At 43.0% G+C, this 288,358-nt stretch overlaps 1 protein-coding gene, 1 long non-coding RNA gene and 1 pseudogene across 2 annotated transcripts; 2 read left to right on the top strand and 1 right to left on the bottom strand.

Moving 5' to 3' along the window:
- Window positions 1–113,497: 113,497 nt before the first annotated feature.
- LOC133380023 (heparan sulfate glucosamine 3-O-sulfotransferase 3A1-like) lies at window positions 113,498–233,629 on the top strand. The gene is made up of 2 exons (XM_061616471.1): window positions 113,498–114,902; window positions 232,519–233,629. Exons 1-2 carry the CDS (start codon window positions 114,505–114,507, stop codon window positions 233,135–233,137), a joined length of 1,017 nt encoding a protein of 338 aa, XP_061472455.1. The 5' UTR covers window positions 113,498–114,504; the 3' UTR covers window positions 233,138–233,629.
- On the top strand, window positions 153,922–154,040 carry LOC133382568 (5S ribosomal RNA; annotated as a pseudogene).
- Window positions 166,360–210,665, bottom strand: LOC133380024 (uncharacterized). The gene is made up of 4 exons (XR_009761335.1): window positions 210,489–210,665; window positions 199,672–199,769; window positions 173,866–174,100; window positions 166,360–166,553 (listed from the first exon to the last, which is right to left on the bottom strand). It is a non-coding gene; the product is annotated as an uncharacterized LOC133380024 (long non-coding RNA).
- Window positions 233,630–288,358: the final 54,729 nt, after the last annotated feature.

The following is a 288,358-nucleotide window of genomic DNA, read 5'->3' as shown; positions in this document are numbered from 1 at the left end:
GTTCTAGTCACCTCACCTCAAAAAGGATATTGCAGAGTTGGAAAAGGTTCAGAAAAGGGCAACCAAAATTACCAAGGGGATGGAGTGAATCCACCATGAGGAAAAGTTGCAGCATTTATGGCTTTTTAATTTAAATAAAAGGCAAGTAAGTGACATGATAGAAGTGTATAAAATTATGCATGGCATGGAGAAAGTGGACTGAGAAAAGCTTTTCTCTTTCAGAACACTAGAATACCTGGACATCAAATGAAGCTGAATGTTGGAAGATTCAGGACAGACAAAGGAAAAGATTTCTTCATGCAGCGTATAGTTAAGCTCTGGAACTCATTCCCACGGAAGGCAGTGGTAGCTGCCGACCTGGATGGATTTAAAAGAGGTTTTAAACAAATTCATGGAGGATAAGGCTATCAGTGGCTACTAGCCATAATGGCTATGCTCTGCCTCCATGGTCAGAAACAGCATGCTTCCAAATATCTGTTTCTGGAAACTACAGGAGTGGGGAGTGCTCTTATGCTCAGGTCCTTCCATGTGGGTTTCTCACAGGCATCTGGTTGGCCACTGTGAGATGCTGGATTAGATGGGCCATGGGCCTGATCCAGCAGGTTCTTCTTATGTTCTTATCCAACTATTTCTTTCTTCCTAGCTATTTCTTTCCAGCGTCCAAAATAGGCACCACCATCTTAATTTCAACTAAATGACATGGCCCTGAGCACTCCAAATGAGCACCATTCCAAATGCGCATTGGCTCACTTGTGTTTTTAGAAAAAATACTGATGAACAGTTTGTTCCAATGGTTTAAGGATAAACTGCAGTTTGATAACTCAAGTTCGATGAACCTCTGACGGGCAGGCTTTCTTGAAAACCCATGCTATAAGTAACAACACTGTCATGACTTCAGTGAGCAAATCTTTTTGGGAAGGTGGCGTATCAGGCTATAATCTTACTCTTAGACATCTTTTACTGAAAGCTAAATTGAGGTGGCATGAGCTAGTGATGTTGGGATTTCTTTGCATCTGGAGATTATATTCTTTGGAATGAGGACAAGCCAATGTGAGGCACAAGCTGTAATGGAACAGCCTCCTCCAATGCCCATCTTGGATTTGATTCAACCTTTTATATGAAGGGAAAGGCAAAAGAAGCCATGGCTCAGCGAGCCATCCTGTCCCCTCTGCAAATATTTATGCTCTAAGCTTTCCCACTTAAAAGCCTAATTGGAGTGTAGTGGAGCTCAGTACACTTGAAGGTAGCCTAATGGAGACATTGCAGCGCTATTAGCACAGATGGTTGTCATATGTATGCAAATTAGGAGCAAATTGAATTTGGTCTCCCTTCTCACCAGCTGTCCTATCAGCTCCAGCTTCTGCAACAGTGGAAAGGCACAGCCTCCATGCCGCTAATCCTTCAGTGCACATTCATTACCACTGGCGCATTAATCATTGCTGCTTTGCCTGGTACAAAGGCAGGGGCTCTTTCTCTCATCATGTGCATTCAAGTTGGCTGAGGTGTCCCACTTCTGGAAGGGAAGGGTGTGTGGCTTCATTAGCAAAAGCGAGCTGGGGGGGAATGGACAGCACGGTTCTTCTTATGTGGCCATGCCTAGTGTGCCAGTTCAAAAGGGAGGAAAGAGGAAGCCAGCCCTACCCACCCAATACTTGCAGATTTTCCATAGGCAAATGGTTGGCCACTGTGAGAACAGGATGCTGGGCCAGATGGACCTTTGGCCTGATCCAGCAGGGCTATTCTTATGTTCTTATTAGGCCAAGTGAGATGGCTGCTTCAGGTGCCAGATGCTAAGTGGTGGGAAGTGATGGCAAGATGTTGGAGAACAGAGCTGTCCATGCCATGTAGCCTCTCCTGCCCTAAGCTAGCCTGCTGCCCCCAGGTGTGGTGGAGGTCACTTGAAATAAGATTCAACAGCTGGCCTGGTTGGCTTCTGTACAAGGAATGGGGGAGTGCACCATCTTCTCCTTCACCTCAAGCAGCAACATGTTTTGGACCAGCCTAGTCGACCTTTAATTATCACAAAGAAAGCTTGACATTTGTTTGATTTGATCACTAGTTTGACCTCAAGTAGATTTTTGTTGTTGTTCTGTTTTGATCACTACATCTTAACCAACAAAATGGGAGTGTGATAAATGTCCAAGGTCCTAAAGCATTGGAGATGAAAGTACTTGGTGCATTATCACAAGATAAAAAGGACTTATATGGCTGCAGTTGTCAGTGCATGAAAGAATGCTATAAGGTAATGGGAGAATATTAATGGATTGACAGGGATTTTTGAAAGAAGGATAAAAAACTGTGGTTTCACATTGCAGCAGCAGTCATGGGCAAAGGAACAAGTTGTCCAGGAAAGATTACTCCCCTTCTGCAGTATTTTTTAAAAAAGAGGAGACTGGATGGATATCTGCTGAGGATGGATTAAGTTAAAGAAATTTTGTGACTGCAGACGGTTGCAGTAGATAAGTAAGTAGATGCCAAACAGTAGGAGGAAAATGATGCAGGCCAGACTGTGTTTATCATCCCTGTAGCATTGTGATATGACAATGTGGCCCTGCTGAAATTCCATCTCCTGCACTGTGATGAAAACTACGGGAGCCCATAATGCATTTTGTCACCCAACCCCAAGGAGATCTGACTACTGCAATGTGCAAACTGAGTCATGTTTCTGAGATTGTTCAGACGGCTGCAACTATGATCAAAAACATCTATTTGCCATGGCATCAACATCCATAATAGCTTATTGAGACTGATCCAGATTTGTTTTGTGGGAGATGTGGGGGAATACTCTACTAGATCTCTTTTGGGCTAGACCATTACCAACAGGAAGGATTCCTCATTGCTGTTTACAGTTCTGATTTTTAACACTTGCTGTGAATCGTCAAGATTAGATTTCTCTGCCACTATACTGGGATTTTGACTAGTAGTTCTAAAACTTTATTGTATTAAAAAGGTAAAGGTGTCCCCACACTTGTAGTGCGAGTCGTTTCCTACTCTTAGGGTGACATCTTGCAACGTTTACTAGGCAGACCGTATATATGGGGTGGGATTGCCAGTTCCTTCCCCAGCCTTTCTTTACCCCCCACTCATTTTAACCAACCACAGATGGATGGAAGGCTGAGTGGACCTCGACCCCTTTTACCAGAGATTCGACTTCCTCCTTTTGTTGGAATCGAACTCCGTCTGTTAGCAGAGCTTCGGCTGCGTTACCGCCGCTTATCACTCTGTGCCACGGAGGATCTTATTTATTGTATTAGACTACCACTTTACTCTCCTTGTTTTTCATTCACCATTACATCTTCTTTAGAATTACAAAAAAATAATAATGAGAAATTCATGAGGCTAACCACTGGGGATGGGTGAGTGTCCATTTTGGTTTCTCTCAGTTTCTCATTTTCTAATCTTAAGATCAGTTTGCCACAGTTTGTGATTTTTTTTAAAAAAAGTCAGCATTAAAATTTATCAACATTTTAATACGAATTTCTCCAAATTTGTATGCAAATTTGCCTAATATACACATTTATGCAAAGCAATGTCCCTAGTATGATGCATTTGTTATTTTCACTAATATATACATTTTAAAACACACTTTACCCTAGTGCATGGATGATTATTATTATTTTGAAACATTACTAGCCTGGAGAACTGCATTGGAAAATTTGGAAAGTGTGGATTTTGCATATTGTTCGCATATTGTTTCAGAAAGTGTGAATTCAGTAGGTTCACCTTTAAATGTGACCAGAATCAGATTTCTCCCCATCCCTACTAACCACACCACAGTGCTAATTAATCTAAATCTGCCATCAGAGATACAGTCTTCTGCAACTATGTCTTAATATATTACCTGCTTACAACAACTAACCTAACTAACTTTAAGGCCTTAGGTTTGTATCCAACAAAGTCATTGCATGAGTGGAACCACTTCTCCCTCTCCTCCCTCCAACACCCCCCAAAAACTGTTCTGAGGGATCTTCCAATCCTCCAAAGCCATTTGGGCAGGTGTGGTGTGTGTGGGTGGAGAAGAGGGAGGGGGAGTTCCATTGCTAGGAGGAAGTCATTCTCCCTGGGCAATTATTTCATTGAATTCAGCCCTGTGTATATCCTGAACTGAACTAACCAAAGATTGTAAACCCATATTCTGCATTTGGTGGTATCTAATATTTCTTGCAATATTCAATAAGATTAATCCAATTAGCCATGAAAATATTCTGCCTTTGTCTTTGCTCTTTTTATCTGATGTAATATGCTAGTTTAGCCATTATAGCAAACTCCCACACTTTCTCAATCCGCTCTCTAATAGATGGTACAGTTGTTCATTGGTTTCTGTGCATCAAGGATTCTGGCTGCTGTTAGCATATAGAAAGCCAGTTCCATATGTTCTTGCTTCACTAACCCTTCTATATAATTTGATAATAACAACACTGGGTCTAGGGATATTTTATATCCTAAAATCCATCTTAACTATTTATTTTTCTCAAAAAAATGTTTTTGCTTCTTTACATTCTTATTGCGTGGGGGAAATCTCTTTTTCTGACATTTCCAACATGTGTGAAGATAATTCTTATTGATCTTATGCTTCATTGCTGTAGTGATGATGAGTAGATACCATCTACTCATTAACTGGTCCGTTACACCCTCTTACCTTGCAGTTAACATTGACCCAGACAACTTTTTACCTTCTAACCAAGGGAGACACCCCAAAGCTTCCACATTAAAACTCAGCTGCTGCACTTGCCCTCTGCAGTCATGATCCAATGATATTATGTGCATATACAGGCGAAAACCGAACTCTATGTATGCTTTTTGAGACAATGAACCCAGTGTAATGTAATGGTACAGCTGCAATTCTATACCTAGAACACCACTGTACTCAGGCATTCCCTGCCAAATGCATGAGGGGAAGAATAGGCCTACACTTGCTGGTCTGTCTCCTCCATTATGTCACAGTCTTCTGGCCCCATAGTTCTAAATGTGAGGAGGCATGCAATAGGGAGTCTGCTCTGGGTGTGCAGTCTCCCCAAATAATATAGAACCCTGATTGTGCAGGCTTCTCAGTCTCAAAGCGAGTCCACATCAGTAGACAGGCTATCCGCCACAGAAGTTCAGCCCCAATATCTAGAGTCTGGGCCATCAGAAACATGATAGAAGGAGTGGGGCCAGCAAGCACAATCCTACTCTATGCCCTCATAACATGGGGAACATGAGAGGGAAAAGGCCCAAGCAGGACTAGACTTATTTGTGAATGGGTAAGTATCTGGTTCAAATCCAGGGGTGTAGTCATCTGTGGTCTCAAGGAGTCTCAGACCCCTTACTTTTTGGGAGCAGGGTACCAATAAGGTCTCTGTGTCTCCAGCATCCTACAAGCCAATCAGCATGAAAGGGGACAGCCACTGAGAAGAGTCTTCTAACATGCTTCTCTGTCCTTTCCTGCTGATTAAAGCCAATCATCGTGTAAGGAGGTGAGTCAGCCACTAAGAAGACTGTTCTCAGTAGCTAACACTCTCCCCTTTCATGCTTATTGGCTCCTAGGGACATCTGTAGTTGTGAGAGAAGGCATTAACAAGGATCTCATTCACAACCCAGCAGCAAAAGAAAGAAGGGGAAGTGTGGCTGTGCCTGTCATGAAGGGGATCCTGCACTTCTGAATTTGCCAGTACACTGCTGTTCAGATCTCATCGCAGCCTCTCTCTCTCTCTCTCTCAGATCCTTCCAGCAGCTATATAAAGGTAATAATACTGACATACTTTAGAGAGTTCTTGTGAGGATTGCTGAGAAAATGGCCTCATTTGCATGTAATGCTAAGACAGCCATAGTTTAGCACAAAAAATCAGATGTGTGGGTTTCTGGAAAGATGGAAACAGCAACTTTGCCCCTCTTCCAGTCCTGCTGTTGCCATGCTACCTCGAGCTAAGCCATGGCTTGACTCCCCCGCAAAAAAACACAGAAGTGGCAAAACAAGAACACACCTTGGTTATAGCTTATGGTTTTGCTTGGAGTGAGACAAACTGCAAACCTGAGTTCAGATGTAATGCTAAGACAAACCATGGCTTAGCTCCAGGTAGCATGGCAGCAGCAGGAACAGGAGAGGAGCAATACGGCTGTAATTTTTTTCTCTCCAGGCATAAGCATACCCAATGGAGACGGTACATTACAGCAAATGGGGCACAGCCCAACCAACCTCAGTCTGTCCTCAGCCAGCCCCCACCTGCCTGCCTCCGTACTTACAACCAATCCAGGGGATGGCACTAGCAGTCAACTTCCTCATAGTTGACTCTGCCTATCATTGGCTCTGGCTCCATCTACTGTTAGCCTCCTTGCCTTCTGCCCTATCAGGCCCAATGGGCATCAACCACACTGAGCATACCTGCCCACACAGCAAGCCATAGTTCGGCTTAGTGTTTTGGGCGAACCAGGCCAATATACAAAAAGCCAGTGAACATTCTGAAGCATTGTATTATCCAGGATACATTTAAAATCACAGATTGAAAAATGGGTAGATTTCACCATGTTGTGGTAACTTTCTCTGAATTGCCAGCATTTATCTGTATTTTAATTGTGGTCTCTGTGACCTCCTGAAAGTGCACTAAAGACCGTGGTTTGAGAATTACTGGACTAGATGACCTCCTAAGTCATTCTAGACCCTTACATTGTATAGATGAACAAAAACAAACTTCTTTCTTTCTTTCTTTCTTTCTTTCTTTCTTTCTTTCTTTCTTTCTTTCTTTCTTTCTTTCTTTCTTTCTTTCTTGTGACATCCCGAGTCTCTCTCTTTCAGTCCTTTTCCCAGGACAGCTCATTATAAATAAGCAAATGTGTCCCCTTGTTAAAAGCATGCATTTGGAAGGCACAGAGAGCATCCTTCAGTTCTGAGGCCTGTCTGTCTGCATGCTGTCATGTGGTGCTGATTAACACGCCCCTGTGTTGTGCTTGGAGTTCCAGGGATGCAGCCCTTGTGATTGTTCCCTGCTGTAAAAACCAGCAAACTGAGTCCATAAAGGAATTTCTCAGTTTGTTTTCCGGACAGCACAGCCAGCTTTGTGAATGTGGCTGCAAAATCTTAGCAGCTTCACGCCTTCTCCTGACATGTTGCTCTTCTCTTTATACGGCTGAAATAATTTGTATTTAGGGTCACATTGTAGACAGGAGAGAGAGAGAGAGATTTTGTAGCTAAAGCTCTTTGTTAGGTAAATAAACTCCAACACAAGGCAAATGGAAAGTCGCAAACTGGGTCAGCATGTGGCTGAGGCTCAAAACAGCACAGTGTGATTTGAAGGAATAATAGACAATGAATCCCGGAAAGCTGTATTTACCAAAAGTGCAGAGGAGTTAGGAAATAATGATTAATTTCAGACTGTAAAAATCCAAACATAATAGAGATTTTTTAAAAATCTGGAAATACAGCCCAGACACGTTTACTTATATTTATAAAAATATCTGTAGATTGCTATTTTGTTAAAAACATCAAAGCGGTTTACAACACGTTAAAAAAACCAACCACCATAGAATAAAAACATTAAAAATGCAATACCCTGGTGAAATGCTGTTGAGCAGACTCCAGCTAATGTCAAATATCACAAGACGGACTTTTCAAACATAAAAACCTTAGGCATTTAATTTATTTGTGTATGGCTAGATCTATGTTCTGCCTTCTTGATAAGTTCAAAGTAGCTCTAACAAATGAAATCACCACCAAAGAACAAGAAAACCATATTAAAAAATAACAGCTGAAATCCAGCCATAGCCATGAATAATCACTGGTGACCCACAGCCAGTTCACCAGGGTTCAGATGAACATCACAGTGTGGATGGGGAAGTATGTCTAAGTATGCCTAAATGAGCATCCACATTGCTAATACATACAGAAGGCTGCCTACACTCACAGGAAGTGTCTTAAGTATATAAAAACAGCCTTGCTGGATCAGACAAAAAACCTGCTCTCTGGGCCAGAGTCCTGTTTCCCGTGGTGGCCAACCAGATGCTTCTGGGAACCTGACAAGCAGGGCAAGAGGGCAATGTCCCTCTCTCTTGCGCAATCAGGGAGAGAATCTTTAAGGGAGTTGTTTTTAATTAGTTTTAATTCTCCTTTGTATATTGCTGGTGCTTCAAACATTAAGTATGACAACAATGATCCTTTCCATTTCCCCCATTTAATTACTGAAAGGGACACAAGTTCTACTGGATCATGCCCAGAAGAGAGCAGGGTATATATGTGTATGGGAAGGATGAACTGAAAAGAAGTCAAAATACACCTTACATTACAGTCGGGATGTATTTATCAGTCAATTCTGTGAGGAAAGGTTATAGCATTTGGGTCTTTTTAGTTTAAAGAAAAGGTGAGTAAGATGTGATTTGATAGAAATGTATAAAGTTATGCATATCAAGGAGAAAATGGATAGAGAGTTTTCTTCCTCTCTCATAACACTAGAACTCAGGGACATCCAATGAAGCTGAATGTTGGAAGATTCATTCCAGCCTGAAAGACCGTCTTACCCCTTATATACCCAGTCGATCACTGCACTCTGCAGGTAAGGGCCTCCTGCAGATACCGTCTTATCAGGAGGTCTGTTCTGCACAACATAGGAAACGGACCTTTAGTGTGGCAGCACCTACCCTGTGGAATTCCTTCCCTTTGAATATTAGGCAGGCGCCATCTCTGTTATCTTTTTGGCGCCTTTTGAAGACTTTCCTCTTTCATCAAGCCTTTTAGGTTGAGACCTATCCCAGTCTGTGTCTGTGTTAGAATTGCTTAATATGTTTTTTAATAATGTTTTAACCCTTTTTAAAGTTGATTTTTAAATGTTTTTAACGCTGTTTTGTTTTAATGTATTTTAAGATCTGTTTTTATGATGTTTTAAAGTGTTTTTAGTGCTTTGTTTGCTGCCCTGGGATCCTGCTGGTAGGAAGGGCGGGATACAAATTTAATAATAATAATAATAATAATAATAATAAGAAGAAGAAGAAGAAGAAGAAGAAGAAGAAGAAGAAGGTGATGATTCAGGACAGACAAAAGACAGTACTTCTTTACACAACATATAGTTAAAACTATGGAATTCACTCCCACAAGAGGCAGTGATGGCCACCAATATGATAGCTTTAAAAGTGGATTAGACAAATTAATGGCGGTTAAGGCTGTCAATGGCTACTAGCAATGATGGCTGTGCTCCACCTCCAAGGTCAGAGGCAGGATGCTTCTGAATATTGGTTGCAGGGAATCACAGGTGTGGCGAGTGCTCTTGCACTCAGGTCCTGCTTACAGGCTTTCCATAGGCACCTGGTTGGCCACTATGAGAACAGGATGCTGGACTAGATGGGTCACTGGCCTGAACCAGCAGGCTCTTATTATGTTCTAAATCCATGCCAATTGCATATGTGTTTATGTGTGCCCATTTCAGCCATTTCTGCATTGATCTGCAGGTTTATTTTTAAAATATATATACATCTGTACAAAAATTCATATTTAAATACAATATAAACAACAGTTTATCAGAAAATGCATATTTAAACATGTATCTCAATGTACACATTTTAAAGGTATTTTAACCTTTAGAAATGTGTACATTAAATATTATATACTGGAGAAGTGTGAAATCCAAAGGATCATTACGTTCTGTGTATTAGTTCAGGAAATGTGTATTAGGTCAGCTAACTTAAAAATGCATACCGAGTTAAATTCTCCATATCTATGTTATAGTAATACAAAGAATATGGAAATGTACCAACATGTTATGTTATTTGGCCTAAAATCTCCTGAAGTGATGTATAAACCACACAGGAAGACTTTTAAAAAACCACCGATAATTTTGATGTGTCTTTTGGCCCAGCTGCAAAAGGATGCTGTCCTCCAGACACATATATTTCTTGGTAGGTTTTTAATGACTTTGCTGCTCTTTCTGTGTAGTCTGAGAAATTTGTCTGCTGTGTTTGATCAATATCCAATGTATGCTGCGAAGATAATTGAGATCTGCAAAAATTTAACAGGATGGCTTTAATTGTTTTAATACTTTGCCAGTCAGGTGTGAGAATTCATTTATAAATACAAGCATCAAGGTCCTCTGTACAAGGAACAGAACCTTTTATATTCTCATATACAAATATATGAGAGTTTGGGATGGCTCAGTACAGCAGTAACTCGGTGCACGTTGTTTTGAGGAGTGTGACAGGAACTCTGGGATGAGGATTCAAAATCAATAATCTGGCATCTCATCCCCTCCCCGACAAACACACATGCACCCACTCCTGTTACATATGCGGCTGCCTTTGAAAACACTCTGTACGGGTTCAAAATATGGCAGCAAGGCTAATGACTGGGATTGGCTGATTTGGTCACATTATGGCAGCACATTTCTATCTATGTTGGCTTCCATTATGTTTCTGAGCCTGATTCAAAGTGCTGATATTAACTTTAAAACTCAACTGGCTTGGGAACAGGTTTTGTGAAGGAAAACCTCCTCCCATATATACCTACCATAAACTTAAGGTCATCTGCAGAGGCCATTCTCATTAAGCTCCTACCTTTTAGCAGCTTCATCTGGTATGCCAGCTTTGGTTGATCTGGACTGGGATAATTTGGCCACTGTAGTCCATGCACTGGTAATGTCAAGACTGGATTACTGTAGTGCACTCTATGTGTGGCAGCCCTTGGACCTGGTCCAGAAGCTCCAGTTGGTGTAGAACGTAACAGCTAGACTGCTGATGGGGGCAGATAGCCAACAGTGTGCAACAGCATTAGTAAAACATCTGCACTGGCTGACCATATCTTATTGGCCAGATTCAAGGCTCTTGTGATGATATACAAAGCTCTGAACAACTTGGGTCCAGGATACCTTAAGGACTACCTGAGCCCTTATATCCCTGAGGTCACTGATTGCTGAGATCATCTGGAAGAGTGTTGTTAGTTGTCCCATCTGTCACAGAGGCCCAACTGGCCTTAACTAGAAGTTGGGCATTTAGCATTTTTGGTCCCATACTGTGGAACACTCTTTCAGCAGAGATTTAGCAAGCATCCTTGCTTTTGACTTTCAGCTATCTCTTAAAGACTTTTTAATGCCAACAGATTAGGGTTGCTAGGTCAGAAGCATCCCAAACCCTGAGATTTCAGGGGCGGCCCCTAGTGATGTCATTAAGCATGATACATTAAGCATCAACCACAGTTGCTTGGAGCAAACCATTCAAACAAACAAACAAAATCTCAGATTGGAAATTAAGACAGAAATCTTATCTAAATGAGGGTATTCCCAGGTCCAGTTGAAGTGTTGGAATCATTCCTTCTCATATGCTTAGAGAGCCTGGATAGGGAGCATTTGTAGCCTACTTGCTTCTGCCAAGAAGGGTTTAAGTGCCCTCAGGCCAGTTCAATCACCAGAAGGCCATTGTTGGAAGAAGGGAGCCTAATGTTGTGGTGATATTAGATGGGAGCACTCAGGAGTAAAGATGGATGCCCCTGAATGCTGCAATTCTAAATACACTAAGGAACTAAGCCCCATAAAACTCAATAGGACTTACTTATGAATAGATATGGTTAGAATTGTGTTGTTGGTAAGGCTTGACTAGGGATCCTCTGCAAAGATATCCATATCAAAGCAGAGTTGGCAACTCCTGACTGGAATGCCCTGCCTGCCTTTCCAAACGCTTTGTAGACTTGACCCTTCCCTGCAGAGAGAGGTTCGAGAAATGAGTAAGAGTAAGAAGATTCTCTACCCTTTCTTGCGTACCCTGTGAGCTGCTGTAAACTCACTTTGACAGCCAACACAATTCCAGTGAATAATAATTGACAGAAGACATGCATGGTTTGGTCTACCTTCACAGGCAGTAGATTGGGAACAACAATAATTGCAGCCACACTTCCTAGTATGTGAATTCTTTTTTACCACTGTTGGGCAAGAAACAAGTCATCATGCAACCAACAAGGTGCATCATTAGTGGTTTTAAGAGGGTTGAACTGAGCACATGGAACCACTATTGTTGCTTTTGTGGATGTAAGGGAGTGAGGTCAGAGGCAAATGAAATGAAAATAGATGAAGAAAAGACTGATGATTTCCTAGATTTCCTAAAATAATTTAATTTTAATTCCTTCTGTAAACCTCTTTGAGGTTTTTTTACAATAAAATGGTATATAAATGTTGTAAATAAAATACATAAATAAATTTCAGAGTCACTGTGGCCTTGGTTTTTTCCCCACTTTTAGAAACAAAAGGATCTGCCTTATACCGAGTCAGGCCATTTTGTACCATCTGACTCAGTACTGATGACATGGACTTTCATTGGCTCTCCAGGATTCCAGACAACAGTCTGAAGAGAGACTTTCTTGTCTTGACCCAGTATACAGTGTTTGTTGATGCTATGACCAAAATGTTTCATGATCCTCAACGGAAAGAGATGGTGTTCCGCCAGTCGGGAACCCTGAAGCAGAGGGAAAGCTCTGTGGGAATGTACACCAACACTTTTTGTGTCTTAGCTCAAGATGTGGATTACAGTGACTCTGCCTTGATGTATTTCTACCAGAATAGATTTAGCACAGAAGTCCTGGATGAACTGACATGCGGCTCCCCGCCTGGCAGCCTCGCCAAGTTGATCTACTTATGTCTGCAGATAGACAGGCCACTTGAAGTTCATCAGTTGGAGCACAAGGCAGAAGTCCTGTATTCTCAGGCTCCCATACCACTCCCTCATGCCCGTTTCACCCCTGACATGGGTACTTCGACTTCGTCAGGGGTGGAGCCCATGCAAATTGGAGGGACGAGGCCATGCCTGTCAGAAGACTAGAAGGAGAAGCACAGGAGGGAGGGGCTACGTTTGTACTGTGGGATGGCGGGGCATCTAGCTCGGGGGTGCCCCCCCAAAGGAGAAAGGGCTCCGGTGCAGGAAAACTCCAAATCCCAGCTTTCATAGAGGCCAAAGAGTTGGGAACAGAGCAAGAACCATGACCTTATCACCAGCCCCTTCCATCAAAGCCTGCTCTTCACCTGCCAATCCAGTTGGTCCTGCCTTGAGGTCAAGTCCTTCAGGTCCAGGCCATGATCGATTCTGGGGCTTCCTCCAGTTTTATGGACTGGAGTTTTGCTAAGGAGCATGGAGTGCCAACCCAGACCCTAGAGAAGCCTTTGTCCATTGAGACCATTGATGGGTGGTCCTTAAAGTTGGGAACTGTTACTAAGGCTACGGAAGATGGAAACCGGCCAATTATCCCCCCTACTGCCTCATGACTGTGCCATCGATCTACTGCTGGAGGCATGCATCTCTTCGGGATGAATGTATTCCTTGTTTGAACCGGAGTTGGCAGCGCTAAGGGAATTTCTGGAGACCAACATAAAAGGGGGCTTCATTCAACGGTCTCAGTCACCTATTTGTTAAGAAGAGTGGGGATTTACGTCTGTGTAATGATTACTGAGAGTTGAACAAGGTCACTATCCCCAACAGCCACCCCTTGCTGCTCATCACTGAGATGCTGCAGCGACTGCAGTCGGCCAAGATCTATACCAAATTGGATTTACGGGGACCTTACAATCTTGTGCAAATCAAGAAGAGGAACGAGTGGAATGCATTCAAGACTCGATATGGACAGTTCGAGTACTTGGTCATGCTGTTTGGGCTTTTGGATATTCCTGGGGTCTTCCAGAGCTTTATGAATTACATCTTTAGAGACTATCTAGACTGCTTCATGATAGTGTATTTGGATGATATCCTCATTTATTCAGACTCCCCAGCTCACCACGAGGAGCACGTGCAGGTGGTGTTGCAACATCTCAGGGAACATTGCCTATATGCCAAGCTGGAAAAGTACGGTTTTGATCTAACCATGCTAGACTTTTTGGAGTACCACATTTCTCCCACAGGAGTCGAGGTGGACCCGGGCAAGGTCCACAATGTTCTCACATGGCAACCACCCAAAACTAAGAAGGATCTCCAATGGTTCCTGGGGTTTGCTAACTACTACCATCGGTTCATCACAGCTTACTCCAACAAAACCAAATAAATAAATAAAAATAATAAATAATAATTCAAGAAGTATAACACATTGTAATAGCACCATAAGATGTGTGTACACTTTTTTAATTTGTTCAAAAATTATTTGAAAGATTAAAATGTATAATATGCTGGTTTTGAAGTAATTAAAAAAACTGCATGCACACTTTTATTATAATCGTATCTGAAATTGCTTGCTGTGCATGCCTACCAGGATCCTGCTGTGATCTCCAGTTCCAGGTCTCCTGCTTGATTATTGTGCAGTATATGCACACAGAGAAAAAGCTAGGTACTCTTGCTGCTGCTGAAAGCTATAAACTTATTCATCTGGTGATGTGCAGATAAGCAGGAAAAGGAAGCTATTTTCAGGACTTGCAATGGGTTCTAACTATTGCCTGGTGGTCAACAAATCCCTTATCAATCATGAGGGGATTTGAGCAGCCAGCTATTATCTCATTTAACAGACATTGTGTGGGCGGGGGCACAGCTGACATTTATTTATTTATTTAAAATATTTCTATCCTGCCCTTCTACCCTACAATAGGGCGCTCAGGGCGGCTTACAAAAATAAAATCAGACATGTATATAATAAAATTGTAAGCAGTAAAATCACAAAAACATTAAAATAAATTAAAATATATAAAATACAATTAAAATACATGAAATACAAGATAGATAGACAGACAGACAGACAGATATAGGGATTGGTACTAAAGGGACTACAAAGGTAAAATTTAACATAAAATTTTGGTGTGTATCTTTTGAACCAGACCACCTAGGAACTTAATATTTTAAAAAAATGAAACTTAAGAGTCTGGAGATTGGGGTGACTCACCAGGAGAGTACCCAAAAAAACTGGAATCTCCAGGTGAAAACCAGAGAACTGGCAACCCTACAACAGACCTAGGCAGCTGTTTAAAACATTTTTGATTAGCCAGTCACTTTAGTGATTTTTTTGTACTGTTTTTAAATGGTGTTTTATATTTTATCATTGTACATCACCATGATGTTTTATGATATGGTGGTTTTATATAAATACTTTTATAAATAAGCAAGTGAAACAGATGGGGTGTGGGTTTACTGGAGAGAAGATCTTTTTGGTGGTGATGCCCTGATTGTGGAGTGCCTTCCCCAGAGAGGCTCACTTCTGCCTACAGTATATTCTTTTCAGCTCCAGGTAAAGATTTTTTTATTATTATTTTTGGTATTTGGGCACATAATTAGGTTTTGGTGTGTGTGTATGTGAAGCCACGGATAGCCCACTGCGTTAAAGCCCAGCCAGCTCTCTCTGTGTATTTTTTTAAATCTGTTTTAGCCACATCAGCTCCAGTCTGCTCTAGCTGAGTGGCTCAGGATCCAAAGCCACCAGTGCCTCACCCCCATCCCCAAATGCCCTATTTCAGGGCCTTTGCACTAGCTACTGCCATCTGCTGGTGGTAGCTTGCCAGTGAAGTTGGCTCTTCCCTACAATGGAACCACCCCCACCAGCAGCCAACAGAGGCGGATGGAGAGGCGTTGTATGCCATCCTAACACACACTCCTCCGGGCCTCCCACAACACATTTTTTGGGTGAGGAAGTAGGATTGTTTCTGCCAGGCTCTTATTCTGCTGTTGTAATGTTTTGCTGCTGCTAGCTTTATTTATATTAGTTTTGTACTGTGGTTGGTTTAATTTTATTTAATTTCATATGCTTGTTTGACTGTTATAGGTTTTTTTTTTTACTATTATTAACTGCCCTGAGAAAATTGTTGGCAATACAATAGTGTAATTCAATAAATACAGCATACTTACAGGAAGCCCCTTGGCTTTTTTTTACTTGGCATGGCAAGCATGTGGCTTCTGCAAAGCAGCTTCTTCAAAACAGTTTGACTGGTGGAGGAGCTGCCCAGTATTTCCATGACTCTTTCAAATTTCTCATTATCAGGAGTCACAAGCAAGATCCATAGCAAGATTTAGAGGCCTGCATTTGGATGCATGAAAGGAAATACAAACGTAAAAAAAACCCCTGCCTTCCTTAAAACTCATTGATAGTTATACAATACAGGTCAAATATTCCCTCCCTTTTAAAGCAAAAGGACAATTGCTCCTGAAAAAAAGCACATTTAACATCACAATCCTTACCATGTCACCTAAGAAGTAAGTCTTATTGAAATCAGTGGGTCTTACTCTCAGGTAAGTAGGGATAGGACTGCAGCCTGAGTCTGAAACAGAGGCAGGAGGTGATAACTATCTCCCTACCTTCCATAAATTTCACCCCTCCCCACTGAGCACCAATCTTGGAGACTTCTTCATAGAATCATAGAGTTGGAAGGGGCCTATAAGGCCATCAAGTCCAACCCCCTGCTCAATGCAGGAATCCAAATCAAAGCATTCCCGACAAATGGCTGTCCAGCTGCCTCTTGAATGCCTCCAGTGTCAGAGAGCCCACTACCTCTCTAGGTAATTGGTTCCATTGTCATATGGCTCTAACAGTTAGGAAGTTTTTCCTGATGTTCAGTTGAAATCTGGCTTCCTGCAACTTGAGCCCATTATTCGGTGTCCTGCACTCTGGGACGATCGAGAAGAGATCCTGGCCCTCCTCTATGTGACAACCTTTCATGTACTTGAAGAGTGCTATCATATCTCCCCTCAGTCTTCTCTTCTCCAGGCTAAACATGCCCAGTTCTTTCAGTTTCTCCTCCTAGGGCTTTGTTTCCAGTCCCCTGATCATCCTTGTTGCCCTCCTCTGAACCTGTTCCAGTTGGTCTGCATCCTTCTTGAAGTGTGGAGACCAGAACTGGACGCAGTACTCAAGATGAGGCCTAACCAGTGCTGAATAGTGGGGAACTAATACTTCACATGATTTGGAAACTATACTTCTGTTAATGCAGCCTAATATAGCATTTGCCATTTTTGCAGCCACATCGCACTGTTGGCTCATATTCAGCTTGTGATCAATGACAATTCCAAGATCCTTCTCACATGTCATATTGCTGAGCCAAGTATCCCCCATCTTATAACTGTGCATTTGGTTTCTTTCTCCTAAGTGTAGAATTTTGCATTTATCCCTGTTGAACTTCATTCAGTTGTTTTCAGCCCAATGCTCCAGCCTATCAAGGTCCCATTGAATTTTGTTTCTGTGTTCCAAGGTATTAGCTATGCCCCCCAATTTTGTATAATCTGCAAATATGATAAGCATGCTCTGTACCTCCTCATCCAAGTTGTTAAAAAAAATGTTGAAGAGCACTGGGCCCAGGACTAAGTCCTATGGTACCCCACTCGTTAGTTCCACCCAGTTTGAGAAGGAACCATTGATAAGCACTCTTTGAGTACGATTCTGGAGCCAACTGTGGATCCACCTGATAGTTGTTCCATCCAGCCCACATTTAGCTAGCTTGCTAATCAGAATATCCTGGGGCACTTTGTCAAAAGCTTTGCTGAAGTCGAGATATATTATGTCCACAGCATTCCCACAGTCTACAAGGAAGGTTACACAATCAAAAAATGAGAAAAGATTAGTTTGGCAGGATTTGTTCTTCATAAATCCTGTTCTAGATGGGGTTACACTCCCCCTGAAAGATCAGGTTCGTAGTCTGGGAATACTTCTAGATCCTTTTCTGTCACTTGAGGCTCAAGTAGCCTTGGTGGCACGAAATGCGTTCTACCAACTTTGGTTGGTAGCCCAGCTACGTCCCTATTTGGACAGAGAGGATCTCACCTCAGTTGTTCACGCTCTGGTAACTTCCCGATTGGACTACTGCAATGCGCTCTACGTGGGGCTGCCTTTGAAGATGGTCCAGAAGCTACAGGTGGTGCAAAATGCAGCAGCCAGACTAATAACGAGGACCAGGCGGTCCGAACACATAACACCTGTTTTGGCCCGCTTTCAATGGCTACCTATATGCTTCTGGGCCACATTCAAAGTGCTGGTTTTAACTTATAAAGCGTTATACGGCGCGGGACCACAATACCTATTGGAACGCCTCTCCCGATATGAACCTGCTCGTACACTGCGCTCAACATCAAAGGCCCTCCTCCGGGCTCTGACCCATAGGGAAGCTTGGAGGATGGTAACAAGAACTAGGGCCTTCTCAGTGGTGGCCCCCAAACTGTGGAACAGTCTTCCCGAAGAGATACGAATGGCGCCGACGCTGCTATCTTTCCGGCGCCAAGTTAAAACCTTCCTATTTTATCAGGCATTTTAATTTTTTCTATATATGTTTTGTATTGTTTATGTGATTTTATTGTATTCATTCATGTTTGTTGTACACCGCCCAGAGAGCTATGCTAGTGGGGCGGTATAAAAATTCAATAAATAAAATAAATAAATCATAAATAAGCTTCCATATGCTCCAGTTCTCCCATTTACCAAGAATACTCCCTACTGTGGGGATGTGCTCTCTGTTGCTGTTGGATTACAACTCTCATCAGCCCCAGCCAGCATGGCCAATGGTCATGGGTGATGGAAGTTGTAGTCCAGCTACATCTGGAGGGCACCACAATAGTTACCTCTGCCCTATTGTATGCTCTTTCTCCTTGGGTTTTAGATTTTGTTAGGGTGAGTTATTAGTGTCATGTTTCCACATTCAGGTCTGCGCACAGGGGACACTATCTAGAAATGACATTTCTGAGTGAGTGTATGCATGCACATTGTCCCCAGTGGATATGTAAGCTCATGCATGTGCATGAACAGGATCCATGAGGTACACTACCTACATACTGCTGCTGCTGAGATATATTTTGAGTTGTTAACATACTGTAGGACAATTACTGCTATTATTACTAGTAGTAACAGTATGCCTCTAGCTAAAAGACAACCACCCATTTTATTTATTTAAGTCATTTTATTTCATTTAAGTCATTTATAGACTGCTTACTATCAAATAGATCTCAAAGCAGTTTACATGAGAAAATCCTGGTGTTTAAGTATACAATTTCAACAATTTAAGAAATAAGAAATGCCAAGTACATACAGTACATATACAATACAACATTACATCCATATATGTAACAATGATCATATCAATATAAAATTCTAACAACAAAATATACATATAGGTGTGTAAATCACATTTTAAACATAAATCAAGCTTCCAAAACCATTCTGTCACAATCTCTCATCTTCATCTTCATCAATGACTCACACCCAGTATACACCATCATTACACCTTTACCCAGGTTTTCCTTTTTTCTTTTTTGACAGTTTGGCTTTTAAATTAGTGGAGGAAAGACTATTATGGATTAAATGAATACAGCAGGCAGCGAAGAACCTTCAGCCATGTGTAATAGTGGTGGAGTTATTTGCAAAGTGAACATTAGGACAAGAACAGGGGTGCAACAAACATGTTCCCATTGTCATTTGTGAAATGTTGGAGGGTACTCATTTCATGGGGAAAGCACCCAGAAGGAGATGCATAAATTGAATCAGGCTCCTGGTGCTAAGTGGGAGGGGGAGTTAACCCTTTCCCAACTGCACCATTCCTCCAATTTAAATCATTGCCAGAAGTGACAATGAGCATTATAAGGGGGAACAAATAAGACAGGTGACCATACTGTTGTACATATTGTCCGTACATACTGCAAATATCTACAGTTTGTTGTACAGTACATATTGCTGTAATGTCTTCACTGCTCATAATAACTTTGGTTGCATCAGTGTGATTTACATCAAGGAAAAGGCATGAGGGAGAAGTGGTTGAACTCTTCTCCCTGAGAGCCACTGCCACAACTAATTCATGCTCTCCCTCAGCTGCCTTTAAGTCTAACAAGTTGACATGATGAGATCAGATTGAGGGCTAGTGACTATCTCTAAGCCTAACCTACCTTGCAGGGTTATTGTGAGTACACCCAATACGTTCTTATTCCAGCTGTCATATAGAGCAGGGAATGGGATTCTATGGCCCTACAGATGTTGCTAGTCTGCAGCTCCCATCATCAGATAAGGCTGATGAGAGTCAAACACCCCTATTATGCAGTGACGCAAGAGCAGACTTTCTCTGCAGTGGTGTCCCAGTTGTGGTAGGTTTGTTCCCCTTGTTGATAACTTTTCAGCATCAACTGAAGAAGGCAAATCTGTTCACTCAGGTGCTTGGTGGACGAAGGGAATCTTGAGCCCCACAGTTAGTTTCCTGTTTGCTGTGCTATAGAATTCATTTGATTAAGACTTTTTACTATAATGTATTGTTATTTTTCTTTTACTGGATTGTAAACCACCCTGGGCTCCTATAGGAGGCCGCAGTCTAGAAATAAGGAAAAAAACAAAAACAAATGGCAGCTACCCTTTTTTTCAGTCCCATTCACTGTCTCCTCATTTCTCTGCAACTCACATCCTTACCTATGCAGCCTGCTATCCAGTAGTTTTAATGATGCTTCACAGAGCCATCTTAATACCTACACTGATCTGCTGGTTTCTCCCATCTAGGTGATAATGGGATTACTAGCGTCTACCCCCCAAACTGAACAATTGGGACCACATCCATCACTTTCATCCTTAATGAAAGAAATAATTGTCATGGGCTGACGTGTGTTTACCTCTCGGAGGCTGAGCCATTTATCTACACAAGTTCCCAGAGCTGATAAAATAGTGTCATGTCATGTGAAATCCAGACAGCTGTAAATCAAAAGGATAATAACGTGTGTGGCGCTGGAGATGAGTTGGAATGGTTTCAGCACAGAGAATATTTACACCAGGTTCCTGCATAATATGTCTATTAAAACCCTATCAAAGGGGTATTCTGAGCCTCCTATCCATCCCTCCTCCAAGCATGTTTGCATCAGCCTTTGCTTAGATTCCCCCTGGAAAGCACAACTGCTTATGTCTGTCTATTTGTTTTCCTTCCTGATTGATTGCCAAGGCTAGAAATTTGCATGGTTCCAAACATATGCGCTGAATGCATGCATTTCCCCAAAGGCTCCAGTGTTGTAATTTTCTCCTTGCACCCTGAAAGCACACGTAGGTAAGAAGGTAGATAATGACAGCAGGCGCATGAATGAAGAGTTCAGGAGCATTGCTTTGCTGTGCATGCTCTTCTTATGTCTCAGACAGGTATGGCCTGTCCCCCATTATATGCATGCAGGTCAATTTTTAATTTTGGGGGTGCTTCCCTACAGGTGTTTTTGAAGTGTAAGTGGAGAAAACTCATGCATGTCTGAAGGCGACCTCAGAGGATTAGGGTGGAATATCCACTCAAACCGCCCACAATATTTTGCTATGCTGGGAAATAGAGGACAAGGAATAATATGATAGGTTGGAGTCTGAAGTCAGATCTCCCAAATCCCACACTGTTTGATTACAGGCACAGGTAGTGTGCTTCTTGCTCCCAGGATCTGTCTACCTGAATGCTCCCCCTGATCCTGTGCAAGCAGATTCTGTCATGGTTACAAGGGTAATTTTCTGCTCCTGAGATCAGTGTTGCTGCAACTAGTGATGTCTTCACCTGCACTTTAAAAGTTCAAAAGAATATAATGAAATATTAAAGGCTATATCAAACAGATAAAGCAGTCACACATATTAAATAGAGTTTATCCTTAAAATGAACTCTGTGGGGAGTGATTGGTAAAGTCCAGGATGAGTTAAGAAAGATTGTAGTAGATCTGTGTACTGGTTCTGCTCTGGAAATTCCAAATTCATCTCATCTTCCATCAGCAGTATGGTTGATTTGCTCCACCTCACCAGCTCAGAGCCAATGAGAAGCTGCAGTGTTCCCTTTCCTGGGCCAGCTATCGTCACTAACAGCACTCTCCTAGACACATCTAGCCAGAAATAAGCCTCATTGAATTCAATGGGAATTATTCCCTGCTGATTGCAGGCTATGAGTCGAAATAGATAATACATTACATTGGTGATCACATTTTCAAGAAAAGCAGCCCCCTGATCTGGACTGCAACCATGGTGTGGGGAAGGGGATTTAACTCTTTCTCCATCATTGTTTTCTCAGGATCCCCCCCTCCCACTGCCCATGCAAGCTGCTGGAAGGGAAGATGCCCTTTGCCCCCATAACAGCTTCTCTTCCTGGGCAAATAGTAGCTCTGTGTGTGTGTGTAATCTGAACTGGAGAATGGCCATAGGGGAGGGTTAATTCCTCTCCCTGGTGCTGTGGTCCCAATCTGATCTGGAGGCCCTGCAGCTGTAATCTCATATTTAAAGTACCATCTGGTTTGGCCCTAAACCTCTGAATGCATTACCTGCTTTTTCTTCACTGAAAACAAGCCTAATGATTAAATACTGAAACAAATACATATTTTAGTATTCTTGTAATTAATGTCAATATATTACATGACCTCTGATTTCCATTGCACCACTGCTCAGGTTGTACCTAGGGCTCCTTTTGGCCCACCTAGACACACTGCTATATGAGATGCTGAAAGTTGCTTATAGTTACAGTTAAAAAAAAAGGTGCTTGTTTGATTCACACATTATGCACCGGATGATGGCCAAAATTACTTGCATGCCTGAGTGAAAAACACAACGTCTCATAGCATTATTTCACACAGTCCTTTCTTGAGGAAATAGCTCTCCTAAAAAAATAATAAAAAAAGAAGGCAAGGCTTCAAATAGACCAAAACATTCAAGGGAGCCTTGGACAGGTCCCCCAAGTGCAGTTTTTACTCATCACTTGCCATTTGATTGGCGTTCAGCTTTCAAAATTGGAGCAGCCGATGTGTATATATTGCTTCGTTAGAATGTCCCAGTCTCCAAGCGACCCCATCAACGATTCCAAACATCAGCATTAGTAACATGCTGTAATCATAATTCCAGAGAGAAGATTGGTTGACTTTTGTCCCTAGTTAATGATTTCCCTCTGCCAAAAAAAGAAAAAAAATAGCAAGACATGGGGGAAAGTATCCCAAGGAGCTGGCATCATGACAGCTGAATGTGCTCTCTGCATTTTGCAGGTGAGAATATTATTTCAGCTGCCAGAAGCAGTGGCCTATCTTTGTCCTTTGGAGGTGGCTCCTTGTACTGAGTTTGCATTCCAACTAAGAGAAGAAGCTTTTTCCTCCCTTGCTCCAAGTTTATTTGGATGCAAAGACACAGGCACACAAATCTCCTGCTCCATCGGTGCCCAAACCCCGCGGCCTGGATAAACAACAACCAACCTCGTTTTGGTCCAAGTCCTCCTGCATCTAGTTTACACACCTATTTGTAAGCAAACAGCACACAAAGGAAACTATGCCAGAAATGAAAACCAATGCCTTTACAGAGCTTGCAAAAGTTACTTTTTTGAACTACAACTCCCATCAGCCCCAGCCAGCATGGCCACTGGATTGGGCTGATGGGAGTTGTAGTCCAAAAAAATAACTTTTCCAAGCTCTGCTTTTTTAGGAGTGCCTGGATCCTGTCCAAGTCTTAGCTAATTAGCCCTGGGGGACCCTGCTGTGTGCCACACCCTGATTAGCTTTTGTTTTAAATCCAGATGGGAGAAATGGATAGAGATACAGATTATACAATGTATGATTAGTAACTGCAGAGGTGGTTGGTGTTTTATGAATCCCTGATATTTATCTCCAGTTTAAAGGATTGCATTGTCTCTTCAGTTCACTAGGAAGAAGGAAAGCCCTGGCCAAATAGAGTATGCTTGGAAGCAAATCAAATTGAAATCAATGGGCTTTCAGAAAACACATGGTCAGCACCGTGGTTGAATTTTGGTAGGTAGGTAGGTAGGTGAAGGAGCCCTTAATGAAATCCACAATCTCCACTCCCTCAGACCCCTCTCCAAAAGCAAGCAAATTATATTCCCTATAGTATTCTAAAAACTGTACTAAGTGGACTGTCACAAAAGATTTGTGGCTGGGCCCGGTAGCAGATGGAGTGGTGGAGCGCCACCACTCACCTGACCTCTAGTTGGTTACATTGCTGCTTACTAGAAGGTAGAGAGGAGCTGGCAGGTGGCAGTGAGGTCAGCACAGTGCAAACGTACCAGCAGAGCCAATATGGCACTCTTGCTGGTGAGTTTGTACTGTGCCAACCTCCCCGCCACCTCACCCCTCCAACTCTACCACCCAGTAAGCAGTAGCGATGCAAGCAACTGGAGGTTAGGTGATCAGTGGCACCCTATAATGCCATCCGCTACTGGTTGGACCCCCTCTCACAACTCCCTACGTCACTGAATTAGCATGGGCCAATTAGGGCTGATTGCATGGGGCTTTAATCACACACAGCTATGCATTACCAAGCAAGTATGGGGAAAGTGTTGAATTAATACTGATTATTTTGCTATTTACCCAGTGGTCATTGATTGTTTTGCCATGCACCTGGATTACCTAAAAATTGTTTCCTTTGGGAAGATATGTGGTAGCATTTTGGCATATAAGCTGTATATAAATTAATAATGACTGCTATGTTGGAGTAATCTAGACATAAAGTGAATGAGTCAGGTGATCACTTCACCATATGTTGCTTTCAAGACAGAAACATAAGGCAACTACGCTTGACATGGAAGATCCATGATTCAATCTCACAACCTAGTTTTCTTCTTCTAAAAGCTGCCATGGGGTCCCCTGATTTAGATCAGGGTCACAGCATGACAAGGAGGGAAGTCTAACACTTTCACCTGTGCCACAGTCCCCCAAAGGTGCTATTAGCTCTGGATTGGAAGACACACATTGCTTGACGTGCATTAGGCCCCCTTGCTGAGGCCTTGCTGCTTTTAGAGGAAGACAGTAAGAGTGGTAGATCCAATCACACATAACATGTAATTAAGTTCTGGTTTGTCTTTATCTCATCCCTTATCCCAGTTCCCCAACCTGGTACCCTACACATGTTGGACTACAATTCCCATCAGCCCCAGTCAGCATGGCCAATGGTCAGGCATGATGGGATTTGTAATCCAACCAATATCTGGAGAACATCAAGCTGAGGAAAGCCGCCTTATTTTCTCCTAGGGTAAGGGTTAGAGTTTTGTGATCTGCAGGGTTCTTCATGGCACATGAGGCCAGCTCCCTGCTGAAGCTAAGCAGGGTCAGGTCTGGTCAGTGCCTGGATGGGAGACCGCCTGGGAACCATATGTAAGCCACCTTGGGTTTCTAGCATGAAAAGAAAGGCGGGGCATAAATGTAATAAATAAATAATGGGTTCCAGAAGCTCAATAGCAGGGCCTGTGCAAAAAGGCAGCAATGTATCTAGGGTCTGGGAGAGGAAAAGACAGGGTTGAGAGAAACAGCTGTAATGCTAAGAGGGTAAAGGGAAACATCAGCCTAACACGGTTATGGTGAATAGCTCTTAAACATTAAGTTTCCCATAACAGCCATTGTGAGCCTCTGAGACTGTTGTGGAAAGGACAAAATGACAGCAATAGCATGGGTTGAGTGTACATAGGATGACTGAGGGATTTGGGAGTTTATGCATGGTGGTTGCTAGGGGGGAAGTATTTGTGGCTGTCATCCATATGCAGTGGCTCAGATGATGCTTTACACAGGGGGTTACAAGTTCCTTCCCTTCACTGAAGAGACAAAACGAATACAATAACTGGGACTACAACCCAGGGCAGATATCGTTAAGTGGCTTTGCAGCCACTAGCAAATCATTAAGAGCAACTGCACCCAGGAGCTCTCAACCCTGTTTTTGAGCTCATAATCTCTCATACTCACCCCCCACCCCACTGCTTCGTATCTTGGTATGATATGGTGGCACATCAGCCGAAGAGTAAGGGGTTTGCATCTCTTGTGAACTGAATACTGAAAGCCATTTCATACATTACACCAAGGCAAACCCAGGCCCGCCTCTGGATGTACACTCAACAGAGTCGCAGCCAGTAATGGCTCTCTGACCAGTGCACCTGGGCTTCCCTCATTCACATTTAAATGTACACGTACATTTTAAGTGCATGCTTAAAACAATCTTCTATGTGTAACGCATGCATTTCTATATTATTTGCAAAGAACACTATCCTGACCGGCAACAGGAACAAACTCAGACTGGTCTCTTTGCTGTGAGATATACCTAGGGGTGTGTGTGTGCGCATGTGTGTGCCAGAGAGAGACTTTTCACACTGCAGAAAAAGAAGGCAGCATCAGACAAATGAAGGCATTTGACTCCCATTCTTTGGGTTTTATAGAGGCGTTTTCTTTTAATTGAGTAGACCATTGTTTACGGAGTGTAACCTCTTCCTTCTCCTTGTAAGTGTTCTACCCACTTTAATTAAGAGGGATGAAAACAGGATATTTCATCTTGCAGAGGAGGCAGGAGAGGACGCAGCTGGGGTCTCTTTCCCTAATACTGCACCACACAGCTTGTGATAATCAATTGCCATCATTCATCCTCACTTTACAGCATAATATCCAATAGGCGGCTGGTGTGCAGGCTAAAAATAGCTCAAAGATGACAATTATTATGAGGCAGGGTTCCTCTGTGCTGCACACAAGTGGATCATCAAGCCAGGGCTAGGCTTCTGGATTTGGGATGACAGACCATCCATTCTGGCAAGCCCTCCCCGGATCGCAAATCCATTCCAAAAGCCTGAGCACAGGCAGGCCAAATGAAATCAGGGACTTCGGGAGACAGCAGTGGGCCTCTGCTAAAAAGTCTAAATGGAGCTGTCTGAATTATGATGGCTGAGCAAATGGCATTGACTGAAATTCAGCTACAGGAGTAACAAGCACAGGGGAGCGTGTGCGTTTGTTTCAATTTATAACCCCTCATATCCTGAGGGCTCATGGTGAATAGTAACAGCAGTTTTACAAGGTTGTTTTTGAAGGTGACACACTTTTGAACAATACATACAAAGGAAGCTATATAAATCATCCAAAAGCCATGGGCAGCACTCTTCCCCCCCCCATTCAACCATGCAATCATCCCCACCCATCTGAGCTATGAAAACTACATACATATTTGTAATGACATGTGGTAGCCATTGTGGTGTGAGGTAATGATTAGAGGAGAGATGGAGAAACTGTAGGCTGCCAGATGTTGTTTGGCTCCAACTCCCATCAGCTCCAGCCAACAGGGATGTTAGAAGTTGTACTCAAACCTTAACTTCCCCATCCCTTGGCTAGACATGGTTCAAATCCCTCTGAGCCACAAAGTTGACTGAGTGACCTTCGGCCAGTTGTTATCTGTCAGCCTAACCTATCTCAGAGGGTAATTGTGTGAAGAAGATGGGAGTACCACGTATGCCACCTTCAGCTGCATGAAGGATGATGAGATATAAGTATAAAAATGAATGAATAAATAAAATTAGCTTAATTAGAGGCTGACACATCCTAACATGGTGAGCAATTGGTGGTCAAGGCTGTAACACCCAGAGCAGCTCATCACACAGGTAAGGCGCCGATGTCTCAAGAAGGGTAGAGGCCGGCAAGGCAATGGGAAAGTCGGTGTGGTATAAACACACCGACAGGAGCACCAGATAGGCTCTGCTAGTGCATTTGCACCATGCCCATCTCCCGGCCATCTCACCCCTCTGGGTCAGGATTGCTTACTGGGAGGGAGAGGGGTGAAGGGGCAGGGAGACGGGCATGGTGAGCAATCCTAACCCACCTGCTGGGAAGCCAGCCTGGCAGCCCCCCTCCATCTGGTGAGACACTTCTGAGAGATAACCCATCCTGTCTGCCAATCCCTTCCCTCCTTCAGGAGACAGTCTCTGCCATCTTCAGGCTTCTCCTTTACATTTTCCACCCTCTTTCTAGCCCTCTGAGGCTTATATAAGCCATTAGGGACAGCCTGGAAACTTACCCATTCTCATCAGTCCCAAACTTACCCACCTACTACAGCCCATTCAGGCCGATTATTGGTTGGGCTAGTCATGAGCAAGCAGCCACTTTACCAGATTCTTCCCCACAGCAGGCATAGCAGATAGGATTGCCAATTCTGAAATAAAAAAATTCTGCTACATGGGTAGGACCTCACCGGGCAACCATCCCAGAGGACTCCATCATCCCTGCACACCCAGGCGGACGTATGATGCATGAGACTGCATTTCATTGCATAAGTAATATTTCACTAGAATAACAAAGCCCTGCTATGTTCTATGTTGACCTGTGCTGATGGGAAGAGGGAGTGACAGTGTGCAAGCACAGAACAAAGTGGCAAATGTGACATAAGCAGCAATTGAGAAGTACTCCAAATGTATCAATGACACTAATGTAGTGGGGATTTTCTCCAACTTTCTATACGTTTTGTCTTTTACAGCTAATTACTGGGGATGGGTGTGATGTTCCTGCTTATATTGTAAATATGGTAAGTGCTGGTTATATAGAAGATATATGGTAAGTGGAGTGAAAGAGGAGGGGGAGTACATGAGCAGTAGAATGCTGAATGATTGGCTGAGCGTTTGAATGGCTGGGAGTATGAATGGAAGAATGACAGTTGAATTGGTGTGGAGGTTTGGTGGTGAATTGAGGTGGTGACTGTGAGGTGGTGTTTGGAGGTTGTTGTTGTTGTTGAGAGTGAGTCGGAGTTCTGAGGCAATTAGTAAGAAGTCAAGTACATTTTATTATTTTATTTATTATTATAACAGAATATAGATGAAACCATACGCTTGTGAAACATTCCTTAAGTAATCTTGTTATTTCTAATTCTTAATAAATATTTCTTGGTTAAATAAAAGCCTGATTCCTTCAGCTGGGATACACATACCAGGGGGAATAGCAAAGTAACCAAGGCTGAACAGTTTGTATCGAATGGTGGCAGTGGCGGATCGGGGTTTACAAATTACCTATACCCATTGACACAAGGTATTGGAATAGCCAGGCAGAGACTAGGCATAGTCTATTGGCTAAAAGGGTTACAGAGTGTCGGGTGGTGCCGCCTAGCAGTGGGATCTTTTGAGATCGGTGCTAGTGCTGTAAAGGGTAAGAATAAACCTGACATTCCTGTCTGCTGGTAGCCACAAAGTGAGAGCTTCACAAGTGGTGCCAGGGAAGGACGTCACAGCAGGCTTTTGCTCCCAACTGTTATTGAATTTTTAATTTTATTGTTATTATTAATGGGGGGACGGAGGGAGAGAATTTGATGTTGCAATCCTAAACTCACTTACCTGGGAGGCATAAGCCCCATTGAATCAAGACTTGCTGTTGAGTAGACTTATATAGTATTGCACTGTAAATGCCTTTGACATGCTTATTTTAAAGCTTGGAAATGAAAGTGTTTGTATTTCTGGGTCTGATTTAGGAGTGAAGAAAGCAAAGGGCATCCCAAACCTCAAAGCTGGTGCCTAAAGGGGAAATTTACATTAGACTTATAAAGCACAACCAGATGATAAAAGGCCCATCTTACCTGTTATGGTGCCAAAAAGGTTGGATAGATATTGTGAAGATCACATTGGATTAATATTTGTTGTTCAGCTTGCTCAGCAAGGAATGGACTGAGTCTGAATGCATGTAGGAAAGAGAGGGCTCCCATAAAGGGAAGGACATGACTGCCTTGCAGAAGTTAGTCCTACTGATCTGGAGGGAAATTCCTCCCAAAAGCATACGCCTAGGACTACAGCTAGAGTTCCCAGTTCTGAAATAAAAAAAATTCTGGTACATGGGTGGGATCTGGGTGTGCAGAGATGATGGAGTCCTCTGGGTGAGGTCAAGCAGTAGGGCAGTGGCAAATTCAGAAGTGCAGGATCCCTTCATGATAGTCATACCACGCCCCCTCACAGCCACACCCCTTCTAAGATTATACAACCTTCTCAGATTATACAGCAAAAATACTGTTTTCTGCTTCTCTGTCACTGTCACTATTTAACTGTCCTTTCACACTGTCAGACATACTGCTTGAATTACTGAATTCAGTGACTGTCTATACATTTATCTCCTGCTGCTACCAAAATGCTTGATGATGTAAATGGAATGTTAACATCAGGATTCACTCCTTCCTTTTACACTTTTCCTTGACTCTCATTGTCCTGGACATGTCTCCAAGTCCATGCCCCTCCTCAGTCCTTCCCATGGACGCTTTCTCCCACAGCAACAGACATCCCTACAAGCCAATCTGCATGAAAGGGTAGTGTGTTAGCTACTGAGAAGAGTCTTCTTAATGGCTGACTCACCTTCTTTCAGTATGATTTGCTCCAATCAGCACAAAAGGAAGCATGTTAGAGATAGAGAGAGATAGACTGCCTTCAAGAATTCCGACTTATGGTGACCCTATGAATAGGGTTTCCATGGTAAGCTGTATTCAGAGGGGGTTTACCATTGCCATCCTCTAAGGCTGACAGGCAGTGACTGGCCCAAGATCACTCAGTGAGCTTTATGGCTGTGTGGGGATTTGAATCCTGGTCTCCCAGGTCATAGGCCAACACCTTAACCACTACACCACACTGGCTCTCCTGCTCTGCAACCATCACTTGATCTCAGTGGTATAGTCATCCAGGGTGGCGGGGGTCATAGACTCCTTACTTTTTTGGGATCCAGGACCCAATAGGGCCCTGTGTCTCCAGCGCCCTACAAACAAATCAGCATGAAAGGGGACTGTGTTAGCCAATTAGAACAGTCTGTTGAGTCCTGGATCCCAAAAAAGTAAGGGGTCTATGACCCCCGCCACCCTGGATGACTATGCCCATGAGATCAAGTGATGGTTGCAGAGCAGGTCTGGATCAGAGAAGGGCGGTGGAGCCTATAGCTGGAGCTGTTTGGGCTCACACTTAAGCCCTCTGAGCAAAGTCCATGGGCTGCATGTGAAACTCATACTCCCCTCCTGTTTGAGGATGACTTCATTTCAAGAAAGCCTTATACATTTTTATTCTGATTTTATCTATGTAAGCCAGATCTGATTTTTCTTCCTGGTGAGGTTTCTTCAAAGAGTGCAATCCAGTCAAATATTAAATGCTTTTAAGTCCCATTGTTTTCAGCAGCGATGAGTTAGAGCACATACTTAATTTTCCTATTGAAATGAAATGGGCTCAGCCACAATAGGATTATGGCCTAAATCAAAATCAAAATTTGAATCCTTTAAGTTAGGAAGAAAGGTGTGACAACAGTGCGTGTCTGTGTGTGTAAAAATGATGTATTTTAAATCAGTTGCACTGGTGGGAGGGCAGAGCCTCTGCTGCATCCAAAGCCCTGCTGGCCCCTGCCAGTCAGGGAGAAGGGGTGGGTGGGTCTTTCTTTCTTTCCTGCAACAAACTAGCACCCATCAATGGGCTGGCTTAGGATGTCACCCCAAAATGCCTCATTTTTTGACTTCCACCCAATTCTACTGCACACCAAGGAACATGGATCTCTGACCATTGGCCATGCTGGCTGGACTAATGGGAGTTGTAGTCCAAGGGCACTAGGTTGGGGAAGACCACTAAAAGGCAAAATGCACTTTGAGCCTGTAAATGATGGCTTTGAAGTGGTTGGCAGACTTTGATAATGATGCAATGGCTCACCAGGATGGAAAATAAGACTAATATGCACACTCCTGGACAACTGGAAGGTTTTTTTATGATAGTTTGAAATCAAACTGAAACTTACAAAGGAATATATTAGGAAATATTGAATATTGTGTCATTTTATTTATTTATTGGGGGAAAGGGGAGGGGAAAATAATTGAGGCTTGAAATTAATTAGTAGCCAATGAAGATAATGTAATAATGAAGTGATGTGATCTGATCTATTGACTCCAGTTTAAACTTGGTGGCTGCATTTTGCATCAAATTGGAATGCCCAGACTCTCTTTAAAGGCAAACCCACGTAGAGCCCATTACAGTAGTGTAGTCTTGATGTAACATGATGACCATAACCACATTTGGTTCCTCTAAGAAAGATGGAAAATGGCACATGCCAGCCAAAAGCTTTCTGCACCTGAGAAAAGTTACACATGAAGTATTTTGAACATTTGATGGTCTAATAAAAGGTTACACCACACCACAGTACATGATTTAAATTATTATCACAAGAATGAAGCAAGTGAGATTTGCCCACTGAAGCGGGCTTCACTGGTTATATGCATTAGAATGCTCATCTGGATACACTGAAGCAGCTGGATGCATCTTTTGATGTGGACAGGAATCTGCACTCCCATTCAGGGTTAGCAGAGCTGGATCAAGGCCAGTGTTTCTTAAGCCACCCATGAGTTCTGAATACTTGGAGGAAGAGGTCTAGCCTTTAATTAGTGTATGTGGTGGGGTCAGTATTTGGACTGCTTAACACAGATTCTAATCAACTTGCAAGTAAAGTCAGTAGAAGTTTTACCATTGACTTGAGGTGGAGCTGAGTAAATGTCATTGGGAAATTCTGCTCTCTGTGCCTCCAACACAGACAGACACACAGACACACACATTCAAAAGAAAGTTGGGCAAAATCTTATAAATTATCTTGTATTTAGTTGTTAATAACACATTACATAATTGAAAAAACAGAGTCAGCCAAAATCTACAGATGTAGAGAGCTTTTTAAAACATCACATCAGTCCAATAAATTCATGTTAAAAGCATTTGTGTTTGATCAGTTCCATGGCATCATCTATTTATTTATTTTGTCCAAACTGGGGGTGGGGGGGAGCAGCCATTCCATCTTGTAAAACCTATTTATCCCCATTTCGCATGTTTTCCATTGCAGTGATTTCCCAAACTCTTTTTTTTCCAGACTGCTGATGTAAAAGAGAATCAGTTCTTTTTGAAAGAAGTAAAATAAATAAAAATAAAAATGTGGAAAACACAGTATAAGCCAAAGGGGACACTCCTGAATTCAGCATCACACTGACCACCATGTGAGACAAAATCTCCCAGGTCACTGAGGTCTATGGATGCCCCCCCCTTGACTATACCATGTCCTCCAGAGGTCCATCTGGTGGGGATGTGGAGGAGGCCCTTCTTCATCATCGTGGAGTCTACCATGTGGAAAACTCTCCTCAGTGAGGTCAGGCAACTAATGGGTGTTTTCACCACCTATTGAAAGTATACCTGTTCAGTTCATCCAGATCTTTGGTCATTTTGGTGATTTTAAATAATAAATTATGCATACTGTTCTCTTTTATTATTGTGTGAACCAAGGCAGTCAACATCTTTTGATAAATAAAAAAAATACAAATTACTGATGGGTTTATTGGGAAGGGTTGAATTGCAGGGCATATGGGTCCTCTGCTAAACTATAGACTTGTATTTTATCACTCCCTCTAATAGCAAACACGAGTGGTGACTGCTGTGAGGCGTCCTTCTCTGGCTCTCCCTGTCAGGTTCCTACCTGCTCGTGGTTACTGCCTGTCTCTAGGCACCACCAGGGACTCCACCAGTCCGGACCGCTCTCTCTTATGATTTCTCTCCCCGCTTTAGCACAGATCTCAACAGATCCCCCTGCTAGGCAACCACCAGTCACGTCCCAATACTAGTATTCCCAGAGACTCTGAATACTGGTATTGTTATTCTCTTCACCGCTGCCACCATTTGTTACAGTTCCCCTTCAGCCTTGGTCATTACCTTACCCTCCCTTCTGGTCTGTGAAACCCCAGCCAAGGATCAGGCCTTTGGTAAACCAAATTAAGTATTTATTAAAGATAACAAAGCTAACAAGATTAACAAGATTAACAAGATTTCTTCTTAAGGCACATAAGCATATGGTTTTACTCAATACTAATCTGAACTCCACCTCCCTCCTTCTTCATGCTCTCCTGGCAAACAACTCTCTCAAACCCCACCAAGCAATCCACTCTTTCTCTTCTTCCCCCAGATTCCACAATTCACCACCTCACATTTCCCCAGATTTACCTGTCATCCTTTCATTTATACTGTCAGCCATTTTAAACATTCAGCCAATCATCAAGCATTCTATTGCCCATTCACTCCCCCTCCTCTTTCACTACTTACCATGTATACTCTAAACAACCAGCACTTACCATATATACACTAATATATAGGAACATCACATTTCCCCCCCCTTAAACAACGGCAGAGTATTATTCCTGTTCCAGGATTTATACGTCGCGTTAACAAATAAAAGTCTCTATGGGGAAAATGTCTTTCTTTGTTCCTCTGTCTGGTCACGTCACTGCAGTCCCAGCCACTTGCCTGGAAAGTCCATCGGCCAGTACATTGTCCTTGCCTTTGATGAACTGGAAGTCCACTTGATAGTCCTGTAGGGCCCAGGACCACCTCTGCAGCATAGTGTTATGGTTTTTCATAGTCTGCAACCATAACAAGGCCCGATGATCCGTAGTCACTGTGAATCTTCGTCCCCACACGTATGGGTGCAACTTGTTCAGTCCCCACACGACCGCTAGGCACTCCTTCTGGACCAACGAATAGTTTTTCTCCCTCGGCGTCAGCTTGCGACTCAGATACGCCACTGGATGTCTGGTGCCTTCTCTCTCCTGCAGCAAGACGGTTGCTATTTCCCCAAAATTTCTCACAAACTTCCTATAAAATCCAGCCACACCCAGAAATGCCCTTACTTGTTTTTTGGTTAAGGGGATCGGCCACGCTTGTATTGCTTCCACCTTGCTCCATAAGGGGGTGATTTTCCCACTCCCCACCTTATGTCCTAAATAGATTACTTCCTTTAGTCCAAACTGGCATTTCTTAGCTTTTATTGTGAGGCCTGCTTTTCTTAAGGCCTCCAATACTGTTGTCAGGTGTTGGACATGCTCAGACACCGACTTGCTAAAAATGGCCACATCATCGATATAGCCCACTGCAAAATCTGATATGCCTCGCAACACAGTATTGATTAGCCTCTGAAATGAACTTGGTGAGTTCCTTAGTCCCATGGGTAAGGTCACAAACTCATATAACCCATCTGGTGTACTGAAGGCAGTTTTGGCTCTGGATTGCTCGTCTAGTTCCATTTGCCAAAATCCTTTACAGAGATCTAGTGTAGAGATAATGGTTGCTGCCCCCAATAACTCTAACATAGCGTCTACCCTAGGCATAAGATACGCATCTGGGACAGTAATTTTATTGATTAGCCGATAATCAATGCAAAACCTTGTTGTTCCATCTTTTTTCGGAACCAGGACAATACTTGAGGCCCAGGGACTGATGGATTCCCTGATCACTCCTAATTCCAGCATCTCTTCCACCTCCTTTTTGATCTCATTCAAAACTTTCCCATTCACACGGTACGGAACAGATCTGATTGGGGCATGATCTCCAGTATCAATGGAATGTATAACTATACTGGTTCGGCCAGGTTTGTTGCTAAAGAGATTCCTATAGGTTTTCAAAACTCTCAGAATCTCCTCTTTTACTTCCTCCTTCACCTCCTCTGACCATTCCACTTGATCTACCCCTCTTTTGTCTTTGCTTTCCTGTACCAAATCTGGAAGTTCAGGCCCACTTCCCTCAGGGAATAAGGTAACTTGCAACACCTGTACAGCCCTGGTATGGTAAGGCTTCAACATATTTACATGAACCACTTTGCTTTTGTTTAATTGGTCTGTGGTGATTACATACGTCACTGTGTCAAGCCTTTCTCTGATGGTATATGGTCCTTCCCAGTTAGCCTGTAATTTGTCATGTTTCCTGGGTATGAACGCCATAACCATATCTCCCACATCATACACACGTTCCCTGGCTGTTCTGTCATACCAGTAACTTTGCTTCTGCTGAGCTTGACTGAGATTCTCTTTCACCACTTCCATCATTTGTTTCACTGGTTCACATTCATCCTTTCTCTCAGCAGGCATCCACAGTCTATATAAAATCCCATTCTCACACACAACTTGATTCCTCAGTTTGTCAGTGAAAGGAATCTGTTGGGTCAGCGCTTGTTCCTTTATCTGCTTCAGACTTATATCTTTATGCAGCTCTTCCCTGAATTGATCTGCTTCTTCCCCAGAGACCACTTGATACAGTTTGTCTTCTTCAGCAGGCCTGCTAGTGGTTGCTATGGTGACCTGAGGCTGGTTAACAGATTCCACCCTGTTTGTTTCAGCCCCCCTTAATATGGCTTCTTTTTCTCTGCCAATTTGCTGTCTGGTCACTACATAGATCTTTCCTTGGGAGCCCATTACATCCCTTCCCAGTATTACTGGTTCTTGTTGTTGGGCATTAATGCCTAGTTTATATCGGCCCTCTCGGCCTCTTCAAGTCATTTCCACCAGGGCCACAGGCAAACTTTCTGGTTGACCCCTCACTCCTTGGATAGTCACAGTTTCCTGAGGTAATATTACCTCAGATTTTATTAAATCTGGCCTCAGTAATGTCTGAGCGGCACCAGTATCAAGCAATGCCCAATAATTTGCCCCTTGTACTCTCACTTCCTCTCTCAGACTTGAATCGAGGTCTGTTACTTCTGTCCAGTTTATCTGGCAAAACTGAACCTTTTTCGCTGTTTCTAAAGCCTTGGGCTCTGTTTTCACTGCCCTTGTCTGAGCAGGATTACTAATGGGGTTGGCAACCTCACATTGAAAACGTAGGTGCCCCGGTCTACCACATTTGTAGCATAATTTCTCCTCACTTTTAGGGTACACAGATCCACTCTGGGGTGTCCTGTGCCCTTCAGATTTTACTGGAGGACTCACTCGCTGTGGTACCACATCCCTTCTGCCAGCACTATATGGTCTGGGTTTAAACTCTCTTGATGTTTTCCCCACCCAGCCAGTTCTATTGGAGGCGAAGTGATCCGCCATCTCTGCGGCCTCCTGCACAGATGTAGGGGAACGGTCTTTGACCAGGAGCCTTATTTCTGGTGGTAACTGATGGTATAATTGATCCAGTATCATGAGGCTTTTCACCTCTTCCACTGACTGAGCTTTGGCACTACTCATCCACTTTCCAAATACATCCATCAACTTTGCTCCCAGTTCCACAAAAGACCTCCCTGTCTGGCAATTTCTGAAAAGCTTTCTAAAATAATCAGGCCCCAGTCTGAATCTTTTAAACACTGCTTCTTTGAATTCAGCATAGGTGACGGGCTTGTCTGAGGGGAAATATTGGTATACCTCAGCCAATTCCCCTTTAATCAGGTTTGATAAATACTGCATGTATTTATCTTCAGGTAGCCCCCACAACTGAGCTGCTTTTTCAAAGGTGCTGAGGTAAATTTGAGGATCTTGACCAGGCTCATAGACAGCAAAGTCCTTTGGAGTAATTTTTATTTTTGCTCCATCTCTCTCTTTCCTTGCCTCCTCAGAGTGAAATTTCTCTCTATCAAATTTTAACTTTTCTACTTGTAATTCAGCATCCAATGCTCGTTGCTTCTCCCTCTCCTCAAACCCCAATCTCATTCTCTCAATTTCCAACTCCCTCTGTTTTTCCTTCTCTGCACCTTCCATCCTCAATCTCTCAGCTTCCAACTCCCGCTGTTTATCTTTTTCCTCAGCCTCCATCCTCAATCTCTCAGCTTCCAACTCTCTCTGTTTTTCCTTCTCTGCACCTTCCATCCTCAACTTCTCTCTCAAGTACTCTATATAAGCGGGATTGCTTAAATATCCTTCTGGGGTCTCTTCTCTGACAGGTTGTTTTTGCTGGGCAGTTGCAAATCCTATAAGTGCTACCCTCAATTCATCTACCCCTTTACCCTCATGAGGTAAATTAAATGTTATGCACTTCTCCACCAGCTCCTCTCTTTTCATTTTTATGTATTCAGCCATGGTGTTTGAGTTCACTCACTCTTTGCCACACACTCTTTGCCAGTCACTCTCACAAGTAATCTTGTTTTGTTATTTCTGTTTGCCACACCACTGTATCTGGATTCTCTGTTGTTCGTATCCCACCGCTACTGACACCACATGTGACAGCCTTCCCTGGCTCTCCCTGTCAGGTTCCTACCTGCTCGTGGTTACTGCCTGTCTCTAGGCACCACCAGGGACTCCACCAGTCTGGACCGCTCTCTCTTATGATTTCTCTCCCCGCTCTAGCACAGATCTCAACAGATCCCCCTGCTAGGCAACCACCAGTCACGTCCTAATACTAGTATTCCCAGAGACTCCGAATACTGGTATTGTTATTCTCTTCACCGCTGCCACAATTTGTTACAGTTCCCCTTCAGCCTTGGTCATTACCTTATCCTCCCTTCTGGTCTGTGAAACCCCAGCCAAGGATCAGGCCTTTGGTAAACCAAATTAAGTATTTATTAAAGATAACAAAGCTAACAAGATTAACAAGATTTCTTCTTAAGGCACATAAGCATATGGTTTTACTCAATACTAATCCGAACTCCACCTCCCTTCTGGTAAACAACTCTCTAAACCCCACCAAGCAATCCACTCTTTCTCTTCTTCCCCCAGATTCCACAATTCACCACCTCACATTTCCCCAGATTTACCTGGCATCCTTTCATTTATACTGTCAGCCATTTTAAACATTCAGCCAATCATCAAGCATTCTATTGCCCATTCACTCCCCCTCCTCTTTCACTACTTACCATGTATACTCTAAACAACCAGCACTTACCATATATACACTAATATATAGGAACATCACAACTGCCAACATAAATAAAGCCAAAATGGGGGCAATGAGAAACAACAAGTGGGTGTCAGCATGCTCAGGGGAAATGCCAAAGTTTGCAGAAATACAAAATAAAACAAACAGCCAAAAATCCACCACCAGCAACTTATTGAGTTCTGAGTATACTTACCAGCCACAGAATATCATCTGAGAAAGAAAAAAAATAAAAAAACTGGGAGGGGGGATTGAAATGGCCTGCTAGAGGATGGAAAACCTGGAACCCCGAACAGGAACACTCCTATTAGGAGGCAAGAATACACTGCAATATATTATTGCAGATCCCACTTACACATACCTTATGAATAAATCACATTTATGTCTCTGTTCATTTTGAAATGCAATGTTCTATGTCTATCCTGCCCTGCTTCTGAAACTTTCTTCAGAATCAAGAGCACAATGGAGTTGAAATAAATTGTTGCAGTTTTGGCACACTTCGAGCATTCAGCTTTGATTTTGGAACTTTTGAAAGGTGATTTAGATGGGTGCTTTGAAAAACAGCAACAACCTCACATCTTAAATCCTGTTGATGTATATAAGACAAAAATCTTATGCATGAATTTTCCAAATTTGGTACATGATTATCTTGATATTTCTTCCTGTCTTAATTTTTTCTTTCTTTCTAAAAACATAAACCCCAAAATATCCATATTTGGAGATGCTGAAATTTTCATATCATGGAAAAATAAATTCAAATTGTTGCAAGTGGTAGAATCTTCTTAAGAGTTTCCCAGCATGCTAAGGTTTTTCCCTACCTGTGATCATGTCCACAATTGCTCCCTGTGTTAATAAATAAACAACCACAATAATCTAAGCTAGTGGAGATGTTCAAGAAATGCCATAAAGTGTGACAGATTATCTTTATGTTGGAGCACTCATCATAGGATTCCAATTTGTCTGGAATCCTATTCTGAAGCATATGCATCATATTATTTAATCCAGCCCTAATTAGGGTCTTCTTCTTTTTCTCCTCCTTCTTCTTCTGGCATGGTTCACTTGGCTAGGTCATTAGGTTAATAATACCATCAGCCTTGGCATTAGATCCTCAGATTAAACTCATTACAAATCCAGGGGCCTCTGGCTTTGATGAACTTTGCTCCCTCTAAAATGCTGTACCTAAGCAATGGATTGCCTTTGCCTAGATTAAATTTTGGTATTTATTATGGGGAACAGTAGGTCAACTCTGGCTCCTAGATATAAGCAGAAGGAAAGGCAAGTGGATTCACTAAAGCATACATTATGCTTTAAACAGCCTCTCTTTGGCATGGAAAAGCGAAGGTGAGCTATCCTACAGCAAGGAAAGGCAGCAGGTACAAGGACAGGTCCAAATTGTTTCTCCAGAATTATAGGACTGTTTACAAAGTGTTATTTTTAACACTTAAAGGACTGGCACAATCATATTGTGCAGTGTTTCCCTTCAACTGCAAAAGGATTTTATTTTTACAAAGAAGACAAGGGAAACACCAAAATAATATCAGAATACAGTAGTGTTAAAGAAAGTAAGCTAAACATCTGAGCTCAGTAAAAGAATTTTTTTATTACTATTATACATTTATATACCACTGAATGCCAAGATAGGCTGCAATGAGCAGAATGCTACAACTCATATTAAAGTAATATTTCAAGTGAACTAGCCCATTTGTGCTCTCCATTGTGTAGTCTATCTGAATTGTACTGAAGAAATCTGAAATTAAGTATCATGCTGTATTATTGCTGGCTTTGGTTCTTGGATTGATCAGGGTCAAAAGGCCAGAGTATCAGGCACACCTTTTAGGGTCTTGATTCTGCTTACCATGATCCACTGAATGGAAGTGGACTGCAAAAAAAAAATGGCAGAAAATGTAATAGACCTGCCACCATTGGCAAAATTCTTGCAGGGGATTCTTCCTCTCAGGCTGTTTTCTATAACTTCTTGAACTCCTTCTGTGCTGGAACTGCTGCACACACAAGCTCAACATTTCTTACTGCTACACCTGTGTAAACCTTTTTATAGAAAGTCTCCTGAAAATCTTTCCTGATTTAAGAGTTTTCTTTAATTAGTGGTTTTATCAATTCCGTTTTGAACAGCGTTCTGTCTACACCTCTTGCATGGCTTGAGGAAGTGCATCAGTTCACAAAGAATTCCATTTTTTTTTTAAAAAATCCCTTAACGTGTGTGAGCCAGATTTTGTTCTGTTTCCATTATGACACCATTTCCCCCACACATTCAAAGATGCTAGTAAGGTTGGGTCTTCCTAAGATCTAGCAGATTCCTTAGAATTAACCTGGTAAATGTCTTCAGTACCTGGATTAATTTCCAGAACGGAATATTTGAATATTCAAAAAAGCCCCTGCCACAATGTCTTTGGCTGTTTATAAATGTATCTACTAGTGATGGGTGAACTCACCGCATTGTGATTTGGAACTGATCATGACTGAAATGATCATCCAGCTGAATGAAAACCTGGGACACACGTGGGGCTCTCCTGTATTCTGAGCTGTCGATTCATGCATATTTTATTTTTATTTTTTAGCACATGTGCTTTAGAGGACTACACTATAGGCATGTGGTGTGTCTAGTGGGACTTTTCTTTTCAACTGTTTGCATTGCGATGTTGTGCATCATGTGGGACATCATTCTCTGCTTAGCTTCCTTTATCAGTGTTTTGTTTCTATGCAGAAGACAAGAAGCCAGAAGTAGAAACAATGGATGTGAGGGGAACAGGTGGCAGAAGCAAAAGGAACAATGTTAGTGTCTGTTTGGAGGAGGATTCAGCATGTTGCAGCTGTCATGGGGGAGGTGCCTCCTGCCATTCGTCATAACCAATTCCTGCAGGAAGAGCTAAAAAAGAAGAGAAATTAACTTGTAATAAATCTTCCTTTTAATTACAAACATATTGCAATTTCAGCAAATCAGAGTCAGAACTCATTAAACATGTCAGAATTATCAGCAGACTACACTGTAGTAGGGTCTGGCTAATTGCGAGTTTGGGAGGCATCCCGAGTACTTGCTGCTACCACCAGAGACAACTGAGTTTGCCACAGGCCATTGGATAGCTGGTAAGCAGGTCCCCAGATCATCAAAGTATAAGCACATACTACAGCTACAGCTAACCCATATACCAAACTAATCCTTTTTATGATGTTTCCATCCTGTCTTACTTTCCTACAAGGAGGCACAGGGCAACATAACTGGTGACCCTATTTTATCCTCAGAAAAACCCTGTCAAGTAGATTAGGCTGGATCACTCAGTAGGCTGTGTGGCTGAACAGGTATGTGAATCCACATCTTAAGTCCAACACATGACGCTTTGCACCACACTGGATTTATCTTTAAAGCAGGGAAGGAGAGCACAGGATTTTACTTTTACTTGAGATTGAAAAAGGCTTTTAAAGTAATTCACAGTAAATATGACACAACAATATCACATATTGAAGCATCAATACAAAAATAATATAAGATCCTAATTTATTAGTAAAAATCTGAATTGCTCTGTTAAGAAAAAAAAAGTTAGTTGCTGCCTGCCTGGGCATTATATATCTGGGTAAGTCTAGTTGGATATGCTTTTACTCACCTACAAAATGCCTGCAGATTGCCAGTATACCAGTGTTACACTGCAAACCTCTAGGATCAAGTGTAAGGGTACATCTATACCGAAAGATTCAACCAATCAAAACTAGGGTAGACAATATGGAGGAAATTATTTTCCCTTAGCTGGTGCAAAATATAGCAGCTAGGTTATTGATTGGGACATCCCACTGACACCATATATGACACCATATAACACCTCTCCTGTAGGAGCTGCACTGACTGTCATTGTGCTACCGGACACAGTTCAAGGCTTTGCTTTTAGCATTTAATGCTCTAAATGATTTGGGACCAGGTTACCTAAGGAGCCACTTTGCCCCATATATTCCTTTTTGGCAACTGGACTCCTCGTATGGGGCATTGCTAAGGGTACTGCATACCCCAAAGGTGCACTTCATCACACTAGAAGCCACCCTTTTCTTAATGTGGCTCCAGCCCTGGAATCAGTTACCTACTGAAATTAGAAAAGCACTTAGCGTTTTGATATTTAGATGGCTATTGAAGCCATTTTTGTTTAAGAAGGCTTTTCCTGAAGTCATTTTATGGAATACTAATTGTACAAATTTAGAAATGGGTTTATTGCCTTTAGTTTACTGAGTTTACAATGTTTTGTATTTTATTTTATATTTTTATTGTATACAACTTTGGTAACTTTGGGTTGTGAAGTGGTTTATCAATCTGGAAATTAATAAAATAAAATAAATGTTCTTCCTTTGTTTACCAATTCCCTTGTGCTTTTAAGACAACAAGAATTCTGCTGAACGTGTGGGGCCACCCTGCTGGATGTGCAGCTGAGTTAGTTGTTGCTAATTCATTCTACTGAGTAGTCTGCAGAACTTGGCAAATGGGGAGGGGGAACTAGAAACCATAAAGTAGTTAAGTAATTTGGATCAAGAACTAGGTCAATGGGAAGTTACCTTTGACTTTTTTACTGGTCAAAATCAGTTCTGTGTAGTACTACTCTGCTTGGCATGGGACCATCCAGATGAATGTTAACTTCCCAAACAATTAAAAACGTACTTTGGCTCCATTTGCTGGCATTCTGAAGAGGCATCATTTAGAACTGAAGTGACTGATGAAAAAGTCTGTCTTCTGGATCAAAAATTTCAAAGATGCTGTGGTTAATGTACTGCAGAATATGTGGATTTAATGCAAACTGTAAAGGTCAAGAGGGGTCACAGCTACCTGGGGAGTCACCTGGACATCTGTCAGCTTCCTCCAGGTTGGAACTGCACTCCTGGTGACTTCAAGTAATATGAAAGCATTTAGAAGCAGTCTGTTGAGCTCCATCTCATTCCAAAGGAAATGTCTACTTGTGTTCAGCTTGCAGATGGACTGGAGGTAAGTAGAGATGTATCTTCTTTGTTCTCCTGACAAGCAAAGGTATTTCTCCATCTAAATGAGAATGTTGGGACATTGCCCTAAAATATATCAACAGTTTCTTGGTTTCTCTTCTCTTGGTTATTCAGTAGCTATAGCTATGAATTGACTCCACCCCTGGGGGGACAGTTTTGGTGCAGCTTTGACCCCCTCACTGCACCCAAATTCCAAGCCAAAAGGTCTCCCAATAAAAGCTTTCAGCTCAGTCTTTTCAGACTTCTTTTTTGTTCCTTTCACCAGTGCCGTTACCATGAGAAACGGTAATAGAGCCAGTGTGGCAAGCATGGTGAGCTTGGGAATCTGAAACTCAAGTTCAATGCTCAATTTAGATATGAAACTCTGTAGGCAACCTTTTATTGCTGGACTACAACTCCCATCATGGCTATGTTGCCTAAGGCTGATGGGAGTTGGAATCCAACAATATCTGGAAAGCTGCAGGTTCCCATTGCCTGGAGAGTGTCATTCATCTTACTCTTCCTATAACATTTCTAACAAGGAATTGTTCTTTCTTTGGAGACCAGAACCCAGGTTAGATCACATATTGGGCAACTCACCATCTTTCAGCCTTACTAATCATACTGGGTTGCTATGGTGATAGAATGAAATACCTGCTTCCACATACATTGGCCAGAATGTATTAAAGGAAGAGCATGATACAAATATGTTCCATAAATTAGTTCTCTTCATTAAAAGTCAGAGGACTAGTCAAGCAAAACAAGAAAGGAGTCAAGACCTGAAGTCCATTTGCTCATAGGTGTTGTATAGGAGCTGTTTCATTATTAACAGAATCTTTGGCCATGCTCATTTGTGAGTTGAGCAACAGATGAGCCCCAACACCACCTCCACACGCTCACGTTTGCATTTCAATAGCTGCTTTATCCATAGCCTCATACACCAAGGATCCAGTCATCAAACACAATGTCAAAGAAAGTGAGTGCAAATCGGCCCACTGACTGGACATTAAAGCAAGCGGTGATATCACTCTTAAAATATAAGAAATCTAACGTAATATACTTTAATAGCTGGGTAATTGCAGCAAGCAAAGAAGGGGCTCCTTTGTGAAGGAGCCTCGCTGAAAGCTGTAAGTGAGTGCTCATGACATCACACCACTGTACAAGGGGTACGTTATTCTCCAAGCTCTGCCAAAAATGGACCAGCCAATCTCCAGATAACTTAGTGGGAGACCATGACAGAAGAGTTAATGGGATGATTGATTTACAGCTGGAAAGAATTAGAAAGTCTGTGAGAAGTGACAAGCTGACATTGTTTGAAAGCTTTAAAAGAGCTCTCCCTGCCCCCCTAATATATGTCAAATGGTTCCATCAGTGTTTTCTTCCTATGCCTGGAGCTGACAGGTGTTCTGAGAGGCTCTTTATTTTCACAGGCTTGAAAAACAGTTGCAAAAGAAGAAAAGCATGAAAACATAATGCCATTTGAAAGCACTATGCATAATACTGGGGACAGTTACAGTCTACAACCTGTATGGGGGTTTTCTTAAAGGAATCCCAGGATCCAGGACTCCCTGCTTCAAAGCCTTCAAACATGCAGTGCTTTGACATTGTACGCCAACTGTGGGATCTACATGCTGGCAACAGAGAGCCACCAGGAGGGATGGGGCAGAAATCCCATTCGGTTCGCATTTTAAGCTGAATCCATCAAATTTGCACTTTCCAAAGCAGTATGAGAACCGTAACACAGCCCATCCTTTGAAATTTGCACACATCTGCATTTTGCGATGCAGCTCTCCAAGCAAAGAATTAGCATTATATTAGGAGAAGTTGCCTGCAAAAATGTGTACATGAGTCAAAACTGCATTTAAAAAGTGCTTATTAGGAGAATTTATCACTAAAATGCTGGAGAATTGTGATGGGGACTTTTTAAAAAAGAAACCACAAATTGCTGCAGAAATGTGGAGAACTGAATTTAAGACTGGGAAAATGAGAAATTGAGGGAACAGAAATGGACAGTCCCTTCCATCCTTAGCCACCAGGCTTATCAACATCTTGAGGGCAAATGTGGCAATAAGCGAACTCAAAATACCGTGTCTAAAGGGTTACCAAAACTGGATATGCAGACACCAGGGAGCCGCAAAGCCTAAATATTTTGACTTAGAGCTGCAAGGGAACACATTTCAACTGACCTAAGCAATGTCTGTTGGCAGCACCAAGAGGAACAACTGAATCAGTTCTGTCACTGAGTACAAGTTGAGTGGTAGCTGTCCAATCTAGGAAAACAGAAACTGTTTGAGATTTTGGCTATCAGGGACCAAGTCACAATAAAGTCTATATCATCAAGACACAAAAGCAGTTCCTTCATCCCACAGGCACATTTGCATTAACTTTGCACTTATACTAGTGTAACATTCATAGGACTCATATGGTAGCCTAAGGTTGCAATGCAATACATACATACTTGGGAGTAAATTCTACTGAACTCAGAAGGCTTACTTCCAAATATAGATGTATAGGATTGCACTGTAAGTGATTAGTCACACAGGGATTGCTTGGAAGCAAGGTGGTATGTCATTGCTGGGTCATCCAGGTCACACCTTATAAACATTCCTGGAAATATATTCAAATGTGTGCATGATTCTCTGTTGACAGCAGTTTAATTGCATGTGTCTTCTATTGTTCCAACAAAGAAGGCACACTTTTTATTATTATTTTTAGCTTGGAATTTCTGACAGTGTTTAAAGTGAACATATAGATCTCTTACAAAAGATACTGTCCCCTGGGTTCTTGACCAAATGAAAATATATATTCAGAAGTGTTATCAAGATGGAACATACTACTGATTTGGAATTTCATTGAACCACAAAATGTTCATTAACAAGTTACAATTGAAACAGAGCAGCCTTCCAAAGCCTGGTGCTTTCCAGATGTTCTTGGACTCCAGCTCCCATCGTCCCTGACAGTTGTCCATGCTGACTGGGACTGATGGGAGCTGGAGTCAAAAACTGTTTCAAATTCCCTCAGTCAGTACTGGGACCAGAAGGGAGGAGGGAAACATACTGGGGGTGGCTCAGAAGGGGGAAGTTTGTTCCTTTTCTTCTATTTCTGAAAGAGAAATAAAATGGCATATTTTGCATTAACTGTCCCATCTTAAACATACTTTCTCTGCTGTAAATCCCATTGATTTCTGACTGTTATCTTTTGATTGCACCCTTAGTTTCATATCTAGTGTTGAGTTTGAATGTGAAAAGTATCTTCCCTTGAAGCAACTTCAGGAGTGCAAAATTGAGGCAAGCAGTGGAAGAGAATTACTTGTCTGGGGGAGCTCAAGCCCCTTTCACCTCCCCTGGTCTACCTATGCCCTCTGGTTTTTGTTTTTTAAAGTTTACTATGATGTGTTGTGATGGAGAAGTGTTCTGCCTAAGAAAAAGTCATTCCATATCCTGCTGGGGTAAATAGAACAAACTATGCAATTATTTGGACCCAGGCCTGCTATTAATAAAAATTTTCAACATTATCTGGATTTCAACTTTTTACCTTCCTGCTATTTCAAACAAAGCATTAGATTTTCATGGACAAGAATGAAACAAACAACAAACAGATAGGTAAGCACGTTTTAAACAGGGATTCATGAAAGATGTCTCAATATTTCATACGGGGCTTCCAGTGAAAGCAGCCTGCAGGCAAGACAATAGAAAAAAAAACAATATACATGATTATACAGCTGACTGAAAGTGATACCAGAAACAACAGAGACATTAGGTTTCAGGCACAGACGAGAGAAAGAGTAATGACCAAGGTGAAGTAGCTGCAATATACAGTGGGATACAGCTAATTTTTCATTGTGGGAATCTAGAAAGCATGTTATCATGTTCTAATTGCACTGACAAAAGTGTCATACCACACAATACCCATATAAAATAAGTGTGTTTGTGTAGATAGACATATGAATACATTCCCTTTTATACTGTCCTTCAATAGCAGAAAGGGGATGCAAAAATGACATTTACGTTAGCACAGCTAATGATCAAGCCCCCAAACTGGAGTCTGACATTACCCTTATTTCTCAGGTTTGTCTACAATGGGAGAATGAAATGACTTCCAGTTCCATCTGCTATAAAGAAACCTGAAGCTGTTCAATGAACTAGAATATCATCTCCATTTTGGGGGTTCCTTGTTTTTACCCAAATCACTCACTTCCATAATTAAAGAATAATGAGCCAAACCGTTGCCATCATCTGAGCCAAACCACTTCGGCAGGAAGATTTCAGCTAATAATTAGAAAAAAATCCCATCTACAGAACATGTCCAAGAATAATAGGAATATTATTCATTGTCTCTCATGGCTGCTGTATTGCCATACATCAGCCAGGCATTACACTAGAGACAAGAGAGGATGTTAAGGGCCAGTGGAGAGGCCAGCTGGTAATGAGGTCCTCTGGATGATCAAAACAGGAGCCCATGGCACAATTACAATCCTCCAGTATACAGAATTAATTCAACCAACATGGCTTCAGTGTCATGTATGGCTGATTTTATCCATTTACACTGTATGGCATTTAGCATCTATGACATTTTCTACTCTGCCTCAAGAACTCTGAGCCAGCCGAAAATTTTCCACAGTAGCCCTATGAAGTAGGTTGGACTGGGAAGGGGTCACCCACATCCAGACCAACATCCTTGCAGCTGCTCCACATCAGTCTCTTAAATGAAAAATACTACCATCTCCACTGTAGCCAACTGCAGAAAGAGTAGCTCAAAACCAAGATATTATATTTTTGTTATGGTAAAAAGACCAAGCCCTGCTCAGAGGAGCTGAAATATGAGTGGGGGAGAGATATAAGAGAAGCAAAAGTACACAAGGGATGAGTATAAGGAAGTACTGTTCCAATGCATGCACTTTAATTTCAGGTGTAGGGAGGAGCTTTATTTTCAGTGGTGGCTGGTAGCTTCATGTCAGTTGGGCGGTGGAATCCACTTGGCTTTTAGTCCAAACTTTCAAAGAGCTGTCCAAGGTGCTGACACCTATGCCCCAAATAGGTTCAGAACCTTGGATAGCTCACTGAAACTTCAGACTAAAGCCCCAAGCGGATTCCACTGCCCTGCTGACATGGAGCCACCAGTGTCCTGTCCAGAGCGTGAATCACGGGATGGAGGCGAGGCTGGAATTAATTTTTGTTTCATTAGAGTAACGGTTACATCAAAACCAGTGCGCTTCATAGACCTGTCTATGCTAACTCACTCATGTCTCTACCAGAGCTTCCTAGGCATGCTCTGCAGCATGTGGAATAAGTTGACTCAGCACCCCAATCAGGGAGGCACCGCTTTAAATAGGAAAGGTCTTTGCTCATAATCTCTGACTCCTCTGAAGTATCACCTTTTGACTGTCTCGCTTCTTGCGTCGTCTTGTGCAGGGTGAGGGGGGACGTTCCTCCAGCTGTACATCTGACAGTACAGGCTCTCTAGGTGCCAACTAGACCTCAGGGGGCGTGGAGCAGGTTGGCGGGGAAGCTTTTGAAGTACCAGGCAGGGAATCCCAGGGGGGTAGAGTTGGCACACGCTCGAGGTTGCTTCCCAATGGCTCTGTTGGAGCGCTTGTAGACCGAGTGGGATCCACGTCGATGGGAGGGCTGTTCGTGGGAACTTGCAAGCTGTCGCCATCTCCCCCTCCCTCAAAGCCCTCAAAAGCCTCCTCCTCCTCCAACACCTCTCCCTGGTCTATCTGAGCCTCCTCCTCCGACTCCTCTCCCTGGTCTACCTGAGGGAGCTGGGGTTCAACAACCAGCCACCACTTCTTGTTCTGGTTTGTATGATAGTAAGGCAGCCAGATGGGTGTTGAATGCATTCTGGTAACCTCTGGGTTCAGATGGTTCAGAAACTGAACCTTGCACAAAATTTGGTGGCCAGATGATTGATTGGGACCAGGAAGTCTGAGGATATAGCGCTGATTATGGACCGACTGCATAGGCTGCCATTTGGTTTCCAGGCCCAATCAAAGTGATGGCTTTGACCTTTCAAGTCTTTTATATGACTCAGAACCCCAGACCACCTCTCCCCATATGTAACACAGCCCCTATGATCATCATCAGAGTCCGTTTTTGCATCCTCTGAGGGAACTTAGGGGGTAGTAATGAGAGAATGGGCCTTTTCAGTTGTGGCCCCTCAGCTGTGTGACACTCTCCAATGTTGTCAGCTTCAAGGCACCAGGCAAAGACATTCTTATTCTCTCAGATATTTAAACATTGATATGGTTTGAAAGGTATTTTCCTGCTTGTTGTGGATGGACACTTAGTATTAATTTTGGTATTATTCTTCTGGTTATTTATTGTATATCTGTATTTTTAATATTTGCAAGTTGCAAATAAAGAACTAATAATAATAATAATAATAAGAAGAAGAAGAAGTCTTGAAGCAATAGATTAATACATTTTTAGGAAAGGTATCTTCTCCAAGATAAAATAAATGGGGCTTTTATTGCACCCACTTAATGACAGGCTTAAAAGCATCCTAGTCTCTCCTTCACTTATGCAGAACCTTATAGAAAGGCATGCTTTGTGTGTGTTTGAAGGCTGAAGGAAAATGCCAAGGTGTTTCATTTGATTTTTTCCCCCTTCCACATATACACATTCACCTGCCTTTGTCCCTACAGCGAAATTCCACCACCGACAAGACCTGGCTTGACTAAAACAAACAAACAAACAAGTGTAGCGTGACCTCTCCTGAAAGAATCTTATATTATTTCAGTCATCTGGTCAAAAACCATCCATTTTTGGGGGCTTTTAGAGGCTGATGGCTTAAGTCATTTTTATGATGTTGTTAATTATGCAACTTTTGAGAATTGTTTTAATGTTTCCATTTATTATGTTTCTCTATTGCCTCATTTTTGTACATTGCCCCGTGATCATTTTGGGTGAAGTGCAGTGTAGAAATCTCTTAATAAATAAAACAAATAAATAATAAAAATGGAAACTCCTGAGGGCAGACTAATCCAATCCCCTCCCCCCAATTGGTCATGTGGTAGGGCGGCTTGAATGAGATGGAGGTGTCCTTCCACTCAGACCTGTCTGGGTCCACTGGCCTTCACCATCAGGGGAGCTCAGCCATTGGTGAGAAAGCCCAACCCAGCCCAAATGGTGGGTGGGAAGAAGCTACCACCACCAGCATCACTGCAAACACTAACCAGCAGAACCCCCTGAAATGGAGTATTTTATGCAAGGCGATAGGTTGAGCCAGTGTATGTTCTACTTGATTCTGAGCTGACCTTACTGCCATCAGCTAATGGTGATGGGCCCCACTGGCCTGGTGCCTGGTACAGTGAATGTGTATTCTTCCCTGGTCCCCAGCTTCCATCCTGGCTGGCACATGTGTCTGGGCTGTAGTAGTGGTGGTGGCTACACTGCTCCATCATACCCCACCCCTGCCAGCCAGGGACTGGGAGCAACCCCGAAATGAAGTCATGAAAATCATAAGATGCGAATGGTGAATACATACTTCTGCTTATGAGAAAGACAAGAGCATGTCAAGCTGCTCTATGAATCTTAGCATACCTGGTTCTTTTTCATGAGCAGACACACATATAGGAACACTTCCATTTGAGTAAGAAACGGACATAGTGAAAGAATGGCATTTCAAAAGAATGCCTCTATCTAGTCAAACAGAGACACAACAGAGGATTTACACATTACATTATTTCTTCCAGTGGAAGTGGTAGGGAGACAGAATATGGGGAATGACATTAATAAAGCCAAGCTGGTTTATACCATTTGATGATTTAAGGTCATTTTAATCAAATCAAATCATTAGTGGGAGGGATGCATGTAATGGTAAAAGGAAGACCACACTGATGTTTCTAAAACAGAGTTGATTGTGCGCACAGCATGGTAGGAAATTCTTGTCGTTGCAATCTTGTGACATGTCTGCAGGCCTTATCATCTGCCTCACTGACACATTGAGGGCAGGATATTTCTACCCAATGTCACCTAATTGTTCCCAAATGAAACATCTTTTGCCGTCCTTCCACCCTCCACTCTGGAAACGCACTCCTGGACAAGGGGCTCTTCACAAAGCAACTATGAGTCCATTTGGTTAATGACTGATGAATACAGCAGTAATGTGACTTAAAGGAGCTAGGATTTGCCATAACCCTCACTCATTAATGTAGCAGAGTTAAAAGGTTATTAATTCTCAGTCAGAGCTTGCCTGTCATCGCAGTTAAAGAGCTTTATGGTCCATGCAGCAAATAACAGCTAGTCAGGAAGCTCGAGGCCTATCTCCCCCTGCTCTCCCCCTTGCTCGGAATGCTTACCGTGCCCTACTGTCCTGCATTTCTTTGTCCCCCTTTCTCGCCCTCCTCCAATCTCAGTTAGGAAAACAATTTGCATTCTTCACTAATTGAGAAGAGAACCATCAGAGTCCCAGGAAATTTGAACAGACTTCATTACCGACTTGGTTTCGCTATAAATGACAGCCCCCAACAGGAGGCATCATCTACAGGCAACATCTCAAAATTACATTGAGAAGGAAAAGTCAAATGAGATGAAGATTTTGCTGTACTGGACAACAGGGTGAAATGGGCCATTCATATTGCAACCTGGGGATCTCTCTCTCTCTCTCTCCCCCTCTCTTCTTTAATGATATATCAAAGCAACAGAAGTAGGCTGTAAACCTGTTTGTAGGTGCCCAACCCTCCAGCCAACCCAGCTGCCATGCTGTTAGGTCACAAACAATGCTAACCAAAGAACCACCCACAGCATCAAGTTGATGGATGCCAATGGCAATTAAAAACTTTTCATTTCTCAATTGACTTGATTTATCCCGAGCCAGGAGTGCAAGTCTCATGATAAATTCATAGGGCTCTAGTGGTTCTTTCTCTGGTAGCCTTCTCTGGGTGACCTTTCGGGGGCCACATGCCAGTGGTGGGTGGGGCCAGAAGCAAAAGTGGGTGGAGCAATGAGTGTAAATGTTACCTTTGTACAATAGGCTAGTTTCTACACACACTCACACACCCCTCTCTGTCTCTACGCAGGCAAGCAAGAGGCATTATCACAATTCAATGACACATTCCAGCCTGGCAAAAGTATTTAAGGAGGGCAGTGAGGGGTGAGGCCTGGGGAGAGGGAAGTGGCTGGGGAGAGTCCTGAGGGCCAGAGACAGAGAAGGCTGGAGAGCTGCATTTGTCCCCAGGCCAGAGGTTCCCTGCACCTAAACTCATCTGGGGGCCACACACAAAACTGGCAACATTCCTTTTCTCTCAGTGAAGCATCCAGATGATACAAAGCGGATCTTGGAAGAGAACATTGCAAATGTTTCTCTCTAAACGTTTACAAGCAAGGACATTTTGTGTGTGTATATTCCATGCTTGGAGATTGGAGGCACAGCAGCTGGTCTCTCCATTTTACAGATGGAGATTGCACACACTCCAGATATTTTTAAACCTCAATTTACATTTGGTCTTTTTTCCCTCCCAGATTTCTTTCTCATTTCCCTGAGGAAACTTCACTACTGCCAGCTCTGAGTCGCAAGCCTGACTTCATTTGATGCGAGCACATGCTTTCAAATGGAGTCTTGGTACCCACAGTTCTATCGTGTTTGAGCTATCCCTGCCAGTCCTGACTCAAAACTCTGCTCCTTATTAAGGAGTCCTGCCTTTCTCTACCATGGTACAAGCTACTACCCATGGTAGTAGGTAGGCCCATCTTCTGCTCTTGGATGTCCTGTGAGATTGATTCCCTCAGGGCTTTGCCCAGCAATAACCCCCCACCCCTGGGCCTCTGCCCTGCTGGCCAACAGAAGGCTTGCTTTGAGCTGAGGAACATATCAAGAGATGTGTACCAAGCCAAAGTAAACCAATCTATTGAGTAAATCCATTTGATTGTATATTCCAAGACTGCTCATGAACGGCAAATGTCAGTGGCTGAACATCCCATCTTCCACGTTTGGAGCCTAATCTTTGGCCGTTCATGCTCAGCTTGTGCTTAAATTAGGGACACAATCCATGTGTAGGGCTAGAGTGAAACTCCTGGGGGAAATGGGAAAGGATAGATGACTATGGCAATTGGAGTGCCTCATTCCTCAGCTGTCAGATGCATTGCTTAGTTCTCATTTGTATAACAAGCCATTAGGATATATTGCTCATATGCCATTAATTATGTCTCCACCATGAAGGCTAGAAGCATGCCTCACCTTTTTATTTTTAATGAACACAGAAAAACACATTGTTTTACAGGTAGTGTCTGATTTTACTTTTACTTGATACATTGCTTCCTGTTCAAATCCCCACAATAAACTCATTCTCCTAAAGCAAAATAGAATTTTTTAAAAATTAAAATGGAAAATCAAAAATAGAAAACTCTCCCCACTATCTTCTTTCATACTAGGCAGAAATGTTGAAGAATGATTTAGTCATTTTCTACCCAAAGATTATTCTCAGCTCTTGTGTTTGTGCATGAGGGGGATATATTTCCATCCCCACCTCCCTCCAATGGGAAAGTGCTGTCACCTGGATGCAATCATAGTCTCCATAAAAGTCCCCTTGTTTGGATTGCAGACACCAATGTGTACATGAAGCTGAAATGCCTTGATGACTATCACTCTCTTAAAAGACTAAAAAAAGAAAAGAAAAAAGGAAATTCCATTGCCTCATAACCTGCAATTCCAATCTATTTATTGTGGTACAGATGGAATACTTTTTGATGTAAAAATTAAACCTGACTGTGGTGATTTATGAAGAGTCAAAACTGAGGCCTGGAAGATTGGTACCTTCAAGCTGGCACAAAATTAAGACCTGCCTGTTGCTTAACTGTTATGTATTTCGGTGTCTTGTCCTCCCCTCCATCTCTCCATCCACGTAATATCCCTCAGAAAATCACAGGATAGTTTATAGTCACCATGACACCCAACACAAGCAGATCAACATCTGACAGCATCTGCCGTTCTTGGTACTCCTTTCCTTCTGCTTGAATGATTTTCTATGCAGTTTATCATCGCTCACGACTACTTGATTTTTTTACTGCTGGAAAATAAAAAACAAAATCCCAACAGAAAGTTTCAGGCTTCCCCTCCTTGCTCCTCCCCCCCCTCACAGTTTTAGTCACAGCACATGGATTTATACTTATTTTGTTCCACTGACTTCTCTAGGACTAAATGAGCATTAAGCTATGTGTTGCAGGATGACCATATGCACCATGAGAGGAATTCAAAAATGGAGCTGGCAAGACAGAAGAAGGATGCATCCCTCTGTGTTTTGGGCTGTAAGTCAACCTCAAGTTGTTTGTCAAAACATAGGGGCAAAGGAAAAAATGTGATATAAGGGAGGATTTTGATGCATTTCTGCAGATGTCCCCCACATGCATTAATCTAGCATTGTACAGCTCTTTTGGAGATAGAAATTGTGAGGAGAAAAGGAAATAAATAGAAAAAAGATGAAAAAATCAACTGGTTGCCAGCTATCCTGAATAAGATCATGTCTTCATGAAGGTATTTCATGTGTCTCAGATGAATAGCTATTTTACAGCCTTCTGAACTACAGCAAGCCAGGTTTAGCTGCAGGTGTTGGCATTGCAGGAGAAGCCAGGATTGAATGTCCAGGACTAAGCAGAACATTCTACTGTTGCTCATCACCAGAGAGTCAACAGTGGGCATGACCTCAGGGTACATAAAGCACTGGCTTCTGAAGCTCTTATCTTGACAGTGTAGTGTACACTTGTAAAGAAAACCACAGACTGCATAGCCCAAAGTTATTGTATAATATTCCTGGACAACTATACGGATTGGATAGGATCCACTTTGGTAATATACCCTGTTTTATGGGGATGAGATGCATTGAATATTGGCTTCAAACCCCTACATTAGACCTCTGTGGAATGCCCAAAGTTAGCACATTAAAGACCTATTGAGCCGAAGCTGTTTAGACTGAGAAGAACATTACAATATAGCACAACTGTCCTTATAGATGCCTTTGCTATGATCTAAGGCTCTTCTATTATTTGTATATTCCAGATTTCACAGATGCCTTCTTTTGGCAGAAGATAGGAGAAAACATAAAAGAGAACTGGCATTATATATCTATGCAGCTGATTTAGTGCCCAAACACATTAGACAGCAGAGACATCACAAGTGATGCTTAAACTGGTCATTGTATTATCCTTGTCCATAGATCAACTTAAATTAGCTACAATGTAAATTCCATTTTAAAAAATGGTTCTGCTGCAGATTTCTACCTTGCACTAGCATTTGTAAGTGACACATTCCAGACTAAACACATCCTTGGCAGCACCTGTGAAAACACCCTTGGTTTATTTTCAACTTTATCTTGAACAGTTATGCACATTGGTTAGAACTTGCCCTGTTAATGTGGCTTTCTCTTCCAGCTTGCTAAGGTTTCCCTGGAAGGCAGAATTTTTCCACCAGTGCTGCAGGCCAAAGTTCTCCGACTAAAACAGGACCTCCGGTGACCTGCAAGGTGGAGCTGTGCTGTGGATCAACCCTCCTGATGCCAGCGTTGCGGTCAGGGGCAAGGTCAGAGCTGGGTGGGTGGGTGCAAAGGGGGAAGCTCCAGACTGACCCTGCCAGCACACCACCACATTCCCTACCTCAGTGACACCCAGCCCAGTCCTTGCACCATCCTTGCACGCTGCTGGTAAGCACCATATTGGGTGCTTGGTGGTAAGACTGGTGGTAAGCAGCAGTGTCAAGAGCATGGCTCCACAGTACTAACCCCCCATGCCAGCCTCTCCTGGACAGCTTGGTATAGGTGGCTGAGATTGTAGACTCATGACTGATCTGCCACAACTAGAGAGCAAGTGCTACCACCACTAATCTCTTACTCTCTTGGCGGGAGGTGGGAGGTGGGTATGTGACAGAGCTGTACCAGCAGCATTTCTTGTAGGCAGTTTTGACTAATGTGCACATTCTTGCAAGCAATTTATCCTAACATAATGCATTTTTGTATGTTATTTTCACCAATACATTTATTTTGTACACACTTTCCCCTAATTTGTAAACATTGTTTGGTTGGAGAACTGCATTGCAAAATTTGTATAAGTGTGAATTTTGAAGGATGGCTGTGTTTAGGTTCTTACATTGTTTTGGAAATGGATGTAGTCGTACAGGGCCTCAGAGGGTCTTAGACCCCTTACTTTTTTGGGAGCAGGGTCCCTTTGTCTCCAGAATCCTATGAGACAATCATCATGAAAGGGGAGTGTGTGCTTCCTTGTCCTTTCCTGCTGATTGGAGCCAATCAGAGTGAAAGGAGGTGAGTGAGCTACTGAGAAGGCTCTTCTCAGCAGCTAACAATCTTCTCTTTCATACTTATTGGCTCCTAGGCAAATATGTGTTGTTTTGGAAGAAATTAACAAGGATCTCATTCTCAATCCAGTAGCAAAAAAGAGGGGGCATGGCTGTGACTAACATGAAGGGACCCTGCACTTCTGAATTTGCCACTGTACTACTGTTTGGAAAGTGTGAATTTGATAAACTGGGCTTTAAATGTGGACTGAATTGAATTTCTCCCCCATCCCTAGTCGGAACCGAAAGCAAGTTTGCACCAGAAAGGGGGGGGGGCAGAGGAATGAAGAATTCCTGAAATTCAAATTCCTGAAATCCTAATACTACCAAATAATTTCTTTGTCTCGCAATCTCATAACCTAACTGTCCAGCCCATGGACAGTTTGGGAGGATCTAGATATAGCAAGTGGTGCGGAGCAGAGGGAGGAGAGGACAAGACAGAAACCAAGAAAGAAAAGAATTCAGTCTTGGACCAGGACTCCAGCAAACAAAGGCAATTGGAGGTAGGTGTTTCAGGACTCCAGACAGAATTTAGGGAACAAAGGAAGAGAGCCCAGTCTTAATTGGGCCTTATGTATTTCTCAGGCCTGACTACGTTTTCTAGGCTTTACCCCGTTTGCAAGAGGGTGCAGAACTTTAAAGAGGCAGCCCTCTGCCCTGGAACCTGCAGCTCTCTCGTCTCTCTATGATTTCTTGCTGAGTGCTTGGCTGCATTGGGAAGTGAGCTCAGTAGATGCCATGCCCTTTGGGGCAAGGATGCTGGCAACTTTACTTGGCATCAACTAAGTGGCCGCAGACTTGGGTTTAGTGTTGGGCTTGGGGACCAGAGCCTCCTCATCCTTGTGTCTGATTGTTGCTGGAAGTCAAGGTCTTGGCATGACCCCCCCCCCAAATATTATAAGTAGCTCTTTAGCCCAGTTGTATCTAAAAGCCATGGCTGACAGCTGGTGACCCATCCATAAAACAGAATATATGAACTGCTTCCCTATGAACTTTAACGGGAATGCTCCAAAGCACGGATGGAGAACCTGTGGCCCTCTGAATGTTGTTGTACTCCAACTCCTGCCATCCCTGATCATTGACCATCCTGGTTGGGCCTGGTGGGAGTTGAAGTCCAGCAACACGTGGAGGGTCACAAGTTCCCTGTCTTTTTTCTAAAATAAATGATTTGTGATCTGCAGGCCCTGCCCCAATGGTGGTGTTCTAAGATATGTCAGTTTCAGCAAGAGAGGAGTCAAATTCCCTTCTGGTCCCACCTCACCTCCCTCCACTCCACCTCACCCACCCCTTGCTCTTTAATTATCCAGTGCAACAAACCAGGGACCTTTCATGCTTCATCACCTTTTATGGAGCTTTGATGGTGGCGATTTAATTAAATTAGCAGATTTTAGGAATAACAAAGTTAGGAATAAAAAAGGCATATTTCTGGGGTGCTAAGCATAAGAAAATTCATCACTTAACAGTGACATTAACAAATGATGTTCATTACTTATTTTCCAAATGGCCAGGCCTGATCTCTGATGGAGATGCAGGGTATTCCAATCATTTTCTTTTAATCATTTCACTTTGCCTGATAAGAGAAGGAAACTACTCACCAGGAAAGATGTATCAAGCTGAAGAATGGGCCCCATTTGTTATGCATCAGGCTATTATAATTCTTGTCCCTCTGTGTTTCATTCTGCAGTGGATATTGGCAGGGACAAAGAAGCATATGATATGCAGTATATTTACATTTTGCCAGATTAATTATTTGAGTTCAAGTATTTTGTGGGGGGTTTTTTGGGTGTGTGTGTTACCTATGATATACATTCCAGCAAATGTAGTATTTATTTATTTATTAAATTTATATCCCTCCCTTCCTCCTAGAAAGAGCCCAGGGCAGCACGTGTAGATCATTAGACTATGCCATTTTCAACATTTGCTTTGCTCAAAATGAAAGTTACAGTTTAAAATAAAAGTTAGGCATGGAGGTGACCAATGGAAAGTTTCAGTTGGTGATAAACACTGAGTCACTGGAGCTCAGTGGTTGCTCTTTCCACACTTATAAAGATCCTGGATAATATCTGTTAGGTTTGGATATCACATTGCCTTAGATCTCCACAGTGGTGGTTGGCCAGTTTTCATTGTCCTTCCCCCCAGGACCTATGGATCTAGATGGTTTCCTGACATTTTCTTGCAGACATGGTCAGTGGCCCTGCTGAAGTCCTGTTCTGTACTTGGAATGTGTGTGTGTGGGGGGATGACAGCCACTACAAAAAATGAAATAAGGAGGCAGAGACTTGTATTCTTTCCAGAACATGGGAGGCTCAAGAGGGAGGCCTTACTCTGGTATCTGTTAGGTTTGGATATCACATTGCCTTAGATCTCCACAGTGGTGGTTGGCCAGTTTTCATTGTCCTTCCCCCCAGGACCTATGGATCTAGATGGTTTCCTGACATTTTCTTGCAGACATGGTCAGTGGCCCTGCTGAAGTCCTGTTCTGTACTTGGAATGTGTGTGTGTGGGGGGATGACAGCCACTACAAAAAATGAAATAAGGAGGCAGAGACTTGTATTCTTTCCAGAACATGGGAGGCTCAAGAGGGAGGCCTTACTCTGGTATCCTAAAGCACACCCTAACCACATATGCTGGCAGCGAAGAAGTATCAGGGACTGCATACCCACAAGTATATCCCTTACTCACAAGTGGTCCAGTGACTCTGGATCTGTAGACACATGCTGTGTCATCACTCTTTGGCCTCAACCCAAAGCTTTTAGCATCAGCATTCTTGAAGTCTGGGGGACGGACAGCTCCACCTCCTCCTTTGACATGTCCAGGGGTTCTTCATCAGGTATCATGGAGGACCCTTCAAGGAGATTCTCAACATCGGAATCAGAGGGCTCTGCCAGCCCCTCAAAGTCCTCAAGCTATGGGGTGCAGATCTATCCTCTGAAGACTCCATGCCTAAGTCTTCTGGATGTAGCACTATCTTTTAGAGGTGTGCATCAGATTTGAATGAATCCTGAATCCCGAGGTGAGGCAGAAGTAGTTTGGGCTTGCCAGAGGCAAAAAGAATCTCTACTAGGTGGCACAGCTTGAAGGAGGGGCGCCTAAAATCCTTTGTGGCACCTCAGTGGCCCAGGCATTAAAAAAAAGTCTGCAGAAAAGCATCTGCTGAAAGTAAAAGTAATATCTCTAAGCTTGCCATAAAAAAGTAACCTGAACGTTACTTTAAACAGCAGATACGGCCCTAGCTCTAGGCCTAAAACATAAACCCGCCATTTCAGCATTACAAAAGGCAACTTTAGGCATTCATCATAGGATGTCGGAATGGGAGGATCGCAGCCACAGAAGATTCCTGAATCAGCAGGGAGCCAAAACTTCCTTTCTTTCTTTATCACTTGGGCTAATGATACCTTCACTGATATACATTTGGAAGAGAAAGACATTGAACGCATTCACACGGCCTTGGCTCCAAAGCCGCCTCAGGGACAGCATCCTAGAGACATTATAATTAGATTCCACCATAACCAAGTCAAAGACAAGATAATGCGTGAAGCTTGAGCAAACCCTGATCTCATATGCACTGGAGAAAAAAATTACCTTTTTCAAGATCTGTAGTCTATGCAGTCCCACCCAGGAAAGGTGCATTTCATCTTGCCTCATTTGCCCTTGTAATGTGTATACGTTTTAAATTGCTTTAAATTGTGTTTTAAATTCTTTTTAAAAGATGTGTTTTTAAATTTGTATATTTGTTTTTAATGTTTTAAATAATTGTAAACCGCCCAGAGAGCTTCGGCTATGGGGCAGTATATAAATACAATAAATAAATAATATAAATAAATAAATAATAAATAACGTGAGATGCCAAGAGAAGGTAGAACAAACCCCAGAATGGGGAGAGGGCACAGAGGAAAAGCTTCTTTTGACTGGCAAGCCTAGCTTTAACTGGTGAAAAAGCTGCCAGAATGCCTGCGGGAGCCAGGCATTTGGATCATGTTATCCTAATTCTCTACCAATTGCCCTGGCTGTCTATTTGTTTCTGGGCCTAATTTAAAGTACTATTTTTGTCAGTGAACCCCCTGAATAGTTTGGCTCCAGGTTACTTGAAGGACCACTTGCATCCATATGAATCTTGGGGGCTCTGTTTGCTCTCTGGCCCACTACCTAGAACCACCAGATTGGTGGCACCAGGGGCAGAACATTTTCAGTGGCCCCACATCTTTGGCATTCACTCTTCCAGGAGATACATATGGCCCCCCACTTTGGTAACTTTCAAGTGGCTTTTGAAAATTGTTTTGATCCACCCAGTTTTTCAAATTTATATTTTTTTAACATTGAGTTAGTTGCTGTTGCTTTAATTGTTAATATACTGCTTTTTTGTCTATGTTGTCTTTATGTTTTATATAGTGCCTTAGTTAACTGTGGTAAACCACTTTGGGAAGGTTTTAATTTAAATGGTGGGCATTAAATTCATTCAATAAAAAAATAAAAATTTCTAGTTGACCTTTACACTGAGTGAATCTTTCTCTGAACAAATAATAGAACCAAACCTCCCAAAATACAGCTGCCTGCTTTTTCTCTCTTTCTTTACAGCCAGCGATAGGCCGAATGGGCTGCTGGCAACAACCAAGGCCCACATCTGCAAAAAGAGAAGTCTCTGTTGGCCTCTAGAATGCCTAACAACTTTCCAATCGTAGTGGAAAAAAACCTCCCAAGCTTGCTGCAGCATTTATAGAGGAAAGAGGAGGCCAGTAAGATTGCCAGAGCCTCACCCTATCTGAAAATGTTTCACTGCTTCCTCATATCGAAAGTGATCTAATCACTGGAACTTACATAGCTCAAAATTTACAAGAGGAATAAATAAAACTTCAGTTTGATTATCTTATATTTATATATAAGTATCATTATTTTGATCTATTGAGATTATACTCTTTGGCTTATAATTCTAGAACGTTGTCAGGCTCATTGTTCCTTTCTTCCCATCATGGTTTCCCAATACAAACGTTTTGAATCTAGGTCCTGTACAGGAGATGGGTCTTATGGATTTCAGCCAGGAAAGCAGCATTATGTGAAAAAAAGCTGAATGGCCTCCATAGGATCTTGAACCAGATAATGCCATCCTTTGCCTTGCCGAGTCTGATTGGCTGCCAGTGGCCTATGCTGCAATTGGACTAGGAATTCTGAATTACCTCTTTTGCCTCCCCCCCCCCAAGAGCTTGAGCAAATGTTGGAAAGCATCCCGTATCACTCATTTTCTCTTGTGGCTGCTTAAACTAGAGCTGTGCACAGATAGCCTCTCAAAATTCTCCACCCTCTTTATGGGAAGAGAAATTGTGGGGGACTATTTCAATGAATATCTCTAGGGGAAAGAGAGATTCTCCAACAGTTTCTCCAGGGTGGGACCCGCCATTAGTGGTGGCAGTAGCAAAGTTATTCTTTTTGTTTGTTTTGAATGCTGCTGCTACGGCAAGTGGCAATAGCGGCAACTGTATTGACAATATTGCAGTGGAGGCTCATGATAGGGGTGGTGGTGGAGGCAGCAGCATTCTTCTGGCGGCAGTGTGCTTTTCAGGATGGGGTGAGGTGAGGGGGCACTGGCAGGATCAGGGGAGCTCTGGGTTGGCAGTGGCCCCTCAGGTGCACACACCTGACCTCACCACCACCTCCACACAGCCCCAGCCCATCTGCACTAGTGCAGCACTACCACTAGGATGCCACCGTCTCCACTACCCCTATCATGAGCTACTCACCACTGCAACATGGCCACCATTTTGCATCCTCCACAATGCCCAGAACCAGGTGTCATTCCATGGTATTAGGAGAGGGGAGTAATGGAGCTGTCCCCTCCACCTGGAGAATATTTGAAGAAAATTCTGCAAAGTGGCCTTTTTGGGGGGGAGGGATGAGAAAAAATAAAGTCTCCGAAATTTTTCTTCTAGGAAATTCACTCAGCTTTAGCCTAAACATTCCTGGCTTACTTTCTCTCCATTGTTGTGGTGCATAGGTGCTAGTCCACTGAATTGACATCTTCTATTGTTTTCTCCTCTGTTATCCTTTTTGCCCTTCACGTCTAATATTAAGTCTTAGTCAAGCTACAGGCTGGCTCCTGTATTGACTTCTTACTCTGTACTGGTTTTAGTCCCTATGCCTCCTCTGCATCCTATATAAGCTCCTCATTCCTGACTTTGCATAGAACAATTTTTCTCAGGTGCGTGTGTAGTGGGGGGGCATATATGGAAGCTGGGTTGTGGGTCAAATGGTCAGAAAGCTATGTCTGACCTTGAGATCAGGTTTTAGAAAGGGATTTTTAGCAGTTATGGATTTAGAATGGAATCATCTAAGAGAGCAGCAAAACGAGATTGAGTTCAGTGTCAACACAAGGCAAAAGGACTAGGCACTCAAGCAAGACTGGGAAGAAACTGAAGGTGCAGAGAACCAACCCTTCCCCCAAAGGCTATAATCAAGCAACCAAGACAGATTCAAAGAGACAGAAGCTGTAGTGGGATAAAGCACTGTTGTCCAACCTTTCAACAGTCTCTTCCTGCTTCTTTTTTCTAACGGTCCTAGGACTCTATAAAGCAGGGGTGGGGAACCTGTGGACTTCCAGATGTTATTGGACTTCAACTCCCTTCATCCCTGACCAGTGGCCGTGCTAGCTGGGGCTCATAGAACTTGGAGTCCAACAGCATCTGGAGGGCTGCTGCCTCCTCATTCCTGCTATAACCAGCTAAATCAGTCCCCCCCCCGCTTCAATTCAGATTAGCAGGACAGCACTGAATATTCCTCACAGTAACTGGGTGGGCCGCTGTTTCTCATCCTTGCCTTCGACTTACTCCTGCTCCCACCTCAGGCACCCAGTTCAATCTTGAGCCCTATCTATGAGCTCAGGTGCAGAGCTGAGATCCAGACCTACAGTATATTTTGACTAGTACCCCTTTGAGCAATCAGGTAACTCAGGAGTTAAGCCCTCTTGGCGGAGACCCATGTGAAAGGCCATAAAATGTTTTAAAAGCATGCTTTTTACAGTATCGTACAATGGGCTATGGGATCTAAATGTGTGTGTGGGGTGGAGTGAGAATAATCAGGCTATAAACATAGCCACAGCTGAGATGGGGTTAGTGTGGCATGTAGCAGTCGCCTCCCCGGGTGCTCAAAATGCTGCAAAAGAACCCTTGTTCTGCTTCCTTTCAGCCCAACAAGCGTCCCTCTTTTTCTTTTTCCAGCACATCTGTGACTTTTATGTGAGAGCTGCATACTTGGGGGATGAGTGCATGTTGCATGTTGCTACAAACAGCCCCCATAAAGGTCAGAGCCAAGTGTGTCTAAATATTACAGCATATTAAACACCTTTTAGCCTGATCCATGCATAACCTTGGCGGCTGGGACCAAAATAACAAGCCTCTGCTTTGAATGTGACTTTGTGTTTCTGGCTTTAGGATCTCAGAATTGTAGAGCATGAAGGGATATGAAAGGTTATCTAAGGCATCTACCGCGCTGCAAGCATGGTGTACGTACCATGATCTTTGAGCAGAATACTGCAAAGACACCGTGGGGCTTTCGTAGTTTTAGTCCCATAGTTTATGGCCTGAAGAGATCTCTCTTTTTGTCTTCTTGTGGGTGCATCACCTTATACCAGCCTTATATCATAATGGATGGAACTGGCATACTGCGGTTGTATAAGGCGGAGCCCGAATCAACACCATGCATATGCTTTAATGCCAACCACTGTGCTTGTTTGGCTGCTAGAGTTGCAGTCTTTCTGCTTTGATACTGGATATAAGAATTTCACTAGTTCATAATGACTTTTAGGATACTTAAAGCTATAGTATTCATTTCATTTGTGCATGCTCTCTAACATTAATGATGCACATAACACTAAAATGGGCAAAACAGGACAAATAAGGGTGGAATTTTCTGAAAATCTCAATATTTTTTCTAATCCCCATTTAATTCCTTGATACTGATGAGAAGGAAGATTTTTTTTTATCAGCTCCACTAAAATATGCATACATTCACTTATTCTCTGTGTTATTCTGTGCATAATATGATATAAATATTGTATGTACCCCAGATTTCCGAAAGTAACCAGCCCATAAATAGCTATATGCAACAGTGCATATAACTGTATAAAAATACTTATATATTAATATTGATAAAATTATGCTGCAGACATTATGAGCAGTATTCAACTAAATAGTTGTAAGTGTGCAATGGGACTGCCCCTTCCCTGGTGCACACCCCAATGCCATCCACATATCTGCTCCAGAGGGTTGGTGAAAACTCCAGAACAGAGTTAGGGGGCACACGGAAGAAGGAGAGGGGGAGAATATTCTGTTGGGGAAGGAAAAATCATTCTGTTGGGCAAGAAATCCTTGCCCTGACATAATGTTTGCCTTACCGCTACGTTGAACACAACCCAAAATACTGGATGAGGTTTGATACTTTTATGCAAATTTTAATACAAAATTATACATATTTTCATATATAATTTTGCATATAGTTCATCTGGCTTTTTTAAAAAGAACCAACAACGCACAAGCAGCTTGGACACAAGTGGGCAGTTGATGTAAGACACAGTCCAACGTGCAATCAGATCGGAATCACGAAGTTCCGGTTTGAAATCCATTTCAGCTGGATTCCTCCTTCATTCCTAACTGCAAGTTCTGGATCACTATTTACTAGTGGGGTATTTCCAGAGGTAGAGCTTTCACATGGACCAGAAAGAGAACCTCTCCCTTCTGTTCTTCTAAGCTACCAATTGGAAGGTCCAACTGGACCCCAGCCAGTCTTTCTTCAAGCAAGCTGCATAATTGGTTTGACAGCAGTGAGGCTGTTAGAAAGCTGGATCCTTGCCCTATTTATTTAACAAATTTATATACTTCTTAGTCATTAAACAAACCTAAGAGGTATACATAAAACACTCATACAGACGACACAAACTTAATAGACAAAAACAAAATGGTTCACAATATACACATTACATATGCTTGAAATACGTGAGTGAATAAATAAGTCTGAGTGAATAAATAAGTTGACCTCTGCCATTCCACACTCTGTGTCAGCTACAGCCAATAAAGTTGCAGCCAAAATCAATGTATCTACTGTCTCCATGTTGTTTGTGCTCTCTCATGCTGTCCTGCTCTGTGCTGTGGGTTCAAATAACCAATCTTGATGTGCATCAATATTCTTTTGCTCGGTATTTTACTGCTGCACACATGGAAGTGTGCATTTTGATAAAACACAGCCAAAAAGGAAAGGCATCCTATCTGATTGAACAATTGGATGCATCAAGATGCTTTGTGTTTGGTTTACCAATGTGCATGTGTGCATCGGTAAAGCGCCACAGAAATAATCTTTATGCAGTCAGACTACAATCACAGATTTTTTTTCTGTGTTTTGTGAATGAGTGCCTGCAGATCAGGAACATAAATTGGAGGAAAATACACAAATGAAGGAACTGAGAGCTGTAGCAAACTCACAAGCTCTTATTTCAGGATTAATTTTACAAATTTTCATTAAACTGAGAGGAACTCACACAGAGTGAACCCAAGAATGGAAAAGCAAAGGAATGGAACAGGGAAATCCTCTTCATCTTAACTCTCCCACTGGAATCAATAGGTTGTATCCAATGCTGGCTTTGTGCTAGCAGAAGCACTTCCACTCGTGTGAAGTTGGGCACCTGATTTATGCCAATCCCTCCCACCCAGTGTACCCTCCTGTGCCCCCAGAACGATTCTCCTTACGGTTGAAGAACCCTTTGGAACAGCATGGGACATGGCCCAGAGCAGGTATGGGGAGCCTTTGGTTCTCCAAATGGGGCTGAACTACAGCTTCCATTGTCCCTGGCCATTGACTATGCTTACTGGGGAGCTGTAGTTCAACCACATCTGGAGGGCTAAAAGTTCCCCACATCTGGCACAGAGGGCTGCAAATGGTAGAGGGGATTGTTGAAAATGGATTGCCTTGCCTTATGCTAGCAGAAGCACCATTGGATGCAAGCCAATGTCATTTATAAGTCTTAACTTTGGCTGAATTGTGACCTGAATTTAATAGAATGAGAACGATATATTAGTAATTTCAATTTGTTGATGAGCTTTTAAATGTCCCTGTATATAAGAAATTGAAAATTGAAAACTGGAACCTCTGGCCCTCCAGATGTTACTGGACTCCAACACCCATCAGCCCCAGTTAACATAGCCATGGTCAGGGACGATGGGAGTTGATGAGCCTGAAGCATATTCAGTGGCCTTTCTGTTCATCTCAGTCAAAAGACCAGTGCAAACTGGTAAGAATGTATCCATTTACACTTGTTGAAGAGCTAGGAAAGGGACATATTCATGACACTAACAATATTTTGGGAAGTCCATACCTACTGCTACCTGGTTTATGGTGGGTTAAGAAGCACACTGGCAAGCTTTGGACAGAGCTGAGCCAAAATTTCTCAGAAGACATTTCTTTTCCCCGCGCTCCTAGAAAAAAAAGCTACTTTGCAGAATTTTCTCCAAATATTGTCCACCATTTATTTATTTATTTTGGTGCAATTGCCATTCCCCATCTCCACTCCAATGCCCAGGAACAATGCTAGTTCCAGGTCATTGTGGAGGGGGCAAAGTGGTGGCCAAGCTACCAGCACAGTAGTTGTAGCTGCCAAATGCAGCGGAGGGGGGGGGGAACTGTTGGAGAATTTCTCCTTCCCCTGGAGAAAGGCAGTGAAATGGTACCCCAATTTCTCTGCCTATAAATAAGTTAAGAGAATTTCGAGGGACCATTTGCACAGAGCTCTAGTGTTAGGCGACTAGATTTCAATGACAGAGTCTCTCCCATGGTTGCCGAAACCTCTCTTGTTCATTTTCTGCCTGCAGTTCAGGACAATAGATTTTACTGTTGTACAAGGCTAGGAACTCCACTGTACATTCTGGAGCACCATCTACTGGTGTGTGGGTTTACTTGCTTCTTATAGGTTGGGCTAGAGAGCATCCCTGTGACAGGTGGTGATGCACACACCGCATGTTTATTATCTCTCCAGGGATGAATTCCAGCCAGATGTATCTAGTGAGGTCTGCCCAATATTGGAGTTCCATATTCCTGAAGAACATGATAGTCTGAAGACAGGTCAAGGGAACCGTATGCTTTTCTTTTCTATGGCTCTTCAAAGTTTTTTTTCTTTTTTCAGTAACAGCTTTTATTTATTTTAACATTCAAGTATGGCTGCACCTTACATTATTCTTCATCAACATGCAGAGCAATCCCATGCTTCTTTACTCAGAAGTAAGTCCCACTGTAAGCTTACACAGGATCACAGCCTTATTCAGGTTGTCATAATATCCAAAAAACCTGCGGAACTCTAAACAGATACAAATGAGAATAATGTTGATCAACAGATACAAGCAGGACTGCACCAAAAGTTTTTCAATATCAAATCTGGGAAAGTGAAACTAGTGGTTTCACTGGGTAAAATGAGCAACAGTTACATTATGTGAATATTCACCTTCTCACAGACCTCCCCTCTGGTCTGGTGCTGTTATTTCCCATCTAGATGGTGCTTCCTTCTCCTTCTCAAATTGGGCACTTGGGTGGTTTCATTATTAAGGCTCATGTAGTGAATGGGATGATGTCATGTTGCAACATCTGGCATGATGATGCCACCATACCCCAAGTAGATAAAATCATGTGGATTGACATATCCATCAAATTTGGTGACATGCTGATATCACTTCAGGCAAATGAGGGCAACTGAGAGTGAGGACAATTTTAACAAGCAGAAAAGAGGGGCATTTTTGAAATTACTGAGGGCAAATTAGGGCAACTGGGAACAAGGACAGTTTAAAGAAGCAGAATAGGAAAATATATATCACTGAGGGCAAATGAGAAAAATGGAGCATGAGGACAACTTAAACAAGGTGAGAGAGGTAAGCATTTTTTTACTTTTCAAAACAAATTGTCATAGTTTTGGCTCAGCCTTGGATGTCATTGCCAAACCACTGAATTGTGAAAATCTGCCCTAAGGGACTTTTAAAATCAATACATTTGTTCTTTATTGAGAAAAGGCATTATTCTGTATATAACCATATTGTTCACTTTCAACAACTATGTTGGTGTCATCACTCTGCGGCTGAGCTATTCAAGCTCCTCTCTGTGAGGCAATCGGTGGGGCAGGGAGGCTGCCTTTATTCCTGCCTACTGCTTAGTTCAATGAAGCACAAAGGTGGCTTTTCTGCACTCTCTCCTGCAATCTGTTTCTTGAGGTCTCCTAGGCACAACGGCGATGGCAAAGGCAAGGGGCAGCTCTGTTGAAGCAGGCATCCATTTCATCCACAGCAGCTTCACTTTGTGGCCCTCTGTGACTCCTCCTTCCAGTCTCTGCAGAGCAGTCTCATGCTGGCTTTAGGCAGACCAACCTCACCCAATCCTCCTTTCACCAGAAAAATCACATCAGGGGAAATGGGAGATGCCTCTGGATCTATCGTCTCTCCTAAGGTTCCCATGGACTGAGGGTCTGAAAGAGTTCTGCTATCACACTAGAATAGCAAGATTTTCATTTGGATGACATGATACTTCCTGCAGCCCCTCCCCCTCCCCACGTATTTATCCCCATTTATCACCCAGATTCTCTTAATGGCAGCTGCAGTTGCTTGTAATCCCTTTCCCTATACAACAGCTCTGCAGTGTAATCCCTTACAGCAATGCTTCCAATCTGAGGCCCCTGCCCCTTATCCTTTTCTCTGCCCTAGGCTGCTACCTTCTTCTCATCCAGGTTCTTTTTTCAAGCAGAAGAAAACCACTGTTAGCATTCCCCAACGCAGACATGTACAAAATCTTCAGTATATATTCAACACCTTTGAACCAACTTTTAAAAAAATGTCTATATGATCTCACAATCTCATTTTAGGAAAGATGGAATAATTCAGTTTAGCCTAGTTCACACTTCCCAAAACAAAATGCAAAGCAAAACGCAAGTATCCTCTGACAGTTGCTCTTCTCTGAATTTTGCAGCTCAGTTCTCCAGTTGAAAAGTGTATTCAAAAAGGTGTATATTAGGGGAAAGCAGGCATAAAAATACATATATTAGTGACAGCATATAAAATACATTATACTAGGGGAAATCACATACAAAAATAGGTGAATTAGGAGAAATGTACACTAAAACACTGGCCAATTTTCATGGGAGCCCTAGCTGACGAAGCGTCAAGGCGAGTTAAGCAGCAGAGCGAGTTCGGCAGCAGGGCGAGGAGGCCAGGGCCCCCCACTCTGCCCGTCTGTTCCCTGACCTCAACTAAACCGCAGTCTCCAACCCATCGACGTAATAAACCTTAAACAAAACTATGCAGGTAAGAAGCCAGCAGGGGTGTGGGGGCTTTCCAGTGTTTTGCACTGCCTGCAGCATGTACGACTATCTGCCTGTTGGACAGAAGTCGTGGGTGTGCTCTCAGTGCAATGAGCTCCTGGCTCTCCGGGAACGACTTCATTTCCTTGAGGCCAAGGTGGCGGACCTGGAAAAGCTGAGAGAGGCAGAGAGGTGTGTGGAGGAGGCCTTCAGGGACGTTATAGCTGTGTCCCACTCCAACGATGATAGCTCTCCTGCTATCATGGAGAATGATGGTCTCGGGGAAGGAGAGCATCCAGCTGAGGAAGAGGGAAACGATCCCTTAGAAGGGACCCATTCCTTGGGGGATGAGCAGCTATCCTCTCGTGCCGAGGATATATCTCCAGGGGGTGGAGGGATCCTTGTAGTGGGTGATTCGATCATTAGGAACATAGACAGTGGGGTGTGTGATGGGCGTGTAGACCACAAGGTGTTTTGCCTGCCTGGTGCCAAGGTTGCGGATATCGCCCATCGTTTAGATAGTTTGGTAGACAGTGCTGGGAAGGAGTCAGTGGTCGTGGTGCACGTTGGCACCAACGACATGGGGAAATGCAGCCGTGAGGTCCTGGAAGCAAAATTTAGGTTGCTAGGTAGGATGCTGAAAGCCAGGACCTCCAAGGTGGCTTTCTCTGAAATGCTACCAGTTCCACACGCAGGACCAGCCAGACAGGCCCAGCTTCGCAGTCCCAATGCGTGGATGAGACGATGGTGTCGGGTGGAAGGGTTCGGATTTGTTAGGCACTGGGGAACATTTTGGGACAAGCCGGGCCTATACAAAAGGGACGGGCTCCACTTGAACCAGAATGGAACCAGACTGCTGGCACTTAAAATTAAAAAGGTAGCAGAGCAGCTTTTAAACTGACTGAGGGGGGAAACCCGACAGGAGCTGAGAAAGGTCCGGTTCGGAATAAACCTCCCCCCTGGGATAAAGACCAAAGAAATGATGAAATTTTAAAAGGGGTAGGCCTAGAAGTAGGCATTGTGAGAGCAGGAGCACAGGATATAAATTCAGAAGAGCAAAATTACCACAGGCCTAACCACAAGTGCCAAAGACACTTGAAGAGAGACACTGCTTACAAGTGCCTGTACGCTAATGCTAGGAGCCTGCGAACCAAGATGGGAGAACTGGAGTGCTTGGTCTTAGAGGAGAGCATTGATATAGTGAGCATAACGGAGACCTGGTGGAATGGAGAAAACCAGTGGGATACGGTTATCCCTGGATATAAACTATATCGGAAGGACAGGGAAGGACGTATTGGTGGCGGAGTCGCTCTATACGTGAAAGAAGGCATTGAATCCAGCAAGCTCGAAACCCCAAAAGAGGCAGACTCCTCCACAGAATCGTTGTGGGTGGTGATACCATGCCCCAGGAGGGACTTAATACTGGGAACGATCTATCGTCCCCCTGATCAGAATGCTCAGGGAGACCTTGAGATGAGATATGAAATTGAGGAAGCATCCAAACTAGGAAATGTGGTAGTAATGGGTGACTTCAACTACCCGGACATAGACTGGCTGCATATGTGTTCCAGTCATGACAAAGAAGCAAAGTTTCTAGATATTCTAAACGACTATTCCCTAGACCAGTTGGTCATGGAACCGACCAGAGGGACGGCAACCCTGGACTTAATCCTCAGTGGGGACCGGGACCTGGTGCGAGATGTAAGTGTTGTTGAATCAGTTGGGAGCAGTGACCACAGTGCTATTAAATTAAACATACATGTAACTGGCCAATTGCCAAGAAAATCCAACACAGTCACATTTGACTTCAAGAGAGGAAACTTCACAAAAATGAGGGGATTGGTAAAAAGAAAGCTGAAAAACAAAGTCCAGAGGGTCACATCACTCGAAAATGCTTGGAAGTTGTTTAAAAACACTATATTAGAAGCTCAACTGGAGTGCATACCGCAGATCAGAAAAGGTACCGCCAGGGCCAAGAAGATGCCAGCATGGTTAACGAGCAAAGTCAAGGAAGCTCTTAGAGGCAAAAAGTCTTCCTTCAGAAAATGGAAGTCTTGTCCGAATGAAGAAAATAAAAAAGAACACAAACTCTGGCAAAAGAAATGCAAGAAGACAATAAGGGATGCTAAAAAAGATTTTGAGGAGCACATTGCTAAGAACATAAAAACCAACAACAAAAAATTCTATAAATACATTCAAAGCAGGAGACCATCTAGGGAGACAATTGGACCCTTGGATGATAAGGGAGTCAAAGGTGTACTAAAGAATGATAAGGAGATTGCAGAGAAGCTAAATGAATTCTTTGCATCTGTCTTCACAGTGGAAGATATAGGGCAGATCTCTGAACCTGAACTAACATTTGCAGGAAGGGATTCTGAGGAACTGAGACAAATAGTGGTAACAAGAGAGGAAGTTCTAAGCTTAATGGACAATATAAAAACTGACAAATCACCGGGCCCGGATGGCATCCACCCGAGAGTTCTCAAAGAACTCAAAGGTGAAATTGCTGATCTGCTAACTACAATATGTAACTTGTCCCTCGGGTCCTCTTTCGTGCCTGAGGACTGGAAAGTGGCAAATGTAACGCCAATCTTCAAAAAGGGATCCAGAGGGGATCCCGGAAATTACAGGCCAGTTAGCTTAACTTCTGTCCCTGGAAAACTGGTAGAAAGTATTATTAAAGCTAGATTAACTAAGCACATAGAAGAACAAGCCTTGCTGAAGCAGAGCCAGCATGGCTTCTGCAAGGGAAAGTCCTGTCTCAGTAACCTATTAGAATTCTTTGAGAGTGTCAACAAGCATATAGATAGAGGTGATCCAGTGGACATAGTGTACTTAGACTTTCAAAAAGCGTTTGACAAGGTACCTCACCAAAGGCTTCTGAGGAAGCTTAGCAGTCATGGAATAAGAGGAGAGGTCCTCTTGTGGATAAGGAATTGGTTAAGAAGCAGAAAGCAGAGAGTAGGAATAAACGGACAGTTCTCCCAATGGAGGGCTGTAGAAAGTGGAGTCCCTCAAGGATCGGTATTGGGACCTGTACTTTTCAACTTGTTCATTAATGACCTAGAATTAGGAGTGAGCAGTGAAGTGGCCAAGTTTGCTGACGACACTAAATTGTTCAGGGTTGTTAAAACAAAAAGGGATTGCGAAGAGCTCCAAAAAGACCTCTCCAAACTGAGTGAATGGGTGGAAAAATGGCAAATGCAATTCAATATAAACAAGTGTAAAATTATGCATATTGGAGCACAAAATCTTCATTTCACATATACGCTCATGGGGTCTGAACTGGCGGTGACCGACCAGGAGAGAGACCTCGGGGTTGTAGTGGACAGCATGATGAAAATGTCGACCCAGTGTGCGGCAGCTGTGAAAAAGGCAAATTCCATGCTAGCAATAATTAGGAAAGGTATTGAAAATAAAACAGCCGATATCATAATGCCGTTGTATAAATCTATGGTGCGGCCGCATTTGGAATACTGTGTACAGTTCTGGTCGCCTCATCTCAGAAAGGATATTATAGAGTTGGAAAAGGTTCAGAAGAGGGCAACCAGAATGATCAAGGGGATGGAGCGACTCCCTTACGAGGAAAGGTTGCAGCATTTGGGGCTTTTTAGTTTAGAGAAAAGGCGGGTCAGAGGAGACATGATAGAAGTGTATAAAATTATGCATGGCATTGAGAAAGTGGATAGAGAAAAGTTCTTCTCCCTCTCTCATAATACTAGAACTCGTGGACATTCAAAGAAGCTGAATGTTGGAAGATTCAGGACAGACAAAAGGAAGTACTTCTTTACTCAGCGCATAGTTAAACTATGGAATTTGCTCCCACAAGATGCAGTAATGGCCACCAGCTTGGATGGCTTTAAAAGAAGATTAGACCAATTCATGGAGGACAGGGCTATCAATGGCTACTAGCCATGATGGCTGTGCTCTGCCACCCTTGTCAGAGGCAGCATGCTTCTGAAAACCAGTTGCCGGAAGCCTCAGGAGGGGAGAGTGTTCTTGCACTCGGGTCCTGCTTGCGGGCTTCCCCCAGGCACCTGGTTGGCCACTGTGAGAACAGGATGCTGGACTAGATGGGCCACTGGCCTGATCCAGCAGGCTCTTCTTATGTTCTTATGGGAACTTTTTTTTTTTAATTCACAAACTGCTGCAGAAATGTGGCAAACTGAACTTAAATCTAGCAAATGTGAAACTGAGAGCAACCAAAATTGTGTTTCATCCATCCCTTGTAGGGTTGCCAGGTTCCGGGCCTGAGACTGATCCTGTATCCTTAGGAGAAAAGAAAGTCAGCCAAGTGCAGGTGTTCTTACAACACGGTAATGGGAAAAACCACAAGGTGGAAATCTCCCTTCCCCCTGCACAACTTTGAAAGATACAGAAGTCCTCTTGGAGGCTGGGCCTGGCAACTAAGACATCTTCTGTATCTTTAAAAGGTGTGCAGGGGGAAGGGAGAATTCCACCTTGTGGTTTTTCCCATTACAGTGTTGTAAGAACACCTGCACTTGGCTGACTTTCTCTTCTCCTAAAGATACAGGATCAGTCTCAGGCCCGGAACCTGGCAACCCTAATCCCTATGCAATCCTAAACAAGTTTTACTCAGAAGTAAACCCCTCTAGATTCAATAGGATTTACTGTCCAGTAAGCATGTACTGGAATGCAGCTGAGCAATAAAAGCTTGTGCATGTATAATTGAAAGTAAGTCCCACTGCTTTCAATGGTGCTTTCTCCCTAGTAACTATGTCCAGGACTATAGCCTTACAAACACAATCCTCTGCATGCCAACTCAGAAGTAAGCCCTATTGCATTAAATAGGGCTTACTCCCAGGTAAATGAGCATAGGATTACAGCCTCAGTTGGTTTCATTGCACTGCAGCATTTGTTTTGACTGCTTCATTCTGATGCAAAACAGCTTGCAAAATTCCTTTTCGTATGTTATACTGATTTGCAGAAAGAAGTGCAACTTGCTTGTACTTCCTCTGGTCCACTGTGTGTGGCAACATGCAAAGTCTACAGAATAAGGCCCTTAACTCTATGCTCCTCAAGGGACTTATATATGTGTTTCATTCTATAAGTGGAAAACAACATAAATCCCATCCTGAATATACTGCCATAGACAAGAAGTAAGGTGGATTGTAAAGATTTATGCTTTATTGCACAGATGTTGAGAGTGAGAAACTTAATGGCCAGGCAAAACGGAGCTGCTTTGCTGTATATATACACGCAACCCCACCTGCGAAAGAACAGCCTTTCAAGAAAAGTGAGAGGAGTGCTCTGAAAACCTCCCATAGGATTTGGAAGAAGAGAAGATGGCTTGTATAATCTTTCTGCATGTTTTACATGGCTACGGTATCTGACATATTAAAGTGCATTTGTTAATTCTGAAAGGAATAGTAGAGGAAATATGTCTTGTGAAGCGTGATGGGGCCTGACAGTTAGAAAGCTGAAGCACTGCTCCCATCCTCAAAGCAGAGAGATCAGCATGGGAAAGAAACCACGGAGCCTGTCTTAGGAAGAGACAAAAGGGACAGGGAAGGGATGAGCTGAAACACACCATGCGTTCACAGCCCATATCTTATTTATCAACAGAAAATATATTCAGCATTTCTTTCTCTGATGCTTTATAAAGTGGCGTTTCATTCTGCAATGCGGTCAATCATCCTGCTTTGTTTTCACAACATATGTGTGGGCATTATACAGTATTGTCATCAAGTGGCTGTTATCCTGAACTTTCCACTGTTGTTTCCATCACCTTTTTTACTGCAAAAAGTTTGCTTTGGGGATGGGAAGAAGCAGATTTGTTGCACAAGAGCACTGTATTTGGCCACTGCTATTTAATGCAATGTACCTGTTTTCTTTGTGGTGGGTTATAGAAGTGCACTGTTATTGCACAAAGGGCACCTACTGGCATCTACCTGGATGTGTTAAGAGATCCATCCAAAAGTGCAACAGTCTAGAAGCATCCCATAACACTACCGTTATGCCAGTATTAACTATCAGTCATCACAACAGATAAAATAGAAACAACATTTCTTTAAAAACAAACAAACCAAGCATATACTACAATTACAGCTACTCCTAAAAAATAGACATGCCAAAAAATAATATTTCTGTTACTACAACTATTTTAATATATTTTCTAAGCACTGTATGAAGAGTGCAGTGCAGTGCTACTACTATACAGAAAACGGACATGCTAATACTATTTTTACTACCACTACCAACAATAATAATAGCAGCACTTTAAATTCTTCAAAGGAAAGAATAAACAGGTATATCTCTGCCAGAATGGCATACAATCTAACAGAAGACCCAAAAGGAAAAAGGGATGGGAACAGAAGTAGAAAAACAAGCAAGTTCAAAATTCATATATATTACATACTGGTGGAAATGTCCCAGACAGACGGATAAGTAAATGAACCATTATTAAATGTTATTTCAGGTCTAGAGTTGCATTGACCAAATCCATGATATTCCTGTTTTCATTTTTGTTTGCACTGAGTTCTAATGTCATCCTGATTTAGCAGAGTTCTCCATGAGTACCTCCTTTCTATCTTCCCTGCACATCATTTCTAATCTTCCCAAAGTGCAGATGCTCCCCAACCTTCACCTCCAAAAAACCCAACATACACACAACAGCACAAGAAATTATTCTCAATGATGTGGTTTTAATAGGGCCAAGGCTGTAGGTGATGGAAACGCATAGGACATGCTGTTGAGCTCAGGGACAGCTGGATAAACATGCAGCCCTCTTGGGAAACAGAGTGGGTGGTAAGGGAAGAGGAGCCAAGAGGGGAAGAATTCACTGGGGAACAAGAAGAGAGCTTTTTTTCCTGAATGATTCTTCAGCTTTCCCAACCCTGTTGGTGTTTTATAGGCTTGTGAACACTGGGCCCCCCAAAGCCTTGGGTGTTTGAGAAAAGCAGGATTTGCAAATCAGAAAGGATGGAAAATATAAAGTGACTGTGTCCACCAGTCCCTGCTCATTAGAATAAAGGGACCCCTCAGCGGGTTGCTCTTTAATCTCATTTATCCTCATATTGTGAGCAAACCCGTCTGCTAATCCATCTGTCTGCCTCCCCATTTATCCCCATCGATGGCTGTCTCATGGAGATATTTGTTAGGGGTGTGCACAGCCCCCAAGATTTGTCTTGTATCTGTGCATTTAAAACAAATGATCTGTTTCTCAGTCATTTCGTGTTCTTTCCATATCAATCTGTGTTTCAGGTTTTGATCTTCTGTGTATAAAATAAAGGTCTGTGTTCCCTATTCACTATAATGAAGAAACTAAAAACAGCTATAACTTTTCCCTTTTGACCAAAGTGGATGAAATTTACAGGCACAGGACCCCTTCCAGAGGAGATTAATCCAACTAAATTGCAGACACATTGGTCCAGAAGCATTTTGCAGAAGTAAATGGGATTCACTTTCTTCCACAATTGCTTATGAGGGGAGAAATGAAGGTTATTTTTGCTCATTCTTACCTTAAAATAATTAAGTGGTTGCTGAGTGGTATGCATTCTTGCTCTTTTTTTTTTTAAATCAGGGTCACACCAGCCTTTCCTGTCCCGTACTTGCTTGTGTCCTCCAATAGACCATATGTGAGGCTATCTAGAATGCTACCAGCAGAGTCCTAAAAGAGCTCTATGGGTTTTGTTTGTTTGTTCAATCAGAGCCAAGTAGGATTTTAAAAAAAACTTAAATGAAACTTTGAACTTCTTTAAAAAACATTCTCCACAGCTGTGCCTTAACAAAAAGCAATCTAGAACCCCTCAGTGCTCTGCAGGCAACATTTTACACAGCCTCACTTCTTACAAAGCCCAAGGACCAAGAGAAACATAGAAATATATTGGAAAACAAAGAGTTATAAAGAACAGAAATTATAGCAATGTGCATGTTTGTGAGGGTCCTGGTCAAATTCAGGAGTGGGAAAGACCTCTGCCTTCAAATCACCCCCTTTTTCTTGTTGCACCACACAGAGCTGTTGCCTAGCAGGCTGGAGAAAAACAGGGTTGGTGTTATAAGCATGTCATAAGCCACACCTCTGAACTGGGTGAGATAGTACCAAGTCAGTTCACATCTGAAAGGAGTGTTCTACAATTACAAAACCCTCTACAAAATCCAGCATTTAAAACAACCAGGATACTGCCAAGGATAAAATGGGCATGGAATTGTTCTGAAGAAATGTTGCCTGGATTCTCAAGAATGAATGAATGAGTGAGTGAGTGAGTGACATCACAATCCTGTGTGTGTTTACTTGGAAGTAAATCTCACTGTGTTCAAAGGCACTTATTCCCAGGTACACGCGCAGAGGTTTGCAGCCTAAATGGCATCAATGCTGGAGAAAAAGGCATCCTTAAACATGTGTCAGCTGAAGGTGTGCTTGTGTGTTTAACTGTTGGCACTATCTCTCAGGCTAGAGCTCCACTGAAAGAGCTCCCTAATCCTTACCTCTCAAACCTTCTTCAGAAATAATTTAACCCTCACAGATACCATAAGAAAAGTTTTTTTTATGTGCAAACAGCATTTAACACACAAACACACACCCATCATTCAAGCCAGCATCTGTCAGTAGCAACAGGATGTGGATAACATCAATTCTATTGACATTGCCCAGTTGAAACTCTGCTTCCCAAGGGATGCCCAGTTTAATTGAGTGTGGTTATTAATATTGTATCATCAGCATCCAGATGGTCCAGAGAGAGAGAGAGAAAGAGAGAGAGGCTGTTTTTCTGTACTTTATTGAAGTCCTTCAGAGGAAAATTGCTTCAATTTACCTCACTTCCCTCTGTTTTGCTATGGGTGAAACAATGTATTAACTGCAGTACTTTTCTTTAGTAGGAGACATATGTGTTCATTCTTTGTAGCAGAATTTGTGGGTTGAGAGCGGTACAGTGATGAGTGCATCTGCAATGCTCAAAACATGTTTAAGAATAACCTGCCCAGAAAGGAACAATTCCTTTTCTTGTAATATACCATAAACAATTTTCCTCATATCTTACACACAGATGCAAATTCACTCTGTGATAGAAGATGAACAATACAAGCAGTAGGTTTTGATACTTGGGGCTGTATGTATGGGCATACCAACCCATACATACAGCCCCAAGGCAACTGATTATTAAGAATATAAGTCAAGCCCTGCTGGATCAGGAAGGAACCATCCTAGTTGAGCAGCCTTCCCCAACCTAGCGTCCTTCACATTATTTTGGACTGCAACTTCCATCAGTCCCAGCTAGTATGGCCAACCATCAAGGATGATGGTGTTGCGCTGTGTCTAATTTGTGTGCTTAATTTCATTTAAAGCAACACAACAGCAGCAGAGTAACAGCAGATGTTGAAATGCGAGTGTGCCAGCGTGTGTGTGCGTTTGCCTAAGAAAGCAGGCTTTTACCCTGCATCAGCATCACTGAGACTGGAGACTTAGTAAAATAAGAAAAGCTACTTTATTTATAGAAATACATAGTAGATAGAAAAGGCATACCTAGTTCTAACTAACAAGCTAAGTTGGAGGCGTAACGCCCAGGTGCGGGAGTTAGCTTCATGCTTGGAGAGAGCAGAGACAAAGGGATGTCTCCTCTCTCCCGGACAGTCACAGGACAAAGGAGAAGGAAAGGGCAGAAGGAGCAGGAGCAGGTAAGCTTTCCTAAAGAAAACGTCACAGTCTTGCAACAGAAGGAAGTCAGTCAGAGCATCACAGGTAAAGGTAAACAAGCCTATCCATCTGCAGGACCCTAGCTCTATCTCCATTCTGGAGCATAAACAAAAGAACAAAACAGGAGTTGCTCTTGCCCCACTTCCAACAGATGTAGGCTGAAGTGGGGCTTGTTAAAGCCAATGGTTCGTCACATATTTTCTTGCAAAATATTTTTCTTGTTTTCCTCATATGGGCCAGATTTCTACTTGTTTATCACTTCCTTGACACTGGTGTTTAACTGTGCTGGTGTTTAACTATGCTGGCATCTCCTTGGGCTTGTCATACCATTTGTAAACTGTAGCATACATTTGATCCGAGCTTCTATTACAAGTGATGTGCAATTTCTCCCTTTTCAAGTCCTCAGGATGCAACCACAGGTTCTCTTACTTCAGAAAGAAGTGGAGGTCAGGGGGTCCCCTAACCTATATACATCTTTCCTGCTCCTTCTACTGTAATGGAACAGCCTCTTTCACCAGGAAAAGGCTGCTGGCTCAACATTAAACATGTTTTGCTTGGGCAAATGATACTTGTTTCCTCTGCTGTTGTCTCCCTTGCATTTGTGGCTTAAATGATGGCTTGGGGAGTGTGGAAATGGCAGGCAGCCAGGCAGGCCCAACCCAACCTGCTTAACATCTGGCAAGGCTGGCCAAGACATAGAGAGGATGCAGGCCACAGGTGTGCCCAACACACATCAATTGTGTGATAACAACCACCACCATTTTTTTATGCACTCTCCTAACTGGTGTGTGTCACCTAACCCTGTGCATGTTTATTCAGAAGGAAATCCCATTCAGTTCAACCATGCTTAGTTTGAGGTAATGTATGGACAGTTGCTGCCTAAGAGAATTGGGCCAGTCCTGTGTAATCAACCCCTTGTCGTATCACAAACTGCTTTTGGAAACCATCTGAGTTTGAAAAGCAATTTTCTATGCAGAAGAAGGGGTGGGGGATCTAAGAACCAGGACCAGCACCAGATTGCAGTGGGCCTTAAGCAGCAGTGGCACAGCACACTGATATGCTAATGCAGCAACATGGGAAGTGGCACAGCTGGGCCTATTGAAGCCCATGCCGGCAGGGGGAGGGGATGCTTGGGAGGGTAGCTCCCGCTCTATGAGCCATGCCAGCATTGTGTTGTGGGATACATGGTCCATGACCTGATGCTAGCATGGATCACAGAACAGGAGCTACAACTACTCATCCCCAGCAGCAGGGACCCCTCTCAGCCACAGGTGCCCTTGGCCAGTGCCCAACCTGGCCACCCTCTGGTGCCAGGCCTGCTACCATTGAGGCTCATCAGCAATCCTCAGCACCTTTCTCTTGTTGTCAAACAGCCTCAGTTTATGGACCTTCACCCAGCCCATTACCTCCTCCAGACACTGGTTCAGCACCTGCAGAACCTCACCTGATTCTGCATTTGCCCAGTCACTACTTGCAGCTTCAGCAGATCCATTGATTGATTGAGTTTATTTATATGCCACCTTTCCACAGCAAGCTGTGCCCAAAGTGGCTTACATCAAAGAGAAGTCAGTTTACAAAACATAATAAATTCAAGCAGGACAAAAACCAACAATGTAAAAACATAAAATAAATTCAATATTACAAAAGAAATAATCTAGATTGAAATACATTAAGTACAAAGTGAATAAATATATTTTAGCTCAATTGAGATAAAATAAAGCTAAATAAATCAAACTTACTATATTTACATACCTAAAATACAAATTTGGTCACACTTATACATTTGCAAAGTGAGTGAAGACACACAGATCAAAGTAAAAGCAAATGGATTACAGAACATTTTTTCCTAAAACATTATTCAGACTTCAGTGTGGTGTGTTTCCTGAAGTTGGTTTTCTCACTTGAGAACCATGGGCCATGTGGTAGAACCAATTGATCAGGTGCCAGTTGTCCTACCATTGTCATATGACACATTAAGACTGCAATCCTGTGCACACTTAGCTGGGGGAGAGCCCCCATTGAACACAGTGGGGCATTACTTCCAAATATATATGCATAGGATTTGCTGTAAGAGGACATCAAGGACAATGCCCTCAGCTAAATGCACAGATCACATGGGGCACTGTGAAGAAGGTCTCTTAAGAAGCCATGTCAACAACAGTGCACAATAAGCATCTGCAATGAAAGAGAGCTATGCTGTAAGTGATTATGAAGAGGGAACCTCCCCTCCCAATTACAAATTGTGAATTGTATTCTAAGTGAATTAATCAAATGGCTTGTTCACACATTACGGCAAGAAATACAGCACACCACGGTAAGAAAATCATTGTACTGCACCCTGTGGTATCCATAAATTTGCCAAGAGTGTGTGATTAGCTTTCACACACAATGGTGTGTGTGTATTCCCTTCGAGAGATCAGTAAGCAAAGAGTAATGTTTCCATGAGTGGTTGTTGCTTCCACCTGGGAGCCTTCAATTACTCTGCAGACTCCAAAGACAGCATCAGTGCAACTGTGATAACACTTTGCAGACAGGCAAGCTGAGGCCCCAAACAGGACAAGTGGATGTCTGGATCATGGGATGAGCCAGGAGAAGACCAGGGTAAAAGAATTAAGATTGAGACGGGAAGTTTTTCTCAAATAAAATTGGTGAATATTTTTAAACATTTGAGCTCTTTTGCAGAATATTCAGATATTCAGAATTGCATGCCAGTGATTAAATACTGCCAAACATGAATTTTTGGTGTGTGTTTTCAAACTGACTCCCAGGAAACTCTGTGCCCTTGGGAAACTTAATAGAGATTCTTCACTGAGAAGATCAGTAATGCTGGACAAGCTTTCCTAAAAGAAATTTGACCCAACTTTTCTAAGTTTGCTCTACAATGAGAATGTTGGGCACCCAGTCACAGCTCATCATTGGCAATGGTGAAATACAACACTGACCTCGAGGTGGCCTGATGGAAAAGAGAGCAGAGGTCTTGCACCTTTAATACTTGTGCCTAAGAGGGGATTTCAGCACAGGCACCCTAATTGCCCTGCATGAACATAAGAGTGTATGAAGAGACCTGTTAGGTCAGATCAAAGGCCTATATTAGGGGTGGGGAACCTTTCTCCTCCGCAGGCAGGATCTAACCTCACTGACTAAATTTGACAAGTATGTGTGTGGAGTGATTGGGCACTTTGAAGTCCCAAATTCAAAAGTTCAAAGCACCACGTGCAGCTGATTGAGGAGGCTTTGGCTCTACTGTCTGTCAGCTGATGGGTGGTAAAGCCTAACCCTACTTTCCCTTGCCAATGTATAACAGGGAGTGCACATTAAGGCTCCTAATTGTGCATTAGCAGCCACATCGCTACCTGCTCCTCACCAGACATCAAATCCTGTTCTGGAGAGTGTTTGGGAGGGGATGAAGGCTGAGCCTGAAACTGATTTATCCCCCCCCTTTTTTTTTTTACCTCTTTGGTCCCTTTCATATCACTCTGCTAGGTTTCTTAATTGTATTTCATCTATTTTAATGTTTTTATTGTGTATGATTTTATCGTGAGCCACTCTGGTTGCCCTATTTTAGAGTGGAAGGGGGGTGGACGGAAATATTTTAAATAATAAATAAATAATACATGAATATCAGCAACATCAATAATTAGTTTGCCAATTTAACCACCCTCGCTCCGCAGGAGTACTATCGCATGAAAGAGGTGAAAAAGGTGCTCCTGGCTGCTAATGGGCAAGAATTTCTATTCAGTTTGCGTTTTAAGCCAAATCTTTCCAAAACAATATGAGAACGGAAACAGAGTCATCCTTCGAAAATTTGCACTTATTCAAATATTGTGATGCAGTTCTCCAACCACCCAATGCTTACAAAAATGCATGTATTAGGGGGAAATGTGCATAAAAATGAATATACAAGAGAAAATAACATGCAAAAATGCATTCTGTGATGAGAAATGGCTTGCAAAAATGCATGCATTAGTCAAAACTGCCTACAAAAATGTGTTTATTAGGATAAATTCACACTAAAATGCTGGCGAATTTTCATGAGGATTTCTTATTTTTTTAAAAAACTGCAAATTGCTGCAGAAAAGTGAACTGAATTTAAGATTGGAAAAAATGAGAAACTGAGCGTACTGAAATTGACAGATCTTCCCATCCCTACTGTTAATTATGGGATGAACCTCAAAACTTCCTACATATCCCCAAACTGTCAACTGTGTGGTTGCATATGAATGGTTGCACAGTAAGTTCAACTCTCACTCTATTTTGCCTGAAACCTGATTGTACGTTGCAGGGACCCTTTGCAACCCAAATGTGCCAGAGTGGCAGCTGCTTCCTCCAGGTACACTTCAGCTGTGGGGGTTTGTTTGCTTTCTGTCTTCGCCATACGCCTCTTGGTCTGAGCTGATGATGGCATTGAAAGGGACAGTGTGTGCTCCGCAGAGCATGTAGCTATTGCAAATATCACAAGCAAAACAGCAAACAGATGTCATCCAAGGGAGTTCATAAATTTTTGATGGTGAGCCATGAGCCATGCAGTGAAAGGAAGGCCCCACAGTTGCCCACCAGAGCTACTCACTGTAGCTAATTGACTTGCTAGAAAATGTAATAGCATTACTGACAGTGGGACCGAGCGTAGTTCCTAATGCTATAGTTCGTTTGCTTTGCTGAAGTCTAATCTGAGGTTTAAACAAAATTAAGATGGGCAGAGGAAACGGATGGGTAATTTTCCTGCCTTCCCTTATTTGTTGAAGGTGTTTATCTTGAAAGACGGATACTTCAGCTTAACACATAGGCACTGAGGGATGTGCTCTTTGGCAAGATGTCTTTGCCAACGCATAAAACATTCAAAAACAAGCCAGAATCTGTGATGGGGGTACCTTATGCAAATTTGAATTAGATTGCCACAATGCAACAGCGCTATCTGCCTCAGAATATAGCTACATAGTAGTATAATATGATCCTATGATATAACACACACACATGCGCCCAGATGAATCCTTTCATAGATGTGATTCTTATTGTAAGAAATTGCTCTCTTCTGGTCAGAAATTGGGGTCTTTTTGATCAAACCATTGCTCAGCTCGCATTGGAACCTGCAGACCAATGGTATGTGACCCACAGAAGATTGCCTATGAGGAAATGTGGCCCTCCGACTGAAAAAGCTTCCTCACCCCTGCTATAAGCTGCCCTGAGCTGAAGGACAGGATATCAATTTAAAAAGCAAAGACACACATACATATGTTGTTGATTAGGTTCTTTGTCTCATTCCAGAAAAGGCAGGCACAGATGTAAGGTGTAAACTGGAGCTTTACTTAACAACATCAGCCCTTACTGGTTACAGCAGAAGCGAGCAGGAAAGGGGGGAGGGAAGAGAAACTTAACTCACAGTTCAGGAAAGCCACTTAACTTCCAGGGCCTAGATACATTAACATTATATGTGACTTTTCCCTCTCAGTACAGTGGGTATTAATTAAAGACGGTTGCTTATTCCAGCTGAATAAACTATATTTTAAAAGACCTCAGTAGTCCAGGAAGGGGCAAAGAACATTTTGTTATGCCACCACAGTCTGGGTGCTTTTCTTCTGTGCCTCACTGGAGTACTTTATAATCTATATCGAAATCATCTTGAACTTGGTATCCTCCAGATGTTTTGGACTCCAGCTTCCATCAGCTTCAGCCAGCACAGCCAATGATCAGGGAGGCTGGGAATTGCTGTCGAAAATATTTGGGGGGCACCAGGTTGAGGAAAGCTGATCTATATCAGTCTTTTGGTAACCACTCAGCCCATCATAGTGGAAAGGGGATGCTCATACATTACGGAGATATTAAGAGTCTGTCACGGCTCCAGAGAATAATACTTTGCATTATGAAGTGATGTAGGTGACAGAAACACCTTGGAACATGCATGAATTTTGCTGTTATTATTTCCCAAAGAGCTAGCAAAGGCTCCACCATTAATTCTATTTCTGATCTGCCCTAGATGTTCTGCAACGTGAACATGCCCATCATACAAAAAGCTACAGCACCCTTTGGTAGAATCATAGGATGAAGTGGATGTGAGGTTTAATTCATCAGCGTTTGCTCAGCGTTTGGCTTAAAGGAGCTTTCATACATGAGCATATATACCCTCTAAGAATGGTGCAACTAATAATCCAACTCTGTTAGCAGTGCATCATGTAGCATACGATGGGCTGTTTGCAGAGATCCTATGAAGCACGTTCTGTTAAAGGATGGAGGGCACTCTGCTCTCCCATCCATTTAGCAACTGGGCATTGCTGTATTTAAATATTTGTGGGGTTTTTTTATTAAAAACCCCACTTTATTTATTTCCAGTTTAATAAGCTACATTTCTCTCCACAACTCTCCAACCACTTTCTGCAATTTGAGGTGTTTTTTTTTTGTCAGACATCATTATCCTTCTGGTGGAGCCGATTAGCAGATTGCTATTGGGCTGCAATTTGAGTGTAATTAATTCTGCTTTAGGTCCCAGTTCAATCATGAGAAATAGCTATCAGGTTCTTGTTTCCGGTTTCCACAAAGCCTGTTGGAAGTGCAGCCTGTAGCAAAATTTTGTATGCAGCAGATGCCCTAACAGGCCCTGCTCCTGTCCTTCTCAGTCCTTTGTTCAGTGTCAAATTCTTTGCCTATATATATTCAGTAGAAGAAAGGACCGCATTTTGCAAGGAATACTTTAGATTTCTGTTCTGCTTCTTTGAAGAAGTGCTGCGCTGAGTTTTTGTGAGGTTTGATACTTTCTGTGAAAATGCATTTGTTTACACATTCCTCCCTCTAATAGCTAACTTGGGTGCTGAGTGCCACTGGTTATGTAGCCCAAAAGGAACCACTGTGAAATAAGAGGGAGGTGTCAGTTTGCTCTGGGGAATGCCAAGGCCAAGTACAAAAAAAAAAAACTTGAGAAAAAACTTGAGCGGACAGCCCTCTCAACACACACACACCCTGCCCAATGAAAACTGAGCATACTCAGTGGCCATGGAATGGTGAGAGTCTGGTGCAGGAGATGGGGAAACAGGGTGATGGGAACTGAATGAAGCAGCCTGGGAGAGGGCATGTCAGTCTGGCTGGAACAGAAGCACTTCACACTGCAACATTTTGTTGCAGGTCCTACATGTTTCATTGATATATTTCCTTTCTTTCATGGAATTCTAGGTACTTCTACTGAAACACTGACCAGACCCACACATACTTAGTTTCAGCAAGGTCTTGACATCTTGTGTGATTCAGATCATGCCCTAGATATTAAAACTGCTGTTTCAGGAGGCACAAAAATGCATCCAAACAGGTGGATCTTAGTGAAAGTAATTTATTTATTATTAATTTATTTATTTATTAAATTTATATACCGCCCGACTAGCAATAGCTCTCTGGGCGGTAATGAAGTGTAGATGGATGGTACCTGCATTAAAATGCACATTCAAACCCAGGTATCATATATTCATACTGCACACCTTTCAATTCATTGCCCATTCAGATTCACAACTAAATGCACATCCTCAACCACATTCTGCCCCATCTGCACTATACATTTAAAACAGTGTCATATACCATGACAACAGTCATGGTTTTCCCCAGAGAATCCATGTTTTTTGAGGGTGCTGACACCTGTAAGGAAACCCCTATTCCCCTCCCAGAGCTACAATTCCAGAGTGCTTTAATAATCAGTCCCTCTTTCCAGGAAACTCTGGGAACTCCTAACAGTTCTCAGCACCCTTAACAAACTACTGTTCCCAGGATTCCTTGGGGGAAGCCATAACTGTTTACAATGATATGATACTGCTTTACATGTAAAGTGCAGATAAGGCCGTAGGCTGCAATCCGATACATGCCTACTCAGAAGTAAGCTCCACTGGGTTCAGTAGGACTTACTCCCAGGTAAGTGTGCATTGGATTGCAGCCTTAGTCATGTTTTTAGAAATGCATGCAGCAGTCTGCTGCTCCATCCCTGTCCCCATCACTTTCAGTGAGTGCAAAGGTGACTCCTGTACTGCCCTGTGTGATACAGAACCCTGGAAAATCAGGGTTCCACATGTCAACAAAAGCCTAGCTCAGGAGAATCAGGTGTCCCATTTCCTTATTGGTTTAGATCAGGCTTTCCCAACCTGGTGTCCACCAAACGTTTTGGACTCCAGCTCCCATAGCCCCAGCCAGCTTGGCCAACAGTTATGGATGGCTGGAGTTGTGGTCCAGAACATCTTGAAGGTACCAGACTGCTGAAGGCTGCTTTAGGTTTATAAGCAACTATACAATCAAACAAGCAACAACTTTGCGTCTCACTTATTCAGCCTTACAACAACTCTTAAGTGGCACACGTGAGAGACTTCCTGCATTGAAGCCACGCTGCCTTTCTTTTCTCTACGCGGTATCTCACCACACAGGGGCACTTTGGAATGCCTGGGGGAAGAGGCAGGATTTCTAGGTCACAACCAGGCAATCGTAGGTATGTCTGAAGTATATCATAAGAAGATGCCAGTGTTTCAATGGTTAAGAAAAGTTCAGACATGATAGGGAGTGAAACATGGCTCTGTAAACAGAAGATTAGAACCTCAAATTAATTTCTACGCCTTCCAGCCAAAAGACTGGAAGGGAGTTTACCAGCTCTTGCCAAAACCAACTCTTTGATCAACCGCTGTGCCAGTCAAATAACACTCATAAGGACCAGACATAGGGAGGGAGGGGCAAGATGGTGTAGGAGGAGAGAGGAGAAGGGAGCAAAACATCTTGCAAAAAAATTAGAAGAAAGCCCTCTTGTGATACCTTTTCACTCTTAAAAAGTCTGGAATCACTGGCAGCTATTTCAAGGGGAAGAAGTGTTTTCAGGGTTTAAAGAACGATTGCCCTTTTTAAATGTGCATAGAGCCGATGCAAGGAGAAAAAGCTCCATGACTGGAGGAAGGAGCAGAGCTGGTGCACTCACTACCACTTTTCCTCATCTGAATCGGACTTTCTTTTGGAGTAAATCTGTTCAGAACTGGGCTGCTGCATCTTTGACTGGAGGGTAGGGGAAGGGCTGCAGCTCAGTGGAAGGGCATCTGCTTTGCATGGAGAAGGTCCCAGGTTTAGTCCCGACATCTTGAGGTAGGGCTGGGAAAGGCACTCTGGAGAGCCGCTGCCAGTCAGTATAGACAATAGTGAGCTGGATGGATCAATGGTCTGACTCAGTATAAAGCAGCTTCCGATGTTCCTATGGTGCACGCAGTGGTGTATGTGCAGCTTTGCACTGTGGGGAAACGCCAATGGAGGCATCAGGGAGCCCAGCTGCATGGATCCAGTACTGACAGCATTGGCAAAAAAAAAAAAGTATGCATGGGAGTGTAGACCAAGGCTCACGTCAGTAGTGGTGGGCCCCGGTAAGGCCCCCAGCATTTGCCCAAGGGTGCCATGTGCTGACATTGGACATATAGAAAGTCCCTTGATTGGATTGTGCAAAGTGACCTTGGGCATGCCACTTTTTTTCTGCCTCCCTTCTGCCATATGGGGATAATAATTCTGACCAAAAGATTGCAGCAAGCCAATGTACAGTAGGGCCCCACTCATTAGGCGGGTTACATTCTGGACCCCCACTGAAAAGCAAAAACCGCTGAAAAGCGGAACTCATTGAATAGAATGGTACGTGATGCCCGAAAACCGCCTTAAAAGCAGGACAAGCGCCGTATGAGAGGGGCTTTAGTCTAATTGTGTCTGAGACTGCCGCATTAGCGAACCGCCGTAAAGCGGGGCCCTACTATATGTGCTTTGAACAGTCCAAAGTTCTCTGTAAATGCTATTATCATTTTTTAATTACTAAAATCAGATATGCTTTTAAGGCTTTGGGAGGTTAACATCTGAGTCTCACAAGCATCCTTTACAGTCTTACATCATTTGCTGATTCTATGCTATTGTGTGTGCTTTTTTATTTCATTTTTAAAGAACTCTATAGGTAAATTCACCCATGTTATAATCTAAACTCAAAGCCATGAACTACTGAAATGAACTTTGATGATCCATCAGACAGGAGCTATCCTGTTAGCTTTCAAATGCGTCATTGGGTTGGATCCTAAACATAAGAACATTTGGAGGCCACTATTAAAGGAAAGGGTTGACTTAGGAATTAGCGGACAGTTCCAAGTGCTCACCCAGCATCTTAAGAAAAAGTTAGTTTTGGTTACTCAAGAAGAAAGTGGTTGCTTAAAGATATGGCCGCTGGTTTACATGTGTCGGTGTGCCTGTGTGTTTTACAAGTGGCACATCTGGCAAAGCATGAGAGGTCCCTCTGAACTGGCTCCGACCCCCCCCCCCCGCATTCTCAACCAGTGAGCTGTGGCTCATTGAAACACTGCCCATTGATTCTCATGCAAATGGCTTGACGAAGTGAGCAGATGTGAAACATTTGGTTCTGTTCTTGTTGGCTTGTAAAGAAGTAATACAACTGGGGGGAAAGGTGGTATGCGGGGGGGCAAGTATTGGAGAGTTCTAACAATTACTTTCTCCCTTGGTGGCCCTCAGCAATGAAGTCTATGTCAGCCTACACCAAATTCTTAGTAGTAAGCAAGCAGGATCGGTAGCTGCAGGACCTAGGTACAGCACGCGCACAAATATTATAAATACAGGGAAGTGTGGGAGCCCTGTCGTGTCCAGAGGGGGATCATCAATCATTCCCTTCCTGTCCTGAGTTTATAAAGCAGTTCCTAACAGCACTTAAATGGTTTACTCAAGCAGCAGAGAAAAAGCTTACAGCATGCTTCAAGTATGTTGCCTTTGCTATGGTAGAGATGTGGTGGTACTCATATGGAGATTACGACCTCCCACCCTCCACCACCCCCAGCTGCTTTTGCTCAGAAGAAGCACTGAGGGTTTCTGCCCAGACTGAAATCATGCTTTGCTCTTGTGATCCTGTTCTAAAACCTGTATTTCTCTGTAGTAACTTCTCGTCTCTGGGTCAAGAGGGGCTAGAGGGGATTTGCCAGAGTTAGGCAGCAAATTGGGCAGGGGGGAGTGGTAGGAGAGACAACTCAATGGCACCCATGTCAAGCATAATGTGATGACAGCTGATGGAGACCCCAGAATAAAATTAATCTACTGCATGTATGAATGTATAATGTATGTATTATGTAATAAAGCAACAATAAGTGCCATAAATAAAATTAATGCCACTGACATAATGTGTGCTAATGACCTTCAAGCTCAGTTCCAAATACTTATATTTAGCTTTGTATTTCAGAACCCCTGCAGGGTCTGCTGTGGACTGTGGTTCGTTTCTCTTGCAGTAGGGATCCAAGTGAACCACCATGAAATCCAGCGTAAATGGCATACCGAAGCTGATCTTCATAAATGGTATATTGCCACACTTTTTCTTCATTGGGCAGCTCAGATTGAGTGTGAACACAGATCAAAAAGTATTGAAACAAAATTCTGAGCCTGGAGGAATTCTTTGCCTAGTTGGCCAATTATTTATCCTTCCTACATAGATGCCAAGAATCAGGGATGATAGAGCACTTCTTTTCTTTTTTCCTTCTGGCATAACATTTCTTCACCAGCATCATCTCCAGTTAAAAAGGTAAGGCAAGAAGTATGCTGGCTTGCATCCAGACTTGCAGAGTCTCACTCATGAGATCCCTGGATCCAAGCTAAGTAGCAGGACTTGGAAAGAGCTATGCAAGAGGCTTTAGATCAGGGGTGGGAAACCTGTGGCCCTCCATATCTTATGGGACTCCAACTCCCATCATCCCCATCCCAGCCAGCATGGCCAATTGTCAGGGATTTGTAATTCGCAATGGGAGCTGTAATATATAACCATACTGGAGGGACACAGTTTCCCCATCCCTGCTTTAGAGAAGGGATGGGCAGAAGATAGATTGGGATCTACTGGAAGATCTCTGGATGATTTGCAGTAGATCAAGAATTGTTTAACAATAGTGACAACAAAATGACTCCCTGGCCCCAAATTAGATAACCAGGAATGAATTTTTGTGTAGAAGAATTGTTAGCTCAGCTCAGTTCAGTTCTGGCATTCAAACAAATCTCTTTACTCAGCAGCTGTTCAGAGGCACCCTTTACTTTAATTCTATGTCTTTTGTACCTGGCTCCTATTATTATTATTATTATTATTATTATTATTATTATTATTATTATTATTTCCTGCCCCTCCCCTCAGAAGGAGCCAGGACAGCAAACAAAAACACTAAAATAGTTTTAAAACATCTTTAAAAATAAATCTTTAAAACATCTTTTTTTAAAAAAAAAAAAAGTTAGTGGATGTTAGGGCTCCAGCAAAACACAAAATAGATTGCAAGCTGAAATCTGCTTTCCTCAGCTTTAGACAGCTGCTGCCAGTCTGACTAGGCAGGTTTTGTAGCTGCAGTACATGCATACATTATTTAACTCCATTCTTCTAGAAGACCTTTCCTACACACACACGCAGCACACATGACACATGGCATACATGACACATGTGCACACACACACGGCTTAAATTTAAAGCACTTCTTGCAGTATCTTGTTTCATGATGTTAATGTAAAGACTGTATCAACCAGAATGCTCATTTGCATTAGAAATCTTTTCTCAAAAGAATAAGACATCCTGAATGACAATTTACGTGTCATTGTACGAAAACACAAATAGATGCTTTGGTGAACTGAAATACTTTCTCTAACTGTGCCACCTTACTCCATGTAAGTCCTTTGGTTTTAAAATCCAGGATCCCAATAAAAATACGCATTTATCATATGAACATTTGAAGTCAGAACCACCTAAAGAATACTAAAAGAGAGAGAGAGAGAGAGTGAGAGAGAGAAAAGGAAACAGAAAGTGGAAAGATTTAGGGAATATATTTTACAGGTGCACCAAATTCAACCAAGGCCCAAGTCAAATCAGGTTTATTCAAAGGGCTTAGGGCATTGGTCGAGTTGTGTTGAGACAGCCGGAACATGCTACAGATTGGGTTGGATGGCCCAGAGCAATCTGGGGCTGTCAGGGGAGAGACATCAGGCAGGAAGGAGAGGCAAGCATCAGCAGGAAACCTGCAAAAAGGCCGAGAGCTACCTGACTGCTGGCTGCATCTTCCTGGGAGAAGGTAGGAGTCTGACACTGCCTGACTCTCCTTCTTGCCTGATGCAATGTCCCTGAAACAGTGCTCCTGCAGGAAAGCCACTTGCAAAGGCATACCCTGCAGAATTGACCCACTCTCACTCACTCACTCACTCACTCTCTCTCTCTCTCTCTCTCTGTTAGGGGGGAGGCCAAGCAATGTCTGCTTCCACCACCTCCCTCCCAGCTGTCTATTTGATTAGTTTAAAAAAACAACAACAACCTAATTAAACATTAGCCCCGCCCCCAAACTAATTTGAGAGTGGATCCAGGATGGGATAGCCAATCCATGGGTTGGCACGGGAAGGGTCAGTGTGATTGAGTGGTTCTGTATAGGAGCCACAGGGCAGATCGGGGGGAGGGGGCTTTGCAGCCCTAATGTTTTAGCATGATGAAGATGAGCCACAGCTCAGTGCAAATCCCATGATATTCTGCATAATACTAGATCTTGGCAAGTAAATGCTTAGAGTGCACTCCTGGTCATTACTCAGAAGTAAGCCCCACAGAGTTCATTAGAACTTACTCTGAGATAAGTATGTGCACAGGGCCGGCACCAGAGGGCGGCCAGACTGGGCCCTGCCTGAAGTCCCCTGCAACGTAGAGGGGCCCCTGAAGGGCCTCTTGTTAGGGTGGGAGGGTGGTGCTCCCATTCTGTGATCCACAGCAGCAACAGGTCCTGCAACTCAACCTTGTGGAGAGGGAGCTCCCAGGCACCCTCTCCAATACAGACAGCACAGACTTTAATAAGCCTGCTCATATGCCCCATCTACCTCTCCCATCACCCAAGATGCCTGCCATCACCCAAGATTGCTGTGGGGACTTCCCTAAGGGGATGATGCCTTCACTGCCATCTTGGTTGCTGGCAGGCATGCACACTACATGCACATGAGAGGTAGGTGGGGCATGCATGTGGGCTGTTTAGCCCTGCACCATCAGTATTGGGGGGTGTTGGGCTATGGTGCTGTAGGCCCAGGGAAGGCTAGTGTCCAAGTGTGCAGTCATGCCTGGTGCTGGCCCTGTATGTGCAGGATTGCAACTGTAATCATCTTCAATCTCATATATATAGCTGGGAAAATATAAATTATGAATTTCTTAATCTGAGATGATAGATTATGAGAATAAATCTTCAGGAAGTAAAAAAAAAGGAAAGGGAAGGGAAGAAGAAAGATAGAAAAACAAATCTTGTGAAACAGAGGATTGGGAACAGCTGGGGAAATCATTTGCCACCCAGGCATTCAGATAAGTGCTTGCCCATGCATTGAAACACATTACGATTATTGTGACTTTATTTCGAAAAGCATTAAAGGCCAGATTTTCAAAACATTCCAGTGTGTATTTGCCTGCACAAACCGACCAATTGAACACAATGTCATGGATGCTGCATATGCAAATCAGGCATGAAATTGCATCAATATTTTGTTGCCCTAAACTGTTGAACCACTGGCCCTAGGCATTTCTCCAGCCCCTGGAGAAGACCATTTAATCGTGTGGTTGGTTTTAGTTTTTAGTTTTTTTAAGTTGGTTTTCTTCATTTGCAATGACAGGAAAATTTCATTGGACTAGGAAAAAAGATTTGCAGATTTACAGCAGAGGAGAAGTATCACAGGCATTGCTTTTATGCTATTGATTTGGTACTGCTTGTGACATATGATGTCTGCCAGTAGAAAATTCATAAGTATAAAGAGCGGACCCAAATGATCACTACTGTTTCAAAATGTACAGAACAGGTAAAAAAATGTAATAGCATTTTTAAAAAAGAAATCCTCCCTGCAGACGCCTTCCTGAACCCACATTAATTGTAAGTGGAGTGTACTAACAGCCTTGTAAACAGGGCCACAAAATTTACTAGCCTGTAAAAATATTTACCAGTCTGTTGGGGGTTGACAGAGAGATGGAAGAGACCCATGCCTCTTGCAGCAGCCTATTGCATTTCTATGCTCCTCTGGCAGCCCATTTGGTTTCTATGTTCGATGCTGAGGAGGGACGGATCACACTGTTCTTTCTCCACATTCACTTTCATGGGAATCCATGCACTGTGGGTACCAGGCTAGTGCTTAAAATACAAGGCTTGCCTAGCTCCACATAGAGGCTCTTGCCTGCCATGGACTGGCGAATGACGAAATAAAAGTAGAAAAATGTTTGTGTAGCATAATGTACTCACAGCCATTAGCCAACAGGTTTCATGAATAAAGGGCATAGGAAATTACCTTATACCAAGTCAGACCAACTTAGTATTGTTCACACTGACTGGCAGTCGCTCTCCATGGCTTCAATCAGGAGTCTTTCCCAACCCTTTCTGAGGTGCCAGGGCTGAACCTGGGACTTTCTGCAAGACAGGACAAGCAAATAGGCTGCTGATCAGCCCAGCACTAGCTAGTATCAATGTCAAAGTCATAGACAAAGAGACAGAAGTCAGTTGAGGGAGCAGATGATGAGAATGTGGAATATGATGAATTTTAGCTTGGAATTGTTAAGTATCAGGAGTACCTCTACTTCTGTGCACAAAACAGTTTAAGCTAGGGAATGCCCTGAAGCATGTAAAATGGCCTTTGAGCACATACAGAGTGCATTTCCTTCGCTATTGAGTAACCATAGCTAGTCTCCATATCCCCCCAAAAAACTTTAGATACCTGCGATTTATGGAGCAAAGACAGGGCTTCTAGGCAGGTATAGCTTCCAGGGGGCCTCTTCTTGTGAGGAGGAAGGCCCTTAGCTCAGTAGTAGAGCATCTGTGTTGCATGCAGAGGATCTGAGGTTCAATCCCTGGCATTTCCAGGTAGGGCTGGGAGAGACTCCCTGCCTGAAAGAATCAATGGTCTGACTAGGTATCAGGCAGCTTCCTCAGTTCCTATTTAACGATTATTATTAAGTGTAATCATTTTCAGTGAAATAATAACAGGTTTGTTTCTGCATGAAGAAGCGGACTAAGTGTCAAAGTCTGAAGGATCCATTTCATAGCAAGGAACAGTTTTGCTCAAATTGCACCGTGTGTCATCCATGCCTGACAGATGCCCACTCCCTGCATTTGTGAAGCACTTTTCTCACTGAATATTTGATGATGGTGGGGGATCTTTTGTCCCTCTCAGTACTTTCAAGAAAAGCACAAACACCCTTGGGCCTGCTTATGGTAACTTTCTGTCTCTGGCTGCTTAAATGAAAGGTCATCGAATTGAGTAACATAAACTTAACTCCCAACAGTTCAAAACTGGAATCATGTTATAAAAGGAGCATGTAAGGCCCTTCCCAAGGCAATCACCTCTTAGGGCAATTAGAGTGTGCACAGTTACAGATGTACTGAGCACAGTTAACACATCTTCTCTTAAGGTCGCGCACCTGCTGTGAGAAAGGATGGGGAAGAAATTCAACTCTGTTGCATTTTAATGAGAAACGGCCTAATTCACACTTCTTGGACAAATGCGCAAACCAAAGCACAATCATCCTTCAAAAGTCACACTTTCTATGAATTTTGTGATGCAGTTCTGCAACCAAATAATGTGTACAGAAATGTGTATATTAGACAAAAGTGTGCATGCAGTGCATAGATATTTGGTTGTCAAAAGTGCATGCAAAAATTCTTATATTAAGAGACATTCATATTAAAATGCTGAGAAATTTTTGTGAAGATTTTTTTTTAAAAAATTGCAAACTGATGTGGAAACGTGGAGACCTGAATTTATGATTTTAAAAAATGAGAAACTGAGAGAAACTGAAATGGATAGATTTGTCCATCTGTGGTTGTGAAGAGACTGTATTTTCCTAACCTTGGATGTGATATCTTTCATACTCAGGGAAATGCTTCAGAAGCTGAGCATTGTCCAGCTGTACCATTCAAATGCTCACTGGGTGTTATTGTTTAAGATCAGGAAGGCTTGCCCTTCCCCAGACAGCAATGCCCTTTCTCATTTTGTGAGAAATTAGATGCATGCTTCCCTTCTCCTGCACCACTTTCATCATGTGTGGATTATATGTAGATGATCGTGTTGGTCTTTGAATTAGTCTTGGAGTGAGAATTTGAAGGTATGTGATAACACCCCTACTTGGATTTTTGAAAGAAGAATCAATGTGCACATATCAGTGGGCTGCAGGCAGGACTTCTGTATCAGTTCTGCTTGCGCTTCTGGACCAGTGGAAACTGGTGGCTCCGATGTTGGTGGTGCAGTAAATCTGCTCCAGGCTTTAGCCTGAACTTTCAAGGAACAGTCCAAGGCGCTGAAACCTATTCCCACCATAGGCTCAGCACCTTGGAGAGCTCCTTGAAAGTTTGGACTACATCCAGAGTGGATTCCCTGCCCCACTGACATTGAAACCACCAGTCTCCACTGTCCTGGACTATCCGCTAAGTAGCGGATAGTGGGGTTGGGATGGCAGCACTTACCAGACCTAACAGGTAGGTCACTGTTGCGTACCAGGTAGCAGGGGGGGCAGGGCAACAGGGAGGTCAGTGCTGTGCAAACACACCAGCAAAGCCAATATGGTGCCGCTGACAGTGACAGTTCATTTGAACTGTGCTGGCCACCCTGCTGCCTTTTCCCTCCCATTCTCCCTCCTGGTAAGCAGCAACAACTCCTCCACTGGGAGGTCAGGTAAGCCTTGCTGATACACCCCACTGGCCACTACTGTGCCCACCTCTACTTCATTTCCCAAGGCAAAAAAAAAAAAAACTTACCTTAGGGCATCAGTTCCCATCTGGGGACCTGGGACATTTAGTCAAATCCCAGATCTCTGGTACAAAAAGACAGCAATCGTATGTTGATGGGAGTGCCAGCTGCCACCAAATATAGCTTCCTATGTCCCTATGCCTTTGGGACTCTCCCCAAACCAGAACCCCTCCTTGAGTGTTTCAGCCCTACTGAAATAGGTCCTTGAATAATGCTTCTTGCTTCCCTGGACAGGATGGAAGATACAAAGGGATGTCTGAGTGCATGTAGAAGCTAGCCAACCTCCTGTATCAAGGTGAACTTTGCATTCTTCGCTCTCCCTAATTATGCCTCTAGCCCCACACTAGCATGTGGCCCCAGAAGCATTGCCCAGAAGGAAATGCAGCTGTTGGACTGAAAAAGGTTTTCTATCCCAGCCCTGAGACTTGAGGTATAAAGGTTCACAGGATTCTGGGTCACGTTCGCTGATTGCCTTTGGGCTTTAGGTGGGCTCTTCTCCAGTCTTTTTGCTGTCTATAACTATAGTTTAAAGCTTGCCACAGCCTTTTCCCAGTAACTGCTAGAAGACATTGCAACTGCTCAAAGGAACACCCATGGTGGGCTTCAAGCATCACTGTAAGATTTTCCAGTCGATCCCCAGTGAAGGAAATCAAGATTCTACAAGAGTGCAGAAGATCTGCTCAGTTTAATGAGGAATGCATAGCAGATAGTTTTTTCTGGCAGATTGTGTTGGATGAGTTTTCATTCACATGTCTGATAAAAATGTGCTACATCCCTCTTCCTTTTTCCTTTTTATGACTGATGCTCAATTACTTGGAATTACAACGTCCTCGTAATTATCATTAGGGGTGGTCAGTCTTTTACTGATTGGTTGTTGGTCTGAGAGAGAAGCAACTTACTATGTCAAGGTTTTCAGACATGGTGTTTGGATGACATTTGAAACATATAGGATATTGGCCTATAAATCTCCCTAGTTTATGTGTCAGAGGGAGTGATTTTCTTGTTGGGTGCATTAATTTATGAGACCCATAAATACTTGGTGCTGACTCATTATGAGAAATTGTGCAAGGAAATAGAAAAGTAATTGGCCTAAGTTTCCCAACAGAGGTGCTTAACGCTGGATGAAATGTGAGTGAAACAAATGCCAAGAGGTAGCCCAATCAGCAAAATCCCACCACTGCCACAGCAGTTATCACAGCAACAGTAGATAACACTATGTGCATGTGTGGGTTTAGATGGAGGGGTCCTTTTTTGGCTCAGGAGGCCAAAATGCTCTCCTTGCATTGTGTGTAAGCATTACTTGTTTTTTCCTGAGACTGACCACTAGGGATGGAAAGATCTGTCAGTTTTGGCTCTCTGTTTCTCATTTTTCCAATCTTAAATTCACTTCTCCATATTTTTGCAGCAATTTGCAAAAAAAATTAAATATAAAATCCTCATGAAAATTCTACAGCATTTTAGTGTGAATTTCTCCTAATAAACACATTTTTGTATGCATTTTTGACTAATGTCCACATTTTCACAAGCAATTGTGAAAAGAGTCATATAACATTTCTGCATGTTATTTTCACTCATATATTCATTTTTATTCACACTTTCCCCTAAGATATGCATTTTTGTAATTTTTGTTTCTTTGGCAAACTGCATCACAAAATTAAATAAGTGCATGTTTTGAAGGATGGCTGTGTTTCACTTCTCATATTGTTTCAGAAAGTGTGAAACACACACACACACACATACCAAGCAGGAAGCCCCTAAGAAACTCCTTTTTGGCCTATTCAGAACTTCCCAGTCTTGTAGCTCATTTCACCCAAGAGGTCAATGAACCCACCAGAAACCACCAACGAGATGCCAAGTGAGGGTAGTGCCCTTTTAAGTTTCCAATTTGTCAGAGGGAATATGGATCCTGGGACAGCAGTATCTATTCATCTACTTGCTTTTTAAAAAATCAGGGAACTCAAAACTGTTAACAGCATCAGCATCATCATTGCCGTCATCACAACATAGTACAATCATTCCCTCTGATAGTGAACTCGGGTGAAGTGCTGGCAAGACTGGAGGTAAAACTGGACCACTGAAAAACAGTACAGGGCACACAACATATGGAAAAGATCCAAAGGGCACATCCACTCACCCACAGCACAGCAGATCAGTGAGGACTGAGCATGCACGGTGTCCTCCAAGAGCCACAGAATCTTGAGCGGGCTAAAATGGGAAACCAGGAGGCAATGAATTAGCCCATGTCAGCCCCCTACAGAAGAGGTGGAGAACCTCTGGCCCTCCAGTTGTTGCTGAACTATATCTCCCATCAGTCCCAACACCATGGCCAATAGTCAAGGTTGATGGGAGTTGTTGTAGTCCAGCTACATCTGGAGGGCCACAGTTTCCCTACTCTTGCCATAGAGCGTATTGTGTTCCCGAGAAGAGTGTGGCTCACTGATTGGCTAAGACCCTGAAAAAGATCATTCCTGTTAGGGGCTGAGGATGTACTGCAATATGTTTTTGCAGATCCTGCTTGTACTATTCTAACATTAAAACTAACAATCTAAATAGACGAGCATTCAAGAAAATCCATCTCATCTCATGAGATATGGAGATATAAGGTTTCAATCAGACCCTGAAATGATGGAGCAAGTTTTCTGTTACCAGGAGCTGTCCTCGGTTCTGTAGATTCTGTCCTTAGTTTAATGTCTGGGTTTCGCAGAATTTTCCACTCTGTGGACTGTGCTTATAAGCTGCAATTGCCCTCTGTGAAGCTCTGCTGCATATTCATGTGGACATTCACATGGGCTGCATTGGACACAGGGTCGTACAATAGTTTTACTCAAAATAAACCCATTGAAATTAATGGACATAACTAACTTAGGTCTATTATTTCAGTGGGTATATTCTGAGTAGAATTTAGTTGGATACAACCCACAGTATCTACAGCAATGCCAAATGAGTCACTAGAACACTCTTGCAAAACATTCATGAGCTAATCACATTGGGAGTTCCAAAAAAGAACAATGAACTTTCATTCATTCATATAATCTTCCAACTGTTTTCTACCATGGCAATTGCCTCATTTTCTGCCAGGTCTAATCAGCAGTGCCTGGCTTCAGATGAGAACCCTTTAGGCTGTGTGGTTGGAGCATTCCTCATCTGGCCATGAAGACAGTGAGGCTTCTGGACTAAACAAGTTGTATTCACTAATAAGCAAAGAAAACCCTTGCAGTTTAGGAACATATCTATAGCCCACAGATATTTCTATCAAACTTTAAAAAGCAGGGAGATTGGGCAGCTATAGTGAATGTGCCAGGGAAGTAGGAGACCTGACCTCCTCTCTGAGATATTTTACTGCCCTACAAATTTGTTAAAATGCAAACACAATTTGGGTTGGTCTTTCATAGTCCAATCCACTTGCTGTGTAGCTTGGAAGAATTTGGTAACATGTGCGTCTGAGTGTATGTTTTGCTTCATTCATCAAGGATACTTTTTAGCAGGTCAAAAATACCAGTTTTGATGGATTAATCTACCCGGTTAACTGACTAAAAATGGCAGCTTTTATTACATTGTCACACTGCCCTTACCTACATGTGCTCAGTTGACCAACCCATAACTCTGCCTCGAAACATTATGTGAGTCCCTTCCACATCTTGTCAGTGAAACAAGCATTTCTGTGTGTAGTTCTCAGGACAGCAGATACTCTGGATACCTTGATGATACTCTCCCTCCCTCCTGAGCCCTCCCTCTGTCTTGGTTCTTAAGAGATAGAGAGGTGGGGAGGGGAGGAGAGATGGCAGAGATTCTACCCTCCCCATGTCTTCAAGGGGAGGGGAGGCATCGCCATAAGAGAAGGGGGATGAGGAAGGATATATCCTTCCCTTTTTCTTTTTTTTCTTCCTGCCTGATCTTCTCACTGCAATCTTTCCCAGGCCTTTGCTCATTTAAGCACCAGTTGGCAATAGAAATGCCAGCTCTGTAAGGTGTTATTTGTGAAGCCACTGGGTGGCTTTTTGCAAGGGCCAAGTAGCCTAGCTTGTCTATGATTGGTAAGGAAATTATAGGCAACCAAAAATACTGTGGGGGTGACCAACTCCCCACCCCTGCTCTGAAAAAGGGCCTCCATTTCTATTGCATGTGAAGTCACCTCAGTCAAAAACCAAATGGCCTCTGATGAAAAATGATAAATTGCTTAGGAAAGATGGCTAATGCATATGATTTGTTGTGGCCAGGGTCACATCCACACCATACATTTGAAGCAAAGAATCCTGAGAGGTGTGGTTTGTTAAGCGTGCTGGGAACGGTAGCTCTGTAGGGGTAAACTACAGTCCCCAGGATTCTTAGAGAGGAAGCCATGTGCTTTAAATGTGCTTTAAATGTATGGAAGCCACTGTTTTCTGAGCCCAGAGTTCTGTACCGTGAAGAGATATAGCTGGCCTTGTCTTGGCTACAGTGGATGACACGCCTCCTAACAGTTGTCATATATCTGGCAAGCAATAACATTTTGCATCTGATAGTCTCCTTGGGAAGAAAGCAGGGAGAGCAGCGCATCCCAACTGACTGGCTGGCACCAGTCAAGGAGCCATCTGGGAGACATCCACCACCTGAACATGAATTAATAAAAGATAGTAAGAAAAGAAGACTGAATGGGACACAAAGCCTTTTGTGAGCTTCGATGTAGCTTCGATGTAGCTCTTCCCTCATAGCAAATCTTCACATTATACATAAGTTTTGTCCTGACATGCTGAGCAGGGGCGATGGCTTGGAACCAAGAAGAAGAGGGGGACGTGTGCCTGGACTCTGGACCCTAAGAATGCCTTAATTTGTCAGGCCCACATGAGAGGAAGGGGGGAGGACCTGTGGCCCACATTGCCGTATTACATGATGAACCACCAAATGAAATGGCAGAAAGTGCAATGAACCACTGAATAAAGGAGCAAAAAAGTGGTTCAGAATGTTTATCTCTTGGGAAAAAAGTGTTATCAGTGGTTTGTTTGCTTTACACACAAGGGATAAAGTGCAGAGGAGAGAATAGAGAGGAGAGGGAGGAGCAGGGGTTGTAATATAGGAGGAATCATAGGGGGTAGGCCCCTGATCTTTTGTAGAGGCCCTCTCAGCTATTGCTTTTAGAAGCCTCTCAGGAGGCCTGATTTGGCTAAACTTGGAGAGAGAGGGGGGTGGCAGTTGTGTAAGCACCCCTTTCTCATAAGTTAAGCTCTAGGGAGAAGGAATCTAGCAGGATTGGGGAATCTTTTCAGCCCAGTGGATCACATTGTCACCTCCCCCACCTCTTGTGGGCCAAGCTCTTCGCACTGGTCAATCACCTGACATCACAATGGCACCAGGTGACCTTTTTTGTACACAAGGGTCTTCAGAAGCCTCTCGCCAACTGATATTTTGCACAGCACTTTGAAATGGTCTCCGAGGACCTGGCAGTCAGCTGATTGCTGGACTTCAGAAGACCCTCCCAAAGCATTCTCCTGCATAGCACTTTGAAAGGGGCTTCTGCAGTTCCAGTGGTCAGTCGGAGTCTAGGCTTTTTGTTAAAGCAAAGCAATGTAGGATTTTAAAAAAACTTAGATGAAACTTTTATTTTTTTTAAAACAAATCCTCCACTGCTGTACTTTAACAACAGAAAATAATCCAGAGCTCTTCAGTGCTCTGCAGCAAACATTCTGGACAGCCTCATTTCTTGCACAGCCAATAGACTAAGAGAGACAGAAATATAGGAAAACATAGGGCTACAAGGTACAGAAAAGTACAGAAAAAACAGAGTGACACAAGGCATTGTAGGGGCTCCGATCTGACTTGGGAGAGTATTGACATCATGCTTCAACTCCAGATGGTGGGAAAGACCCAATTGCCTCATTATTTGGCACACACACAAGAGCTGAAGTATGCCCCTAGTGTCTAGCACAAACGCTGGGATGACCTCAGTGCACAGCAGCAATCAAGGCCCAGTCGGAGGCTGCAGAGTCTCCAGCAAGGAGTCAGATAATGTTGAAGACTCTGAATCTGCTGCTGGAGTTCAGGACCCCACTGAGCCCGAGGCTGATAGGCATAAACCCCGGAACCCCCTCAAGGTCACCTTCCCTTCAGGAGCCAAATGCCTCCCACAGGACCTCACCAGTCCAGCTGCGCAGGGAGGCTATGGAATGGAGGAGCACCCGTCTTCAGGCCAGAGGGTTGGTCCTTTAAGACTCTGAAGTTAGCCCCAGAGAGGTAGGCTGGGGGGCCAAAGTTTAAAAAGGTTAAGTCCGCAGAATGGTGCGCCATTCCGAGGCTCCTGCTGGTGCCCCTATACAGCCTCAATCACACCCACACCTCCACCTTGTAAACAGAGGCGATGTCACTGTCAGGAAGACATGGTGTAGTACCACTCCATTGTGCCCGTTGTTCCTGCCTAGTTTACAGAGTTTAGCAAAGACAACTGGGAAAAGTCATGGAGGAGAAGTGTCTAACTGGTTACCTCTATATCAGAGACAATATGCCCCTGAATACCAGTCTCTGGGAAACAGCAGCAAAGGACGAGTGAACACAATGTCTTGCTTGCAGGCTTCCCTTGGTCATCTGGTTGGCCCCTGTGGGAAAAAAAGATGTTGGACTAGATCAGCCTTTCCCAACTAGTGGGCCACCAGATGTTGCTGGACCACAACTCCCATCAGCCTCAGCCAGCATTACCAATGGTCAGGAAAGATGGGAATTGCGGTCCAACAACATCTGGTGGCCCACTAGTTGGGAAAGGCTGGACTAGATGGACCAAGGGAATGTGGCCCTTGGCAGGGACTGAAGGTAGAGCCTGACACTGATTTTATGGTTTTCTGCCTTCAACATTAAATTTTACCCTTGTATTTTACCCTTTAGTACTACTCCCTATATACATATATATATATAAATGTAATTGTGATTAACCAAACAGAGGTTTTTATTATATTAACAAAACGTTTCAGCTTCCGCCTTCATCAGCTGCCAACATACAAATGCTGTTACCAAGGTGGCAGTTATAGAGCTTTGAGGATGGAATGCTCAGAGGGGCTTCATTTGCAGAAGCTAAGTAGTGGTGGTACTGTCCTCCAGGTTCAGGCCATGTGGTGCCAATATGTCCAGAGAGTAAATCCAAAAGTTCTCCCTTTTGGTCAATGCTGCTGGATCTGCTGGCATCTCTATCGCTGTAATGGAAAAGTCCAACAGGCTGTGACCCTCGATGTTAAAATGCTTTGCAACTGGTTGCTCCACTTTTTTGGTCAAAATTGCCAACTTGTGGTTCCTGAAGCATGTGCGTAGGTCAGTTGTGGTCTTTCCTACGTATTGGATATGACATCCTGGTCTTTTGCACTCGATGATGTAAACTATATTGCAGGACCTGAAGGTGATGTTCTGTCTGATGTAATATGTCCTGCCCTAGTGCTTGTAAAAGTGGCTGTCTCCCTGAGGTACACACAGGTGATACAGCGTTTGGAGTGACAAGGATGAGACCCTGGATTGGTGATAGGTGGCTTAAGCACAGCGCTCACCAACAGTCTGCACAAATTAGGAGGTTGGTGAAATGCTATAACAGGAGGCCTGCTGATGGCTCTAGTCAGAGTTTGCCAGCAATGGGTAGCTCTCCCTGATTGCTTGGTGATAGTTAGGAGATGCTGGATGGAAATCTACAACAAATGGAATCCATTGCTCTCTGCTCTTTGACACCTCAGTATGATGGAGGAGGTTTTCTCTGGACAGAATGGAGGCTTGGTGGATGCTGCAATTGATAATATGTGGAGAATATCCTCTTAGAAGAAGGTGTTCTTTAAGTTCACTGATCCTTCTCTGGTATTTATCTTCAGTGTTGCAAATAAGTTTGATTCTCAGAGCTAAGCTATACACAATGTTCTTCTTTATATGCCTAGGATGGCAGGAGCCTTATAGGGATCCAGAGCAAGCTTGAGTGAAGTTCTGTTTGTTGCTTTCTAAACTGTCTTACACACACACACACACACACACACACACACACACACACACACACACACACACAGTATTTTATGTATTTTAATTTATTTTAATGTTTTTGTGATTTTATTGTTTACAATTTTATTATGTATGTGTTTGATTTTATTTTTGTAAGCCACCCTGAGTGCTCTATTATAGGGTAGAAGGGCGAGATAGAAATATTTTAAATAAATAAATAAACACAATAAAAGTTTCCCAAGCCCTGGCTTAGAATGTAGCCAGTTTAAAAGCATCTCTTCCCCTTTGTGTTTCACCTTAATGACCTTCTCATCTATACTCAAAAGAGTGCATAAGAGACTCAGGTATATGCTTTTGCTGAGTAAATGAATCTGAGTGTGGCATCTTCTGGGCAAGGGGACCCTTTTGGCCAGCTGGGGTGGTGGGTGGGTGAAGCCGTAAGAGCTGAAGCAATCTCTCTCCTAAAAGAGGGAGAGTTAAGTAGCTGAATCCTGATTTACACAGCTTTCTACTCCGGAGGCCTACATTTCTTGAATCTGCTCCAGCTGGATCACCCATGGCACAAGTTAGAGACCATCTCAGCACAATTCCCATCCGAGCCAACAACATTTGTCCACATACAATGGAAAGACCCAAAAGAGAAAGAAAAATCCTTGAACTTTCTGGTTGATTTCAAGGAGAGAATGCCCAGGAGATTACCCAGTTCAATAATGGATTTCGCTACAACAGGAGCCTCCATTGACTCCTTTCCTCTGGGCTCTCAGATACTCACACTGCCTCTGGCTCCTCCCCATTTGCTGCTATTGTTCCTATTCATTCTAAATGATGAAGGGGCTTTTGTTGCTGAAACCCATATGGGGTCAGATCACCCCTTGCTTATCAATCTGCCTCTCTCTTCTCTCTATAACCTCAGCTTACCCCTCTCCCTGGATGCAAACAATGCAGTGTTTTCTTCTGGTGCAGTTTTCACAGGGGGAGTGGTTGCCTTTGGCTTTTGACCTTGTAATCAGTTGTAAGGATGTGTTAGCCTCAATGCCCTCTCTCCCAAACTCCCCATTTAACCTCTAGACCTATCTAAGTGATGGGAGACTCTGAACGCAAAGCTAAAAGCGCCTTCCAGTTTCCAAAGGAATGTGTAAGTTACTGGTCCATTTGCAACCTCTTTCGTGCCTAAGGCAACAGCTCACTAGCCTAAATAGCATGGGAACACCTTCCCTCTCACCCCCCAAGAAGATCATGGTGGAGAAATAAATAAGCACTGTAATGATTTTTGAATGTGTGCAGTATTCCTCAGTCCGGAACCAAATAATGATTTGGATGCCTCAATTTTGTTTCCACTTAAATCCCTGTTTTCATGAAAACAGGGGACTTGGTCTTTTCTAAATATCATTGCCCATGTCAGGTGCCTAACACTAATTTCCTCCATTTGAAAAAAACCTAGAAAGTCATTAACTAATTAATTTAAGTTGATTTGGCACATTGGTTTTAACAAATTGGCCTAAATATAAATATTTCAGTTACACTGGGTTGTATAGAAAACTGATTATCATTTGGGAGACGTGCATTTTTTAACCCTGTTGATAGTAGATTAGGCAGTGAAGGGTTCACAAACAGGGCATGTGAAATCCTGCATGGGAAAATCCCAAATTTTCCATGTACTCCTCTCACGTTTGATAATTGGAACACGTGACATACACTTGGTTGGAAAGATGCTTTTCATCCATATGCTTTCTTTTAGATGCAACATTTGCTTTGTTAGCCTGCTTTTGTCTTCCAATCAGAATTTGTCGTTGCACTGAGAGAGTCTTGAAGGGATGAGGCCAACCCACCGTGTTTGAGTCTTGCCGTTCCTGGCTGAAGAAAGCTTCCAGAGATGGACTGACAGAGTAGTTAAGTGGGATATGGTAAATAAATTCCTCCTTGAAGGAGAACATTGTTCCAGCAAATTTAAAGGAGATCATGGTAAGCCCTGTGTGTATAAAAAGACCTCTGTGAACCCTGATGTGTTGAGTAATTTCCAGCCTCTAATATTTCAGGCCAGATTACTTTGACCCATTCCAGTCTGAGTTCAGGCCTGGTTATGGGACTGAATCAGTCTTGGTCTCCCTGATGGATGACCTCTATTGGGAAAAGGACAGGGAGAGTATGACCCTGTTATTCTTGCTTGATCTCTTGATGGCTTTTGATACTATTGACCATGGTATCCTTCTGGGCTGACTTGGTGAGATGGTATTGGGGGCACTGTTTTACAGTGGTTCCGATCCTATTTCCAGGGTCATTTTATTATTTATTTATCATTTATTTGATTTATATGCCGCCCTTTCTCCCAGTAGGAGCCCAGGGTGGCAAACAAAAGCACTAAAAGCACTTTAAAACATAATAAAAGCAGACTTTAAAATATATTTAAAAATAACAACCATTAAAACTTTAAAACAAAACACCTTTAAAAACATTTTTAAAGCGTTAAAAACATTTTAAAAGGTTTAAAAATATATTGAAAAGCTATTCCAACACAGATGCAGACTGGGATAAGGTTTCTACTTAAAAGGAAAGAGGAAGGTCTTCAGTAGGCGCCAAAAAGATAACAGAGATGGTGCCTGTTTAATATTTAAGGGGAGGGAATTCCAAAGGTTTGGTGCCACTACACTAAAGGTCCGTTTCCTATGTTGTGTGGAACGGACCTCCTGATAAGATGGTACAGTGATCGACTGGTTTTCAGAGTTTTCAGATAATAGCATTGGGTGATTGCCTTTTGGCCCCCTGGCAGTTGTGCTGTGGGGTGCCACAGGGTACCATCTTGTCCCCCATGCTGTTTAACATCTATATGATGCCCTTGGGAGCAGTCATCAGGAGATCTGGGATGAGGTGTCAGCAGTATGCTGATGATACCCAGCTCTATTTCTCTGTAACCTCTGAACTGAGAGAGGCAGTGCAAGTCTTGGACCCAGGGCCGGCGTTAGGCATGACTGGGCCCTTGGGCACCAGCCTGCCCCAGGCAAGTGGCTACTGTGTGTTCCATCCACCTCACTCCTGTCTTGTGCTGCTGCGCAGGGCTGCCATCAAGCAACATGGTGGCAGAGGCTTCTCTAAGGGGCTGCTGCCCCCACCACCATCTTGCTTTATGGCACGCATGTGCAGTATGCCTGCTATATGGCAGGAGGGGCATCAGCCCCTTAAAGAAGCCTCCACCACCATCTTGCTTGATGGCAGCCCAGTGCGTGCAGCTGCACAAAACAGGAGAGAGGCAGGTGGAGCGAGCGAATGGGCTGGCAGTCCTCCCAGAAACTCCTTCTCATGTCAGGGACCCTGACGCAGATCATGGAAGGGGAGCACTCTCTCCCACCCTAATGAGGGGCCCTTTGGGGCCCTTGGCCAGGGCCTGACTTGGCTGTCCTTTGGCGCCGGCCCTGCCTGGACTGCTGCCTGGACTCGGTGGTGGACTGGATGAGGGCCAATAAACTGACTGAATCCTAGCAAGACGGAGGCGCTGTGGTTTGGTGGTTCCTGAGTTCGGATAATAGGTCAATTCCCTGCTTTGGATGGGATTGTACTCCCTCTGAAAGAGCAAGTTGGTACTCTGCGGGTGCTCCTGGATCCATCTTTGTCACTAGAGGTCCAGGTGACCTCAGTGGCTAGGAGTGCCTTTTACCATCTTCAGCTGGTAAGACAGCTGCGGCCGTTTCTGAACCAGTGTGGCCTGACCACTGTTGTCCATGCACCGCTAACCTCCAGACTGGATTACTGTAATGTGCTTTATGGGGCTGTCCTTGAGGTTGGTTCAGAAGCTGCAGCCCATGCAAACTGCAGCGGCGAGACTGTTGACTGGGGCAGGGTATCACCAACATGTCATTCTGCTGCTGAGAGAATTGCAAGGCTATCTATTAGCTACTGGGCAAAGTTCAAGGTGCTGGTTTTGGTGTACAAAGGCCTATATAGCTTGGGACCAGGATACCTGAAAGATTGTCTTATCCCTTATATGTCCAGTCGATCACTGTGCTCTGCAGGTGAGGGCCTCCTGCAGATACCACCTTATGAGGAGGTCTGTTCCACACAACATAGGAAGCAGACCTTTAGTGTAGGGACACCTACGCTTTGGAATTCCCTCCCTTTGAATATTAGACAGGTGCCATCTCTGTTATCTTTTTGGTGCTAACGAAGGCCTTCCTCTTTCAATGAGCATTTTAAGTAGAGACCTTATCCCAGTCTGCTTCTGTGTTGGAATTGCTTTTTAATGTGTTTTTAAAGCTTTTTTAAAAAATATGTTTTTAAAGCTTTTTTTAAAGCTGTTTTTAAAGCTGTTTTGTTTTAATATGTTTTTAAGGATGTTTTGTTTTAATATATTTTAAAGTCTGTTTTTATGATGTTTTAGAATGTTTTTGGTGCTTTTGTTTGCTGCCCTGGGCTCCTGTTCGGAGGAAGGGCGGGATATAAATCTAATAAATTAATAAATTCCATTCTTCAGAAATGTGCTAGAGCTTGTGGTGGCACCTCAACTCCAATTTCCCCCTGCATATTATAAAGCATCTAGTGCCATTTGTGTGGCTTCAGATCCAGTTATGGGACAGGAAACCCCAGTTGATCCTCTAAGCCAGTTACTGGATATGGGGATTGCATTCCTGTTGGTTTTGTTGGGCCTTTTGATACAACCAATCAAGGTATCCTTGTGGGCTGCCTGGCTGGGATGGGACTTGGGGGCAGAAGGTGGTGCTGGGATATTCCTGTTTGACCTCTTGGACATACGTTATCTTCCATCCTTTACTGTTTAATATCTACATGAAGCTGCTGGGCAGAGCAGGCCCAATCGTTAGGCAGAGTGAGGCAGCAGCATCAGTAGCATACTGGCCGGTTGTATATGCCACGTAATGTGCCCTCAAAGCTATGCTGCTACTTTCAGGTGTGGTAGACGATGTTATCCCAGTGATTCCAGTGCCAGGCCAGTCAGCTTCTGTACATGGAACTGAGAGAACAGCAAAATATATTGGGCCGGCCCTGCCATTGGAAAAGACTAATGGGATTTGGAGTGCAGTGTCATCAATACACGGATGACACCCAACTCTGTCTTCTCTTTTCACTACATTTTAAGGAGGATATTTACATGCTAAATAGGTGCTTGAGATTGGTAATGGACTGGATAGGGGTGAACAAACTGAAGCTTAAGGCATACAAAACAGATGTTGTCCTGCTCAGTAGAACTGCCAGAGCTCTCTCCCCTTGAAAATACAGGCTCATAGTCTGGGGGTGCTTCTGGATCCAGCTTTGAATCGAGAACTGACTTTAATGAAGCTTACACCCAAGTAAGGTCCCCTGTGTTGCAGCCCTACTGCCTAGTAGGTATGGATGAAATTGTTGCTATATGCATGTTCAACTCTCCCAATGAAATCGGCTGGATTTTGGCAGGAATATGTCCTCTTTTTTACTTGCTTGACAATGAGGATATTTCATTGTTGATACATCTTTCTAAGCCATTGAAGTTCAGCTTCACAGCTAAATTTAAATAGCAAATAAACACAAGAAGATCTGAGTCAAATGTTTCACGAGTACCATTTGTCTTCAGTTCTAAAATCTATGGAAACCATTTCCAGTGAAAAGAACTTCCCCACAGGCTATGAAATAATGATGCCCTTGCTATCAGGCATTTGAGGCTGAAATGCAGAGAAACTACGATTATTCACTCCCTAAGCAGAATAGTTTAAGCGATGAGAGTATTTAAATATATAATCAGTCTAGGCATGGTGATGTGTGTGTGGAAATAGGTGCCCTCAGATGTAATTCTTCTGGATTGTCAATTCATGCAAAAAAGTTGCTGGGTAACAAATTAATAAGTTCTCCACTCTGATAGGTATTGCTCAACAGCTGCAAAGGCTAGGAGGAAGATCCTTGTGTTCACAGTGACTGAGCAACACAATGCTGTGTTAGAATATCTGGGGAATGTGGGAATTGTGCTGGAACTGGAAGCAAAAGTGAAATCTATGAGTAAGTGCAAATTCATCTTAGGGTTTTTATCACTACAAGGTGACTTTGTGTAGTCATTTTACTTTTTCACATTCCTTTTTTTCAGCACAGAGATTATTAACATGCTGCTGGGGAAAATGTGTAAGATAATTTGTGTCACTGGCTAAGTGAACATCTGATTCTACCTCAGTACAAGTACCCACTTTGGGTTGCCACCTTTTCTTCTGGCATGGCTCCTATGCCTTTAACAGCTGTGCAACAGACTTTTGCCAAGATGGAAAAACTTCACCAATTGATTTTCATCTTTCCTGCCAGGAGGCAAGATCAAAGAATCATCAAATGCCCATCTCAGAATCTTGTAGGCCATCTAGTCTAACTCCCTGCTTGAGGCAGTAAATCCAAGGCTATCCAGCCTCTGCATGAAGATCTTTTTGATTCCATTGTCAAACTGCTCTTACCATCAATTCATTTCTCAGAATGTTTCAACCCAGTGGAGGCTGGTCTATTAGAGCTAAAGGGGCACTGCCGTACCAACCTCAGCCATCTAAAAAAGTAATTCCAATACAGATGCAGACTGGGATAAGGTCTCTAATTAAAAGGCTTATTGAAAGAGGAAGGTCTTCAGTAGGAGCCAAAAAGATAACAGAGATGGCACCTGTCTAATATTCAAAGGGAGGGAATTCCAAAGGTACATGCCACTACACTAAAGGTCCACTTCCTGTGTTGTGCAGAATGCTGCATCAGGGTGACCAAGGCCAATTCAGACCCATAACCAGGCCTGAACCCAGTTTGGAATGGGTCAAGGTAATCTGTTTCATCCAAGAGTGCTTGCAACTACTGCACCACAACCCTCTTGATCACCTTGCCTAAAAAAGGGGGATATTTGCAACTGGGCAGTAATTGTCACAAACCAATGCGTCTACAGAGAGCTTTTTCAGGGGTGGTTGGATCACCACTTCTTTTAGGGTGACGAACCACTCCATCCTGCAAAGATGCATTGACCACACCCTGGATCCACTCAGTCATACCCTCTCAGCAAACTTTAATAAGCCAAGAAGAGTAAGGGTCAAGAGGACACTTTGCTGGCTGCATTCTCACAAGCACCTTGTCCATGTCATCTGGCCACATCAGTTGAAACTGTTCCCAAGAAGTTGCAGCAGCCATTGCACTGGACACCTCACTGGGGAGTAGACATGGATGGGGCATCCAGATTGCTACAGAGGCCAGCAACTTTACCCTTACAGTGCCTTGCAAACAATTCACAGTGAGAAGGGTCTAAAACTCAATTTCCTGGAGTGATGTGAACAGACTCCTGACAATACAAAAAAGCTCCACTGGATGGCTACTTGAGGATGCAATGGAAGCAGAGAAGTGGGCCTTCTTTGCTGCCCTCACTGCCACACAATAGACACAGTTATGACGTTTACTCATGCCCAATCACTCTCATAGCACATCTCTCACCACTTGCGTTTTAGTCATTGTCCAGCCTGTTTCATTGCCCTTAGTTTCCTGGTGTTCCAAGGTGCAAACTGGGCTCCACAATGCCAGAGAGGGTGCCGAGGGGCAACCATATTAAGAGCCCGACATGTCTCATTGTTCCACAACATGACAAGGGCTTCAACAGGGTTGGGTCCTACTGGGAACTCCCCCGGGGCATTCAAGAATCCAGTGAATTCCATTAGTTTCTGGGGGTGAAACATCTTAATCTGTCTACCACCCCTGCAGATGTGAGTAAGCAATACGAAGTGTTGCATCAGTGGTATAGTGGGGCATGAATGAAACACCACCAATTATTTCACAGCAGGGCTGATAATGTCATCTCCTGGTGAGCTATTTGCAAGTCCTCTGCACGCCAGCAACATTTCTCAGAGACAATCCCACCAATTTAGCTAAGGCTACCCTAGCATGCATGGTGAAGGGTTAAACTGACACTTTCATTCTGAAAAATCCCTAAGTCTCATTATTATGGCTAACCAAAATGTGTCAAAACAGTGAGTAAGCTTTTGCGTCCACCAGAACTCTTCATCAGGCTGGATGTTAAGCAGGGCAAGGAAGTAGGTTGGTATTGAAGCCATAAGGTCTGCATTGATCAAAAAATGTTTTTTGTTGTATCATCTTGGAAGAGGTGTGGTTATGTAGATTGCCTGCACTTCAGAATTTACCACTACCCCTCTGGGTTGCATAAATCCAGAGGAATGAGTACAATTTACATCTGAGTAAATAACATTCACAGGAACATACTTTCAAAGAGCTTCTGAAATGAACAATAACTATACATTTTCCGGTGCGAATTTGGGCTGGGGGGAGGTGTCTCTAACAAAAACAACTGAGGCTGGACTAATTGGGGTGTGTCCCAATTAGTTCTTTCCCCGCCTCCATTCAGATTCCCCTTCGAGAGACAGCTCCGCCCTCTCTCCTTTTGCCAACATCTCGTTGGCTCCTGGGCACGTCACTCATACTTGGAGGCGCCTTTCGGATAAGTTTTTGCTACAATCAAGAGCTCCACGTGTGGTAGCCGCTGGAGCAGCCGGGAAAAGAGAATCCCAACGGAAAGAAAGGTGACAGGCGCTTGGAAAGCTTTTCGCCCATCTTCCTTCCCAGCTCTCCGTCCGTGCAAGGTGGGTGCTTCTGCACTGCGAGTTGCTAATGAGCCGAACGGGCAAAATCCGAGCAAGACCCGGAGGAGAAGCGACAGAAGCAGCAGCAGCAGTAGCCTCTCTGCGACCCGAGGTAGCTTTCGAAGAGTTGCCAGCTCAGAGGGGTTCCTTTTGCTTTCGCCTCCCACAAACCAGCGGCAGAGTCAGCCCTGGTGTGTCGACAAATCGAGGGGACCCCGGGTTAGACGGCCTGGCTTTCCGATTTCATCTAGCGGCAGATCCCTCAGGCAAGGCTCCGGATCTCCGCCTCGCCGATCGAGAGAAGGGGTGGCAGAGGGGAGAAACCTCTCAGCGGAAAGGCTCCGGCAGAGCCTGGTCTAGATGAACTAGTGCAGCAGCAGCAGCATCCAACTCCCGCCTGGATCTTGTTGCTCTCCCCTTTGGCGCCCCTAACTTCCCCAGCCGCCTGGATGCTCGCTCCGTCTCGTCCTAGGAGCGTGACGCAGGGCTCATTTGGAGAGGAGGCTGCAAACATTTCCCTCCCGCTTGGGCGCGTTGTTCCTGGACTCGGCTTAGATGAGATGCGCCAAACTGTCGCCCCTGCCTAGATGCTCCCAGCTGGAGTTGGGGCTACACCCACTCGTGGCAGGGCTGCGATGCTCCCGTCGCTTTTAGGGCCTTGCTTAAGCCGAGGAGCCCATATTTCAATCCCCGCCCAAGTTCCGCGTAGTTAGACCGCTCCGTCTCGCTTGGGCACTGGGAGGATGCGCCCGTGAAACCCCGCGCGCACACCGGGGAAAGGAACAGCTCCCCCATCCTGTCCAAACCCAGCAGCGGGCCCCGATCTGTCCATGGGACAGCCAATGCTAAGCGGCTGAGCATAGGGGGCGATGGCCCCGGCGCGGGGGGCCGCCTAGCATGGCCCGGGGAGGGGCGCCCCCCGCCTCAGCGTCTGGCCCGGAGCCCCTGCCCCGCCGCGCTTTGCGGAAACTACTGCTGGTTCTCGGCTCCCTTCTCATGTCTCTCTACGCCAGTTATTGCCTAGCCGGGGCGGCGCGCGTCCTCACCAGGGAGTCGGTCCCGATCCCGGTCGCTCAAGGCGAAGAGACGGCTGGCACGCTCCGGGGTCCCTCGCTGCAACCCCAGCCGGCGGGAGAAGGCAACAAGCGGCTGCCCCAGGCGGTAATCATCGGCGTGAAGAAGGGCGGCACCCGGGCGCTGCTCGAGTTCCTGCGGGTCCACCCGGATGTGAGGGCGGCGGGCGCCGAGCCCCACTTCTTCGATCGGAACTATGGCCGGGGACTTGCCTGGTACAGGTAGGTCGTTGGATGCCCTGCTGCTACATTAAACATTGACCGGGCTGAGGCGCGGTTACGGGAGGGCAACTGGTGGGCGCCCCTTCTCCTTCCTTTGCTTACTCTGATGTTAATCCGGATTCAGTCTTGGCGGATTAAGAGCCCATAGTCTGAGGAAATATCGTGTTGGCAAATAAAGGGAAACCGATGTGCAGTTATAGAGATAACTTGGGGTTCATGCCACTCACCCACACAAGCTTATACATACCTGGAGATAGGCACCAATGAACACTGAGACTTTCTCCTGAGTAAACGGGTATAAGCTTTCACTATTAATGTCTTTTTTCTTTCTTAAAATGCTGCGGGCCTCAAGATTGTGAATTTTGCCTTGGAAGCTCTTCTCTTTAATCTTAAGTGTTTGGGGGCATTCTGTGGTTATTAAACAGTTATGGAAATATCTTCTGCACATGCTCTGAAACACCTATTTCTTTATTCATATATTCCAAGACTGAGCATGGTAATGGGGGGGGGAGGTTGTGTCTGGGCCTTTGAACAATGTATAGTCTGAGTTGTCGTATTTGGAAATTTGGGGTCAGTGGGGCATACTTTCAAGGAAATGTGTATGCTCTGTCCATACCAGTCCTGAATCCTGAGCATACTATGCAAACCGACCCTGTTACCTTGCTACTTTTCTAGGGCTATAAAACCTTTTAGAGAGCCAGTGTGGTGTAGTGGTTAAGGTGTTGGACTACGACCTGAGAGACCAGGGTTCGAATTCCCACATAACCATGAAGCTCACTGGGTGACCTTGGGCCAGTCACTGCCTCTCAGCCTCATGAAAACCCTATTCATAGGGTCCCCATAAGTCGAAATCGACTTGAAGGCAGTACATTTACAAAACCTTGTACTTTCCTTCCCACAACCTCTTCTGTCACCCGCAGTTCCCCATTAGCTTTTGCCCTGAACTTCTCCTACTGAAATTAGAGCCTGATATTTAAAACACACCCAGGAGCCCCAACTTCTCCTTCATACAGACCAAATCTCCCTAGAGCCACCCATTTTTTCTTAAGCTTGAAGTCCTTGGCATAATTAACCAGCCAGGAGTCCCTAACTTCTGTCCCCAATCTCTCCATTGACTTCTGTGCATCATCTTGGGTACCAAGGCTATGGTCATATCTCAGCCCTGCATCTTTAATTCTCTGACTTGAGTTGTTCTATCCAGGTTTGTAGCCAGCCTAAAAGTTTGGGGGGCACAAAAAGTAGGGAGGATTTTAGGGGGTGGTCCCTCTAGCCCCCTCAGCTATGGGTCTTGTTCTATCTCAATTGTCAAAGTTACTTACAGCCTCTATTTTTCACAAGGAAGCTTTCACTCCATCTTTCTGTCAAGCTCGCACCCTTCTAAGAAGATGTGTGTTTGTGGGGGGCGATCCTTCCAAATTTCCCCCCACAAATAGACTTCCACCACTCACACCCCACGCAACTGCAGGTAACAATGTTACATAACAAGGGAAGGGGAAAGAAGCTATGACTAGTTTTTGTCTTCTTCAGTGAATTTAGGTGTATACATACTTAAAGTTTACTCTCTGGCCTTAAACCCTTTCTTCACACTTGTCCCAGGAGCTCACCCCTCAACTTCATCCTTTAACCACCACTCTGATCACAACCAATTGTATGCAGTATGACTCCTCCTTCTGGTGCAAGATGTTTTGCATAAACCAGCTTGGAACCTCAGACAACTCACCAATGCTCATCCCTAAGAGTGAAACCCATTCGCTCTCCCTATACCTGGTCCCAACTCTTCCTTTATAAACTATCTTTACAACTTGATCTGCAGTGCATGGACCCAGAAGTGAAGGAAACTCCAATACAATTTTACCAAGATTGCAGTTTTAAAGAGCTCTAAATGTTGCTTCAGAATGCTGTCCTAGCCAGGCTTTTTCCTAGGCTCAGATCCTTCCTTATATATATCACAAATGAATCAAACTGTCCTCTCTCTGTAAATAAATCCTTAATTGAACCTCATACCTTCCATGGACCCACCCCACCCCCTCGAACAATCACCCCATTCTTGTATCTGACCTTTCCAGCCTCAGCCTTGAAAATGACCTCACTCAGTATCTGTCTTGAACCCCCTCCACTCTTATCTACAGGCTTAAAGAAGAGGTGTGCAAGCCTGATTGGCAAAACTCAGTTAATCAAGAACTCATTTGGGATGGGGGGGTATAACAAGGGAAAGCCGGCCCTTGACAAACTTCTGATTAGCACGAGTAATACCATGAGTGCCTTTAAATTTGGAATGTACTACTTGTAATGTAGAATAGAAAGTGGAACAGACTATTTTAAATTAAATGTGTGTTCTAGCTGATGGAGGTCTTTAGATTTGCGTTTCAAATGCGGGGAATGTAAAAGTCCAAATTTGCTACTTGTTCAAACAGCCTACAAGATTATTTCCTCTGCAAAAGGGCAGGCAATTCAACCCAGTCAGTGCTACTACAGAATACAAAGAGAAAAACAAAATAAAACAAACAACCCCCCTCCATACAAAGGATATCCTTGAAACAAATACTGTAAATCCAAAGAGCAGAAGGCATGCATATGAAGAAGTTGGTAAGTATGACAGAGCTGCAATATTAGATGATATACTATCATAGTATTGACTTATTTCTGGCAAGTGTGACTGCAAAAATGTTTCTATGAACACAAGAAATCACAACCATCTGGTACGTAGGTGAGTGAACGCTGAGGGCAGTGAAAGGCCACGATCCATGTTTTGAAATAAATCAGACAGACTCAAAAGTATCACATTTCTTTTGTCCTTGGGTTATTCTAATTTTTTGGGTTAGCTTTTCTGAAAAAAACTATTTACCACACTTTATGATACCATAGATCTAAATCTACCCCTGTAAAAACAACCCCAGTTATGGGCAATAATGACTCTGGCTGCTCATAACAAGCAGCAAATCAGTTCCTTCCAGTTCAGATCAAGATCAAGGCCGGTAAATAAGTTTAATAAGGCCAGCTGTGTAGAAGGGTGTACCCATTGCCCCATAACAGAGCTGATTTCCAGAGGGCCTGCACCCCTCCCACAGGTCCACCACATGTGGAGGTATGTGCCAACTGAATGGCATCCCCTCCAACACATGCAGGGAAACCTGGTGCATATATATGATATTCCTATTTTGTTTTTTCTCTGTAGTTTCTGTCTTGTATTTTGTTCTTTATACTAGTTTATTTCGTATATTTAAAATGCTTAATAAAAAGGTAATTTTTTAAAAAATGTTTGTATCTTGTTTCTTCCTTCCTTGGGATGTTTCCTAGTACAAGCTATTAAATTAAAACAAACTGTAAGAATAGCCCACCTACCTTTGTTAAAAGTGGCATGCATAGCAAATGTGTAGGCTGTAATTTTTACAAACATGTATTCTAAAAAGCTAAAAAAATGTTTTTTTGAGGAAGCAGAGTAAAGAAATCAGTCAGTTGATCTTTTGTGTATGTGCACGTACTTGTGTGTGCATTTTGATCTTCTTTTTTAAGCTCTTAGCAACATCCTTGCCAGTTGATTGTGGGACATTAGTACAATTAATTAGTTCTCTGTTCCTATTGATCCTTTTTTCCTTATGTCTTCTGTTATGGCCACATCTATGCAGTCATAGAATATTTGTGCAACTTGAACCTTTGACACTCTCACATGCACATGCACATGCACTCTCACATGCACACGCACACAGGCCCACACAGAGGGGGGCAATTTGCATCCCTGTTGGGCCCCCAGTGCTGTGTCTGCTTTCTTAATTTTTCTTTTAGCTGTTGCCAAAATTGCTGGGATATAGAGGGCCAGAAAAATGTGATTGGAAGGGCCAGATCAGGCACCGAAACGGGGGCTTAGCCACCCCTGGGGTAAAGAATTGCATCCTGTCTTGCTGAGATGAGTAGGGTTTTATCCTTTTTTGGTGTGGGAGAACCAGATGTCATAGGAGCAAAGGAGGCTGCCTGTTCAAATGGTGAGGCTTTATTCCAAGTCAGGCCATTGTTCTATTAAGCTCAGCATTGTCTACACTGACTGGCAGAAGCTCTCCTAAGTTTTAGACAGTTTTTCCTAGCCTTACCTGGAAATGCCAGGGATCAAACCTGAGACTTTCCTCTACCACTGAGCTGCAGCCATTTCCATATCTTTTCTCAGTGCAGGGTATCTGTTGCATGGATATTTGATTTTCTTATCCTAGAACTGAAATATTGGTCTTTGAGAAAAAAGTGATTTATTCCCCGTAACCCCCGCCCCATTAAAAAGCCTGTGTGTGTCGACTGTGAATACTGCAGTGTAGAATTGCACAAGTGTCACAGCTCCCTATTGGAAAATGCTGTGACATCACTAGCGATGAGAAACACCATTCCCCAACCCTCTCTCTAGTGCCATGTCACGATCGGTGGAAACAGTTCTTAAAGTCCTAAGTGTCCATCCATTCAGTTCTTCCTGCAAAATGCTTGGCTGTCTTTATTTTATTTTTAAAGGAGAAGCCTTGGGGATTGTTCATCCACTTACCTGTATACAGTGTGGGATAGTTGGTATGCGACAATATGGTATACGGGATAGACTGCGGGACTTTTGCTGGGAAGTGGTACACATCTACCACCCTCCCTTTTTTTTTTAAAGAGGAACAGTTGTGTGAATTGGGCACATCATGTACATAGAGCTGAACTGGGCACATCATGTACACACATTTTTGCTAGTGGCAAAAGGGCCCTCACCCTTTCAGCTTTTGGGTGTGTGTGATTACTTTGAATGGACTGATACCTTGACCTCTTTCAGAGTGAAAGTAATGTTTTCTGAATTTGCTTTGTTTTCCCTCAATAACATCACCATGTAGCCAAATCTGGTTGCTAAGATATCATCATGGGCTTGTCCACACGGGAGTTTCTTGTGGATCTGAAGCTACTTGGGCCTCAATTTTTTTGCAGACATCCAAACAATAATTTTCTCATCCAAGTGGCAGCCCGCACTTTCCCCCAAATTAATCCCAATTTTCCCTATCCACAGACAATCTGATAAGGGAAGAAAATCCAATATAAAATGACATGTTACCTGACTATGGGTGCATTGAAGCTCATTGTGAAATCACATTGTGGGAGGGTTTTAACATATGTGGACATTTCATTGGGTGCTGCCTGTTGCCACACCCTCTACTTCCATTTGCTCCTCGCCCGAGCACCACCTGGTCATTTTGTTTCCATCAGCCCAAAGGAAAGGATGCAGAATGTACATTTCCACCAGTTGTTGCTAAAGGCACGTTTGTGGCACATTAATATATTTATTTTTTAAATGGCTATATTGCATAAAATTGTTCTGGTGCAAACCAGCTATATTCAAAATAAAAAATATAACTGGCCCTTCAGAATATAAGTAGGAATTGGCGGGTACAGGAGGTGAAAAGAAAAAGAAAAGCACTCTCTAAATCTGTCCCCCCTCCCAACAGGGCTCTCTTTCCTTCTTGCCTTGTGTGAAATGTGTGGTTTGTTTTATTTGTCACACATATGTTTTGAGCAAATCTGAACTTATTTACAACAGCTGCTGAACACAACTCCTGTGAGCAGCATTCTGACTTTCTGTGTTGTTGTTGTGTATGTAAGAAAGGTATTGGAGATTGCACATGCCAGAATCCCACCTGGGCATTCTTTGCCCTGGCAAGGCATTTCTTGGCAGGTTGTTCTCTCCCTGGGGGGATGCTCTACTGCTAGTTAGGGGGGGGAGATCCGGAGGCACTTCCTGGGAACTATAGTTTCTTAGGGGTGCTTGGGAACTGTAGGTTTGTGAGGGGTAAACTACAGTTCCCAGGATTCTTGGAGGGAATGAAGGAATGTGCTTTAAATGTATGCAGGGCTGGTCACTGCTGCTGGCACTGGAGAGGGCATCCCTCCTGGTCTTCATGGAATGGAGTGTGAGATGAATCCTGTACCTGTGGAGAGAGCAAGGGGAATATTCCCCAAGCCTCAAGCTGCAGCTGGAGAACATAGTCCCTGAACTTGGTGGGTACACAGGAAGTGTTTGTGAGGAGTGAGAGAGATGCGGGCGTGATTGCCACCTGAGTGCTCGCCAGTGCTCATGTCTCAGCTACCCCCACTGTGAGGAGGACATCAGTGATTGTGGTTATACATGCTCCTTCCCTTTGTTTTCCGTTGGTGTGCTGATCTGCCTCTGGGCTGTGTGATCCTCTATGGAAAACGTGCTCATGAGTATTTGGCCAGCAGTGGCAGCAGTTGGAATGGAGTGACTGGCTTTTGTCAACAGAGCACTTACCTGCACGTGGGGAGGAGTGCTTTCTCTGTGTGCGTGGGGAACTCCTTGCTAGGAGTGTTGCAGCAGAACCCTTCAAACCAGACATACATATGGGAGTGGATGGGTGGGAGATATTAGAGATGTTCACAGCAATCCTGCTTTGCAGCCATTGTTTTCCTCTTCCCTTCTTACCTTTGTTGGGTGCTCTATCTTTGCACTGCTAATTGCTGAAATGGAATATTCCAACCATATGTAATATGATTGTTTGCATTTGGAGTTACAAGGGAAGGTACCTGTTTACTTACACACACAGACACACACACACACACACAGAGAGAGGGAGAGAGGGAGGGAGGGAGGGAGGGGGAGGGGGGGGAGGGAGGGGGAGAGGGGGGGGAGGGAGGGGTCAAATTTACATACTGGTGGATGGTATGTTGTGATTGGGTGTTGAGTTGCATCATATTGTGGTTGTGTGGACAGGACATTTGTGGATGTGGGGCAGCTACTTTTGAATTTTCTCCTACCCACTGAAGATCATGGGAAGATTTTTTTTGACCTGGGTTTGGGGATACAGTTAAAATTGTGCCACAGATAAAAGGGAAGATAGTGGATTGTGGGGACCTAGGATGCAACATGAGTGTTCACTGACCTACCCATGACTGGGTGTGCCCCCATTTCAGCCTTTCCTCTGGCATTTATGGTGTTCCACTGGTGGTATGGGGCTTGCACCAAACCTATAGCCCCTCAGCTGGTGGATTTTTAGTATATGATTGTGACCTAAGTTTCCTGCAGCATCTAGCTGGCAGCTGACAGGAATGCCCTGCAGGAATATTTGTAGGCCTGGCCTGACCACCCCCCTTCATTCAGTTAAATAAACCACTTTCCTATTGGTAGAATTCTAAGAAATCTAATAAACTCTGGTTATAGGAGGTGCCTGTAAAGACAGCTTTAATCAAATCCAATCAAATTTTTTTTAATAGAATGCATTCATCATTCATTGAGAAAAGGACAAAAGAAGAAAATGAAAAAGACCACAACAATGTAAAAATAAACATGAAAGCCATAGGGCAATTGTCTAATTTGCAATTTGCATTGTTTAGATGGCTCTTGCACGTGCTTCTGTCATTTAAAGTTAATAAAGTTGTGTCCTCTGGCAAGTTAATATGAAAATAGCTTGTTGGCTCAGCAAGCAATTTGTCTTTGTTGCACAGCAGAAATGCTTTGTTTCCCATCAACTACAGGGGAGTAAAACAAAGGGTGCTAAGTCTGGGATTGACACACTTAGCAATGAAACACACTTCCATGTTGTCATCAGTAGATTGTCCATGTAAAGTAGGATCAAGATCAGAGTGTAAGAGTTCAATCCTAGGCTCACTTGCTAGGGAACTGAATGCAATGGAACTTACTCTGAGTAAACATGATAATGATAGTTCTGTATATCTTGTTCTGATCTGATCTCAGCTCTGTAACTTCTTTAGTTGAACTTGTTACCTGGTTGAAAACGAAATGGTAAAGGCAACAGCAGAATAAGTTACATGCAATGCAATCCTATGTCTGCTCAGAAGTACGTCCTATTGCATTCAGTAGGACTTGGAGTAGGTTTTGAGCTGCAGTCAGAATGTCTAAGCCTGTAATCCTGTAGACCAGGTATGAGAAGCCTTTGACCCTCCAGATGTTGCTGAACTACAGCTCTCATAATCCTTAGCCTTGACCATCCTTGACCATGCTTGCTAGGGCTGATGGGAACTGTAGTTCAGCAACATATGGTTCCTGACTCCTGCTATAGACACTTGCCTGACTGTAGCTCAGGGATGGGAACCTGTTCAACTCTACCACCATCATCTCTGAATGCTGACCATGCTAGTTGGGGCTGATGGAAGGTGGAGTCCAGCAACCTCTAGAGGGCCACAGGTTCCCAGCCCTGCTGCAACTGAAATATTGTTCTTGAAAGGGGAAATGGAGAGCGTTGCATATTTAGATGCCAGTTTATGCACCTTTAATTCCACAGATTCTATGGTATACGGAACAGATGCATTTTTCTGATAATAAATACTTTCTATTCCTGAAATCCTGAAATGTCGTTGGAACGGTATTTTCTGAACTGTGCAGTTATCTAATTTTGCATTCCTTGAAAGAGGATCAGAGAGGAAACGTTAAAACTTGTGAGGTTTCTCACATTTATTTTTCAGCATATTTTTCTTGACTTTGAAAATAGACACCTGACTGTGGGGACAGTGTATGGTCATAAAGTCTGGCTGATATTTAGGGAAACTTATATTTGGTTGTGATCCTAAATTAACTTATAAAGAATATAAATTCCAGTGCAATCAAGGAAGTATCTTGAGGAGGAAATACTGTGCATATAGTTCCAGAAACTTTGCTAGCGTGAAAAAAACAGAATTGATTCTGGAGCAGCCACATACATTACAGCACAATGGATATATTTTTTTAAGTGGCCGTGGTAATTTTCAGATATTGATCTTGGAGACATTTTGATTTCTGCATGGTTTCTTTTTATCTATCATATAATTCGTCACCACAACCACCTTTTACTATATTGTATGTAAACTCCTCAGGACCACAGTTGCAGGTTTTAGGAGGAGAAGAGTCAGTGCCTGCTTTTGGATATATTTGGGATTAAGTTGAAAAAGTTGTATCTTTCAAGAGCATTTGTTACGGATTAAATATTCATTTCTCTTTCGCCTCTCCCTCATTTTAAGCAATGGGCCATTTTACGTATGTATTTATAGGATTTTATTCTGTCATATGATATCAGCTTTGAGATGGCCTGTAATAAATGAACTTGAAAATCCAAAAATAAGACTACAGTAATAAAACTATTAAAGCAGTACTAAAAACAAACAATAAAGCTAGCTGAAAAAACTAATACATCAAAGCAGCAAAAGTGATGGAAAGGAGTGCATGACATATTTCACCTGGTATTGAAAAGACAGGAAAGAATGTGCCCTGTGCACAAGTCTAAAGAGAGGTTCCACTGTGTGGGGTACCATCACTGAGAAGGCCCCGTTGATAGTGGCCAACAGTCTAGCCCCTGCAGGGGTATCTGAAGAGGCCTCTGAGGCAGATCTTAATTGGCTGATAGGTTCATGTGGGAAAAGGTGTGCCTTTGTCATGCATATATCTAGTACATGCCCATTTTTAATAGTTACTTGGTGTTTAACCAGTGAGTTAGCCAGCCAGAGATGCTGCTATGGAATAGTCACATATGCTCTGAAATGTGAGCTGAGGCATACTTCCATAATTTTTGCAAATGTTCCCTCAAAATCTGATGTTTGGATCTCTGGGGATTAGAAATACAGTGATTTTTTAATAGGTTTGATTGTCTAGTATCTCAGTGAAACTCTGAATAGTATTTGCCAGGGGTGTTCAGCAACTGCCAGTTTTGCCTTATATCTGGAGCATTTGGGAACAGCTTGCCCTATTTCATATCTGCTCTGTGTCATTGCAGATTTATTTTCTATTCAAGTCTGAATCTGATCTGTTTAATCCAAAGCTGTTTCACCACCATCCTTTTGACTATAATGGGGAATCTAAAAATGGCTATAACTTCTTTCCTATTCACATAAGTGGATAAAATACACAAGCAAAGAGGTGTCTCCATAGTGGATCAAGTGTGCCAAATTTCAGGTATATCCATCCAGGGGTTGCATGTAGGGAACCTTCTAAAGTTCTTTCAAAGGAAGGAAAGGAAAGAAAGAAATCTATACCTTCTTTATTTTCTCCCATAACTGGATGCAAATTGCAGACATGTTTGCCTCTTCTGAGGAGATGAAGCCTTGCAGTTCTTCTGCAAGGGAAGATGGTTTTGGAGGAGGAGGGGATAGGAATCCCCTTCCCTCCCCTAGGATTTTTCAGTGGGGAGGCAATCACTTTAAAAAGTGGGAACCTGAAGGAGGTACTCCTGGGCAAGAAATCTGTCCAAGTTCAAACAACCGGTCCAGGGGCTATTTGCTAGATGCTTTTACCTTTGTTATAAAACACTGGGGAAAGTCGCATTATTTTTCTCACTACTCCCACTCACCCACCCACACTTCCTGGAAATACCCCTTGTGAAGCAGAGAGAGACAGAGATATGATTTATAAGTATTTGTTAGGAAAAATAACAATTAGGAAAGAAGCAGGGCACTTCCGCTGCTTACACTCTGCTCTCTCACAGCCAAAACCCAGAGAATGACAACCTATGTGGAGAACAACTCTGTTGATTTCAACTTCCCTCCCCTAAATCACTGTGATTGGAGAGGCTTTGGAACATAATTCACTGTGATTAAAAGCTGGACCTGTTCATCAGAATGAAAGATTCCCCACCACCACCTTTCCATCCCTCCCCTCTTATGCTCTTGAGTTTCCTCAGTCAGCTTGCTTTATTTTCTCAGAAGAAGAAAAGGAAAAACACAAACGTTTTTTGTTTAACTTCTTGAAGCCACAGAGCTACTTGGAACCTAAAGCAGCCTTTCCCAACCTCTGGTCGCGGGCCCCTAGACATTGCTGGACTACAGTTCCCATAATTCCTGACCATTGGCCATGCTGTCTGGGGCCAATGAGAATGGTAGTCCAGCAAGATCTGGGGACCCAAAGGTTGGAAAGGCTGCCTTAGAGGATTTCTGATCCACCTCAAGATAGCTTTTTAACAGCACAATCCAAATCAGAAACATGAGAGTCTGCCCTGAATCGCCTTTGTTGTCTCACGTATGCACAGAGGTGATGCACACCAATAGTATTTACACACATCAGGATCTAATGAATTCCAGAATAAGATGCTGGAGTGAATGAAGGATCCCATACCTATCTTTGGGATTTGGTAGGTAAGTTGAGAGACCATAATGCCATTATTTTTAGAGTATCTTGCTTTTTGGGATTTTTCTCTTTTCTATCTCACTCTTTACAATATCTTGAAAATAACATTAGATTAGCCTTTCATGGTAACATATGGAGGCTGACTGTTCATGGGTAAGTTCAGTAACTGCTCAACAAAATTTACAAAATTAAGAAGTACACGGTTGGTCATGAATGTTTTACAAAAATTTCAAAGCTAACAAAGCACTTACACATCTGTTCGATACGAGTTCATATTCCTATAGAAAAAAACAACCTTCAACCAATTTTATCTGAAGTAGAGCCATCAGAACTACTTGGGAGTAAAATTTGAGGATTGTTATTAGAGCATCTATTCCATGCTTCTAACAGTGCAATCCTATGCATGTTTACTCAGAAGTAAGTTCCACTGTTTTTCATGGTGTAGTGCAGCCTTTCCCATCCAGTGTGCCTCCAGATGTTGTTGGACCACAGCTCCCATCAGCCTCAGCCAGCATTGCCAATGGTCAGGAAGATGGGAGTTGTGGTCCAACAACATCTGGAGGCACACTGGTTGGGAAAGGCTGGCATAGTGGTTAAGGTGTTGGACTACCAGGGTTCGAATCCCCACATAGCCATGAAGCTCACTGGGTGACCTTGTGCCAGTCACTGCCTCTCAGCCTCATGAAAATCCTATTCATAGGGTCGTCATAAATCGGAATTGACTTGAAGGCAGTACATTTACATTTTTACTTTCTAGTAACAGTGTTTAGGATTGCAGCCTACATAAAGCTTTTTGTGGGGAGGGAGGGAAGCATTTGCCAATTTGCCAAATGCCATCCATAATAAAGCTCCATGCAATTAAACTAAACAAATAACTATATATTGCATTCATGTTATAATATAGCAGAGGAATACGTTGTTCGGAATATGCAATTGTTAAAGCCACTGTGCTTTTCTATCAGTCTCTCAAGTTCTCGTGGGTTATTTTCCATTTCACTAACACAAGAGGACAACAGTGACCTCTACAGTTGGGAAAAAACACGAATGGACCTACAAGAAAAGAAATATTTTAGTAATGAACACTTTTTAAGAGGTCTAGAAACTTTCATGTTGCTTTTCTAATGGGAAATTAAAAGTTTAGTAACATTGTGATCAGAAGCTAAGTAAATCTGATTAAGCTCTTTTCTTTTCTAAAAAATATCAACACACAATTTTGATGACTATATGAAAGCTCTGTGTGTTCTTCTAGCTAATCTCTCTGCTAGCCAGTTAGTTTCTCTGCTTGCTTATGGATCAGAATCGGAAATGAAACTTGTCTAAAGTGCTATACTGTATGTTGACTCAAGGGGAACAAAGTCTCTTCCCTTCCCCTCCCCACCCCTCCCCTCCCCTTCCCTTAAGAGTACATCTCTTCTATTGCAAAGGCAGATCACCTACACTTATTCACACACAATCTCCAGTTTTTAACTTGGAGGCTATGACATCGCAGTGGATGGATCCATGTGGGCTGAATATAGAGGGGAATTTGAGTGCCTACGGCAGCTTTCTCTCTGTTTCACGTCTGTAAGTTACTAGGTTCACAAGGGAGGAGTAGGGACTGGGGGGTGGGTGGGAGAGAAGCAAGCCACAATGCTCTCATTGATTTAAAAATTGAGGAATCGCTGAACAAGTCTATTGAGCAGGCAGAGTTCAATAGCAGGTGAAGCTTCCCATATCCACCCCTTTCCTTCTGTGTAATGTGACTTTCTAAAGCCCGAGGGGGAAGAAAACCTTGTGTAGGATGTGTTAAAAGTGTAGGGGAGTAATCCAGTCCAGTTACGAAGGAGGAAAAAAAGAAACCATTATTAAGGACATTAGGGTGAAGGGTTGTTTTTCAGAGGAGCTGTTTTCTGCTCTCTGATCCTTTGTTTAGCCAGCCACAGATTTAGTTGCCCACTGGAATGCCATTATCCCGTCAGTCACTCCAAAGAGCTTCCATTTAGTATGTTTTAATCTTGCCTGCCTTTGTAAAGCTGCCACTGGATTTGTGAGAGGAGAAGAATGCCACTGTCTTAGGCAGCAGACTGCAAGGAGATGAACGATTATTCAGTGTACTGTTTTTTTAAGGACCTGTGTGTGTATGTATGTGTGTGGGGTTAAGTATTGGCACTCCTTGACGCTTCAGATCTGGGAAGTTCTGTGTCCTCTAATTAATACTGTATCTTTTTCTTCCACCACACATACATCAACCCTCCCCCTCAAAGGCAAATACGGATGGTGGGAATCAAAGCACAAGGAGAAGTGTTTAGTTCCTTGAAAGGGTTTGGAGAGGAGCCTGTTCCAGCAGCTGGAGGCAGCTGTGGAGCCCCTGCTTCCTGTACAGCTAGCTTCCCATCCGCAATGCCTCAAGCTCTTCCCTGTATGAAAAAGTTGAGATGGAATCTGAGCCATGGGGACTCCACATTTGGCTGCTATTGTGGCCTGGATGCATGTGAGATGGCTTGGCAAACTGCAGGGTCCAGAGGGCCAGAATGATGTCCATCACTGTCCTGGAAGAAATCATAGATATCTGAGGTAGTGCTTGGCAAGCTATCTATCATTTGGACCAGGATGGGTGGATTCATATGCATCCAGGTTGCATTCAAGGTGGCACACTTAAGCCTCAGAGGATTCATTTGGATGTTACAACTCTGTACTCCTCCACCACAGAGAGGCCCCCTTAGTAAAAATCAGTAGCAGGAATTAGGCTTATTTTACCAATGGACAACAGGGTCTAATTTCCCGATGTCAGATGAAATTCAGCATTCAGACACGTGCAGAATCTTACAATTGGGCTGAAATCTTTGGAATGTGAGAATCTGCCTTATACTGAGGGTAGGAACTAGGGTTGCCAGGTCCATGGCCTGAGACTGATCCTGTATCTTTAGGAGAAGAGAAGGTCAGCCAAGTGCAGGTGTTCTTGCAACTCAGTAATAGGAAAAACCACAAGGTGGAATTCTCCCTCCCCCCCCCTCCACAACTTTTAAAGATACAGAAGACCCCTTGGAGGCCAGCAACCAAGAGGTCTTCTGTATCTTTAAAAGTTGTGGAGGGGGGGGAGGGAGAATTCCCCCTTGTGGTTTTTCCTATTACTGAGTTGCAAGAACACCTGCACTTGGCTGACCTTCTCTTCTCCTAAAGATACAGGATCAGTCTCAGGCCAAGAACCTGTCAACCCTAGTAGGACACATTACTGTCGGCTTAGGTAAAGGAGCTTGTCTGGATGCTCCTGCTGACCATCTATTTTAACATCTATTTTAACATCTATTTTAACATCTATTTTAACATCTATTTTAACATCTATTTTAACATCTTTAAACCTGCCAAACCTTGCCATTTTGCGGGCTTTAGTGAGTATGTGGACAAGCGCTTGAGTGACTGTTTTTGGTGCTTTTGGTGCCCGGTTTGACGGTGAATTGGGAGCTGCGGACTATGGAAACGGCTGGAACTAGGAGACTGGGAGACGGAGAAATTGACGCTGGGGACGAGGCCTTACCTTCTGCTGGGGGCTCTGCTGCGCAGTATTGCGTTTCTGCTCTGGCCTGCGTCTTGCTGCTTGTTGTTGTGGCGGCTGTGTTTTCTGCTGCGGCGTGTGTGGGTCCTGCCTTGTTTGGGGGTCCTGCCTGTTGTCGCGTGCTGGCGTCATCTCTTGTCGTCCCTGTTGCTGCCGTGCTGGGTCCTTTGTTATCGTCGCCGCTTCTGCTGTTGTCGTCGCTGTGCTTCCGCGTTGTCGTCTCTGTGGACTCTCCTTCCTCCTGCTGCGGCTGGACTGGTTGGGATGTGTTGGGGACTTTTTCTTCTGCTGCGACTAGACTTGTCGGGGTGCGGCTGGTCGTTGGACAGCCGGCCCCTCTTTCCGCTACCGTGGCTGTGTCCATTACAGCCGTCCCTGTTCTATACCTGGCCTGCTGTTGTGAGTTGAGCCCTGTGACTGCCACGGCCTGTATCCCGCCGCAGTTGGCGGCTTATGTTTCATACTAGGGCTTATGCCGTTTGCCACCATTATCATCTGTCTGGTGGCGTTTGGTGGGAAGAAGAGAGACTTCATTTACATCCACAGTGTTGGACTATGTTTGGCTTATAGGTTTGAATTGAATGGTGTGAATGTATACTTAAGTGTATGCTGTATGTGAGGTGTATGTTGTGTGTTATATGTCTGTCTTTGTATATATGTTGTTTTGTGTATTTTTGTTTGCGGTCTTAAAGGAGTGGCTGACAGTCTCCGGGGTGGGTTTTTGTTTTCATTATTGTTCTTAGGATAGGCCTGTCCATTAGGCAGCAGGGATAGGGGCATGTGTAAACCAAGGGGGGATGGAACAGAGAAGGATGGGGGCCAAATTATACCAAGATTGGGCGGCAGGCGCTGGATTGATGCTAGGGGCAGACCACGTCAATTTAGAGGAACAGGAGATAGATGCGTAATACCCATCCCCTGTTCCAGGTCTGCCCAAAACCAGAAGTTAACTGGGGGACGCAGGATTCCTACCGACCTTCGACTGCTGCTCTGTAATGCCAGGTCTGTGACACTCAAAACATCTGTCATCCATGACTTGATATTGGATGAGTGCACAGACCTGGTGTGTATTACGGAAACCTGGCTGGACGACGCCTCAGCTCCCATCCTTGAGGCCATGTGTCTGCCAGGTTTCCATTATGCGCAGCAGCCGAGGGTAGGAAGGTGGGGAGGGGGTGTGGCAGTCATCTATCGGGAGTCTTTGATTTTCACCTGCTCCCAAAGACCAAGTTTGTTGATTGCATGTACTGGAGGTTGGGCTCGAAGGGCAGTTTGGGGATCCTGCTTGTGTACCGCCTGCCCCGCTGCACGGCAGACTCCCTGACCGAGGTGCTAGAGGTGGTCTCGGTTGTACGACTGCTCTCCCCAGAACTGTTAGTGTTGGGGGACTTTAACGTGCATGCTGAGACCACTCTCATCGGAGCCCCTCGGGATTTCCTCGAAACCATGGCTTCCTGGGAACTGCACCTTAGTAACACTGAGCCCACCCATGTAGCCGGTCATGCCCTCGACCTTGTATTTGTCTTGGGAATGGCGGGGAGTGTTCTGAAGTTGGGGGCTATTTCTTTCACCCCCGTGTCATGGTCAGATCACTATCTGGTGAACCTCGACTTCTCGTTGCCACACACCCTCTGCAGGGGTAAAGGACCTATTAGAATGGTCCGCCCCAGGCGCCTGATGGATCCGGATGGTTTCCTGACTGCGCTGGGGGAATTGGAACCTGCTGAAGGTCGCCCGGTCGAAACCCTGGTGATGGAGTGGAATGAGGGAATCACCGGGGCATTAGACCGGGTTGCTCCGAAACGTCCTCTCCCCCTGAACAGAACTATAAAGCCTTATACGGTGCGGGACCACGATACCTTGCGGAACGCCTCTTCCGATATGAACCGGCCTGTGCACTACGTTCTGCTACGAAGGCCCTCCTCCGGGTTCCAACTCACAGGGAGGCCCGGAGGGTGATGACAAGATCTAGGGCCTTCTCAGTGGTGGCCCCCGAACTATGGAACAGTCTCCCTGAGGAAGTACGCCTGGCGCCGACTCTGCTCTCCTTCCGGCGCCAGGTCAAAACCTTCCTATTCTCTGAAGCATTTTAAGTTATACTGATTTAATTTTAAAAATGTTTACTGTGTTGGATTGTTGCTTGTATTTTAGTATTGTTTTGTTATTTATTGTATTTTTATGTTGTTTTATGTTCACCGCCCAGAGAGCTATTGCTAGTCGGGCGGTATATAAATTTAATAAATAAATAAATAAATAAATAACTCAGACAGCGCCGTGGTACACACCCCGGTTGCGAAGTCTGAGACAGGAGGTGAGACGACTAGAACGCCGGTGGCGGAAATCCCGTTCTGAAGATGTTCGGACACAGGTTAGAGCAGCAATAGCTGCCTACCAGGTGGCAATAAAGGCAACAAAGAAGGATTTCTTTGCTGCCTCTATTGCATCCGCAGAGTGCTGTCCCAGGAAGCTGTTCCAAGTGGTCCGAAGCCTGGTCGGTCCAGTTGCTCAGGAGCCCTTGGAGCACTCTAAGGGTTCCTGTGACAAATTGGCAAGACACTTTGCTGATAAAATTGAACACCTGAAGAACTCGATTCCGTATGCTCTGGATGCAGTAGAAGATCCAGAGTTGACCAGTTGCAATCCGGTTCAGTGGGATCGGTTCCGGCCTCTTCCTTCTGAGGATGTGGACAAGGTACTTTCAACGGTAAAGCTACCACCTGTCTGACTGATCCTTGCCCATCATGGCTCCTTATGACTTGCAAGGAGAAATTGGGTGAAGGGTTCAGGGCGGTGGTAAATGCATCCTTGAAAGAGGGTGTACTGCCACCAGCCCTCAAGGAGGCAATTATAAAACCCATTTTAAAAAAACCCTCCTTGGATCCCCAAGTCTTGAACAACTTTCGACCCATTTCGAATTTGCCATTTTGGGGCAAGATCATTGAGCGAGTGGTGGCTAGCCAGTTGTCAGCACACTTGGATGAAATGGATTATTTGGATCCATACCAATCGGGTTTCAGGACTGGACATGGTACTGAAACAGCCTTGGTCGCTCTGGTGGATGATATGAGGAGGGCATTATACAGGGGAGAATTCACCTTTCTTGTCCTCCTGGATCTCTCAGCGGCTTTTGATACCGTCGACCACGGTATCCTGTTAGATCGCCTGGAAGGATTGGGAATAGGAGGCACTGTTTTACAGTGGTTCCGTTCCTTTCTCTCTGACAGGCATCAACAGGTAGCATTGGGGGATGAGGTTTCAGACCCTTGGCCCCTCACTTGTGGAGTGCCACAGGGTTCTATCCTCTCTCCCATGCTATTTAACATCTATATAAAACCGCTGGGAGCTATCATCAGGAGTTTTGGGCTGCGGTGTCACCAATATGCTGATGACACGCAGCTCTACCTCTCTTTTAAATCCTCACCGGAGTTGGCTGTGGAGACTTTGTCCAAGTGCCTGGAATCCGTGAGTGGGTGGATGGGAAGGAATAGGCTGAAGCTCAACCCTGATAAGACCGAGGTGGGTGACAGGGAAAGGTTGGGTGCTGTTGACCTGAAGCTTAATGGGGTGAGTTTACCCCCGAAGGATCAGGTCCGCAGCCTCGGGGTTGTTCCTGATTCCAAGCAGTCCATGGAGGCTCAGATTTCGGCAGTGAGCCGGGCAGCTTGGTATCAACTACACCTCATACGGAGGCTGCAACCCTACCTCCCTATTCATCAGCTCCCACTGGTAGTACATGCCCTGGTCACCTCTCGATTAGACTACTGCAATGCGCTCTACGTGGGGTTACCCTAGAAAACGGTCCGGAAACTACAACTGGTGCAGAATGCGGCGGCTCGGTTGCTTACAAACAGCCGCCGCCGCGATCACATCACACCAGTGTTATCTCATCTACATTGGCTTCCAGTTGTTTTCCAGGCCCAATTCAAGGTGTTGGTGTTAACCTTTAAATCCCTATACGGTCTCGGCCCAGTTTACCTGAAGGAACACTTCCAGTACCACCAATTAAGCCGCCCGACTAGATCAGCCACGCAGGGCCTTCTCTCAGTCCCACCAACGAAAACAGCTAGGTTGGTGGAGACTAGAGAGAAAGCATTTTCAGTGGCGGCCCCCACTCACTGGAACTCTGTCCCGTTTGATTTCCGCCATGCCCCTTCCCTGGATACATTTCGCCGAGCCTTAAAAGCTTGGCTCTTTGGACAGGCCTTTGGGATCTCCGGGGTGGGCTAATTTCTCTGTGATTGTTTATTGTTTTTGTGAAAATTGTTTACTGATTGCCCTACATAGTTTGACGGCTGCATTAGTGTTGACTGCATTGTATTTTATTCTGTATTTATATTGTATTTTATTGAATTTTAATGTGTACGTTGCCTAGAGTGGCTTCGGCCAGATAGGCGACACAAAAATTAAATTTATTATTATTATATTATTATTACTGGCTTAAAATGCAGTCACCCATATTCTTTGATTCTGGGTGGATGTGATGTCACCCATAATTACCCACAATCCACTGGTCTGAAATACTGCATTTTGATGTGGTATTCCCAAAACCAGTTTCACTCGACTTTGAAACTGTTTGAGTGGTAAGTCCCAGGTGTATACAGTGGAAACATTTTCTGGGCATGGTCCTACATGCCTGATGTCAGCAGGATATCACAGAAGAGCATCCCATTCCACCCACCCACCCACCCACCCACCCACTGCCTGCCCATCGCAATCCTACCCATGTCTACTCAGAATTAAGCCACATTGAATTCCTGGTTAAGGGGTAGGATTGCAAGTTTCGTTCATTTTTTAAAAAAGATGAGGCAGAGGAGGAGGGAGAGATCCATGCTCATATCTGCCCATTAGTCTCCATAAACAAGAAGGGATTATTTAAAATGCCAACAACAGGAGAAACAACAAGAAGATGATTTCCAGGGCAGTGGAGTTGGAGGGATGAAAGCTCCACCAATAGGAGGTGGGGTGGGTGGAGGGGAAACTGGGTACAGACAGCAGGTGCCTTGAGATACCAGGATCTGCAAAATCAAATTGAAACACAGTAAGAGAAAACAGCCTCTCTGTGTTTCAAGTCTGTAATGTGCACATAGCCTGAGTCAGACTATTGGTCAATCTAGCTTAGTATTGCCTACACTGACTGGCAGCAGCTTTCCAGGGTTTCAGACTGGGCCCTGGAGTCTCTCCCAGCTCTACCTAGAGATATCAGGGATTGAACCTGGAATCTTCTGCATGCCAAGCAGATGCTGTTCAGCTGTACCCACTTTCCTTGGTATAAGTACACATATATAGATTTTCAATTTCAGGTATTTTCTTCTCCTTGCTGTGATGGGGAGAAGAGGAGAATGGGAAAAGAAAGGAGGAGGGGTTAGGAACATGGGAGGATGCTTTATAAGGGGGGTCATACTATCTAGTTCAGTACTATCTATGCAAGGGGTGATGCTGTCCAGATGCTGCTGGACTACAGCTCCCATCATTGCTGACTATTGGCCATGCTGGCTGGGGCTGATGGGAGTTGTGATCCAAAACATTTGGAAGGCACCAGGTGGGCTATTCCGGTCTGTGCTGACTAGCAACTGTTATCCAGAGTTTCAGACAGGACCCGCCTCCCAGACTACCTGAACATGCAGTACCTCCCTCCACTGATGCATAGCCCAGTTGAATGTTAAGGAGTATTCAACCTTGAGGCCAAATCCAGAGCTGTCACTAGGGATTATCTTGGGGTCAGAGTCTTCAATTATTCTCAAGTGAAAAGAACTACAGAATGGCTACGTGAGTGTGTGTGTGTGTGTGTGTGAGAGAGAGAGAGAGAGAGGCCCTTGACTTTTTGCAAGGAAAACATTCCAGCAGTTGCAAGCCTCTATCACGCATAGTCAGGTGTGCTCTGAAATCATATCAGGGAGGGTGTGAGGAGAGGTGGGAGTGTGTGGGCCTGAGATTCACATCAAACCATAGTTTTGCATTGCATCCCAACCAGCCCCCGTAGTCAGCATTACTTGAATTTCCTACATCTTATTGGGCTTTTAAAATAAAGTAAAAAAAACCCCTGAGTTATAATTCCTCCTCTTTGTAAGTACCTTTTATCAATCAATATAAATTTAAAGTCTTTGAAAGTAAAATCTTAACATTTAGAATTGGAAAGCAGAGATTTGGTTTCAGTTATAATTGCATTGATGTCTTACTTTTAAAAAATGGTCCTGAATGTTGATTACTTCACTTCAACAGTCCAGTGGTGAGGATAGTGTTGGCAGTGGGTGAAGAGGTGCTTGGATTTTTGCTCTGAGTGACAATAATTTACATGATTTGCAGATAAATCCACCCCCCCCATGTTAATGGCTGAATGTGTGTGTTAGGATGGTGCACCAAGAGGAGCACTGCTGGTCAGAAGTGGCTTGCTGGGTGGGGCGGAGCTGCTCTGCTAGCTTCTCAGAAGGTGGGTCGCTGTTGCTTACCTAGAGGGAGAGGGAGAGGTGCGAGGCATCAGGAAGGTCAGCATGGTGCAAACACTGGTGGAGCCAACCTGGCACTCCTGCACTACACCGCCCTCCCTGCTGCCTCTCTCCATCTTGGTAAGCAACATCAGGCCACCTTCTGGGAAGCAAGTGTAATGGCTCTATCCCACTTCTGCTGCTGGTGGGGAGGGCTTTTGACACTGGTGGTAGCCAGTTTAAAGCTCCAAACTGGAGCACTTGGGGAATGGGGGCAGGGTTCTGGGAGCTTTGGATCCAAAGTCCCATGAATTCCTCAGGGCTCCGATTCTTGAGGCCCTCAGCTGCACCAGCCTGGAGCTGTCATGGTGAACATGGGAGGAAAAAAACAGTCTCACATTTTTCCATCCGGGCCAGCACAAGCCAACAAGCCTTTGGATGAGATGGAAGATCCGTTCCTTCATTAAGATTGCTCTGTTAGGCTTAACTCCCTTACCTGGGAGTAAGCCCCATTGAACTCAATGGAGCTTACTTCCACAAAGGCTTGCACTGTTAGGCTTCCTTCATTAAGTCCACTGAATTTAATAGGAAGTGCTGAACTGACATGCATAGGACTATGCTGCAGGACACAATGAATGAACATTTTAAATATTTGGGCTTATCCTCAACAGCTTCTTGGGTTTTACTATTTTATATTTTTTTCCCTTCTCCCAGTCTCCCCCCTTATAAGCACACACACATATATATTGTCCTTTATACAGATGTGTATTACACCCATGCAACCCTGGATTCACATCAATAGACTTTGTTTTACGCAATGCAGTATGTTCTGGAACGCGGCTTTCTTGCAGCCAAGTCTGAGTTTATATCCTCGTTATCTCCCCAAAAGGGAATCGTAGGTGTTTTAGGGTTTGTTTGTAAGATGCCCTCCTTCAGCCAGATGGTGATCCTTGTGCTTGTTCTCTGCTCCAGGCACAGAATCCTATAAAAGCAGCTGTCGGCTCCTTAATGAGCTTTTGAACTCTGACCTGTCATTCCCAGGGTCGGGGTCTTCACAGGCCGGCTGTCGAGATGGCAATGCATTTTGAATCGCCCTGTACCCTGTGTCTGCAGCCACAAGGTGATGGCAGGGAAATAATGCCACGATTGCAGCCTAATACATCTTTAGAAATTGCTTAATTAGTTTATGGCAAGAATGAAAGAGAGGCCCTGATCAGTTGAATGTGGCATCTGGTGTGTGTGTGTGGGGGGGCTAAAGTGAAGTAGGTACAACACGATCAGTGTGGAGTACAAAACAAGTTGTGTTCAGCTCCTGGGTGTTTCTGAAATGTTGGGTTTCTGACAGTGTGCTCATGCTTTTTAGCCCTCTTCAAGCATTCCTTTCTCTACACATCATGTGGAGGAGGCAGTGGAGACATGTGTGCTTGCTCTCTCTCTCTCTCTCTCTGATTGAATGGTCGTGAGTTGGAGGCTACCTGCCTACAGCAGAGAACCTGCTCTATTCAGTTAGGTGCCCCACACATTTTGAAACCTTGGGTTCTAAAAGTAAGGGGAGCCTTTACAGCACAGCAGGCTCCCCATTGCAGACAATGGCCCTCCAACTCATGCCAGGGGATGGAGGGGGCGTGGCAAGCTTGTCCCTGCATCCTTTCCCATCCATGTCATGATAAAGGAATGCCCAAAGAAAGCCATTATGTTAATAATATGGTAATGGCAGTGAACAGATTTTTTTGTGGTGCATTAGTATCACGGACCATTTTCTGTTATAATGTCAGGAATCAATGAGACTGTATTTTATTTAGGACTTTCTGTACAGCCTTTCACCAAAATGGCCATAGAGTGGTTTCCAAATTGAAAACTTCGCACATACATAATATGAAACAATTAAAAGGGCAAACTCAGATATGAACAAACCACCAGCAGTTCCGACAATTGCATAATACTTTAGTACCTATATTTCTCTCCCCCGAGGAGGTGCATCTTTACCTGTCTCATAAATGAAAGCAATGATGGAGCAAGACATACATCCCCAGGATGTCCATTCCAGAGTTTTGGAGCTGGCACTGAAAAGAGCCCACTGTGGCCCCTTCATATGTCCTCAATAGGGCAGGACTACCAAAAGGACGGACCTCCCCCCCCCGAGATCTTAAAAAATGGGCGGGTTGATATATACAGATATAATCAGAAGTTGCCATCACTTCAGATGAATGTGTAAGATTGTAGTGGAACTATATTATACTACACAAAGCCCTACACGTGATATCCATTTCATCTGCAAGCCTCTCTTGTTTTGGGGGGAAGCTGTTCTGATGATGCCACAGCTGTGTAGCTTGCCTATTAGTTTGGATCTCCATTCTCTATAGTAGTACGTATCCTTGTGCAAGTGGCACCTCATGCTCTTTACTTCACAGAAGCTTACCTAGAATTGCTTCCATGTTCTGTACTTGGAGTCTAGTCTGGAGATGACTTCTCTAGACACATTCCCATGCATGAAAACACAGTAAATCTACCATTCTCTTTTTAATCACCATGAGTTTGATTGCAAAGTGGTGCTTACAGTGTGCTCAGTAGTACTCTATTGACTTTGAACCTTAAGCTGAGTCTGTTGACACCACAATAATCTATATTCTGTTACTTGTCATATTGCTGGAATAGCTAGCACAGATTTTGGTATTTTGTCATCTTGTCATGTGATGTTGAGTGCCATCTAGTGTATACACTTGAGGGAAGAGTTAAAAGCAAAAAAAAGTCTTGCATTCTGCAGACTCTGCAAGAGCTTGCAAACTGATCTGGGATAAAAATTAACTTTTTAATAAATCACAATAACACTCTTAAATTGTACAGGTATTGTTTGCAGATAAATACTGGCAGGGTAGTTGCTTTGTTTCTTCAGAGTCTGCTTAGAAGCACTAAACTGGTCTTTATAATCTCATCTGGAAAACTGAGAATTTGAATGGACTACATCACCCAAAACACTATAGTTTCCCATATTTCTCACTCACATTCACATATACCCAAGAACCTATCATACTGAACTCATATAAGAATCCACTTGTGGCAGGAATCTGCTACAGGACCCCAATGACCTGACCTGATATAATTAATTAATTTCAAAAGCCCTCTGTTGTACCAGGGGTGTCCCCAGGAATTTACTGGGGCAAAGCACTGGAAGGGTGGAGAGGCTAGGTTCTCACAAAAAATGAGAAGAATAGTGCTGGTACATTTTGCTTCATATATCAGGTTCTACAAATGCTAGAAGCCTAGTCTTTTTTTTTTTATGAAGACAACTGCTCCTCCCTGTGGACACTTGTGTGTTGGACTCAAACCAGTCCTTGCATGTGTGACTTGCTATTATGTCACTTGCATTGTACCTTCAGTGGAATTGCTCTCTTTCACTCTCTCCCTTAGGGAAATTGCCCTAATAGTCTGTTCAGGGGGGTTGGCATATAAGCAAAAGTTAGCATCTCTCTAAATGGTATCTGACAGAAAAAAAACTCACTTCCATCTTTCCTAGCATACCTAGATGCCTTATAGTGCAATCATAGGAGTAAACATGCCATCTCAGAGTTTAATGGGACTTCCTCCAAGGCATGTATGTGAATAGTGGTTGCAATCTCATTTATGAATATATAGTGCTTTAACATTTCATAGAAAGTGTCCAAACTTAACACAGAAAATAGTGCTCATTTCTGTCCACCTTGTTTTCCTGTGTAGTGAAAAGGAATCGATCCATTCCAGTGTGTGTTATTCCTATATGGAGTACCTGTATAAAAGAGAAGTTAAATCATTGGAATTTATGAGGTTCAACACCTGTAATTTAATATGTCTATTGATCTTCTCCCAACCTCTTTCATGAATTATAGCCCCTCCTTTCCCATATGCCCAAGTGGGCAACCATGTGGAGATTGTCAAATCTACCTGAATAATTAAAACTATCCTTATCTCCCTCCCATGTCATAAAATTTACATTCTTAGAGCTTCTTTGAACACTTTAAAATATTTCAGTAAAAGTGGTATAATTCTCTGCGTGTAATGCACCATCCAAGTGTATCATAGATCACTTTTCCCTGTTTCCCCCTTACCTCTTCACCCTAACACTGCTGGAGATGGAAAAAGCAGGTACCATTGTCAGCTTATTCATTATTTATTACTTAGATTTACATTCCATCTTTAATCACTTTTATGCTATGGGCAGAGGAGGAAATCTTAAGTTGCCCCGTCTGGCAATCAAGAATCTATCCCTTCCTCCAGCCCTTGTGAAGGTGACATTCCTGGGTTTAACCAAGCGAAATCTCCCTCTCTCACATACACAGGCTGCTTTCACACTACATTTTATTCTGTTCTGACGATTTCTTACCTGGTAATTTGCACATTATATTTCATCTTTCACACAATTTACAAACTAGTTGTGGAATTCTAGTGGAATATAGTGCAAGTTTAGTGCTAATTTTCATGATAATACCAGAAATAATCTGTTTGCAAGCTTGGGAACCTGGAAAATTGCCGGAGTTTTTTGCTAGCTGCAGCCATTCCCGTGACAGACATCCCAGCATGCAGTGCATTCCTGTCCTTTAGGGTTTTTTGCCGGACATATTCTGGTGTAGGCACAGGTAGCAGCAGCATTTCCCCCCACACACACACCCATATCTATACAACTAAATATGTATGTCAGATGCTAAAGTGGGGGAGGGTTTACATGGTGACAGGATGACATCTTAGATCTCCTACACAGTGGGAAACTAGAGTGTGCATGTGTATAATGAGTGACGGACAAAAACAAGATGTGCATTACAGCTGTGTGAAAGACTGAAAATCTTGGCTGAAAATCTGCTGTTCCTTAATGCAACAGGTACTGAAATGTATCATGAAGGAAGAGGCCACACAGATGATCTAAACAACAAGAATTTTACTATAACTAATGATATACAGGGAACAAAGCCCACAGCATGGTATGACAAGCAGTTCCTGGTATGACAAGCCTGGAGGGCCAATACACTACACCGCTCTCCCCTAGCTCTCATAGTCCTGAAGATACTTGGGATGAGCCCTGGTGCGGGTCGATCGATGACAATTTTTCATTGAAGCTGATAGTGCATCCCCTAGTTCTCCATTTGGCTCTGGTTCATGCTGGTACATTTCAGGGTCCAGGCGCAAGTGCTCTTGTCCAGCATCAGGAGCAGCCACTGGCTCATTTTCTCTTTCCACTTGAGTATTTCCAGCACCCTCAGAGAGAACTGATGGAGCTGGGCGTCCTCTCATCTAGTCCACGTGTTGATGTAACACATGGCCGTCAGGTGTTTGAGCCATATAGGACAATGGGCCCGTGGCTTGGGTCACAGTGGCATGTGACACTTCCCACATCTCTTGACACATTCTTCAATCTCACTGTCCATCTTGGGCCACCATACATAGCTGCACCCCAGAGCCTTCATTCGCACTATACCAGGGTGTCCCACATGTAGGGCCTCCAACACCCGATGTCTTAACACTGTAGGAATGACAACTCTATTTCCCCACAGGAGGCATCCCTTGTGCACTGTTAGTTCATGTTGTTTGGATACAAATGAATTTCTCCTCAAGCTTCCCTAATGGCCATCCCCTCGACACCCATTTGAGAATACGGAGAAGAACTGGGTCCTTGGATGACGCAGTGGCAATATCCCCAGCATGGAGGGGTGGTTCCGGTGACGACTCTAATAACAGCATGTCCAGTAGAGGGGTTTCATCAACCCTAGCAGAAGTGAGAGGGAGGCTGGTCACAGCATCAGCATGGGTAATGCTGCTGCCAGGCCGATATTGCAGTGTGTAATCATATGCGTTCAGGATATCCTCATAAGTATCAGCAAGTTTTGCTGGTGCTACAAGGGCCTGGGCTAGGTCAAAGGTGTCTGCCTCACAGACACTGAGTAACACAGCACGCTTCTTCTCTGACTCTGTAATGCCATTTGCTGCCAAGTAAAACTCCAGCCTGGCTGCATAACTTTCCCACTTGCTGGGACATGCAGGGTTAAATTCTTCAAGATGCCTTTGGGTGGCCATAGTCCACAAGATACACACTGACCTGGAGTGCTTTGCAGTGGTTTCCGCAAAGCCCAAGCTGATGTCCTAATCCAGTCTAAGGAGAAATGTTCTCTCCCTTTCTGCCTCTAACACATGAAGAAAACACTTTTTGTACCTCACAGAATCCCACCTTCATCGCCAGTGAAAAGTATCATGAAGAAAGAGGCCACACAGAGGATCTAAGCAATAACAACAACTTTACTATAACTAATTATATACAGAGAACAAGGCCTACAGCATGGTGCAGCTTGTAACATAGGCCTGGAACTGAAACTGCCACAGCCTGGGGCTGACTCAGCAGTTCCTGGTATGGCAAGCTTGGAGGGCCAATACACTACAGGTACTGCCGTGTGAAAGGAATTTTAGAAATTGGGACAGAAGCGCTACCATTTAAATCTGTTAAACTAACGCAACAAGCCCCATGTGTGAAAGCAGCCACATACACCCTTCTGAATTTCCTCCAAAGTTGCCTACTTTTCAAGGTTAGGAGGAAGCTTTACTGATGGGATTGGAGTGGGATGAAGATCTGGAGTACTCTCAAGGGCTACCTCCTCACCATGGAGCAAGGTGAAGCAGTGCCTTCAAGGCAGCAGATTTCAGAGAGTACATGGGCTATTTTCTTGCCTACTGCTGCCTGCGTCTCAAAGTATATACATTTGTTTTCAGAAATGGGCAGAGGAGCGAGGCCATTTTGGCTGTTTTGCTTCAGTCATGGAAATGTTTAGGACCAGTGCTGAGTCTTTCCCTTTGCATCTGATCTCACTGCCGGCCCCTTGACCTGGATACGTGCACTTGAACTTCTCATGTCCAGTCTACAAGCAAAAGCACCCACAAACGTCTTTAAAATACCTCAACCCAGTTTGTTTTTAAAAAGTGGTAATTAAGTGCAAAATTGCAAATAGTGGGATAATGTTTACAGAATTCTTTGGCCCCACCCCTCCACCCCCACCCCCACCCCTACCCCTGTATATTTAGGTAAAAACTTACTTCGTTATCTCTGTAGGTTATGTGGGGGTTTGGTAAACAATGTAGTTCTACGCAAATCCTTTGTAATTGTTATCATTAGGGAAAACTGAGGGAGAGAGGCCATGTGACTTAGGCGGCAACACTGTGCACACTTACCTGGGACTAAGCTTAACTGATCACCCTGTTGACTGGATCTTGGGCACACATGGATGTATGAATTTATGCCTCACATCCTGATCAGTGCATTTGTTCCTGTTCTTATCAAACAGAGAGTGGGGGGTAAGGTAGAGTCAGCACTTGGGATTTTTTTGAAGTAACTAGACCCAGAGATCCAAGTGAGAGGGCTCCTTGCTCAGTGACTTTGCAAAAGGCTACAGATTAGTGGCTGGAGACTAAAGGCCTTGCTGGTGGAGGTCATGAAGAGGTCTTTGGCCTGTTTTCTTCAAGGAACAGAGGCACTGATCCCAGTATCCTAGTTCAGGTAATTCTATTCTTTTCCCCATGAAACTGACCCTGAAGTTTCCATTAGCATTTTCCACCTCCCTCCTCCACCCCTTTGCCTGCTGTTTAATATTGTTCTGTGGGATACAGAGTGGGGAGAGTTCTGGGATCTAGCCCAGGAGTAATTGCATTTCAGCCTTGCACTTTTGTGTGTAATTGACAAAGTTCTTGGAGAGAAAAAAGGTATGTAAAGAAATCTGTGTGGCATAATGACTGCAAGGTGATAGTTCTGAAACAGTGGTGTAGCTCCCCCCTCAAGGGCCATAGAGGAAGAAGGGTACACAATGTGGACAGGATCCTGGGACAGGTGGAACCTTCCAACCATCGCTAGATAATATGAAGAGGGTTCAAATGAACCATCTTATGTTTTCAGTTAACACATGAGGAGATAGTGAGAATTTGCCCGCTGCCCACACTCCCCAGCAGCAACATATTTGCATGTGCATACCAGATGTATATACATACTGGATAGGGCTTTTTAACAGTGGCCAATCAGGGATCCTGCTTCTATGCCTGTAGGCCCTCTTTCAAACTGGCACTGAATGTGTGCCCACAGGTGGCATGGCCAGTGGGTATGTCAGCATAAAGGGGTGTGGACTGTGATTGTGATCTGCTCCCTCCCTCAACGTGGGATAATATTTATTTGAAAAGCCTTGTAAGACAAGCTGTACCATATTCAACTAGAGCAGATGTCACTGATCCAGATTGAATTTGTGAAGGCAACTTTTGCCCCATAGGCGTCATCATCTAGCTCTGATCTGGAAATAGCTGTGGTTTGTTCTACTGATGCTTCTCTGCATCTGAATTTATGAGGTGTCAAAGATTACCAGTTCTGCTGCTCCTCTACAACTGGTGTGTTGAATTATAACCTAACTCATAGCTGCTTGCATGCAGCACCAAGCTACATCCACACAACTGGATGCAAAGATGTCTGCATACTTAGTCATGGAACAGGAGGCTGGTACTGAATTGTTTATAGTATTTTTAACCTCGTATCTCAGAGTGGCTTACAGATCATCAAAAAGTGACAGTCCCTGCTGAAAAAGACACAACAATAAAAGAAAATTGATTGAGACAGAGGAGGAAATAAACTCAGGTATAAGTTCTTAGTTACAAGTTCTTTTAATGACAGGAAAGTTCAAGGAGAGGAGGAGGAAAAAGTTGGCTGATTTCTCAGCTGGATCAATGGAGTGGTTCCGCATGCCTGCTGTACAGCATTCTGATGTAATGCCTGCTGTCAGGTGACAGTTGATGGAGAGAGGAGTCTGGCTTCACAGCAGAGCTGTTGGTACCCCAGAAGGTTGAATAAGTTTAGAAAGAGGGGCTGAGCTCAGAAGTTTAGGAGACACTTTCTGTAAGGGGACATGTACCCTCTTCAGGAGCCTTACCATAAAGGATGCTTTGGGGCTAAAGTTCAGGGCAGCCACAACCAGCAACAATGCTGCTTAGGAAACCATGAAGATTGCATTGGCACTGATACTTATCTGAAAGTCAAGCTGTAAGTTTGAGTGCAAGTTTTTTTATTCTATTCGTCCATTAACTGGTGGGGCCACCAATTTGGATCAGGACCGGGGGGGGGATGACAGTTGAGGGGCTTTAACTATTTGCCTCACTGTGGCTCCAGTCTGGATTGCTCACACCTGCACATGCGCACACACACGCACACACACAATTTGGATTGGAGGCCAATACTAGCAATTTATGAAATAAAATGGCTGCACTCAAGGGCACACTAAAGTGCATGTGAAGCTGGGCCTTCAGTGTTGGGCAAACTAGTGTGGTTAAAAGTGTTTCCCTTTTCTTCCTGCCATTAGCCCAGAGGAGCAGGCCAGCCTGGGATCAGGGACTACCTGAACAATTGTAATAATTCCATTTAGGCTCATCTCCAGCTCCTCCCTTTCCACACTCACATGACACACATTGGTGCATTACATTGCAACATAAAGGGGTTTTTTAAGGCAAGATAGAATTTATTTATACCCAAGACACACTTCTCCCCCCAACCCGGATTGCCAGTAATAGCCGTGTATCATGCCAAGTATGGGTGGCGAGGAATTTGGAAACGCAGAGAAGCTTTCTCCAAGAGCATTCACTTGGCAGGTGGGGAAATCTCCTTTCTGCATGGTCACTCAGCCCAGTCTTGTGCCAGACGTGATGTAGGACTGCCTGACCTCTGATGGCCGAGACTTAGAAGTAAATATTCACAACACAAAATACCATCTGTGAGCCCACAGAAAGTAAGGAGCTTTGTCTTGATATTTGCTGCTATTACCCTTAATTGATGATGAATGCATTCCTCGCTCATGCCATAAAAATGAACCCAGCCCCCCATTCAGGCTGCAGACAGGATGACCTCCCCCCACAACACACACACATGCACACACACTGTGGCAGTTCATACAGTGGTACCTTTGGGAAAAGGGATGACTAAGTAATCTGGGACCACGGAGAACATCAATGTATTCCTTGACGACCTCCAATGATGCTTGTCATTAGATGCCTCCCTTGCTCTCCTAGGCCCATTATCCCCCTTTAATCCTTTCAAAAACAGAGTCAGAATGTCAGGGGGTCTCTCTTGCACAAGCTGGGGTGGGAAACTATCTTTAATTGTCATATTTGAAAAGCCCCAAGAATGTGAGAGGTACAAGCTGTGCTGGGGTGAGGAATTAGGCAAATTAAGTACATATATGGCTGTAGATTTAAAGAACCATTATGGAGCAATGCAGATGCTAGATTAGAGTTGGATGGTTATGTGAGAAGGATGAGGTTCTTAGTGTGTGGTACTAAAACTGCATATATTCTCCCACTCACTCACACACTATCCCTGCAGATTAATACTGCTGAACCTGTTTTTACCTCTGATGTCTCCTAGTGAGATTCCCCCCCCGCCGCCAAAGCTCAGTAGTTGGAGTTATGTGTGAGGCCTGCCTAGCACCAATTTATCTGGATGATTCTTTTACTGCAAGGAAAGTTGCTAGTGTAATAGAAATCCTCAGTATGCTCGTACAAGACGTGGGGTTGCCTTCCATCTAGACTGAATTCAAAAGTGAAATTTGTTCAGTTCCACAATCTGAGATTTGCTTTGTAAAGCCAGGAGTAACTGTTTTGTGGAGTAAAATCAGTGAGTTCTCATGCCCTAGAAAACAGAACACCAGAAAGAGCCAAGAGATCTTTGAGCCAGAACAGAAAAATAAGAAAAGTACGCTCTGCTTAAATTCTTCAATGCACATTAATTTTCCTAGTTCTGTGTGCCATTTTGTTGGTTGTAGGCATCTTGATTACAGTTAGCTCCATGGTTTAGCTGTGAGATCCAAGCTGCTGCTGTGTTAATTTTGTTTCTCTCCATCCATCAACTCTGTCCTCAGAAAGGGTATATGACAAGAATAAGCTGGCTCCCCTGTTGGAAGCAGTGTGCCTCTGAATACCAAATGCTGGAACTGTAACTGAAATTTTTTGTATTATTGTTGTAAGTAGCTATGTTGGTACATGTAGATGAATAAAATCAAGGTATCATAATAAAACAATAAATAATAAAATAATAATAAAGGTATTCATTCTAGTGCTAAATACATAGTTTCATCAGTGCAAGGATTTGTTTGCACCATGGAACTTTTCTCCCTGTGTGCCCTGTAAATCTGTTCTAGGGGTTTCCCCAACCCTCTGGAGCAGATTTGGAGAGGATGCAGGGAGAGGAAGGGGGGGAATCCTGTTGCACTAGTAGTGATCCTTGCGCTGACAGAACAGGTTAGTAGAATACTGTCCTATATAATAATCTACATGAGTTCCATCACTGACACCATTAACAATTTACAGGGCAATCCTATGCCAGTTTACTCAGGCATAAATCCTGTTGAGCCCTGTACCTTATTGTCTGCTTGGGATGGAAGATTAATTTGTTCTTATTGCAGAAGACCAACCCAGTTCACCAGTCCCAAACTTGGTTGCAAATCAGCATGCAACACTTGATCGGGTTTTGCAATGCATTTTTAGGGCACAAAAAGTATGAACAAAAATGTATTTTATGGTTAAAATGCATATAAAATGTGTATTTTGTGGGGAAGTATATTAAAAATATGCAGTTGGGGAAAATGAGTACAATGTGAATTTTTCATACATTCTTTCAAAACATCTGTACAAAATCGGACAGGACGGACCTATGATTGAGTTCCAGCAAAAATGAAATGGGATGGACTAGGGCTGATCTATCCATCCATACTGTCTGCTGTAGCCAGATCAGCCATGTGTTTAGACTCAAAATTTGTATAGTTTACATTTAAATTGAGAAAGGATATAGCCTTTCTGTGGCACAGTATATGTGCTAGGATGAGGAGACTGGGCAGAAGATAGGCACAGAAGTCTGCTAACACAGCAGGGCAAGTACTAGTTGCAGCATGAGAGGATATGCCGTTTCCTTGTTCTGGGTTACTTATGCCACATTGTATTGGCTGTTTATTTGGAACATGTGATGGAAACGCAGTGGAGTCCCACTGAGATTCTCCATAGTTCTAGTAAGCAAAAGGAGCAGTGCAGTTCCAACATGGTGCTGACCAGTAGCTGTAGCTCCCGTCAGCCCCAGCCAGTAAGGCCAATGATTAGGGATGATGTGAGTTGGAGTCCACTAACACCTGGAGGGCACCATTATTGGCTAGTCCTGCAACATACAGCCAGCTTCAGGGTTAATTGTTCAAACCTGTATAGGAGGATCTCAGCAGTCCCTGAGATTAGCTTTGACTAGTTAGGGCTTTGGGATGATACCAGCCTCCCTGCAGAGCCTCCAGAGTGATGTTTGAGAACACATCTCTCTCTGTGTGTATGTTTTTAAATGGTTCCTCTGGTGACTAACTGCAAAAAGGATTCTAGGATTTCCTGATTTATAGAATCTGCATGCTGATGTCTTGAGCTTTCAAGAGCCTGAAACTCTCTTTTAGTAACTAAACCTGCCTTCTCTTTTTCACCCCCATTCCCAGTTGGGTTTTGATGGTTTCTAATGGGCTATGTCTTGCATGCCCATTTTTTTGCAAGGTTTTACTAATGTGGTTCTCCCCCCCCCCAACATACCATACTAACAACCTGATGTGCAGCCAAATGCATTAGATAAGGATGGAGGATTGTGTAGCATTCAGAGTCTGTTAGTAGAACAGTTGGGCTTGGGGGAGTCCGACAGGTCTGGATGCTGAGGCACTCCGTGGGTCACGCATGCTCATGTATTCTGAACAAAAAAAAAATAGCTGGAAGACTTAAGCAGTTTGCTGCGAAGCAACTCAAGGGGCCAAAGCTGGGAAAGCGTCTCACACTCTGACCTAAATACATGGTGCAAGCATTGAATTGAGTCTGATGGGCTTGAATGCCCCTAGTCAGACACAGCCATTGCCATTTGCCAGAGCAACTCTGAGCGACTTTGTTGAATGAACTGGACGGGATCACTTGTCTCTCAGTGCAACACCAAGTTAATACGCTTGTACTGTTCAAGGGCCCTTGCGTTTTCATTTTATGCTTGCAGTGCTGCTTATGAAAGCAGCCTGAGCATGAACTGTTGTAGTTAGGGTTGCCAGACTCAGGGCTTGAGACTGATCCTGTATCTTTAGGAGAAGAGAAAGTCAGCCAAGTACAGGTGGTCTTGCAACACTGTAATGGGAAAAACCACAAGGTGGAATTCTCCCTCCCCCCTGCACAACTTTGAAAGACACAAAAGACCTCTTGGAGGCCGGGCCTGGCTGACTTTCTCTTCTCCTAAAGATACAGGATCAGTCTCAGGCCCTGAACCTGGGAACCCTAGTTGTAGTGCAGGTTCTGGGACAAAGCAGGGTGTGTGTGTGTTGCATCCCTTCGCCAAGGTGATGTGTGGAGATTCCAAGTCTTTTTCTATGTGCTTTCTGTAGTCATCTGTTCATGGTATCCTAACTGTGAATGATTAGGAGCTATTAACAGGCTGACAACTGAATGTCCAGTTCCCGACTCCTATGAGTGGACATTCCTAGTTCTCACTTGCCCATCTGTGCAATGCTGACATTCAAGTGCCTTTAGTCCTAGATAGTTATATATATTTAAGTGTGCACACACATACACACATGTTCCCCCATACAGCCTAAGGGGAAATTGGGAAATGGTCTCTGTGGAAGTGTAAAATAATAACAATAATCAGCTCTGGAATGTCTGTGCATGGCAGCAAGATCACTAGCAGATGGTTTCCTGCTGGTGTTGAAAGTGAAAGCTTTTGGGCCTAATTTTAACAGTTTTAACCTGCCACCGCTCTTGAAGCAGGGGGAAGACAGCAGCTTTCCCAGATGCCTGCAAAGTTTTTCTGTGAATACTAATTCTCTGATGACACAGTGTGTTTTTGTTTTCTACATATAGCGATACATATAATGTCTCTGATTTTGAATACAGGTATGTAGGGGAGAAGGATGGTGGCCTTAGAAAAGGTTTTATATCTGTGGCTACAATTATTGCATGAAATGTAGTCTATTTTTTTAATGATGGTATTAGATGGCTTTGTCAGAATCCCTAGGGTTGCCAGGTCAGAAGCAGCCCAAACCCTGAGATTTCAGGGGTGGGACGCTAGTGATGTCGTAGGGGCGGGACACTGAATGCTTGAAGATTCAAGATGGGGAAAAAGTACTTCTTCCATACTTAAAAGTTATGGAACTTGGTACCAGAGGAGGCAATGATGGCCAACTCGGATGGCTTTAAAAGAGGATTAGACAGATTCATGGAGGATAAAGCTATCAAGGGCTACTAGTCATGATGGCTATGCTCTGACTCCTCAGTCAGAGGCAGTATGCTTCTGAATACCAGTTGCTGGAAAATGTGGGGTGGGAGGAGACTGCTGTTGAGCTCAGGTCCTGTTTGCAGGCTTTCCGTGGGCATCTGGTTAGCCACTGTGAGAACAGCATGCTGGACTTAGATGAGCCACCAGCCTGATCCACCAGGCTCTTCTTATGTTTTTATGATGTGTGTATGAGGGTATATGCAGAAACTTCTGACTCTTGTGTGGTCTACGGCACAAAGTAAGAGTCGCAGCTGCTGCTGCACCCACTTTGGCATCTGGCCCCCACCCACCACTGGCTTGTGGTCCCCAGAAGGTTGGCCATGACAGAATGTGGTCCTTGGGCTGAAAAAGTTTTCCCACTCCTGCACTAAGCTATTCCCCTCCATTTCCTGCCTGCCCTTGCCTACATGCTGTCTTCTCAGCCCCAGGTACCTGCTCCTTCCCTCGATAGGAGGTATAAAACAAGCAGCACCTAGTCCTGAGCTCCAGACAAAGGTGTAAGGAAGAGGGTGGAGTAGAAGGTAAGGGTGAAGAACAACAGGAAATAAGGGCTAAATTTATCTCCCTGAGCCACTAGTAATTGTGCATGTGCTTAACACCTCTCTTAACCCATTTTCTGAACGTTCAGCTGGATTTGCCATGTATTAGGCTGTGTACACACCATACGTTTAAAGGACATTTAAAATACATGGCTTCCCTCAGAGAATCCTGGGAACCGTAGTTTGTTAAGGGTACTGGGAATCGCAGTTCTGTGTGGGGTAAACTGAAGTTCCCAGGATTCTTTGGGGGAAGCAATATGCTTTAAATGTGCTTTAAATGCATGGTGGGTACACAGCCTTAATTTTCCCTCTGCAACCATGGAACTTCAATGGAACTTAAAGGCCAGTTCACGTGGAGTTGTGAGAAGGTGGATGAGCTCACACACAGTAGCATTGTTATGCAATTGCTTCCCCACAATCACACTCTTATGTTCTTAACCCACTTTCAGCAGTGTTAAAATGCCTGATAAAATTGGCAGGAGTTATCCTGGAGGTGAAACAATAATTCAATGGTTTTTTTCTTTCATTCTGTGTGCACATCACATCATTTTGGCTTTGTGAACTGGCCCTGAATGTCGGAATAGATTAGCCTTCCCCAATCACATGCCTTTCAGATATTCTGGATTATTTTGGAGGAAGAGCAGGATAGAAATTTAATAAATAAAATCAGCCCCAGTCCGTTGCATATCTCTCGAGTTTCATGATTATCTATTCCTTAATCTCCCTCTTACTTTAATAAACTGAAATTGTTTGATTTTTTTTTTTTAAGAAGAAGTAACTATAAACATAAGGAGAATGCTTGGAAGTAGTGTGCTAAGTATAGGCCTTTTTTGTACGCATTTGGCTCATTGAATTTCCCCCCCTAGTATTTTTCCATCAGTGCAAAATGTTTAAACTTCCAGCCCATAAATCCAAGATCTTAGCCATCAGGGAGTTGTGGGGAAGGGGGTGGTGGAGGAAGTAGAAGTCAAAAGACAGAGAGCTTTGAGTCCCTTAAAGGTCTCACATCAGGATTGTGTTTCCCAATCTTTTGAATCTGCCTTTCACAACTGGTCATTTTTATAGAGCCATTTAATCCCAGCATGTAAGAGAGATGACAGGAGGCATGGAGGGGCTGTAATGTGTGGAATCGGATCAGATTTCTTTCATTCCCTCCTCCTGAGTCCTCTTGGGCCACTGGACTTGGTGACTGTGTCTAACTGAATGCACTCAGCTGGCCTTAATGGACTAAGGCTGCAATCCAATATACACTTCCAGTGCATGGAACCAAATAATTTTGCGCATGCAGTAGGGCAGGAGTGGGCAACCTTTTTATGTTGTTGGCTACATATCCCTATGGAGGTAGTGGGGTATGTGTCTCTGTCTGGGGGGGGGGGTCCATACCATTGTGACTGGAGTAAAAAGTGATCAAGGTCGCATCCAAGGGTAAGTGGATGAACTTCCTTCCGCCTCTTCTCTCTCTTTGCTCCTTTCTCTTTCAGCCCCCCTTCCCTTTGTTTTGTTCCCTTCTTGCCATCCACATGAAATTAGGCCAAGGGCCACTTGCGGCTCAAGGGGCACAGGTTGCACACCCCTGTGGTATGGCTTCCAAATTTTTTATCTTCTGACTTCAGATCCTCATGCTGCATCAGATGCCGCTCCAGAGAGTCTTCTGACTTTGGGGCTTAGTGTTTGAATTAAAAGGGACTGTGGGAATAGTGGGGGGGGGTCTCAAAAGCTCCTGTATGTGCTGAGACGTTCCCTGACAAACCTTGTGGATCCCAGATAATTATTTTGAAATTAATGTTTTTTATTATTATACAGCCACAAGAGTGGCTGTATACAACAGCCAGCATGGGTTTTTCACATTCCGCAGTGTTAAATTGAAAATACCCCCATGCCATTCTGCAGTTTCCCATAAGCTCATTTCAGAACATAGTCCTGAACTCATAAACATTTGCTTAACAACCCTCTAAGTTTCATGGTGATACACAAAACAGTCAGAATCGAGAGTTCAAAATCTAAAACAAGAGGAAAAAACTCTAGACCCCAGTTGGATTTTTTTTTTCTGTCAGTGGTCTATAATTTGTTGAAATTAATTAAAAATCAGCCATATTCACAGAGGACCTGTAATCCTATTACTGACCTTGCCCCATTTAAAAAATGCATGGCTGATCTTTAATTAATTTAAGAAATTTAACATTGGTGTCCATGATAACGCAGGCATGCTCAGTAAGAACCAACTGTCGATGTTCTAAAAGCCAGATTCACAGCATTTTGGCTTGCCTAATCAGGTGGTCACACCCACGCCAGACATTTATTCCACTTTAAACAGTCATGGCTTCTCCCAAATAATTCTGGGAAGTGTGGTACATGCAGGATGCTGAGAGTTGTTAGGGACTCCTATTCCCCTGACAGAGCTCCAGCGGCCAGAGTGGTTTAACAGTCAGCCCCTCTTCTGAGGATTGTAGCCCTGTAATGGGAATAGCAACTCTCAGCAACCTTCACAAGCTACCCAAGATCCTTTGGGGGAAGCCATGACAGTCTAAAGTAGAATAAAGGTCAGGTATGGATGTGGCCAGGAATAGCTTTGGTTTAAATTTGGGTGGGAGACTACTGTAGAATAAAAAGGTGGGGGAAACCCTGAAAAAGAATGATACTGTTCACAATGTTTTCCTTTGGGAAAGGAAAGGGGCTTCCCCTCTGCCCAGTGCCCACCCACCCAATCTCCTTCCCCTCCCTCTCCCCTCCACATTCCTCCCTATCTCTCCCCTTCTCTCCCCTTCCCCCCTCCCTGCCCCACCCCCAGGTAATTTTCACCTATCCTAAGCATGATTGTGCAGGAGTAAATCCCACTGAATTTAAAAAGCATGCAAATGATCAAATCTCCCTTCCCCCCTCCCTCCCTCCTATCCCCTCCCACTTGCTCCTCCCTCCCCATTCCTTCACCTCTCATCCTCGTTCCCTTCCTTCTCCTATCTTCCTTCCCCTGTCCTCTCCCCTCCTGCTCATCCTCCTCCCCTGCTCACTCCAGCGTTCCCTCCCTCCTTCGTGGTCAATTTCATCTATCCTAAGTAAATCCCACTGAACTCGATAAGCATGCAAATGATCAAACCTGCTCTCCTCCTCCTCTTCCTTCTCCCTCCTCCCCCGTGGTCAGTTTCACCTATCCTAAGCATGATTGTGGCCTATGGCCATACTACCCTTAACATGCTTGATCTTGTCTGATCTCGGAAGCTAAGCAGGGTCAAGCTTGGTTAATACTTGGATGGAAGACACCCTGGGAATACTAGGTGCCATAGGCTGAGAGGAAGACAATGGTAAACCACCTCTGAATACCTCTTACCATGAAAACCCTATGAATATATCCAAAAGATTCATAGGGTCTCCATAAGTTGTAATCGACTTGAAGGCATATAACAACAACAACAAAGCATGATTGCAGGGGAGTAAATCCCAGTGAACTCAATAAGTATGCAAATGATAAATCTATTCTCAATAACATTGCACAGGTTCCCATTTCTTACATCCCAGATTAAAAAGCAGAGAAATTTACCACTCACCATATGCTCAGAAGCACGTTATCAAATTATTCCAAGCTACACAGGAAGTGGATTGGACTGTGAAAGACCAACCCAAATTGTGTTTGCATTTTGACATATTTGTAGGATAGTACAGTATCTCAGAGAGGAGGTCAGGTCTCCTGCTCCCCTGGTGCATTCACTATAGCTGCCCAATTTCCTGGTTTTTAAAGTTTGTTAGAAATATCTGTTGGCTATGGGTACATTTTTAAACTGCAAGGGTTTTTTTTGCCTATTAGTGAATTGTATCTCTTTACAGTAGAATTTTAGATATGGAAGTGACCTTGGAGGTCATTTAAACCAAACACTTGCTCAATGCCACAAGTTTACAAGTCTAAGAGTTTATAATATTCATGTGCATGGAATATATCTGAACAGGTTCAAAGTGTTAGAACGTGTTGCTGAACCTTTTTTATAGTTAGTTACTGAACTTAAACAAATATGTAGACTGAAGAAATACCTGAACCACAACCAGATCTGCCTGAAGGAGATGGTAGCAAGACCACTCCTGGAGAAGCCTGCCCTGGTCCTAGAAGATCCTAATAATTTTAGAGCAGTGGCCTTTCTGGGCAAGGTTCCTGAGAGCATGGTTGCCAATCAGATCCAGTTACTCTTGGAGAAGACAGATTTTCTAGATCCATTTCCATCGGGATTCATGCCTGGGTTTGGCATGGAAACTTTGGTCACCCTATATGATGACCTGTGTGGGGAGGGAGACAGGGGAGTGTGATTCTGTTGATCCTCCTTGATCTTTCAGTGGCTTTAGATACCATTGACCTTGGTATCCTTCTGGGGCGACTGAGTTGGGTGTTGGGGACACCACATCGCAGTGATTCCATTCCTACTTGGATGGTTGGCTCCAGAAGGTGGTTCTTGGGGACATTGTTTGGCTCTGTAGGTTCTCCAGTATGGAGTCCTGCAGGGCAGTTCTGTTCCCTATGTTTTTTAACATGTACCTGAAACGGCTGAGTGGGGCTATCCAGAGTTCTGGAGTGTATTATTATCAGTATGCTTATGATACACAGCTCTATTTTTCATTTTCATTTTCTGCAAGTGAGGCAATAGATGTATTGAATCAGTGTTTGGCTGCGATAATGAACTGGATGAGGGCCCATAGACTGAAGCTTAATCCAGACAAGACTGAGAAGCTGTTGGTGGGCAGTTCCTCTGACTGTCTGAGTGGCATGTGACCTGCTGTAGATGGGGTCACACTACTTCTGAAAGAGCTGGTTTGTGGTTTCTCCTGGATCCATTGCTGTCACTTAAGGCACAGGTGGTCTCCATGACATGGAGTGCCTTCCATCAGCTTAGGCTGGTGGATCAGTTGCGACCCTGTCTGGACAGGGATAAGTAATATATGCTCTGGTAACCTCAAGGCTGGACTATTGCAATTCGCTTTGCATGGGGCTGCCTTTGAAAATAGTTCAGAAGCTTCAGTTCGTGCAGAATGCAGCTGCCCAATTGTTGACGGGCCCACGATGAACAAATCATGTAACACCAATTCTGTTGCAATTGCACTGGCTCCCTGTACACTTCCAAGCCCAATTCAAAGTGCTGGTTTTCACCTATAAAGTTCTTTATGTCTCAGGACCCCAATATCTTCTGAAATGCCTCTTCCAGTATGATTCTACCTGGATCCTTAGATCTTATTCTGAGGCCCTTCTCCAGGTCCCTCTTCTTTGGGAGGTTCTGAGGGTGGTGACAAGGGAGAGGGCCTTTTCAGTTGTGGTGCCCCATCTCTGCAGTGAGGTCTGCCTGGTGCCTTCATTGCCATGTTTTCAATGGCAGGTAAAGATGTAACTTTTTCCCAGGTATTTGATAGACCAAGATGATTTTGTTTGTATTAGTGTGCCACCAAAGCTTTCTGTGGCTGCATGGGGGTGGTTGTTGCTTTGTTATTTATGGTAGATTTATTTTGATTTTTAACAATTTTGTAAGTCACTTGGAGACCTTTGGTAACAAGCACTAATAAATCTAATACACATCATCATCATCATCTACAACAACAACAGATTTGTAATGGTTTGATTTCCTTTATGTATTTAAAGAGTATTGAAACTAGAAATGAGCCAAACTGGGGGTTGAGTTTTTTTGTTTAACATTTTCATGCCCTTTAAAAGGTGCTTCGAGGCAGGGAGGAGAATCTTGCCTTGCCAACCACAACAATGCTCCCTGTTTTGCTGTGACAGTAAAACCTCCACAGCACAATGAAATGCAGAATGTTGTGCTGAATAAGCACAAGAAGATCCCCTGCTAAAATGTGAAAATAGCATCATCAGCACCAGATCTTTTTGGGTTGGGAGGAGGGGTGTGCGTAGGGAGATAACAGTCACAAACCTCAAAACATGGATATATGGATATATTCCCTCCACATACACACGTATCAAAATCACACCTAAATTTTACACCTGAAATTAAAATGTTGAGAAGTATCAAGATAAGGATGCTGCTGCTGATGATGATTCAGTTCAAATACAATTGCCATTCTGGCCCAATAAAAGGGATTCGTGCCCATTACAGTGTTGCTGTTAAAACAACAAAGCTTAAATAGGAGAAACACTATGAATCACAAAAACTAGTCAGAGTGCTTCCAGACAGGTGTTTGTTGCAGGATCGGTGTTCCTCATGCATACAGGTTTGGCATCAAAATGGTAGTTCATATTTTTCCTCATTCAATCCAGACTTACTCTTTCCAGAGAAAATCTGATCAGTAAAACAACAGCCTGTTGCTAATGATCCATTTGCAATATTTCAATGACCTGTTAGCAAATTAAGCCCCCGTCTGTAAGAATCTTCAGTGTGATATTCCAATAAAAAAGCTGATCCTGAAGCTGCCTTGTCTTTGAATTGCCTTACAAAAACGGTGTATTCTACACAGGAGGCAAATCAGTGTGGAATGCTAATTAGTGTTGAAAGTAAACATGGTTCTAATCTTGGATGTGCAGATAATTTTAGAAAAGAATCTAAAGAAATGGTGGGAGGGAATTGCAGTCTCCATCTGCTACTTTAGTGTGTTCTTTGAACACATTTGCTCAGACACAGTCGTAGGCTTCTTGGTCTTGACAATCATCTGTGGGTTAGGAAAAATGGATTTTATATGAGCCACAGCACATTAAATGGACTGCATGTTTATTTAATTTTACCCACCATGTCTAAAGCTTGCCCTCTCAATCCCAGCTCAGACGTGAATACTATGGGTAACCATAAGCAGGATATTCTCTCTCCCTCTCTTAGCCTCAGCTTCACATCTGTAGTATGGGGAGAAAAACACTGACCTGCCTTAGAAGATTGTTGTAAGGATTATTGAGTAAACGTATCTGAAGCAATTAGGAAAAGCGTTATATAAATGCTACATATTATCTATGTTGTGTTCTAGGGAAGCGCTAGGATTCCACCCAGTTTGGATTTGGTACACAATTTTCCATTAACTCATTTATTCTCTGTCATTGCAGATCAGATTTTTATGTAGCAATTTTCCATGGCTATTTTTGAAAATGGATTAAAAAAAAACAGTCTCTAAAATATCGATATTAAGAACAATAATTTTTATCAATGTTTCCTTTCAAAATATTGATATTTCCTTTCAAAATATCAATATCAATATCAACCTTTTTTGCCAGAGGGGAAAAAAACAGATTGGTAAAAGCAGTGGCTATTGGACAAATAACGAACTCAAATTGATACCAGACTATTAGGTTGATGGAATACTTTCAAACAGGCACAAGCCAATGGATCCCATCCCTGTTGTGCTCTGTATCTGTGGTGGTGAAGCATCTGGCATTGATTGACTGAACTGATGGCTGAAAACTGGGAAGAGGTTATCCGTGATGGTAAAGCTTGGAGTGGTGGTGGAGGACAAGGTGGGTGAAGAGAGTACTGAAATAATAAGATCCAGAGGGAGGGGTAGGCTGAGGAGAAGGAAGCCTGAGGGAAAGGGCAGCTGAGAGAGGGGATTGAAATAAGGCATTAAAGAGGAGCTGTGGTATGAGGGGAACATCATAAAACTTAAGGCCAGGAGGTACTGTATGGCAAGGGGACGTGTGAGAGCTAGAGAGTTGAGTGGAGAGATAGGGTGGTGAAAAGAGCCGGGCGGGGAGGTCAAGAAGATCCAGTGCTGGGTACTGGAATTAAAGAAAAGGAAGAGTCAAGGAGAAAACAGGACCTGGGGCAAAACCTCCCATAGGACCTAGAGACGGCAGCAGCTGGACATTTTTTTGGCAGGAAGGAAGCAGATTGGAAAGGAAGGATTGGAGGGTGGAAATTGTGGCCCAGAGAGCCAATCAGACATTAATGCAATCATTTTAAGAACGAGAATTCTTCCATTTGTGGCTTCTACAGTGTCATTTCACCAGTGTGTAACCTGGCAGCTGTGAAGAGAGGGAAATGAGGGCCTAAATGTGGGGAGAGGAGAGCTAAATTTCACATTGCTAACCAGTCAGTTCCAGTTATTTATGTATTATTCCATGCTTCTAATTCAGAGGTCACAATGAAGTCCTCTCTCTATCCACCAGCTCTAAAAGCTAGGGGGGAAAAAACGTCCACACCTCCCCTAGGGATGGGAGAGAAATTCTGCTCAGTGTGCATTTAAAAGTAAACTTACTTTGCCCTTCCTGAAATTAAATGTGGACTGAAATGCAGGCATCCTTTGAAATTTGCAGTTCTCTGTATTTTGCAGTGCAGTCCTCTAGTTCTCTTCAGTAATGTGTACAAAATTGCACAGTGTAAAATGTGGATAAAAATGTATATATTGGGGAAAATAACACACAAAAATACATTATGTTTGGGGAAATTGGAAAAAGGTGTATATTTGGCAAAATTGCATGCAAAAATATGTACATTAGGAAAAATTCATACTAAAATGTTAATGAATATTCATAAGGCCTTTTTTAAAAAACCAAACTGATGTGAAATGTGGAAAACTGAAGTTAAGACTGGAAAAATGCAAAATTGTGAGGCTTGTAGACAATGAAGCACTAAGCAGATTGTTCCATCAGTGCAAGGATTTCCCCTTGCGCAACGGAACAGTCTTCCCCTCTCCTCCACCGTGCGTACCCTAAATCTGCTCTGGGGATTCCTGCAACTCTCCAGAGCAGACTCCAGGAAGGTGTGAGCCACACATAGGGTGAGAAGAGGGAAAATCCCCTTGTGCTAGTGCTAATCCTTGTTCTAGTGCAAAAATGGAGTTGAATACTGCCCAGAGAAACCGAACAACTGATTTGCCCATCCCTTCATATAGCATAGTTCTCTCCAAGAGCATGGGATCCTAAAGGGGAAGGCATTCAAGTTGGGTCATTTATACTTTGAAGAAGAGGTGGTGAGTATACCATTTAGTGTACCATGTGAAGGGCTTCATCATTCTTCTGCCTTCCCATATGTTTTGGGAAAGAGGGCAGAGGTTACTGGCACTGCTAATATTCAGTGTCTTTAATTGGACAGGAGATCTCTGTTCCATGATACAGCATTGAAGGCACTTCCACAAACTCTGACTGCATAGACATCGACACTGGACATCCTTTCACTTTGTTTTCTGACATGTTAATTGAGATTCAGCTGAATTCATGCAAATCTGACCTTGTTTATCCCAACTGTATATGCAACCAACCAATCAACCTCCAAATAGTGGAATTCTGACCTAATGCTTGATTTCTTTTGTTTTTCCTGTTCTTGTCTTCCCTGAAATTCAAGATGTTTCATTGGGGGTGGGATGGGAGGGGGAAAGCAACCTTTTAAAAAAAATCACTTTTTTTGGAAAAAATCCATTATAAAATAGCAACACATTAACTAATACATTTTACAGTCATGTTTGAAAAGCCACTGCAAATTTTCCCTTACATTTTCTGTTTCAATAATCTAGAGATCAAATTCACTGAAAGTGTAACAGCCAAAATACTGCAAATGTATATGTCCTGTCCAGAGTCGGAACCACGAAACTGAGACACGGGTGCAATTAAATCTCATTTTATTAAAGCAACAGAAACATCAAAAGAAGTGCGCTTCATAGAAAACCCTACAATAACTCACTAGAAATCTCTAACTATTCTCTAGTCATGCTCTGCTATGTAAAAGTAAAGTTGACTCAACGCCCCCCCTCAAACGCAGCAGACTTAAATAGGAAAAGTTTTGGAGCGCAATCTCTCACTCCTTCGCACCTCTGCCCAGTATGCTTTTCCCGCCGTCGGAAGCGCAGTAAGGGGGGGGGCGAGCCTCCACGGGCTCATCTGACGAAACAGGGTCCTTATCAACAGACAAGGAAGTAGAGGGCTGGAAAGCGTCAGGCGTCTCTAAGTTACTGCGGGTCAAAGGGGGAGTTACTGCTAATTCACGGCTTGGTGAAGGAGGAGTTACTGCTCTCTCAGAATCCTCCCCTAACAACTCCGTGGGGGTGCTTGAAGGCTGAGAGTTGTCCCCAAGGGGGGCTGGGCCATCCGTGGGAATTGGCAGGGTGACTAAATCGCACTCTTCCTCAAGGTCTGAAGTAGACACAACAACAGCTGGATCTTCCGCGCCTTCAGGCAGTTGAGGAGCCTGCAACTCCCTGCCCTTTGAGGGAGAGCTGGGGCTCAACAGTATATCACTTTCTCCAGCATCTTGATTTATGTATTTGAAAAGTTCTGCAGTGTGAACATCATAATATGTATAAACATAGGACTGAATCAAGCAGGCCTTTTACACATCCCCCTTTTCCAGACAACATATACCAGAAATGGAAACCATTTATCTAGAAGTCATCCCTTAAAATTAGGCTGCCAAGTGGCTCTAATTTGCATAGAGCCATTTGTCCATTGTAAACAATTCTCATGGTTTGCCAAACTACCGCTTAATAGGTAGTAGCTGGGTGGCCTTTCCATCATGTAGCTAGCTGAAATTTGGCTGCTTTTAACAAAAGGCCTATTAATTCATGTCATGAACTTGGATTATTCAGTATCTGTAAGTAACACAACAAAACTGTAAGTGGATTCAAGGGGATTGCATGCCCTGTAATGGTCTTAATCTATCTAAGGATCCTTTCCTGGTATTGGATTACCTTTGAGCATGACCAGCAGATATGCTGCTCTTCTAACACAAGGGACAGCCTTCAAAGTTTTCCTTGTAATGAGAGTATAGTAGAGACAAGACCTTTTTTTTTAGTAATATCTGTTTATTTACAAATATACAAGCTGAGCATGAGGAACCAGGCAAGCTTCCAGGGAGATGGGGTTTGTCTTCAAAGGAGCATCAGTTCTCCCAAAAGTAAACTGTACACCTTTGAATATCCATAGCCAGCTGCAGAAACGCAAATTTCTGTTTCCTTTGCTGGCTGCATTACAATGCCAAACTGTATGCCTTTATCCAAGCAAATTTGGTGTCTGCTAGCTAGTCACCACCAGCCATCAAGGCCTTTGTGCAAGCATAGTGCCTAAATATTGGTGCCCATTATTGAAGCATCTTTAGGTGAAGCCTAGGGGTGGTTATCTCTTCGTCAAGATGATGCCTCATAATAGCTTTTCTGTTATGCTGTTTTAGAACACAGTTGCTGAGATTTCCAGCCCCTGACAACCCTCAGCCAGCTTGTTTCATACCTGTGGAAAAGAGATTTACCTTTTTTTTATTTGAGGCTACCTATAGTTGGCGTTACCGTTCTGTGTTCTCTCTTATTCCTCATAGATAATTGCTTGAATAAACAATGTCTGTCTTGAGACTTTCATCTGTTTTGTTTAGATTAGTGTGCCAATTTCCCTTTTCTGGCCCACGCAATTGCTGTTTTTGTAACCCACCTTCACATTCCATTTCTTAGTGCATTGTGCACCGTTAACGTCAGTGATGTTCCCTCAAGGTATTGGGAATGAAACACCTTGCCCCTCCCCCAAGAAAACCCATAACCAAAAATAGATAAGGTTAGCTTTTTAAGTGTTGCACTAAATGCTTTCCTTCTCCATTCTGAAGGGAGAATGCTTGTGCATCCATGTGGATTCTCCTTGCTGGTTTTATGGCTATTTCTGGGTTACCCAGGCAATCCACTCATTACATAGAAAGCTGATCCATATTGAGCTGGTTAGTTACACACACTCTGAACTTTTTCATTTAAATATATTACACAGATATCAGCAGGAGCCAGGGACACTTTGCTGTCAAATATCAGCCTTGCCATGACTCTATCTTTCCAAACTGAGCAAATTCTTCACCCCTGTGGTGCAGGCTTTAATTTCTCATTATTATTGCTTTAATAAGACCGATACTTACTGTATGTTGCTCATTTGCAACTAAAACTGGAACCATTAGAGCAGTAACTGCCAATTACCTCCTGAGCAGTACAGCATGCAAATACTTCCATTAGCCTCTCTGAAGCAGAGATATAGAGTAAAGTTGCACATGGACATTAATAGAAAAGTGCAGCAGGGGTGGAGAACTTTTCCCAGCCTCTGTGCTGATGGCTGCAATCTAAGGAGTAGGGGTAGTCACATTCAAAGCATGTCAAAAATAGACAACTACACTACTTTACAGCTGGGGTGTTGGACCATAAGAAGGGTACTATATGTCACATTCAAGCCATATGTTGATAGTTTCAGGGTAACATGTGGCCAGGTCTCTGGGATATCAACTTGATTTAGATGTATCTATCAAGGGTGTGCATCAGCCACAAGGTCCAACTTGTATCTGTAGGTTTGAGAAGAAACATCCTGATCTGTTTTGGAGTTGGTTGGTGTTTTTCTTATTCGACTCAGAACCAAATTAGATCTGTTAAAAACAAGAGTCTGTTTTTTCTCCATTCACTATAATGGAGAATTTAAAAAATCTATAATCTTGTTCGCCCCCTCTTCACAGAAGTGGATGAAATTTGCAGTCATAGCAGTGCCTCCAAAATGAATTAAGCCTGCCAAATTGTATATCTAGGAGTTTTCATGTAGGGCACATTTACATTTTGATTTTTTTTAAAAAAAAAGGAAATGACCAACTTTTTATTTTTTCCAGAATTGGATACAACTTCTAGGCACAAACATCCTTTCTAAGGGGACAAAGCCTTCCAAACCTCAGCATGATAACTACAGTAGTTCTAATACAAGGGCAAACTACCATTTTGGGGTGCGTACAATAGGAATCATAGGGGTTGAAGGTGGATAAAAAGCATGGATCCCCTGGGAAGACTGGGGTGGGGAAAATGTCTGTCTGTCTGTCTGTCTGTCTGTCTCTCTCTCTCTCTCTCTCTCTCTCTCACACACACACACACACAGAGTCCTGCTATCTCAGGGATCATTGGTGGGGTGGGTGGGCTTCAGTTCCACATACCCCATGGATTTTTGGAGATACAATAGACTAGTATAGGGAAAAGCATAGAGCTATGGGAAAAACAATAGTTTTTAACTACTTCCCCAATCACTGTAATTGGAGTATCCTGGGAAAATAATTCACTGTGATTAAAAGCTAGACCTGACAGTCAAAGTTAAAGATCCCCCCTTCCACTCCCTGGCCTCTGACCACATCCCCAGTCAGCATAGTTTTGTTCATTGGGGGAGGGGCAGGATTGCTACTCTTTCCACATGAACCAACCTGGACCCTGCATTCATTCTGAGACCCTTCTTTGCATACTTTCTCTGAGGGAGGGGCAGAGGGTGGTGACATAAGAACAGGCCTTTTCAGTGGCAGCTCCCCATTTGTAGAATGCTCTCCCTAGGGAAGCACACCTGGCACCATTTCTGTCTATGTTTAGGTGCCAGGCACAAGTATTCTTATTTACCCAAGCTTAAAGTTTTGAATTGGAAGGATAATTAGATAAGTCAGTGGCCTTTGTTGTGCTCATAGTTTATGTAGGGTGGATAGGACTTGTTCTTTTTAAATATATTGTCAGATGCGTATTTTAGTTTATGTTTGTTGCTATTTTTATCTGACTTTAATGTCTTTGTTATTTTCTTTTTACAGTGTAACTCATGTTGAAGCACTTGAATACAAAAATGTGACTAATAATTATTAATAACTAACAGGACCTACTGAACATTTGAGGAGAGCTCTCTGAGATGAAGGGCCGCAGCCAGGGACAACAAAGCCTAGCTATTAGCTTACCTAGGCCCTACCGTTCAAGTCAGGCAGCCATCTCAGGCAGCAAATACTGGGCGGAAGGGAATCATGGCAAGGTCTTGGAGGACAGAGCTGTACATGCTAGAGGACTTTCCCTGTGTCCCCTAAGCTAGCCTCCCTCCCTTGGGTGTGGTGGTAGATGCTGTTCATATCAGGTGCCAGTCTAGTTGGTTTCTGTATGTGTAAGGTGTGTGTGGGAAGGGTATCTCTCCCTTTGTCTAAGGCAATGAAATGTTGTTGGGCCAGCCCTGAGCTTCCTTCCGCCTCGGCTTGCTGCTAGCTCCCTGCTCACCTGCCTAGTACCTCTGCAGCACTTGTAAACGATTACAGGTCAACACATAGTAAGAGATCAGTGCTATTCCATATACTTAAAGGGAGAATGAAATGGATGGAGACGAGAGACAGCCTTTCACAGAGAGCCTTGGACAGAGAAATAGCAAAACCAAACATAGATAGCAAAGATCATGAATGAGTTTGGTAGACAAGTGATTGAAAAGGAGCACAGGTCTTGCTTGAGATGCTCAACTGAGTAGCTATGGAGGCCTTGGGAAAAGAAAGGCGTTTTCTGTAGTTTTACTGAACTATTACTGAACAACGGGAAAAAGCAAACAAAATGGTTTATGATCATTTTTATTGTCTTGTTTTTTTATTTTCTGTAGGGTTTATTTTTATGTACACCACTTAGAAATGCTAATGATTAAGTGGTATATATAAGTGTCTCCAATAATAAATAAGACAGGATGTGGACTAAACACAGGAAGTTGCATCCTATCCGTATGAGAGTGCTCTCTGGTTCTGCACAGAATTATCACTGCTGGGTGCCTAATTGTTCATTAGATTGTTCTGTTGAAATAGTGCACACCTGCTGGGGGTGAGTAAATCCTACCCTATTTGTAGATGCATTGCCCTAAATAAGTTAGTGCGGCTTAGCTAAATAGACCCCAAGATGGTAAGTAAGCCTCTTAGTTTCAGTGGCTGCTTTCTGATTGAACAAAAGCATAGAGCAGTCAGAAAAGCAGTCTGCTCTTATGTCCCTCCTTTGGGGAAAGGAAGAACACTGGGCCTGATGGTATCTAGATTCATGCACTGATAGGAAGAGAGAGGCTGATGGCAAGGAGCCCAGCATGATTTAAGATACATAGAGAAGAGGAGCCAGGAATCGTTTTATCTACATGGTGACAAGAAGACTTAACACGTTGTTATTAATAATATTATGGTTTTTTATTTTTCAAATCCCACCTAGGCTAAGTGTGCTTCTTGTCAGCTTACACATGAAAATGTCTATGTGAGTGGGCCCCAAGCATGGAATTCATCAGTTACCAAGAGACAAGGGTCATACACATAAGTCATTTGCATACACAGGCATTTGCACACATGGACTGCAGTTCATTTTAGAAGTTATATGCAATGAGAGAGACAGAATATGAGCCCAAAACTTGCTCTCACCCCCTACCATGAGCTTATCCTATATCCCTGGTCCAACTGTGAACCAGTTCACAGAATAAAGGCATCAAGATTATTATTTAATGGGATACTGGGATATCTGGTTCATTTTGTGTGCCTGAAATCTTTTATCAAATGACATTGCATGTGGAAGATAATATTTTTAAGTCCATTAAATAAAGTAATATGTGCAAATAATGCCTGAAAAGCAATTTATTTCTCAACAATTCTGGATATTTCCCAGTTGTCTTGATAATTGACATTTGAAAATGAAGGTAAATTTTTGTAATTATTTTAAAGGTACTTTGTTTCTTAATGTGTCTGACATGATTATATCAAAGCATTTGTTTTCTCTTTACACCAATATATGTGGCCAGTATTGCCTTTTTCTGATAAATGACCGAAATGGAGGTGCAACTTCATCATTTACAAAAGGCATTTTGTTGGCCTTGAGGCTTAATAATAAATGTCAGGATTGTCTCTGCCCCTGCCCCAAAGATTCATCAGTAGAAGCCACCTTTTACTGATTTTGATTTTACCATATTAACATAACAATAATGTTACAGTTAATAATAAAGCTTTATTATCAGCTTCATGAGATGGAGATGCACCCACTGATGAGGAAGGGAAGTCTTGCTGCTGTTTGATACTTTTGCTACAGTCTATAAATAAGATGAGCTGAGGATTCCTGGAGTAGTATAATGCAGTAAGGTACCACAGAAGTTTCACAGAGTAATGCTGCTGCTGCCGTAAAGAAACACAAATAATCTCACATGTATTTTTTTTTTAAAAAAAACACTTGCAGTATTCTAAGTGAGGTGGTGTATCTTAAAGAATATGAGGAGGGGTAAATCCTGTTAAGGTTATCCCTATTAAGGTCCCAAGAAAAAGGGGATAAATCTCATTAACTGAAAAACAAACTAAATACTTCTGTTACTTTGTGGTTTTACTGTTTTGTGGTTTTCTTGTTTCTATAATGTCAGTGTATTTTTCCCTGTGTACAGTAATGCCACAGTTAGCTCAGTAGATGCATTCCTAGGCATTACTTCTTTAACAGAAAGTTTGGTACCAGAAGTAGGAATAACATGGAAAGAATAGGAATTGGTTCCTATGCCTGCTCATAGATGGTGGGTGCAGCTTCAACAAGGGCTTTAAAGGGTGTCTACCCAGCACCCACCCACTCACTCCCCCTTCTTCCCCCTCCCCTCCTTCTCTCCCTCTGAATCCTCTCAGATTCCTCTCCAGCCTTGTGAGAAAGCAGGAGATCTCTTCAATCCAAAGCAAACACACATGCTTGTCAGTTTCACGCTAGTAAAGGAATGGCACAGGTGTATCAATTTATTGATAGCAAAGCAAAGACATAGGCTGGTCAGTTTCACCTTAGAGCAAAGGCTTGAAAGCAGTTTCTCCAGGGCAAAGTAAAACTTGTCAGTTTCACCTTTAAAAAGCCTTTGTAAAAAGGAGCTTCATTCCTGGAAGATTTGTTAACAGAGGTATTACTGTATTTTTATCTATATAAATAAAAATGTAAGCCCTGAATGCTGGACTTCACAGCCCAATGGACAGGGGGCACTGCAAACTACATCGCAGCAGTGAAGGAGGCAGGAGGCAGCGGAGAGCAGCTCAGGCAAGCCATGAAGGAACATTTCTGACAGGCTGGTCTAAAAGAGGAGGCAGAAAGCCCTCTTTTAGCCAGCTCTAAAGTGGAGGGGGAATGTGGGGGGAGACTTAGCCAGGTCTAAACCCCACACACTAACTCGTTAGACCAGAGGTGGGAACCTTATTTGCTCCCGCCCTGTGGGCCGACTTTATTAGGTGTCAATTATGTGACATTACAGATACATCATATGATTGTCACATGAAGGACGGCTGTGTTTCGGTTCTTGTATTGTTTCAGAAAGTGTGGATTTGAACGCTTCAGCTTGAAATGCAAACTGAATCAAATTTGTCGCTCATCCCCAGGTGGAGGTGAGCCAGGCCTGGATGGGCAAGGACAATTCCAGTGTCCCACTACAAGTTCAGCATACACACATACATCAGTATGAGGGGACTTCAGCAATGGCTGTTTATTTCCACAAAATGTGATTGTTTCCCTGCACTTGCTCATGAGATTGTCCAATCCCTGACTTACTACATAAGATAAATGATGGGAAATTGCTCTGGAAAGTGTGAGGTAACAACCAAATGCTGTTAATGTTGTATACCCTCCACACAAAGATATCAGCATGAATGCTGAATTAAGCAATCAGTCTGGAAGCTTCTTGTGTGAAAAGTGTTACTGGTCCCAGGCAACCTGCTTATTGAGTATTAACCTTGATTTGTTTGCACAAAGTTTGTGGCGGTTAGATAACAATGGCTGTTTACTGAGCAGTCATTCTGCTTTGTTAGTAGGGAGGTTAGATGACATTGTATCAAGCATTCCAGTGCATTTTCCTGTCACTTTCCTTATTGCAAAAAGTCCAGTTTGGGGGGAAGAGGTGGGAAAGGGTTTGTTGTGCAAGAGTGCCAAATCAGCTTTAAATGTGCCTCCTGAATTTCCCGATATATGATTGAATCTCACCCAAACATGGTGACTGTCTGGAAGCATCCACTGTGGCAAAGTGTTGCACAGTAAGAGCTGGGAAACTGAGTAACAACAGTGCATTTATTGAATGATAAAAAGGTTGTGTGAGAAGTCCAGGCCCCAATGCCCAAAGCAATGGATGATACTATCTTAGTCAGAATGCGAGAGTAAATCTCCCCTAGAGATTTGCCTTCCCAAACTCAACAACCCTAATATCAGGACAGACTCCTAGTCTGTAAATGGTGAAGCAACAGACAAGAGTTGCTCAGATAACAAGAAGGTGCTGGAAGAGCAGCTATTGTGAGAAGGGTTTCCTTAAGGATGACTCCTCCCATGACAGCCTGGTGTCTGTGTTCATTATACACGTCCCTCTCTTATGGCCTTCATTACTTGCCTGCTATCTCATGTCATTAAGATATCAAGTTCATTTAGGTACATCCACATTGGCAGTTTAATTATGTCTGAGTATCAATCCGTATTTTATTCATGGGCTAACCCAGGGTGGTTGTCAGACATGGGGCCCAGGAGATAAGGGCAGGGGAGCTGCAGAATGCTAATGTCCTACTGGATCCTGCCTGACAAACAGACACGTATTGGTTATTACCCAGCTGATTATTTCATTCATTAACACCCCATACATCAGCTCTCTTTGCCCCAGATTATTGTGTACATTTATCTTTCCGTAAACAATTACCTGACAAGGTTGAGACAGGAGGGGCAGGGAAAAAGAATGCCCTGATGGGATTTTCCTGGTTTGGGTCAGCAGCGAAGTGCTGAGCATAGAATACCCTGCTGACACGATCATGCCATTCATCAAATTAGGGACAAGGATGCATCACTTGTGCTGCATGTTCCTAAACAATACTAGACCAGGTTTTATTATGCTCTGCTGGTGGCTTAGTTGAGATAGGGGCCTGTTTGCTGTTTGTTGACTTGTGGAACAAGCAGGGATCCCAGTAGTAACCTTCAGGAAGCATTTCTTTTAGGCCAGTGATGGAGAGCCTGTGCTCCATACCCTATCATTCCCAGCATGGCCAAATGATCAGAAAGTCAAACAACATCTGGAGGATTTCAGATCCCCTAACCCTGCTTTAGGAGTGTGCAGTTTCCTGCATATTTTCAGTGTTCTTTTTGAGAGAATTCTGCATGAAAAGAGAATATTTACTTATTCTCAGCCACCTACTTTTATTTTCTATAAACCTTCAACCATTCCAGGAGCTTGTTTATACATAAATGCAGAGAGAAGTGCATTTATACCTTTGTCATGTAATCCATAACTCATAGTGTCATCACTTTATTTCCCTGTGGGTACTGGAAGCACAAGATTCTATCCCAGTTTGCACTTGGCTTCCTTTCCAGTGATACCGTAGAATGCTGGGTGTGGTATCCTGTTGCAGAGGGGAATGTTGTGACTTTTGACCTTTCACCTTGAGGAGACTGAGCAACATATAAGACTAATCACACAAGTGGTAATAAATTTAGCACTGATTTTTGTCATATCTGAAAGTTTCCAGAATGCCAAACGGTGACCTCGGAAAAAATCCATCTCCATTATTTATGGTTTCTCTTTAGCCATTGACATATTCAGTGGATTTTCTTTTCTTTTTTAGACTATCTGAGTAACTGATGTTAATTCTGGCCCCATAAAATTCACTTTCAGTATCATTCTAAAACACTCTGAAAATAGATTTGCACCCATCTCCACCCCAAGCACAGGGTTAGTCAGAGGATCATTTCTTTATATGAAAACGGAACATTTGAAAAAAGGTAATTCTGTGTGGCAAAGACATGCTGAACTTTTGACCTTCTAAAATGTGGTTGTAATCCATAAAGTTAGTTGGGAACTAAGTTAGTTGGGAACTGATGAGGCCTAAACAAAAATTACTCATTTTCTGCCTAACCTTTCCTTTCCTTGAATCATATTTGCAAACTACCTCTGGAGTGTTATCTGACTTTCTTTTTTATCTTTTTGGATGCCTTTGCCCTCTTTGACTCAAGAGAGCCCTTTGCTTGCCATAAAAAATACGTTTAACAAAAAGGAGAAATAGAGGAAGAGAGCTATTAAAGAATGGCTTCAGGAGTATATGAGTGTTGTTCCATATATTTCAGATTGTAGCCCAAGGTCAGTAGCTCTAATACAGATAAAGATTTTTTGTTTGTCCTTGCAGTGGTAGGAAATATACAGCAATCTATAAAGAAGTCATATTTCAGGATAGTTTAAGAAACTTTTATTCTCTAGGGGGATCCCCCATATGCTGTAAAACAGCCTTTTGATGAGACTAAGGATAGAGATGAGAAATATCTGGCAGAAAATGATGTGTGTCCTTTTTAACTGAAAAAAAGAGAAACATTTGTTCTGGGTGGTCCAAATAGCTTGGGTTGGAGAGGTGTAGGGAGGATAGGTAAGGTAATGCTTCTGAAGCACTGTGTGTACTAGCAGATTGAATCAAAGATGACTAATAATAAAAATCTGTGGTTTCCTTTCCATGTTATGGGGACAGGATAGCAAGCTCAAATCTACCCGGCCAAATTTCTATGTTCCACAGTACATAAAAGTAATGTGTACAGCAAAATATTGCTTTTAATATCTTGTAACTACTAACACAATCAGCATTCAAACACTGAAGCAATATTATAAAGTGCAGTGTGTGTGTGTAAGTTATTTTGCATCCACCAATGGACTCTTTTACTACTGATTTTTTAAAATCAAATTATTCAAAATATGGAGACCAAGAGTCAGCAGAGTGGGGTAGAGGGAAAGAAATTAAGATGCCTGAAAAAAGAGCATCCACCTCTTTTTTAATCAAGTGAGTGCCTGGGACCAACACAGTACTCTTTGATAATGCTCTCTCATATAATGCTCTCTAAATCACTGTTCCAAATCCTTGGTTAGATCCTTCTGTGAGAGACCAAAAAGTTAGCTTGAAGCCTGCTGGTGCTTGAGATCAGCCTTGAATTTTCCTCTGCAGAAGATAACTGCAAGTTCCAGGAAGGCCCCAGTTGCCTTTAGCACCCTGAGGAAAAATCGAAGGGAAGGCTTCAATTACTAACATGAAAAATGAGTTGCCTAAGAGGGGGCCTTTTCACCAGCCAGCGGTGCTTGTTTTTAAAACTGAATTATAGAGACAGTTCCATCTCCCCCACACCCCTTCCTTCCAGAGACAAATGCATTAATTTTTCTCAAAATAGACAAGAGGGAAGCAGAGGGAAAATAAGATAATAAGAGTTTCTGTGGTGATTTATATGCCTTTGTGAAAAATAATATGGACTAGGACAGCCAGCATACCAGCAGTTGGCTGAGAGGAGCGAGGACAAAGCATGAAAAGCTGCCAAGAGCTGAATAAACACTGTATTGCTATCTGGTTTTGCGGGGAAAAGTACACATATGTATGTGAAATATATTCCTTACAATGTGTGCACTGAGGGGTGTACCCTTGTCACCGGGAAGGTGTTGGAAGCAGCCTCTGAATGGCCGCTCCTCCAAGCTGAGGCTGGAACATCTACATCTGGTCCAGTTGTGTGGAGATTTTCTTACCAGCATCAACCACAAAAAGGAAGATGCAGCACTGGTGTGGAAACGTTCCCTGTGATCCAGACAATCAATAGCCCTGTGCAAGTATTACAGTGAATGGGAGGTGGGGGGAGGACTAGATGGTGCAGGCTGCCCTTGTTTCCAACCTCCATTTCCAACCTCCACTATACAAATGTTCAACCTTCAGTTGAACATGTGTGTAGTGCCTGCATGTATGAGCAGAGAGGACCTTACATCAGTTGTACATGCTCTGGTAACCTCACGATTGGACTACTGCAATGCGCTCTACGTTGGGCTGCCTTTGAAGACAGTTCGGAAGCTACAGCTTGTCCAAAATGCGGCGGCCAGATTAATAACGAGGACCAAGCGGTCGGAACATATAACACCTGTTCTGGCTCGCTTGCATTGGCTGCCAATTTGCTTCCGGGCCAGATTCAAAGTGTTGGTTTTAACCTATAAAGCCCTATACGGCGCGGGACCACAATATCTGTTGGAACGCCTCTCCCGATATGAACCTGCCCGGACACTGTGCTCTACCTCGAAGGCCCTCCTCCGAGTCCCATCTCATAGGGAGGCTCGGAGGGTGGTGACAAGAACTAGGGCCTTCTCAGTGGAAGTCTCCCCGATGAGGTGCGTATGGCGCTGACGCTGCTGTCTTTTCGGCGCCAGCTTATGACTTGCCTCTTTTCTATGGCGTTTTAATTTAAATTTTAAAATTTGTGTAATTGATTTTAGATTGTTTCTTCTTTTTACATGTTTTTGTTGTATTTAACATGGGATTTTATGAGATGTATTTGTATTTTCTGTTGTACACCGCCCAGAGAGCTATGCTAGTCGGGCGGTATAAAAATCTAATAAATAAATAAAATAAAATAAATAAATAACAGTATGGACATAGATCTCTTTCTATGTGGTTGGAAACCATGCCCTGATAGAGCCCTATGTATGTAGTGACGTATACATGTAACCTGACCGTTTCCCTAGTAAGGAGTGGACAATGGGGGAATTGCTCCAAAGCCTCACAGATGGAGAGGTCCGCATTGATAAAAAGTTCATTCCAACTGAAAAGACACTATTGTACAACATCCATTTCTCTTTGGACAACAGGGACACTGGGAAGTGTGGCCAAGACATTCTTTGGAATATTTCGCTGCCAGTCATCCCTCACTTTGGTAAATTTTGCTAAATGAAGGGGAGAGCATGGAAGTGCACAAGGGACTGTGGCTCCCAGGCCCTCCTGTGTGCTGATGATAACCTTACTATACACCTCTCTGGATCAATCTCAAATTAATCTCTTTTATTCCAGATTAGTTCTGGAACTGTTTGATGAGAGTCTATCCATCTCTACTAAAAGAGCCACGTGGATATGTTATCTAGGGATGATCAAGGATTTCACTAAAATTGAACTTGGCACCAGAGTCTGTAGGTTTGCTATCTTTGCGGACCGATCCTGAATGCTGCGAGTTTCCTCAGCTGTTCCTGACATCAGATTTTTAAAAAAAATATGCACAGAACTTTGCTTTGCTAGTGTGAAACTGACCAGCCTGCCTGTTTGCTTTGCTACCTTGAAACTGACAAGCCTGTCTTTGCTTTGCTAATGTGAAACTGATCAGACTGTGTGCTTGCTTTGCTAACCTTAAACTGACAACCCTGTATTTTTGCTTTACTAATGTGAAATTGACCAGTCATGTCTTTCTTTGCTTAGATGAAGTTTACTAGCCTTTGTCTTTGCTTTGCAATAAAGATATCACTCACTTTCTCCCAAGGCTAGGGGTGGGGAACATCATTAGGAAGGAGGAGGAGAAGGAGGGGATTGGGTGGGGACACAGGCAGGCACTGTACAGAGGGAAAGCCACATTCCTTTCCTTTCCAAAAGGAAAACATAGTTAACAATATCTTTATTTTTGGGGAGGGGGAAAATTGGAATGGTAAAAGCAAAAGATAATGGAAAAATAACTAACCTGAAATGGAACCGCCTGCCAGTTTGACAGAATGCAGTTGAACATGCACCGACAAGCGGATCTCATCCCTAATATTGTCTGTGCACATGTTTTCATCAATGCCTTTTTTCTTCCACTTTTGCAACCATCCCACATCAGGCACTGGGATCCACTTCATTTCCTCCTCCATCACCACTTTGGCCACCACTTTCATGGGATCACTTTTAAAAGTTATCCACTGGGCTCCTGCTGGGAGCTAGGGTGGGATATAAATTTAATTAATAATAATAATAATAATAATAATAAAAGAGCATCCACCCCATATCAATAAAATCACCTTTAAAAAATTATAGATGAACAGCAAGTAATTTTCTTTTATATATTTGGTAGAATGTCATGGTGTGCTTGATTAATTTGTAATCTTAAAATTCCCAATCCAACAAAGGCATAGAGCAGGGTGGAGAGCCTCAGTACCAGGAGCTGAATATGACTCTCCAAACCTCTCTATTTGGCTTGTGGGACCTCCACAGACATACCCCGATTGGTCTTGCTTTGCATCCTCCCTGACCATTTTTGCCTGACTGGAATTTGTCCTTGAACTCTGATGATGCCTGTGGCTTCCCTGGTTGGAGGATAGAGAAGGGTGTGCAAGTGTGTATAAAAACTAGCCTTGTATACCAAGATACATTTTACATTCATTGCTCCGCCCATTTTTGCCTCTGACCCTGCCCTGTATGAGGCCCCCAGAAAGGAATGCGGCTATTGGGCTGAAAAATGTTCCCCACTCCTTTGAGTGAGACATTTGGTTTTATTTCAAGATGAGACAGAGGCGACTGAGCTAGCCATGATTATCCAGGGCCTCTTTTCTGGTTCCCTGTAACCTCTGATTTGTTTATCTTGCATCTTGATTTTGTAAGTTGCTTCTAGACTCTTCAGTGTAAAAAGTGACAAATAGATAAGATAAAATAAAAAAATCTAAATGGATACAAGGTTGGTTGAAGCAAGAGAAAGAGGCTCTTTCAGATGTCTTAGTACCACCCCCAACAGCTGCAAATTCTTAGATGTGAGTGACCAATATCCAAACTAGAACTAGAAGCACCCATGACACCTTTAGACTGCTATGCTTTACCCACTTACTTGGGAGCAAGCTGTATTGAACTCACTGAGACTTGCTTCTGAGTAGAAGGATTACACTGTTACTTCTTTTTTTAGGATGAAGGAGAAAGAAGTGGGAACAGTAAGATGACCTAGGAGTTTGTTAATAGGTGTTTAAAAATATGATTGGGTATTTCACTTCTGTCCCAGTTCTGATTGATTGTGAATGAACGTAGTGCAGTAGGACATGTCCAGCAATAGCCAGAGAAGGAGAGGGAAGCAATCAATGCTTGGCTGTGAGATCAGAAATGAATACTGAATAGATGTAATATGGGGAGCTTCCACTGCTGTCATCCTTCAATGACTGGCGAGTGTGACATGAGCACCAGTCCTATTGATTTTAATACAAAATTACATGCAGGGTAACTTCTCTAAAGCTGGAAACAGATAATATTTTTTAGGAGAGCTAAGGGGTTTGAGAGATGCCTTGCTTTCTACAGTATGCACACATGCTTCATCTTTGGATTCAAAAGAAGCAGCATGTGTACACCCGGGGGGGTGTGTGTGTTGTTCACAGGCCCTTCTGGTCAAACAAGTCTAGCAACTTTTGGAACCAATACAAAATCCTCCACAACATATTTGCAAAGAACGATGAAAGTGGGATGAGCACCCACACTACCTGTAATGATCCCTCTGTCAACATTCAGCATGTGGTGGGCACAACACTGTCAAACCACTCTCAACACTGGAATAGAGTAAATCAGGGGTGGGAAATGTGCTCCTCCAGGCCTCTCTGACTGATCCTCCGAGACACGCCCCTCCCTAAACCATACCCCTCACTGTCCTTGCTCCACACCCCCCTTGAGTGCTTTGGTCTGGCTGGAACAAGTCCTTGAGCTGTGATAATACTTCTTGCTTGGATGGAGAGAGGCGTCTGTAGAAACCTCTTGACTTTTGTGTGGGTGGAATATTGCCTACTGTGCAAAGAATCACATGCATTGCACCACCAACCTTCTGCCTCTGCCTGCCCACCCCCATCATTAGAATATGGCCCTTGGGCTGAAAAAGGTTTCCATCCCCTGGAGTAAGTAAATCCCTGCTGGATCAGATCAGAAGTCCATATAGTCCCACAGATGCCTCCAGAACATCCACAAGCAGGGCAGGAAGACCTTTGCCCCACTACAGGTTGTATGTGCAGGACAGGAGCATACTTTTGCTATCCCTTAACTGTCATGGTTAATAGATTTATCCTTCAGGTATTTTTCTAATCCTCTTTCGAAGCTACCTAAGCTGGTGGCCATCACCATATCCTGTGACAATGAACTCTGTAAATTAGTTGCATGTTGTGTGAAGAAGTAGCTTCTTCTGTGTCTGAATCTACTGTTCATTCATGATTGACCCAGAGTTTTAGTACTGTGAGAGAGGGAGAAAAACTTTAACTACTTTCACCATGTCATGCATAATTTTATAACTCTCTTCTCTCTCTCTCTCTCTCTCTCTCTCTCTCTCTCTCTGTCTGTCTGTCTGTCTCTCTCTCTCTCTCTCTCACACACACACACACGTACCTTCCCCCCCAAAACTAAAAAGCCCCCACTGTCTCAAAGGAAAAATACTCGTGGAGCCTTTTCTGCACCTTTCCTAGCTCTACAATATCCTTTTAGAGAAGTTGGTGGGGGGAGGGAGTGGAACCAGACATATATGCAACATTCCAAATGCCGCAGCACCACAGAGTTATATAAAAAAATATAACAGTGCTGGCAAACCTGAACATGCTGAGTTGGACTTGTTCCATTCATTTAATTTTAATTATTGAAAAATTAATGTAGCACATTAAATTTAATGATCGCTAATTAGTTTAGCTAGTAAACATATTTAAATAGCCATACTAAAATAATCACATTAATTTCACAGATAAACAAAAGGGCAGTCTCTCCACAATGAGAAGTACAATACATCAAAGAGAACTTGGCCCAAATGTTCATGTAACGGGGAAAACCTGAGGTCAGCGGAGTGAGCGTATAGGAAAGTGTGCAACTGTGTAGTGTGTGCATGCATTTACATGGGACTAAATCCTATTGAAGACAGTAGGACTGGCTGCATGACTGAATCAGAAGAGGCTGTGAATGCTCTGGATCAGTGTCTGAATGCTGTAGTAAAGTGGATGATGGCCAGTAAACTGTGCTTGAATCCTGGGAAGACAAAGGCTCTTTGGGTAGGTGGTTCCCTTGTCTGGGAGATAGGCAAGCTACTTGTTCTGGATGGGGTCACGCTCCCTCTGAAGGACCAGGTCCATCACCTAGGGGTACCCCTGGATTCATCTTTGGCACTAGAGGCTCAGGTATCCTCTGTGGCTAGGAGTTCATCAGCTACAGCTGTTCCTGGACAGGGATAGCCTGACCTCTGTAGTCCATGCATTGGTAACATCGAGGTTGGATTACTGCAATGTGCTTTATTTGGGGCTGCCCTTGGCCCTGGTTCAGAAGCTCCTACTGGTGCAAAATACAGTAGCCAAAGTACTGATGGGAGCACATGGCCAACAACATGTGACACCACTCTTAAAACATCTGCACAAGCCAGGTTCAAAGTCCTTGTATTAATTTACATAGCACAGAACAACATAGGTCCAAAGTATCTTAGGGACCACTTGATCCCTTATATCCCAGCTCGATCACTGAGATCATCTGCAGGAGCAGTTCTGATCATCCCCCGAGGTTCATTTAACATTGAAACAAAATTGAGCCTTCAGTGTCATCAGCTCAGTTCTCTGGAATGCTCTGCTGACAGAGATTCAACAGGCACCTTCTGTTTTAACTTTTAAACACCTGCTGAAAACCTTTCTGTTCCACCAGGCTTATGCAGGCAATTAAGAAAATGCCTTTTTGCAACAGTTGACCTTTGTTTTTATTGTATTTTTAATGTTTTTGTCATATGGTGGTTTGTTTTAACTTGTAAACCGCTTTGATATTTTTAATGAAATAGCTTTATACATGATTCACTAGAAAAGACAATAATGCTGGGAAAAACAGAAGGGAGTAGAAAAAGAGGAAGGCCAAGCAAGAGATGGATTGATCCCATAAAGGAAGCCACAGACCTGAGCTTACAAGAGCTGAACAGGGTGGTTCATGACAGATGCTCTTGGAGGTCACTGATTCATAGGGTCGCCATAAGTCGTAATTAACTTGAAGGCACATAACAACAACAAAGCGTTATACAAATATATAAATAAATAAATGACTGTTTTCAGATATGACGTTAGCCAGAGCCTTCAGAGTTTTGAAAAAATGGAAATGGACTGCCTTCAAATTGATTCTGACTTATGGCGACCCTATGAATAGGGTTTTCATGGTAAGTGGTATTCAGAGGTAGTTTTACCATTCCCTTCCTCTGAGGCTGAGAGGCAGTGACTGGCCCAAGGTCACCCAGTGAGCTTCATGGCTGTGTGGGGATTCGAACCCTGGTCTCCCAGGTTGTAGTCCAGCACTTTAACTGAAGAAGATCAATCAAACTTACATTCTAGCCAATGTTAAAAATATGGCTTGGGGGGAGTTTATGCTTTTTGAATTTTTTTATTTTTTTATGATGATATTTTCTCATAGATGTTTAATTCATTCTGTGGAGTTGTTTTTATTGTATGAATATTGTATTGTTGTAAGCTGCTTTAGGTTTCTTTTTGGGGATAAAAACAAGGCCACAAGTGTCGTTTTAATAATAAAATAAAATTGATATTAGCATTTTAGACCAGCTTAAGTGTGAAGATGGTCTAAATAGAAGGTTATAGCATGTGTACACTGGAATAAGTGCCCACAGTTCATTGGATTTGGTGAGTCATAGTGCATGGTTTTTAGATGACACTTGTGAGAAGTAGAACATAAAAGGCAACAGATATCGCCTGAGGGGAAAACTGGGTTTAATATTGATGGCCTACCACCCAAAGCGATAAGAGATGGCAGGTTTGTGTATTATCGTTAATCTTTGCAAACTGTTCCAAGTCTAATTTCATTTGGTCCTCCCTTCCTTTCCCTTCCTTCATCAACCCTGCATGGCAAATGCCGCTGCCAGAACAGTTCACATTAACAGTTAGTCAAATGCTGACTCATCGAGCTGGTGAACAGGGAAGCGTCTCATTGAGACGGGCAACTTCCTGAGTGGACATAATTGAAGCCTAAGGAGATTTCCCCCCCCCCACAGATTCATGGTTTTTCAAAAGCAGAAATTTGCATATTAATAAGAGGCTGTTCAGACTGATTGGCTTAATGTGTTTGCGGCAAGTATAATTAAATGTCAAGGGAGATATATTATGAAGTAATGAAGCTGGAGATAATTTATCAGAATTGAGCTGAGAGAAGGGCATTTCAAATAATAAATACTTTTTGAACCCTCCTTTTTAAAGGTAATTTGCTTAGTCTGTACTAAGAGACACCACTTTTTTATTATTACAGAGCCAGATAAATAATGGTGTAGTGTTTTGTTTTTATCTCTGGGAACATTTTTTAAAAAGTGTATACCTTCCAAAGGAAAACCGTTGTGGTCCATCTGCTCTAGAATCAAGGGAAGGCAATTATACTTTACAGCACTTCATTCCATTGTTGCTGCCTCCTGTTGCCCTTTAGAAGTAGTTTAGACAGTGGTGCCTGGTGGCTCCATGTCAGTGAGGCAGTGAAATCCGCACTGGGTTTTAGTCTGAACTTTCAAGGAGTGCTGCCTTTCAACTCAAGTGTTCACAAGGCAGTTTACAAAATAAAAACCACTAGTGGTTGTGTATACTTGCTGCACTGGCCTCACCACTGCCCTGTCCTGCCTTACACAGGTATGCTGTAGCCACTCCAGTGTTGGGAGGGTAGTTCCGTGGCTGTGTCCTACCACAGTAGCCACTAGTGAACAAAACATTCTAAAAACAAACACTCAGTAAAGCAACAGTCTAGCAACTAGTCCCCCAAAGCTTGCTTACCTGCTTCCTGAAGGAAGTGAAGGGCAACGATAGGCAAAACTTCCAGTGCAGCATAGTTTACAACAGAGCTTGGAAAAGTTACTTTTTTAAACTAAAACTCCCATCAGCCCCAGCCAGCATGGCCACTGGATTGGTCTGATGGGAGTTGTAGTTCAAACAGTAACTTTTCCAAGCTCTGGTTTAGAATACTAGAGCTAGTGCAAAAAGGTTCTGCTTCTGTTAAGTTTTCCCTTTTACATGTGCATATAAATACAAACAGGAGCTGTGGATTCAAACTCACAAGGAGATCCCAAGACTGGCTTGATCTCCCCATCTAACACCTATATCCTATGCTAGCTCATCCATTTTATCTGCTTTCTTATTATCATTTTTTGTTCTGCTACATTCTTCTAAAAGAGACTTGCACATGATATGATCTTACTGGAAAGGATGGGAAACTTTGTTATCTAGAGCTGCTGCATTGTCATTTTTTTTATGGGCAGAGTATTTCATCAACTAAAGACCAGGCACACATATTCATTCAAACAAGCATGTGTCCTCCTTCAGAAAGGACATTACTATAATTCATTTAATAAACATATCTTTCATGGTTCCATTGTAGGGTTGCCAGGTGTCCGGTTCTCACCCGGAGACACTGTTTTTTGGGGGGGTCCTGTCTGGGTGACTCACCTTAATCTCCAGACTCTTAGCTTTCATTTTTTTTAAAAAAATAAGTTTCTGGGTGCTCTGGTTCAAAAGATATAAAACAAAATGTCAGCTCTCCCCCCCCCTTCTGTTACTACTGGCTGCTCTAATACATGCCGTCAGGTTTTTAACCAATAAGTGAAGTCAGGATTGTGATTGACAACATCTGTTGACCCCATGCAATAGGTAAACTCACTGTTTCCTTTTCCTTCTTGTCTCACAACAGGAATTCAGTAAATATATAGCTTTTAGCAGCGGAAAGAGTACTTTTTCTGTACAGGATTGGGACTTGCTTCTGAGTAAACATGCATAAGATTGCACTACACAGAAGATCACAGCAGGATCTTGGTTGGCATCAAAGTGTACATGCATATGTAAATGGCACGTTATACATTTTACATTCTACATTTTATCTTGAACAAGTGGTTGCAGGCCAGCTCCAGACACTGTTGAATGAGACCAATTATCTGGATCCATTTCAGTCGGGTTTCAGGGCTGGTTTTGGCACAGAAACAGCCTTGGTCGCCCTGTATGATGACCTTTGTCGGGAGAGAGACAGGGGGAGTGTGACTCTGCTGATTCTCCTTGATCTCTCAGCGGCTTTCGATACCATCGACCATGGTATCCTTCTGGGGAGACTGACTGAGTTGGGAGTGGGGGGTACTGCATTGCGGTGGTTCTGCTCCTACTTGGCGGGTCGCCTCCAGAAGGTGGTGCTTGGGGAACATTGCTCGGCACCCTGGACTCTCCAGTATGGGGTTCCGCAGGGGTCAGTTCTGCCCCATGCTGTTCAACATCTACATGAAACCGTTGGGTGCGGTCATCCGGAGCTTTGGAGTGCGTTGCCATCAGTATGCTGATGACACGCAGCTCTATTTCTCCTTTTCATCCTCTTCAGGTGAGGCTGTCAATGTGCTGAACCGGTGCCTGGCTGTAACAATGGACTGGATGAGGGCTAATAAACTGAAGCTCAATCCAGACAAGACTGAGATGCTGTTAGTGGGTGGTTCTTCTGACCAGATGGTGGATGTCCAACCTGTTCTGGATGGGGTTGCACTCCCCCTGAAAGAGCAGGTTTGTAGCTTGGGGGTTCTCCTAGAATCATCTCTGTCACTTGAGGCTCAGGTAGCCTCGGTGGCACGGAGTGCCTTCTACCAACTTCAGTTGGTGGCCCAACTATGTCCCTATCTGGACAGGGATAACCTGGCTTCAGTTGTCCATGCTCTGGTAACCTCCAAATTAGATTACTGCAATGCACTCTATGTGGGGCTGCCTTTGAAGACGGTTCAGAACCTGCAGCTTGTGCAAAATGCAGCAGCCAGATTGGTAACAGTGACCAGACAGGCCAAAGATATAAAACCGATTCTGGCCCGCTTGCACTGGCTGCCTGTATGTTTCCAAGCTTGATTCAAGGTGCTGGTTTTGACCTATAAAGCCTTACATGGCTTGGGACCACAATACCTGATGGAACGCCTCTCCCGATACAAACCCACCCGTATCGTACATTCAAGATCAAAGGCCCTCCTCCGGGTGCCTACTCCAAGAGAAGCTCGGAGGGTGGCAACAAGGGAGAGGGCCTTCTCAGTGGTGGCCCCCAAATTATGGAATGATCTTCCTGACGAGGTGCGCCTGGCACCAACACTGTTATCTTTCAGCACCAGGTCAAGACTTTCCTCTTCTCCCATGCATTTTAGCATGTGTTTTATACTGTTTAAATTTTTTAATTGTGTTTTAAATTGTTTTTATAAGATCTGTTTTAAATTGTATTTTAATATTTTTAGTTACTGTAAACCGCCCAGAGAGCTTCAGCTATGGGGCAGTATACAAGTATAATAAATAAATAAATAAAAAATAATTTTTGAACAGAAGTTTTAAAAGTGTACATGTTGCAGTGTCATACCTTTCTAATTAAGGAGACAAACAAGTTTAAATGTTACTGGACTGTTGAAGAGGGCAGTCTATTTGTCTTATTCATAACCTGTTTTGAAAACCTTCCCAATATGAAGCTTTTCTGGAAGTAAAGCTGCAATGCTAATTCCACATACCTGGGAGCTAACACCATTGAATTCAGTAGGACTTACTTTTGAGTAGACATGGTTAGGATTGTGCTGAAAATCAATGGGACTTTTGACTGTGCATAACAAAGGATTGTGTTGTAAATCTCCCTCTGATCCTTTTTTTTAAGCAGGCAGGACATACTTAGGTGTCACTACTTTTATCTGGCAGGAAACTAATACTTACTCATTAATAGGCAAAAAACCTTGCGGTTTAAGAGTGTACCTATAGCCCACAGATATTTGTGTCCAACTTTAAAAAGCAGGGAAATTGGGCAGCTATGCACCGGTGAATGCACCGGGGAGCAGGAGACCTGACCTCCTCTCTGAGATATTGGACTGCCCTACAAATTTGTCAAAATGCAAACACACTTTGGGTTGGTCTTTCACAGTCCAATCCACTTGCTGTGTAGCTTGGAAGAATTTGGTAACATTTGCCTCTGAGTATATGGTGAGTGGTGGCAACACCTGCCATCTCCAAAGATGGAGAATTACATTTTTGTATGTTTGCTGGTGTTCTTCTTACTTGGCTTCTTTTCTGTGTTACTACTGTTTCTACAGAGAATCTAACCTGGAAAATTATATTTTTCTCATTATTCATCCTAGAAATCTGTGTCAAATTTATTTTTATTAATTTCAAAGCCTTTTTATTGGTCAGTGTCATATGACGGTAAAGACAGCCTTTTGTGTTTCAAACTGGAGGTTATGTTCTATTTCTATTTTGGGCGCATTAATAATTGAATCTGAAACTGCAGTTTGATGTAAAATCAGATGGATTACAATATGTTGCTACTTAAGCAATGACTCTAGCTGTTGGAAAAAACAAACTTGGCCTGCCCAAGATGCATGTTTTCAGCCTGCCATGCTGAAACGACTCCACTTAAGGAAAGGTGGGTATGGTCAATTAAAAACATAGAGCACACCTAGAATTTTACTAGAATATATTTCATCTCCCACTGTTTTATCTTGTGCAAACTGAGACTCTCCTCATGTCCATTGGAAACTATTCTGCAGAACAGTCAGTGCCGTTATTCCACAATTGTTTTTGGAGCTTTTCTGTGTGTGTGTTGCAAAGTATTGCTGTACTTCACATATTCACAGAAACAGAAGCAAAAGAATGATTTACTATAGGAAACTTCACTAAAAATGCAAAGTAAATCAGACATTTAAAATGACTATCTGAACTATATCAACTGTTTTAATATTGTTGTTTCCTCCCTGCTAAAACAAGATCAGCACAGCATATGTTTTGTTTCTGTTATTTGAGCTGATTGCAGGTGTTGCCAAGTGTGGCTTCAATTGCTGAGGTTCCCTATCTACTGCCTGTGAAGGTAGACCAAACCATGTGTGTTTTCTCTCAGTCAATTATTACTCAGCTGGAATTGGGTTGGCTGTCAAAGTGAGTTTATAGCAGCCCACAGAGTAAGCAGGAAAGCATAGAGAATCTTCTTAACTCTTACTCATTTCTCAAACCTTTCTCTGCAGTGAAGGGTCAAGTCTGTAAAGAAGTTTGGAACAGCCATGTTAAAAGGCAGGCAGGGCATTCCACGCAGGGGGTTTCCAGTCCTTCTCTGATATGAATATCATTGCAGAGGATTCCTAGTCAAGCCTTACCAACAGCACAATCCTAACAATTCAACACAGAAGTAAGTCCTGTGGAGTTCTATGGGGCTTAGTCCCTTAGTAAGTGTGTTTAGAATTGCAGCCTTCAGGGGCATCCATCTTTATTCCTGAGCGCTCCCATCTAACATCTCCACAACACTAGGCTTTCTTCCTACAATGGCCTTCTGGTGACTGGCCTGGCCTGAGGGCACTTAAATCCTTCTTGCCAGAAGCAAGTAGGCTAGATTAAATTTTCCTTACCCAGGATCTCTAAGCAGGTAAGAAGGAATGATCCTGTCACTTCAACTGGACCTGAAAAACCCTGATTTAGCTAAGATTTCTATCTTAGTTTATGGTGCGTCCCACATGATGCATGTGCATGCCTGCCATAATCCAAGAGATTGATGTCCCCGTCACCATCTTGGGTGATGGCAGGCATGGGTGCACAGCTGATGCCAGAGATAGGTGGGGTGGATGGCCCTATATAAGCCCCATGCTGCCAATATCAGGAGGGGGTGTTGGGGCAAACAGTGCTGCAGGCCCAGGCAGTTTGGTGCCTAGGAGAACAATCACACCTAGTTCCAGCCCTGCTCTTCCTAGAGAAAACCATCAGCATCTGCAAGCATTTGCAAGAAATTATAAGAAAACACATACAGTAAGTGAAAACAGGCATAACATTTATACACAACAACTCATCATGTCAGGCATTTCCCCCCCCCCAGCATTTAATTTGCAAATCATCAAAGATGTAGCACAGGAGTGGCTTTTTCATGTTCATCTCATTTTGCCCCTCTTCAACTTTGGTAAGATGGTGGGCAGAACAGTAAAGCACAGGAACCAGGGCTGGAGCAGAAAGCTCTTTATTGCAGCAGTCCCCCCCTGCCCGCCCAAGTGGAAGCAACAGCATATAGACAGTCTCCAGAGATGTTTGGGAAAGAAAGGTTGCTGCGTGTCAGTTCTCATTAAGAAGTGCTAGAGTTAAGGGGAAACAAGCACAACTTGGATTAATCTAAGAAGACCCATCAGGGAACAAAGAAATCTCTTCTAATTTGTGAATTGGAACAGTGATGCTAGGCAAATGCAGGGTGACTGGCTTGCTTCATTGTCTAGAACTGGCATTGCTGTGAAGCACCAGCAAAGTTTTCTAGTCTTGTGCTTGAGTCATATGATAGTGGCTTAAGTATCAAAGTCAACTTAAGTTGTATTTTTCAGTGGATGCTTATTTGTTATGTATTCATATCACCTTAAACTAGCCTTGGGTGAATGCTATGACCTATGTCTAGGCTGCCCCATCCTGGTTCAAACCAGCTTTGATCTGTCTGTAATCACTGATTACAAGGAATCATAGCCTGAATACACTAGAAACTATTCCTAAAGCCTGTTCAGCACACCTAATGCTACTAGGAAAGTTAACTTTCAAAAAAAATGTCAAAAGAAAAAGCTCATGTGAATTAGCCTATCCTTCCTTTTGGAGACCAGGGCTGGTAGGCTGAATGCATAATCAAGTCATAGCCTGGAAAACAGACAAAGGGGTGTGATAGGCAAGGTTCCATGGTGGAGGCATGTGGCTGAAACTGCAGGCAACACAGACTCTTGAAAGTTTGTAGAGCAAGCTAAAATATTATTGGTCAGTTCTGTCACCTGACAAACTCTGGAATTAGCCTGGGCAGAACCAGAGAGCAAGCTGCACTATCTTGTTCCATCCAGCTGCATTGGGATCACCCAAGAGCTGCAGATGCCAAGAGTCTTCAGACAGCAAAGTGCCCAGATGACAATGGGACTAAAGTGCAGATGTCTCTGCCTTGAGACTTGGCAGTTGTCATTCAACAGACTTTTTGAATTACTGGTGACTGCAGCTCTCTTTAGACATCCCTTTCTTTGCATGATTAACACTGTGTGGAGAAGACTTGGAGACAAGTGCACTCACTCCATGACTTGGAGGGGAAGCTTCCTGTACTCATGTAAGCTCCCCTCATATTTTAGAATCCTAGAAAATCAAGAGTTCTAAAATGCACAGGAAGCCTCTGTGAGTAGAGCGGGCTTTCCACTTCAGACCATTGTACCTCCAATTCATGGATGGCAGAGGAGTGAGTGAGCATGCTCTTCCCCATTTCCTCCTTCATGTGATGTTAATCATGTGGATGCAGGAATGCCTGTAGACGGCATGGGCATACTGTGAAATGAGTTATTGAGATATGCCCATATTTTGTGCAACTTCAGCACTGCTGGTGGGATGATGCTAAGCCCAGCAAAGGAGTAGCATAGACAGTGGATGTAGCACATTTCCCCTTTACCTTTACAATCTGTAAGGCTAGTGTCAAAGTCTTGGAGGAACCAAGAGAACTAAGGGACAAGCCAGACTCAACAGTATTAGGGTTGTAGGCCAGATCAAGCGCTCATCTCAGAGGAGCAAACCTATCAGACTTCCAGCAAGCCAGATGAATGTGAGTTTCTGCCTAGCCAAATGCATGATAGCAACTGCAGAAATGTAGAGGAGGTGGGAAAGAACTAAAGAGTTGATGAGCCACTCATTCAGGTTGTATAAACTGTAATGATTTCCTTGTTAAAAACAAAGAAAAATCAATAAGGTGCACAGCTAATGGCATCAAAGGGTTCCTTCTTGTCGATAACACTTAAGGAACTGACTGTCTCCAGGAGGTTTGCAGCTGCACTTCTCGGAATAACCTCCATATGGCATGCTCAAAGGCATGACCATCCATGAGCACAGTAGGACTCTGCTCTCCTCCTGCAGGCAGTGTTAATTCCCTAATTATAAGGCCAAAAAGAGAGAGAGAGAGATTATGGTGCACTTTCTTAGGCCTGGAGCTCTAGTATTACCTGACATCCCCAAAAAGAAAAGCTATTTTCTTTTGCATCAATAGTTAATCAGAGCAATTAGGAGTGGGACTGTAGTCCACAATTAGCTGTGATCAGTGTCGATGTCCCCCTTTGCCCTGCAGGCCAGCTGGTCCCCTGGAGTTCAAGCTCAGTGCCTCAAAAGGCCAACTGGCAACAATTCAGAAGCTGAGAACTGTCAGGTCCGATAAGAAGCAAATAGCTAGGGAACATAACCCTCTTGTTCTTCCTTGTAAATCTCATCAAGCATCAGTAGCCCTCAGCATGCATGAACTGTGTGCTCATTCAAAGTATATCTAAAATGCATGTGGTTCTGATCTTTGCCGTCTGTGCTGAAAGACACTGAGGATGGCACAGCCAGTGTTAATTCTGCTTAAAAAAATGGTACCGAATTCACAGATTTGCTTCAGTTTTAACACTTGGCTTGTATTATGAACTGAGCATCATTCCCCTCCCTCCTGGTATGGGATGTAACATGAGTTTCTCAGTGCTCAGGGTGAGGTTTCTGTCTGTTTTATAAGAAAAGTTATGATTTAAGCATTAAGCATGCATACACTGTTCATGTTATCTGTGGCCATAATGTTTTCTGTACCCAAAAATCAAAATGTTGTAGGAAGGATCACTGTGTTCCCATTTCCTCTGATGTAGCAGCTTTGACAGCCTGCCAAAAAGATGCAGCATATAATTTACCTCGGCATCTTGCTTCTTCCCGTAGCTTTTAGAAAAAAACGGTAGATATGTTGATTACTTCTGTGTGACTAAATCCTATACTTTTAAGATGAAGTTATCCTATATTTGATATGTGATAAAGTACTGATTTATATCTAAGTCTCTAATCTCTAGGACGTGCAATTATGTAGACTGCACATAATTGGGCATTTGGGCATTTGGTGTTACTCCTTTGGACAAGGGGACTTTTAAACAATGCAAGGATGACCAGCTCCTCTCAGTAGGAGAGAAGCTATAGTGAATCCTGCAAGACTCAAATTTTGGGCTGCAGTTCAGGAGTGTGCCCCCAGCAGATCCATTTCGGACAGCATTTCAGAAAGTCTGGTGTCCAGTCCAAAATTAATCTCAAATGGGTGTAGGGATGAATGACTCCATCCATTTTGGTTCTCTGTTCCTCATTTTTCCAATCTTAAATGAAGTTCTCTACATTTCTGTAGCAATCTGCATTCTTTTTTTAATCATTAAAATCCATCAACATTTTACTGCAAATTTATCCTAATAAATACATTTCTCTGTGCAGATTTTCCTATTATACACATTTTTGCAAGCAATGTTCCTTAATATAATGCATTTTGTATGCTATTTTCACTAATACAGTAATTTGGGTGGGACTGACAACATGAAAAATGCATCAGATATACCTGAGTGTTCCCTGCAATTTAATTTAGGGCAAACTGAGAGTGCAGGAACGTGACCCTAAATAAATGAGGCCCCAATACTGCTGCAGCAAGAGAGAGTGCAGGGTTTGCTATGGGGATAGGAGTAGGAGGGCAACAGAGCAACAAAGAAAGCCATTGCAGCTGGCCTGACAATAACATTATCATTCATTTTTTTCATTGGCGATCACTCGTGGCTGAGTAAGATTGTCTTCCAGGGTAAGGTCTTTAAGGGTGGATCCGTAAGTGACTGTGGAGGCCAATTCTGGATCCACACAACCTCCCACAGTGAGGACATAGGTTTCCAGATGGAAGATGGTCACGATGAGGATTTGTTTGACGTGCCTTCCACTTAGCTCATTTGTCCCTTTCGCCCTGTACTCGTGCTTCTTCAAAGTCCATAGCACCTTTGATAATGGCCGACCTCCAATTGGGACGCTCATGGGTCAAGGCTTCCCAGTTCTCTATGCTTACGTTACATCAGGCATTCGAACAACATGGCCGGTCCAGCGAAGTTGATGTTGGAGGATAATTATTTCAACACTGGTGGTCTTTGCTTCTTCCAATACGCTAACATTAGTCTGCCTATCTTCCCAAGTAATTTGCAGAATTTTCTGGAGGCAGCGTTCGTGGAATCTTTCAAGAAGTTGGGAGTGGCGTTTATAAATGGTCCATGTTTCACAGGCGTACAGTAAGGTCGGTAGTACAATAGCTTTGTAAATAAGCATTTTGGTCTCCCTGTGAATATCCCAATCCTCAAACATTCTACGCATCATTCAGGAGAATGCGGCACTCACAGAGCTCAGACGATGCTGAATTTCAGCGTCAGTGTCATCTTTTACAGAGAGATGGCTGCCAAGATAAGAAAAGTGATTGACATTCTCCAGCGTCACACCATTAAGCTGGATTGATGGTGCTACAGAGGAATTGGTTCGCACTTGCTGATGAAGCACTTTGGTTTTTTTGATGTTAAGCGAGAGGCCAAGCTTTTCATATGCTTCTGCAAAGACATTTAGGATAGTTTGAAGATCTTCCTCTGAATGTGCGGAGACTACATTATCATCGGCATATTGAAGTTCTATGACAGAGGTTGTAATTACCTTACTTTTTGCTTTCAGCTACTGAGATTAAAAAGCTTTCCATCTGTTCGATATGTGATTTCCACACCAGTGGGAAGTTTCCCCTCAACAAGGTGTAGAATCATGGCAATGAAAGTAGCAAGTAAGGTCGGAGCAATGACACATCCCTGTTTGACGCCTGATCCCACTTTGAATGGATCACTTTGAGAGCCATTGTTATCCAAAATTGTTGCCGTCATGTTGTCATGGAGAAGTCGCAAAATATTCACAAATTTATAAGGGCATCTAATTTTCAGAAGGATGGTCCAAAGAGCAGTTCAATTTACAGTATCAAAGGCCTTAGTCAGATAAATAAACGCCATATACAGAGGTCGGTTTTGCTCCCTGCATTTTTCTTGAAGCTGTCGTGCAGTGAAGATCATGTCCACTGTCATGAAGGGCGGAAACCATTTTGGGATTAAGGGAGGATGTCTTCTGAGATAGGTAGCAGGTGATTTGCGAGAATCCTTGCAAGGATTTTACCTGCAATAGCTAGAACAGAGATGCCTTGGTAGTTCCCACAATCTGTTCTATCACTCTTCTTGAAAACCGTGATAATTATAGCATCCCTAAAGTCTTCCGGGATCTTCTCCTCATCCAGATTTTTTCAATGAGCTTATGAAGTTGTTGTGTAAATTCAGGCCCACCTTCTTTAAAGACTTCAGCAGGAATCCCATCAGTCCACTAGCTTTGTTATTCTTCATTTGATTAATGGCTTTACTGACTTCATCCAAATTAGGGGATACTGTAAGCTCATCTCTAATTTGTTGTTGCAGGTTTTACAAGAAGACCTCATTAGCCACAATAGAGTCATGATTAAGGAGGTCGTGGTAATGCTCTTTCCAACGCAGTGCAATAGACTCTTTGTCCTTTAGAAGTTTGGTACCATCTATTGAAAGTAAGGGATTTGTACCATAATTTGTTGGTCCATAGATGGCCTTTGTGGCATTAAAAAAGCCCTGTGCATCGTGAGCATCTGCAAAATGCTGTATTTCTTGAGTTTTCTTTATCCACCAGGCGTTCTTAAGTTCTCTAGTTCTTCTTTGGACCTCAGCCTTTGCACTGGCGTAGATTTTTTTCATAGCAGCACAGTAAATGTCTTTTTGCCATATCTGGAAGGCTTTCCTTTTCTTGTCAATGATATGTTCAATCTCACTATCATTCTCATCAAACCAGTCCTGATGTTTCTTAGTTTGGTATCCAATAGTTTGTTCACATGCTGCAATAATGGAATCTTCAGTTTAATCCAGTGTTCCTCAACTTTTTCATGTTTCTTGAGAGTTGTTTGAAAGCAAGCTCGCTTAATAGGATCTTGAAGGGCGTGGATGTTCATTTTATACCTTGGTTTTCTTCCTTGGAGCCTACGTTGAGGAACAATATGAATGGCCATAGAGGATCAAATTAATCGGTGATCTGTCCAGCAGTCATTGGCACTCGTCGTGGTCCTGGTGAATACATCACGACAATCTCTTGCACGGACAATTACATAATCCAGGAGATGCCAGTGCTTCGACCAAGGGTGCTTCCATGATGTTTTAAATTTATCTTTCTGGCAAAAGAGTGTGTTTGTAATAACAAGATTATGCTCTGCACATTTAGTCAGAAGTAGAATTCCATTCAGGTTGCTATTGCCAACTCCTTCTTTCCCAATGGTTTCTGGCCATAAATCAAAATCACGCCCATCTCTTGCATTGAAATTGCCCAGGGGGATAATTTTATCCTCCTTAGGTATATCTGAAAAATGGTGTCCAGCTGGGTATAAATTTTTTCTTTGATGTCTTCATCAGCATCTAATGTTGGTGCATAAGCCCTTAGAATAGTTGCCTGCTGGTTTTTGGTGAGTTTTAATCGGAGAGTTGATAGTCATTCATTAATGCCAATAGGAACTTCTGACAAGAGCTTCACAAGATCATTTTTAATAGCAAAGCCTACTCCATGTATTCTTGTTCAGGCAGTCCTTTCCAGAAGAAGATGTAACCTCCTTTTTCTTCCTTCAGTTGTCCCTCTCCTGCTCTTCAAGTTTCTTGGAGTGCTGCTATGTCAATATTAAAACGTCTCAACTCCCTCCCAATGATGGCAGTCCTGCGTTCATTATAAGCAAGATGTATAATCAACCATGTATAATCAATGGTGCCATGGTGGGTGTAGTAAGAATCACTTTCCTGATAGTTCATGGCATGATTTGAATCTAATATGGAAACCTTATTAGGACAGATGTTGACTAGTACAAGAAGCTAAACAATCTGCTATTAACAGACCAAAGTCATTGGGCTTCTAGTTCTGCCCTTGAGCGATGAGTCTCCTATAGTATTTTCTACATAGCTCTAAGTAATGTAACTCTGTGATTGAATTACAGGAAATGCACTGGTGTTGCTGCTCTCCACTGTATTGCAGTTGTTGAGCTATCAGCCTGTCGGGCACTAGGTGAGGGTGTGTATGAGGGTAATGAGCTCCTGGCTCTCAGAAAACAAGTTAGCTCCCCTGAGGCCAAGGTGACTGACCTGGATATGCTGAAAGAGACAGAAAGGTGTGTTTACGATACTGTCAGAAACATGATAGGGGCATCCCATGCCTGGACTAACGGGTCACCTATAGCCTCAGTTGAGGGTCTCCAGGAAGTAATATGTCATTCTGAGGAAGAGGGGACCTTAGAAGGGATCTATTCCTTGGGTGAAAAACATATTCTCTCATTCTGAGTACATGTCCCTGAGGGTAGGGGAAAGGGAATCCTTGTAGTGAGTTAGGAATAGGGATGGGTGAGAATGTTGATTCAGTTCGCATTTCAAGCAGAATTTATCAAATTTGCAATTTCCGAAACAATATGAGAACTGAAACACAGCCGTCCTTTGAAATTTGCATTTATTAGAAATTTGGGATGCAGTTCGCCAACTAAACAACATTTTAAAAAATGCATATATTAGGAGAAAGTGTGCATAAAAATGAATACATGAGTGAAAATAACACGCAAAAAGGCATGAAAGGATGAGAAATGGCTTGCAAAAATGTGTACTGTTGTCAAAACTGCCTACAAAAATGTGTTCACTTGGAGAAATTTGCACTTAAATGGTGGAGAATTTTCATGAGGATTTTTAAAAAAATAATAATAATTGCAGTTCACTGTATAAATGGTGCCACTTTGGGCTCCCGCTGGGAGGAAGGGCGGGATATAAATCAATCAATCAATAACTGAATTTAGCATTGGAATAAGGAGAAACTGAGAGAACCAAAACGGACAGATCTTTCCATTCCTAGTTAGGAATACAGAGAGATGGATTTGTGATAGGTGTGTTGAGCACAAGGTGAGCTACCTGCCTGATATGAAGGTTGCAACTCATTTCATAGCATGGATGCTTTTACAGAGCAGGCATAGTGACCCATGCTCTTTCAGTTCTCATATTCCAAGGGCAGCTTACAAAAATGTCATTACCACAAGAATCTCAGCTTCCCAAACTGGTACAGTGGACAGAGATTTAGGCTGTGGGCACACTAGTTGCTTCCAAAGCAAGGAGAATGCTTTTTCTGGCTGTGTATTGCCCTTGGCTGGACACACCTTCCTTTCCCACTGCTGACTTCAGATGTTTTAGGACTGCCCACAGCCGAGTGTTGGGTCTCTGCTGGAGCCTACAGCAAAGTGTTTCCATTGGCCACGTCTGGAGGGGCAATGGGTTGATCTACCAATCAGTTGCAAAATCTGTCTGAAGCTGAATTAAAAAAACAACACTAGAGCTGATCTGATCAGGTTTTAGAGTAAAAAGGGGCAGAGTTTAACTAGCGTAGTGTGCCCCCATTTTCAGAAAACAGAGGTGGAGATACATCGGAACTGGCACACCGGTAAGTATGTCTCTGCCCAAAGTTCCAGAAATGAAAGGCTAAAACCAGGGTAGCCAACATGGTGCCCTTCAGATGTTGTTGGACTCCAACTCCCATCAGCCCTGGACAGCATGGCCAATGGCCAGGAATAATGGGAGTTGAAGTCCTCAACATCTGAAGGATACCATGTTGGCTAAGATCATGGAGCCCAATGGAGAGACATTGGAGTTTGTGCCTCAAATCTCTTTCCTTGTTTTGAAAATTCTCTTCCTCCTGTGACTTGATTTTCCAAATCACCCACTCCCAAAGGTGCGAATCAAGGGGACATCGGGGGTTTTCGTTACAGGCACTTTCTTGTAATGTGCCATTCCACTCTGAAAGAAGTGTGTGAAAAAGATTCACACCATCAACCTCATATAGGTTGTGCTAGGTTGTGTTTCCCCCTTTGATAATTATTTATGTGTAACAAGAGTTAGCAAGTTATTTTCATAGGAGAGTAGAATTGTTTTATATACCACGTGCTGATTCTTTCCTGAAAGATTTTGGCAACACCTGCACTTAAGCCAGAAACCACTGTGCAGGTCTACTCAATGATCATCGGTAAGCTTTTGAATTCAGCTTGGCAGTGATACAAGTGAGGGCAAAATCTGGCCCTGTAGATGGTGTGAACCATCTATCACAAGTATGCTTTGTGTATCAGCTTGGCTTGTTAGGAGTTTTGCATTCCACTGATAGGCAGCAGTCTCCAATAAATGCCAGCATTATACAATTATTCTGCAAGCCTGACTCTACCATGCTGAGCGCTGCTGATCAGAGATGTATGGTAGCTCACAGCACCTTTTTAGTTCCTTTTCAGGCTGTTTGTTTAGCCTTGTCTGTATCCTACTCTGTTATTTAAAAAGAGCTAAGAATAAGCATCAGGTTACTTATCAGTGAGGTAAAAGGATAGGCAGGAATGCAGTGCAGAGAAAGACAGCTTCTCTGATAAGATGTAGCTTGACAGATATAGGATGGAAACAGATGCCACAGGCTGCAGATGTAATGAGATACATAAATACTGAGGCCTACTTGAATAAATGGTGCCATCATCTTCCATAACGATGTCTGCTGGAGCTCCAGACATCAGTACCTGTGTATTCCAGCACCAGAAATCAGATTGGTTTGATTTCAGAAACAGAAAAAGATGTTTTACTTGGGATTTTAATCAGGAGATTTTATTTTCCAGCATACAGAGTGGTGTTGCACCTTTTAAAAAGCTTTTGAGATGTGCAAAAAAAAAAAGTCTCTGTAACTGAACAACCACATTATGCAATGAAGCTAAAGTTTGCAGGGTTTCTGCCTGTACACCACCTTACTCAATGCCTGTGTTCACTCCAGCTTAAGTGAGAGCTTAGTCTAGAAGTCCTAGGAAAACAAAAGCATTCTTCTGTCACCATCATTTCCTTAATAAAGGGGCATTCTTTAACCATGTGACTCAAGTAGCTGTGTGCCTTATGATGGGCACTAAGGCTAGAAATGACATCTTGCCATTCTCTCCTTCTAGTTTTCTTAAGGGCAATTTCAAAGATACTGTGGGGTTTTTTTAAAAAAAAGGTACTAGTTGGGGTTAATGAGAGCCAGATTGCCTGCCAACAAGCAAGGCATGGTAGAGCAGTCCCACTTCCCAAATGTCTTATAGCATAATCCTAGACATGTCTACTCAGAAGTCTGATTCATTTCAATAGGGCTTACTCTGAGGTAAGTAGGTATGCGATTACAGTACGAACTTCTCAGTGCCTTTGGCTGCTGATCATTCAGGTAATATGATTTTAATAACTTGTTAAACATTTTCAGAGCTTGGAAGTAACTCGTTAGAAATAATGAGTTACTTGCAATTTATTACTTTTTAAAGTAACAAGTGGGTAACTTCATTACATTTTACTAGTAATAGAACGACTAGTAATTTCCCTACTTTTTAGCAGCAATTGTAATGTTTCTGGCGTTATGTTTGGACATTATTTGGGGGGGAGCAAGCGGAAGTCTTCTGTTCCTGTGATTGGTAAGCAGAAGGCATGTGCTTCACACTGGGCTTCTGCGCAGCCTCGCTCTTCCCTCGTGCTCTGTGTTAGGAAGCACAAGGGAGGAGGTTAAGAGGCAGGGGGCCATGGAGTGCCGGAAAGGGAAAAAATGGACAGTGGAGGAGAAAGCCAGGGCAAGGATGATGGAGGAGAAGGCATCAGCAGAATGGAGGTGAGTGACGATGGTGTATGTGTGTGTGTTATCCCCCCCTCCCCTGCTCTCTCAGTCACCCTGCCCTCCCACCCCCACTCTCTCCCCCTGCCTGCCCTCCCCACTGGCTCAATCGCTCTTCCTGCCCCACTCCCACTCTCTCCCCCTGCTTGCCCTCCCCGCTCATTCAATCACCCTGCCCCCACCCCCTCTCCCGCTGCCTGCCATCCCCACTGGCTCAATTGCTCAATCACCTTGCCCCCCACTGCCGCTCTCTCCCCACACCTGCCCTCCCCCCTGGCTCAATTGCCCAATCGCCCTGCCCCCCACCCCACTCTCTCCCCCTGCCTGCCCTCCCCCCTGGCTCAATTGCTCAATTGCCCTGCCCCCCACCCCACTCTCCCCGCCTGCCCTCCCCACTGTCTCAGTTGCTCAGTCGCCCTGTCCCCCACCCCCACTCTCCCCCTGCCTGCCCCCCGCTAACTCACTCACTCTGCCCCTCACCCTCGCTCTCTCCCCCTGCCTGCCCCCCTGCTTGCTCACTCATCCTGCCGCCCCACCCCTTCTTTTTCCCCATCTGCCTCCCGCTCACTCACTCACTCATTTGCCCTGCTGCTTCACCCTCTCTGCTATGCACACTTCACTGATAAGCATTTTTTTTTAAGGTAACAACACTGTGCATATTAAGGCACAGGACAGGTGCCTGCCTGGAGGAGCTTACCATCTAAAATTGGATATGGGGGTCAATTTGGTGGATTACTTCTGAGCATAAAAAAAATAGAATGCATAGGATTGGTTTGCAGTACTTAGTGCACAGGCCTAAACACACTCAGGGGGCTAAGTTGCATTGATCTCGCTAAACATACATAGGATTGGGCTGCATGGTGACTGGAATCATAAGTACACTTGTTTGAAAGCATGTCCAATTGAACTTAATGCTCTTGTCATAGAACTCTGGACCCCCCCTCCCCCCAAAATACCCTCGTGCTCTCTGGTGAAATATTTGCTTTCTTCCCCACAAATGGTTAAGGACAGATGGATCGGGAATGAGGCTTGCTTCTGAGTAAACATGAATAGGATAGACTGTTAGTTCTCCAGGTTCTGAATAAAGGAGGAATTATGGATGTTTTGTTTGGGTCCTAAAAACCCAGGAAGTTCTGTCAGGTATTGAATTCTTCATAGGGGAGAGTATGTGTATCATATCTGGAAAGTTTTGTGGATTTGAAAGGAGATGCCTCAAGTTGAACATGTTTTCTGAACATACGAGGCTTACGAGTGGTTCATCTAGCCCAGTATTACTGTCTCTGACTGGCAGCCGCTCAGGCCAAGGGCTTTTGCTAGCTTTGTCATCTGAGATCCTCTTAACTGTCAGGGATCGAACTTAGAACCTCAGCGCATGAAACACATATCCTCTGCTACTGAGATATGAGCTCTCTGTCTGGAGGCTCCTAGCTTACTGAAAGTGTTGAGGTAGTAGACGGACTCTGGAAGTGGTGGTTGCAGGGCTGGCAAAATACCGATTGGGACCAACTGGGCCCTGCGCTTAGCGGAGGTCCTGTGCTCATGGGGGAATTGTGCCTTTTTTAACCCTCGAGCAGCAGCGCTTGTTTCCGTTTCTGCTGCTTCGCGGAAATAGTCACCTGCCATAAGGTTCCCAATCGGGCCCTGCGTTTGCAAACGCCGGCCCTGGGTGGTTGGGCTATGTATCTGGAGTTGCCTTCGCATATGTATGTGTGTGGTGATATTGGGATATCCGGAAATAATACTTCATTAATATAGCAGATTTCGAATGACTTATCGAGGACCATTAAATGAGATGAACTGGGGATCCTGCAGCCAGCTTTTATCTGGATGTTTGCTGCTTTTGTGAACTGACTTTACATCAAACTGTCAAACTTACAAATCAAAACCTCAGATCTAGGAGCCTAGGGGAGTGCTGGCATTCAGACTATTTATTTGCTATAATAGCTCCAGGAAGTCACTTGGTTATAATGGTTGTCTTTTTCGCAGCCCATGGTATGCACAAAGCTCTCCTCCAACACCACATTTCAAATGAGTTGATTTTTCTCTTATCCGCTTTTCTCAATGTGCAACTTTCACATCCATACAATGAGATTGGGACTACCATGGTCTGAATGATCCTGACTTTAATGTTCAGTGATACATCTTTGCATTTGAGGACCTTTTCTAGTTCTCTCATAACTGCCCTCCCCAATCCTAGGCTTCTTCTGATTTCTTGACTATTGTCTTCATTTTGGTTAATGACTGTGCCGAGGTACTGATAATCCTTGACAAGTACAATGTCCTCATTGTCAACTTTAAAGTTACATAAATCTTCTGTTGTCATTATTTTAGTCTCCTTGATGTTCAGCTGTAGTCCTGCTTTTGTGCTTTCCTCTTTAACTTTCATTATCATCATGGTCTGTGGGTGGGTAGGAGACAACAAGGGAGAAGGTGGAGAGCGAGACAGGGTGGAGTGAAGAAAACAATTGTTTAAAAAAATGGAGTGGAGGGAAAAAGGAGCCAGAGGGCAAGAACATGGATAAAGGAGGAGGAGGAGGCATGGATCGTAATGTTGTCTTCTATCACCGTCGATTATAAATGGGTATTTCTGCTATTGTCCCTGTATTATGGGATGCCGTTCCCTCTGCCATGTGTGAAGCAGCAACCACCAGTTTGCCAAGGCTTTTCATGACCCATAATCGGACCCTGTTTTATGTGTTTGGATACCCTATTTCCTGCTTTATATGATTTGATATTGCTGTTATATTGGTTTTAGGCTGTATTTTTTAAAACAAAAACAAACTTGCATGCTGTCGGATCTCCCTGCCAACACACTGCCTTGAGCAGGTAAAGATACTTTTATCACACACATTAAGGGTTAAGTAAAGCTCTTACTTGTCTGTTTCCCTCAGCTCTTGCTTACAGACTGCCCTGGCAACAGAAAGCCATAACCCTTCTGGATTCTTTACTGCTATTATTTGTTTGTTTGTTTCAGTATCATTTATATTTCACCTTTCCTCCAAGGAGCTCGAGGTGGCATACATGGTTTTCCTCCCTCTCCATTTTATCCTCACAACAATCCTGTGAGGTTGTTGTCACTAAAGATCCTAGCTATGAGTTTCTCCTCTGAAACCAGCAAGTGCTTCACTTCACTGAGTACTGCACTGCCACCGTAAAAAACTGTATCTGCTTATATTCACCCTTTGTCAGCCTGCTTGTTCTCTATGATAGCTAGGCTAATATTGTTCTGAGAACATATGGTTACAGTACAGTGTGAACTAGTCTCTAGTATGTTGCAGCACTTGGTAAATTATTCTCAGATAATTACACTATCATCCTACCTGACCTATTCTTCTAACCATCATCCTCAATAATCCAACCCACTCTCCCTCCAGCATTCAGCCCTTCCCAACTGTCCAACTTTCACACACCAGCAGATAAAAGCACCATTCCCCATTCACTCAACCAATCGGCACACAGCATTTCCCAACATTCTAACTCGCTCACTCACTTACCCCTTCTCTCTCTCTCTACATACCATACTTAATATATATAAACCCTATACAAAACATTATCTTATTAACTGTTTATACAATTCATGCAACAATGAAACATCACATGAACACCACTTAGAGGTTTTTAAAAAGTGGTTTATAAATGCTTTTAAATAAATAAACATCTTACTATTTATACAGTCGGTAGAATTAAATGGTAAAGGTTTTCTTGGACTATACCATCATGTCAGGTTGTAGAGATGTATGGGAGAAAGCATGTCAAACAGAATGAGGCTGAACCATTCTTCCTGGCATGGTTGTTTCCTGTGGATGGTTTCATTTTTTGAAGGCCATTCAGATGTTTGATTCCCACCCTTCAGGCTAAAAACTGGCAAAGTCTAAGAAAATTCTCCCGCTTGTACAAATTGGCATTTAAGAGACATCTTCTGTAAGATAATTAGTGCATTTTACTCACAGCAAGGGATTATTTGTCATGCCGCATGTTCAGAACGAAATACTTAACCTGCTACTAATAGGATTGTTATTTGGAATACAATCCAGGTTGGTTACCTGCAGCAACAGTTCTTTTCGTAGAGCCGGTAAGCAGCCAATTTGTGTTAATCATGCCATTTTTATATAGCAGCGAGGATCTTGGTTGTTGGGTGTTCCTGACAAAAAGCAAAAATACAAAGTGAGGGCTTGATCCTTATTCAGCTGAGCATATGCTCAAAACTTTGGCAGAAAATATGCTTTCTCAGTTGGGGAAAAACATTGCTCTCTATTAGGAATGAATTTGATTCTTTGCTTGCTGAAATTCTCTCATTTTTCTTTCGGTACAAACAATTTGTGCATTTTTCCTCCTTGAAATGCATTCTTTCATAACATTGATATTAGCCATATTCTGGTTCTTAAAATGGAAGCTGCTTCTGATGTTACATAGTTATTTCTCACTTTCTCACAACATGTATGCACCCATGCATACTATTAGCAAACACAAATGAGAGAAAACATTGAATTTCTTCATGCTATACTTTGTGTTCTGGCTTTCTGCCCTGTTAAGACTGCAATCCTATATAGGCTTACCTGGGAGTAAGTCCCATAGAGGTTAATGGGACTTACTTCTGAATAGACTTGTACAGAGTTGCACTGTAAGTCAGAGAGTCCATGCATACTACTGCCTAAAGAACAGAGCTATGAACTAGGAAATCCCTGGATGTCCATAAATGCTTGACTACCAAAGATCTCACACATGGGTGGAAATGTACACAGAGACAGAACTGTATCCTTCATGGGTCTTTGCAAGCTACAGTCCCCACCCCCACCAACTCTATCATTTTGCTAGGGAATACTATCTAATATACAGGGTTGCTGTAAAGCAGGGATGGGGAAGGTTTGGCCCTCCAGATATTGTTGGACTACAACTCCCATCATCCTTGGTCATTGGCCAAGGCTAGGGGAGTTGGAGTTCAACATTGGGTTGCCCTTTCCTGTTGTAAGGCTTGCTCAGAAAATCTATGGGAGGCATCTCTAACGCGCAGTGTGAAGTTTAGCAATGGCTATGAAGTTCATTATGTACTTTTGGCAGGTACTTTGAATAGTTTGAGCCTTCCCTGTCCCCGTAAATCTTTCCATATATGTTGTCAATCAGTGCCTTTCTCCATTCAGTGAAGAACTGCTGGATGTAATACCAGTGCGCATCAGCTACTGGAACCATGTCCTGTATGCAAACAGCAGGACTTGTTTGCAAGTTGAAATGTAAATTCAAATCATGTTTGCACTTTACCCAAGGCTGAGAAAATAATGCTGTTAAATAACTCCTATTGAAGAGCTCCCAGCAAGTGAGAGATCTGGATCCATTACAAAGTCACACAACATGGGCAGTCTCCCCTTACTGAAAACCACAGGCATCCCACACAGTTGCGGGCAGGCCTAAAGAAACAGCAGCATTCATTACCAGCAGTTTCTTTCATGAGATGGAAAAACACTGTAGTGTCTGTGTGCGCCAGCAAAGAAATCACCACAAAGCTAGAAAGGAATTCCACTATACGAGGGAAAGAGTTCAGAACAAACCTTATGCCATCGGCCTTTCTGGTTAAAGCCAGGCAACTAGGGATGAAACCATTGTCACCACATAACCTGTGGCAGGGATCAGGCTTTCCCTCTTTTAGCTCTACCAGGTTGTTAGAGCTTTTCCCAAGGAACAGTGTGTGTGATGCTGTCATGCTTTTATGTGTGTGTGTCAGTTAATCAGTAATGTGGGGCAGAACATTTTCTGCGGAACATTTTCAAAAATGGAAGAAGTTTAATTTCATTGGTAACAACTGCAATTACGGTATTGGGCAAGCTTGTCAGTTTTCAACGGTTTAGCTTTGGTAACTAAATGCAATTGTAATGAACATGCTAAATTAGATCACTCTCCTTTAGAGATGGGGGACAAATTCATTTGAGTTTGCATTTAAAGGCAAATGTACTTAATTCACAGTTCCTGAAAAATATGTGAACCAAAATGAAGTGATCCCTCAAAATTTGCACTTCTCTGAATTTTGCAACACAGTTCTCCATCCAAGTAATGTGTACAAAAATAAGTTTACTCTGGTAAAATATGCATAAAATGCATATATTATTGAAAATTCACTAACAGGCAAAGAAAACCCTTGTTGTTTAAGAGCATATCTATAGCTAACAAATATTTCTATCAAACTTTAAAAAGCAGATAAATTGTGCAGCTATGGTGAAGGCACCAGGGGAGCAGGAGACATGACTTCCTCTCTGAGATATTGTACAGCCCTACAAATTTGTAACAATGCAAACACAATTTGGGCTGGTCTTTCACTGTCCAATCCACTTCCTGTGTAGCTTGGAAGAATTTGGTAACGTGCCTCTGAGCATATGATGAGTGGTGACAACACCTGTAATCAGTCCAAATAACAGAAACAAGAAATGTGCTGTGCTTATCTTGTTTTAGCAGGGAGGAAGACAGTTGATATCGTTCAGATAGTCACTTCAAATATGTTTGATTTACTTTGCCATTTTTGTGAAGTTTCCTATAGTAAATCATTTTTCTTTTGCTTGTTTCTGTGAATATGTGAAGTATAGCAACACTTTGCATAATTTACACTAAAAATGTGGAATAATGGCCCTGCTATTTAAAGTTTAATAGAAATATCTATTGGCGATAGGTACGTTCTTGAACCACAAGGTTTTTTATGCCTATTAGTGAATTTCTCTAGTTTTTAACGTGGGAGGTAAGAAATGGGATCCTGTGTAAGTTTGCTGAGAATGGATTGATCATTTGCATGCTTATTGAGTTCAATGGGATTTACTCCCCTTCAATCATGCTTAGGATAGGTGAAACTGACCACAGGGGATGGGGAGGGGAAGAGAAAGAAGGCATGGGTAGGGGAGGAGCACGGAGGTGAGTGTCAAGCCCAGGATGTGACTCAGGAACCAGACCAACGGCTGTAGTTAATTCGTGTTTTATTAGGGTAATGTCCAAACAAAGACTGCGTTTTCTCATGAAGCAATATAGGGATACAGGTCCTGCGGCATTGGGAGAAAGTTGACAGAGCAAGGGACTTCTTCCCGCCTGTTCTTTAAGAAGGGGCCAAACGGGCGCGCAATCTTTCGCTCCTCCTTAACTGCCCCTCAGGTACTGCCCGCCTTCCCCCCCTTCTCTCCTGTCTTTTCAGCTGTCTGTGTGTGCGCGGTGAGGGGGGAAGCATCACCCCCTCCTCTTCTGAAGTTTCCGATTCCAGGATGGGAGATAGGGGAGGGGCTGATGGTAAACTGCCTCCCCGCTTTTCGGCTGTGAGCAGCCCTCCCTCTTTCCCCTCTTGCTCTGAGCCTGAAAGAGGGGGAGGCATGAGAATGTCCAGGGAGGGCTCAGGCTCCCCGTTGCTAAGCGACCTTATCACTGGCAGTTCCTCTGTTTCGTCTTCGCTCCAAAGGGGGGAAGTTCCTCCCCCTTCCCTCTGCCATCCATCCGAATACTCTTCTCCCAACTCTCCGGGATCCAGCTCCCCGGGATTGGGACCCCAGCTCTGCCTTCCGACACCATCCCCCCTCCCAGGCTGTGCCCCCCTCCCCTTGTCTGGCTTGGGACGGTGGGGAAAACATTGATGGAAAAGTTTTACCAATTCTGGAGCATGCACATCAGCTGCATCTTCCCATGATCTGTCAGCCACCCCATAGCCTTTCCAGTGAATCAAGTACTGCAGCTTGTGGCGTCTGATCCTGGAATCTAAGATCTCCTCAACTTCAAACTCAAGCTGCTCATTTACCAGGAGTGGAGCTCCGGGAGGTTCCTCCGGCCGTAACTCACTGGGAGGGGCGGCTTTCGTTAAGAGGGATCGATGGAATACAGGATGTATTTTAAACGTGTCAGGTAGCTTCAGTTGGTACGCCACGGGATTGATTTGAGTTTCTATTTCAAAAGGACCCACCCTCTTGTCTTGTAATTTTCTACATTTGCCCGGCATCTGGAGGAAGCGGGTGGACAGCCATACCTGGTCTCCCAGTTGAAGGGGGGGGGCTCCTTCCTGTGCAAGTCAGCAACTCACTTGTACTCCGTTTTGGCTTCGTTTAACTGCTGTTTCAGTGTCTGTTGCACCGCTTGCAATTCCTTAAGGAAGTTCTCAGCTGCCGGTACCAGCATTCCTTCTGAGCTGCTTGGAAAGACTTTAGGATGGAATCCATAATTAGCGAAGAACGGGGTTTGTTGAGTGCTGGAGTGCAGAGAATTGTTGTAGGCGAACTCTGCAAAATGCAAATATGATACCCAGTCAGTCTGTTGATAGGACACATAACTTCGTAAATATCTTTCCAAAACGGCGTTCAAGCGTTCCGTCTGCCCATCTGTCTGGGGGTGATGGGCGGAGGAGAGTTTTAATTCCGTCTGCAACTGTTTCCACATTGCTCTCCAAAATTTGGCTGTGAACTGAGTTCCTCGGTCTGAGACTACGCTGTTTGGCGATCCATGCAGCCGGTAGACTTCTTTTATGAATAACTTGGCCGTTTCTTTAGCCTCTAAGGCCCCTGCACAAGGAAGAAAGTGTGCCATTTTGGTAAGTAGATCCACCACTACTAAGATGGCTGTCATTCCTTGGGACTTGGGTAGATCAGTTATAAAATCCATGGAGAGGTCCTTCCAGGGTTCGTGTGGGACAGGCAACGGTTGTAACAGTCCTGCTGGTGTCCCTGTTTGTGTTTTTGTCCGCAGACAGACAGAGCAGGACTTTACATAACTCTCAATATCCCGACGCATTTTAGGCCACCAGAAGTCCTTGGCCACGTTCTGAATGGTCTTGTAAATCCCAAAGTGTCCCGCTGTGATGGAATCATGACACTGGCGTAGGATTCTGAGCCTTAATTCCCCTTCTGGCACATATCTGGCAGTTTTGAACCATAACAGTCCATTTCTCCAGTGAAAGGTTACTTCTGAGTCTTGACCTTGTCCCGTCTCCTGCTGATATTTTAGCATGTCTGCATCTTCTTGTTGTGCCTTTTTGAGTTCCTCTTCCCATGAAGGCTGGCATACTCCCAACGTTAATTTCTCTGGCGGGATTACGTACTGAGGCTGGTCCTCGGATTCACTTTCTTTGTATTGTGGCTGTCTGGATAAGGCATCCGCTCTCTGGTTTTTGGCTTGGGCATGGTAAGTAATCTGGAAGTTAAACCTAGTGAAGAACTGGGACCATCTTATCTGTCTCTGGTTCAGCTTTCTGGCGGTTTGGAGGCTTTCAAGATTCTTGTGGTCGGAGTGCACTTCAATTCGATGAGAGGTCCCCTCTAGGTATTGTCTCCAGTTTTCAAAAGAGTCCTTGATGGCCAGCAGCTCCTTCTCCCAAACTGTGTAGTTCTTCTCTGCAGGCTTTAACTTCCGAGAGAAGTACGCACAGGGGTGCAGCTCCTTCCCTTCTTGGTCTAATTGTAGCAGGACCCCCCCGATGGCAAAATCTGAAGCATCTGCTTCCACTACGAAAGGGCGGTTCGGATCAGCAAAGCGCAGAATGGGCTCAGTAGCAAACCTTCTCTTCAGCTCCTCAAAGGCCTCGGTGGCGTTCTCTGTCCATTGAAACTTCTTCTTCCCCCTTAAACAGTCAGTCAGAGGAGCTGTTAATTTGGAAAACCCTGGAATGAACTTTCTGTAATAATTGGCAAACCCCAAAAACCGTTGTACATCCTTTTTGGTGACAGGTTGGCCCCAGTCCAATATGCAGCTTACTTTCCCTGGGTCCATCTCCACGCCTTCCGCTGAGATTCGATATCCAAGGAAGTCTAGAGACTTGAGGTCAAATCCACATTTCTCTAATTTAGCATACAGGTGATTTTCTCTCAGTCTCTTCAACACCGTCTTCACATACTGGTCGTGGTCTTCCTGGTTCTTTGAGAACACCAGGATATCATCTAAGTAACAGATTACATACGTGTCCAACAAGTCTCTAAACACGTCGTTCATGAATTTTTGAAAAATTCCTGGACTTCCACAAAGCCCGAACGGCATGACCAGGTATTCATACTGTCCGTAAGCGGTCAAGAATCCTGTTTTCCATTCATCTCCCTCCTTCATTCTGATCAGATTGTATGCTCCTCTCAAATCCAACTTTGTGAAGATTTTTGCAGAGCGCAGTCAGTCCAGCAACTCTGAGATCAGGGGCAGCGGGTAGCTGTTGGGGATGGTGATCTGGTTCAATGCGCGATAGTCGTTACAGGGTCTGAGTTCCCCCCCCTTCTTTTTCACAAACAATAGTGGCGCTCCAGCAGGGGATTGTGAGGGGCGTATGAATCCTCGCCTCAGGTTTTTATCCAGGAATTCCTTCAGGGCCTCCCTCTCATTCTCTGTGAGAGAGTAGATTCTCCCTGATGGGATGCTGGCTCCTGGCACTAGGTCAATCGCACAGTCGTAAGGGCGGTGGGGGGTAAAGTCTCTGCCTCTTTTTCATCAAACACATCTTTGAATTCTTCATACTTTGGCGGCAGGGTCACTTGCTCGATCTCTTGCACTGCCTCCGCTAAGGTGTTCTTGATTCCTTCAGGTTGACAGTTCTCCTGGCAATACTGTGAGGTGAACCACACCACCGCCTCCTTCCAACTTATTTTGGGTTCATGCTTTGCTAGCCAGGGCATTCCCAGAATCACCTCAAAGTTCGAGAGATCTGACACGTATAGCGAAATGAACTCTTCGTGCCCAGGGATTTGAAGTTTCACTTCCTCCGTGGCTTGTGTCACCCCTCCTGAATTCAGGGGTCTCCCATCGATAGTCTCCACAGCTAGGGGAGCGTCCAGTTTCCACCGGGAAATTCCATGACGCTTGACTAACTTTGCATCAATAAAATTTGTGGAGGCTCCACTGTCAATTAAGGCAGTGGAATTAAACACCACTCCTCTGGAAGTTGTAATCCGAATAGGCAAGACCAACACCCCCTTTGAGGGAGGTTGGATCGTTGGGGGGCCTTTATACAGCGCTGCCCCCAGTCCACCGGCCTGCACGTGGACTGGGTGTTCTAGTTTCCCGATGGCTCAGCTTTCCCCCCTTTCAGTCCACAGTCTCTGGCCACATGGCCCGGCTTTGAACAATAAAAGCATAAACGTTCCCGGCGTCGTCTTTCCTTTTCTTCTTCTGACAGTCTTGGCCTAGCCCCTCCCTGTCCCTCAGTTGCATTACCTGCCATCCCTGCAGTGGGAAGGGTCTTGTTGCGGGATGCCGAGGCTGAGTATCTCGGGACCTCCTGCTTCCTTTCCAGGCGCCTTCCTTCCATCCGGTGATCTATCTGTAGGCATAGCCGGATGAGCCCTGGTAGGTCAGCGGGGGGGGAGGTCCTGGCCAACTCATCCAGGATTTCAGCATTTAATCCACTCCGGTACATAAACATCAGGGCGGCGTCATTGTAACCAGTTTCCTGGGACAGAATTTTAAAAGCGTTAGTGTACTCGGAAACAGTCCCTTTAGCTTGCTTCAGAGCGCCTAGTTGCCGCGCTACTGTTTCAGCCCTTTGCGGGTCTTGAAACATCTCGGTCATCTCCTGTATAAATCCTCTGTACCTTCCTAAGACAGTATCCTTTCTCACGAGATACGGAGTCACCCATTTTGCAGCTTCTCCCTCCAGGAGGCTAATCACGAAAGCTACTTTAGCCCCATCGTCTGGAAATTCCGTGTGCCTGACATCCAGATATAACTCACATTGAGCCACGAAGGTTGCCAACTGATCACTTTGTCCCGCGTATTTTGGGGGCAATCCAATGGGAACCTTTACTACGGCAGCTGGAGGGGCTGTTCGCATCTGGTCTATCGTGGCCTTCAAGGTTTGATTATCCGTCTTCAGCACCTTGACTGCTGCTAGCAGGGCTTGAACATCCGTCTGCAAATCAGCTACCTTAGTCCTCAAGAGTTCCACTTCTTCCGTCTCAGAAGTGGGGTTCGTCCCCCCCGCTGCTCCCTTTGACATCTTGTCCCAGTCAAGTGAAGAGAGCGTTGAGGGTGATTTAATTATTTAAATCACCAGACCAACGGCTGTAGTTAATTCGTGTTTTATTAGGGTAATGTCCAAACAAAGACTGCGTTTTCTCATGAAGCAATACAGGGATACAGGTCCTGCGGCATTGGGAGAAAGTTGACAGAGCAAGGGACTTCTTCCCGCCTGTTCTTTAAGAAGGAGCCAAACGGGCGCGCAATCTTTCGCTCCTCCTTAACTGCCCCTCAGGTACTGCCCGCCTTCCCCCCCTTCTCTCCTGTCTTTTCAGCTGTCTGCGTGTGCGCGGTGAGGGGGGGGGAAGCATCACCCCCTCCTCTTCTGAAGTTTCCGATTCCAGGATGGGAGATAGGGGAGGGGCTGATGGTAAACTGCCTCCCTGCTTTTCGGCTGTGAGCAGCCCTCCCTCTTTCCCCTCTTGCTCTGAGCCTGAAAGAGGGGGAGGCGTGAGAATGTCCAGGGAGGGCTCAGGCTCCCCGTTGCTAAGCGACCTTATCACTGGCAGTTCCTCTGTTTCATCTTCGCTCCAAAGGGGGGAAGTTCCTCCCCCTTCCCTCTGCCATCCATCCGAATACTCTTCTCCCAACTCTCCGGGATCCAGCTCCCCGGGATTGGGACCCCAGCTCTGCCTTCCGACAGTGAGGAAGGGCAGAAGGGAAGGGGGGATGGGAGCAGGCAGGAGGAGGAGGGCAGGTTTGATCATTTGTGTGCTGATTGAGTTCAGTGGGATTTACTCCTGTGTTATCATGCTTAGCATATGTAAAACTGACCATGGGGAGGGAGGGAGGGTTGGAGTGGGAGGAGAGGAGGAAGAGGGGAGGGGAGGAGGAAGAGGGGAGGGGGGAAGAAGGGGGAGGAGGGGAGGGGAGGGAAAGGAGACTGTGATCATTTGCATGCTTATTGAGTTCAATGGTATTTACTCCCATGCAGTCATGCTTAGGATAGGTAAAACTGATCATGAGTGAGGAGGAGGAGGGGACAGGAGAAGGAAGGAGGAAGGGAGGGGAGAGGGGGAGGGTCGAGGGGAGGGGAAGGGGAGGGAGGAAGGGGGGAAGATTGGAAGGGGAGTGGGAGGCGGGAGGGAGAGGTAAAGGAAGGGGAGGGGAGGGGCAAGAGGGAGGGGATAGGATGGAGTAGAAAGGGAGGGCAGTTTTGATCATTTGCATGCTTTTTGAATTCCATGGGGTTTATTCCTGTACATTCATGCTTATGATCTCAAACCTTTGTCTAGATTTACCCGTCTACCTGCAGGGTGGGCACCTGTATGAATTGTAATGCTTATGTATTAGGACTGAGTGCTGCTTCATGCACTATTGGCTTACAGACAGGATGCAACCCACTGGGATGTTTTCATGTGCATGCTCCCACTGATTGTTCTGCAGCTCCTATTCATTCCAGTCGGACCTCCCTTGAGCATGCTTTTGGTCAGTTCTGTTAGGATACCAGACTGGTTTTAGTGGGACTTCAAAGCAAGAACATATCAGTATCAAGAAACCTTCTAAATGGGGCAGATGTTCTGGTTTAGGTGCTTATGGCTTTCTCACCTGTTTGTCAAGTCAGACATATACTGTGCATTTTGGGATTTGTCATAGCATAAGAACATAAGAATAGCCCTGCTGGGTAAGGCCAAAGGCCCATATAGTTCAGCATTCTGTTTTCTCACAGTGGCCAACTAGATGCCTATGGAAAGCCCACAAGTAGGGCCTGAGTGCAACAGCACTCTCCCCACTTGTGATTCCCCGCAACGGGCTTTCAGAGGCATAGCAAATGCCCCATTTTCCCTGGGCTAGCCAGAAACTGTTCTGTCAAATGTTATTTCTTCTACAAACTGCAGCGATGCCTGCTATGCATAGCCCACTGTCCATAGGGAGTTTTCAAACAGTAAGCCACTATGTAATTAAATACTGAAGGTGAAAAGGGTGCATAACTTATTCTACAGAAGAGGATTTTCACATCCCTTCAGATTAATCCCGAGCCTTATGAAGCCAAAACAATTTTTTCTGCCCGTAGTTTGTTTGTTTGAGTGGGGAGGTGGATCAGATTCAAGCTTATGCTGGAAACCAAATCATACCCTCCAAATAGAGAATATTAGCTTATTTTTCTAGGCTCTGAATAACCCCCATATGTCACTGCACTTTCCTCTCAGTGCTGTTGTCATACGACATAGTGGCTATAAGAAACTGCCTTATGCTGAGTCAGTAAACTAAAGGGCCTTTTGGTTGCAAAAGCTTTCTACTGAGTCACACTATTGGTCCATCTTCCCTTTTGCAATCTAATCTGACTCTAATTCAGGGATGGAGAACTTGTGTTATTGCAGTCCAGCTCCCATCAGCCGTAGCCAACATGGCCAATGGTCAGGGATGACTGGAGCTGTAGTCCAGCAACATATGGAGGATCACAGGTTCCCCATTCCTGCTTTAACCAGTTATACTACGTCTGGAACCTTATACTTATGAGCCATGTGCTCTACTACTGAGCTATATATAGTGTGTGCTGTGCTTTCCTTCTGCAGCTTTGTATGTACTTTTTATAGAACCATGATTGGCTGCCAGACTAATCATGATCCTTTCCACCAGCTTATATTGATGGGGAAGTATTTCCTGCAACTGAATCTTGGCTGGTAGGTTTTTATTTAACATTCATTTTCTGTGTATTGTGGTTCTGACCCATCCAAGCTGGGCTGACAGTGCAGTTTCCAGTAAGATGTGTGAGCGCAATGCAGTGATTTGCTGTGTTGTGCTAACACAAGGAGGCTAAAGTGTCATCATATCAACAGGACACGTAAAACGGATAGAATTGCACTAAAAAAAAATCCTAATAATCAGCTTGCACACATGTACCCAGACTTTGGATATTGTCATGGGCAGTGATCTGTCTGTTGAACAGTGGAAAAGCTTCAACACCCCCACACACACATACCTTGAGTCATACCTCCAAGAAGAGCAAATCATCTTGGCACTTCTGCATGTTACTTGAAATGTAGAGAAAACACCAAGTGAACAAATACCGGAGGCAGCAAACGCTGTGAAGTTACAGCAAAGAGTGTCCCATGGTGGACTGATGCTTTTATCAGAATTTCCTTTTTCTGCTCTCCCTTTCTTTTTCTTTCCTCCTTTCAAAGTAATGCATGTTGTTGACTCACAGTTCCAGCAAGGGAGGGTGTTTTGTTTTATCTCTTCCTGCCCACATATGCAAAAGCCTGATAACTCTGCATTAACAAGCAGCTTTCATTTTTAACCACCCAGTCAGCTGAGCAGCAAAGCATCTCCTGAGAAAGAGCACCCAAGTAAATCATGTTGGATGGCCCGTGTCACTTTCCAGAGATGAACCCTTTGATAGGTGGGATTTATGTTGCGCGCTTCCCTGCAACTATTAGGGAGAGAGTTGAGCTGGAGGAAGGGGGAGGTAAATGAGGCTCTAGTCCAGTGATGGCCAGCGTAACAACAAACATGCCACAAGTCGCAACTACAATAAGGAGATAGTGCCACTCGCTTGTCACTGTCAGGGCTGGGATGTCGGCAGCAGTCGGGAGTGAGCCAGGAGTCCTGGGATCAGTCAGTAGTCTGGACCAAAGCACAACTCATGACTGAAGGACAAGCCAGGAGGTAGAGTTGAGGTGCAAGTCAGAAGTCAGGACCAAGGAATAACCAAAAGATGCAGGAGCACAACAGAGTCCAGGAGGAGCTTGTTGATCAGGCAAAGGCTCAACTGGAAGAAAGACCCTTTTGATACTCCTTCCAGACTTGGGGGGGGGGAATCATCAGAGCCTGAAAGTACTTCACTGAGTACCTGCAATTTAGTGATTTACCACATGGGGCAATAGCATTGGATCCAGCAGGTCTTGACACAGGGGGCCAGACTACATGGCCAGTATTCACATAGCATTGTCCATAAGTGCAGGATCTTTTTGACAAACAGTGTGGGGGTCCAGTGTGGAAAAGGATCCTACTATATGGAGTAAGGGGGGCTTCAGTCCTCCTCCCCCACCCCAGCAGGCCCATCTCTGGCTCACACCCCATTCCTGCAATTTGCATTGCCTAAAATAGTCCAACTGGAATGAATGGGAACTTTTTTTAGCACTGCATATTTATTTATTTTATTTTATTATTTTATTTATAGCCCGCCCTTCCTCCCAGCAGGAGCCCAGGGTGGCAAGTGCGGGGCCACGTATATGGATTGTGCCTCTAGTATGGGGGCAAAGAGTTAAACAGCTCTACACACACACACACACACACACACACAGCCACTAGAATCCTGATCGAGGTTGGGTCCCACACTTATGGGTGGAGTGATGTGACTAATATCACATGTAGAGCAGTGCAGCCTGACTCTACGACTAGCCATGCCCACAGAACTGCCTTCTTCTGTCCATCCAGGCATGCAACAAAGCCCCACTCTGCCACTGCTGACACCTATGCTACAATTATGTTGTCGTTTTGTCATCATTTTCAAGTGGAGGGCTGTCCATCCATGCACTGCACCAAACAGACCAGCATACTCAAACTGAGATCTCAGGGTGTCACAGCCAGAAAACAATATGAAGGTGGCCATGATGGAGGTAGTCCCAGGCTAGTTGTCACCACCACATAAATCCTTCGTGTACAATCAGAAAGTGATCCCTGGAACTCCACAATAGTAAAATAATATAGGGGCCTATGCATAGCTTTTTATGTATTCCAGGTGGCTTTTCGACCATACCATTATTACATAGTGGCAGGAGGCCTCTCTGTGTGTGTGTGTGTGTGTGTGTGTGTGTGTGGCCTTGTTTGCATGTGATGCTAAGCCAAACAATGACTTGACTTGAACAAGTATGTGTGTGGGTGCACAGGAGGAAAATTATGGCTGCTTTACTCCTCCCCTGCTTTTGCTCTGCTGCAATACCAGGAACTAAGCCATGATTTGATATACCATTACATCCAAATTTGGGCTCATGGTTTGTGTCTCTCCAAATAAACTACAAGGTGTAATCCGGGTTTGTTCTTGGCTTATTGTTTATGGTTAATTGGGAGAAAATGAACCACCAACCCAGTTCAGACTTAACACTAGGCTAAACCACATTGTGGCTCCCAGTAGCACAGCAGCTGTATGTTGCATGCAAATATGTGTCCAAACTCCAGTGGCCTCCTAAGGAGAAGCAATGTGAGGAGAGTGCTCTTCGGGGCAAATAAATGGCTAGAGGAGGAAAAAAAGGAAATAGACTGCCTTCAAGTCGATTCCGACTTATGGTGACCCTATGAATAGGGTTTTCATGGTGAGCGGTATTCAGAGGTGGTTTACCATTGCCTTCCTCTGAGGCTGAGAGGCAATGACTGACCCAAGGTCACCCAGTGAGCTTCATGGCTGTGTGGGGATTCAAACCCTGGTGTGCCAGGTAGCCTTTTTCCTATTCATTGTTTCCCTATTTCAACTCTCACCCAACCTGTTTCCCACCCAAAAGGGCTCCAAGGGTGAGCTAGAAAAACATTGTAGAAAAGGTGGTGGAGAAGGGGGAAATGCAGTGGGGAAGCAGAATATAGGGAAAGGGCTAAGCACACAGACACCCGTGCATGCATTTACCCTGCAGTTTTCATCTTCTGGAAGATGGGGCTTCTGGGCTTTGGTGTATACATTTGCAAGAGCTGTTCAGAGCTTCCTTTTACCAAAACATAGAAGACAAGGTGGCAAATGTGAGTGGAGTTTGCAAATTATGTTCAAAATATGTTAATACTGGGCCACAAGCTCACTGGGTCTTACAGCAGCATTGCTTCCAAAATGTTCCCAAGATGGGAACATGCTTTGCATAAAGGCTTCTCTAGAGTAGTTTCTTTAGGGTGGCACTATTTTAGACACGATAGTGTCATGCAGCTGCACTAGGATGCCACAGCAAAATGCGTATGTGGTTACATCTTGTGTGGCCATCAGGACTATTTACAGAGTTTCTACTCATGTAGAAGCACTGGGGTTGAGTCATGCTAGGGCTTTGGAAAAGTTCTCTCAAATCAGCTTCAAGCTGATTTGTAGTTCAAGACTTTGTAGTTAATCCGAAGGGGTTATATACATTCTGAAACTGAATAGACACAGCAAGATAACATTGTTCTTTGGCCAGTGAGCTTTATTTGTGATACCATTTATACCTTACTTTTCATCAAAAGATCTCGGGGCAAGTGCCAACATTTAAAATACATAAGCCAAAATATAAAAAATAAAATATACAATTTCCTCTTAAAACTTTCATGATAAAAAAAATCAGCCTGTATTTTGGTTAAAAGATTTCATCACTCCAACGCCTGGAGGAAGATGTTCAAGGATAATATTAGCACCAGCTAAACCCCTGAGAGGAGGATGTTCCAAAGCTGGGATGCCACTGCCAAGAAGACCCTACCGTGAGCCACAGAATCATGAACCTCATTCAGTGATGATATTCCTAGCAGGACCTTTTCCCCAAGGAATGGCTGGGAAGACTACAAAAGCCACATCAGTTTACACAAGAAGGCTTGCATTAAGATGATGAGAGCCACAGCAGCCCCAGTATCCTGTGAAGAGGCCGTATCACAATTGGGAGGAATCCCTTTCCTTAGGCTGTGATCCTGTAGCCCCTGGGAGTTCCATAGGATATATCAGAGCTCCCTCTCTGATGTCAGACATGGAATTCCAACATCAGAAAGCACCTGGGAAGAAGTAACAGAACAGATACCGTCCTTAAATACTGGCCTATATATTTGGTATAAGCTAAGATGAAAACTTCCCCAGAGCTATCACCTCATACACATCCCTTTTATAATGAATGTCTGATGTATACACAAGTGATGTTAGGGGGCCTAACATTATTGTATTGATGGGAGTTGGATGAACTAAGAAAAGTAATGAATGGTAATGTTGTAATCTCTAATTTAATGGACAAAAATAGACCATGGTGTGACGCCCTTCCCTGGCTCTCCCTGTCAGGTTCCTACCTGCTCGTGGCTACTGCCTTTCACTAGGCACCGCCAGGGACTCCACCAGTCTGGACCGTCCTTTTTTTTTTTTTTACAATAATTTTTATTCAAATTTTCATAAAACAAAACAAAATCATAAAACATTCAAAGACAAAAAACAAAACAAAACAAAAATGATTAAACAAAAAAAATAAAATGTTGACTTCCCATTTGTCGCAGATCAAATCAGTTATAGGTCTACAATATATAACAATCCTGTCTCTTAAATTATATTATAAAATCACTTTCCTCCAGTAGTTATCTTAATTAATCATCAAATCTCATAAACATTACTTTATTCTTTCCACAAAAAGTCAGAGAGGTTTCAATTCTTTAAGAAATATATCTATCAATTTTTCTCCAAATAAACATGTCGATTAATCCATCTCGTTAATAATAATAATAATCTTATTGTCATAACCATAGTCCAAATAAACATATCGATTAATCCATCTCATCAAAATCTGTTAGGTCCAATAATTTCAATAGCCATTATTCCATTATCCATATTAATTCCATCTTCCATCTTCAATAGTCCTGTTAAGTCCAGTAATTTCAGTGTCCAATCTTCCATTATCAGTATTCCATAATTATATAATCTTTCTGTCATAGCCATAGTCATATAATAAGAGTCTGATGGGAATTTCCTCTATCCCAAATATTTTCTTGCCATCGATTCTGAATAAGTTGCTGAAATATTGTTGTAAAGTCATATCTCTGTTCTTCTTTTTTACAAAATGCACTGGCTCATCTCTTGAGAGTTTTTCCATTGTCACATGGCTGCAGTTAATTCCATAGATTTTCTCTATATCAAGCTCCATCACATCATTCCAGTCCAGAAGATTATCCAAGCCATTGATAACTTTATCTCTAATATCTTCATTAATTTCTTCAGAGATAACGTTAAATTCCAAACAGTAGATTTTATTTCTAATATCCATAAACTCCAGATCTTTTTCCAATTCCACATTTGTTCCAATCTGCAGGGCTTGTATCTTCCCTTTATTTTTTCTTTTCTCATCTCTGATCTCATTCTCCTCTCTCACAGGATCCCCTATTTCTTTAAGCTCCTGCGTCATTTTGCTCAGTTCAATTTTCAGCTCCTTACTGCCCTGTCGCAGGGTTTGTTTCGTTATCTCAATCTCATCCATTATTTTCTGAAACATAATTACTTCCAGATTCTCAGCCACTTTCTTGATTGCCATTTTTAAAACCACGAAAACAAAACAAAAATAAAGAAGAACCACTTCTTATTTCAGCAACAATTGGGTTAATATTCCAGGCTTGATGACATCACAGTATAAACAGAGCAGCCTGCCTTATCTCTCTATGTTCAAGAATACAAAACAAATTTAGTTCCCAGCATCAAAACAGTTAGTGGCGTCGTGAAGAAGCAGATTTGTCAAAATAAAATAGACCAAAAAGAGAATAGTCCCAGACAATATAATGTTCCAAAGTTCATATTTTTTATTTTTTTCTCCTCGGAATAGAAATCCCTCTTCTGTTTATATCTTTAGAATGCACTTCCAGGACAGCTTTTTGCAATAGAAACAGAGATAAGCTGTTAATTTCGTGAATAACAGAGAAGAGTTATAGCTCACCCAGAAGTTCTTTAAAGCTGATTCATTTGACAAATCTCTTTTTGCTGCAACAATTTAAACCAAGTAAAAAAAAGAATAGAAAGAAGGGTGCTTGCCTGTTAGTCCGTTTTCTCTTTGAAGAAAAGATAAACGTGTCGCATTAATCAGATAGAGCTTGTTCGGAAGTCCGTCCGGCATTGCTGGCTGGACCTTTTCTCATAAATTAATGAAATCCAGTCCTCCCAACAAAAACAGGCTTTTGAGGTTGATCTCTACGTTTCTCCCTGCCCGGGAGAAATTTCATCAGTCAAAAAAAAAAATGTTCTGACTGATTTATATCTGAATAAGCTTCTTCTGAGGTGGGAGCCTGTCTCAAAAGCAGGCACAAGCGAAGTCACCCTTCCCGGAAGTCCCCTGGACTGTCCTTTTTTTATGGTTTCTCTCTCCGCTCTAGCACAGATCTCAATAGATCCCCCTGCTAGGCAGCACCACCAGTCACGTTCTACAACCAATGTTCCCAGAGACCTTGCCTGAGTGTCTCTATCCGGTTACATTCGTGACTGCGTGCCTATGCTGTTCCCAACCCCCTTGTATCAATGCAGATAACTCATAACTCGGGGTTGCTCTGGATACTTATAATGTTATCTTCTCCTCTTCACCGCTGCCACCATTTGTTACTGTTTCCCTTCAGCCTTGGTTATTACCTTACCCTCCCTTCTGGTCTGTGAAACCCCAGCCAAGGATCAGGCCTTCGGTAAACCAAAATAGTATTTATTAAATAACATTAATAACAAGATAACTTTGATAATGATCTACAAGCTTATGGTTTCATCTATTACTGTGATATTTGACTTACTACTAATCCGAACTCCACCTCCCTCTTTCTCCACACTCTCCTGACATACACCAACTCACACCCACCTCCAAACTCCACCAAAACAACCCACTAACGTCCACCAAACACCTCTCAAACAACCCACCAACGTCCACCCAGATTCAACTGTCATCCTTCCATTTATACTCTCAGCCATCCAAACACTCAGCCAATCATCCAGCATTCTACTGCTCATTTATTCCCCCCTCCTCTTTCATTCCACTTACCACATATCTTCTATACAAACAGCACTTACCATATTTACATTAATACAGGAACATCACACATGGCTTTTTCAATATTTTCAGATTAGAGAAGCTATAACATGCTTAATTAGAAAATTTGGAGAAATAAGATCAGAATCTAAAACAGAAAAGTTAGAAAATGATAACGTTTAATCACTAAACTCTATCTGATAATATTAAATGTAGAGGAAACATCATATGAGAAAATGGAGTAGAGATCTTCAACAAGATATTTCTTTGGAAGAATAGAAGTGGATATGGGGTAAGGTTGCAACTAGACCAACATCAGTCGACTTAAAAAGAAAAAAAAGTTATGTACGAATGGTATGTTACCCCCTATTGACTTAGTAAGATTTACAGAGATGTTCAGGATACATGCTGGAGATGTAATTGGTCTAATGCTGATCTTTTGCATATATTTTGGCATTGTCCGAAGATTCAGGGGTACTGGAATCATATCTGTGAAACAATACGAGATATGCTTGGCTATTCTATTCCAAATAATCCCCCAATATTGTTACTAGGTTATCTTACAGATATTGTTCTTAAATTCTGTTCTCCACATTTCTGCAGCAATTTGTGTTTGTTTTTTTTAAACAAATCCCCGTGAAAATTCTTCATCATTTTCGTGCAAATTTCTTCAAATAAACAAATTTTTGCAAGCAACATTATAACGAATACTATGCATTTTGTATGTTATTTTCACTAATATATTCATTTTTATGCAAAATTTTCCCCTAATATATGAATTTTTAAAAAGCATTAAACCAGAACTGTCACTACAAGCTAAAATGATGAAACTGAGGTTATCATACTTTGGACACATCATGAGAAGATATGATTCATTAGAAAAGATAATAATGCTGGGAAAAACAGAAGGGAGTAGAAAAAAAGAAGGCCAAACAAGAGATGGATTGATTCCATCAAGGAAGCCACAGACCTGAACTTACAAGATCTGAACAGGATGGTCCATGACAGATGCTCTTGGAGGTCGCTGATTCATAGGGTCGCCATAAGTCGTAGTCGACTTGGAGGCACATAACAACAACAATCTCCCTGGAAACAAAGCAGGATGAACGCTCAAAAAACAGGTTGTCTGGAATTGCCCTAGGTGTCTGTTCCTTTCATCGTGAAGCTGCTTCTGGAGTGGAGTCTTCTGCCCGGTGCTGGCAACAGTGCAGGTGGAGCATTCCAACTGGTGTTGGCCAAAGCCCGTCTGTACAAATCCATAAACATCACCTCCTTCAGCTTGACAGGACAATAGAAATGTTTGTCTGAATGCACACTACATCTTGCCTGCGGACCATGTTTTGCTTCTGCGATTAGACTTTTCACAGCCTCTGGGACCTGGAAGCTCATAAGGGGAAATGTGCAAATAAGTCACACTGGGGCTGGGCCTTGTACCAGGCTTGCCTTTGTACAGATAATAATTTTTTTTCTGGTGCTGTGGCTTCTGTTCCTTTTGCACTGTTTCTCTGGCAGATATTTAATGTATCCTTCATGGGCCATGGCCAGGTCAATGGTAAAAAAGCCAAAGATAAGGATAAATGGTTGTGTCAGTGTGTGAGTGCACTCAGAGATGGCTCTGCCACAAGGCCCTGCATTCCGTAATATGCCACTCTTTGTTCATTACACCCAAGGTCATCTGCATGGAAACCGTATCTGTGCTACTTACAAGCTTGCCTGCTGCTGCTCTTTTCTTCCTCACTTGGCATCCCAAGCCTATATAATTCAAGACACAATTGCCCATTCAGTAATTGCCATCAACCATTGCAAAGCTGGAGGGAGATGAAGGAGGTTAGGTAAGGGAAACCATTGCATTGTGCACAGCACAGTGTGTACAATGGCCATTCTTATGCCCCATCCCATCCCAGAAGAAAGATAATCTGAGCAACAGTCATCTGGGCTAAATTCCTGTTTATCACTCTATTAGTAAAGGGACATATATGGACATGCTGGGTGCCAAAACTGCTTGAGCAAGAAGGGAAGGAGTGGACATAGCCAGGAATGTCTGTGGTGGGTAAAGAACCTCTGAGATTTACAGGACAATGCTAGCTGTGGGGGAGAACTGTCCCTCCCAGAAATGGCTTCCTGGGTAGAATGGGGCCCCATGCTAACTTCCTGGACGATGGGTTACTGAAAGGGGCAAGGTGGTGGTGAAGTCCTAAGAACACAAGAAGAGCCTACTGGATCAGTCCAATGGCCTATCTACTCCAGCATCCTGGTCTCACAGTGGCCAACCAGTTGCCCATGGGAAATCTGCAAGCAGGACCTGAATGCAAGAGCACTCTACCATCCTGCAGTTTCCAGCAATTGGTATTTGGAAGCACACTGCCTCCACTATGGAGGCAGAACATAGTCATCATGGGTAGTAACCACTGATAGCCTTTTCCTCTATGAATTTTTACAATCCTCTTTTAAATCCATCCAAGTTGGTGGCCATCCCTGCTATCCTGGGGGCGAGTTCCATAGCTTAACTATGAGCTGTGTGAAGAAGTACTTTTATCTGTCCTGAATCTTCTGACATTCAGTTTCATTGGATATCCACAAGTTCTAGTGTAATGAGAGAGGGAGAAAAGATCTCTTTATCCACTTTCTCCATGTCATAGGGATTCAGCCTGTGCTGGATGGGGTTACACTCCTCCTGAAGACATAGGTTTGCAGTTTGGGTGTGCTCCTGGACTCAGCTTTGAACTTGGAGGCCCAGGTCTCTGCAGTGGCCAGGAGTGCTTTTGCCCAGCTAAGACTGTGCGCCAGCTGCGCCCGTTCCTGGAGATGCCTGATTTGACTACAGTGATGCATGCCTTAGTTACATCCCGTTTAGATTACTGTAACGCACTCTACGTGGGGCTGCCTTTGAAGACTGTTCAGAAACTTAAACTGGTACAAAAAGCTGCAGCAGAGTGCTAACTGGAGCTGGTTACAGGGACCATAGAACCCCCTTGTTACGACAGCTCCACTGGCTGCCAGTTTGTTTCCGGTCACAATTCATAGTGCTGGTTTTGACCTTTAAAGCCCTATATGGCCCAGGTCCAGACTATTTGTCAGACCGTATCTCCCCATATGAGCCTGCCCGGGCGTTGAGATCCTCAGGAGAGGCCCTTCTCTCTGTCCCAACACCTTTGCAAGCATGATTGGTGGGGACGCGAGATAGAGCCTTCTCGGTGGCTGTCCCCAGGTTCTGGAACTCTCTTCCTAGGGAAGCACGAATGGCCCCTTCCTTGCTATCCTTCCGTCGGAGGCAAAGACTTTTTTTATTCCGACAGGCTTTTGGATTAGAAGATGTTTAAGATAGGGCCTCATAAGGTCTGTTGTATTGTTCTATGGTCCTATTCTTAATGTTTTAAATTGTCTTAGTATCTTAAGTGTATGTTTCATGGTTTTAATGTCGCAAATAGTTTAATTCTATTTTAATTGTATATTTTTGTATGTTTTTTTTACCTATGTGTAGTTTTTATTTGTAAGCCGCCCTGAGTTCCAGTTTTGGGAAAAGGGCAGGGTAAAAATAAAGATTCATTCATTCATTCATTCATTCATTCATTCATTCATGTCATGCATAATTTTATACACTTCTATCATGTCACCTCTTACTTCCTTTTCTCTAAACTAAAAAGCCACAAATGCTGCAACCTTTCCTATAGGGGAGTCGTTACATCTCCTTGATCGTTTTGGTTGCCCTTTTCTGAAGCTTTTCCAGCTCTACAATATCCTTCTTGAAGTGAGACAACCAGAATTGTACACAATATTCCAAATGTGACTACACCATAGACGTATATAACTGCATTGTGATATTGGCAGTTCTATTTTCAATACTTTTCCTAATGATCCCTAGCATGGAATTTGTCTTTTTCACAGCTATAGCACACTGGGTTGGCATCTTCATTGAGCTATCCACTGTGACCCCAAGCTCTCATTCCTGTTCAGTCACTGCCAGTTCAGACCCCATCAGCTATATGGGAAATTAAGATTTTTTGCTCCAATATGCATAACTTTACACTTGTTTACATTGAATTGCATCTGCCATTTTGCTACCCATTCACTCAGTTTGAAGAACTCCTTTTGGAGCTCTTCGGAATCCCTTTTTTGTTTTAACAACCCTAAAGAATTTAGTATCATCAGCAAACTTGGTCACCTTGCTGCTCACCCCTAGCTCTAGCTCATTTACACACAAGTAAAAAAGCACGGGTCCCAATACCAATCCTGGGGGACTCCACTTTCTGTAGCCCTCACTAGGAGAACTGTCCATTTATTCCTACTTCCTGCTACTTAACCAATCCCTGAACCACAAGAGGAGCTCTCCTCTTATCCCACGAATGCCAAGCTTACTCAGGAGTCTTTGGTGAGGTACCTTGTCAAACGCTTTTTGAAAGGTCAAGTACACTATGTCAACCAGATAACCTCTATCCATATGTTTGTTGACACTCTCAAAGAACTCTAATAGATTAGTGAGATAGGACTCACCCTTGCAGAAGTCATAATGGTTCTGCTTCAGCAAGGCTCGCTCTTTTATATGCTAGTTATTTTATCTTTAACAATACTTTCGACCAGTTTTCCTGGAACAGATGTTAAGCTAACTGTCTGGGATCCCCCTGGATCCCTTCTTAAAGATTGGTGTTACATTGGCCACTTTTCAGTCCTCAGGTACAGTGGTGGCTCTGAGGGACAAGTTACGTATTTTTGTTAGATGAACAGCTATCTCATATTTGACTTCTTTGAGAATTCTCAGGTGGATGCCATCCATACTCAATGCAATACAAAAACACTGGTAGAGCCAATCCGGTGCTCCTGCTGCTGCATTTGTGCTGCACCAACTGCTTTGTCCCTCCTCCTTTCCCTTCTTGTAAGCAACTGCACTCCACCTGCTGGGAAGCTGGCTTAGCAGCTCTGCTCTACTGGGCGGAAACTCCCTTCACTCTCAAAGAGGTGGGGACTGAGGAATAGGCATGCATATTGTCACTGAACAGTAGCAGCAGAGAGCAGTCTGCAGATATCAACTCTTGCTGGACCTGGGAAATAAAGGGAAGCATGTGGCAGGCATCTCATTTCTGTTCACCCTGGCATCTAAAGGGCATTGAATTGGTCTCAGTAGATGCACACCCTCAGGCACACTCCCTCTGAGACCAGTACCTTGGAAGAACTGTGAAAACTGTATTCACATTGGGAACCCATGCATGCCCCACAGGGAATATGTGCAAATTCTGTCCTTACGTGAAACTCATAAATGTGGGGTGATGGTTTTAAGATCTTAACTTGCACATCCTATTATTGCCACTTGACTGTAACATGCTATGCAGATTAGGATGAAAGATCATCAAGGTTGTTAGTAATTTTCACAGGAGTGGCCAGCGCTGGGGGGGCAGTGCCACATCACCATCCTCCTGATAGGGTGGGTAAACTGGCAAGAGCACCAGATTGGCTAAACTGGTGCATCTACACAACATCATCGACACTGCTGCCCTGTCCCACTCCCGTGGCATCCCAGTAAGTGGCACTGTCTGGTACTGCATAGAAAAGCTTCAGTTTCCTCCAGTCTGGCATTCAAACAGTAACAAGCACATCAAACCTTTGGAACCAGATTGGCAGACATCTCAGTGAAAGCTCATACCTAGAATGCAGGTATGTAATAAATTCATTCAGCAAACCAGTTAAACGAGACTGGATGGATTGGATGATGCTGTTGCTTACATGATCAGGCTCTCGACATTGCCTCATGAACAGTCAAAGTTTTTTGGTGGGGGGCAGATGCTGGTGTCCCTCAGTTTGGGGGATATTTAACAGAGATGTGCATTGTTCTCAAACTTCAAGCTGTATTGTTCTAAACTTCCATTGAGGCCTTAGCCTTGGGTCTTCTTCATTCATACTTGAAGCATGGCTTTAAGCTGCATGGGTAGAACTGAGGCTGTGCTGGACTCTGAATTTAGTCTGAACATCTCACAAATAGTCTCTTTCAAAGAAGTCATCCTCTTCAACTAAATAAACAGAGACACCTCCTGCTGTCCCCAAATCCTCCTAAATTTAATAAAACAAAGTCCATTTATTTTGGCAAAAAATCATTTTGAAATTGTGTTTGCCAAAATATTTCTGTGGCTCTGATCTTTTCAAGTGGCTTCTTCTCAATAAAATCCAGATACCACCCATTCAAAAACGCCCTGCAGGCTGCTGTTTATGTCCATGAAAGATGCCTTTGTCATCAATTAATCTCTCCAAAGCTGTGGCAGGACATGCCTAGTGGCTCCCATCAACATGTAGTCTGTGGTTTCAGCCTGCCAAGTGCCTACACAAGCAGACAAAGATTGCATTCATCTCCAAATTCTGAAGAAGATCACTGTGCTACAAAGATGCCACCTAAAACTTTGATTTCCCCAGTAAATCAAGATATGAGCAATTACCCTTTTATGTTTGGTTTGTTAGGGTAGCATTTCAGTAGCTTCTCTCATTCATCAGAATAGATCATTAATGTTGGAGTTGGCTGTAGCTGGCCCTATTGTGAATCATCTGAGAACATCCTTGTTTGTTTTTATGGGACTTGGTTTTGGCTGACCCTTTCTGTAAGCATCATTTTCAAGAGAGGAAGCTCACAAAGGTCTTTATTTAAAAATAGATGATTCTGCAATGCCCCATTGCCTCCTAATAGTTATTAGTCTGTTTCACATGTTTGAAAACAATAAAGAACGGTAAGGGCTTCTGGGGCATGCTCAGATGCAGTACCTAAGAAGTCTTCAGTGCAACCTTTGTCCATGTAATCACATTAGTCTATTTTGCTTCAGGATGGACCAAGTATCTTCATTCCCTCCTGTTTCACTTTTGCTAGAGCTCCATCATAAGCTCATTCTGTCCCATTTTGCATGGAGTTTTGGAAAGAATGCATGAAAAGTCTGTATTTAAATTATATGTCTTTTGTATGCACTTTTTACACAAAACACATTTTTTCAATGCATTTCAATACATTCCCCCACAAAATACTATTTATGTGAAATATGTATTTTTGTGTGAACTTTTGAAACAGCAAAACAGCATTGCAAAATCCGGGTAAGTGCAGATAAGACTGGGAGTTGGGTTCCAATCTGTAAGCAAATACAGGAGTGTCATATCAGGTCAGTCTGCTATAAAAAGCATTCCTCCTCCATCCTGAAGTGTGATTTTAAAATGTGATGAATGCTCAGAGGGAGCAGTTTAATGAGTTGCCACATGGATGCCATGTAAGTATATAGAAATGTATAGATTGAGTCCCCTGAACTATGATTTTTCATCACTACACTTTTTATAATGAAACATGCTCAGAGTAAGACTTTCTGTTGTTGTTTTCTTGATACTTAGTGGGATACAATCCAACAACTGGTGCTCTTAAGTCAAATAGAGCTATAGTTTTTTAAGGGGGCTAGAAGTCATATAATGGAAACATTTCCAAAGGTGTTCTCACTAATTTATTTTGTCCCACTGTCACCTCTTATTTTGCAAGTCATTTTGGTTATATACTTGAATTAAGGATCACAACTTTGGACTTCTGAAATAATGTTGCAATTACTCCTTACAAGAGATGTGAAGGTCGGGGGGGGATTGGGGGGGAACACACCCTTTCCCAACCCCTGAATTTGTCCAGTTTTTTCCCTGGGCCTTCACATCTCTGTTCCTTACCCAAACCCTCACAACATTTTGGTCGTTTCCTTTAGGGATTTACAGATGAGTCCATTTTTGGCTAAGGTCAGTTTCACATATGTTTATTTGTAAGTCTATTTGCTCCTGTTTCCACAAAAGTTTCCACTATTTTTAAAAAATCCCCATGAAAATTCATATTTACATATTTTTGGAAGTATTTTCTCTCAATTTGTTATTGTTATGTGCCTTCAAGTCGATTATGACTTATGGCAACCCTATGAATTAGCAACCTCCAATAGCATCTGTTATAAACCACCCTGTTCAGAACTAGTAAGTTCAGGTCTGTAGCTTCCTTTATGAAATCAATCCATCTGTTTGACCTTCCTCTTTTTCTACTCCCTTCTGTTTTCCCCAGCATTATGGTCTTTTCTAGTGAATCATGTCTTATTATTATGTGTCCAAAGTATGAGAACCTCAGTTTCATCATTTTAGCTTCTAATGATAGTTCTGGGTTTAATTTGTTCTAACACCCAATTATTTGTCTTTTTTTGCAGTCCATGTTATCCGCAAAGCTCTCCTCCAACACCACATTTCAAATGAGTGGATTTTTCTCTTATCTGCTTTTTTCACTGTCCAACTTCATATCCATACATAGACATTGGGAATACCATGGTATGAATGATCCTGACTTTAGTGTTCAGTGATACATCTTTGCATTTGAGGACCTTTTCTAGTTCTCTCATAGCTGCCCTACCCAGTCCTAGCCTTCTTCTGATTTCTTGACTATTGTCTCCATTTTGGTTAATGTCTGTGCCGAGGTATTGATGATCCTTGACAAGTTCAATGTCCTCGTTGTCAACTTTAAAGTTACATAAATCTTCTGTTGTCATTACTTTAGTCTTCTTGACATTCAGCTGTACTCGTGCTTTTGTGCTTTCCTCTTTAACTTTCTTCAGCATTCGTTTCAAATCATTACTGGTTTCTGCTAGTAGTATAGTATTCTCTGCATATCTTAATTTATTGATATTTCTGCCTCCAATTTTCACACCTCCATCTTGGTCCAAGCCCGCTTTCTGTATGATATGTTCTACATATAGATTAAACAAATAGGGTGATAAAATACACCCCTGTCTCACACCCTTTCCGATGGGGAACCAATTGGTTTCTGAATTTCTGTCCTTACAGTAGCCTCTTGTCCAGAGTACAGGTTGCACATCAGGACAATCAAATGCTGTGGCACCCCCATTTCTTTCAAAGCATTCCATATTTTTTCATGATCTACACAATCAAAGGCTTTGCTGTACTCCATAAAGCACAGGGTGATTTTCTTCTGAAATTCCTTGGTCCATTTCCTTATCCAACATATGTTTGCAGTATGATCTCTGGTACCTCTTCCTTTTCTAAATCCAGCTTGGACATCTGGCATTTCTTGCTCCATATATGGTAAGAGCCTTTGTTGTAGAATCTTGAGCATTACTTTACTTGCATGGGATATTTTGATAATTACTGCATTCCTTGGGATCCCTTTGCTTTGGAATTGGGATATATATTGAATGCTTCCAGTCTGTGCCCATTGTTTAGTTTTCCATATTTGTTGACAAATTTGTTGTTTGTCAAAATTTGGACAGATTCAGTCACAGTAGCTTGTAGCAACTCTATTGGTATGCCATCTGTTTCTGGTGATTGTTTCTTCCAAGTATTTTAACAGCAGCTTTCACCTCACATTCTAAAATTTCTGGTTCTTCATCCTACAGTTTCTCCGTCAGTGAATCTGTCATCCTTGCATCTCTTTTATATAGTTCTTCAGTATTCTTCCTTTTATTTCTCTCAGTCTGTCAGTGTGTTCCCATTGATTATTCAACATCCCTACTCTTGGTTTAAATTTCTCTTTAATTTCTCTAATCTTTTGGAATAGGGCTTTTGTTCTAACTTTTTGTTGTCCTCTTCTGTTTCTGTACAATAACTATTGTAATGTAATAGTTCTCTTTGTCCCTATGTACTAGTTGCTGTATTATTGCATTTAAGGTTCTGACCATGTTTCTGTCTCCTTTTGCTTTTGTTTTCTCCATCTTCTGCTACCAATTATATAATCAATTTGATTCCAATATTGACCATTTGGTGATGTCCACGTGTACAGTCATCTTTTTGGTTGCTCAAAAAATGTGTTTGCAAGAAACAAATTATTGGCTTCACAGAATTCAGTAAGTCTCTCTCCTGCTTCATTTCTATCTCCTAAACCCCATTTTCCCACAGTTCCTAGTTCTTCTCTGTTCCCTACTTTTGCATTCCAGTCCCCCATGATTATCAGAACATCTTGTTTTGGGATGTGATCAATTTCTTTCTGTACTTCTGCGTAAATGCGTAAAATCTCTCCAATTCCTCTTCTTCTGTGTTGGTCGTTGGAGCATAGACTTGGATGATGGTTATGTTAATAGGTTTCCCTTTAATCTCATTGATATCCTTCACTCAGACCTTGCGTTATAGCTCCTAATTGCTTTTGCTACCTCACTTCTCACTATTAAAGCAACCTGTTTCTTCTTATTTTATTCAGGAGATGAGAAATTATTTTGTAGTTGCCTGGTTAAAAATGTCCCATTCCCATCCATTTTAATTCATTTACGACAAGTATTGTAATGCTGATGTGTTCCATTTCTTTCTTGACAATTTCTAACTTTCCCTGGTTCATGCTTCTCACATTCCATGTTCGTATTGTGTATGTTGTACAACTCTGGACTTATGCGCATCATCCTTTGGGCTTCCTTTCAGCTTTGACCCAATTGCATCATTAGTCACAGCGCTACTCGTGCTTATCCATTGTTCTTCCCCAGTAGCTCGCTGAGTGCCATCTGACCTGTGGGTCTCATTTTGCAGCACTATCTTGTGTTGCATTTTGGATACTCTGTTCATAGGGTTTTTGTGGTAAGAGGTATTCAGAGGTGGTTTACCATTGCCTTCCTCTGAGTTTGCATGCATCTTAGTCTGGTGTCTCAGTGTTGACCATTCCGCCTCTTGGTCTAGCCTCCTGACGGCATTGCTCTCAGCTTCTTCAACACTCTCAAACCCCTTTACCATGTTAAGGTGTGCATCCTAGAGGGGATTTCTCTTTAGATAGATAGACAGACACACACACACACACACACACAACTGTGATTAACAAAACAGAGGTTTTTATTGTAATACCAAAACGTTTGCCTTCATCAGCTGCTAACATACAAATGCTGTTACCAAGGTGGCAGTTATAGAGCTTTGAGGATGGAATGCTCAGCAGGGCTTCATTTGCAGAAGCTAAGTGATGCTGGTACTGTCCTCCAGGTTCAGGCCATGTGGTGCCAATATGTCCAGAGAGTATATCCAAAAGTTCTCCCTTTTAGTCAATGCTGCTGGATCTGTTGGCATCTCTATAGCTGTTATAGAAAAGTCCAACAGGCTGTGACCCTCAATGTTGAAATGTTTTGCAACTGGTTGCTCCACTTTTTTTTGTTAAGATTGCCGATTTGTGGTTTCTGAAGCGTGTGCGTAGGTCAGTTGTGGTTTTTCCTATGTATTGCATATGACATCCTGGTCTTTTGCATTCGATGACAAATTATATTGCAGGACCTGCAGGTGATGTTCTGTTTGATGTAATATGTCCAACCTGTCCTAGTGCTTGTAAAAATATCTGTTTCCCTGAGGTACAGACAGGTGATACAGCGTTTGGAGTGGTACGCACAGGTGATACATCGTTTGTTAGGAGCTAATGAAGGTGGAAGCTGAAACGTTTTGGTATTACAATAAAAACCTCTGGTTTGTTAATCACATCACAATTACATGCGTATATTTTTAGGTGATTAACAGAATCCTTATAGGGATCCAGAGCAAGCTTGGGTGAAGTGCTGTTTGTTGTTTTCAAAACTCTCTCTCTCTCTCTCTCTCTCTCTCTCTCTCTCTCTCTCTCTCTCTCTCTCTCTCTCTCTATATATATATATATATATATATATCTGTGTGTGTGTGTGTGTGTGTGTGTATAGGATGCATTTCTAAAGAAACATAATAAAAAATTCATTTTATACTATTTTGGAAGGGTTTTTTTTAGCCAAGAAGTGCATTGCAAAACCCACAGAAGTGCAAAATCCAAAAGATAACTGTGTTGCTATATGCACATTAGTCTGAGAAGTGTAGATCAGGTCAGTTATGATCAGAAATTGCAAAGAACAAATTCCTCAAGCATCCCTAGTTTCCTTCAGGCAGATTATTCCTTGCTGAATTGCTTTTGTTGCTAGGATTCCCACCTACCCACTCACATTCTGCCTAAAACTACAATTGTTCATCTCTCCTTTCTGACATCCCTTTGAATGTCTGAAAACTCAAAACATGTCGTCTTCTCCTCCCTCCCAAACTCAATAATCGATGTGGAGAAGTACATAGCATTTTGTGCAATGCTGTCGTTCAGTTCGTGGAACAGACTTTTAGTCACACAATGGAACTTTCTCCTCCTGTCCCCTGCAGCCACCTGTGCACCCTCAAACTCTGCTCCAGGGGGTTGGAGGACCCTCTAGAGCAGATTTTGAAGGGGCACAGGGAGAGGAGAGGAAGGGGAAGTCTGTTCCATGAGTGGAATGCAAGCAGCACAGGATACAACCCACAGAGTACTGAATTTGGACTGGGAAACCCATATTCAAATCCCCATTCAGCTTTGAAGGCTGCTGAGTATCCTTGACCTCGACAATGGTTTGCTCCACCCTCAGGGGAATGAGGTGGCAGGATGAACATTACTGCTTCAGGTGGGTGCATTTTTGTTTTTTCCCTTGGTGTAAAACAAACAAAAACTCCATCAAACAGAAAGTTAGCCCAGAATGGTGCTGACTGCTTCAGAATCTTTTCCACTGTTGTTTTCATTTTTAACTTGCAAGGTGCATTCAGAAATGACATCTCCCACCCATAGTCCAAAATGCACAGTGCATGATAAAAGTCTTTCATCGAATTCTACCACATCATTCTCCACTCAACTTAAAACCAAGCCTATTTCTTAGCTTTACCTATGGGTTTGGCTAAAATTTTATTGAGACTTCCTTGGGGGAATGGCAGGATTCAAAAAATTTTTGCTCATAGCTAAAAATTAAGTATTCCTTTTGACTTTCTTCATAAGACTTACCCTGTAAACCCTCATACTCTTCAGATCCCACTTTTTAAATGTTCATTAAACCTGAACATAGTTCTTCAGATGAAGTCTTAGCAATACTCAATAGGTTATTAGTGAGGATCAGCTTCTCAGCCGCTGTGTGTGATCATATTTTGCTGGTATACAGCCGAGACCCTCAAACACAGTTCCGCAGTTGCTGAACCATCCTCAAACTTCACAGTGAGGTGCATCTGTTACATAAATAATACATCTGGGTTGGCAGAGCATTCAAAAATATCAGTTGAGAGGCTTCAGAAGTAACCACTGACATAAACTGAAATGGCCATTTACTGATGCCCTTTTAAAATATATTCTGTTTCATTCACATGACAGTACTTATAGCTTGGGCATGGTGGTAAGGAAAAGGTGTGTGTAGAATACCATGGATATTTATTGTGTAGACTAATCATGACTATTTTTGTGAAATGTGTAGAGTTTGTAAGACACAACAAATTCAGAGACCTGGAAATTGATTCTAAAAATTCCATCTTGCTACCTAAAGGGAGGTTCTTTCTCACAAGAGTTAGTCACCAGAAACCATAAAATCCTCTCGAAAGAAAGATTTAAAGCACAAGACTCTATACTGTAATCTTGCCAGAAAATGTTGCATTTCTTGCAGGCCTCTGTACTGGGATTATGTATCTATCTTCTGTCTCTGATCCTGAAATTTCTGATAACGTGCAGTGAAACACAAGGAGTACTTGGTTATGAGATGGATAATGAAATGAGTCATCTGCTTTAATTACCCTGGAACCTTGTAAATAACATAAAGAACATATAAGAACATAATAGGAATCCTGATAAATCAGATCAATGGGTCATTGAGTCCAGCATCTTTTTTTCTAACAGTGACCAGTCAGAGACCTTCAGGAAACGCACAAGCGGAGACAAAAACATTAGCCATCCCTGTTCGTCCATCCCAGGCATCTGGTATTCAGAGCTATACAACATGTGAACAGGGAGGAATTGGTTATAATTTGAGACCACAAAGGGAAATAAGAGACAAGACACAAATAAAGGTTGGGCCACCTTTATTTATGAAACAATTTATTAAACCCCAAACAGATCTGCATAGTGGAAACAAGGTGCAGGCTCTAACTAATAGCCAAACTGTGGGCAAGCAAACCCTGTCAAGGCCCAGGGATAGCCCTTCCTCTACCCTGTCCATTTAGCTCCATCCTTTCAGATGAGTAGGGAGGCCTTCCTGCTTCACCTCCCAGGGCCACACAACTCCAGGCAGGTTGGCCCCCAAGGTGCTCCCTGACAGCAAGTCCCACAGCTCTTGAAGGTAGGTCTTGGGTCCATACCCTTGCTCTTTAGAGATGCCAAAGAGTGCTCACCAAACCTTAACATCCTCATAATTTCCCACACCTACCTGCAGTTAACCTATTTAATGGCTACCCACCCTAGGTAAACCCACCACAAAAAAGTCAGTCAGCTGATCCTACTGCCCCCTCCCCCCAAAAAGGCAACTAGCAACAGCCTGCATTGCCAGCAGGGTGGGAAGGTAGGCAGCCTGCTGAATGAAGAGGCCAGGGGTCGGGTGAGCTTAAATAGCCCACACATCAGCCCCGCTCTCTCCCTGGCCTTGGAGCAATGTGCATCAGCACGCTGAAGCTGTTTGCCAGCCCCCTCTATTCCCTGAGCAGCCATAAAAGCCACTCTGCCACAGCCACTTCGGGTACGGCAGGCACCAGATTCTAATAGCTTGTCGGTAAACCTCTCCTCCATTAATTTGTGTAATCTTTTTAGAAGCCACCTAAGTGAGTTGCCATCACCATATCTTTAGGTCAGGAACAGGGAACCTGCAGTCCTCCGGATGTTGTCACACTGCAGTTGCTAGCAGCCCAGCCAGCATGGTCAGTGGCTGGGGATAATGGAAGCTGTAGTCCATTAGTATATAAAGCACCATAGGTTCCCCATTCCTGCCTGAGGTAATGCATTCCATAAGATGATGATTATGTGTTGTGTGAAATTGTACTTCCTTTTTTCTGTACTGAACCTGCTACCTGGCAATTTGAATTGAGTGACTCCAAGTTCTAATAGCATGAGAGTGTAAGGAAAATAACCTTCCAGAGCAATTTGTGATAGTTGAAACCCATCCAGTTCCTGTTTGTATCAGCAGGAATTATATCAAAGCTACTCTGTGCAAAAAGTTATTTTAAATTTGGGTCTGGCACTTACCACATTGTCATATTAGCATGATGGGTGTGGATACAGTACATATTGATATGCTTGTGGAATAGTGCTAACATAATAGTTACATTGTACACATTAATGGAGATTTCCTCATTGTGTAAGATTTACCATTCCATAGCAAAGCTTTTGAAAGAGGGTGTAGTGGTACTGTGATACTGTGATTTGGTGTGCAGTAAAGCAGGACTACGAATACTATGAGCAAGTGCAATCTAACGGTAACTACTATGTGCTAATATGTTTGTGGTGACTGGCCTCCATCATAAGAGACCTTAACCAAACTATTACTACTGAAACCCAATTTTCCAAAAACAATTTCTTTCTCACTCTCCTCTCTTCTGTATTAGGGATTTGATGCCAAGAACTCTTGATGGGCAGATCACCATGGAGAAAACTCCCAGCTACTTTGTCACCAAGGAAGCACCGGCTCGCATCTCTGCCATGTCAAAGGGCACCAAGCTCATTGTGGTGGTGAGAGACCCAGTCACCAGAGCCATTTCGGACTACACGCAAACTCTCTCCAAGAAGCCTGACATCCCCACCTTTGAAAGCCTGACCTTCAAAAACAGGACTACAGGCCTTATTGATACCTCCTGGAGTGCCATCCAGATTGGCATTTACGCCAAGCATCTGGAAAACTGGCTCCTGTACTTCCCCATTGGGCAGATCCTTTTTGTCAGTGGGGAGAGGCTAATCAGTGATCCGGCAGGCGAGTTAGGCCGAGTCCAGGACTTTCTGGGTCTCAAGAGGATCATCACAGATAAACACTTCTATTTCAACAAAACCAAGGGTTTCCCGTGCCTGAAAAAGGCTGAAGGCAGCAGCAAGCCCCACTGCCTGGGCAAAACGAAAGGGCGGACCCACCCCAGTATAGACCAGGAAGTGGTGCAGAGGCTGCGGGAGTTCTACAGGCCTTTCAACATGAAATTCTACCAGATGACTGGACATGACTTTGGCTGGGATTGAGGCTGGAAAAAAATAATTTAAATAAATAAAAAGGAAAAATATATTTTTGTACATATCAATAGAGAGGGGAAATTAATATTTGTGCTAATGTCTGGTGCTTCCGGTTAATATTTTCATTTTGATGCAGATGTCATGGTTTTCTATTTTTCTTGTTTCATTAGTCAGAATTTATAGCATCCGCTTCCACAAGACTGTCAGTTGAGACCTGGCCAGTGCATCCAATGTAGGACCTCATATTTCCAGTTTTCCATCTGAATCTTAGAAGTTTTTATGAAGTAATTTGGAGCCATTTGTCCATTAATTCTGGGTTTGGTGCCCAGATTTTTAACAAAATGGCATTAGTCGGTCACATTAATGATCAAAATCATCAGGTTTGCAAGATAATTTCTTAGTGCTATTGCTATACCATGTGTCTGATGTTGTCATTACAAAAGTGGCTCAGAGGTATATCATGAGTCTGGAGTGCGTTTTATTTTCATTTCATTTTAGTTTTTGAGAGTGTTTCATGATATGAATTCAGTAAACAGCTTGGTTTGCGGTCAGGGGGCTGTTCTGTTTGCAAAGTTCTTCACTTGCTTGCTCCCTGCCTGACTTAATAAAGGCACCAGTCATAGAATCCCTGGCATGCACCCTTATAGTGCCCAACACAATCAGGAAGAGGCTTCTCTCCAGCTTGTACAACATGATCATTTCCCAAGATGCAACAACAGATCTCTGTTTCTTCTACTGAAGCTAAAGCGCACCCTTGGGAATGGGTCATTAGGCATTTACAGAAGAGTGGTGTGAGGCCTTGTCCAAACATATCACTCCAAACGTAGCTGTCTTCTCAAAGAAGATCCAATATCCAAACTAATTAAGATAAAGTATCTTCATTATAGTTTGAAAGGCTTTTCAAAGCTTTATCCCTCCACCCCCAACGTACCCACCTGTTGTCTCTGTTAAGCCTTATATTAGCTCCGATTTCTCTACTCAGAGCCCAGTGACAGCTGGGCTGAGATGCACAGTCAACAGGAGGGAAAGAGAAAGCTAAGTCATTTTCTCTATCATCTCCCCCACTTAAGCACAAGGGGTCATGAGGTCACCACTCACTACCTTCAGCCAGCCTGCTCAGCCTCTGAATGGGATGGGGCTCTGAATGTCCCATCTCTAGCCTTATACCCTTTACTGGCAGTGTCTTGGGCCATAAAACATCTGGGTAAACATTTTATAATCACCCAAACAAAGAAGGGAAAGTAGGTAGTAGATCGCTTGAGAATAATAACATGACAAAGCTGGCTTGCTCCAAGCTCACAGTAATTCTTTTGTCTGGGGTCCTTCTGAGAGCTTGATTCATCCCAAATAACAGTGATCAGGCATTGGGGAAAGTACTCTGTTTGTGGGCCCCATGAGAAACTATGAAACAGCAACAGTAGCTGTGTTATTAGGCTGCACAAACAGCCACGTACCCTGAAATGGAGGCCGCTCTGCATTAAGAGCCCACATTGAGTACTAAATACCATGGCATTCTTTTAATATAGTTCATCCTCCCCTTCCTCAAAACTAGAGCAGAGAATTGTTTCCAATTTTTTTTAAAAAAACAAACAAATATTTTTAAAAACTTGAAAGTCCATGTCACCTTCTAGCTAACCAGCTAACAAGAACTGATATTGGGGGCAATTTAAGGCAATTATTCCTGATATGCATTTTCAGTCAGCCATGAGTCTGGAGGGGTGACAACATCATCCTAATCAGTTTGCAGAGCCTTGCAACGTGCAAACCACATCTCAGCATCCCGACTATAATGTCATGGCTTGTAATTGGCTTGTAATTGGCCTGCTCCCTCTGGCCTGGCAGAGCAATATGAGGACCAGACTGCCATTAAAACTGTAGACCTTGAGTAAACGTCTTTTGGTCTCCATTCATATTAGTTAACACCACAGGTCTCCAGGTGCAGTCCCTGAAGTATCATACCTTGGGGTTCCTGCCACATTCTGAGTTCTAAGGGCCAAACTAGAAGTGACATTTCTTTTCACATGTCTGCCCTGTTTGCATACAAAGTGATATGCGACAGTCTTCCTTTAACAGTAAAAAGAGCATGGAGGAAAAAAGCAGCCAACCCTCCCACCTGCAGTACCTTACCTCTTCTCAGTCCACTGCTCCAGTTGGTGTTCTCAACTCTCATCTCATGTCCACTATCGAAACCAGGAGGGAGAAAAGTTGTTGGAGAAGTCAACTGAAGAGAGGTAAAGTGCAGAATGGAGAAGGATTCGGCACCTCTTTCGCATGTCATCAAAGTAAGACCCTTCACACACCTGTTCTGTGCATGAACAGGGAGAGCCCATGAATGTTCCATCACATCTAGTTTGACCCTAAATTGTCCATGTCAGATTTTTTTAAAGCATCCCAAATTCTTCAGAAAATATCAGATTGATACAATGTACATTAGGTATACATATATACATTTTTCCTCTTTTGCATAATATATCCTAGCAAAAGAATTTGGTTTTGTAGTGAAATAAAGCCCTCTTCAGGCATTAATAAATAGCAACAGGAAACACATGACTGTGGACAGGTTTGCTTAGCTGTCACGTTTCTGATGCCCTCCAACCACTGGAGGCTTTCGGCACATTTTAGAAGCCTGCATAACCAGAGTTCTAAAACATGCAGGTAGGGATGGAAGAATCTGTCAATTTCAGTTCTCTCAGTTTCTCATTTTTCCAACCTTAAATTCAGTTCTCCACATTTCTGCAGCAATCCTCATAAAAATTCTCCTGCATTTTAGTGCAAATTTCTTCCAATAAGCACATACTTGTATTCAGATTTGACTAATGTACACATTTTGCAAGAAATTTCTAATATTTTTGTATGCTGTTTTCACTAATATGTTCTTTCTTTAATGCACACTTTCCCGTAATATATGCATTTTTGTAAGCATTGCTTGGTTGAAGAACTACGTCACAAAATTTGGACTAGTGGAAATTTCCAAGGATGGCTGTGTTTTGGTTTTCATATTGTTTCAGAAAATTTGATAGATTCAGCTTTAAATGTGAACTGTATCAAATTTCTCCCCCATTCCTACATGCAGACAGCATCCACCAATACAAATGTTTCGCTGCCAGATACTGTGTCCTTCCATGAGCTGGAAGGCAACCAAACCAGTGACAGGCTATGGAGCTAGCATGCTCCTCCCCACTACCCCACCACATGTTTACTGTTGCAGTTTAGTATTGGCTGAAGAGGGTTAAAGGGATTAAAAATGTAGGATTCCAAGTCTCTCAAATAGCAAGTAAGTCCCTGTTTCTTTTTAGAGGCTGATTTGGATAGGCTTCATAATGACCTAGTAACTAGGGATGGCGGAGTTTGTTTCTTCTCGTTAATTCTGTTGGGATTCATTTAGGGTTTTCAGATTGAAACTTGAACTCTTTTGACTGGGACACCTTGGAACAGCAATCTATAAATGACATGGAGCTGTTGTTATATGCCTTCAAGTTGATTATGACTTACGGTGCTGAGACATTCTAAAATGAGGAATAATCATATTTTTTACAAAGTTGTGATATACAAATGGCAGAACAGCAGAAGGATCAGGGAGAACTGCCCATCGGGAAACACTCCTTTTGTCTGTGAGTGGGTCATTTTTGAAATAATTTACAGCCCGAATACAGTTTCAGACAACTTAAAGCCAAGTACTGGGCTGCTTTTCCCCCTTTGTAATGCAAGACTGAATCAGGGCCGTGATGCATATGGGGTTGACTGTGTCCCCAGAGAGTGATGTTTCATAATAACTAATCACAATCTGAAGTAAACACTATAACACTTCTATGCAGAAAATCTAAAAGATGTGGCTTTTCAATATGACTCCAAAGGGTTATTTCTTGCCATGATGGTATAAATACAATAAACTTACAAACTTTGTACTAAATGAAATCAAAACCTCATTGTCAAGGGGGCAGATGGATGAACCTCTTACCTCTTAGTACAACTGGTGTAATGAATGCAAATGGATACAGCATTAATTTATATTTTGTGGATTCTATGGCGCGTATTCAACTTCTGAAGTTATTTATTTTAAATAGTTATTACTTTATCTCTCCTTTTCTACCCAGTATATAAGGTATACCATATAAGGACTGCCAAAAGAGATATCCATGCCTTGTTTATTAACAGAAGTCTTTTATTTGTACATACTTCTTATGTTATTTCTTTTCATTGTAATCGTCTCATGTCCTCACTTTGATGCTATTTCTGTATGAGCTGAAATACTTTTTAATTTAATTTAAGGCTGAAGAAGCACATATTTTAATAAAGTTTACGGGTATTGAGAAGCTGTGCTGTCTTTCTGGCTTTGACACAAAGAGTGGGAGAGAGGCATGATGCGAATCTAAGCTATTTCATAGTCATCATAGTTTTAATGAAATTTTCTGATTCCTGATTTTTATACAAGTAGTAAATATCAAGACCCATTTAAAGAGGGGGAGTCAGAATGTTGCAAACTGTCATAGCTTACTGATATGAGGCACAATATCGTGGTCTTCATGCTGAAAGCAGATGCCAGTGAGGGCTTAGTTCAGCTTTGTCCAACCTGGTGTCCTCCTCATGTTTATGGACTCCAACACCCACCAGTCCTGGCCAACATGGCCAAGTGGTCAGGGATGATGGAAGATTTAATCCAGCAACAGTTAGGGCACCAGGTTGAGGAAGCCTAGCTTAGCCAAAGGCATAGAGGGCAGTATTTTATCAGTTCAACCAGTAAAAGCATATTCTGACAAGCAACCAGTATTGGTGTGAAATGTCAGTAAAATCTAGATTCTCTAAGGCTTTGCTCATGCCTAACCAGATCCTGCTAAACACCTTGGCTCCACCCCTACTTCCATTTCTGTGTCTGTTTGGCGACTTCAGGACTGGTCTGCCTATGTAGCCAGATAGAGGCAGGAATGTATCACTTCAGATTGCAGGTGGGGATCACATGAGAGGCAGTGCTATGCATGGGATAGGTTGTCAGACTAAAGCCAGGAGACATGTTATTCAATGCTAGTCCTACTCAGAGGAGACCCACTGAAGTTAATAGACATGACTAACTTACATTTTTCAATTTCAATGGGTCTATTCCGAGTAGAACTTAGCTGAATACAACCCAAAACTCTGAAAGCCACAGAGCACCCATGGGTTCCAATCCCCAGGTACTTACAATGCTCATTAGGTGCCCTTGGGCCAGTCACTCTCTGTCTCTCAGCCTTATCTATTTTACAGAGTTATTGTGAGGATAAAATGGGGGAGAGGGGAGCATGCTAGACCAGAATCTTTCTCACTGGTCTTACAAGTTTAACTTGTACAGAAGTGTTTTTTCTTTCTGTTGAGAAGCATTGTTTGGTTGGTTGGTTGGTTGGTTTAAAATTCTTATATACCGCTTTATGTTGGGCAGACCTCAAAGTATAGAAGTATACATCAATAACAACAAAATCATAAAATACAAAACATACATAATAGTTCAAACAATTTCACTCCATTTAACATCAGTGTAAGAGCCAAACAGGAGAAAACAAGGAACACAGGATGTTGTCTTATACAGAATCACCATTAATCTGCCTAGCTCAATATTGTCTACACTGACTGGCAGTGGCTCTCTCCCAGCCCTACCTGGAGATGCCAGGGATTGAATCTTGGACTTTTTACATGTAAAGAAGATGCTCTGCCACTGAGCTATCACATTCTGATAAACATCACTTATTCTTCTGCATGCATTTTTATTTTATTTAAAAGCATTTCTAAACTACTTAATATTTTTAAAATCTCTAGGCGGTGTACTCTATGCATGATATATAAACAATATCCATTAAGACTATTATTATTATTATTATTATTATTATTATTATTATTATTATTATTATTATTATTATTTATTACCCTCCCTTCACCCAAAGATCCCAGGGCGGGTTACAACAATTTTAAACACATAATTAAAAACAAAAACAACCTAAACATCACAGAAAATAGAGTAGGTCCTAAAAGTATACATCTCAAGTGTTGAAGACCAGGGTAAAGAAGTGCATCTTCAGCATTCACTGAAAGTTGTACAGTGAAGTTGCCAGACGCACCTTGGTGGGGAGGGAGTTCCACAGCTTAGGGGTTGCCACAAAGAATGCCCTCTACCAGGCCACTACCCTCGAACCTCCAAGGGTGGCAGAACTACCAAAAGGTCCCCTCTGCTGATCTCAACACCCAAGAGGCTCTGTAGGAAAGGAGGTGGTCTTTCAGATATTTGGGACCTAAGTTGTTTAGGGCTTTCAACACTAACATGAGCACCTTGAACTGGGCCCAGAAACGAACTGGTAACCAATACAGCTGTTTTAAAACAGAGGTTATATGAGTTCTAAAGGGAACTCTAGCCAGTAATCTGGCTGCTGCATTTTGGACCAGTTGAAGTTTCCAAGTCATCTTCAAGGGCAGTCCTACATAGAGTGCATTGCAATAATCCAGTCTGGAAGTTACCAGAGCATGGACTACTGTGGCCAGGTCTTTTCTGTCCAAAAGGGGCTGAAGCTGGCGAACCAGCTAGAGCTGGAAAAAGGCTCTCCTAGCCACTGAGGCCACCTAAACCTCCTGTAACACTGTTGGATCAAGGAGTAGCCCCAGTCTGCAGACCTGTTCTATCAAGGAGAGAGCAATCCCATCCAGAAGAGGCCATCTTCCCACCTCCTGGACATGAGAACTCTGGACACGTAACACCCCTGTCTTTTCAGGATTCAGCCTCAATTTATTGGCCCACATCCAATCCATCACTGCCTCCAAGCACCAGTTCAACACCTCAACTGCCTTACCTGATTCATATGGAATAGAGAGATAGAGCTGGGTATCATCTGCATATTGATGGTACCTCACTCCAAATCTCCTGATGACAGCTCCCAGTGACTTCACATAGATGTCAAATAGCATGGGGGACACGATGGAACCCTGCAGAACACCACAGGATAATTCCCATATATCCATTGTGTATTCTAAGTGACTGCCGTGTTCTCCATTGTCAATCCCAGCAACTGTCATCATCCCTGATTCTTTGGTCATGCTGGCTGGGGCTGATAGGAGTTGGAATCAAAGAGCATCTGGAGGACCACAGACTCCCCTTCCATCGTCTCCACTGACTGGCAGCACCTGTCTAAGGTTTCAGGCTGGTGTTTTCCCAAGACTGCCTACAGGTGCCAAGGACTGAACATGGGACCAGGCATGTGCTCTGTGACTGAGGCACAGCCCCTCCTGCCCTGAGGAAGCAGATGATCACGCTTCACTTCGGAAATGTTTCAGCAAGAAGCATATCCAGTGGCTTGGCAGCAGAATGCCAGATTTTCAGTGTGGTGAGGTAATATGAGATTTCTGTTTATTGTTTATTTTTTACATGCACAAAACAGATTAAATCCCAAGTAAATACACTCCTGTGCCTCAGGACATTCTATTAAATTTCTGCCATTTCATATAAATCTTTACCCTTGAACAGAAAAAAGCCCTATTACTTTTCTAAGCGTCTGTGTTTTGTCTTTTAATTACTGCTATCTGGAGTTCATAAGACAGGCTCAGCATTCCTCCCAGGTAATATTTCTCTGGATTTGGATTGAAGGACTTGGAACAGATTGAAAACAGTGCTTTCCATTGCATCCTGAGCTGCCCCTGCGATCATTGCATGACAGCATCGGGCCCAAGCCAGGCTGGGGCAACTCTCCACCTGCTTCCCTCACCTTCCGTCCCGGCCATTGCGTGCAACAACCTGTGGACATGGTGGTGGCCACACAGCTCTGCTGGGCTGGGGTGTGTGTGTGTGACTTAGAGTTTTAAAATTGTATTTATAAAATGTATAGCTCACTTTTTATCAGTGTGCTCCCAATACAAAATCCAACATAATAAAATCAGCCCAACAGCTTAAAAAGAATACAAGTGAAATAAACAAACAGCAGAAGCCGTAGCATAGTACAGACAATCCTGATCTCCAGAACGAACTGAGAAATGGCAGTTCACACAGCCAAGATGTGGATAAGAATCTTCTACTGCCTATTATGTTACACACACACACACACACACCTTTTTCTTAACATAGTTTTTTTTAAGTTGTGCAAAGGGAAAGAGTTAATGGGAAGGTATCAGCAGCTAAAGTGTTCGAATCAAACGCTCAAAAAAACCCCTTAATTTTTTCTGACTATTCAATTATAACACATGAAAATGGCCCTATTTTCAGGGAAGACAGGAGAAAGGCAAATTCCTCACCTAGTATTTTGCTCCTCCTAGCTTTGTTGTTATTGTAGCTACACAACACAGAAGGAAGAGGAGGAAGAAAATGTTCCAGCTTTTACTCTCTCTCCGTCCCCCTCCCACATTTCTTCATTTGATGCAGAACTAGCATTCCTTGCACATATCATTTGCTGGTTCAGGAACTGTAGGCCTAAATCGTATGTGACAATCCAAACCCAGGGGCTGTCTATCCACACTGCATTGCTTTCAGTGAAATGTACAACTGGGGGTACATTCACATTCTGATATGGGCTGTGCATTTGGCTGGGGGACAGGACTTGGAGAATGTGTACCCTCAAGTATAAAATTCACCACCATCACCTCTGAGTCAAACATTAAAGAAAAGTAAGCTGCATGTGGTTCATGACTGTTGGGAACGATGCTGGACTAGCATTCCTCCCAGGTAATATTTTACCAGACTTGGACGGAAGGACTTAACTTTATAATACAAGCATAAAGAATCCTCATTAAGGCTTGAACGGGGGGACTTGTATGGATATAGGGTGGTGGAGGAAAGTATGGTTAAGGACAGGGCAAGTCCCAGAGACTGAAGTCTTATGTCACTTTTCAGAATCAGGAGAGAAGAGAACAGCAGCACCTCCCAGCCTTCTGCTCCTTGGCTTTCATTCTTCCCTCTCACATAGTCCGGTATAGTTAGAATCTTGCTAGCTATAGCTACAGCTGAGCTGTACTATTTCAGAAGACTTTTTTTTCTGAGAAAATGTCTGAGATTTGTCTTCTTTTCACCCTACTTTATGCAGACTTGTCTCTGAATAACATTCACCATTTTAGGAGTAGGGATGGCTGCTATTTCCCCCACACATGTGCACACATGCACACACACACACACACACAATGCTCTGGAATGATCACAATCCATTAACTGTCCACAATTTTTTAAACGCATGTTTTCACTGTGCAAAGGGGTTTTCTTTATCGTGTCAAGGTTTGCATGCCCCAGCCTCTGATGCCATTCATGGATGCAGCCCTGATGTACCTGTGCCTCAGCATTTAACACAGCACACCCTGCTTGACTGCTCTTTATTACATACTGTGAACCATTAAGGCTTCCCTGCATGCACACTTTATCTCCCCTCATTACAAAACATTGGTCTTTGTGGAACAAAATTGAATAATTACAACTCACCAGTTTGCTCACTGACAAAATATTATGAGCCAATTCAGGAACAAACAAACAATCTGACATTATTCCAAGCTTGTCAAACTTCACCAGTCCACGGGCTTCCACCCTCTTATGTGATCCATCAGCAAGTTGCACAAAATCCTGCACTTTTTCTGAAGTGTAAAACAAACTTCTGTCTTTGATTAATATATGGCTTGCACCACTGTCAAGCAGCCAGTTAACAGGTCGTAAATCTTGAGACTTCTGTTTACAAACAAAGTTCACACTGCCTTGCTTCAAGCCTCCGTCCCTGGAGTTGCGCTTGACTGGACATTCCCGCTGTAGATGCCGTCGATCTCCGCAAATAAAACAAGCCTTCAGCCTCTGTTGCTGCTCCTGTTTATTATCCTTCGGCACGGCATTTTTCACCTCTTGCCTCCTGACAGCTTCCATCGACTCGGCTCTTTTCGCCTCTTGTCTCCGCTGCCATTCTTGGGTCAGCTTTTCCTCAATAAACACAACGTTCAAACCTCCGTCAGGCATGGCTTCGAAAGCCATGACCATATTATTCCAAGTCCCATCGAGTGAAGCCAGGATCAGATAGGTCTTCTGAAGTTCAGAGTGTTCGACGCCTCAGTCTGTCAGCTCAGCAAACAGGCGTCTGAATTCCGTGAGATGCTCACACATGTCGCACTCACCCATGAATCGCATTTGATAAAGCTTCCGTGCCAAACACAATCTAGATCCCGCAGTCTGTTGCACATGAATGCCTTCCAACCAGTCCCACATCTGTTTGGCATTTGTAACATCCCTCACGTGTAGCAGTTGAGAGTCTGATAGAGCCAGAAGTATAAAAGCTTGAGCTCGCTCATCGTTCCTAGTCCAAGCTGCTGTAAGGGGTGCAGGGGGTGTTCCATCAATAGCTTCCCATAAATCTTCTTTTACTAGCAAAGCCCGCATTCTCGGCTTCCAGCTGCCACAATTCTTTTCATTAAGTCGTTCCATCGGCAAGCTTCCCCCAGACAGGTTTACAGCCATGTTGCTCACCTCCGTCTGGTTCAATCAATCAAGCTGCCCTCTCTGGAACTCCGTCTGCCGTTCAGACCAGCAACTTACTCCCGTGTAATGTGCTGTGGATCTGGGCCCATAACCCCTGTTGGCGTGTGTGCATTGTTGCGTGCAACAGCATACATTACGTTGGAGTTAGGTTGAGCAAGAAACTTCTTCAGAGCATTAGAGCATGTTAAGAGTCTTTATTAAGACATTAAGGCTTTTCAGCAGTTTCCCCCCCCTCTAGCTCTACAGCACATCTCTCTCCAAAAGCAAAAGTAAGACAGCCTCTCAGGTCAGAGGCATGATGCAGAAGGACACAACTCACAGACTCTGTTAGAACTTTCCCAGTCTATATCTTGATGGTTACCATAACAATGGCCTTCACTGTCCGTTCCCAGACTGGCAAAGACATAACTCCCCCCTAGTTACAGTTTTGCAGACTTGATGGAAAACTACTAGGCCTCATGCCAACATGCAGGTGGTGTTATATGGGTTCTAGCCATACATTACTGCCCAGATCTTATTTCCCCCTCCCTGTAGTATGACATCAAGCAGCCCCCATATCGTTCCTCCTTGAAGCCCCAAGTGCAGCACAATAGTGCATCTCTACTCCTTGGATGAAGAGTCAGGAAACCTTCAGGCTGTGTGGTTCCTTATAGCAAACTTTTCTGGGTGATTCACGTATTTGAACATCTGCAATGTTGTGTTTAACATGAAATATAGTGACTCCCCTGCCTTTCTTATTAAAGGGGAAAAGATGTGCAGGAACCCCAAACTGCCTCACAAAAATTCTGAGCCTTATAATCCCCGACTTACCCAACTACCTTTTTATTTCCTTCCAATTTGCTATCTTAAACCCCATCTGTTTCCTTTGGCAGCTCCCTCACCACATAAAAATGTAGCACTGTGGTGCCTGTGGCTTCTGGATCCAAACCCAGGATCTTAAATAAAAAAGAAGAGAGGAGCACATTAAAGATAATTTCTGGAGAAAAGATTATGGAAACTATATTTGATGAGGTAGGTAAAATTAGTTAAAGAATCCACCCAGTACAAGGAGCACTATGTGCACTTTTTTTGTGACACATGTTGGTGAGCCGCCAGTCAAAGGTGCTTTGTGCAGTGCCACATACCAAGGCCTTGATGTCTCACATTGCATTAAATTAGGATCGTCCTATTTTACAGAATACAGTCTTTTGTTACAAGAATGGGGACTCGGAGCTTATGGCCCTACAGATGCTGTTAGCCAACAACTCACATCATCCCAGACCATTAGCCATGGTGGCTACTAGGGACGAGTCCTCTAGGAGCCATTTATTTGAAAGGATGACTGACCCAAGAAGAGTTTATTTCATATATGAATCACTTCCCATGAAATATTCCACAGCAATTGAACAATAAAAACATAAATAATAACATATTTGTATTGCTTTTAAATGTTAAATATATTTGTATTGCTTTTAAATGTTTTTATGTTGCTGTACACCACCTTGAGTTTTGCAAGAGAGTTGTATATAAATACTTTTATAAATACATTTTGTGTGTGTGTGTGTGTGTGCGTGCGTGGAGAGGGAGAGAGAGAATTTCTAGTCCAATGTAGATGAAGACTGGAATAAAAATCTCCACTTGAAAATAAGTCTTACAAATTTAAATATAAGAACCCTAAGAGATAGCAAGCACCTTGCAGTTGTCCATCAACAGTTAGCACTGACTTGGCAGACTGAGCAGACGCAGGTCAACTGGTCACAGTCTCCCCTACTATGGAGGCATGTACTGTATTTCTATTTTAATTAACACCTAGTGCTAAATTTGCATCTATACATATAAATCAGTATATGCAAAGATGATGCAAATTTCCATCTTCTTTTGTTCTCTTTTATGGTCATGCATTTCCTCTTTTGGGGGGGATGTGTAAGTGCCCACCACCCTACATTAACACACCTAACTTGCTCTCCTTTCCCCATTGGAACTCATGACATTAGAATCAACATAATGACCTTTAGAAGGCTCAGTCCTGCAAGTGCAACAGGAACAAACTGAATGTGATGTTATTCATGCAATTGCTAATTGTGGGGTTTTTTCTTAAAGTAAATAGCAACCACAGTTTGAGGAAGGAAGGCAGAGGCTATGGGTAAAAGCTCTCTTTTTTTTCCTGCTATAGGCCTGATTAGGATTGGGGTTCCCATGGCCTCTTTTGTTTTTTTACAAAATGACAAAATTACCAGTCGAATGAATAACATCACATTCCATTTGGCCCTCAGGTTTTTTTCCGTGAAGACCTCATAGCACATTTTGAAGAAGGTCCTGGATTAGCAAAAAAGGAGAGACAACATAATAAACCAATATCCACCAAGTCAGGAGGGAGGGATAAGCAGGTCTCTGCTTCTGTTGAAGGCTGTGGTATCAAATAATCAGTTAAAACCCATGTGGGTACTTTTTTTAAAACATACACATAAAGAACCTCCCAACCTCAGAGATCCACCATAACACATATAGCACACTCTTAAAAATTGCCTCTCCATATCGTCTTCAAATACTACCATTTGCAGTGCTTCTCACATCGAAGGCCTAATAACAACTATAATTTGCAACTAGTAAATTATAACCATGGGATACAAGTTGGCTTCCAATTAGTTCAGCCTATAGTAAGCCAGCATTAAGAACATAACATACAAGCCATGTTGCTTTAAACCAAAGGCCTATCTAGTCCAGTATCCTTTGTTCCACAAAGGCCAATCAGATGCTCATGGGAAGCCCACAGGCAGGAGGTGAGGGCAGTAGCACACCCATGCTGTTGCTCCCCAGAGACTAGTATTCAGAGGCATGGTGTATTTGATACTGGAGGTAGCATATTGCCATCATAACTAGTAGCCACTGACAGCTTTATTCAATAATTTTCTAATCTGCTTGTAAAGCCATCTAAGTTGGTGGCCATCACCACATCTTGTGGTAGTGAGTTCTATAGTTTAGCTATGCACTGTGTGAGGAAGTTCTTCCTTTTTCTGTCATGTTCAGCTGCCAATGTATGCAGAATTTGGTTTCTTGGCATACCATTGCAAAAAACACTTCAAAAGTGGCCTTTGCAGTGTGCCAACAGCCAAATCCAATGTGTGCCAGCAGATGTGCATGACTGGTAAGCCAAAGACTGAAGCAACTGAAGCCAACTCGGGCAGGCTTTTTCCTATGGCCACAACATACTGAAATGATCATGAGAGGAACAGGGCACAGTGGAGCCAATGGAGTCGCTTGCATACCAGGACACATGAATCATGCGGCTTTCACAATGTAGGTCTGGCGCGCACAACTCGCAACTTGCCAAGCTGAACATATACCACCAGGCATGTATGGTGGCCCACAAGTGACTCAATAAACCTCCTGTTTTGATTAGCTACCTGGTGCGTCTCAAGTATGTGGCAGCTACACTATACAAAACTGATAGGCTGCATCTGGATTGATGGGTCCTCAATCCTGCAGGCCTAACTTAGGTCTATGGAGCTTCAGCGGCAGCAGTGCTCTTGGAGGAATTCTACACTTTGGTCTCTGGCGGCAATGTGAGTGAGTTTGACCTGCATTGCAACTGGATACAGGAAGCCATTATGGAGTGTGTCCATTAGTTAAGACTGCAAAATGAGCAGAGTGCAAGACGATGTTAAATACTTTATTAGAGTAATGAAAGTGGGAAAGCTGGAAAGGAAGGGGATGAGTGGAGATCATGTTCAAAATACAAATATAATCAACCTTGTCTGAAGTGAAAAAGCAGGCTAGAACACACAGTCCAGAGATGAATATTCTACCAGCACTCAGCATAATGCTCGCACTGAATAATAAAACAATGAATAATAAAAATAGGCAGCAGTCAAGGCTGGGCATCACATGTAAACTTCTGTGAAGCATCCTACAGAGTAGGAGTGAGCTGATCACTCATCCTCGCTCGTACCTGTTCCATTAAGTATGCATTACATGACAGTTTCAAGCCACTGACAAGGTAAGGTGTTGAAGGAAGGAAACTGGATCCAAACCCATGTGGGAAATGCTTGCCACTTCAAGAGCTCTGTTGCTAGCTAATTTGCAGCGTCTAACCTTAAGCGTAGTGCAAACACGATATCATGGTCTCAAGGACAAGCAGGTGGGGTTGTCGCCACACAAGTGAACTACTCACATATATGCAGAACATACAAAGCTGGCGGTGGGAAAAGAAAGGCTTCCATTGTGCCTTTCAAGCTACTTTGATGCAGAATCAGGAAACCTGCTTGGAAAAATGGGTTGTGGTATCTGCCACTCCCCAACTCCCTCTGGTGACATGGAGAGACATTCTCCAGGCTCTTTGGTCTCTGTGTTTAGACTCACTTCACCCTGAAACGTGCCGACATGGAACAGCAGTGTCAGGAGGCCATGAATAAAAGCTTTCATCAGCTGTCACTTCCCATTACAGTGGGCATGACATGGAAATGGACTCGCAGTGGCCTTGGTGGTTTGGGAATTCTGTCAGGGCCCTGCAAAGGGGACTCTTCCATTGCCTACCAAGAAACAAAGTAATTGGCTTTCATTTTCCTTATTGCTCCATTGATCCTTTAAAATTTAACTAATCATATTGGCTCATGGGAAGTCAAGCTTTCTGGCTTGCATTAACTGAGCCTTCATCCTCTGTCATGATGCATAGAGAGTTTTGCTGATGAGACTGGCAGAGCCATTCATGAACCTCGAGCAGTCATTTCTGGAGTAGACCCAGAGATTCTGATTCCAATAGGCTCTGTATAGCCTCCTAGGCTGAGCGTTATGCATTTTTGCAAAAAGATCTTCCACAAGAGAGGCCAAGAAGTGAGATCCAGTCTGCTTGGTATGAACAAAGAAGATCCCCTGGTACTTGGTGTCAGAGTAGTGGTTTGACCTTTTATCCCAAGAGCATGCTTGTCTACCTGGATGCCAGCACCAGCCCACTGAATGCTTTAGAAGAGGCTTTATGGAGTTTAGAACTTTTGAAGTGAACATTATGTGGTTAGCTAAGTTCAATTTTATTTTTCTGGCCTGTTTCAAATGCCTCAGCTTCTTACTTTAAAAAAACAACTACACAAATGATTCTGCATAGAAAGAATCTACTGAAAAACCCCACATTTTTTAAAACAATAAACAAAATAAAATGAACTTCAACAACAACATTAGAGTACAGTGAGTTTACCTTGTGTACTATATAGATCATTCATGTACATAGTTGGTCTGTTTTTCAAATGCAGCTTATCTATTCTGTACAAAGTCAGTCCCCGCCTTTGTAATTTAGCTGCATATAAATAGCTTGGCTCAAATGTGGGGAGGAGGGAGAAAGAAGAGCTCTTGTTTAGGGCTGAAATAAATAAAAACATTGTGATTCTGCTGCTACCAATCCCACAGTGTAATAATCAACTCACACTCTGGGAGACCTCAGAAATTGAATGTTGTCATTCCAAAATGTAAATGGTCCCTGCAAAACCAAAGTTACAAATTGGCATTGCTAACATCTCTTAAACGAAATTTATGATACCATTAAATAAAGGGTGATGGACAAACAGCTTTGTGGGACACCTTAAGTGTCCGTTATTTTTGGGGTGCAAAAGATGGCAAAAGAGTTTTGTTTAAGGTGTGGTCATTCCTAATTGCACCTCACAAGCAAGAAAAATGAAATCCATCTGTTTTCAATATAGCTGCAGCACAAAACATCATTACATTGCTAGTTCTTACTGTGTAGAAAAGGGAGGATTTACCTCTTCTGTTTGGCAGCCTTGGCCTGCTTTTTATCTGGTAACTCTGAAGTTAACGCTTGTTTTAACCTTTATAGTGTAGACAGCCAGTGTGGTGTGTAGTAGTGGTTAGTGTCAGACTAGGACCTGGGAGACCAAGGTTCAAATCCTCACTCAGCCATGAAGCTCATTGGATGACTTTGGGCCAGTCACTGTCTCTTAGCCTAACTTACTTCAGAAGAGTGTTGTAATAACAAAATGGGCAGTGGGAAAGTCATGTACACCACCTTGAACTCCTTGGAGGAAAGGTGAAATGTAATAAAAAGAAAAATAAAAACTTTAATCTAAGAAGGTTTTCATAGAAAGTCCCATTTTCTGCTTCAAAAGTTTTTTGTCCTCATTACATATCTCTGAAAGGAATAATATAATTAAATTACAGGCCTAGTTATGGAAAACATATAAGTCCACTGCATCATGGCGGGAGAGAGGGAGGGAGGGAGAGAGAAAGATTTTGTATGTGAAACAAGTGTTTCTAAATAAACAAACAATAATGTTTAGAAAGCTGGATGCAACCTTACTATTTTGCATCATAAATAAAAGGAGACACCTTTTGTGTTCTTGCTCTGCTCCTGCAACAACTAACAAAGAGCAGCTTCTCTGAGCACCTCAGCCAAGAGCATAATGCGCCTGGCTAATGAGAGCAAGAAAAAAAAATGAAACAAACAATTTTGCTTTCAAGTGTTCAACTCCAAAGTTCACAAGCCTCTCCTGGGGAATAGAGATGCTTCTGGTATGATGAGAGAATTGCCTAGTACATTTGTGGTGGACTGTGGATGCTCAGATCACTTGTTAAATATCAGAGAGTGATTCCTACTTTGAACAAATGTCTGTGTTTGTAGTATCAAACCAGCACCACTGCAAGTTTTTGCCCCTTGAGGTGGTATTGTTCTGGAAGTACATGTGGATTTGGTGAATAAATAAGAGCAGCAATATAGTAAATAGAGTGGAATTAAGCAAACAAAAACTAAAGCAAGAGCAATGTGAAGTAATGAAAATGAAAAACAAGGTGTCTCCACTTATTTGTTTGTTTATTAGTGTTCGCACTTTTTATGGAGCAAATCTCAGTGTTGTATGTCCATCAGTGTTATGCCAGAGTTTTTCACAGTGAACACAAAGAAACTGGACAACTCATTCATGTCTTAACCAATCAGGGTTTCCAGCTGTGGTTATACAAGTGTTTAAAGAAGCATGTAAGTCATCCTCACCACCACTGCTTCCTCCTCCTCCTTTTCTCCTTCAGATATGAGGACATATATCTGTATAAATGAGGAGAGATGCTGAAAATTAGTAATTGTTCTTTCAGGATTGTTGAGAGTGCCAGGCAAATTTCCCCACATGCTCATCAGCCCATAAGCCAGAACATGGACACTAAAACCACTGTCTTCACAGACCTTGGTGTCTCCTTGTACATTAGAATCATAGAATCATAGAGTTGGAAGGGGCCTTGTAGGCCATCGAGTCCAACCCCCTGCTCACAGCAGGAAATCCACAGCTAGAGCATCTCCCGCAGATAGCTGTCCAGCCTCTGCTTGAAGACATCCAGCGAAGGGGATCCCACCACCTCCCTAGGCAGTCGGTTCCATTGCCGAACTGCCCTTACTGTCAAGAAGTTCCTTCTAATGTCCAATCTGAATCTACGCTTCTGCAACTTAAAACCATTAGACCTAGTCCTACCCTCTGGGGCAGCAGAGAACAAATCTGTACCCTCCTCTATGTGACAGCCCTTCAGGTACTTAAAGAGTGCAATCATGTCACCCCTCAGCCTTCTCTTCACCAGACTGAACATGCCAAGTTCCTTCAACCTTTCCTCATAAGACTTGTTCTCCATACTGGCTATCATCCTCGTCGCCCTCTTCTGAACCCGCTCTAACGTGTCTATATCTTTCTTAAAATGAGGCGCCCAGAACTGAACGCAGTATTCCAGATGAGGCCTGACTAGTGCAGAATATAGTGGGACTATTACTTCCCTCAACCTGGAAACTATAGCTCTGTTTATGCAGCCCAAAACCGCGTTTGCCTTTTTTGCCACAGCATCACACAGCTGGGTCATGTTCAACTTGCGATCCACTACAATTCCAAGGTCCTTCTCACATGCACTACTGCTAAGCCAGGTATTTCCCATCCTGTACCCGTGCATTTTGTTTTTGTGGCCTAAATGCAGAATCTTGCATTTGTCTTTATTGAATTTCATTTTATTAATTTCAGCCCAATTTTCTAGTCTATCCAGGTCCCTTTGGATTTTATTCCTGTCTTCCATTGTGCTATCCTTCCCAGTTTCGTATCATCCGCAAACTTCATAAGGCTTCCCTCCACCCTGTCATCTAAGTCATTGATAAAAATGTTGAAGAGTATCGGCCCCAGGACAGAACCCTGTGACACTCCATTCGAAACCTCCTTCCAGTCCGAAGCAGAGCCACCAACGACCACTCTTTGAGTTTTCCAACCAGTTGTGAATCCACCTGACAGTATTTCCATGTAGTCCGCATTTGACCAGTTTGCTAATCAAAAGGTCATGGGGGACTTTGTCAAACGCTTTGCTGAAATCTAGATAGATGACATCTACCGCATTTCCACCATCTACTAAGCTAGTGACCCGATGAAAAAAAGAGATGAGATTAGTTTGACAGGATTTTGCTTCAAAGAATAATATTTATAAGAACTGTCATGATAAGCCACAAGCCCACATTATTATGGTCATTTGCCCATTGATCAAAGCCTAAAAAGACAAATGACTGGGTTTCTTACAACACCAGCTGCAAAAGATTAGGTCTGCAGCCTTTATCTTCCTAAGTTCAGAATGAGCCAGATCTGATCTATTATCTATAACATACCATTTGCTGTTGCTACTCTTTTGTTTTTGTGAATAAAACCTCAAATATGTAAACCAAGGGTTTGCGTGCAGATAGTATCAGAGATGTAGAAAAGTTCCTGTCCTCCATTTGTGGCATAAAATGACCAATGTTACTTTTTTCTGTTTCTGAAAAGGTTGGGTGTGCAGGGATTTTGTAGTGCTTCAGGAAGAACTGTTGAAGATCCAAAACCTTTTTATCAGAAAGGTAGATGTATGCATGTCTCTAGGGGCATTCATACATGACATTCAACAAGTGTACAGTCTGTGTACACACATAGTTGAGTTGTACACTTGTATAGTTATTCAAGTGAAACATTCAACAATAATACAGTCTGTGTACCTGTGTACCCAATAGCTGAGCTGTTCATATTGATAAGTGTACACTCACACAAATACTTGTACATGTACACAGAGAGCTCCTGCCAGTGTTCAGTGTAACATACGAACAACTCTAATGTGTAGGAACTCCCTACCTACTGACATCCGACAGGTGCATTTGCTGTATTCTTTTTGGCACCTGCTTCAAACATTTCTGTTTAGCCAAGCCTATTCAGACATGTAGATGTTGATGTCTTTTAATTTCTTTTTAGTTTACTGTTATTTTAATTGTCTTTTAAATGATTTTAATTACATGTTTTTAACAATTTTATTGATTATTTTAATGTTTCTTGTAAACCACTTAGAGGTTTTCTTATAATCAAGTGGTATATAAATTCTGTTAAATAAATAAATGAGGGAGGGAGGTAGTAGGTAGGCAGACACACACACAATTTTGTACAGTTGTCATAGATACCTATTGGGTAGCGCTCAGGATGTCACTCATGAGAGAAACTACAAACACTCTCCATTCTTCTGAAGTTTCAGATTTTTTAAGGAGTTGTGTTCTTTAAAAATCCCTTGGTAAACAGTGACTGCTTACCCACTATATGTGCGCTGGTGTGGTCTTAGCCCTCAGTGCCCCACCATTTAATAAGCGTTTCTGGGTTTTCTTCTTTGACATGTCTGCATTTCCTCTCTTGAGCACTGGAACATGCATTACCTATATTATCTGAAAGGGGCAAAGAGGCTTTCCCCTATCCCACTGCAAGGCTATTCCTACTGCAGTAAGTATCTCACTCCATTCTGTTTGTTGCAAGATTAGGGGCATAAGCACCACCAGAGTTCTAAGGGGAAAGTTGTTGCTGGTACTCTGCAGAACTGTTTCTCTGGGCAGGCCCTAAGGATAACGCATGCAAAATGATCTCCAAGAGATCCTTCCATAGTAGCTTAAAGGGTGAATACTGAACTCTATAGGAGTTTATGTGATTTAATTTCATTGTATTAATACAATACAATGACCTTTTTCTCATCGCACTGAAGATGCTTCCACAATACATAAGCCTGACTCATCAGATCCAGCATGTTACACACATGCTCGCTCTTGAAAGAGCTTTATGACTTGCTTGTGCTAGAATTGCTGAGTTGGATATGGTATTCAACAGGGGTGGAACCCAAAGAGTTCTTAATAACAGGTCTTCTCAGGGCCCTCACTTTTCAATAGTTTGCAAATTTGGCAACCAGTGAGCTAAATTGGCTGTTCCCCTGTAGCAGCTGGACAAGCAATAGAGCCGTATGCCAGAACTCTCCTTCAAATAATTTGAAGGGCAGCATCTCATGCTCTTTCCTTCTTGGAGGCTTGTTATTGTCTTTTGCACAACCAGAGACCAGCAGAATGGATGCAGGATCTTTCCAGACAATCAGTTTGTGGTGCAACTCATGTATGATTTCTGCTTATTTGCTGCATGGAATCATACAAGTTATTCATTTCTTGCATGAGATCAGTAAGTGTGTTTGTTTCAGGACTACCATCTCTCAAACTGCAACCTAATTCTGCGGAATGGGAACTGTAGCATTCCCCCCCAACTGGCAAATCCACTATGTTTTAGTGCAGGGGTGAGGAACCTGTGGCCCCCCAGATGTCATCGTAAAACTCCCATCATTATTGACCATTGGCCATGTGGCTGGAGCTGGTGGGAGGTAGAGTCCACCAACATTTGGAAAGTGACAGGTTCCCCATCCCTGGTTTAGTATGTTAGCTGTAGATATTTATCTCAAAGGCCCTTATTGCATAGTAGAAGGCCTTTACAGGTGATGAATGCTGCAGTTGCCCCTCATTCCCTTAGACCATCATCTAATGTGTGATCCTTGTGCAGGACATGCAAACACAGAAGATGAAACTCAAACATAATGTGTAGATAAAGCCATTCTCTCTCTCTCTCTCTCTCTCTCTCTCTCTCTCATATGCATACGCACATGCACAGTCTGCAGAGAGCTTTCTGACTTAGACACTAATTTACTGTAGAAATTTTATCTGAAGTACAAGTCACTTCAGCTGGCATTATTTCTTACTGCCATCCAAATGAGAAGTTGACTTGGGGCAAATGTGCAAGCCACAAATGCATCAAGCCTGGGCAAATTCTCCTGTGTAAGGACCTCTTTGAATATTAAAAGAAAAATAGCCATCTTGAGACAGCAGTGACTGTATCCATTCAACTGGTTGCACTTCTTCAGAAAAAGTATTTTCAGAAAAAATCTTTTGGCGCCTACTGAAGACCTTCCTCTTTCAACAAACCTTTTAAGTAGAGACCTTGTCCCAGTCTGCATCTGTGTTGGAATTGTTTTTTAATATGTTTTTAAACCTTTTAAAAAATGTTTTTAAAGACATGTTTAATATGTTTTAAATGGGTTTTTTTTAAAAAAAAAATAAAGTCTGTTTTTATGACGTGTTAAAGTGTTTTTGGTGCTTTTGTTTGCCACCCTGGGCTCCTACTGGGAGAAAGGGTGGGATATAAATCGAATGAATGAATTAATGAATGTCGGGGGTTCATAAAATTTAACCCTCATGGTATGGAAGTTGTGTGAGTGGTTCTCACCACACTATGTTTAAATGACCAGCTGGGAAGGAGTGCCATTCTGTGGGAAAGATCCACATGAATCTAATTGGCCCTAGCTCACATGATTGGGTCATTTAAATACAGAGAAACTAATTCATTAAAAAAAGTCATTCCCACACAAAAATTGCCTTTTAACTGAATATGTTGCTGAGTTGAAAATGACAAGAATTTGTTTCAGACTTTAGTGTGAAGATAGTCAGTTATGATCCAGGCTGAGCACTCCCCTACCTTGTGTGCTGAAGCACATAGCACGTAGCCTTTAAAAGTGTGTCACAGAAAGCACAGCATGGCCTTCCTTCCCAAAGACGATCTCCTTTTAAGGCAGGGGTGGGGAACCTGTGGCCCTCCAGATGTTAAGGACCTTTGATCATGCTGGCTGGGGCTGATGGGAATTGGAATGTAACAGCATCTGAAAGGCCACACAGGTTCCCCATCCCTGCTTTCAGGAAAGCTACCCTCCTGCATCTTGCATCTTTGAATCAAGATTTGTACACCTACCCTGCAAGGGTCAATGGGGCAGCAGCACAACTTTGAACCAATCATCTGGATCAGGCTTCAGATCAGCCCAGTGCTGCAGGTTTGTGGTATTTCAATGAGACAGTGCCATCTTTTGTCCCACGTGACCTGGAACAAAGTTCTCTGTTGACATGAAATCATTTTGACAGAGGAATGGATTTGTTATTTATCCTGGGCTGACAAATCTTGCTTTAGACAAATGATTTTCTAATATCCAAACCACTCCTTCCTTCTGCTCCTGCTACTCATTCTACATAGCATTCCTCAGAAGGCTTGCTGACATTCCTTTGGGTGACCTTAACTGTTACACAAGCTCACCATGTTGGGTGGGTAGGTGTGGTCTTCTCCTTCCTCTTCCTTGCAGTTATTCAGCCTACATTTCCTTTGCTCAGCTGGACTTAACTCTAGTCCACCGAGGGACCTAATTCTGCCCCTTGCCTTTCTTTGGACCTTTCCTGGCTGCTGTGTTGCTAAGCTGTCTATGGAAGAAGCCAAACAACTGCCCACCAAAGGCACGCACTCAATCCTCTCTGCTTAATTTTGCCTGCAGGCACAATCCCTTGCTCTGTTGGGGACTTGCATTTCACAAGCTCCTTTGCAGATGCTGTTTGTCAAGAGATTCATTTAGAGGCAGCGTAGCTTTGATTTAGTTGTTTATACCCACAGTCTCTTATTTCATTGTACTTCCTGGCCAATGTGTCTGCCTCTATTTACCCAGCAAGATGCTAGTATGGACTTTACTCAGGGCTCACCTCTGCCTAACTCTTTCATCTCTATTTACACATAAAGTCATGATTACAAAGTCAGAAATGGGACTTGCCTTATGCTATCTTGAAGTTATAACAGCAGATACCAAACACTGATGAAAGAGAACATGACAAAGTCATTGCTTGGTGCTCAAAGGAAGGATAGTCAATCAATTCTATTTGAAATAGATTCCCATAAGAATTCATTTTTTTTTATTGAAATGGGCATGGGGAGTTGAGTGGTGTCTAATTATTTTTAAGTCCTATGTCTTCTCATCCTTTTCCATCCCTTTGAAAGAGAAAATGCAGAGATGTATATGGTGAAAAGGTGGGGGAAAGCAAGAAAGAAGGGAGGGGGGAAATAACAGATTTATGCAGAATTGGAATATGTTTGTTTATTATTGGCATATTAAGGCCCACACTTCAGGAGATGTAGGGTTGTTGTTTTTTTTGCTTTGATATGCTGTAACAATTTTGAATTATGAAGAAATATTTGTCTACTATGTACTAGAACACGAAAGTGTTGAATAGTTCTTTTGTATGATATCCAACTAAGTCATACTCTGAGCAGATCCACTGAAATCAATGGATGTTAATGAAGTCCATTGATTTAAATGGATCTGCTCTGAGTGTGACTAATATTTCTTTCACAGTTTTCCTTGGAATAAAATTAGCAGTATTATCCTATACACGTCTCCCAAAAAGTCCCATAGATTTCAATCGTGCTTACTCCTAGGTATGAAGGTTTAGGATTGCAGCCTAAATGAATTGTATTTATTAATTTATTAAACACACACACACACTATACTATACCCCCCTCTCTCTCACACACACTATATTCTATCTCTCAGTCTTTCTGTTTCTAGGGCAGTTGATACATCATTATCATAATAAAAATCAGAACAGAGAAAATGTGTTTTAAAATAGTGCCAATAAAAGCAAAAATGCATAGCAGCAGCAGAAGAAATGAATTCAAATGACAATTTTAAAGACCTGAAAACATGAAAAGATCTTTGCCTATGATATGGGTGAAATCCAGGCACCTCCAGGACAGGTAGGGCTGTGTCTGAACTGAGGCAGTCAATTGTATAAATCTTGTTGTCCTTGACTGATCTTAGCAATAAAATTCTGTTCAGCTTCTTTCCCCAAATAACCTGACACTAGTACAAGCCAAGTCACTAACTCTAGGCTCAACCTCTTGCTGCAATACTAAAAGGCCACTAGGCACTAGGCAACTCTTCCATTAGAAAGGATGAGAGTACTCACCAAAGGTGGCAGATATTGGGATACTTCTAAGAAAAGGCAGCAAATATTCATGTAATCATTTATTTTAGTATATTTATATCCCAGTTTTCTTCCATTGTTGATCTCAAAGTGGTGTACATTTCTTAAATTATACTTTCACCATCATGAAGGGTCACCATTTTGATTTTTCCACCTCATGCACAAAAAATGTCTTAGATTGTCTCTGAGTACCTTGAAGGGCAGGTGAGTTACAAATGTAATAAATATATAATGCCATGTTTAAAAAAACCCACAATGTAGTAGGGATGGAAGGATCTGTCAGTTTCAGTTCTCTCAGCTTCTCATTTTTCCACTTAAATTTGGTGCTCCACATTTCTGCAGCAATTTGCAATTTTAAAGCGTTTTAGTGAAAATTTCTCCTACTAAACACATTTTGTATGCAACTTTGTCCAATGTGCACATTTTTGCAAGCAATTTATCCAAATATAATGCATTTTTGTATGTCATTTTCACTAATAAATTCTTTTTTATGCACACCTTCCCATAATATATGCATTATTGCAAACATTGCTTAGTTGGAGAACTGCATCACAAAAGTCAGAGCAGTGCAAATTCCAAAGGATGGCTGTGTGTCAGTTCCCATGTTGTTTCAGAAAGTGCAAATCTGATATATTTGGCTTTCAATGCAAACTGAGTTGAATTTCTCCCCCGTCTCTACAGTGTAGTGATGGACTGCCAGAGAATGGGTGGGAGATCGGAGGAAGTGCTGTACCTCAGTGGTAAAGCACCAGCTTTGCAAGCAGAAGAAGGTCCTGTGTTCAGTCTCAGGCATTGCCAAGTAGGGCGGAATGTCTCCTGTATGAAACCCTGAAGAGCTGCTGCCAGTTAGTGTAGACAATACTGAGCTAGAGGGACCAGTGGGGTGGTTGGTACAAGGCAGCTTCCTATGTCCCAGACTCAGGCCTTTTGAGATGGTCTGGGATCGGCAGTTGAGGTGTAGTTTGAAATTTAAAAAGAAAAACCCTCATGAAAACTTCTCAGCATTTTAGGGTAAAAATCTCCTAATATACACATTTTGTATACAGCTTTGACTGATATACACTTTTCTACAACCAATTTCCCTTACTATAAGGCAATTTTGTATTTCATCTTCACTAACGTGCATTTTAGGCACACTTTCCCCTAATAGATGCATTTTTGTACACTTTATTTGGTTGGAGAACGGCATCACAACATTTGAAGAAGTGTCTTTTTTGAAAGTTAATGGTGTTCCAGTTTTTGTATTGGTTTGAGATGTGCGAATTAAATGTAACAGGATTTAATTTCTTGCCCATCCCTATTGAAGTGTTTGGAGAATCCAGATAGCGTTCTCCCTACTTGCCCAACTGTTGTGGCTAAACTGCCTTCTCCACAATATTCAAACTACTATTTTCAGGTCCAAACAAGGTGTGGCATTAAACACTGAATGTATGTGATGCGTCTAATTTTTTTATAGATAGTACTATATGAGGAAGGAGGCATCAGTGTCAGTCTCACAGGGTTTTTTAATTCTTCCTCCATGGATGTTGCCTCTTGAAGCTGTTCTCAGCCCAGGAAGGAAGCTTTCCTTGCTCCCCATGTCTCCTGCAGCTGTTATTTAAGGGGGTTGAAACTAGATGTGTTGAATGCAATCACACATGTCATGCCATATCTGTTTTAGCTCTCCATTGCAAGGAAATTGAGGACATTTGAATGTTACTCTTTTCCTGGGGATATAAGATGAGGGCCTGAAAATGTTCCAGAGAATAGCAATCCCGATTTGCAAACATGACTATTCTTGAATATTATTGACCTCAGTTTTAGGAGCTCCTAGCTAGCCCTAGTGAAATTCCACTGGTGTCCCTAATGGCTCAAATTTTGCATGGAGTCCTATGCAGGATGGAATAAGATTAATTCAATAGATGGAAGGGCTAACTCTACTGATGGAGTACCACCACGCTCCAGATATCATTCCCTCCATCCATTGCAATTCACCATTTTATCTGACTGAGTCTTTTTTTTTAAGTGAAAAATATTCTTTCAACAAATTAGAAAACTGCTTGCAGTTATAGAGGGAGGAAGGGTGCTAATTAGCAGGTGACAAATATAATGAAAAACCATTAAATGTAACCATTTGAGAGATGCTCCTTTCACAGTTTAGAGCAGGAAGAAAAATTGCATATAGCATCCTTTAAAACTTTCTCAGGGATCTTTTCTCCCCCCCCCCAGTACTGAGGTCTAAACTGAAAATAAGTCACAGGAATAGAGTGAATTTGCATATTTGATTTTCACATGACTACCATCATTTGCAGAAAAAATACTTGAATATGATTGAGGTGGACCATGCTTGCATGGTATCATGTCTGATGTTCTTTCTTCAGTTTTCAATGTAAGATTCAACATGGTTGTCCTTAGAATTTCCAGGAATTATCAGTCACCTGTGAATGATATCTATTCAGACTTACTGAGGCATGAATGTTAGAGTTTTTGGTAGATATATATTGCAGCAGAGTGCCAAATTAACTGGTCTGTTAAGACTGGTAGTTGAAAGAATAATAAAACTTAAGGTTTATTGCTACAAAGAAGTAAAATCATTCATGCTGGGAGCCATTACTAATTAACTGAGAACAAAGACAGGAAGGGAAGAGAAGAAGGGGAGAAGCAAAGCCTGCAAAAACAATAAACACTTTAGAGGAGGAATCATCAGGAAAGAATAGCCTTTCTGTCTATCACCTCCACAGACACACACACTTGTTCAGGTCACTTGTAACAATGAAAAGCCTTCACTCAGAAACATACATACTCTATCAATAAGAAAAAAAAGTGTGTGTGGCAGGAGGAGGTTGATACGGTTCAGAGTTTATCAGATTGCATCTCACATGCAGCAGCCGGTATTCAAATAGGATGCACAGGACACCTGGTTTTGCGTGATAATAACTGGATCAGTTCACATAGTCAATTTGATATGCACACTCTGCTCTCCAAGTATCCCTAAGGACTGTCTTGTGTGGAGTGTGTCTTGTCTGAGATCTCAACACGTAGAAGCATCACTTTGGGGGCATGAGTTCTATAACTGGCACATTTTCCCACTACTGTGATAGCATTGTGATCTCAGTGGCTGAACCCATGGAGATCGTAGTTTACGTAAGACATTTGTTGTGTGAGGGTTAATTGGAGAGAATACCTATCTTGGTAACACTACTGAAGAGAACATCTTCTTGGGGAAAATCACATGGAAGCAAAAATGGTAATGGAGCCAGCACACAATGAACCACTTAAATAATCCGCTTCTCAGTACTGTGAGCTGGCACACACAATTAGAAACTGAAAATAGAATGCGTATAAAGTTATTTTAGGTCACATTGCTTGCTATAAGAATTCCAAGGTGTTTTCCAAATGGTCAAATGATGCATAGGGCTGTATCTGATGCTAGCCCTATCTACTGAAATTAATAGACATGACTAATTTAGGTTAGTCTACTCTGAGTAGTACTAATGTTGGATACAACCCATAATGAACATGATCATCCCATGCCCAAGATCACACATATTTAGTTGATGCTTGTTTGATTGTTTAAGTAAACGTAACAGCCTACTATTGCTGTTTTGAATATCAGAGAAGAGGTGATGAGGAAAGGGGTGTTTAACCCTGCTTTTCCCTAGGTTGTTTCCACAATGTAAATTTTCCTCCCTGCCTCCACAGCTACTATTAGCTGCACATGCGGAAATTAGCAAGTTCTACCTGATGGTGCTGGTAGCAGCTTCATGGTAGGGGACATTTATATTTGGCAAATCAGGGTAGGGGGTGTTTACTCCTTCCTTACCCTCATCTGCCAAATGGGGGTGGCAGTCATGCTACATCCATCATCTTCAAAGGGAGGTCCACCTGGCACCAACTTTGTGCTAGTTTCAGTGTTTACATTTCTGTTTTTCTGGGCATTTGGACAGTGGTTGGATGTCCACATGCCCAGGAAAACAGAAATGTAAACACTGAAACTAGGACAAAGTTGGTGCCAGGTGGACCTCCCTTTGAAGATGACGGAGGTAGCATGACTTCCACCCTCATTTAGCTAGGATGCACACCTTAACATGGTGAGGAGGTTTGAGTGTGTTGACAAAGCAGAGTGCAATGCCGTCAGGAGTCTAGACCAAGAGACTTGACTCCTAGCAGGGGTGAAATGGTCAACACTGAGACACCAGACTAAGATGCATCCAGACTCAGAGGAAGGCAATAGTAAACCACCTCTAAATATCATTTACCATGAAAACCCTATGAACAAAATGCCACAGGATATAGTGCTGGAACATGAGATCCCCAGGTCAGATGGCATTCAGCAAGCTACTGGGGAAGAACAGCGGAAAAGTACGAATAGTGCTGTGACTAATGATGCCACTGGGTCAAAGCCAAATGGAAGCCCGGAGGCCGATGCGCACAGATGTAAAAGGAGAGTTCAGAGTTGTATGATGTACACAATAGGAACATGGAATATGAGAAGCATGAACCAGGGGAAGTTAGAAATTATCAAGCAAGAAACGGAACGCATCAATATTACAATACTTGGCATGAGTGAATTAAAATGGACGGGAATGGGACATTTTCAATCAGGCAACTGCAAAATATTTTATGCAGGAAATGAGAAATTCAGAAGAAACAGGTTGCTTTAATAGTGAGAAGTGATGTAGCAAAAGCAATTAGGAGCTATAATGCAAGGTCTGAGCAAGGGATATCAATGAGATTAAATGGGAAACCTCTTAACATAAACCATCCAAGTCTATGCTCCAACGACAAACACAGAAGAGGAGGAACTGAAGAGATTTTATGCAGAAGTATAGGAAGAAATTGATCACACACCAAAATAAGATGTTCTGATAATCATGGGGGACTGGAATGCAAAAGTAGGGAACACAGAAGAACTAGAAATTGTGGGGAAATGGGGCTTAGGAGATAGAAATGAAGCAGGAGAAAGACTTATTGAATTCTGTGAAGCCAGTAGTTTGTTCCTTGCAAACACATTTTTTGAGCAACCCAAAAGATGACTGTACATGTGGACATCGCCAAATGGCCAATATAGTAATCAAATTGATTATATAATTGGTAGCAGAAGATGGAGAAGTTCCATACTTTCTGCAAAAACAAGGCCAGGAGCAAACTGCGGTACAGATCATGAACTGGTAATATTGAAAATCAGAGTAAAGCTAAAGAAGCACAACAAAACAGTCATAATGCCAAGATACAATTTAAACTACATCCCAGAAGAATATAAAGATCAAATAAAGAACAGATTTGAGGCTTTAAACTTAATTGATAGAGAACCAGAAGAACTATGGATTAAAGCAAGAAGAATGTAAACAAATAACTCTAACTAAAAGGAGAGAAAGATCTCAATGGATGATTTAACTCTTAAAATGGTTAAAGAGAGATGGAAAGCAAAAGCAAAAGTAGACAGGAACATGGTCAGAACCCTAAATGTAATAATACAGCAACTAGTATGTAGGGACAAAGAGAACTATTACAATAGTTATTGTATAGAAATAGAAGAGCAGGGGCGTCACTACTGGGATGCGGGGGGTGCGGATCGCACGCGGGTGACAGCATGAGGGGGTGACACCCAGAGCCGCCCCGCCCCGCACCGTTGCCCGGCAAAGGAGCCGAGAAGCGCTCCGGGTCGGTCGGAGCAGCCAACTCCTCCTTGGAGGCACGCAGGCGGGCAGGCAAGACCGGAAGCAGCATCGATGGGGCAAGGGAGGCGTGCTGGTGTCCCCAGGCCTGCTTCTCCAGCTGGGTGCCCCTACGGCTCGCGCCCTCCCAGGGGCATGGACAGGGGTGGCTGGCCTTGCGCACACACGCGCGCTCAGCACAAGATTTGGCGGCTCGCCAAGGGCCCCCCAGCACCTGGTCCCATGCGAGCCAAAAGCAGGTGCCTGCTCACTGGCGGTGAAGCCTGGACGGGCCTTCCACTGTCAGCCTGGAGCGTGTGGTGAGTGGGCGCGTGCGACCAGCCACCCCTGTACATGCCCCTGGGAGGTCGCGCGCTGGAGGTCTGCACCCCCCCGCACTTCGGCTAGTGATGCCGCTGTAGAAGAGGACAACAACAAAAGGTAGAACAAGAGCTTTATTACAAAAGATTAGAGAAAATAAAGGGAAATTTAAACCAAGAGTAGGGATGTTGAATAATCAACAGAGGAAGACACTGACTGACCGAGATGAAACAAAAGGAAGATGGAAGCAATACACTGAAGAACTCTATAAAAGAGATGCCAGGATGACAGATTCATTCACGGAGGAACCATATGATGAAGAACCAGAAATTTTAGAATGTGAGGTAAAAGCTGCTCTTAAAATACTTGGAAGAAATAAATCACCAGGAACAGATGGCATACCAATAGAGTTGCTACAAGCTACTGAGACTGAATCTGTACAAATATTGACAAAAGATTGTCAACAAATATGCAAAACAAAGCAATGGCCCATAGACTGGAAGCATTCAATATATATTCCAATTCCAAAGAAAGGAGATCCCAGGGAATACCTAACTACTGCCTTAATATCCCATGCAAGTAATGTTCAAGATTCTACAACAAAGGCTCTTACCATACATAGAGCAAGAAATATGTTCAAGCTGGATTTAGAAAGGGAAGAGGTACCAGAGATCATATTGCAAACATACATTGGATAATGGAACAGCGTAAAGAATTTCAGAAGAAAATCACCCTGCCCTTTATAGATTGAAAAACTATGGAATGCTTTAAAAGAATTGGGGGTGCCGCAGCATCTGATTGTTCTGATGCACAACCTATACTCTGGACAAGAGGCTACTGTAAGGACAGAATATAGAGAAACCAATTGGTTTCCCATCGGAAAGGGTGTGAGACAGATGTATTTTATCACCCTATTAATTTAATCTAATAATAATAATAATAATAAAATTTTATTTATGAGTCGCCTATCTGGCCGAATTAACGGTCACTCTAGGCGACGTACATTTACATAGTAAAATACAATAAAAACCAATGAAAATCAGAACAGTAATTAATGTACCAATATTAAAAGCAACCTACCCCAGAGATCCCATAGGCCTGCCTGAACAGCCAGGTCTTCAAGGCCCGGCGGAAACCTATCAGGGAAGGGGCATGGCGAAGATCAAAAGGAAGGGAATTCCAGAGGGTAGGGGCCACAATAGAAAATGCCCTCTCTCTGGTCCGTACCAGCCTCGCTATCTTAACTGGTGGGACCAAGAGAAGGTCTTGTGTGGCTGATCTCGTCAGGCGGCATAATTGGTGATGCTGGAGGCGCCGTATAGGGCTTTGAAGGTCAGCACCAACACCTTGAATTGGGCCCGGTAAACAACTGGTAGCCAGTGTAGATCTACTAACACTGGGGTGATATGATCACGGCGGCGGCTGTTCTTAATCAAACGTGCCACCGCATTCTGTATCAGTTGTAATTTCCGGACCGTTTTCAGGGGTAACCCCACGTAGAGCGCATTACAGTAGTCTAAGCGGGAGAAGACCAGGGCATGTATCACCCGTGGGAGCAGATGGGCAGGAAGGTAGGGTTGCAGTCTCCTTATCAGATGTAATTGATACCAAGCTGCCCGGCTCACTGCTGAGACCTGAGCCTCCATGGACAGCTGAGAGTCAAGAATGACCCCGAGGCTGCGGACCTGGTCTTTTAGGGGCAATTTTACCCCATTGAACACCAGGTCTATATCCCCCAACCTGCCCCTGTCTCCCACGAGCAACACCTCGGTCTTGTCAGGATTTAGTTTCAGCCTATTCCTTCCCATCCATTCACTTATGGATTCCAGGCACTTGGAAATGGTGTCCACTGCCAACTCTGGTGAGGACTTAAACGAGAGATAGAGCTGAGTGTCATCCGCATATTGGTGACAGAACATATGCAGAACATATCAAACGGAAAGCAGGCTTGGACCAAGATGAAGGAGGTGTGAAAATTGGAGGGAGAAATATCAATAATTTAAGATATGCAGACAATACCATACTACTAGCAAAAACTAGTATAGATTTGAAACAAATGCTGTTGAAATTTAAAGAGGAAAACACAAAAGCAGGACTACAGTTGAACATCAAAAAGACTAAAGTAATGACAACAAAGATTTATGTAACTTTAAAGTCGACAATGAGGATATTGAACTTGTCAAGGATTATCAGTACCTCGGCACAGTCATTAACCAAAATGGAGACAAGAGTCAAGAAATCAGAAGAAGGCTAGGACTGGGGAGGGCAGCTGTGAGAGAACTAGAAAAGGTCCTCAAATGCAAAGATGTCTCACTGAACACTAAAGTCAGGATAATTCAGACCATGGTATTCCCGATCTCTATGTATGGATGTAGAAGTTGGGCAGTGAAAAAAGTGGATAAGGAAAAATCAACTCATTTGAAATGTGGTGTTGGAGGAGAGCTTTCCAGGTACCATGGACCACAAAAAAGACCAATAATTGGGTGTTGGATCAAACTAAACCAGAACTATCACTAGTAGCTAAAATGATGAAACTGAGGCTATCATATTTTGGACACATCATGAGAAGACATGATTCACTAGAAAAGACAATAATACTGGGGAAAACAGAAGGGAGTAGAAAAAGAGGAAGACTAAACAAGAGATGGATTGATTCCATAAAGGAAGCCACAGACCTGAACTTACAAGATATGGACAGGGTGGTTCATGACAGATGCTATTGGAGGTTGCTGATTCATAGGGTCGCCATAAGTCGTAATCGACTTGAAGGCAGATAACACACACAATGGTAGGATATTTTTCCTTTCAGCATGTTTTTAATATATTTATGTATTTTATTGCTGTATTTTATTGCTGTATTTTATTCTTCTTGTAAATTGATTTGGGGCTGGTGTAAATCACTTCAATTGAATCAAGTGTAAGAAGAGTTGTGTGTTTTTTACACATTGGGGCAAAATATCCTAGTTTCACATGTACAGTATGGGTTCTGCACTGGCAATGACTAACCAGGAATGAGATATTGGGGTCATAGTGAATAGCTTGATGAAGATGGCAACCCAGTGTGTAGGAGCTGTGAAGAAAGGTGGATTCCATTCAGGGGATCATTAGGACAGGGACTGAAAATAAAACTGCCAATATCACCATCATCATTATTTATGAATTTTTACAGTAGCATCTGGCACAGGGTACTTTGGTAACAAAATTGTAAGGCGCAGGAACAATTGTTCGGAACTTCTATCCTGCCTGCCTCTCTCTATTGGGTTATATTGTAACCACTGAGTGGTATATGGCGGTTTATTTTAATAACACATAAAACCAAATACAGAATCCCCAGTGAAAAGCAATCAGTCCACTTGCCATTCAGGTGGAAATATGATCTTTCCGTTGGGTTGCTACCAAGTACTGGTGAGAGTGGCAGTCCTCTGAATGAACTTTCCTGTAAGCTCATTGGATCCCAGCTAATAAGTTCCTAATGTTAGTTTGTGGGACTGGAGACGTTTATCAAATGACGACTCAACTGCTCCTTCAACTTGCCATCTCAGCCTCAACTCCAGATCCCACATATGCCCTTGGTTTGAAATCAAGCCCTTTCCCATCAGCCATAGAATTTCCCTAGGGGTCTTCCATGCCTTGCTTAAATCTTTCTAACTGATGGTAATTTTGACCTGTAGGAGAACAGGAAGTGCCCTCCAAATTCCTTTTTGGCCCTCATACAATCTATTAAGGTGCTTAAGCTGCTCTTTTACGCATAAAACTTTTTTTTTTTTAGTCAAACTCAAACTTTGAAACTGGAAAAAAATCCCAACATGATTAATTATCCTGAAATAGGCCATTTGTAGCCCGAACTCCATAAAATGGAATGCATGATTTAAGGCACTCTCCAAGAACGTCCTGTTTTTCATTCCTTTGCAATCAGAATCTAAATCTTTGTCGTTCTCTCCCATGAATGAGATGGAAACGGTTTAATATTCCGACTTGCTTTAAATTATACACATCACATTTATAATGGGACATAGTCCATTTTGTTGCCAAAGCCTGCTCACTTGGATCATTTATTAAAGTGAATTTATTTTTATGACAAACAAGAAACATGACAAAATAGCTACTGAGCTCTTGTTAATGAAGACCAAATGTGTCCCTGGGCACCATTCATATTACACTCATTTGTACAGTAGCTAAATAACTTCCACCTTTTCATAAGTAGACCAATATCAATGATGGCCAAAGAGAAAGAACTGGCTTTTATATGTGAACTCATAAAGCTGCTTATATTGAGTCAGACCATTGGGCTGTCTGCCAGGAACCCATCAAGCCAGGGTGAGGATGTTCTTGGACTCCAGCTCCCATCAGCTTCAGCCAGTAGGGCCAATGGTCAGGGATGATGGAATTTGGAGTCCAGCAATAGCTGGAAAGCCACAGGTTCCCCTATCCTTGCTCAAGCCCAATGCTGTCAACTTGGGATGTCAGGAGCTCTCTAGGGCAAGGATGGGGAACCTGTGGCACTCCAGATGTTCCTGGATTACAACCCCAAGCTTCCCTGACCATTGTCCAAGGTAGCTGGTGCTGATAGGAGTTGGAGTTCAACAACATCTTGAGGGCCACAGGTCCCCCATCCTTGAACTGGAGCCTCAGGCAGAAGAGTCCCATTGTCCTGATGTCTGAGCTCCAGGGGCTGAACCTGGGACCGTTGTCAGACAAAGAATATAATCTACTAGGAGCTATGACTCCTCCTCCAATCTATCATCTGAGCTATCTGTGTACTTGTCTATGCTTTTGTTTGCTGAATATCCTGTCCTTTATTCCATTGTATATCAAGAGTAGCTTTCATAATTCCAGTAAGAAAATAAAACACAACAAGCAAAACCTGCACAAGACGAAGGAGCATAAAAACATCAGGGAGCAAAACAATGTTGAGCTGCCTAATAAATCATGACAGGAATATTATTATTATTATTACTGCTGCTGCTGCTGCTACTGCTGTTTAATTTATCAGTCACTTTATACAATGAAAAGGCACAAAGCGGCTTGATAAAATAAAATGCAATACATAAAAGCAATTTAAAACCAGAAAAAAGTAAAACAATGACAATTCTAAAATCCATACAATGCTCATCCAGCACTATGTTAATAAGTACCAAGTCCTACTCACCCCACTAAAAGATGAGCACCAATGTAGGAGACAGCATTAACCAAAGGCGTGGGTAAACAGAAAGGTCTTAACCTGGTGCCCAAAGACTGTCAAGGAGGTACCAAGTGCATCTCCCTGGACAGCATTCAACAAATGGGGGCCACCACTAAAGAGACCCATTCTCATGTGGCCACTCTCTGCACATCCATTGGCTGGGGCACACAGAGAAGGGCCTCTTATGAAGACTGAAGGCCTGTATTGATTCATATGGGAGAGGACGTCCTTGAGGTATTGTGATCCTGAGCCATACAGGGCTTTAATAGTCAAAACCAGCATTTTGATTTGAGGCTGAAAACTAATCAGTAGACAGTGCAGTCAGGCCAGAATTGGCATAATATATCAGATGTTCTGGTCCCAGTCAGTAATCATGTAAATGACTGCATAAATAAAGGTCTTTGCATGATGATGAAAAGATATCATAGTGAGTGGTAGTTAGGGATAGGAGGATCTGACAATTTTGGTTTTCTTGGTTTCTTGTTTTTCCATTCTTAATTCAGTTCTCCACATTTCTGCAAATGTGCATTTTTTTAAAAAAAAAAACCTTATGAAAATTCTTCAGCATTTTAGTGCGACTTTCCCCTAATAGACACATTTTTGTATGCAGTTTTAGCTAATGTACACATTTTTCCAAGCAGCGTCTAATATAATGCATTATGTTATTTTTGCTAATATATTCATTTTTATGCACATTTCCCCCTAAAATATGAATTTTTTGTAAACATTGGTTGGAGAACTGCATTGCAATATTTGTATAAGTGCAAATTTTGAAGGATGGCTGTATTTCAGTTCTCATATTGTTTCGGAAAGTGCAAATTTAAATAATAAATTTAATAGATTCAGCTTTAAATGTGAACTGAATAGAATTTCTCCCCCATCCCTTGTGCCAGGTGAACCTTTCCAAGTCAAGGTGTCATGACTGACAATGCCCTCTGCCCCAGTGCCACCTGCTTTCTCTCAGATGGTGGAGACACCTGGATGAGGGCCTCTGTAGATGACCGATGCTTACAGGCAAGTTGCTATAGTAATAGGTGTTTCTTCAAATACTGAACTTCCAGCTCTACAAGTAAACACAAGGACTTTGAATTGGGCTCAGAAATGGACCAGCGGCTAAGGAGAGTCCATTCCCATCCAGAACAAGTTTAACAATACCATCCTGGACAGGTTATGCACCTCCATTTTGTTGGGATTCAGTTTAAATGTGTAGTATTTCATTCAGATCATGACTAATCCCAGATACTGGTTTACTATGATCACTGCCTCATCTGAATCAGATGGAAAAGAGAAACAGAGATGGGTGTCACCTCAGTCCATATCCACATACAACACCATTCAGCTATTTAATGTAGATGGTAAAGACAAGATGGAACTCTGCAGGACCTGATATTGGAGGTGTCATGGGATTCAGCAGGAGTCCCCTAGAAACATCTTCCAAGTACGTGCAAAAACAGCAAAACACCATGCCCCCATTCCTCTACCCCAAGAACCTGTGACAGGGGTAGTCCTGCTGGCTGAGGCTGAGGGGAGTTACAGTCCAACAGCATCTGGAAGGCATCATGTTGACTGTCCTTGATATATGGTATCAAATGCCACAGAGAGATCCAGGAGATTTAGGATGGTTGCACTCCCTCTGTCTTTTCCTGATACAAGGATTCATCAGGCTAATCAACACTATTACTTGCTTTAGTCCCCCCTCAAGCTATTCCCTATAATAGTGTACTTAGGTGATAAGTGCTGACAGAAACTGAGCCAAAATGGGACCATGAGCGGGGGATCGCAATGCTTGAGGGAACCCTGCCATTTGCAGAAGTACAAAGCATCTTTTGAACGTTCCTAAAGGGGAACCCTGCCCAAGTTGTCCAAAGACTATGCTCAGTAGTCACAGAATGTTGAATGCCGATTAGGAAAGAAACTGGAGGGGTACCAGAATGCTCTGCATGAGAGCCTTACAGCTTATTATAGTGTGCTGGAGGCATTCTGCGAGCACTCCTGCTAGGAAGTGAGGATACACTGCAACATTTTGTTGCAGGTCCCCCTTGTAGGAACTATTGCTTCATACAGTGGTATTGTAGATTTAAGGTTAAGAGTTTTATTGAAGATCAAAGTTATAATGAAGAAGCAAATAACAGCAAAGACACTGTGGTTTTAAAGGAAAGTCTAGACTGGACAAATCTATAGAAGGCAACCAGCAATAGAAGCCTTCCCAGGCCATAGTGTTGTCATTAGAACCATGGCCAGTTCTAAAGGGCGGCCAGGTGGGGCACTGGCCCGAGGGTCCTGGAGCTTCAGGAGCTCCTGAGGGGCCCTCCGCTCCCCTTCCGCGATCCGCAGCACCATCCACAGCACCATCCACGGATCGCAGGGCAGGAGCTTCTGCCTGCCTGCCATTCCCTTGCCCCACCTACCCGTCTCCTGCCTTTTGCATGGCCCTTAATGAAGATGGCAGCTGCGGCTTCCCTAAGGTACTGAAGCCGCTGCCGCTATCTTAGTTGATGGCAGATGCGCGCATGTAGCACGCACGTGTGCCATCAACAAAGATGGCGGCAGAGGCTTCATCCCCTTAGGGAAACCGCAGCCGCAGGGGGGTTGTGCGCATACGTGTGTACACAGACACCGGGGCCCAGGGCAAGCTGATGCCCAAGGGCCCCGGCATGCCTGGAGCCAGCCTTGATTAGAACCCATGATATTTTATCACTGAGAAAAAGAAAATATTCCCCTAACTAACACATCCATTGCTCCAACAAGTGCAGTGTGATATATGGCTGTCCAGGAGTTATGGGTCTCTATTGGATAGCACCTGTGACATCACTAATCAAAAACAGGAGAGTTTCTCTCACAACTCTGAAAGGCAAATCCTGAAGACACACTTTTTTACCCTGGCCTTTGATACCTGAGACATATATTTTTAGGACCCACCCTATTTTATGATTCTGGTATTTCTAATTGTTTTTAACACTGTATTTTAAAGTTGTTTTAACCCACCCTGGAACCTCTTCATGAAGGGCAGGCAATAAATGATAATAAGAAGAAATAACAATATATTATTATTATTATTATATATTAAGAAGAAAAAGAACAACAACTCATTGTATTGCAGAATTGTGTTTTAAGATGACATTTCCTTGGACCCTTCCTCTTAAAAAAAGAAGAAGCTGGTTCCCTTCCATTGCTTTCTGAACATGTTAAGAGGTGCTCTATAAATCAAACGATCACAACTCAGCCCAGTTACTGAGCTTTCCCCCAGTCTGGTCTGAACCAGAGCTTCCTCATTGTCAACACATCCTGGAAGAAGACTCAAGACACAGAGTAATGGTGGAAAGGTCCTCTTTATTCAAGTATAACAATAACCAAATTATGTAAATATGGGTAGGTGGGTTTGAATGAACGTATATGAGGGAAGTATCCCTCCAAACTATTGGGTATGTAAACAGCTGCCACCCATGGCTCCCTACCCAAGGACTGGGAGAAAATTCTCCCTCCTTGCAAAGCAAATGTTGGATCCTTTCGTAATAGTCATGCCATGCCTCCTCACAGCTACACCCCTCACTCACTTGCTTGGTCTCAGTCTTTCCTACATGTGCTTTCTCCCACAATAGCACACATTCCTAGGAGCCAATCAGCATGAAAGAGTGTATTAGCTACTGAGAAGAGTCTTCTCAATGACTGACTCACCTCCTTTCACTCTCATTGGCTCCACTCAGCAGGAAAGGACAAGGAAACACATTAAAAAGTTCCCCAAAAAAGTACTACTACCAAGAAAGTAAGGGATCTAAAACCCCTCAAGACCCTGGACGACCATGCCCATTAAATGAGCCTTGGGTTTGTGAACCCAGCAAGGCCCTGCTGTCCAACTTTCACCAAGATGTGCATGCCAAGCCTAAAGGGCACCCCTAAGGACCCCCCCACAAGCCAAAGGCTGTGGAAGGTAGAACTAACTAAACTTAATCCAATAATGCCTCAGGGTGCCTGTCAAACTAAATTCTTAAATTCCATTACCTGCCCATACTGAATGCCAAACAGACCAAATAAGTACATGCATCAATAGCTAATCAAGGAATCCTACAGTGTGGAGTAGGCCTGATAGCCCCTTCCCATCGGGCAGTCCTGCCCACATGATCCCTAAAACTCACTTTCCTTGGGAGAGACCAACACGCGTCTTTTCCCAAGAAAGGATGCGTATGGCAAATTTGTCTCTGTTAAGGAGTGGGAGTGGCATTGTGCTTGCAAGTGGAGTAGGTATCAGAACCCGAGTCCCTGGTTTGGACAATCCTCGTATTGCTAGTCTCCTGCTAGGAGATGCCTGTGTCATAGTTACATCCTGGAAAAATAAGCTAATTATTGTGCCAGGCTGAAATTTCTTCCTTTGTGTGATTTTACAGGTGAAGGCTTATTTGTTAAGCAAAGTGTGAGGATGAAACCAGGGAAGGAACTAAACATTTCAAATGGCTCATTAGTTACCTTAGTTTCTCATCAGGTCCTGGCTTTATGCAAAACTGGAAACCTTGATGGATCATGTATCTCGTAGGAAACAACATTCTGTGGGTTTTTTTTCATCTGGGGGCTAAAGAGGAGAGGGCTCCTGCATCTTTAAGAGAGAATTTCAGCAGGTGTCACTTTTCATGCACAATATGCCCTGCTGAAATAGCCTCTTTTGCACAACTAGTAAAAGTGCAGGAGACCTCTCTTCTTTTTCACCTGGCCACCCTATCAGGGGCTAAACAGAGACTGTTGTATAGGAAGATTCATAGTAAAGTTCAAAGGCTTGTTCCTGTGGTATATGTTAAAGATTAAGACTACAATCTTATACTGTAAACTTATCTGGGAGTAAGTTCAATTGAACTCAGTTAGGGTTACTTTTGAGCAGACATTTCTCAAACACTCTGTGTGTGTGTGTGTGTGTGTGTGTGTGTGTGTGTGTGTGTGTGTGTGTGTGTGTATATATATATATATATATATATATATATTTGGAGGAAGGGTTAGTATTGAATTGGGGAGGCTTGTGGAGGTTTCAGATTATCCAAATGACACAATTTGTGTGAGGGTGTTGGATGCAATCCTAAGCACAATTTTTGTGGGAGTAAGTCTCATTGAACTCAATGGAGTTTACTTCTGAGTAGGCATGACTCACTATAAATATATACATGGTGTGGGGGGAAATGGAGAGAGATTTTTTCTTTCTCTTCCCCCCCTCATAAGAGTGTGCATGTGATTTATTGATTTATACCCCACCTTTCCTCCAAGCAGCTCAAGGTTCTCCCTCTTCCCATTTTATTCTCAGAACAGCCCTGTGAAGTAGGCCAGACTAAAGAGATGGTAACTGGCCCAAGGTCACTGGGTGAGCTTTGTGGCAGAGTGGGGACTGGAACCCTGGTCTCCCAGGTTTTTGTCTACTGCTCCACTGATCAGATCCTCAGAATCCCAATAGGGACAAGGTTTAACATGGACCAGTAGCAGAAAATAGGGGCTGTCCCTAGTAAATAACTTTATAGTGTAATGCATATACTGTACACAGAGCTCTTATATCTAGAGAGGTCTAGGGGTGTGTGTGTGGGGGGATCAGGTCCTATTGGTAGATCTTGAGGTGATTTGTAGATTATCATTAAAGATTTCTGATTCCCACCGAACAGTAGCAACAACAAAAATGCCCTCCCTATATCCTAAAGTACACTGCTGAAATGAAAGAACCTTGGCATAATTTTTATGTGGAGCTCTCTTGGTTCAGCTCTGAGTCTCAGAACCAGGGATGTAGTCGTCTGGGGTCTTGGGGGATCTTAAAACCCTTACTTTTTTGGGAGCAGGGTCCCAGCAGAGTCCCTATGTCTCCAGTATCCTGTGAGGCAATCAGCATGAAAGGGGAGTGTGTTAGCCACTGAGAAGAGTCTTCTAACTTGCTTCCTTGTATTTCATGGTGACTGGAGCCAATTAGAGTGAAAGGATGTGAGTCAGCCACTGTGAAGACTCTTCTCAGTATCTAACACTCTCCCCTTTCATGCTGATTGGCCCCTAGGGACATCTGTTGTTGTGGAAGAAGGCATTAACAAGGATCTCATTCTCAACCCAGCAGCAAAAAGGGGGGAGGGGTTCAGCTGTGACTATCATGAAGGGACCCTGCACTTCTGAATTTGCCACTACACGACTGAATGTATACTATGGGAGGCCGTCAACCACATGGGGCACTACTGCACATACTGCATGTACCTAGAAATCTGTCCCTGCATATCTAGTTCAGGTATTGTTGACTAAGTCTGGCAGCTGTTCTCAACAGTTTCAAGCAGGGGTCTTTCCCATCCCTTCCTAGAGCTACCAGCAATTGAACCTGGGACCTTCTGCATGCAAAACATCTGCTCGACCACTAAGCTAAGGAAAAATGAAGGGATGCTTCTGCTCCAAATCAAAGAAATCAAAAAATCAAGAGAAGCCTTTTCTAATGTATGCTTTTCAACTGATATTTCTCCAACCACCTGACCTCCTGTGAAATACCAGCACTTGAAGAAGTTCTGCCCTAGTCAGCAATAAAATAATTAATGACCATTGGAATCTAAAACGCCAGATGAGCTCAGATTATAATTATAAATGTGTGTTGTATAAATACTTAGGGCTCATCCACAAGGTGATTTAGTGTGTGTCTGGTGCTACTTGCATCCCCTTGTAATTTGCATGGTTCACATGACGTTGCAGGCAAGCAGAAGCTATCACAGTTTTCCCCTTTAAATCTGTATTAACCCAATCCACTGATAATGTGAAGAGGAAAGGAAAAACTGTCTCAGCGGAGCTGTGGTCCTTCTTGTAGGCACTTTGCTTCTTTTTTTTTAGTGGGTGGGCTCTTTTATGCCCCATTGCCCGCTCCCTCTCTCTCTGCCGCCCGCAACAGCTGCTTCTCCTTTGCCTTTCACTCATTCCCCCCACCCGTCTGTCTTTCATTCAGGCTTGGACAATGAAGAAGGTGAGAGGGTCTAGTCAGTTTCATTTTTTCTTATCAATCGCACACTGAGGCACTCTCCCGGCTTCAGCCTTGAACCGGAGGGAGTAAACATGTAAAATTAGAGGGCGGGACCACAAGGAAACAGCAACACTAATCCTTCCCAGAGGAAAGCCTACTTGTATGAATGGAAAACAGCGTATTGGAAGCTACCATTGAGCAAAAAGTGTGGACCTTGAAAATCTATTATGATGGTAAAAGCAGCGTCTTTAGTACAAAGTTAGGCTCCCGTGTGGATAAGCCCTAAGTAAGATTGGGGGAAAAACAATAACAGAAGTGAACATACACAAAAACAGTAGGACGACATTTACTGCTACTAATAAAAGAACAATAAAGGGTCTGACTAGCCCACACTGTACACAAGATGATCATATTGGCAGCTACACAGCTCTGTCTTTTGTATCACCTCACCACCACTCTTGGCCCCCAGCATCTACCACCTTACTCTGCCTAATGGCAGAACCAGCCCTGCTTCAGTTTTTCAGTGGCTACACAATGAGCTGCTCAGCTCAAGGCTAGTCAGCTAGCCTGTTTCATATGGTCTTAATTAGGAGCATGGAAAACAGCATGTGGAAGGGCTGTAGCCCAGTGGTAGAGCATTTGCTTTGCATGGAGAATGCCCCAGGTGCAATCCCAGTGCCTCCAAGTAGGCCAAAACCCTGGAGAATAGCTGTCAGTCAGTGTAGACTGAGCTAATGGACCAGTGGTCAGACTCAGCATAAAGCAGCTTTTTATATTGTTTAATGTATAGAAGGGCTAGCGTTCCTGCTGCTTGTTGGTATCTGAAATGGGACACCTCTCCAAAATATGACCAAATCTTTGTATTTAGGAATTAAAAATGAGCTAGTAGAGTGAACAACCTGGCATCCTCCAGATGTTTTGGACTACAACTCCCATCAGCCCCAACCAGCATACCTATCTGGAGGATGCCAAGTTGAAGAAGGCTGTATTAGAGTGTCTCAACTGGAAACCTATACAGTGTACTTATTGCTATAAAGCTAACAATATTAATATAACATAACATATACAAAAGTTAACATTGCCAATAAGTTGTTTTAAAGCTACATATTTTATTTTATTTTCAAAGGTACATAACATTATTGCCTTCAATCTTTTTTTCCCTTTTTTTTAAAGGAATATATTATGTGTAAACAGTGAAAAACAATTCTGAATAAAACTCACTTACCTGGTACTGAGAGAAAATAAAATGCCAGTGGCTAGAAATTTTACTAGACACAAAGGATGTTTGAGAAGTTTCTTTTCTTTACCCTGTGTGTGCGTGTGTTTTAACTCCCAATGAAAGTAATGACCTACAAAAATAATTACACATAGTGTTCCTGGTTATGAGTACAAAATAAAAAATACATACACAAAAGAGAAATCATGTGTGAGATAATTTTATCAGTTGCAGAAGTGCCACATCACACCCTTAGGTACTCTGAGGCTGCTGCTTTTCACAGTAAAAGGTTTTTATTTAACATATAGTGGCTTTTAACATCCGGCGGAGGTGGGTGGGGAAAGAAACTAAAGTAACTAAGTGCCCAGTTTTTCTTTTCTTGTTATTATTAAAAATAAAAATAATTAAAAAAACTACGTAGAAACGTTCTTATTACCACTTACATACCATTAAAGTCACAGGAGAGGATCCCAGTTCTATAAAGAAGTAATACAACAGAATTCATATAAAAGAGAACAGCTTCAGTTCCACCTTTCATTTAATCCCTGGGGGGACTAGCCACATTCAAAGCATGAATCCAGGAGGCTTTTGAAAGTAACATCATATTCAAATTAGTCTAACTATATTTATGACAGAAAGCCTATTTAATGGCAAAGAAAAAGATCCAACCAACACATGAATCCTATTCTGAATGCTGAAAATCAATACGTTTTAACAAAGGAGAGTGAGTCTTTATCCTGCCTTTATTCTCTAAATTCCTAGTTCTTAAAAGCCTAGTTGTCCATGACAGTACACACAGAATAATGTAGTGACATTATGATTGGTAAAAGTAGTTAGATTTATGTTGTTCAGCAGTATACAGTTGATGCAGAACAACAGTGGGAGATGCCCATTGCCTTCATGTCTTGCATGTGAGCTTCCCATAGGTATCTGGCTGGTCCCAGTAGGAAACAGCATGCTGGACTAGATGTGCCTTTGATCTGATCTGGCATGGCTGTTCTTACGATCTTAAGTTCTTTAGGGCTACGGACAGGAGTAGCCCCGGTTTCCTTAAGGAGAATGTCCAGGGCTGATTCATGTGCAACAAGCCCCAGTTGGCTAACTTCAAGAGCTGGTCTGTTAAGTAGATCTCACCTTTTAGCTCCATCTTCATGAGGTTCAAGCCTGTCAGGGTCTGGAGCGAGGTGTGCTGCAAGCTCAGGCTGGGAATAGGAGATCATTTTCATTTCAGAGACAAAAATGTCAAAGGCCAATAACAAGCCTGAGGTTCAACTGATCTCTAAAACAAAACAAAGCAAAAAAAAAAACCTATATAGTGATGAGAATTGCATCCCATCATCTCTTAGAAGAGTCATAACAGGGATGGAGACACAAATAAAATATTAATGGTCATGGCAGAAGCAGCTTCTAATCTGGTTTGTGAAGTTCTAGCATCTTCCTTCCTTTCCTATGTATCACAGTGAAAGCTGTTGTGTAAGCCCCCGCACCTAGTGTAATTGTCAAATAGGAAGCTAAATTCTAAATAGAACCTGGGAATTATGAGTTGAGAGAAAGCATAAAATAATCCCCAGCTATGCCATGTGAATTACTTCCCAGTCATTTAGGCTTGATTTACTCCCAGATGCACCAAAGAATCTGCAGCGTTGACTTTTTCCACTGTCTTCATCCCGCCCCCCGATCATTCCTTTGAAAGCACACACACACCAATGAGCTGTTGTGATTGTTCCTCCTCCAAGTATAGATGTGCTTCGTTTACCCTAATACCTGATGAACAAAGCTTCCATTATATTTCTGTTGAAGTTCTTGGTTTTCAGGCAAAAAGACAGCCAATCTGTCCTCTTGATATACTGTAATTCTCTCTCAGTGCAAAAGAAGTAATGAGATTGACAGACGGTGGTTTCCAATGCATAGCCAGGTGGTGACTGTCTTGGGCTGCATGGCTCTCTGCATGCTAGAAATGGGCTGAGGAGATCTAAGGAAACCTGAGGACCAGCAATATATGGAACTTCTGTTCCAGAAGACAGTAAGCCCAAATCTTTTCTTGGACCCAACTTCAGTGGTTAGAACTGTTTCATGGCAGCTTCACATTATCCTGTTTGGAACTGCTTAATGAAGAACCAACAAGGAAAAGAACAGAGCCTGGATTAGAACCAGCTGCTCTCCATCCTCCAGGCTAGAAAAAGCAGCTACTGAAGAGCATCAGTACTGCACGTCCCTGTGGTACAGCATGCTATGACTTCAGCATGTATTTTTAGCATAGTGGCACTACCTCTCCAGAATTCTCTTCCACTGGGAAGAGAAGAAAGGCCAGCGTTGTTACATTTTCAGTGTACGCTGAAAACTCTTTTCTCCTAAGCGTTCCCAAATTAGTCTATTTTATTTCTGCAATGTTTGATTCTAGTTGATTTTTATGTTTTAATACTGTTTTTATATTTTATATTTAATACTGTTTTTATATATTCTGGTTCTGTACACTGCTCAGGTATTTTCTGAATTTAGAGTGCTGTATAAGTCCTGAAATAAAATACATTAATTGTGCTGATTTTCTGAACCATTTTAGACTATTTCTTCTTAGCTGAAAGGGCACAATAGTATGGAAGAGACTTCTTATATGCAGATCCTACAGACAACATACGTTGGAATGATGACTTGGTGGAAGAACTGCTTTATTCTCATCTAATTCTACCTGATACATTCATATGGGTAGGGAAATCAGTCCTGAAATGACATTTTATTAATCTCATTCTTTTAGGATTAGAATTTTATTGATCTCATTCTTTTAGGAAAGAATTAAAAATGGGCTGTTTCATACATAGACTTTTGCCTACATGAACATTCATGTTCCAGCTGAGAAACTGCAATTCTACATTTGAATTGGATGGAGTGTGGTTGCTTGGGAGTACATTTAAACCTTACAAACACATTATTTCCTGTCGTGGAGTTTAATCACTATGTCAAAAAAGGACCTCATTATATAACACACTTATATAAAAGAAATATATAACAATCCCAGGATTTCTTCTGTCTGTCTCCCATGTTATATTTGTATTCTGAATGGCTATACAATTTAAGATTGTAAAAGCAACTTTACCAACAGGCTGTTTAGCTGACCATCTCAAAGCCAAGGAAACTGGCTGCTGTTATATCTCTTAAAACCCAGAGCCGAATACTCCAGATCCCTTTATTCTTGAGCAGGGTTGGGGAACCTGTAACCCTCCCAGTGTTCTTGGAATCCAGCTCCTGTCATCCCTGACCTTTGGCCACAATGGCAGAGGCTGATGGGAGTTGGAGTCCAACAACATATGGAGAGCCACAAATTTCCCATCCCCAATCTAGTGTGAAATTGATCTCAGTGGCACAACTAGGGTTAGACTTTGGAGCTGACATCCAGGGCCCCACAGCCTACCCAGCCCCCAAATGACTACATACAGAGCAGCAGATGGTGAGAGAGGTGGCAAACACCTGGGTTGGCCTGAGCATGCTGGGATCCTTTTTTTTATTTTTTTAATACCACAGGGTGACAGTTACAGATGCTCATTGTATTATTTTAAAAGACATTATTACCCTTTCTACAACAACATGATGCTCATCCCCTAGTAAATGTATTTTGCATGAAGTCGGCCAAGCAAACTCCATTCTATTCCTGTAATCATGATTTAAGTGGATTTAAAATGAAAAACTGCACATGCTCAGAATATTTCTGTTTCCCCAATATATCAGGAACATAGAAGTAGTTGTGAAGCATGGAATGGCAGTTGGGGGGGGGAGAGAAATGTTAATTGTGTGCTTCACAACTGAAAAAATACAAATGGCTGTCTGACAAGGAGCCCCATAAGACAATTACATAGCTGCACCTAAATGTTTGATATTGGTCTCAAATATGCCTGGAGATGTTCATGGTAGGTGGAGCCAATCAGTGGCTGTCATTGTCATCCAGAGTGGTTGCAGGATAAAGCCTCATCCTCAGGAAACAGGGGTGCCTAGATTTCTGACTGACAAAAGATTGAAATAAGTGATAGATAATGGATCCTTTCATGAATGCTCTTCTGCTTTTTGCAGTCTTCTTTCTGGCACAACTAATGTCATATGCTCACAAGGCAAGATGCCAGGCTATAGACAGACCATTTATTTAACCCATTACAAGGTTCATGGTCTCCATTTCTTGGCTCTGCCACTTTGTTTCCTAACCTGAACAAATATAGTTTCCTTTATTTTTTTCCTTCTTTGATATCTGAGAATTTAAATTAATGAGAAGTGTTGACAGAGTGGTACTGTATATGTTAATAATGCCATTAGCACCAGGCCGCATGCCATACAAACTACCGAGTCTCCAGTGTTTACTAATATGATTGTCAAAGCAGAGGAACATTATTTCTTAATGACATTTCATAGCACTGCACTTGAAGTGATACCCTGGGACATGATAATCAGAAAGCCATTTAGTCACAAAACGAGGCATGGTATAAAAGCCGGTTCATGAAAGACACCCATTTTGTCAGAATTAAAATGTTTCTGTTTGGCTCGCAAGTTGTAAATGCAATTGGGAAGGAGAAATACGTTGTGAAATATTTATTGGAAGCAGCCCGTTCCAGGTAAATGGAGCTTCAAAATGAAATGTTGGTAAAGGTTATTATTATATTCATTACAACTTTGCATGTGATATGTTTATGGAGCGATTGAGACAGATGATATGTTTAATAAACCAAGAGGATTTTAAAATGTACTTTTCATGTTACATGTCAAAAGTGGTACAAGCTACCTATTATTATCATTCCAGAAAAAATATTATTGCATTGCTTTTGGCCTTTCTGAATTAGACTATCTAGAACAGTGTTTCTCAACCAGTGTGCCTCCAGATGTTGTTGGACCACAATTCCCATCTTTCCTGACCATTGGCAATGCTGGCTGAGGCTGATGGGAGTTGTGGTCCAACATCTGGAGGCACACCGGCTGAGAAACACTGATCTAGAAGATATGAACAAAATTGAATTGGGTTTTATATAGTCCAATTCTGATGCTGTTATTCTACAATTTTTTACAAATTCAGGTACTATGATTCTGGAGGAGAAATGGTAATAAAGGTAGCCACTGTGTCCTCATTTACTCACAGCCCTGTCTATTTGCAGTCAATGAGAAACCCATCATTGATTTCAGCACCAGTTCTATTTTATACTATTAGATCTTAGCACACAACATAAGGAGCTGGGCCAGCTCAGTTAGCCATTAGGTTCAATGTCCTTCCCAAACAGGACAGTATTATGACGTGGTCCATCCATCCCATAAGATTTTCTCACAGCTTCTAGAATCCCTGATAATTATTGCTATAATAACAAATAACTATCTTGGAACCTGATGATTTCCAAAAATGCATTCAATATGGGCTGCCTTTTTAAAGGTGTCTAGATACAATAATTGGTGCAAACTGCAGCAGTCAGACTAGGATACACTTGGCTACACTGACCTCAGTTCAAAGTGCTGGTCTCGGACCTGGATATCTGAAGAACCATCTCTACTGGTATGAATCTGACTGCACATTTAGATCAAAAACTGAGACCCACCTCACTGAGACCATAACTGAGACCCTGCATTTTCAGTGCTAAAAAGGCCCTCCACCTGGCTCTTTCATGGCTTGCTTTTCAGTGAGCTGAGCTGCAAGCACTTGTTTGTTTCAGGAGGGATTTTGCTCTGCATACACTGGCATTATTTTAATCTGTGTTGTATCTTTGTCTGAAAGTCACCTTATAGACTCTGGAACCAAAAGCTAAGGTAGATATGATTTTCAATAAATGAATAATAATAATTAATCAAGGAGAATTAAGCAATCACTCCCCTCTTCTTCACTTGGGTGTGTGTGCATGTGTGTCTGAAAACCATACTCACTGCCCTTATCACCTGACCTCCATGTATTTGTCAGAATCTGCAAACAAAACCTAAACAAGTGCAATTTGTAGGTGCATAGGCTTTGTTCACAGAATATGATGATCAAGTAGAGGTCCCTTCACTCACTCCCCCACACACATTCATTCTAATGGGGAAACTAATCAGGACTATTGACTCAATTTTTCTCCCTCCTTCATAATACCAGAACTTGGGATCATCCCATGAAACTGATTTGCAGGAGATTCAGGACAGACAGAAGGAAGACGTTCACACAGCATGTAATTAATTAGTTATGTCCTGCCCACTAACTTCAATGGCTTTAAAGGGGGATTGGAACATTTTATGGAGAAAACGTAGATCGATAGCTACTAGTGATGATGGCCTTTTATCAGCTACAGTTTCCCTGGACCAGTTATGCATGCAGTGGTAACTTCAAACTTCGATTATTTCAGGGCGCTATATGTGGAGCTACCTTTGAGGTTAGTTTGGAGGATGCAGCTAGGGCAGAACATGACAGTTACACTGCTTGTGGGGGCAAACTATTGCCACCCTATAATTGCGGGATTTGCACTGGTTGCCAATCTACTACTGGGCCAAGTTCAAGGGTATTAACGTATAAGGTGCTGTACAGCTCCAGACCAGGTTATCTGAGAGACCGCCTTATCCCTTTATACCCAGTAGGTCACTACCTTTTGCAAGAGAGCAGGGTTTATTCTTCGGGTTTTTTCCCTACTTCACAAGCAGCTGGCACACTACCCACCCCTGAACTACTCAAATAATTTGTCCCATAATATACTATTAGCAGGACTTTTTGTGACCATACTCATTGGTACAGAGTACCAGAACCTCTTTTTTTGCTGCCCATGCCAGCTATTTTGTGCTAGCAGCACCCATAGTATTTTTATCAAGATATGAGTACTGTCACTTCATTTTTTACCAGAAAAGCACTGACTATTAGTATTATGTTATAAAGATTTGAAAGGATCCAGTATTCATTTTCATTTTCTATTTCTTTCTACCTTTTCTCATCTATTTCTTGTTTAGAAACTGCCTGTTGTTGTTATGTGCCTTCAAGTCGATTACAACTTATGGCGACCCTATGAATCAGTGACCTCCAACAGCGTCTGTCATGAACCACCCTGTTTAGATCTTGTAAGTTCAGGTCTGTGGCTTCCTTTATGGAATCAATCCATCTCTTCTTTGGCCTTCCTCTTTTTCTACTCCCTTCTGTTTTTCCCAGAATTATTGTCTTTTCTAGTGAATCATGTATTCTCATGATGTGTCCAAAGTATGATAACCTCAGTTTCATCATTTTAGCTTCTAGTGAGAGTTCTGGTTTAATTTGTTCTAACACCCAAGCATTTGTCTTTCTCGCAAAGCTCTCCTCCAGCACCACATTTTAAATGAGTTGATTTTTCTCTTATCCACCTTTTTCACTGTCCAACTTTCACATCCATACATAGAGATTGGGAATACCATGGTCTGAATGATCCTGACTTTGATGCTCAGTGATACATCTTGGCATTTGAGGACCTTTTCTAGTTCTCTCACAGGTGCCCTCCCCAGTTCTAGCCTTCTTCTGATTTCTTGACTATTGTCTCCATGTTGGTTAATGACTGTGCCGAGGTATTGATAATCCTTGACAAGTTCAATGTCCTCATTGTCAACTTTAAAGTTACATAAATCTTCAGTTGTCATTACTTTAGTCTTTTTGAGGTTCAGCTGTAGTCCTGCCTTTGTGCTTTCCTCTTTAACTTTCATCAGGATTTGTTTCAAATCTTTACTGGTTTCTGCTAGTAGTATGGTATCGTCTGCATATCTTATTGATGTTTCTCCCTCCAATTTTCACACCTCCTTCTTCTTGGTCCAATCCTGCTTTCCGTATGATATGTTCTGCGTACAGATTAAACAAATAGGGTGATAAAATACACCCCTGTCTCACACCCTTTCCGATGGGGAACCATCGGTTTCTCCATATTCTGTCCTTACAGTAGCCTCTTGTCCAGAGCATAGGTTGTGCATCAGGACAATCAGATGCTGTGGCACCCCCTTTTCTTTTAAAGCATTCCATCATTTTTCATGATCTACACAGTCAAAGGCTTTGCTAGCTCCTTATTAAATCCCATATGCTCAACTCCACAAAAATGTATTTCACACTGCACAATTTCTTTTTTTTACACTGTACAAAATGTGTCTAGCTGCATGATAGGCTAAACCCTGCCAGAGAGGGTCTCCTTAAAGTTCCCAAAATATCAGACGCTGTCTGTACGGTAATGCAGGAGTGGGGCTTTCACTGTGGCTGCCCCTGTTCATGCCCATTCTCTTTCCAGAAATAATTAATGACACTTTAATAATAATAATAATAATAATAATAATATAAAAACATTTATAACCCACCCTACCTCCAAAATGGAGCCCAGGGTAGCAAACAACAAGTGATACAACAATAAATCACATTTAAAACAAAACATGTTAAAAACAAAATATCTTAAAATGCATATCTTTACAACATAGTCTGTTTTCAAGAACAGAAAAATATATGCCCATCACATCAGTGCAATTAAATACTTTAATTAGACTGATACCAGGGAATATCATTCAAATTACAAATGTCAGTTTTCCACATTACATAATGCTTCAACCATTTCCACAGGTCCAAATAACCCCCCCACACACACACACAAATGCATTTTTGCTTCCCTTGTGAAACCGCCAAAGAATGCCTATCCAAAATGATTTAATGCATATTATTCTGTGCCTTCCTCCTCCAAAGAAGCTCTGGAATTGATTTCTGGCAGCTGGCAAGAAGCTTTTTCCCCTTTAGGTTGGTACCAAGGATTTGTTGGCTTGTACATCCTTGGGTTTGGTGACTGAGTGCAAAGGCTTGGAAAACTATTTACAGATTACAAAAGAAAAGAAAAAACCCAAAAAATTATGCAGCTAGTCCATAAATATACCTATTCAGCATATTTCAACACTGGTCTTTTCCAGACTGAAGGGCTAGACTAATATTTACAGCTTATTAGATGACATCTTCTGCCTCTACTCTAGTTAAGTTAAGTGCTCGTTAAATAAAGGAGGTGTGGATCCAGACTCAAACCTGTTTCATTTGGGTTTACTGTACTATGCAGACAGTAAACCAAGAGGTACATCCTGTCTGATCATAAGTAAATACATTTAACATTTTTCCTGCTTGGAGTAAGCCCACTTGTGGCACTAGATCCAAACAAAATATAGACACACCAGACCTGTGTATTACACAGAAAAGACAATCCTCAAAGCACCTCATTTCTATGAATGATTTCTTGCCATGGATCTCCTGCTGTCTCAAAGGGAAAAAACTCAAAGTAGGTCATGGGAACAAAATTTGGAAATAAATTTGAACTAACTTTCAAATGCCTTATGTGTATGCTCAGAAGTCTCTTGGTGATCTTGGATCAGCCCAAGATACATGCCTCACTCTAAAGACTATTCAAAATAAAATAAAATGGCTATATATAAGATTGCAACCTGGCATCAGCACTTCAGTGCAGGGGTAGCTAATGTGGTGTGACATAACTCCCATCATACCTCACCATTGGTGTGTGCTGATGGAAATTGGCTACCACTGCTTCAGCAGGAGGAGCTCCGCGGCAGGCTGTCACAGTGAGCACAGAGAAAATGTGTAGGTGCATCTGGTTGCTAATTATATCCAAATATAATAGAATCTATTTCTCCAATATAGAAAAATAGTCCAGTAGTAGTATTGCTGAAATGGGGCTGTTTTCAGCAATATTGAGATGTCTATTGGGAGCTCTTATATAGAGATTGTGCAGTACACCAAATCACTATTGTAGGATCCTCACCAATAACTCCTGTTCTTTGGAATTCTCCAAGGACAATTCAGTCAAACGCCGTGTTTCGTTTGCCCCTTAATTTTGGGCTCTCTTTTTAAGAGTCTGAGCTCCAACACTGGTGCCAGTGCAGGAGTGTGCAGGAGTCCAGAGCTTGGAAAAGTTACTTTTTTGGACTACAACTCCCTACTCCAGTGGCCACGCTGGCTGGGGCTGATGGGAGTTGTAGTTTAAAAAAGTAACTTTTCCAAGCTCTGAGAGTGCTAATACCTCAGCTGATGCTGTTGTGTGAGTGGCAGGGTGGGGTGAAAGTAGATGCTTATGTTTCTCATTTGGATCAACCATAGGAACTGCCAGATTTCCCCTCCCCTCCTCCCACCTCATTTTCAAATCCTGCTTTCTCCAGCCTCAGTCAGGGTAAAGTTCTTCACTGTTGTTCCCAAGGACTGTTTGAAAAAGCTCTGGGTCAATCAGATCTAACAGCTTGATGAGGAACAGCTTGTAGGCACTTCAGCAAAATGCTGCAGGCTGCATCTAACAACTTGAGCTTCTTTCCTTAAACATTCAGTTTTGTTTTAATCAAGCCTCAGATTTCAAAGTGAATGAACAACCTATTTTGCTGTGCTAACCATCAAATTCTCCCCTTCTTCATCTGCATTCTGTTATTAGAGAATGTAAATCTGTTTATAAGGCTTTCAACCTCCTAAACCAAACACTCTTTGGAAATTTTGACGCTGCAGGGACCATATTAGCAACACAGCCTTCCTAACCCAAAGAGAAGCAGTGTAAAGATGATGGGAAGCAAGCCAAAATTATAGCGAGAAGTCTTGGTCCAGGGGATATCCCCCATAAAGGCTGCAACCTTTGGCTGCCTTCAGCCTCTAGTCTAAACCCATGTGATGATGAGCAAGTTTTATGCTTAGGATCCCTCTGTCCCCCTTCATTCCACTCTACCTATCTAGTTAGGCATTTTTGCCTTTTTGTTTCTGGATTTATTAAACTTAAACTGCTTTAATTAAAACTTCTTAAAAGAGGATTAGACATTCATGGAGGACAAAGGCGTCAATGGCTATGCTCTGCCTCCCTCCATGGTCAGAGACAGTATGCTTCTGAATGCCAATTGCTGGAAGCCTCAGGACGGGAGAGTGCTTTTCTAGTTTCCTTCCATATCCTCTTGATGCTTGAAGTAACCACTGAATGTGGATCCTGTTACTGATGCCATATGCTGTGGATTTCTCCTAGGCTTATGCTGTACAGAAAGTGATAGGCAAGTTCACTGTTTTCAGTGCAGGAAAAGGGATGCATGATTCAGCACACCCCACTGACCTCAACGATACTTACTACCAAGCAGCATTCCTAGAATCAGGCTTCCTGGTTCTTTGAAAGCAATGGAATTTGCTTATCAATATGCTCTTTGCCCAGGATTTGAAAGCCTCAGCCATTGCTTTAGACTTTACTATTATCCAACAGCACCTCTATAAACTTTCTTACTCTGGATTAATTGATTCTTCTGTTTCTGTTTCCTCAATTGTTGTGCCACATTTCCAAATATAATCAGTACATCAGACTACATTCCAGGAGAGGTCAGTGAAGAGGCATCGCTGGTGATTTCTAGGAGGGAGAGCAGCAAGATGCTCCCACCTATGCACCTGCACAGCACAGACCATCCTGCTGCCCCTCCAC

This window comes from Rhineura floridana, chromosome 3 (assembly GCF_030035675.1).
Source record: "Rhineura floridana isolate rRhiFlo1 chromosome 3, rRhiFlo1.hap2, whole genome shotgun sequence".
Taxonomy (NCBI): Eukaryota; Metazoa; Chordata; class Lepidosauria; order Squamata; family Rhineuridae; genus Rhineura; species Rhineura floridana.
The sequence above is the reverse complement of the archived record's forward strand: the minus strand, read 5'-3'. Positions and strand labels throughout refer to the sequence as shown.

Bases quoted from the DNA above. Each gene is read 5' to 3' on its own strand.
- LOC133380023 (XM_061616471.1), top strand. From the start codon at position 114,505: ATGGCCCGGGGAGGGGCGCCCCCCGCCTCAGCGTCTGGCCCGGAGCCC. The intron at 114,903-232,518 runs GTAGGTCGTTGG...CTTCTGTATTAG, and splicing joins CGGGGACTTGCCTGGTACAG to GGATTTGATGCCAAGAACTC.